At 44.8% G+C, this 288,358-nt stretch overlaps 1 protein-coding gene and 2 pseudogenes across 1 annotated transcript; all 3 read left to right on the forward strand.

The window, feature by feature from the left end:
* Nucleotides 1-610: 610 nt before the first annotated feature.
* On the forward strand, nt 611-729 carry LOC136655032 (5S ribosomal RNA; annotated as a pseudogene).
* Nucleotides 730-19,939: 19,210 nt separating this feature from the next.
* On the forward strand, nt 19,940-231,703 carry NXPH1 (neurexophilin 1). The gene is made up of 2 exons (XM_066629112.1): nt 19,940-19,993; nt 230,942-231,703. The coding sequence occupies exons 1-2, from the start codon at nt 19,940-19,942 to the stop codon at nt 231,701-231,703; spliced, it is 816 nt and encodes a 271-aa protein (XP_066485209.1).
* LOC136655121 (5S ribosomal RNA) lies at nt 79,209-79,321 on the forward strand (annotated as a pseudogene).
* Nucleotides 231,704-288,358: the final 56,655 nt, after the last annotated feature.

Below are 288,358 nucleotides of genomic sequence, written 5' to 3' on the forward strand. Positions count from 1 at the left end.
TTGGTAAATGGGAGACAGCCATTCAGCCCTGCTGCTGTACAAGCTGGGTTCATATGGAGATAGCCTGGGTGGGGCTCCTATCACAAACTCCATAGGTGATGTATCAGCAATAGATTGCTGGTGGATTGCTCCCAAAGTAGAGTCTTCACTAAGTGCTTCTAGGGCTTCTGCTAGGGCAAAGCAGCTGATGATCAGCAAAAGGCTTGGTTCATTGCCTCTATAAATGCATGCAACTGGCATTTATATTAAAGTATCCAGGAAAATGATATTTTTAATGTGCAGCACTCAACCGTGAAAAGGGACACCATACAATATAAAAATTAAAAATGTAATTTGAAAGTCTGCATAGAAGAGTACGATGCTCACTCTGAGCAGAGATTTCCCCCCCCTAATTAAAATAGTTTTCAATTAAGAACAAGTAGTGAGCACAAACATGCTGCTGTAATCTCCCCCACCAAAAAAAACCAAACAAACAAACCTGGAACTGCTCTCATTTAACATGCTCTGTTGCTGTCAAAAGTTCCAAGCAGGTCAGTGGACCTGTATGAACTGCATTCATTGACCCAAATAGGGAATTGAAGTGGGGCGGGCAGTCGGTCACCTGCTGAATTACAACAGCCATAAAACCCTGCACATGTCTGATCTCGTCTGATCTTGGAAGCTAAGCAGGGTCAGCCCTGGTTAGTACTTGGATGGGAGACCGCCTGGGAATACTGGGTGCTGTAGGCTTCTACCGTAGTCTTTCGAGACTGAAGGTTGCCAACCACCTCTTTCTTTCTAAGAGGAAGAGGGCATATTTCTGGCAAAAAGCGATTGCGCACATTTGGCGCGGTGGTTACAGTTTAGCGCAATCCATGAAATCAACCCCATTAATAACATCAGTGGAAACAGAACTGAATGACACCCACCATTCTTCCTGATCCAGTCTTGTTACACTGAAGGACTGGGACTGAAGACAGCACTAGTGATTTTCACAAGTCATGCTTAAAAGTGCTCTTTGGGCTTGGGTCCAGATGGCAGCTCTGTGACTTACTAAAGAAATGGGAGGGAAAGGACCTCAAGAGATGAGATTGCAATGAAAAGAGTGGGGCTGGACCTGGCCAACAGAGTGATCCTGTTAGTTCCTCTGCTGTCATTTCAGACGAACAGCATAAGAATTGCCATCCCTGATGGTAGCCCAAGAAAAAGTGGGTGGGGACAGAAGAGGCCAAGCACATTTCAAGGTGAGGGGCCTTTGTCCCCATATTAGTTTCTTAAATAACAAGAATAGTGTATTTCATGTTAATGCTGCCATCCTAAATGCAAATGGGAATGAGCTCATGGGAAGTACTATATATCTCTGTATACATCCTGGTGGCTTGTATTATGTAGATTGAAGATACCAAAGAAAGCCATTTGGAGAATGTGAAAAGTGCCTTTCTTTCAAATTATCACAGGGATAGGAGGAGGGCAGGGGGCACAGGTAACATATCTGGGGAGAGTTAGTATCTTATATCTGGTCCTGCCCCCATGTGACAGGAGTCAGTGGTATCACTAGGTCTGGTGTCACCCAGTGTGCCAATGGTGTAACCCCATGGTCCTGTCCCTTCTGGTCTTGCCCTGTCCTCTTGTGGGAATGGGGCTGGTGTTATAGTCCAGCTGTTCACCACAGCACTCCTTGGCCAGCCACCTCTGGACTGGCCAGCTCATTTATGAACCAGCTACCTGCTGGGTGCCTCCAGACTGGCCAGCTTCCCATGCAAGTCATTTTGGTGTCACCCCATGATGGTGTCACCCAGTGCAGTCCACACCTCCTAGGTATGCCACTGGCTGGAGTCAGATATGCTGAATTTGCACCTGAACAACTGATAGAATTCCTGGTCTCTAACAGGCTACTACAGTACGGGCCACAACTCTATTAAGTAGCTGATATTCAAGAGTTAACCTTGGCAAAGCATAGTGACCAACTGACCTTTAAAACCCAAAGTTACACCCCAATTTCCCTAAATCAGTGATTTTTGCCCTCCTGGTACATAAAAGTGGATAACCCTAACACTTTGCAAAAAATGCTGAAAAATACTTTCATCTCTACACAGAAAAAAATTGTGAAGACTCGGTGGGGGTCAGTTTTTTTAACTCCCACCTTTTACAGAAGTTGCACAACGCAGCTAGGTACAAAATGGTACAAAAATAAATGGTACAAAATGGTACAAAATGGTACAAAAATGGTACAAAAATCTATGGTAAGGCCACACCTGGAGTATTGTGTCCAGTTCTGGTCGCCGCATCTCAAAAAAGACATAGTGGAAATGGAAAAGGTGCAAAAGAGAGCGACTAAGATGATTACGGGGCTGGGGCACCTTCCTTATGAGGAAAGGCTGCGGCGTTTGGGCCTCTTCAGCCTAGAAAAGAGACGCTTGAGGGGGGACATGATTGAGACATACAAAATTATGCAGGGGATGGACAGAGTGGATAGGGAGATGCTCTTTACACTCTCACATAATACCAGAACCAGGGGACATCCACTAAAATTGAGTGTTGGGCGGGTTAGGACAGACAAAAGAAAATATTTCTTTACTCAGCGCGTGGTCGGTCTGTGGAACTCCTTGCCACAGGATGTGGTGCTGGCGTCTAGCCTAGACGCCTTTAAAAGGGGATTGGACGAGTTTCTGGAGGAAAAATCCATTATGGGGTACAAGCCATGATGTGTATGCGCAACCTCCTGATTTTAGGAATGGGTTAAGTCAGAATGCCAGATGTAGGGGAGAGCACCAGGATGAGGTCTCTTGTTATCTGGTGTGCTCCCTGGGGCATTTGGTGGGCCGCTGTGAGATACAGGAAGCTGGACTAGATGGGCCTATGGCCTGATCCAGTGGGGCTGTTCTTATGTTCTTATGTTCTTATGTAATAGTACAAAGACAACACCAGCACAAAACTCTTGTGTTGAAAAGAGTGGAAAGGAAATGTAGAAAGAAAACCAAGCTGCAATGCCAATGGACTTCCTAATCACCCCCCACATATTCTTCAGGATTTAAGATGAAGACATTTCAGCCTAGGCTTCCTTATTCATTTATAGAAGGTTCTGCCACAGGATGGTGTGATGGCAGCTTGTGAAGGTGACTTTAAAAGAGGATCAGACAAATCCTTGGAAGAGAGGGCTGCATAAGAACATAAGAACAGCCCTGCTGGATCAGGCCATAGGCCCATCTAGTCCAGCTTCCTGTATCTCACAGTGGCCCACCAATGGACCAGTGGCTACAATGGACTCTGGTTCAGAGGCAATATGCTTCTAAATGCCAGTTGCTGTGAACCTTCTTTGTGGGCTTCCAAGAGGCACCTTCTTGGCCTCTGTAGGGAGCAGGATGTTAGCTAGAATAGATGGACTTTTGGTCTGACCCCACAGAGCTTCTAAACCTAAGAAAAGCCCTGCTGAATCAGGCCCAATGCCCTGCTGAATCAGTTTCCCACGACGACCATACCAGCTGTCTCTGGGAAACCCACAAACAGGAGAGAATGCATACTTGTCTCCCACCATTGGTCCCCTGCAGCTGGTATTCTAAAGCATACTGCTACTGAAACTGAAGGTAGAGCATAGTCATTATGACTAGTAGCCACTGATAGACCAGTTCTTCCAATGTTCCTAGGCCCTGGTTAGTAAGGACGGTTCCAGAATGAAGCAGGGCCTTCTTTGTTATTGTCCCATTCAGGGCCATAGCAAACTGCCCAAGTCAGTAACATCACAATGTCGCTGCCCCACACCTGGGGCAGTAATGCTGTGATGTCACGTGACATTGTGAGTCACATGATGTCGCTTCTGGGTTCTCCCCAGAGGAGGGGGTAGTTGTTGTGACTGCTTTGCATACTCTGTTTCTTCTCTGGAGGGTGGGAGCCTCCAGAGGAGATGGAGCAGGGCACGCAAAGCTGCTAGTAGCTCCTCCTCTAAGGAGATCCCAGAGATGACTGCCTTGCACCCAAGGCAGTAACTTCCAGGTTCTCCCCAGAGGGCATGGCACTGCTGGCTTCATGTGCTCCATTCTGTATTCTCTGCAGGATGGGAGCCTCCACGGAAGATAGAATGCAGTGTGTGAAGCCAGCTGCAACCCGCCCTCCAGGTCAACCTGGGTTGGAGGTGACTGGGAGGACCCTGGTGGGCAGTCATGCATCCCCTGGTTTTGAAGAGACTTTCTTTGATATGCAGAAGCTCCCCACCTTTTCCTATGAAGGAGAAGGATCTGTGGGTGCACAAGAGTTCCATGTTGTGGGGGTCTTTTAATTGCACTCTTTCACTTCCTGGTAGAATATGGATTTAAGGCAAGGAATCTGCACAGGGAGGAGTTTTGCCACCATCTCTTCCTTGTAACGCAAGTTCCTCCTACGCTCAATTTGCCTCATTGTCCCTTAACCTTAGTCCATCTCTTCTGTACTGTTTCTCTTAGTTCATATTCATCATCAGGATGCTGAAGTCATTTTGGTGCCTGGGGCAAAAAACCCATATGATGCCTTTCTTCCCCATGAGTGAACAACAAATATAACCATGTGCAGATTAATGGACGATGTGCTGTTTTCACATGTCCGTCCAGCAGTGCTGGCCCCTGATAATTCCCTGCCCGCTGCAGAGTACCAAGCGTTGCCTCCTACCCTTTTTATCCAGCAGTTCCCAAACTTACTGTGCTCGTGGATGCCTTCTTTTACAATGCCCTGTCACAGTGGGGCTGCACCATAGGAGGGTGAGATGGCCGCCAGCACTCTTGTTGTGAGAGTTCATAAAATTTCATGAGACTTGCACGTTACTGTGTGAGAATTGCATGAGATCTCGCACGAATTGTATGTGATCTCACATGATCTTGGCCCAGCCAAGATGGCATCGCCTGGGAGAGCCGGAAAGAAGAGGCCACCAGGAACATTCTGTGGCAGCCTTGTGAGTTCACTGTGGTGCCCTGGGGTGCTGCAGCACACAGTTTGGGAACCACTGCTTTTTATCTATACAAATTACAGAGACGTCCCAGTTTCCAGCGGTTCTTTCTTGGTATCAGCAAAATCTCTGTAAAAGGCAAAAAAGAGGGATGTTGATTCCGGAGAATCAGGTACTAAAAACTAGAGTAGGAAAATGAGAAGAGGCTTGAACTGGATCTGTTTATTTATGCAGGCCGTTCACACACATATGCAAAGAACAAAATCCGTACTCTGAAGCTACTTTGAAAAATAATACTCGACTTCAGGAGATCTAGACGCTGCCGAGGTCATGGAGGTAAAGAAAATCAGCTCAGAGCAGTGGCATAGCTATGGGGGGGCTCTCAGTAAATACTGAGATGTATATGCAGCCCCTCCTACACACCATTGGAGCCATTTCAGGTGACAGTGGCAACACGCAGGAGGTGCCGTTTGGTTCGGTGAGTGCCTGCATGTTGCCAACCCCACCCAGAATGGCTCCAATGGCAAGTGGGAGGGTCTACTTACACGGTGCATTGTAGTACTTATTCTGCCATCCCTTATAGGTACACCATTGGCTCAGAGCCATTTCACCTTCCTTCCTCTTCGGGCCATCCATGGAGTGGTGTTGGGGGGGGGGGCTCCACTGCCCTTCCTGATAACTGGTCCGCTATTGGCCACATGAAGTAGCCCACCTCACCCTGCACAAGGGAGAAGGCTTTTTCAGTGATAGCCCCCTCATTGGGGAAGTTCCACCCCAGGTAGATCCAGCAGGCACCAACACTCTTATTGTTTCAATGTCACTTTAGAACCTTCTTTATTCTTCAAAGCTTTTGATGGGAAATTGATAGCTGATGAATTTATTGATCTTTTTTCTCTGATGGGCCTGTCCTGACACTGTTGAAAACACTGTGTTTTACAAAATCTTTTTTTTAAAGAATTATAAACTGGTTTGGAAATTTTAATAGAAAAAATGGTATATAAATAACCTAGCTCAGTGCTTCTCAAACTGTGGATCAGGATCCACTAGGTGGGTCGCTAGCCAATTCAGGTAGGGAGTGTAGCACCTAGCTCAGCCGCCATTGAAAATACAGAGCTGCCAGGTAGGGCAGGGCAGGACAGGGCAGGCTTCCAGTGGGAGAGAGGCAGGTGAAGGGGAACAAGAAAGTTTCACCTGCTGAATTTCGGCCTATTATCCAGTAGAGCTATTAAAGACAAAGGAGTCCTGCCAGGGGGAGGGAAACAAACAAAAACTTGGCAGGCCTATTGATTTGCGACTCCAACTGGCTTCCATCCAAATACTTGGGGTCAACTTGGCAGTGGATCAGGCTGATGGAGCTCTGTCTATAACTTTGGTTATCAACTTTTCTGTCTTCAGCAATTTTGCCTCGGGGAACCTGTCAATTAATAATCCCGAGGGTGACCAACTTAAAGAATCCCACTAATTGGATTTTAATGACAAACTTCGCTTTAGTCACACAGCAATTTTTGAAATCTAATTATCTCTTTAGGAGGGACCACCCAATTCATTGCTTCTCGGCAAAGTACTATTTGCTTGTTCGCGGCAGGCCTCCCCTCGTAACTTTGCTGTAAAGTATTTTCTTGCACGGGGATGTACGAGTAATTACCGCCACCGCATCCCCCAGCGTATTGCTACAGAAGACCTTGCATATCTGATAAATTAAAGATGTGAGATGCAAAGGCAAAGATTTATTGTACCTTTTGCATTTGTTTTTTGCCAGAGGTTGCGCACAAGCTGAAAGGGACTGCACAGAGCTGGAGCTTGGGGTTTTTTCTTAAACATGACCTCAAAATCTGCTGGATCTCTTGAATTTAGGTCTGGTGTTTTTTTCCCCCCAAAAGGAACTTCTGAACCAGATTTTGTTCCCCTTGTATGTGTGAATAGCATAAATAAACAGATCCAGTTGAACCTCATCTCTTCATCCAACTGTTTACCCCAGTTTTTAGTTCCTGACACTGGGAAATCAATGTCCCTATTTCTGCCTTTCAGAGAGACTGTGCTGATAGCCCCCCGCCCCCAAAGTGGAGCTGCCAGCACATGTGTGCTCTTTAATTTGGCTTATTTACAGATGTGATCACTGCCCAATCTCTAACAAACAGCTATTTCATTTGTAAAGGAGCAAAAACTTCCCTTCAAAATTTGTTAACATCAGACGCATCATGAACCTCAGTTAAAGAGAGCGATGAGCCCCTTGCAGTTCTCTTTTTACCTGCTGTGTTCTGGGTTGCAGCCAGGGGTGTCATTGAAAGGAACTAGAGCTCTGAGACTTATCCTACAATGGGAGCAGCGACATCATCAGGAGGTCTGTTCAGGCAGGGGCATAACAAGGGCAGAGCCTGAGAGGCACCTGCCCCAAGTGCTCCACCAAGGGGGGGTGAACTGTCTTGAACGGCTTATAGTTCTCCTGGAGGAGGGGGTACTCGCTGTGGCAGTTTTGCAACTCCATTCCTTCTCCTGTGAAGGCTTCTCCTTGAAGGGTGCCCCTTCAAAGGGGAGGCTCCACAGGAGAAGGAATTGGGGGGGGGCACAAAACCATCAGAGCCTCTTCCTTCCTTCCACCCAGAAGTGACATGAGAATGTCACTTGACTTTGCGATGTCATTGCCCCGGGTGCTGGGGCTTCTAGATATGCTTCTGCTTTCCGTTGTTGCCTTTGAAACATTTCCCACAGGGCCTTAGCCAGGAAGGAGCATCAGGTGGGAAGCAAATTTGCCAAGGTGCATTAGCACCAGTCTGTTCTGCACCCAGATGGGAGGGAGGGAAAAGGGCAGGTGGATGGGAGACTGTGCAACTAGATCATGTCCTCCAGAAATGGGGGTGGGGCTTGTTTACTTCATTTTATTGGATGAGGAGATCCAGGAGACACAGACATGCAGCTTGCTTCCTATAAAGTACTAAGTAAATGGAACCTCTGAATAAGCATGTTTAGGATTGCACGTGATGTAACTTTTTATTTATTTGGGATTTTTTTAAAAGCTCACCTTTCAGTTCAATACATATTGCAACCTTTATGCTATTGCAGTGTTTCTCAAACTGTGGGTCGGGACCCACTAGGTGGGTCGCGAGCCAATTTCAGGTGGGTCCCTATTCATTTCAATATTTTATTTTTAATATACTAGACTTGATGCTATCATGGTACGTGACTGCATTTGGGGAAATGTTACAGCTCTGTTAACAGGCTACTATGGATATGCGTTTAACAATGACAGCCAATGGGACTGACTCCTGGGTAAGTGTGGATAGGATTGCAGCCTAGGTTTGTTAAAAATGTTCCTGCTTGATGATGTCACTTCCAGGCATGACATCACTTCTGGTGGGTCCCGAGAGATTTTTATTCTAAAAAGTGGGTCCCGATGCTAAATGTGTGAAGACCACTGTGCTATTGCAATTCACATCAAGAGTTTGGGATGAAACTACATGCTTGGGACCAAAATCCAATGCATACTTTCCTGGGAGTAAGTTCCACTGAACACAATGCAACTAACTTCTGAGTAGACATGCAGGGGATTGTGCTGTAAATGTAGTATGAGTTCCAAAGCAGAAACAAGTGTCAGGTTCAACAAGTGTCAACCAAGTTTGAGTTCCAAAGCAGAAACAAGACCCAAATGAAGAAATTTAAAGTTGATTTTTCATTTATAGTCCTAATGGCATCTGGGGTCAAGGCTCTAGGGCAGTGGTTCCCAAACTTTTTAGCAGCCGAACCCACTTTTTAGGTACGACAACCTGTTGGGAACTCCCCCAAGACTGGAAGTGATGTCATTAAACAGGAAGTGACATCATTGTGCTGGCAAGGGTGGAAATGCTGTCATTAACCAGGAAGTGATGCCATTGTTTTAATAAATCACACTTTTAAAATATATCACGTTGTACTTATGAATGATTCAGTATGTGGAAACACCTTGAAATTTTTTTAATAGCTAAGATCAGTAGAAGCATTTTTTTTTTTTTAAAAATAGATATTCTGGGGTAAGCAGTTTTTCTTTCATGATTTCCAAAGGAATTAATACTTGGCACCCAGGACAATTCCTGTAAAAAACATCTATGGAGACTACCATAGATTTCCTAATGCAACTATTGTTTTCAGGCATGTGGAGGCAGCTTGAAATATGTTTCAAAAACATATTTCTCTGTTTGGAGGTTCCCCAAAAATGTTGCAAAAATGCAACTTTTTAAATGTTGCGCAAGCACATCTATGGTAGTAAATGGAGTCTCTGCGACCCCCTGAAAAGCAGCTTGTGACCACCCCCCCCATGGTTACCACCCCCAGGTTGGGAACTGCTGCTCTAGCGGAATTGTGTCAGATCCTGAACATCAAGATTTAGCACATCACCACTGGCTGCAGTTGTCTTGATCCACCTCTCTTTGTGCTCATGCCTTTGCAAAATGTTTCTTTGTATGCACATTAGTTTCATTCGTTTGTCCTCCCCATAACTGTTCATCTAGCTTTTAAATGGTTTTTCATGAGTTTGAGTTTCAAAAGTTCTGTAACGAGTACTAACTATTGCAAAGTGAAGCAGTGAACCAGATTAAAAGGCAGCTGTTATGGTCTGTTTATAATTTTCTGTGACTGCAATCCTATACGCTCTTTCCACTAAACTCAGTGGGACTTACTTTTGAGTAGAGAACGCACAGGATTGTGCTGTAACATATCTTGTTTGGAAGCCCAGGGCAAGGCGGGCTATTGCATAGCAGACACTCAGGAGATGGAGAAGTTTTCAACATCATGAAATGAGAAGTGTGTTGGCTGTGATCGTTTCTTAGGTTGTTGGCATCCTTCAGTCTCAGAAGACTATGGTATCGCGCTCTGAATGGTGGTTCTGGAACAGAGTGTCCCCTCCAGTGTGCAAAGCCTGGGTAAAGTAGATATGGAGGATAGACTGTTTCCCATGCAGCAGATCCCCCGTCTCCATGTCACTGAAATGGTCCAATGGAAAGGCAGAGGCCAATATGGTTGGTTCCAGCGGCATCGCAGGAGTTGCCAGAACGTGACTGTGTTCAGCCCTGAACTGCCTCAGGAACTCCGGCTCTGGATTTTGCCTTGAGACTGACTCCTGAAGCATTTTCCATAACTGAATGTAGCCACAAGGCAGTGGAGGTTTGGGATCAGAGTTTTCCTTCTCTCAGATGAACTGCCTTCCCAGGCTATCGAGTCCGGGTGGTCGTTCCTTAGATGCTACAAGAATGCCAGTGTGTTCCTATTTTCAGCTGTGAACTGCCAGCACAGGTTAGTGGTAAGACCGAATCAGGGAGAGTGAAGTTCAAACCCCATTTTAGTCATGAAGCTCTACTGGGTATTACTGGTTACAGCATTTGCCTGTTTCTACTGTGTTCATTCATTCAGGTACTTGTACAACCTGCTTGTACTTTTTCTTCTTCTTCTACTCCTTCCACTCTTTTTTCCCATTGGTTTAATTCCTTTCTGGATTATTAATAAACTAGTTATCTTTGACTCTTTCCGGCCTAGTCCCTGTTCACAGGTAATTGTCACATCTGATTGCTCTCAGTTGCTACATTGGTTTTAATTTTGAATAAGAACCTCTGGGTTCATTGCTCTCTTGAGAGGGTTTTTTTCCCCCCAGACAGATGCCCTCTTCCTGGTCTCTTTAGCCTGGGATGGTGACAGTGGATAGAAACCACCACTTTCCTATGCCATGTAGCTGCTGACCCATTAAAAAAGAACAGTGGAGAGCAGGAAAGGTGCCTATGTGCTAACCATTAGGCCCTACTCCCTTCAGTCAGCCTGCCTTCTCCCAGTTCTTTCTCTGACACATTTGATTCAATGAAGTGAACAATTCCAAACACACTTAGGATGCAATCCTAACCCAGCACTGACATAAGGGCAATGCAGCTCTGAGGTAAGGGAACAAACATTCCCTTACTTTGAGGAGGCCTCCATGAGTGACACCGAACTGCAGGATGCAGCACATGTCCCATTGGCACTGCTATGCCAGTGCTGGAAAGTACTGACATAAGGGGTTAGGATTGCGCCCTTAGCAGGAAAGGTTACAATTGCAAACATACTTGGTAGGAAGTATTGGACATGGATGAGTTCACTTCTGAATCAACATGTTTGAGATTGAGTTGCCAGTCATATAACATCACTTAACTAGGTTGTGGGTCAAACCACCTGTGATTCCAAAATAACATGGCAGTGTCTTGGTCTTCTTTGATGGTATATGTAGATTGTACAGAATTTTTAAAAAGGCAAGAGGGCACAGTTTACATCACATGCTCACTAAGACCCCCAACAACTCTGATTTTAGGTAAGGAGATTCTCTCACTGAATATCCACACGTTCTAGTTTAAATTTCTTGTTCATCAGGCATACACCTGGAAATCTCTTTGATCCCAGACACTGAGAGCTCAGTCATTTAGTGTGACCACCATGAAATATACATAAGGGGTATTTATTGGGTAGGACATCCTGTGTCAAAATTAACCTATATGTACAGATCTTCCTCGACTTCTCACCTTGCCTGTTCCATGCTAGGATAGCTTGGCATGTGGACACGAGTGTCTTTTCAGTAGGGTTGTGCAACTGCATGCATTTCAAACAAAAAGGGAATGGGTTCAAAATTCAGCTCAGTTGTTCTTGAAATGAATGCACCTTAAAATAAATGAGACATGAATGTGCCTTCTTTTTGAAACTGTGTTCATTCTTGAAGAAGGCTTACTTTTCCTGGTGGCCAGGAAGCATCTCTGCACAGCTCTTGACTGACAGTTGCCATTTTGGTTTTCCCACAATGCCTTGCCTCATTCCAGGGCATTTGGGGGGGGGGAAGCCCACAGGTGGGAACAAACACAATAACTTTTGCCTGACTTTTCTTTGTTCAGAAATACCTTCTATGAAAACAAATGTTACTTCTGAAATGCAGGCAGCTTGGAGATACTTTTCTCGCTTTCCAGTTGTGTTCTTCAAACTCTCGATTTTCACACAATTTCTTCCCAGCTGCTTCATTGCCATAGTCCCCCCTTGAAGTCAATGAAGCTAAACTGATTTAAATCTGGTCTGCAGTTCTGCATTACACAGCTTCACATCTTTCCCTTTTTCTGAGCTCACTTTGGAGACTAATTTAAGTCAGAGTGTCTGGAATGAAGATGATATGGGTACACTTTTGCAAGACGTTCTACTGAAATGAGGTTTACTTTCAAGTCAGTACCCAAGATTTTCAGTCCCAAAGGCACTCTGAGGTAAACACAGAGGTCCCACACAAGAAGTCACTTAGTTTCCAATGGATGGGAATGGTAGTGTCACTCATTGCCTTCTAAAGGTAAAGCATTCATACTTCCAATATCTAGCCTAGCCTACATGCACACTGTATGCTATGGAGAAGTGACCAGATGGCACAGGAGAGGTAAGTAAAACTTTTTGTTACTTCCCCATAGGCTGCCTGACCTCCAGTGGGTCTTCTCAGCTTTTTTGCTGGTGTAAAGCTTTTTTGCTGGTGTAAGTCCAAGAAGATTCAGGAGGAATTCTAGGTGGAGAAAGGGGATAGGATCGTGGTGTGTGCTGCCACTAATATCCTCCCTCTCCCACCCCCTAACAACCCCTTGACTGGCCCATTCCTCACCCTGAACTGCCCATGATCCTCCCCCAAACCACCCCCACCCTCACCAACCTGCTTGGACAGGGTGTATGGAAGCAGCTGTCACATATGTGGGGCCTCTCATCATTTGCACTGGTGGCCACACCACAGTGGTGTCCCTTTTGCTCTGCTGCTCCACGGCTTATGGTGGCAAGTCATGAGATCCACCACTGCAAGTCCTGACAGGATTGTGCTGCCAATCACAGTGTCTCATCCACAAATGCTGGAAGCCAGAGAAAGGAGCAAGGGGAATGAAAAGTAGATGTCTCCTTGTTTTCCATCTGCCTCATTTCGGGTTCATACTCTTTATACCCTGTTTTTCTATGATGACACCAATAACAAGAAGATCAACAACCTTCCAAAGCTATTTTCTCTCATTAATTCAAAAGTAATATTTACCTCCTTTCTACAAAACTCCTTGAGCAAATTTGTGTTTAACTCTTTTTACCTATACTCATTCCAGTTCTTAGCTACAAGCAAAACTTATTTTTCTTGGAATTAGCTAACCAGGCGTCCTTCCTGCTTAGTCCCCTCTAAGATACTGAGAATGGTCTGTTTTTCTATGATGACACCAATAACAAGAAGATCAACAACCTTCCAAAGTTATTTTCTCTCATTAATTCAAAAGTAATAGTTACCTCCTTTCCTTTGATCTACAAAACTCCTTGAGCAAATTTGTGTTTAACTCTTTTTACCTATACTCATTCCAGTTCTTAGCTGCAAGCAAAACTTATTTTTCCTGGAATTAGCTAACCAGGCGTCCTTCCTGCTTAGTCCCCTCTAAGATACTGAGAATGGTTCCCCCCCCTCTCATCAGAAATGTACTCTGAGCCTGTTTTTCCTAGCAGGGACAAAAACAGTTCTGTTCAGGAGAAAGGAAAGACTTAAAGTAAAATATGAACAGGACAGCATTGAATCAAAGCCCAAAGGGCAAGAAGTGAATAAAATTCATTTCTAATTTGATTGTCTGTAACTGTACTGATGATGGTGAGTACGGAGTCCCAGTGGGTCAGTTCAACACACCCTCTAGATATTCATGGACTACGGAATAAGAGCCCAATCCTATGCATGTCTACTCAGAAGTAAGTCCTAGTGGAGTCAATAAGACTTACTCCCAAGAAAGTGTGAATAGGATTGGGCTGTAAGTTGTCCAGACTTTCTTGGTACTGGAGCAGGTCACACATACAGTGCGTTTCAATAGCTCTATTCCAGGGCTTTAATTATGTGGCATAGAAGAAAGATTTTCTATGGTCCCCTTTTAAGACCTCCAAATGATATAAAGTAAACCAGCCTTATTATACAGCTGGAGGGTTGAAACATCAAGACCACTACAGTAAGTTCACAGGTGAGCTCATAACCCTGTCGAGACTTGGTGCCAGCTTTATGGGGGGGGGGGGAATCCTCAGTATGGGGGAGGGGATGAAGACCATATGCTTCAGTTAGTGCTGCAGATGGAACACAGTAATTGCCAGGCTTTATATTTGTTAAAAATGGGTGGACAACTATTATTGTTCCTCTTTCATCCAGGAAACGCTACATGAAAATTGAGATCCTGGTTATCACCCAGTAACTCTGATCACCATGATTCTGCTTACCTCTGTATTGGAATCGCGGAAGATCTGGCGAGGAAGTAGATGTGGTGTCAGCAGTGGCCCCTTTAAGGGTAAGGCCTGGGCATCCAGCAGAGTGTGCTGCACAGCTGCAGCCACCTGAAGGCAATAGGACCCTCAGGGATATAAGGAACACCTGAGGGAGGAAGGGTTGGTGGGTTGTAGAAGGAGTGCAGGTTGGAGGGAGGAGATGAGACTGAGTTTATTGACTTTGGAATTTGACCTCAGACTGTGACTTGGCATATTGACTTTGGATTTTGACTTGGATACCCTGACTGATTTGACTGACTTACCTGGAACCTGACCTCAGACTGTAACTTGGCTTATTGGCTTGGGACTCTGATTTGGCAACTCTCATTGATTGGCCTTGTTTACTTGGAATCTGTGGACTGGAACTGGACTCTGACTTTTGCTTGCTGCACTGGTGAGTTTCACAAGGGAAACTAATCAGCCTTAAGCAGGCATGAGGACCTGTGGCAAGACAACCTCCTCCTGATTCCCATCTCAAGGCTGTTAAAACACTGCAGACTTGGAGAGTTATTAAATGATGCCCAGCCAATACCACCCCCTTTTCCCTCCTTGCTTAATATCCATCTGATGAAGAGTTCTGGAGAACCTGAATGCTCTCTTAAGATTTTGTGCCTTTTTGGTTGGTCCTCATAAAGGTATTCCAATAACAGGGGTTCTAGGTGCTATTGTTTTCATTTCTCAGTGAGTGCTATCCTGTCCATGGAGAAGAAGCTTGACTCACACTTATGGATGACAGATACAGCTTAGCCATTCACCCATAGGCCAGGGTACTTAGTGCATGAAAGAACCAGACTGGGCTTGGATTCTGACACGTCTCTGGCTGTATTAGAACCTTTGATGGTGGGCCAAGGGCACTAGAATGGGGGCTGCAGAACAGACACTCAGCCTGTCAGAATTGTTCATCCCGCCCTCCATCATGGTCACATCCAGACTCCAGTGCAGTTTATCTAGAGGCGTTTAATCACCAATCAGCTTTTTATTACAATGTTCTATAGCAAGGCCTCCACATTGAAACAATATTTTAGAGATTAGTATCAAAATGTCAGGCGGCAGTATTAATCACCCAGACGTGTTCCAAGGGAGCAGGTACTTGGCAGGACAAATGAAGTCCTTTTCTTTTCCACTAGAGCATTCACGGGATGATTGTCTCTTGGTTCCCCCCCCCCTTTGGAAGATGATAAATCACAGCCTTCATCAACAAGTAATGAGAGGAGGCTGAGCTCTGCTTATTAGACTTTGCCCAAGAAATGCCAAGCCCTTGCAGTTCTAGAGGCTGGGACACAGGCTTTGTTTTTTGTTTTTTTTTAAGAAAAAGGTCATGCTCCTCCCTTCCCCAATCCCATTCACTCTTGCTCTGAAATGTTATTGTTTTATGGTACAATCCAGTACATGCATACTCAGAGGTAAGTCCCATTATAGTCAATGGGGCTTACTCCCTGGAGATCATGGATAGGCATTTATAAAGCACAGCACAAGCCATCAGAAATCTTGAAAAGAGAACAGATGCTTATCCAAGATGAGTATAACACAGCAGATTCCTAAGGCCCCATATATTCCACTTCTGTTAGTTACATTGTACTGGGAATATGAGAGATGTGATGAGCAGGTACTTTTAAATTTAAATTACTGGCTCATCACTGGCTATTCTGACTGGCAAAAGTTGTGCAGATCATTCCAAACCTTTCTTTACTTCCTTTCCCCAGAAATGCCCAGGACTCAACCTAGGCTCTTATCCATGTTAAGTGCATATGGGGCCACTTTTATCCTGGGAGCAAACTCCAAGCTGAGCACAGGAACCACACAATACAGACTGCACAAGCCACAAGCTGTTGGGTCTCATTAGCCATGTGCCAACTTGTGTGCATGAAACACAGACAGAGCCTTCTCTGTCCTCCTCCCTTGCCACTATCTGGTTTGTGATTTTTTTAAAAAAATGCTGAAGGGGACTCAGTCTGCTCTCCAAATTGACCTTAGAATTGTGACATCTGAGGATTCTGTTTTGAGAATAGTTCTATAGTTTGTTTTGAGAATAGATGGGCCCTGGGCCTGATCCAGCAAGGCTCTTCTTATGTTCTGACGTTGAGGGGACTTTGTATGCCCCACAATGTCAAGAACATAATGCAATGCAAGTGGAACCTGCATAAAAAACATTGACACTCTTGGGACTCACTATTATCATCCTAGAAACAGGCTCATGCTGGCCAAACCTTATGTCCCAATTTTTTTTTTCTTTTGGGGGTGGAATTTCCCACAACTGACACCTTCAACACTACATGGCTCCTGGTCTCAGCTGAACATGATCAGCCCTCCACTGGCTGATTTATGAAAGTCTTTTTCCCTGAAAAAACAAAACATGGTAATATGCTTTAATGTTTCTAGGGAGTCTCCTGATGGAAACTCACTCCTCTACTTTGGGGGGAGACCCTGTTTTGCTTACAGTCTGATAGGCATTTCACTTCAGTAATTGAGTTCTCCAATCCTATATATGAGAACTGCTCGCTATATCAATCAATGTTCAAAATTCAGCCCCCCCCCAGCACACTTAGGTTGTAGTCCTATACACACTTACCTAGCAGTAAGTCCCACTGAACTCACTGGGGCTTACTCCTGAGTAGACATGCCAACAAGTGCAGTGTTTAAGGTCCTATTTCTCCTAACCTGGAAGAGCAAAAAGAGAAATCATCTGGCTATATGGAATTCACACGGTGTGGGGGGGGGAAAGGTTATTTAACATGGACTCATGACACCTTATGATTTTTCCCCCTTCCTTTGCAGCAACAAGCACCGGACAGACCCACTCAATTGCTAATGCATGTCTACTCAGGAGTAAGTCCCATTAGCGTCAGTGGGGCTTACTCCCAAGAAAGCATGGATAGAATTTTGAGACTTCCTGTTGGATTCCTCTAAGTAACCACTAAAAGTGTGTGTGTGTGTGTGTGTGTGTGTGTGTGTGTGTTCTGTAACAACTAATCTGTGCATATAATCTTTCCATGACCTCTTTAAGCAACTCCTTTTCATTGACAAGGAGTGGGCGTGTAAGCATAGTGGGGGGGCACCTTCCTTCTCCTTGAGTTCTTATAGCTGAAGTAGTGAGGAGGTCATCTTCAAGCATGGGGGGGGGGAGGTTTGAACCCGAATTAACTAATGCGGATAAGGTTGCAATCCTATCCGCACTTATCTGGGAGTCAGTGCCACTGAACTCAATGGGACTTACTTCTGAGTAGACCAAGGCATAGGATTGGGCTGTAAAAAGGTTGCTGCTCTGGGTACACACGGACACGGGGGAGGGGCTGAGTGGGGAGAACCCACCGTGACAACAGCAGCGGTGATGGTGCTTTCGGGACTGAGAGCCCAATCCTCTGCATGTCTACTCAGAAGTAAGTCACATCAGAGTCAATGGGGCTTACTCTCAGGAAAGTGTGGCTAGGATTGCAGCCTTGAGAGCCCAATCCCACGCGTGTCTGCTCAGAAGTAAGAGTCAATGGGGCTTACTCCCAGGATAAATGTGGCTAGGACTGGGCTGCGAAGTTCCCCATGCTGCCCCCCTCCCCCTGGCTGGGGAAGAAAAAGGCCCTCCTCCATCTGCGCCCCCCCTCCTCCCGTGCCAACCCAACCCGGCTTATCTCGGGTGCCAGACTTCACGCCCCATTTCTCCAGCCACCTCCTCGCAGCCCCTGCAGCCATCTCCGGGAGCAGAGCGTCGCCAGCGAGGAGGAGGAGGAGGCGGCGGCAGCATCATCATCACCACCACCATCATTCAGGCGCCCCTTTCCTTGCGTGCGTGCTTGCAGGAGCCCAGGGCGACATCATTATTCATATTCATGGGCTATTAATTGCTGCTGGAGAAGAGGAGGGTGGTGGTGCAAAGGGAAGCTGCTCCCTCCTTCCCTCTCTCTTGGATCGTGCGAACGCGTCCCCTTTCCCCTCCCCTTCCGGGCCAGGCGAGGGGGCCCCCTGGTGGCGGGGCAGGGCGCTGCAGCGCGCCTAGGGAGGGCTCTGATTCGCCACCCGGCGGGGCCAGCGAGAGGCTGGGACGCGTCTCCAAGCCTGCCTGCCGCTTCGTCGCGCGCTGGGATGACTCGGGGACTGCTCTCTCCGGCGCCTGCCTTCCCCCGTCTCTCCCTCCGGCGGCGGGCCGCCTCTCTCCTCCTCCCCGCGCCCCTTCGCAGGAGCTGATCGGCCAGGGGCTGGCCGGGGAGACCCGCATCGCAAGTTCAGGAGCAGCCACCAAGTCAGTCCTCGGAGAGCGCGGGGAACGCTCCTGCTCCGCTCTGCCCTCGCCTCTCTCGCGGCGGCTGCAGCCTCTCCGCCTCTTGCAACTAGTTTCCTCCCGGCGCCTCCCTCCGCATGCTGGCTTCGCGGAGGCGCCTCTTTCTGCGGGACGCCCCTGGCCAGACCATGGAGCAGCCGCGCCGCCCAGGGGCTCCTCCTCGCTTCGCCCCCGGAGCTCCCGAGCCCCTGTAGCTCGCTTCCTATGGACTATCGCCGGAGACCCTCGTCTGCTAGCGGAGGAGCGCCGAGGCAGTAGGTACTGGTAGTAGCCGCCCGCGATCCCTCTTCCTTCCTTTCTCGGGTACCCGCGGGCTGTTTGGGGTACCCGCGGGAGAGGGGGGGGGATCGGATCGGAATTGGGGGATGAGGGGGAGGAAGGAAGGAGAGGGTGGCTCGGAGAGGACAGACAGTCCAAGCCCAGGCATGTCTACTCAGAAGTCCCATGATAATCAGTGGGGCTTGCTCCCAGGAAAGTGGCTAGGATTGCAGCCTGAGAGCCCGATCCTCTGCATGTCTGCTCAGAAGAAAGTCCCATGATAATCAGTGGGGTTTACTCCCAGGAAAGTATAGATAGGATTGCAGCCTGAGGGTCCAATCCTAGGCATGTCTACTCAGAAGTAAGCCCCAGGATAGTCTTTGGGGCTTACTTCTCGGAAAGTGTGCATAGGCTTGCAGCCTGAGAGCTCAGTCCTATGCGTGTTTACTTAGAAGTAAGTCCCATGATAGTCAATGAGGCTTACTCCCAGGTAAGCGTGCATAGAATTGCAGTCTGAGTGCGCCGCACGAGTGAGGCTGAGGATGGAGCCGGGTGCCCGAGTTCAGCGTGGCAGGGTGGCCCATGGATCGGTGTGGGAGAGATTTGTGTGAGCGTGTGGACACGCGAGTCCCTCCTGGCGCCTCGGCCGTGCAAACAGGTGCTTGCCACCCTGCGCCTAGACCTTGATCGTTGATCTTAGGCTGGATCCGGGATCCCAGCCTAATCTCCTCCCCCCCCCACACACACTCCCTTCCGCGCCACTGTCTGTGTGCGTGTCAATCTCTCCTGCGCGCAGTCCTGGGGTGGCGGCAGATAGCCTCTTCCCCTGTCCGCCTCCCCTCCCCACATCCCCTTGACACCAAACATAGCCCTCGCTGGGCACCAAGAGATCCAGCTTTACCAAGACACTTCCCTTGCTCCGGAGTTACTCCGCAGCGTAGCAGCTTGGCCCAAGCAATCCCTTCTCTCCCCCCCCTCGCCCGATGCTCACTAGATGGATTAACTCCCTTGGAGGCTTTGATTCGTCCCCCTCTACTCTCGCTGTCCTCTCTCTCTCTCTCTCTCGGCGCCCCCCCCTCTCCCACTCGCCTCGAAGTCTAACCTTGCCTGGTGGTCATGGAGTCTATAATGTCATTTTTGCCTAGGCTGCTGGCACGAGCTCTCCTGGTGGTATAAAGTCGATGCCAGGTGGATCTATGTTCCTGGAGGAACAGAGCGCAGGCGAAGGCACCGCGGTGGAAGTTTGAGCCGGGAGGATGCAGCCCGTGTATTGGTACGCCGTGCTCCTGCTCCAACCTGCTCTCTACCTGGTAAGTTTCAAGTGCTTCTCTCTCTCTTTCTCTCTCTCTTCCCCCCCACTCTTTTCTCCACCTTGAGTTGGGGGGGGCAGGAGAACGCCAAGCGAACGCCAATCCTCCAGCCACTTACTCGCGAGTAGCTCCCTTGGCCCTTGTGGCACCCTGAAACTGCCTAGACCAACTTCCAGAGGCTTCACTACAGCTGGCGGGTCTCTTTCTCTCTCCTCCTCCCCCCCCCCCGCGGTCTTCTTTCATCTTCTTTGGGTCTGCCCGCTGGACTTGGCTGTGTGCTGGAGATGGGGCTTCTTTGCTAACCTTACTGGTGGTCCCTGGGACTCAGTCTGTTGTGAGATTCAAGGATGGAGAAGGCATATGGAGAGGATTGCTTGGAAAACTTGGAACTGGGAGGGGGGCATTGCGTGTGTTAGGAAAGGGAGGTATGACAAACTTTTCTTCCACACCCTACTAGCGGAGCGTCTCGAGTTCCAGGTGTTCACACTTGAGAGAAAGGACCCCCCCCCCCACACACACACTGAAAAAAACTTGGATCATGTAAAAGGCATAGAATGGTGAATGGCAGGATGGTGACCTCCCCATTCATATGGCCCTAGAGATTTATTACAGGCAGTTATCACTGATCTCCCCCAGCTTCCAGCGAAAGACCATGAGCTCACCAGATTGTCACTTGGGGATATGTCTCGCCTGTCCCCTTCTCCTTCCTTGTGGCCTTTGGGTGTCAACTGGTCTGTCCCTTTGGGTGCTTTTACTGCTGATGGGGACTGGTTGGAGGGGAATTCTTGACTGTTCCAGGATGGGTGGCTGATCTTTCTGGTAGGGGGGCAGTAGTATATCTTGACTGTGGATGCCACCATACAAACCTCTGGGGGGTCTTTACTGTCCTAGAAGAAGGTGCACTTGTGTAAACAGTCAACACACGAGCTAAGATTCCACCTCTGGCTACAAAGTGCCATTGAAGGTGTGTTTCCCCCCCCCCCCGTGAAAATCCTTTTTTAATCACTGGAGGTGTGGTTAGGGGGAGAGGGTCGCGAGTCAACCCAATCTGATCTCTTTGGCCTGGGATCCGGTTTCCCTGCACAGTGAGAAAGGACATCAGCAAAGAAACTGACCTCTGCTTTCTAAGGAAGGAAATTAAAAGCGATCAACTTCCAGGTTGGGAAAAAGTAATCTAGTTCTCAGGCTGGAGAGGGAAACCAAGGAAGATAAATGTCTAATTGTGGCTGAAAAGAATGACAATCAAACCTAGGCAAGGCTTGCAGCGATCTCCATGCTTTTCAAAAACACACCGTCTTTCTTTGACCTGTAATACGGCCTGCAGTTATACGGTTTGGCCGCTTGAGGGCGCTGCGCGTCAGTCTCAGCCCCACTCGGGACACCTTGGGGCCAAGCAGGTGAACGCAGGGGCAACCCTACAGATGGGAGCAGCGCTCTTGCATGCCATCACCTGCTCCTGCGGTCCTCCCCCTGCGAATGGGCGGCAGGTGAGAAGTGTCAGGATCTGGGAGAATTAATTGGAAGAGGAAGAAGAAGACCAGAGCAAAGCCAACCTGAATCAGGGTAGCTCTTTCCACTCACACCGGGAGTGTGAGGTGCGGACACAGATTAAAGGAGGGGGTAAGGACTGAGGTCCTCCTAGCACCCCCATACCAATTGCAATCCAGTTGTTGGGGGGGGGCAGAGCCCTTGGAAGGCTGGTCTAGACTACGGATCCTCGGGTCAATTTCCCCTTTTGGGTTGTTTTTTTTTTGGTGGGGTGCTTTGTTTAAAGGTTCCATCACTCCCCTTTGATGTGGGTGCTTTTTTGGCAGGAGGTGGCCAGAACTCCAGAACACAATATCCCCCCATGCAGGCTAATACCCCCCCCCCCATGCAGGCTCTAGATCAAGAAACTGCGTGCATTTCTCTTTCTCTCTCTCCCCCCTTCCCACACACTGTGTTTGTTGGCACTTCAACTCTTTCCCACTCATGGCCAAGCCCAGCGCCCGATTGATTCTCTTGCGCGGCAGGCTGGAAACAAGCGCATTAATTCTCCTTTAATTGTAAACGGGGAGCATTTGAGAAGCATTCAGTGTGCAAATTATGCTGATTCAATTACCGTTTACTTACAGACTTCATTACCTGAATGCCTTTCTCTCTCCCTCTCTCTCTCCCTTCCTCCCCACATTTGGCATGTGGGGAAAGAAGGGTGGTGGTGGGGGGGGAATGAGATTTCTGAAAACAATGGGAAATAATATGGGAAAGAAACAGCAGCTTGGGGGGCTGCTGTCTACCTGAATGGATAAGGTCCCCCGATTTTCGCAGGCTCACCGCACAAATCAGCCCCACTGCTAGTCAATGTTCACCCCGGTTCCTTGTCTATTTCCTTGGCTGGTACAGTCCTCACTGAGCCTGATGCACCAGCCCTGAGACCACGACGCCTTGGTTAGGTTAAAAGCCTTGGTGCGAAGGGCTTCTACTCGCGAGGAGGGCGCCACACCTTGCAGTCTGGTGTCTTGAGTGGCAGAAGATCAACCTCTTTGGAAGGCGTCGGATCCCCACCCAAGAGAGGGGGGAAACCAAATCCGCTTGGACTTTACGAAGTCCAGGTCCAGGATGGACCGTGTAAACGCAAACCTCGGTGGCTGCGGATTTCAAGTCGGACGCTGGGGAAAAGAAGGGCTCTCTTTGGGCTTCCGCTTCAAACTGCACCAGTGGGATCTTCTCGCCTTGCCCACCTCTGGCTGGACCCACCAAAGTCACCCGGCTCTGCAGCCATTTCTGGGGAAGACCTGGGTGAGGGGCAAAGCTGCTGGAGAGGAAGAAATCGGTGTCACCCTCTTCGTCTCCTTGCGAGAAACTGCCGGAGGTCACTGCTGCCGACTGGCAGACCAGACTCAGACGGCCAGGCAGGTCGGATGGACGCCTCTCCTGGTTAGCCATGTAGGTGAAGCGCAACGAGGTGCTTTGAGAGGATCTCCAGGGATCTGCGAGGTTTTCAGGGGAATCTCTGGAGTGTTTGACCAAAATACAGGATTTGGACCCCCCCCCCCTTTGGCCTACTCAGAACGGCTTCTCTCTCTCTGGCTCTCTTGAGAAAGGGCTCCTTGGAGATAGATTTGGGGAAAGAGATGTAAAGATTTTTGGTGGCTACACGCAGAAGGGTCAAGTAGGAATATCTCAAGTGTGTACAGAATGTGGGGCACGTAGAATGGGGCCTTGATTTCACCCTTTGCATTCCTGTGGATTTAGTGGTGTTTTACCCCCCTCTCCCTGTGGTTAAAACATGACCCGGGAATAATGCGGACAAGTTGCAGGTGCTCCTAACGCTGGGCTAGGACTGGATTCCACGCCCTCCTCTCGGGTGGACTGTGGAATGCCGAAGGGACGATCAGAGCCACACAGCGGGGCTGAACGGGAAAACCGGAGTCTCTGGACCTTTTCCAGTCGGTTCCCAGTAGGGAGCCTGCCTTGGGCTGTGATCTTTCGCAGTAGTCAGAGCTGAGGATGTGTTTTGTGTTGAAACACACACCAGGTGTTGGCTCAGTGCTGCAGGTAAACGAGTTAATGTACAAAAACACAGAGATTCAATATATAGATACGGTAATGTGCGTGAATTTTATATGTATGTATGTATGTATGTATGTATGTATGTATGTATGTATGTATGTATGTACACACATACGTGTGTATGTATATATATATACATATAACACACACATATGTGTATATATATATGTGTGTGTGTGTGTATGTTATATGTATATATAGACATAAAATACATATATAGAGTGTATATAATATATATACATATGAAATGTACACACATATACACACATGTGTACACACATATACATATATACACATACGTGTGTATATATACATATGAAATGCATATTTGTGTGTGTTTTATATGTATATATAGACATATAAAATACATACATATATATGTGTGTATATATACACATATAAAATGCACACATGTATTTTATATGTATATACACACACATATGTGTATACACACACATTATATATATATTCCACAATATAATATATAATAATAATCTCGTAATTGTGTTTTATAAAATACATACAGGCTTTTCTGTCCTGTGCGCTTTGGAAGAATAGTGGAAAACGTATTCGAAATCAAGTCATGTGCGATGTTGAAGGATGGAGCTGAGAGGCCTCCCTCTACCACCCAGTCAGCGGTCCCGATCCTGGGCGCATTTACTCGGAAGTAAGCCCCAGGGTTTCCCCTGGGATTTTACTCCCAGGATTTTACTCCAGAACGCAAGCTAGGGCACAGGATTGGTGGCAAACCGGTGGCCAGATTCCTGCGATGCCCAAGGCAGAAGAGGATCCCTTCGAGAGGGATCGGGCTCTCGCTGGTGGAAGGAGCGGGTTTAGCGTTGAGGATCGTGGCGATCGCCTGGTAGATTTCAGTGGGGGGGGAGGGGTGGCGGCGCTGGTTTGGCCTTTGGAGGTCGGGCTGTTTGCGGTGTTCGGGGATTTTTCCCCAGGAGGGAGAGGGAGAAGGAGAAGGTGAAGGCAAGCGGGACTGGTAGCTGACCGCACTTCTCTCCAGGTCAGGGCCGGAGATTGGCCAGATGGATCTGGGGCGCCGTCCTTTTGTGGGCTCCCCTCCCTTGCACCGGAGATGTCGGTTCTTTTAGGAACACATCCAAGCAGCGTCCGCTCCCACCACCTGTCAGCCCTCTGCGGGAAGGGCTCGCGATCGGTGGGAGCAGCGCCACAGGGACGGACCCCCGAACTGGCCATCGGCGCACATCAGGCCAAGGCGCAGTATTCCAGAGGGTGTCCGTAAAAGCAGGTACTTGAAGCACGCGGGCGCGCTAGGCAGGCAGGCTGAACGCTTTGGAACGAGAAGCCAGCCCCTTTCTGGATTCAGTAGCTCAGGCTGCAATCCTATACACACTTACTTGGGAGTAAGTCCCCTTGAACTCAATGACTCTTACTTCTGAGTATATATACATAGGATTGGGCTGTGAGTTGGTCCATTTGGGGCAAATGGGGCAGCAAAAGGCATTTTCTCCTCTACTTAGTGTGTGTGTGTGTGTGTGTGGTGAGTGTGGGGCAACTAACGCTGGATACTGGACTAGATCCTGCACTGACTCACAGCTGGATTCCCAACCTCATGAAGCTGAAATGACTCACCTTGTAACTGGGTGGTTCCGTAAGTTCTCACCTCCTTCATTCCCCCCCCCCCAAATTGACATCAAGGGGCAGCTTCCCTCCCTACACACACAGAGGTCCTTGCCAGGGCCGTTGCTCGAGTGGGGGGGCCAGGGGGGGCATTGCCCACGCTGAGTGGCAGTCTGCCCACTTTCGCATGTTGCACCCCAACATAATTGCCCACCCTGCAAAAATAGTCGCCCACCCACCTCTAGAATCCTGACCACAGGTGTGTCTTCTTGGAAGTCCTGCCTTCCAGGGTTTTTCCGTGGAATTTCCTTCTGTGGCTCCTCAAATGCGTTGAGGATCGCAAAGTTACTCGCTAACGAAAATAACCATCCGTTGAGCCCTGAGGAACTGGTCTCAGCGAGTTCAACGCAACGCCAGTGACCTCCATCCCTGAAACTTGGACGGCTGGTGGGGTGGGAGGCCTGCCTGGTCTCTGAGCCGGTGTCGGAACAGAACTGCAAGAGAGATGCGTTTTCCACAGCGGTGTTACGGTGAATCGGAGGGGGGGGGGCACGGCTGTGTATCTCTTGAGTAAGATCTGGGCAAGAAGTGGAAGGATCTCTTGATTTGTGAGAAGAATCTGTGGGTGTGTGTAAGACCAGGCAGGATCTTTCAGGGTTGCCAGCCTTGGTGGCTGACCAGTACACATGTGAACTCCTCCCCTTTCTTGCTTCCTTTCTGAACCCCTCGTTGGTTGTGCCTTCAAGACGTAGCGAAGATGGATGGGGCTGAGGTTGTCTCCTGGGGGGAGGGATGAGATGTCTAGTCTCTTAGCACCCATCACCTCCAGAGTTGGTGTCACTCTGGTCAAGTGGGGTCCTTTCTACTTGCACATAAGGGCGAAATTGGGGGGGGGGATTGTGATGGTGGTTTCCTTTTCTTCCAAGCCCGTTAGTATTCTCAGGGATCCCCTCCCCAGTCGAGCAGAGTCCCCGAACCACTCTGTACACGATCGCCCTGATCAAAAGCCTTAAAAACCAGCAAAGGCACGCCAACGTCTTAGAACAGGGCGTGTGAGGAACAGTTTGTGGCTGTCACCGGCTGTTACTCTTCCCCCCCCTCCCAAGAGCTTTGCTTGGACTTGCGGGTGGGGGGAGGCCAGAGTAAAAAAACCACCACTGGTCGAGGAGGGTTGTGAGTCAGGCAATTCAGACAAGCCACAATCCTTTATTTTCAGTATGATCTGAAGGAAGTAAAAAAAAAAAAAAATTACCTGTGAAGTATCCGTATCTCAAAATTCTCGGAGTATAGAAAACATACCGTTTCACCTCGTAGTAGAATTGCTATTCAGTCTGGGCACAAAGGATACAGTTATCGTATCTGGGGCCGACGCCTACACCGTAATCCTATACACACTTTCCTGGGAGTAAGTGCCATTTCATTTACTTTCCTGGGAGTTAGTCCCATTCAACCTATTTTCCTGGGAGTAAGTGCCATTCCATTTACTTTCCTGGGTGTAAGACCCATTCCATTTATTTTCTGGGGAGCAGGGTCCTTTCCATGTACTTTTCTAGGAGGAAGTCTCATTTACTTTCTTGGGAGTAAGACCCATTCCATTTACTTTCTTGGGAGCAAGTCCCATTCCATTTACTTTCCTGGGTGTAAGACCCATTCCATTTATTTTCTGGGGAGCAGGGTCCTTTCCACGTACTTTTCTAGGAGCAAGTCTCATTTACTTTCTCGGGAGTAAGACCCATTTCATTTCCTTTCCTGGGAGTAAGTGCCCTTCAATTGGAACTTACGTCTTGTACAGACGCCCGCAGGTGTGCTGTCAGCTGTGTACTGGATTTTCATTTTGTACACGTATGTATGTGAACACTCCCGTATAAGCACACACTTTCCAAATGCACATATTTAGGATGTATGTGCGTACATGCAACCGTGGGCGTGTTCGCACGCTGTCTGGGATCCCTGAACAAAATCTGTGTATGGTCTGAACAAATAATCTGCACTGTACATACACTGAACAAAATGACAACCGCCCTCATCTCCCCGCAGTGCCCGTACCCCAAATAACACCACTGGGTTAATACGGAAGTTATAGAGGAGCAGGAATGCCATCTCTGGGCCCCCACCGCTCTCTCGCTGTCTGTGCTACTGTGAGCAGCTAATACAGGTCTGCAGCGGGGGAGTTTTTCCTCTCCGCGTCTCTACTTAGTCTGTCCTGCGCAAAAAGGGGATCGGGGTTCGCAGTGGGATTATCTACAACGGGTCGTCCGCTTTCCTCTCGCTTCTGATCCGCAAGTTTTGGCTGAGGAAGGACCCCCCTGATGAAGCCCTACGGATGTCAGCGTGCCTAGGATCGCACAGAGGCTAGGCCTTGGGTGGATCCAACTGGCCCTCCTCCGTCTCTTTCCTGGGAAACAAATGGCTGTGTTCAGTAGGGCTTCCTCCCAGATCAGCGTGCAGGCTCTTTGGAGGACAAGGGCACGTAGGTTGACTCGGAAGTCAGGCCCACACTGACTTCAGTGAGACCGTCAGGCAAATTAGCCTGCCAATTTCAGGCGTATCTCTGGCCATCCAGGTACAGTTGTGGTCAAAACGAAGAAGCAAATGGTCCCTTCGCAGCTGTCTCTGTCCTGGCCTCCCTCCCTCCCCCCTCAGCACACATTCAGGTACATGGGGGGGGGAGTTTCACATGAGCAGATCCGCTTTTCCTTGCAGTTCCCGGCTGCTTGCTTGGTGGAGTGAATCCCTCCTCCATTCCATGGGGGGAGCCGGCCTGGAATTTGGAAAGACTCCCTTGGTGGGCAACTTCTCCACAGCTGGTTTAGCTTAGAAGCCAAAACCTTCCAAGCCAGGAGTCATAAGAGGTTCCCACTGAAGCCCATTGACAGTCAGCTAAGTTTCAATTAATTTCAATTAATATAGTATTTTTTTTAACCGACCCCCCCCCCCTTTTTGACACAGATAGCAGGCTGCAATCCTAAACACACTTAGGCTGCAATCCTAGCCACACTTACCTGGAAGTAAGCCCCACTGAGTATAAAGGGACTTAATTCTGAGTAGGCATGCATAGGATTGGGTTCTCACTTGGGAGATAAGAGTAAGATCGATTGAATTCAGTGAGACTTACTTCTGAGTAGACACGCCTAGGATGGTGCTGTAAACGGGTTAGCCAAAAAAAAAAAAAAAATGGCTGGAAAGAGCCTATTTCTCCGGCCAATCTAGCCCTATCCACCCATTCCTTCTTCTGGATGGCTTGTCTGCCCTTCACGCCTCTTTACGTTGGGGGTGTGTGTGTGGGGGGGGGCGGGGAGCCCAACTTGGTAACAGTGGCATAGCTAGAGGGGGTGCAAAGCACTAAGTTTTGCAGGGAGCCTCAACTCAGCGTGCAAGCGGCTCCTCCCCGTCCCCTTCGGAGCCATTGGAGGGGGGGGGGGAAAGCAAAACGGAGGGGGGGGCGGCTTGCAGGCTGAGGTGAGGCTCCCTGCAAGACTTAGAGCCCAAAAACTATGCATGTCTGCTCAGTAGTAAGCCCCATTATAGTCAATGGGGCTTACTCCCAGGAAAGCGTGGATAGGATTGAGGCCATAGTGCTTTGCTCCCCCTCTAGCTACGCCGCTAGTACTTAGATTTGAGCCCAGATTGGCGTGTCTCTTCCTCCCCCACTTGCTCGCTCCCCCCCCCCGCCCGCACTTTTTTTTCCCCGGGAGCTTGGCAAGCACTTCATCAAGGAGAAAAAAAGGCTCCGCCGAAAGGATGTCGCTCCATTGATGGGGAAAGTCGAAGGAATCGCGCTGAGTGGAAGTGCTCCCCCGATGAACATTAACAGCCCTCTTCTCTGTCAGGGTGATCGGAAGATATGCCACCCCCCGCCCCAGATCTCTGCCCTGCCCACTTGTTGCACGTTCTGCGGGACTCTTTGGCTGCTCCTGGAGAAGAGGGATCTGCTGGTGGGGGCACACCAGTTTTTATTTTTTTGGGAGGAGTTTCATGGAAATCATTCCACAGAAGTGCCTACCCGTCCCTGGTAGAGCTCCATCCGTTTGCAGTGTAGGACTGGAAGCCTTCAGCTGATAAGGCACGAGTGGGATCGGGCTTCCTTCGACCCACTGAATAGCCCCCCCCCGCCAGTCCCCACACCTCAAGGATGAAGGGGGAAGGGCTTGCACGGCAGAGAGGGTGCCTTCCACGCAGGCTTGAACTCTGGCATCGCTGGAAGGGATGATAATAATAATAATAATAATAATAATAATAATAATAAGGCAGAGGAATGTGAATATATTTTAGGCGATGCGCTCCCTAACTTGGTAGAGATCTCCATTGAATGCAATGGGACATGGTAAGATAACGCCAGAAGACTGATAAATGCAAAGCAGCGCACGAACTGAGCAGCCTATTGCACTCAATGGGACTAATAGCGCCCCCAAGCGGCGCTGAGGTCCTACAGGTCAAATGTGGGCAGGAACACGTCCAGCTTATACATGTTTATTCAGAAAAGTTCCACTCTTTCTTTCTTTCTTTCTTTCTTTCTTTCTTTCTTTCTTTCTTTCTTTCTTTCTTTCTTTCTTTCTTTCTTTCTTTCCTCCCTCCCTCCCTCCCTCCCTCCCACGATGGGGCGTCCTTGTGCATAGGCTGAAAGTGGCAAGCCTATCAGCGCTTACTCGAGGGGAAATCTCCTGAAAATCAGTTGGATTTGCTTTCGTGTAAATACGGGATAGGCTGGGCTCGATCTCACTCAATAATTTCAGAATGGGCCAGAGTCACGCCTTATTTTTTAGCTCAGTGTAAAAGTATGTAGGATCGAGATGACCCTTCGAAGGGGCCTGGCTTTTGTGTTAACCCCTTTTCTAAAATGGGTTAATTTGTATTAAACACCAACTCCAGTTTGGCCGGTTTCTGGATTTTGTAAATGATGGCTTTTTGTAAACAAGGCAAAATCCGGAGCTGGAGTCCCTGAGGCAGTTCATGGCTGAACACAGTCACGTTCTGGCAACTCCTGCGACGTCGCTGGAACCCACCGTATTGGCCTCTGCCTTTCCATTGGACCATTTCAGCAACGTGGAGAGGGGGGATTTGCTGCATGGGAAACAGTCTATCTTCCATATCTACTTTATCCAGGCTTCGCTCTGGAGAGGACATTCTGTTCCAGAACCACCATTCAGAGCGGGATACCATAGTCTTCCGAGACTGAAGGATGCCATTGCAAACGATGGCTTCCCAGATCTGAGTTTATGTGGGTCCAACGAAGTTTCTAAACTTTTTTCTTCTCGAGTTTCTTGAGCTTGGAGAGATGTAGTAGTGCCTGATTTTGATATGAGATGATCAGTTCTGTGATTCTAAAGGCAGCAAAGTTACTCTCTCGAACCACTTCATTTGGGAAATGCTATTCACCCTTACTTGGGTGTAAGTTCCATTTATGCCTGTGGGCAGTGGCGTCACTAGGACTGTGCATCACTCCATGTAGTGGGCGGGGCAATGCCCCAGGTGGGCGTGGTGATGTACCATCGCCCTTCCCCCATCGGTTTTTTGGCTGTACCTTTTGTTATAACACAGATATTTCAGTGTGGTTTGTTTCATTGCATTCTGCATGAAATTACACATTGATTGATATATAACATGATGGTATTATTCCTCCAAATTCTGATTTTAGTGATTTTGAAAACTTGTACAGTCACACATACACACCCCTGTGTTAACTTACTAACAACTTATTGCAGCAGTTCTCAAACTTTTAGCACTGGAACCCACTTTTTAGAATGGCAATCTGTCCAGGACCCATTGGAAGTGATGTCATGACCAGAAGTAACATTATCAAGCAAATTAAAATAAATAATTATAAATAATTAAATTAAATTAAAATAATTAAATAAGGGGGAACCAGTCCTGTTCCAGCAAGTGAATCTACTCTGAAGTAAGTCCTATTGTGGTCAATGGGGCTTACTCTCAGGAAAATGTGGGTAGGATTGCAGCCTGTGAGCCCAATCCTATGCATGTCTACTCAGAAGTAAGTCCCATAGTGGTCTGCCTGCAATAACAACCCCCCAAAAAGAATCAGTGAGCTCTTAAGCCCTCCCAGTGCCCAGCTTAAAGTTCTTCTATTTCAGGCACATCAGAATAAAGACCCATCTGGCTTCACAAGTGCAAAATAGAAAACTTTCCCCTTATCATTCAAGCCTCTTTTTTGTTCTTTTTAGGCGGGGGGGGGGGGAGGCTGCCTTCTGGAGCAGCTCCATTGGATCAGGACCCTTCTGGTGTCCTCACATTCCCTTTGCCTGGCCTGACCACCAGCCAAGACACGTCTGCTTTCCATAGGGCTCCATAGACTGAGAGGGAGGCATCTGGGAGAGAGGAACCTCCTTCTCCAGTGTTTTTTGGGGCTGCACTCATTGGATGAGGACCATTCCAACATCCTTGGAGCCTCTCAGCCTGCCTGGACTAAGGCAAGTCCACCTACTTGCGAGTAAACTTGGCCACATGGCTTCGTTTCGGGCTCAGACTAGCAACTGGGAGGAGGGAGATTCTCGGGTGTTTTTTTTGGGCTGCATTCATTGGATGGGGACCATTCTGATGTCGTTGGATTCCTCTCAGCCTGCCCTTTCTGAAGGACTAAGGCAAGTCTGCCTACTCACAAGTAAACATGCAATATGGCTCACTCTCACTTTCCATAGGGCTCCATGCATTTTTTCTTCTGGTTTTTCGGCCATAGCTTTTGAACGAAAAGCACAATTTCAATCTGTTTTTTGCACTGCACTCTGCTGGCCAAAGATGTATGGCATGATGCAGTAGCTACTAACCCCGCGATATTAGCACATCCTCCCCCAGGGCCGTCACCCCCCAGTGCGTCACCTGGTGCGGCCTGCACCCCCCGCACCCTCCTAGCGATGCCAGTGCCTGTGGGACTACTTACTTCTGAGTAAACATACTGAGACTGCACCTCTCTTAAAGCCTGGCAGCTACATACTGAGCATGTTTCCTCAGAAGTAAGTCCTAAAGGCGTAAATGTAACTTAAACCCAAGTAGTTTGATTGGAAATTAGTTCCACTTTGTCCAATGAAGCTTTCTTCTTCCATTATTATTATTATTATTATTATTATTATTATTATTAGTGGTAGTAGTAGTAGTAGTAGTAGTAGTAGTAGTAGTAGTAGTAGTCGTCGTCGTCATCGTCGTCTTCATCGTCGTAGTAGTAGTAGCACTTTCCAACAAAAAAAGTAGGATGCAAAGTGGTGTACAGAGTTAATAAATAAATGGTTTAGGATGGTAGCCTTCCTAAACATTCGAAGTCTCCCATTGTATTAGGACTTTTAAAGTGAGTGGCTTTTAGAGTGGGTGACTGCTTCACTGGGAAGTAAATTCTACTGAAATCTATAGGACTTGCTTCCAAGTACACATGATCAGTAATATGCTTGGGCTAGAATCCTGTAACCCCACCTGGGAATAAATTCAATTATATTCAGTGGGCTTTGCTTCGAGTAGAAATGATGGGAGTGCCCTGTTAATGAATTTGAAATTAGTGCTTTTAAACAGTTTGAAGGTCTGGTTGGGTTGAAAGAAAGAAAGAAAGAAAGAAGCCAGCCCACCCACCCGCCCACCCACCCTTGGTAATATTGAGATTTTGTTTCCCATCAGGACACTTCTAGTGATGTGATCCAATGCAACAACAGTAATCCAGACTCTAGAGTCATATTTTGAGTCATATTCTGCTTACTGTATACCAAGGTGGCCAACCTTTCAATTTTAGGGCTCCTACTCCTTTAACAATTGAGTAAAAGAGGGAATTTTAGCAGGTGCAGCTTGTCATCTCATAGATTGCTGTCATCTCATAGATGCTGAAATTCCCACCTCTGCACAATTGTTCAAAGTCCAGGAGCCCTAAAGCTGAAAGGTTGGCCACCCTTCTATATTCTTTGCTTGGATAAAGGATATAGTGGCTAAAGTGGCTAAAGTTCCATATAGGTTTGCTTCCAATCACATAACTGTGCACAAACAGGCTTATGTGAAAGCGAATCCTACTGAACCCAAGGGGACTTGCTTCTACTTAAATGGCTTTAGGATTGGGATCTGTTTGCAAATGAAACCAAGTCTCACTGAAACTTTTTAACATCTTTTAACTATTTAACCTTGTGCAGGTGCTTAGAATGCTACCACCATGCACATTCTCATTGGATCACATTGTCAGAAAATTCCTAATGTGAAGATATTTTAATGTCACAGTAAGGGCAGTCGTATTGAGGATATCAGTGTCCTCACTTGACAGAACTGCTGAGAGACCATTTGGGTATGCACCCGTCACTCATGTCTGCAGGTCCTGAACACCTTAAATGAGACAGAAAGCGCTGTCCATCTTTCTACATTTCATCAGGTTAGACTTTTGGACTTCTCATATTAAAAGTGCTTTCACTTTTTAGGCCTGCCTTCAGTTACCTTTCCCAAAGAGGCTAACTCAGTCTGCAACTCACTGAACAGTGTGGTAGAAGAGCTTCAAGCCAAATGCCAAGTAGGCTGTTCTTAACCAGCTGGTGGAGTGCTGATCTAGAGGTTGAGCGAGGATGCTGTGTAAATTGCAGGTTGCTGTTATGGATACTTGATGACAGAACCCAAGAGCCAATGAAAGCTGCTTGAACAGAATATAATATTCTTCACTTGTTAAAAAGATTGGCTAAGGAATCACTATTTCCCATTTCAGTTTTTTCCCCCTCTCTTTTTGCTTCTCAGCAAAAGGAATAGGGATTGTTAGGGACCCAATTCCTTTATTCAGACCATCCTTTATTCCTTTATTCAAGTATCCATCAAGATGACTAAAATGCATGATTTTCTCAGGTTTACCATTGTGCCTACCAGCAGTAATGACCTGTGAAAGGTTTCCGGAACTTAAATAATCTGAATTTAGCTGACAGTGGAGAGTGAAATGTATCTGTCTGTGTGTTCCCTTTGAATTCTCATCTGTACAGAGCAAACATTTTATTCCCAAAGAAACATCTGCTTTTTGACGCTCTTGGTTTCCAAACAAAGGCATTTTCCTCCACAGTTCACTTTGTTCAGCATCACTTCCAAGATCAACAAAACAAGGATCTCATTTGCCAGCAGATTTTGGAGTTACACAGAACTCAGAACGTCTTAGGGACAGGCAGTGAAGAGTAATCTGAACATTTAGAAAACTTGGTTCTAAAACAATGTGGTTTGTTTTTTTTAAGTATCACCCCATCCAAGTTTTAATCATTCCCTGACAACTGTCTTGAAGGTAGATTCTTTCTTATACATCACATAATCAGTTGGTTCCAGGCAATTATTTTTTGTTGGTGGGATAAGCTTGCAAGTAGGGATGGAGATGGAGATTCATGTTAGCAACTGGGAGGGAAGCGAAGGATTTACACACCACCTATGAGGCTTGAGCAGTTGTCCTTAATGTCCCTCTATATATCCCTTTCTTACTGTTCTTGAGCTATGATCCAAAGCTGTTGAGATGATCCTTACAAAAAGAAATTTTAAAAAATCAGCTTACAGTCCCTAGGACAGAGTAGCAAGGTGGTGTAGCCGGCCAGAGCTTCACATAGTCCGCTTTCCTGCCCTGTGAATGTAGCTGGTCCAATAAGAGATAGATCTCCGCTTCCTCCCGCTTTTCTTAGGGACCTCAGCAGAAGCGCTCTTAAACTTGCCATTTGCAGCACCTTGGATAGCTCCGAGCACCGGCTTTCCTTGTGTGGGGTTTCTCAGGTCCCTCTTCAGCACCTTGGACAACATCTTCACGTTCCACACCCGGCCAGGATAGTCCTGCACTGTACTGTATTCATTCCTGGAGCGACCTTTTCCAGAGCTTCCGAGTTGGTGGCGCTTTTTTCCTAGCCCATCGTGTAGTAACTCACTCTGGTGAGTTAACAAAGCAGCGCTCCAGCGCTGGCTCGCCCGCTCCGGAAACAAAGAAAGCGAATAACTGAGATTGATGTGTCATTAACGATCGATGCTATTCGATGTGAAGCCACTTGAATAAAGCATTTATCTTTAAGGCAGCCTACCTCAACAGGAACTACTGGATTTATTTATTTATTTATTTATTTATTTATTTATTTATTTATTTATTTAAGGCTTTGGGTCAGGACTTTTTCTCCGAATAGCAGGGTGACCAGACACAGTGGAGGACAAAGTGCCTATACCTTTAAATTAGAGGAGGGAATGGTTTAGAAGAGGTGCAGCTCAAACACGGAAGGGTCTATAAAGCTGCACCTGCCCAAATCCCCTCTTGTGTACACTGGTTCAACGTATAGGCACTCCGTCTTCCATTGTTTCTGGTCATCCTGGAGCAAGGGAACCAGGCAGGGTGGCAAGGGGGAAAAAAAACAACTTCCAGATTCCTAATTCATCATGATCCTTTCTGGTTTGTGTTTGGCGTTTGAGGACCTCAAAGGGAAGCTGTCATTCACACGTATTAGAGGAAACCCGTTTAAGCTGAGCACATTTATCAGTTTCTTGCTTCTCCTATGGATTGACTGGCTCGCCCTTAAAGGCAGATGGGTGGGAAGCAGCGCTTATTATTCGCTATGGAGAGAAAGTGTCTGTTGAAAAGAATGGACGCGGGCGGGAGACTGGAGGGGCTTTCTCTATATTTATCATCATCAGGGAGACAGCGGAAAACCGTCCTAACACCTCCTCCGAGGAAGCAGTCTCCTCGCAGCTTCCATTGACTGGATTTTTCTTTTTCTTTTTCTTTTTAAACTGTAACAGATTGGAACAAATAACTTGGAAGGTTATTGACAATGCAATAGCCGCCGAAGGCTAAGGGCAGAGGCTATTTGATGACCTATACACACACTCAAGTTAATGCGTGACCCATCGAGTGACCCCTTAGTAAATCAACCCTTCGCTCTACCCAGTAAATAACAGCGCCAATTAATCAATTAATCAATTACTCAATCAATCAATCCCTCCACCCGTCTTGGCCTGTTTCTATGCACAAGGACGAGTGCCACAAATAATCCAATTTGATTCCCAGCCAAGCCCTAGGCATGGTGCCATAAGGAAGCCATTGTAATCGGCCAGCCATAGTGATCGCTGTCAAAAAACATTAAGCGCTCGCCCCAATTAACTTAAACAGAAGCGAGAGTCGTGGCTTTCCTCCCAGCTTGCCCCCCCCCCGTTTAAGTAAGATATAATAATTGACTGGGCCCCCTCGATCGCATCAATCCCCACTTAATATTGACAGAGCTGTGGTCCCCCGGGGGTTTGGCTGGCAGAGACGCGCTTGTCAATAGAACACCAAGAAGGGTGTAGACTGGATGAGCGATGGGATGGGAACCGTGCGGGCGATGCTTGAAATCGGGCTTCTGCAAGCATCCGCAGAGAGGATCGGTGTGGGGACAGTGACAGCGCGGTTAGGGGGCAGTCGACCCCTTCCTCCGTGTGAGTTGGAGGCAGCGGTGGAGCTAGGGCTGGGCTCAAGGCCTGTCTTGGTCATCCACTCCTCGCGGGGCCTTGAGATGGTTCCTGTCCTTCAGCTGCAGTTTGCCCCCCTTGAAACGGGGTGGGGGGAAACAGTGACACCTGCTCTCGGGGCCAACACAGCGAAGGTCGTCGAACGTTTTGCGGATTACAAGTCTCTTCTACCGTCACAGCGTGCCCTGCAAACGTCTAAGAGCACAAGTCTCGGCTTGTCTACTCAGAAGTAAGTCCCATGGTTTTCAGTGGGGCTTGCTCCCAGGAAAGCGTGCATAGGATTGCAGCCTGACAGCCCAAGCCTATGCATGTCTACTCAGACGTAAATCCCATTAGAATCAACGGGGCTTACTCCCAGGTAAGAGTGCATCAGATTGCAGCCTGAGGCGGCACTCCTACTGACTTACCTGGGAGTAAGCCTCTTGGACTATTGTGGGGCTTACTTCTGAGTAGACTTGCGGAGGCTTGGTTTGGAAGATGCCAAAGGAATTTGCAAGCTCTGCCACGTCGTTTTTTTTTTTCCGCAACGCTTGGACGAGGCAGGTGACAGATTGAACCCATTTTACAGATGAGGAACGTTGGGGCAGGCGACGCGTTGGGGCTGGCAAGGCGTTGCAGCTGCGTCTTGACACCGTCCGACCTTCGTAGGTACCGAGCCAAGCTGACTTTCCTGGGGGGGGGGGGGCTGCCGCGTGTGCGGTTCTGTTTGAAAGTGCACCGCCTCCCCGTTACTACTTGGCTACTATAGGTCGAGAGCCTGATGTCTCCCGTGAGTGTCTCTTCCTCTCTTTGGTCCTTACTGGAGGGCTGTTCGCTTTCATTGGCTTAATACAATAGGGCTGGTTCTTTCTCCACTTGTAGAGTGCCTTTCACGTTGTCACTGAAGGGAGGTGGGGGCTCCTCTGCGAGCTGGCTTCTCTCTTTATTAGCAGCTACATCCCTTCGCTGGATGGTTGTCTGGCTGGCCCTCCACGCTCACGGGCTCCCTGGTTTGCATAGATCTGGAAAGGGCAAGGAAAGAATGAGGCAGCCCTCCTTGCTCCCCTCTGAATTCTCTTGTATCCAATGGCAAAACACCCGCTTGGCTTTCCTCTTTCCAGGCTCACTGAATGCAGTGAAGATGATTGGAGAACAAAAGCTGGGGGTGACTCCTCTCTCCCCTTCTTTGCTTGTTGAACTTTAAAAAGTCTTTTTCATGCAAATCTCCCAGCATTCTTTCCATTGCCTCGTTCCTAAAAAAGCCTGCTGGGATGGGGGGGGGGGGAAATCATAGTGGGCTTTTTTCTATATTCATCTGAGCAGCTCAAGCCAAGCTGAACAGAATACCCAGACCTCAGCAGGCTGGCACCAGAACAAAGGTTCTTGAGGATCATGAGTTACTTAAAGGCAGTAGAATTCAGATGTAAAATAAAAATTTCTTATAGGCCATTTCATAGAAATAAAAGTTTCTTATTTCCAACTGGAAGGCTTGAAGAGAAAAATCTGTATTTTACTTAATTCTTTTTCAGCAGGAAAGTGGAAAGGGTGATCTATCTATCTATCTATCTATCTATCTATCTATCTATCTATCTATCTATCTATCTATCTATCTATCTATCTATCTATCTATCTATCTATCTATCTATCTATCTATCAATCTAATCTAATCTAATCTAATCTAATCTAATCTAATCTAATCTAATCTAATCTAATCTAATCTAATCTAATCTAATCATCTTTTCAGCCATTTTCAACCACTGTACACTGGTGTACTGTTAAAGGACTGCAGGTGTACTGTAGGAGTTTGGGGGAGGGCCATTTATTAGTAGGGCCAATGGGGGATGTGAGCGCCCCCCCCACCAAAACCATGGTGTGCCTTGTCAATTGTCAAAAAACTGATGGTGTGTCTTGACAATTTTAGTACCTTATCAGTGTGCCATGAGATGAGAAAGGTTGAAAATCACTGATCTAATCTGTTACCGCAATGTGGTGTAGGGGGTAAATTTTGGTGGTGGTGCGGTGGGGGGGGGGGGGGAAACTCGGGATCAAAATTTCCATTTAGCCATGAAAATCACTTGGTGACTCTAAACTCCTTACTCTCTCTCAGGCTACCTCACAGGATTGTTTGAAGATAAAGTTGGGAGGGAAGAGGACTCACCCTCCATTCATATATCTCACCTTGTGATAATTGGGGACAAGATGGAGTATGGTCAAAAATATGCAAACAATTGCTTTTTTGTTTCTTTATTCTGCTTTGATGGGTTTTAGTTTGCCTTTTTGTGTGAGTGAGTGCTAACATTTATGTAAATGGAAAGTCAGGTGTACAACCATGGTGGTGTGGTGTGGGGGGAGATGCACTGGGGTGATTAGAGGCCCTTCCCCTGAATTTTCAGCCATCATTTTGTTTTTAAAAAGACTAAAGAAAATTACTTATGGAGTTTAAGATAGAATGTGCAGGTAGGTTGTCTTTTATCCAAATGTTCAGCAAAAGTAAATATTCTAGTGTTCTGGCTAATGGCTACTGGGATAATTTACAAGCAGTAAGCATGTATTTTAAGCTGTATTTAACATTTCATGCAATTAGACTCCCTGTATTTTGGTTACTGCAGATCTGCTAATCCCTTTTATTTCCCCCTTTCATTCCCCCCACCACAATGTTTCTGGCATGGATGTGGGCAAGGTATATATTTTGAAGGGTGCCATTTTAAACACACTTGCATTGGAGTAAGCCCTTGGCAGAGTGCTAGTGCTAGTAGTGCTAGTATAGCAGAACTAAGGCAACCAATGAATTAAAGTTTTTGAAATGTTTGATCCACTGTCTTGTAGGTGACTTTGGGCCCAATCCTATCCAACTTTCCTCCACTGGTGCAGCTGCAATGCAGACAGGAGGTAAGGGAACAGATGCTCCACTATGTGGAGGCCTCTGTGACTGCCTCCCCACCAAAGGTTGCAATTCATGCCCCATTGCCACCACTGCACTGGCCCTGGGAAATTGGATAAGATTGGGCTCTTAGGGCCCAGTCCTATCTAATGTTTCAGCTCTGATGCAGCTTTGCCAACATGACACGCTTTGTCCTGTGTTATGGTGGCAATCACAGAGGCTTCCTCAAGGTAAGGGAATATTTGTTCACTTACCAGAGGGCTACATTGTGACTGCACTGGCACAGGAAAGTTGGATAGATTGATCCAATCCTTATCCAATGCCATTTCCATCAATGCCTGCTCAGTGGAGCCTATATGGAAGTATGTTGGGACACATAATGCTGCCCAGACTGTACAGTAAAAGACTAATGGCCCAATTCTATCCCTCACCAGTTTATAGTATGCAGCGAGTGCCACTTCTGGTCAGTTACCTGGCTGTTCTGAGGGCCCTTTCTTTTAAGGGAAGGAGAGGAGGGTGGCTTTCAGATGAGATCAGGAATTATGCCACAGTGGCTGCAGGAGCACAGCCACTATTGGTGCAGTTTCCTGCTGATCTGAGGGCCTTTAAAGTAAGGGGAGGAGAAGAGGGCATCCCTCAGATTGGTGCAGAACTGCATCAATAGTGGCTGTGCTTCTGCAGCCACTGTCAGTGTGGTTCCCAACTGCCCCCCCCCACACAAACAGTGGTGAGGGGGAGCAGGTCTTAGCACCACCTCCTTCCCAGCCTGGCGCCTGGGGTGTTTGCCCCTGTTACTCCCCTGGGTACACCACTGCGTCTTACAAAATCAATTCCCAACACGTATTTTTTCAATGTTTGACGTATTTTCACTTTGTGCACTGTATTGCCTTTGTGCACTGCCATGTGTGGTGTGCATGTCTGTGCTTATTATTGCCATGTGTACACATGGTAGAATCCTGGATTAGTGGTATATCTTTGCAACCTATATCTCTAACATGTGACAATGTCTGCATAGGACATATGCACTTCCTGTGCATACAGTGATACTCTTTTGGGAGATTTGTCATGTATCCTGAGATATGCAGACTTATGGAAAGTCTGTATGCTTAGAAAAGTAAAACAAAATAGATTTATGGATAGTTTTATTCAGGAAATGGTAACTTTGCCATGGGCAAAATAGAGCCAACTATAGTGATATCCTGTTTAAATGTGTAGTTGTATAATTACAAAGTTACACACAGCATAATTTGCTTTAGTGTGTGTGTGTGTGTGTGTGTGTGTGTGGCTTTTACTACATAGGAAGTCATCTCCCCTTTCCAATGTGTTTATCATCATCTGCAGTTGTTAAAGCCACTCTTGACTGAACTTTTCACAAAACAACTCTTCTGTTAAGTTATCTTGCCAAGAAATGCTGTCATAGGCCTCCAAGTAAAGAAAACAGCTTTCGTAAAAGTTAATGGGCTGCTTTATATATTTACAATCCCATCCCGAGTGGCAGAAGACTTTTCGGAACAATGTATGTGCTTACGTATAGAGGTGCACTATAAAACTTGCATATTCAGGTTTGTCGCACACAATCCAAAAGATGCTGTAAAGCGTTGGAAATTGGACTGGGTATAATTTAACAACCATTTTTTAGACTGTAATCTGCAGTGTCATGAGCAGCTATTCTGGAACTTGGTAAAAATGATCTTCCAAATACATTTATGTGGTGAATCCTGACTTATTAGATCTGTTTTGTACCTTATCAGGCTAGCTCTCAAAAACCTACTGCAGATTTTTTTTTTTTGAGACACACACAACTGTTTTGACTTAATGGCTCTTATAAGAGCATTGGGAATAGAATGATCAAAACAGAGAGCTGTATTTGGAATGTAGCAGAATATACAGAGCTAGAATGGGGGAAAAAATGTCCTATCAAGACTCCTTTATGAGTGCAATTCTGCAATACAAGCCTCATGATGAGCATTCCATGAATATCCAACTAGCTCACAGAACAGGGATCAAACTCATGCACCAGCTTTGCATGTGGAAAGCTTCAGTGTCCATCTTTTGCATCTCCAGGTAGAGCTGGGAAAGGCCACCTCTGCCTGAAATTCTGGAGAGCTGCTTTCAGTTATCGTAGACAATACCGAACTAGTTTGGCCAATGGTCTGGTGATATGGCAATGCCATACATTACACCTCTGAAATGTATGGGTATCTCCATGGGATTATTTCTCCAGGTATTTTTATTGGAACCTACTTAAGGTCATAAAGTTCGACCTTGTGTGCTGGTGCATAGGCTAGGAGTGCCAGTGTTCCTAGCTATAGAAATAGCTGTGCATGGTTTTTGCAGTGCAGAGCCAGGGAGTAGGAAAGGCTGCGTTTGGAGGAGGAGGTCAAAGGGGGTTTACATGACATGCATGCCATATCATGGCACACCTTTATTGGATGTTTCATGCTGGTACAAAGAGTGGTGGCATGGAAAAACACTGCTATTGTATTGCAACATGCCTGTGGGACAGTTCATTGAGCTGGCTTTACAGGAATGTGGGAATTTGTTGCTTATGTGGGATAACCCATGAGCTCATGTCATGTCATGACTGGGATCCTGTAGAAACACCAGTTGTATGAGTTCACGTCTTCGTGTGATCCTTGTTGGGTTGCAAGACGAAGGCAGTTAGTCTCACATTCTACTCCACAGTGGTCAGTGACTGTATGGGCCAGTCCTATGTTGTCACTCCCTCCCATCATGCTTTGTGCCAGCATTTAGTTTTGTTGGAAGCTTGGGATCCCAGATGTGGCTTCCCTTGTGCCATATCTGAAATTTTGTATTATTATAGGTGATATCCACTGAACAAGCACCATTAATTGAGCAGGGTTTGACTGAGAGCATTTATTGGTGGAGCATGAGCAGAAGAGATTTACCTAAGGCTGCCATTCTATACACATACCTCAGAGCAAGTCACCTTGAACTCAATGGAACTTACTTCTGAGTAGATATGCCTAGGATTGCTCTGTAAGTCTGCATTTTGAAACCTTTGCTCACAGTCACAAACATAGTTCTAGGGACATCAGTGATGCCTGGGAAAGTGGGGAGTTGTTCACCAGTATATATAAAGAATTTGCAGCTTCCTGAGTTAATTTACTGCTTCCCTCTGGTTTGATCCTAGTCTGCATCAGTGATGTCTAAAAAGAGTACCTCCCCCCCACCATGCCAGCATTTCCAGGGTGACTTTGGAATGGAAATGTAATATATCTTAGTTGCATGTTTTCTCATAACAGACACTATGGGTCCACATCACAATGCGAAGTGACTGCCACACTGCAATAACAACAAAATTGGGAAGTCTAGCACTCATTAGCAAGAGTGCACATCTAATGTGTGTGTGAGAATTATTTATAGATGCTGGAAAAGTTTGGCTCTTGTTTTCTATGCTGAATTTAAGAGGGGAATCTGTGTGGTTAATTCACTGGCATAAGATGTTAGCACTCAGTCCAAGTATGTGCACTGCATAACCTCACATTTCAGAGTGAATTGGGTAACTTTGTTTCAAGATCAGTAAACTGGAATAGCATTTACACTGGCCTGTATGGTGAAGTTTATCTAAGAGATTTACAGTGTATTTATGTCATTAGGTTTGGATAATTTACAACCCAGTCCTCAACTATGCTGACACAGCAGGGCCACGTGGCCTCCACTGCATCCAATAAAGCTTAGGAGCAGGCTGGAGGTCTCTTTGTGGTAAGGGGATATTCTCTCCCTTACCCTGAGTAATGCCCTAGCCTGCCCTATGGGGCTACATAGATCTCCACCAGTTAAATAGCTGGTGGAATTCCAAGTAGTCTGGTGTAATGCTGGCTGGCCCAGGAGGGGGGTTAGGATACAGCAGAGGCCTGGTCTGCTGATCCTTCCCCCTACTGGGCCTGATCTACCCCATTCCACCTCCCTGCCCCAAAACGCCCCCTCCCCACCTCCAAACCATTCTCCCGCAGCTCACCACAAGCTTACCTGCATAATCTGGCAGAATGTCTGAAAGCAGCATTGGCGGGATGGCGCAGACCTTCCCACTGGTGCTGCTTACTCTCTGGGTGTCACAATGTGCCTTACAGCATGTTTGCAACACCCTCCACCAGGTGTAGGGACCACTATGCCTGCAGATATTCAGTTTAGGATTGGGCTCTAAGTTTTGGATTTAAAATTCCTACAGATCATGTGGCTACTTCGTCTCAAGTGTGGTGTGTGTTCTCTGAAGGAGGCATAAATTCTTCTCAAGCCCTTTCCAGCCCAGTGTTCACATTCCTCAATGTTAGGAAACAAAACTAAGTGTTCTCTTTCTACCTGATCTTCTAAGGAAGCCAAACTAAGAAGCTTATATGTCTTATGGGTCATACAGACAGATATGTGTCTGTATGATAACGCCGAAAGACCTTGCCACTACTAGATGATGTGTGAGTGAACAGGTCTGACACTTTAACAGGGGTGTCACACATGTATGTATATCATTTTGATTACTCAGAACTTGAGTCACAGTTGAAACCATGAATGGTCTCTACTAGAGACCATAGCAATTGATAAAGTGTGAAACCCCTGAATGTGGTGTTTGACCTGTGATGATTCGCTTATCCATGCAAGTCTCTACTTGATACTACAGACACAACAAAATGTCACAATGCACATCAACCTTGTACACAAGGTTGCTTTCAACCACTCCTGATATTTAACTGAAGGATTTCAAAAATCAAACAATATTGGTGCCTTGTCCTAGCACTTCAATATAGCTCTGTTAATAATGAGAACAGCCCAACTCACAGTGTGAACTAATTAATGTTGATACATCACAGCAAAATAGTCTTTAGGATTATATATATGGCCAGTAACTGTTACCCTGCACATGCCCAATCTCAGAAGCTATTTACATTTAAGCACCCACAAGGGTGTAAATAAGAATATACATTTAAAAAATCCACCTTAACAATAATGTTCATAAAAATGTTTTAAATCTTATCTCCTCTCTGCTTTCAGTGCTGAAATAGAAAGGTTTTACAACCTTTCTGGAAAAAAAAAAGATCAGGCTTGGGCCTTTGTGAGTTTTTTAGGGGTTTATGTATGATAATTGCAGTGCAACGAATCAGAACTACTCTCTGTGCAGCTTTGCAGTGTTCAGGTGCTACATGGATGGCATGATAAACAAGTGGGTGCTTGTGTGGGTGATTTTAAAGATCCTGATGGGATATCAAAACGCAGACAGATATTCTTGAAAATATACTGATGACAGGAGAAAATTAAACAGATTTTTTAAAAAACACCTGATAAAAAAAATAGGAACAAAATACTGATTGGTAGATTATCACTGCAGCTGTCATTGCAGAGGTGAGTTTTATATAGCAGCTTTAAGTTGAGAAAATATAAATTGCTTTTCAGGCATTACTTTTAGAACAGACCCCCATACAATTTGGAACTTAACAAGTTCATCATACCCATCATAAGATGGCCGCAAGCTTGACAATGCCTCTGTTTTTGCAGGCTCAGTCAGCCAGGGAACTCAGTCCAGCTTATGTGACAGTTAATAATAATAATAAAACTTTATTTATATCCCGCCCTTCTCCCTAAAGGGACCCAGGGCGGCACAGTTTTCTCATTTTATCTTTATAACAACCCTGCAGAGTAGGTAAGGCTGGGTAGGTAAGGCTGAGAATTGATGATTAAACTAAGGGTCACATCACACATAAATGCAGAGGAGTTCAACTCAGGCTTCTGTAATTCATGTCCAGTGGGCTAACCACTATAACTACATAGCTTTAGGTGTTGTATGGAGGTTGCATTGTGTAGCATAAGGAGATTGAGAGATCAGATTAGGGAAATCAATACAGTTCCAAACTGGACAAGGGCCAAATTAGGTGTGAAAGGGCAGCCACATTTGTTTATTCATGTGTGTTGCCCCTTCTCCTATTATGCAGAAGTGGGTGGGGATCTACTGTTTACAATTGAAGATGAATGTAGTGAGGTCCTGCATGAATGAACTGAAGGTGAGGTGAATGAACTGAATCCTGCCCTTTTCTCATCATAGGTCTGTAGGTGACATAAGGGTAAAAGGAGAAACTCACCCCATTTGCCCCTCTCATCCATGACTTGCTTTATTTAATGCTTACTCTGCCATGTTACAGGTGTGGTGTCAGGGGTTGCCCAGGTCAGGCACTGGCTGAGGAGTGAGAACCCACACCCATCAGAGCACCATGGAAATCCCAGTGCAGAGCTTTGCACTCAGGCCCCCCCCCCCCTTGAGGTCTGAACCCAGGAAATCACTCAGGTCCTGTGCACAGGAGGGAATGTAACAAACGCTGTGGTGAACAGTCAGTTTGTAGCAAGTAACAGGGAGCAGCTGTTCCTGATTGCTGACTCTGTGCAGCTGATTGTGGGTGTGCCTTGTGCATATACCAAGGCCGAAGACAAACACTCCTCGGTGAGTGAGGGTGAGCGTGGTGAGTGTTAAGGAATAGGAATCAGGATGCCGTATATGTGTGTTGCTGTATGACTGACCAGTGTTGCTGTAAATATCCTTGTATATAATATATCTTGGAGATGGAACCTAACTCTTGTGTCAAGTGCCTCTTTGCCTTGGACATTAGCCTCGAGTTTCTGTTGTGCTGCCGTTTGATTTTGCTCTGCTGGAGACTCCTACACTCCACCCCTAAACCTCCCAGCAACACCCCCCCCAGCACTTTAGGGCCATCACTGCCAGTCTGTCACTTTAGGCAACTTTCTCCCCATCTTAGTTCACCTCCAGTCCTGCAGCCAGACTGAGAGAAAAGGACCTTTAGTGATGCCTTGTGGGAAGGTAAGGTGGGATGGGGAAGAGTCAACTCTTCTCACTTACATGCCCTTTTTTAAAAATCAAAATTGGGATCCATCCAATGAGCTCTGAAAATACTGCACCATCACTCCTTTAATTCCTGGGAAAATCCAGAGCGTCTGGTGCAATTAAGAACATAAGAAGAGCCCCGGTGGATCAGGCCAAAGGCCCACATAGTCCAGCTTCCTGTATCTCACAGTGGTCCACTAAATGCTTTAGAGAGCACACAAGACAACAAGACACAACCTGTGCCCTGGTGTCCTCTCCCACATCTGGCATTCTGAGGTAGCCTAGTTCTAAAATCAGAAGCTTGCACACATCATGACCTGTAACCCGTGATGAACTTTTTCTCCAGAAATTTGTCCATCCCTTCTTAAAAATACCTAGACGAGATGGCATCATCACTTCCTGTGGCAAGGGGTTCCACAGACTAATTACGTGTTAGGTAAAGAAATATTTTCTTTCTTCTTTCTTACCAATATTCTGTTCCCTTGTCTTTTTAAAGTTGTCAGTGTAGTAAATGGGTCCCATAACTGCTTCAGGGATGATTTTTGGTGGGAAAATGACAGGCAGATAAAGGGTTTAACAACCCCTTTTTCCATGCTGTGGTCCTGATCTTCCCCCTTTCAGAGTGTTTTGTTCAAGGTTACCCAGCTGACTGAAGATTTAAACCCAGATCTTCTGACTCCAGGTGTTCTGTCTGCTCCACTGATTGGTTGTGCTAGATAGCTGCAAACATAATTATGAGTCCATTTCTTGAAAAAGACTTAAAGAGGATTTTAAAAAGTCTAACATTAGACTTTATGCTGTCAGGTGACAGTAGGCCCCCTTCACAGACACTCTTAAGCCCAAATCCTAACCAACTTTCCAGCACTGATATAGCTGTGCCAATGGGGCATGTGCTGCATCCTGCAGTTGGGTGGCAGTCCTGGAGGCCTCCTCAAGGTAAGGGAATGTTTATTACCACAGAGCTTCATTGCTCTTTCCTCAGAGCTTCATAGCTCTTACCTTGCTGTTGGTAAGTTGGCTAGGACTGAACCCTTAGTGGGAGTAGCTTTCCCATGGTGTAGTCTCATATTGCTGGGAATCTTTTGTGTGTGTGTGTGTGTGTGTGTGTGTGTGAGAGAGAGAGAGAGAGAGAGAGAGATGAAGCCACAATGTGGGTGGGTTCAACCATGTGTGATCTGAGATGTACTCATTCAAAAGTCCCATTCCAGGCAGATAGGTCTAGCATCAGACTGTCAGTTTTATTTAGACTTTCCTCCGGCAGGAGAAGAAAAATAGTTCCTTCCTGGATAAGAAGGCACTAGATAAGTTCATAGCATCTGAAGAAAGGGATGGAGATGGCTTTGCTTCATTTCAAACTTGTTCCACATATGACCTTGGAAAAGCTTATCTGTGCCTTAGGATAAGAAAAAAAAGAGTAAGTGTTCTTTTTCTGTAGCAGTGTTATCTTTCACCTTTATGTGGATTTAAGCATGTAAATAAAATTGCTGGAGGTAAATGCTATACATGAAGGTCATGCTCATACCTACCATTAAAGATCCTTTCAAACCTGCCATTTGATTCATCAGTGGTTCGGCTGACAATAAGGTATTCTATTAGTTTCTAGTAATCTATTTTAAAGCGCTTTATGGGCCAGTATTTATGTGCCTAGTCCCCAGTTTGGGAAATAAGGAATCCAAAATAAACCTCTAAAAACTTCATTGTGGTTATATTTATAGCTTGACTTGCCAGCACTGAACTTTTTAAAATGCCAGGTCTTCCTGGATTACATTTTCTTAGCTGCAGAAATGGCAGGACAGAATATTTGCAGAGATAGAAGGGGCTGCTTTTGAAAGATTTGGAGCTCTCAACTAGATTTTGTTAAAAAAAGGAAAGCTTCAATGCATTTATCATTTTTCATTCTTTCTTACACCACCTTTCTAGCTGGTTGTGGCTGTACCCTTCTCTTTTTCCTGTCAAATAAAAGGAAATATAATTTCACAAGCTACATTGTATCTCTCTTAACTGAATCATGCAGTAGTGGGATGAGTAAATGAGGGTTGCTGTTGAAATAAATCTTTGTTGATTAATCACATTCATTTTTGTGATGTCTCTCAAAAGCATTGAAGAAAGAACATATTTCTTTGTTTTTTAGATGGTGCAGGTTTTTGTCACTACAGGAGCCACAGGAGAAGAGGCATTCCCTCTGGAGTGATAGTGAAAGGGGAATGCCTCTTCTAAGATTTTGTGGACCATCTGCAATTCTTATAAAATATTTATAGGAAAAATGATTAATATTTTTTTAAAAGCCTGGTTAACCTGGGATGCCTTTTCAGTCAATTGAAAAATATTTTAAAATTGAAATGGTCTAAAATCATTAATCTATAACAGTAACAGCCCAATCATATGCATTCCCCCCCCCCCCCGGTCAATGCAATGGTGCCAAAATGGTGACTGCTGCATTCTATGGTGGGGGGAGGCAATCCAGGAGGTCTCTTCTTACCTCCTTGTCTTTTCATTTGTTCTCTTACCCCAGGGGTAAGCCACTGGAGGGGTGTGAATGAGTCTACTTGACCTGCACTAGCTAAATAGACCTGGATTGGGTCCTGGAAGGGGGATATGATATCAGGTCCAGCAAGCCATCTATTAAACAAATAGCTCTCCCCTGCCACCACCCATTCCTGGACCCCTGTAATTACAGGAAGGAAAGGCCCTTTTCACATATTCAAAGTGCCTCTCTCTCTCTCTCTCTCTCTCTGGAACAGTTTTGCATGGGCTACTTCTAAGTTAAAATTAAGATCTCTAACAAGTGAGACAACACTTGCCCCTTCCCAGTCATTCCCCCCCCCCCCATATAAATTTATTTATTTTCTAGTGCCACTATTGCAGATTGGAAGCTTAGAGGAGTTAATTAGAGGAGTTAATGAAAATACAACACACGTCAGAGAGAAGATCTTTTGATCTAGCCTTTTTCCTCCTGAAATATTACATTTGACATAGGGTACATGTTCATGTGGGGGCACCTGTCAGACAAATGTCTCCCCTCCCTTATAAAACTTGATGTGTTGCAATCCCTTGCATGAGGACTGCTTCTCCCACATAAGGACAATCAGCCTTTGTTTTAGGCTCCAGGCAGTGCATCTGGTAAATGAAGAGACTATATATCAAAGTGACGATGGGTCAATATGAAACAACTGCTGTAATGGCAGGTGGAAGGAGGTATTCATACACAAATAGGAACATTCCACCCACTGAGGACAATTAACAGTCCGCAGGACCAAAAATGGAATTCTTAACTGGAACTAAAAGAGCCCACTGGAGACCGAAACAGCATGGGGCAGAAATATCATGAAAAAGGGCATTGATTCTCTGCTAATGATTTTTTAAAAATATGGATTTTACTCTTCCCCCTTTTATTTCATTCCACATTGATGTTTTTACTTACTGCTTATGTGATGTTGCCACTCATTCTGCTGGCATCAGCCATCACACTGCAAATTGTGCTTTCATTCAGGGGAGGCAGCTAGGATGAAATGACTTTGGTTCGTTCAGCCATAGGAAAATGTGATTCTGTTAGTAATATTGATAGTAACTTACAGTGGACTACCTTCTTCTACTCAGGAATAATCAGGCAAGAGCGCAGGCAGTCCCTAGACTCTGCTTTATCTCACATCTCACTAGTAGGGCCAGCCTGGACTTACATTTAGAAATCTTTAAGCTTTACTCAACCCTTTTAACTCTCCTTAACCTGCCAGGCAGCCCAGTGCGCTGATTGCCTTATGGTACTAATAAAGTGCAGTCGGGCAGCATGTGGCGGTGCATACTACCAGAGCACCAGTGGGAAGACCAGAGCCTTCCCACACATGCCAGCAGATCCCCCTGGAGGTGGGACAGGGTGGGGAAAGGGCAGAATGGTAGCAGGGGTGCTGTGAAGGTGGTACAGGGAGGTGAGAGGGGTTGGGGATACATGGATTGGGTCTGGGAAGGGGTGGGTTTGGTGGGTGCTGAATCCTAACCCCTTTCCCAGATCCAATCCCGTGGAGTGGACTTGTGCCAGCGAATTTGCTAGCGCAGGTCCGAATTGCAGCTCCACAATTCCCCCCCCCCCAAAGGATGCAACAATTGCCATTCTGACACTGCTGCATTCACCAGGAGGGGGGGGGGAAGAATAGGATTGGGATCTTAACCACGGAAGTCCTTTGTGTTGATGCCAAGAGTAAATCCAAGGCTTGGATTTACTCTTATTAGCAGTCCAGTTCTGATCCCCACCATGGTATAGTATGCAGCCACGCCAATTGAGAATTCACAGCATGCTTTGGGAGTGTGAGCAGAAGGCAAACTAGAGGTAAACTTTATTACTTAGCTCTGCATAGCCTTCTGGCTGCATAGCCTTCTGGCTCCATAGCCCTTGGACCCAGGTCAGCTATGGAGCTGGCATATGTCCAAGAAAGCTGTGGGTGTTCAGTTGCAGGGTTGCAGGGATAGGATCTGCTGTGCATGATTGCCATCAAATCCGCACCCTGACATCCCTTATTTCTCCTCCAAAATGCCCCGACTCTCCTCTTCCTTCTTTCCGCTTACTGTCCATTCTCACCATCAACTTACTGGCACTGGTGGAGTATCCAGCTAAGTCTGGCATGCATGAAGAGCTGCTTGCAATTTCCACCAACGGTTCCACCATACAATGGCCACAGGGATTTTTTTTGGGAGGGGGCCAGTTCACACATATCACTAAACCACCCTGCTGCAATCTCACCAAGAAGCAAATGCTTCCATGCTTTGCAAAATCATCATGGAGCTGTTCCATGTTTGTCAGAAGCTTAACTCAACTCTGATCTTGTGAGGTCTGAATATGATCCAACCTACAAGATAGGGGAGAGGGGTTGGACTGGAAGAAGCTGATGAATGATGGCTGATTCTTAGGACCCATTAGCCATGTGGCCAACCACTTATTTTCCATCCAAGTGGGAGAGTCAAGGGCCATCAGAGCACTCCATCAGAAACACCAACACTGGAAGCCCCTAAAATGTCTGCTTGCTGAATGTCAGTCTGTGCTATGACAGGGCATTCAGACTGCCTCTTTGCCAAAAGTGGCCCTGAATCTCAGCTGATAGAAGGCACCAATGCAGATGGAAAATAAGCACCATGTCGTGCTTCTAGAGGGTTGTGTATATCATCTGTCCAGGCTGTATTGTGGATTCTTAGGGTTATGAGTTTTGAAACAAAAACAGGCATATTGGAAGAAATGGGGCACAGTCATTGTGGGGGGACATCTGTGTTGCCAAAGTGGGGGGGGGGGTCATATGTGAAGTTTGAGAACAGGCCAGTTGTAACCGTCTGTGAAAAGGATATGTTGATTGGCATGTGATAACATGCTATTGTTAGATTTGCTTCTCTATCACACATCATGCATTGTTGGCACATGTCCTTGCTTTCTCTTGGCCTCAGTAGGTAAGCTAGGGCCAGGAGAGTACATTGCCCCCATTGTGGAGTGGTGGTTTCCTGTTTTTTCCACTGAAGGTAGAGGTGACAGTGCTCACCCTTGGTGCACAACAAACACCGTGAAATCGGCCCGCTTGCCTTTGGCTTGGTCCAGCTCCAAATGGAGACATTTCCAGGACCAGGGCCATCTATACACAAAGGAAGAGGTGGCAGCACAGGCATGGAGTGTGTGTGTGATGTGATGACACGGGGCCATCATCACATCACCAGGCCCAGGGTACCAACCCCGTCAGCTACAATACTGCTTGGCCTCCCTTTTCATGTATTCTTCCCCTTACTTAGGGCCCAATCCAATCCAATTTCCCAGCACTGGTGCAATGCTGCCCCAAGGAAAGAGAACACATGTTCCCATATCTTAAGGAGGCCTCTGTGATTGCTGCCCCACCACAAGATGCAGTGCATGCCCCATTGGCACAGCTGCACTGGCACTGGAGAATTGGATAGGATTGGACCCTTTATCTTGGCTTTTTAAAATTTGGCCTCTTGCCTCTGTTGATTCCATGTTCTGATTATTTTCTATGGGATTTTTTTTTTTTTGGCTTCTCTCTGTTCCAAATCTTTCCTTACTTACTCTGCCACTACTCTTTTTCTTTGTAGAAGGCGAGCATCTCCAAACATGCTAATAACATGCTAATAACCTCCTTCAGGCTGGTGTTGATGCAAACCCCAAAAAAGAAATGGCAGATCATGAATGAACAAAGTGTAGTTTGTTCAGTCTTTTTAGACTGTGAGCCCTTTTGGGACAGGGAGCCATTTAGTTATTGATTTTTCTCTGTAAACCGCTTTGTGAACTTTTCGTTGAAAAGCGGTATATAAATATTGTTAATAATAATGTTAATAATAGTTTGGCAATGTGGAGAAGGTTTTCTCTGTGATTCCTGATCAGTGAATTTTGCTGCAGTTATCTGCATGCTGGCTTTCCTTGCATGTAATAAATGGAGTTATACATTTGGGCAGAAGCCTCTGGGGGGGGGGGTGTCTGATAAATTGTGCCAAGGGATACATTTACCAGCACTTTTTAAATGCAAATGTGTGTGTGTGTGTGTGTGTGTGTGTGTGTGTGTGTGTGAGAGAGAGAGAGAGAGAGAGAGAGAGAGAGAGAGAGAGAGAGAGAGAGAGAGAGATTTTTTGCCTTTTTCCTTGCAAATTCCCATATTCCACTCCCCAGATAGAGCTCCCAGGAACATGTCAAATGGGAAAAGTGACTATGTACATGTGTGCATGTAAACCTGCAGAAGGGAAGATTAAGCAGCCTACTTCTCCCCTGCAACTCTTTTCTCCTAGCTGCTTTGCAGTAGAGAAGTGGCAACTGGATTACCTAATCTGCACAGGGCACCTAGGGTGCTGAAGGTGTGGCTTGCCTTTTAGGAAGCTTTTAAAGTATGTAAGGTGCCTTCTGGTCAGTCCTCATTTCAGAGGTTATTGGCCAGCTCCTTTGGCTGGTGACTCACGGAAAAGTTTGCATTCCCGCCCCCTTGGTTTTTGAAAGTGGACGTGGCTGGCAACCCTACACAAAGAGTTACAAAACACAGAGGCTCAAGGGACTGCTTTATCTGACTACCAAGCTGCCTGTTCGCAGTAGAGAGAGAAGCTTTTCTTCTTATGCAAACAGTTTGAACAATTCTGTAAGCCTTTGTAAGCCTCCCTGTGCAGAAAGAATGGGATCACCCTTGCAGGAGCCTCGATTTCAGTGGCTCGCAAAACTTACATATTGTTAACATTCATAATGCCCGTGAATAGGAAAGCAGGAGGAAATTACCAATGTCTTATCAACATTTGCCATTGGCTTCTGGCTGCCAGCTGGATTGGGGAGAAATCTGTAGCATTGGATTCTTATGGCAAACTGAAGATTTTGGAAGTGATTGATGCTATACCTTTATTATGCTCAGCACAGTGTTTGCACATGTATCTCTACCAAGAAAAGCCAAACTCTATGATACATGAATTTATGCAAACTCAAGAGAATTTACATACATTTGCATAATTTATACAGCTTCTGCTGGCTGGGGTGGAGGACCCTGGAACAGTGCAGAGTATTGACATTCTACTCCTTTGCCACTGGAAGTCTAGCTCAGGGTCTTTCTGGTTTCTGAGATTTCAGTGGGCATTGCATAAGGGCGAGACTTTTTTGTTGCTTAAAAAAAAATTGATGATTGGATGTTGAATTCTGTTTCTGATACTTATTTCTGCACTAGGGGAATATGTTTGTAGAAACCACTGGACTAAGTATATTTGTTTTGCATTATGACCTCTTTTTGCTACATCCAGGTCCTTGCAAGCCCCAGGACATACTGATTCATTGTAAGAAAGAACACTGAATAGGAGTAAAAAGAAACTAGAAACAGGGCTGGCCTATCAATGAAGCTGTCACACGCAGATTTCAAGCAGGGGAGTGGGGGTGGTCTGCTGGCAGTCTGCCAGGACAGAACTGTGTGCCACTGCTGGGAATGGGTTGCTTCCCGAGTTAGAACAGCAGCTGGAGTGCATGCACACTCACAGCAACCACTGTGCCTATATTATATTATATTATATTATATTTAAGCACTGCCCCCAAATCACTGCAGCCTGTACACCCCTTCAACATGCTCCTGCTGTCAACATGCTCCTGGTGTGGCCCCAGAATGTTGGAGGGGAAAGAGGAGGGCACAGCAGCAGGTAGTGGGGCAACCTGGAAATTTGATGGTGACGCGATGATTGCCATCACGTCACTGCCCTGGGTGACTTGAGGCCTAGCCACACTACTGGTGGGGGCTGCTGACGTGGACTTCCCCGTGAGTCTCAATTTCCATATGCTTCTAGAGTAATGTGATTCTAGTTTTGAAAGTGACACTATGTATTTTTCTGATTTAAGGGATTTTCATGGGTAAATGTGAGGATATGGTGATTTTTCACCTTACATACTGACTTGGGAGCCTGACTGCCCTTCGTAAAATGCGATGTCACGGCAGTTGACCAGATGAATCAATGGCCTTTCTTGGTAGAAAGCTCTTGAAAGCAGCAATTTATCAGAGATTTTACATCCATTCAGTGGTGTAGCTACTGTCGCTACTGTCGCTACTGTAGGGGGTGCAAAACAGTAAGTTTTGCAGGGAACCTCACTGCAGTGTGCAAGTGGCCCCTCCCCTCTCCCTCTCCTCTTCAGAGCTATTCCGGGTGGGAGCAGCAAAACAGAGGCATTCCGTTCCCCCTGCCCAGAATGGCTCCGAGGGGGGGAGGTACCGCATGCTCACCACTGTGAGACCCTCTGCAATACTTAGAGCTTTGCATCCCCTCTAGCTAGGCCACTAACTCCATTTAGTGCATTTCTTGACTTTTCTGTTCCTTTCTAAACTTTACAAAATCTGTCAAGGAAATGTAATGCATCTGTTAGAAATAGAGTGCAGAACCTGTGTTTATTCACTGACTCACAGGTTAAAAGCTATGTGGCAAAATTACCAGTCTCCAACAGTATCTATGCCTCAACTTAGTATTTATATTCACAACAGTTTTTTGAAAAGAGCTATGGAATTCTGGAAACCACGCAATGCCACTAAAATCTCTCTCTCTCTCTCTGTCCAAGGCTTTAGTTAGTTCAATGCCATGGCCTATAGTAAGTAGAATTTAAGGAGATGCCATTTTTCTCTAATGATTTTTTCATTACTTAGTTTACAGCTTTTTCCTTTTCTGTCTAAAGTGGGATGAAACTAAGGGCACAATCCTGACCAACTTTTCAGCGTAGCTTGGCTACGCCTGTAGGGCATAGCTATGCCTGTAGGGCAAGTGCCGCATCCTGCAGTTGGGGGGCAGTCACGGAGGCCCCCTCAAGCTAAGGCAATGTTTGTTCCCTTACCTCAGAGTTGCATTGCCCTTACTTTGGTGCTGGAAAGTTGGTTAGGATTGTGCCCTAAGTCATTAGCCAGAAGAGCTTTACTGGGTCAAACAAAGATCCATGTAGAATAACAGAATGTTGGAAGGAACCACGGAGGTCATCTAATCCAGCCCCCTGCTCAGTGCAGGCAACTGCTACAGCAGCTGTGACACATGGCCGTCCAACCTCTGCTGGGAAATCTTCAAAGGAGAGTCTGCAATGACATGAGACAGACTATTCCAGTGCCAAACAGGTTTTATCATTAGGATTTTCTTCCACCTGTGCAGCCTGTTTAGTCTTGGATTCTGTTTCCAACAGAAACCAGCTGGATCGGTGAAGCTTGAAAGCAGGGCATGAAGGCGGCTGTTTTCCCTTCTTGTTTGTCTTCAGCAACTATATTCAGAGCAATCGTGTTTCTGATTACAGAGGTTCTATTTAGCTGTCATGGCTAAGAACTATTGATAAGCATATCTCTGAATTTGTCTAATATCCTTTTAAAAACCACTCTAAGCTAGCGATGGTGAAGCGAGCGAGGCTAGTGAATGAAGTTAGTGGAAAGAAGTGAAGCTAGCTCCCAAAGCTGGTGATCTAAGCTTATGATAGTATATTCCCCCAGTTAACTATTAATTGCATAAAAAGTGCTTCCTATCAAACATAATGAAATATAAATACGGATCCATCTGATCCCCTGATTTTCTTGGAAGTTTAAACACTTTAAACTTCAATAAAGGAGTTCAATAAAGGGCAGGAGGTCTGGTCTAGAGGGTTGAGCCTCCATTTGCCTGAAGATAACATCTGAAGGTCGCCAGTTCGAGGCCACCGGCACCGTGCGACCTTGAAGCAGCTGACAAGCTGAGCCAAGCTATTCCATCTGATCTGAGCGTGGGAGGATGGAGGCCAGAATGTGCGGCCAGATCAAGAAAGAAACACCTGAATGTTGTGGTTTCTTGAAAGATAGAAACCTTCTTTCAAATTGTAAAAATCCCTATGGGGATTTAAAAATTGCCTGCCTATGTAAACCGCCTTGAATAAAGTCTAAGGAGAAATCTGAGGACCAAGAAAGGTGGTATAGAAATACCTGTATTATTGTTATTATTATAATATGTTGGCTCAGTACTTGGTACTTCACATTATGTTGGATGGTACAAGTGCAGGTGGGACCTTGGTATCCATGGGGTTTCTGTTCCTGGACCCCCCCATGGATACCAAACTTGTGTATAAGGAGTTCTGTGAGGAGCCTCACAGAGGACCTCCAGACATTTATTCAGTGGTGTTCTGAGGCATTGGGAAGCCATGTGCAGCCTCTGTGCACCTCAGAACACATCTCAGAAGCTTCTGAGATGCACTTCTGTGTTTTTTTTTTGTAAAACCGGAAGTGCATCTCACAAGCCTCTGGGAGGTATTCTGAGGCATGTGTTCTAAGATGCCAAGAGATTAGGAAGGCAGCTGCTGATTCAGAACCTATGGTAAGTTAAACCTGTGGGTTCCAAACCCACGGATAAGGAGGACCCACTGTGTTATTGTCTGAAAAGCAGTGGTTTGGATGGATCTAATAGCTCTATTGTAATGCACTCATGCTACTGATGCAGTGGTCTGCCTCACTGAGACATTCTAAGCTAATGCTCTCCTCTCCACCACCCATTTCCTCTTCCACTCCTGATTTTTGTCCACCTCCTTTTATAATCTGGGAGCAAGCAGGAAGAGATAGAGGTGGCAGTGAAGGAGACAGTTGTGGAAGGTGTGTGTGGGTCCATGTGCGCACAAATAAAAGTCAGGTGATAGTCAGGTGATGTATTTTCTCAGGCATGGTGGGGGTTTGAGCCAACTACAGCTCCCTGACAAATACATGTATTTATTTTCCTCAGTTCTGTACTGCCTGTCTTCCAAGGAACTCAGGGCAGTGTGCATAGCTCGCAACAACCTGGTGAGGTAGGTTCGGCTGTGAGAAAGTGACTGACTCAAGGTCACCCAGTAAGCCTCACAGCTGAACAGAGATTTGAACCCAAGTCTCCCTGCTCCATGTCCCAATGCTTTAATCACTAAACTGCACTGGCTGTCACCTGTCCTGGTCAGTATTTTAGCATTCGCAAAGTAGATGTGTAATGTGCCTATGGTGTACGTATTTTGATATTTGCACAAAAACAATATAATTTATAAGGTCGCCCCAAAACAATGAATTTCGAGAGACAAAGAATAACTAAATGAATGGAGAATTTCTATTCAGAGCATATTTTCAGGCTGGCAAATATTGTGTAGCAATTCTTCTTTAGCATAAACATCATAGTAGTGGGGTATCATGGTAATATGTTGCCTTTCTTCCTTGGGCCAAACATTTGCTAACCACTGGCAGCTTTAGTAAAGACTCATCCATTACTCTACGGTCAGGTCCCATGGCACTATGCCACTGCATACCAGTTGCAAGGGGGCAATGGTGAGAGAGAAGCATGCATATCTTTCCTGCTTATGCATTTCCCAGAGGTAGCCTGTGTGGCAGTGTTGGAAACAGGATGCTGGACTTGATGAGCCTTTGGCCGAATCCAGCAGGGCTTTTCTTGTGCTCTAATGGGAGATTGGGTCCAAAATACTTCTTCCCACTGTTGTGGTCATGATTGGAAGTTTCAATCTATGTTGCTGCTGGGCCCAGTTCCATGGGTCCTTCTCACTTGATTGTCATTCTTTTGGTGGCAATTGAATGACCCATGAGATGGCCTTACTCATGTGCTTTTGAGCTTCCAAATGGGGTTGGCATGGGAGAAAACCATATGGAGCCAGCTTCCATACTATTGTTATAGTAACGTATGAAAGGTCTCTTGGTTTTAGTGTGGTGGATAGCATTTTGAGCTTGAGCATGGGAAACCCAGGTAAGAACTGTTTGACAATGGAACCAGTGACCTATGGGGGACTGTCTGGGTTCTCCCTTACAAGAGGTCTTCAAGCAAAGACTGGACCACCATGTGCCGTGGATGCTCTAACCCTGAATTTCCTGCATCAGGCAGGTAGTTAGCCTAGAGAGCCTACAAAGTCCACTCCTGTGTTTGTGTGGATCGTCCTCTCAGCTATGAAGCACACTGAACAAAGCACTATCTCCTAGCCTAAGGCTTCAATCCTATCTACACTTACCTGGAAGTAAGCCCCGCTGATTACCATATAATGGAACTTATGGGTTATGCTGTTACCTACTTCAGAAAGTTGCTATGAGGTGAATCCATTGCTCTTAGCTTCTTGAGGGAAGGGTAGAATAAGAATATAGCAAAATGCCCACTGATTAATAAAGTCCTCCAAAAAAGTTAATGCTAAACTCAATAACTAAAGCCAGTGGACTACATTATCAGCAGCTGACAGTAAATCAAATCAGTGGAATAAAACAATTTTAAAAAAAAGATAATACATGCAATTATCGCATCTTTCAGGATCATCATCTTAGTATTTATATGGGGATTTTGATTGCTGAAGCTAGGGTTAGTGCAGTAAAATTGCCTTTACTAAATTTGTTTGCTTAATGAAAAGCGGGGAAAAGAGCATCAGAAATATTTATCTTGTGTACAATTTCCATGCTTTCAGAATGAAAGCAAAATACCGTTTGTGAAAACTTGTTGAAGTTGTGGCAAGACTGTTTAGATTCTATTAATTTCACATTACTAGGCTGTATCATAGATCTTCAGCAATAAAAGGCAACATATAATTAGACCGTTCAATAATTCAATTGCCGTTTTATCGTGAGTGACAACGAATTGTGGTTCTGGAGTTATAGGTGGTTTGGAAATGCATTTTAATCTTAGTATCTATGCTAGTCTCATGTTTCTGTGGTGAGCTTCATAGAGGGATAATAAACTCAAATGTTGAAATGCAGTTTCAGCTGTAGACATTCAGCGTGGACAGGGAGGAAATATTGTCGGTATGCATTAAGCCTGCATAACTTATAACACACCAACACACATTTAATTCAGACTGGTGGATTACAAGTTGTGCAGGCCTGGTCTACAAGTTAGGCAGGGACGGCTCAGCCATGAGGCTAGTTGAACCCCTTGCATCAGGTGGTGGGGCACGGGAAGGTGGCAAGCTGGTGCTAAATGCCTAAGGTGAGTGGCAGAATTTTGGTATGGTTTTGGATGGCGGATTGCCTTAGAGCAGCCATTTTCAACCACTGTGCCATGGCACATTGGTGTGCTGTGAATGGTTCGCAGGTGTGCCACAGGAATTTGGGGAGGGTCATTTATTAGTAGGGCCAAAGGGGGATGTGAGTCCCTCGCTGGCAGCATGGTGTGCCTTGTCAATTGTCAAAAACCTGATAGAGCAACTTGACAGTTTTAGTGCCTGAGGGCCCAATCCTATTCAGTGTGCCCTGGCTCACCACCAGTACACACTGTCGCAAATATGCCATAAGGCATGCTTGCAGGCCCTAGTGCTGGTGGAGCACTGGACCTCTGCCACTTGGTTGTTGCGCGGACTGCTGGGCAGCGGAGAGGAAGGTGGGGGTGTGTGGGGAGGCAGGGAAGCGGCGTTCTGGGGCAGGGGAGGCGAAGAGAGGGCAGGGAGGAGGAGTGCCAGGGGAGGGAGTGGGGCAGAAGGGAGGCGGGACCAGTGGAGCTTTGCTCCACCAGATCCTGAGCCTTCGTGTCAGGCCATCCATCTGACACAGAGGCTCTAAATTCTATGCTGACCCTTGGGTCATTGTAGAATTGAGTAGCCCCATTGTGGGGCTACTCGCTTCACCTGGGGGAGGGGGATGAAAGTCCCCTTTCCCCCGAGGAGGTGGCAACGGCTGCTTGGGGCACGCTGGTTACAGCGGCAACCATTTTCAGCACCGCTGCAGCCCTGCGCCAGGCAGCTCAGGATTGGGCTGCTTGTATACTGTGAGATGATAGAGGTTGAAAATCGCTGCCTTAGACTGCCCCTGTGCTTAGAGATGTTGCTAATCCACATTACACTGGGTAGGCTATGGGGAAAAGTCTCCTAGGTTATTATACAGCATTTCTGAAACTGACAAATCAAACTATAGAACTGCTATATTTGCAAGATGGACATGAATATACCAAAGTATAGAGCTGCACGTTAAGAGTTTCCAAACTTCCAGAATTGGCCTGGAGTCTCAGGACTCTGAAACAATCTCCAGGTGACCACTGAAAGCAGCATTACATCATGTTGGAAGAAAACCAGCATTACATCATGTTGGAAGAAAACCAGCATTACATCATGCTGAGAAAAAAAAAAAATCTCCAAGAACAGCTTTAGCCAGAGTTGGCAGCACTAATGCACATAGAAATCCTGTAATAGTGGCATGCTCTGTCCCCTGAAATTGGTAGTGTAGCCTCCACTACTGCGTGCCACATGGATACTCACTGCACTACTGATCTGCCCCCGCACAATTCTTATTCTCCCTTCATTCCCCAGTTCTCCTGAGCTTTTTTGCTAGCTTCGAATGATGAACTTCTGTTTCTGATACTTTCATAATTTCTCAGCCTTTGGAAATATTTCTTCAGGATTAATTTACATAATTAGTTGCGTCAGAACTGCAATCCAGAGAAATACTATAGGCAGTACAGTACTGTAGGCTCGAGGGGTGTGGGCCACACTGGGTGACACACACGAGGGGAGGGTGACACCACTGCAGGCCAAAATTTTTAAAATCTTGGCACTTTTGAATAATACCATCATGTTATATCTCATCTGATGCGTCATTTCATGCTGAATAAAATGAAACAACCCACGTTGAAATACCTCTATTCTAGCAAAGGTTATAGCCCAAAACACAAGGGGGCAATGGTGCATCACCATGCCCACTTTATGGGAGGAGGTCCATTATGGGGGCGATGCACTGGCCTCCTGCACCTGGTGACTCAAACCCTAGGGCCGCCACTGACTGTAGGACTTACTCATGCCCAGTGAAATTTTTTGATTCTTTTGAACAACAGATTCTTTCCCATTGCCTTATGTTATTAGAAACTCAAAGCCCTCTTCATTTCAAAAGACGTATGCATGTAAAACTGCAATCCTATATTCCAGGGGTGGCCAAACCGCAGCTACCAAGCCACATGCAGCTCTTTGACATATAATGCGCGGCTCTCAGAAATATGTTGCCTGAACTCCTTTTTGCGTCACAGTTAATATAAATGGTAAACAAAAATTTTCAAGCTTTATCATTATTTACCTGATATAAACTGAGAGTCCATTGGATTAAAACATAAATGAATGTTCATGGTAAGGATATATGTTTAAGAATTTGAATGCTTCTTAAATCTTGTGGCTCTCAAATATCTGAAGTTTATTGTATGTGGCGCTTATGTTAAGCAAGTTTAGCCGCACCTGCTAGATATGCTTACCTGGGAGTAAGTCCAATTGAAGTTAATGGAGCTTACTTTTGAGTAGGCACGCATAGGCTCATGCTCTATGCCAGTTGTATGTGGAAATGGAAAAGGTGCAAAAGACAGCGACTAAGATGATTATGGGGCTGGGGCACCTTCCTTATGAGGAAAGGCTACGGCATTTGGGCCTCTTCAGCCTAGAAAAGAGACGCCTGAGGGGGGACATGATTGAGACATACAAAATTATGCAGGGGATGGACAGAGTGGATAGGGAGATGCTCTTTACACTCTCACATAATACCAGAACCAGGGGACATCCACTAAAATTGAGTGTTGGGCGGGTTAGGACAGACAAAAGAAAATATTTCTTTACTCAGCGTGTGGTCGGTCTGTGGAACTCCTTGCCACAGGATGTGCCACAGGCCTAGACGCCTTTAAAAGGGGATTGGACAAGTTTCTGGAGGAAAAATCCATTATGGGGTACAAGCCATGATGTGCATGCGCAACCTCCTGATTTTAGAAATGGGTTATGTCAGAATGTCAGATGCAAGGGAGGGCACCAGGATGAGGTCTCTTGTTATCTGGTGTGCTCCCTGGGGCATTTGGTGGGCCGCTGTGAGATACAGGAAGCTGGACTAGATGGGCCTATGGCCTGATCCAGTGGGGCTGTTCTTATGTTCTTATGTTGTTAGGCTTGGTTATAATTGTTGCACTTTTCTTTGCATCCTGGCCAAGAAGCAGTAAAGTTCTGCTATTGCGTTGAATTGGATCTTATACTCAGTGGTTTCTGTGTGGCCCAGAATGTCTTGGATTCTGCATCGTGACATACACACACACTGCTCTGGGCCTTGTACTAAACTCTCACAAAACCACTGTCTCTCCGAGCAACAAGCCAAACGAGGAAGTTGACTTTGATCTCAACATTCCGGGAAGAGTGAGATGTTCTCTCCGGTCATATTAATGTCATGCTGATTTTCATTTATTTTTAAAGCCATGTGGCTCCCCTACCATGTCGAATGCCCTAATAAATAAATAATGAAGCATTAAATGGCTCAGTGTGTGCCGGCAACGGGAATCGGCGCTGTTTTAATTTCAGAATGTTTTCAACCTGCCATAGGTGATTCTGCCCTGAGATGATAGCAGGCAGAGGTTGCCCCTTGACTGCAGCTTTCCACATGTATTTTGCTCTGTCTGGGACCCAGCTCTCCTGGAGAATTAATTACCATAAAGAAGGTCTCTTACCCCTGAAGGCCTCTGCTTGGGTCACGGTTCAGCTCTTCAGCAAGGCAGGGTGGAAATGCCTGCACTTGGAGAGCCTGCAGATCTCTTGACATATAGATAGATGGGGTCTAATTTCCAGTCTCATGCTACAATATCCCTAAGCTTCAGAATTTTCCACTTTGGCAGAGGGCATAGGTAGCATTTGCTACAACAAGGTGCACAGCGTGATTTCTGCTGTGACAGCCTTTGTTTGCTTCTCAGTGCACCAGTGACAGATTTCACTATAAGAATCCGTTGCCGTATTTTTTTCAGGATCAAAATGGGTGCTTTGTCAATAATGTTCAGGCACGATATTGGGTCATCAACTGGGTCTGGACATCCATAAGGCTAATTGGGGTGGTCACTCCAGGCAGCAGAATGGTGAGGGTTGCCCACTTCTGTCTCCCCCTTGTCTCCTATTCCTTCTTCTCTTGGCATCAGCATTGGAAAAGGAAGGGGGGAATGTCCACCACTCTCTTCACTGCCTTTTCTACTCTATCCCCCTCTTTCAGTTCAGGGAATGAGGAGATCTGTGGTTGGCACATCATTAGGTAATGGGTGGCAGCATTTGGCATGCTACTTCAGGAGGTCTTGGCCCAACCCTAGCCATCCAATAAACTTTCTCTAGGTTTTCATTTAAGCCATATCTGCCCAATGTTGCATATACGCAACAGGGATCAAATGTGTACGCCTGCGGGCTGGGCAGAAATGGGTTATTGCTCTCAGTGTAGGGTATCAAATTCAGGTTCATTAAATGAAATTGATTGGCAGCCCATTCAGGACACAGAAAAGAAAATACCTCTATACACAATGCACAGTTAATACTGTATATGCAATTTGCTGCCATAGGATGTGATGAGGGTCACTAGCTTAGATGACTTCAAAAGGGAATTGTAGATGGGCCCCTGTATCTATGGGGGTTTGGTTCCAGTCTCCCAAGGACAAGGAAACAGCAGATATGGGGGAATGCTGTATAAATAATGGCCCCCCGCGCTCCCTGCATGCCATTACAGGTACCTTTGTTTTACTGTAGTAGTGTTTGCCGCGCAGGTGCTTCTTGCTTAACATTCTTGGTAGACTGAAGAACTGAACATGCAGGCAACCAGTCTGCACACTACAGAGAGAAGTGTGCAGCATGCAGACTGGTTGCTTGCACGTTCGGTTCTTTAGTTCAGCAAGAATGTTAAGCAAGAAGCACCTGCTCTGCAAGCTCTACTAGAGTAAAACAAAAATATTTGTAATGGGTACAGGGGGGGGAGGGTCCCCCGGATCTATGGATAAGTGAAACTGTGGATACAGGATCTGTGGATATGGGGACCCACCTGTAGATACATTCAGGAAGGACAACTCTATCTGTGGCTATTAGTCATGAGGACCATATGGAGCCTACATATTCAAAGGCAGGATGTAATGTTTATTAGTTACTGGGGGCAGCAACAGGGAAGGCGTTTGCTTGTGGCCTTCCCAGGAGCATCTGTGTGGCCACCGTGAGAAGCAGAATTGCTGTATTTGATGGTCCTTGATCTGATCCCACAGGGATTCTCTTATGTTTTCACGTGCATGCACTTCCTAGAGGGTGGGAAGTGTACCCATACTGGAAGCAAAGTCTGACCAGTGAACAGGTTCAAGGAACAGTCTGTTCTATATGGGATGTTTCCAGTACAGCACAATCCTGTGCAACTCTACTCAGAAGTAACTCCTGTTGAATTCAATGGGGCTTACTCTTAGGTAAGTGTGCATCAGATCTAGCCTTAGTAAGCGGAGAATGAGGGACTTTTACGCCTTTTTGCAAAATCTTATGCAGGTGGCTGGAGGGAGACAGTTCAATAGAGCAGCATCTCTGAAGAAGGATAGTTTTGTGGTTGTTGAAATTTTTTTTTTTGTTAGGTGGACATTAAGCACTCTGTGCAAAGAACTAACTCGAAGAGTGGATTTGCAGGGAATGTCAGGCAAATTTATGAGCATGAAAATCTAGAATGAAAGCAATATTCTTGAACTGCATTCACTTGTGCCTTATCTACTGACTGCATAATTCCAGAGAGAATTACTGAGGCAGTGGAGCTTTTTAGGATGGATTTTGATGGATTAAAAATAACAACATGTATATACCGCTTTTCAGTCAAAGGTAGTTCACAAACCTGAATGAATGAATGGACAAATGGTTCCCTGTACCCAAAGGGCTTACAATTTTTAAAGATGCAAAAGAGATACCAGTGGCAGCCACTGGAAAAGATGCCATGCTTGGGTGAAGAGGCACAATTGTTCCCTCTGCTAAAGCTTTCTGACTTTGCTAGGTGCAAGGGAGGACACCAGGATGCAGGTCTTTTGTTGTCAAAATAGGATTGGGCTGTTTGTTGGGCTGTTTGTTGAGGCTCCGTGAGCCTTAGGTGAGTGGAGGAGGGGCGATTTAACACGGGGGTGGTGACTGCCCATGGGGGGTCGCCATCACGAATCTTTATCCCAGGTTTGGGGCTGGGGAGTTCTGCTGCCGCCCAGGCCCTCTACTGCCACTGCCCCCTGGAGCCCTTCTGAAGGCTGAGGAGGGGGGCATTTGTCCCCGTATGCCATATAATGCTCTAACCTGCTTAGATCGATCACAGGATCTGGCAGTAGTTAGTGCTTCTGCTCCTGAGCTGGATAGAATTAGGCTGTAACCGATGCAAGTCTGTATTATAAATAAGCCTAAAGATCGAATACAAAAAAAAGTATGAGACGAAACAGTTGCTCTGAAAAGTGAGATTCAAAGATTATAAGAGGGCTATGAGTAATATCCATATCTTCTGATTTCCAAAGTATGCTGCAAATATAAAACCCTGAAACTGTCAAATTGCCAGTTTGTAAAATGTGTTCCTGAGAGTATTCTGAGCTTAAACATTTGTGTATAGAATTGACTAATCACAGGATATTTTGTGGAAGACATGAATTACAGCCTGTCATTCCTGGTAATCAGGATTTATTACCGAATCACACAGCAAATTTGGTGACACATTGGAAGATTTTTTTTTGTGCACTCTGTCAAAACGGATGCTGTTCACTCTACTCGAGTTAAATATCTATAATTTCTGATAATTTTGAAAAACCTTGCTGTACTTTTTAGAGTATTCCTGTGTAATTCAGATTATTGGAAAGTTAAAAAAATACCTCACAGGAAACAATCTTAGTGTGAAATCTATACTGAACTCAAAGCACTTCCAGACAATCTGTTCTTCCAGAGAAAGAAATACATAGTTGCACATTTGATGTGTGGGATCCTGACTCTTTATTCAGTTTTGTTTTGAGGATATATCACTTTCCAAGCATTCAGATTCCAATATATTGTTGCTGGGGGGAAAATGTGATTCTTTCACATGCCATTGTGATCAGGTTTGAGGCTGCATGGATAGACACCTTTTGGACAGCTCCCATGTCATTAAAGATCACGAATAATACAGGCCCCATATTGTGTTGGTGCTTCTAACCCAAGCTGACTTGTACTCTGTCAGCACAGCTGCATAGTGTAAAAGGGTGGGGGATAGGATTGGGCTGTAAATTGGTATAATTCTAGATATGCCTGATTAAATACATTCATGATCAGGCCGTTAGTCTTAAACACGTGTATCATTAGAACAAAGGAAAGGAAAGTGGTGATCTAAAAGATGAGCCAGAAGTGATTTTCTTTAAATGAAGCAGACCAATATTTGTTGATCTGGGCAACAAATGGTTGCTGGTCAGGGCAAGGAAAGAACAGCTAAGAGCAGAGATAGTGCTGGGAGACACAACCGTGAATTGCTGTAATCCAGGGTTGAGAGATGAGAATTCAGGTCACAGGGGAGAAGCAGGAGATCTATGGGACCTGCTGCATCCTGATCCTGCCTAGTTATAAAAGGAAGGAGCCCAGACTCGCAGGGAGTGCCTGACTCTGAAGCAGTCCCTGCCCAAGTAAGGATATTGATGTGGAAACTACCCAGGAAAGGCTCCCTGGAGATTTCTCACAGGAAAGTGAAGCTGCAGAATGAATATTTCAGCAGCTCTGTCTGTTGTCTGCAGTCATTGGGGAAAACCTCACTGGACCTGACAACACCTTTTCAGAGCGACCTGCAAATGTTTCCAAGGTTTTCCTTGCATTATTAGACTAAGTATTTTCTATATGAATTTAAAAGGAGGGTTTTGCAGATTCAAAATAGCCCCTCTGTGCTCACCTTTTCCACCTTCTCTTTATCACCTGTTGGCAGCTCTGGTGGTTGTGGCAACCACTTTCCCTGCTTCTACTGGATTCCATTTCCCCCCCTTTTTTCACCCACATGGTGCTATTGCCCTCACTCTGATTTGACTTTGGATGTAATCCCATAGGCTATATTGCATTACTGTGGAGCCATATAAGACAAAGGACAATACTTCCTGCCTTTGATTTAGTGCAGTGGTTCCCAAACGTTTTAGAAGCCAGCAGAATATGGCACCTTGTAAGTGTTTGTGGGGGAGAGGACTGCGCCAGCGCTTCTGCGATCATGCTGGCACCAGGGAAAAAGCGCTCTTTTAAACACTTACTGGGGGCTTGCCCTCTGGAGGGTGCAGGGGGCCTATGGAGCCTGCTGCAGGTCTCCCTATGTCTCCGAAATGCTATAGATAGCTATTTCAACTAGCCAAAAATTGGAAGTGGGTCTAAATGGCTATCTACAGCATTTCTGAGGCACAGGGAGGCCTGCAGAGGGGTCCAAGGGCTCCCTGCACCCTCCAGAAGGCAAGAGTGACCCCTGATAAGTGTTAAACCCTTTTTTTTACCTTGGCACCACTGCAATTGCAGGAGCACTGGCACTGCTGTCAATGTTGCCCCACCTCTTAAGGGGGGCAGCAATTGGTCTTCCCTGACTGGGATGTCGTGACACCCCAGTTTGGGAAGCTCTGCCCTAGAGGCTGCTGCCTGATTTATAAATGCTAAGGGGTATGACTATAATGGTTATTGGGCAGCAGTGCTCCCCCCCAGGTAGCAGCTTGTTTAATCCTTGATGCACATGGCATAATCTGCCGTCTTGACTACCCAAAAAATTGGGTCACGACTTACTGGTAGGTCCGGGACCTACAGTTTGGGAACCACTGCTTTAATGTCATATGGGTAGAGGTGTTTGTTTCTGGTGAGTTAGAGAGGATTATAGCTTAAGTTTTACTGAATACAATAGGTTTACTTTCGAGTAAAATAAATAACACCTCTATGTATGGTTTAAAAAAAAAAGAGAATGAAAATGGAATATAGTAAGAGCCAGGTTCACCACTGGTGGGAAGTGGGACAAACATTTGAGACCTCCTTTGAGAAGTTGCCCTAATAATACAGGATATTGCAACTATTAAGCACCAGAGGTTATTTTTCCTTGACTTTTATTGGGGGGGGGGGGAGGGAGGGAGAATAACACACAATCGCACTCCTGAACCAGACCAAACACGTTCACAGTTGTAAACAATAGATTCCTTCAATCCCCTTTATAGGACAAGCATCACTATCTTGCATTTTATGATCATAAAACAAAACCAAATTTTCATAATTTATATCCCCTTTAGGAGAGGGTCATAATGATGGCGAGTCGAAACCATCTAACAAACAGGATTAACCGGCGCCAATTGTTTAGGTTTATAAAGCACATCAAAGAACAGAAGAGGCAGACATTTTAGTGCTTAAGGAAGAATGATGGTTGAAAGGCATTTAATAAGGAATGAAATATATGTTTTCTGATTTGCAGCTCTCTGGTGTATTTTATGGCAGTCCTGGCTAGGTGCAAACTACATCATTAGTCTTTTTTTCCCTTTAAAAAAAAGCTCAATTACTGCAAATTGCAAATTAGCTTTCTCTGCCAGTGAATTCAGAGAGAAAGCTGCACTCATCCTCAATACATAAAACTGAAGACTGGGCGGGGGGGGGGGGAGAGAGAGAGAGAGCATGTGCCAAAGCAAGCCACAGGACTCTCCCACCCACCTCTAGGACAACAGAGAAATCGGTCTTCAAAGAAGATCAAGCCTGTGGTGCTTGATGCCAATGTAAGGATTTTAAAATGAGGAGAGAAAAGGTGGGATGGCAATTTCAGCAGCAGAAATGTTGGCAACCTTAACCCTGCCCTTCTCTGAGGGGCACCTGCATGACTACTGAGGAGTGTGACTCCATTATCAAATCTTGCCTGTAGTAGCTGGAACATAAGTCAGCCATTCTGATGCGATGAGGCCCGGTGCCCCCTCTCTCATAGAGAGAGGTGGAATATGCTGTGCCCACGACTAGCCTAAGACATCCTGATGCCTGAGTCGGCATGCCAAAAATTCTTCCCTTACCCAGTGATGCCCCAGCCTCTGCTCCTCCCAATATCCAATGTTCTAGCTCAGGGGTGTTCCAAACTTTTTGGAAAGTGGGCCACATCATCTCAGGATGCTGGGCACAGCCTACTGGCATGGCTGCATCAGAGCTGAAAAGTTGGGTAGGATTGGGCCCTGAGTTACAAACAGTTAAAACTGGAACTCAATCCCAACAAGGCAGAGGTAATTTTGGTGGGTGGTTCTTCTGTTTAGGAAGGTGGTGGTTAACCTATTCTGGATGTGGTTCTCCAGACTCCCATAAAGCTATGGGAGGCTGAGTGAGGGGTGTAAACTCTTGCCCTGTGCCATTTTCATGATTGCAATTCCCCTCCACCTCAATTCCACCTGCAGCTGTATTGTGCCTAGTGCCCCCTTGTGTGTGTGTGTGTGTGTGTGTGAGAGAGAGAGAGAGATTTTGATTGGGAAAGAAATGTAGAAGAAGTGGTAAAACCCAATCTTCAGAATTGCTGCTTGAATAAAATCAAATTCTTTCTTTCAGTCATTCTATATTACCCCCCCCCCCCAAAAAAAAAGGTTGAGAGATCCATTCAGTGATTTATCACATTGGTTATTTCTGACCCCACATTATTTTCTATTTACATGTATAGAAGTAACCTTGCAGTTAATATAGGCAGTGCTTTTTTTGTAAAAAAAAAAAAGGTGCAGGAACTCACAACTTGTTAATCTTTTATTTATTTATTTATTTATTTTTAAATTTATTTAAAATAAAATATTATATATATATATATATATATATATATATATATATATATATATATATATATATATATATATATATATAATAGGTATATATAAATATATAAAAATTTTTTTATTTAAAATAAAATAAATCTTTTATTTATTTATTTATTTATTTATTTATTTATTTATCTCATTTCTCTCTCTTTAAATCCCCATTCCCCAACTACTTAAGAACTAGAAAATGAGGGGAGATCTTCAAGAGAGAAGAACAAAAAGAGACGGACCACCTCTGGAGCACACACCAAGGATTATATCACGGCTTGTTGCATGTATTTGCAAATATGTAACAACCAAAAAAATTAATTAAAACTTTAAAAACATTTAATAAATATTGGTTAAAACAATTGATGAAGGCAAAATATAAAAAATGATTACATTACATCACTCTACAGATTTGTTTGAACCCAAATCAATTGGCACACAGGGGAGAGGGGGCACAAAAGATGGGTTAATTAATTGATTAATAAACATGTTATGGATCACAAATCATGTGGTCACATACCCTCTATTGGCTCAAGACGTTGAAACATGATTGGTGCAAAAAAAAAGAGAAATATGTGATCAGATAACAATGAATGCGCAATATAAGCACACAAGGGGGGAGCAGAAGAATAAACACAAAAGATGAATTGTAAAATAGATAAATTATATAATACCGGAATATAATCTATTTTACAACTCATCTTGAACCAATAGAGGGTGTGTGACCACATGATTTTTGATTCATAACTTCATAACTTAATCAATTCATTAACCCATCTTTTGTGGTTCCCCCCTTTCCCCTGTGTACTATGTCCCCATTCCCCATTATAATAATAGTGATTATTAAGTATAGTCTAAAAAAACCAAAAATTAATAGACAACAATGATCTGACCTACTGCACAGAGGAATACATATTTCCTAAGTATTGTTATAATGCAGCAAGGACACTTAAGCTTCCCCATTTATAGTTAAAAACCTAAATCTCCTGTTGATGACATTACAAAGCTACTAAATTATTAGTAATATTTTTTGCTTAATTAATTTAGATCAGCCAAGCCTTATATTAATAACTATAAAAATGAATGAATTACTTGCTTCTGAGTAGACCTGCATAGGCTTGGGCTGCAATCCCATCCACATTTTCCTGGGAGTAAGCCCCACTGAACACAAGGGGACTTACTTCTCAGTAGACATGCCTAGGCTGTCTCAGGTGCAGGGGCTGCACCAGCCAGCTTCCTTCCCCCCCTCCTCTTGCCAAGCCAGTACCTGGGTGCTGCAACCCGTCTCCCTGGCTTGCTGTCCCTCGTCATCGTCATCCTCCTCCTCCTCAGCACATGTCCCCACGCCCTCACCAGCTTGGTAGCTGAGTGTGAGGAAGCAGAGCGCGGGGAGAGGAAAGGCGGGCTGGGCTCAGGCAAGAGCTGAGTGCGGTGAGGCAGGGGCAGTGCTTTTTTTGTAAAAAAAAAATAAAGGTGCAGGAACCCACTTACAAGAACAAGTTTAAGATTAACAAGTGTAATCTTTTATTTATTTACCTCCCCACCTAAAAAAAAAAAATATTCCTTACGGGGATTTGAACCCCCAACCTCTGGCTCCGCAGACCAGCACTTTAGTAACTGAGCCATTGGAAATCTTAGGCTCAAAGCATTTGGAACTAATACTTGAGGCGCTGATGGCCACCAGCTGGGCTCAGGACCTTATATATTAGTTCTGAACACTGTAACTCTAGGCTTTCCTATAGCCCAATGGAGAGAGTGCTGGGCTGTGGAGCACAAGGATGGAGGTTCGAATCCCTCCTTAGCCAGCAGTGCTGGGTGGTGCAGGGAGGGGAAAAAAGGTGGGGGCCAGTGGGGGCCAGGAGGGGGGAAAAAGGTGGGGGCCAAGAGGAGGGTTGGAGGTTTGAATCCCTCCCTAGCCAGCCGTGCTGGGCAGCGCAGGGAGGGGAAAAAAGGTGGGGGCCAGGAGGAGGGGGGAAAAGGTGGGGGCCAGGAGGAGGGGGAAAAAGGTGGGGGCCAGAAGGAGGGGGGAAAAAAGGTGCCGGAACGCTGTTCCGGTGCGTTCCAATACAAAAAAAGCCCTGAATATAGGTATACATTGAGGCGCATCTAGTAACTTCATTATAGCTTTATGGAATGGGTTATATTGGTGGGTTTAGGGAGTGGAAGTACTTCAGTTGGCATTGTTTTCAGTGACTGTGTCAGGCTCACAAAACAGTTTGCTTGCTGTTGAAATGATTGACAGCAAGGTGCCCTGTGAACTATGGATCATGTTTGTGAAGTCCAGAGCATGACTGTGTAACTGTCTTTCGAATCTGGCCCTGAAAGAAGCCTTGGAAAAAAAGTTAACGAAAGAGACAAAACCAATTAATGATGGAGCCATTAGTCATGCCAGAAATAGGACATCTGTGAGAGTCTTCCCTAGATATTTGAGCTCTCAAGGGTAATCAAAATGGGAATGCGACTGCAGAGAAGCATAACTATTTTTTTCATTGACCTAGAACACTATGAATTGAAGGGGGGGACACTTACCTTGGGGTTACCTTTTAAACATACTGCAGTTGAGGTGCCACCGCATTCAGAGTCAGAGCTATTGGGTGACATACTGGAGGATTTCACTGTCAGTAAAGACCTAAGAGACCAAACACACCATGTGATATTTTTGTTTAAAATGTTCCTAAAAACGAGAACCGTCAATCAAAGCATGCCATTTATCGCTCAAAAGTTCTTGCCGTCTCACAGGGCTTGTCACTGGTGAATGAAAAATGTGATTCAATATGATTAGCATAAGAAAACTAGGGAAACAAGGATCTAAACATGCTTAATGAATGCTCCACACCTCCTTGGTTGCACACTGCATGCTCTCCATAGTTTCTATGTTCCTATTGAGCATTTCTGATGTCTCTCCCATCTTATATTGCATCAGTGGCACTGGACTGGGCTCACAGCAGTACAGAACTAAAAATAAAGCATGTTTCATTTTTCCCTGCTGTGCATAAAGGCTGGATAATCATTTGTTCTCTTATTAGAGCTCCTAGAAGAATGTATTCTGGTTTCTTCTCCTTTATACAGTACTGATGTAATATTCCATCAAGCTAGGTGATCATAACTTGTGTTCTTCTCCTACATATGTTTATCAGTTAGGGATGTTCGACTTTTGCTAAAGTAACTTCTGTGCATCTTGATCTTTGAATTCCTCTTCAGCGGTTCCCAAACTTTTTAGCATCGGGATCCAACTAAAAAACAAGCTTTATCAATCACTCAAACCTCTGTAGCTATAAAGGTTATTTGGTCATAGCATTCCTCCCCCCCCAAGTAACAGATTGTTTAACCATGATGCACATAGTCTAATTGTCTTGTCTTGTCATAGTCTAGTCTGTTAGTTTTCTGACCCACCAAAAATTGGGTCATTACCCATTGGTGGGCCACCAACCCACAGTTTGGGAACCACTGTCTTAACTCTTCAGAAGAAAGGCAGTGTGAGCAGACCATAGAGTTGCTACCTTAACTCTCTATAAACATTGCAGGAGATAGAGGGGATACCTGATATAGCCCTACCCATGGTAGTAAGGGAGTTGGAAATGTAAATGTAGTCTTGTCTTCCCAGAGAAGTGTTCCTTCTTTCCCACCTACACTTTTTCACCTAAACTTTGTTTACCAGGTGCTGATACTGTTTTTCAACCAATATTCCTTAACCACACTTGTTTGGGTGTGTTGGAATTGGTCCATCAAACCCCCAAACATTTGGTGGCATCCAAGTATTTCTATTGCGTGTGTGTCTTTGGAATCTGGACAACAGCAAGCCATTATTATTGGAATGCCATCACCAGTAGTTCCTGCCTTTTCAATAGCTATTTTTGCTTCTCATTTCAAGTGCTTTTATCTTGATCATAAGAACATGTGGATATATGAAGAGTTCTGCTGGATCTGGCCAAGGCCAAGGCCCATCTAGAAAAGCATCCTGTTTCCATAGGTGGTTAGCCAGATGCCTCTGTGAGGCCCACAAACAGGAGATGAAGACATACCCTTCTCCTGCTGTTGCTCCCTTGCAACAAACAAAGCTCAGGGGCTGGCATGAGGATGTGGCTCTCCCCATGTCCATATGCACAATGTCACTTTTTAATTATTGCTTCACATTCATATAAGGTTGCCAAACCTCCAGGAGTCCCTAGGAATCGGCATCAATCTCCAGGAAATTACCGAAAGCAATCCTGGAGATTTCAATAGGACCTCCAGAATCTTCAACATTACATCATGTCGTGGGGGGATGACCAGGAATAGTTTCAGTCAGAGTTGGCAGCTGTATACTGGCATTTGTTGATTCCGGACTAGATTTAACCCTACTAAGAGAAAATGAAATAAAGATTTTCTCTTGTTATTCCTTCTCGTATTAATACTTTAAAACCTCAGCCATAAAATAGATTCTGGAATAGGATAGAACAAGGGAACATGCTGTTTATTTCACAGAATTTCTCAGCAGCAGATTTTCATTGGAGTTTGGGCTCATGAAGGCTCAGACTTACTAGACGAACATTGGACTCGCCTAACTTGAGGTCTAATAGCAGTAGTTCAAACACGGCCGGCCTTTGGAACTGTGGGTCCCAATTGGAAACATTTTTTGTTGGGCCCCAGGTTCACTGCCAAGGTCTGCAGAATCTTAGAGATATAAATAAAATTTATTATAGACTTTACCTCTCTGGTAGAATGGTAGAATCAGTCACAATTCAGAAGAAAATTAAAATCATTGCTGTTCTCTATAAAAACCTGCAATGTGGCATTAGGTGTCCATTTCTATGTGGTGTTGTTGTGTGTATTTGACAAGACTAGAGTAGATGACCCTAGTGTGTGTGGGGGGGGTGGCCCTTAGGCATGGGGTCCAATTGGGAGCAATTGATCCAATAAGCCAGTGTTATTCAAACTGTGAGGCGGGGCTCTTTAGGGCGGCGCCAGGAATTCAAAGGGGAGGTGCAGGATGTCCTCTCGCAGCGATACAGTCACACCCCTGGGCAGAATACGAGCCCATCTTCTGTGCTTTTTTTTTAAAGCAGAAGAAACGGGAGTTGCTCAGCTGTGAGAGTGACTGCTGCCACCCCGCCCCCTTCCGAGCATGTTTGGCTTGTAGTCCTTAACCCTTGCTGATCCTTGTCTGGTTGGTTCCTAGTTCCCAGCCTGGAATCGCTTCTCATCAAAGTGAAATCTCTCTTTTCAGCCCCTCCCTCTTCTACTCCCCCCTTTAGATCTCCAAACCTTATAAGAACATAAGAACAGCCCCACTGGATCAGGCCATAGGCCCATCTAGTCCAGCTTCCTGTATCTCACAGCGGCCCACCAAATGCCCCAGGGAGCACACCAGATAACAAGAGACCTCATCCTGGTGCCCTCCCTTGCATCTGGCATTCTGACATAACCCATTTCTAAAATCAGGAGGTTGCACATACACATCATAGCTTGTACCCCGTAATGGATTTTTCCTCCAGAAACTTGTCCAATCCCCTTTTAAAGGTGTTTAGGCTAGACGCCAGCACCACATCCTGTGGCAAGGAGTTCCACAGACCAACCACATGCTGAGTAAAGAAATATTTTCTTTTGTCTGTCCTAACCCGCCCAACACTCAATTTTAGTGGATGTCCCCTGGTTCTGGTATTATGTGAGAGTGTAAAGAGCATCTCCCTATCCACTCTGTCCACCCCCTGCATAATTTTGTATGTCTCAATCATGTCCCCCCTCAGGCGTCTCTTTTCTAGGCTGAAGAGGCCCAAACGCCATAGCCTTTCCTCATAAGGAAAGTGCCCCAGCCCCGTAATCATCTTAGTCGCTCTCTTTTGCACCTTTTCCATTTCCACTATGTCTTTTTTGAGATGCGGCGACCAGAACTGGACACAATACTCCAGGTGTGGCCTTACCATAGATTTGTACAACGGCATTATAATATTAGCCGTTTTGTTCTCAATACCCTTCCTAATGATCCCAAGCATAGAATTGGCCTTCTTCACTGCCGCCGCACATTGGGTCGACACTTTCATCGACCTGTCCACCACCACCCCAAGATCTCTCTCCTGATCTGTCATAGACAGCTCAGAACCCATCAGCCTATATCTAAAGTTTTGATTTTTTGCCCCAATGTGCATGACTTTACACTTACTGACATTGAAGCGCATCTGCCATTTTGCTGCCCATTCTGCCAGTCTGGAGAGATCCTTCTGGAGCTCCTCACAATCACTTCTGGTCTTCACCACTCGGAAAAGTTTGGTGTTGTCTGCAAACTTTGCCACCTCACTGCTCATCCCTGTCTCCAGGTCATTTATGAAGAGGTTGAAAAGCACCGGTCCCAGGACAGATCCTTGGGGCACAACGCTTTTCACCTCTCTCCATTGGGAAAATTGCCCATTGACACCCACTCTCTGCTTCCTAGCCTCCAATCAGTTTTCCTTCCCGCTTTCCTCCCCTCCCCTTAAAGTTGTTTCCATGCAGTTGGCAAAGGGGGGGGGGAGAGAGAGAGAAGCACACACTTTTCTTGGCCAGGAGCAGAAAAAAAGGGCACTGTTTTTAAAGTGATTAATTAATCTTGTTGTTTGACTGAAGAGGAGAGGCTGTATTTTTAAAGTGATGAATCTTGCTGTTTGAAGGGAGTACTTATCAGCCATTGATGAAGTGATTGCCATCCCAATCCTATCCACACTTTCCTGGGAGTAAGTCCCATTGACTCTAATGGGACTTAATTCTGAGTAGACATGCATAGGCTTGAGCTGTGCATCTCCTAGTATAGGAGACAAATCAGCTTCCTAACCAAACCCTTATCAGGTCTGATATATTTTCATGGTCTATTTTTGTTTTCCCCCACAGCTGCTGGAAAAATTTAATTTCATTAAATTAATAAAGGGTTCAATCCTATCCAAGGAGAATGGGAGAAATGACTAGTTGGATTGGGGTCCACATGGGTGTGTGTATGTATAATGTTGGTCAGACTGGTTGTTCTCAAAGTTCATTTGATAAAACAATTCTATTGGTATGCTTACAAAGTTTGTAAGTATGCTTACAAAATGAGTCCTCTTGGACCAGACAAAATCTACCTACTCCAGCATCCTGTCTCCAACAGTATTCAGCAGCTGATCATTTATAAAGCATGTATATTGCTGTGTATTAATATTTTTAAGATCTGCATTTAATTAATGATATGATTAATATAATTAATAGTAATATAGTTAATATATATTTAATATTATATTATAATAAATAAATTGTAATAAATAAATTATATAATATAATAAATATATTATTATAAATAAACTTAATATATTTAATAGAGTTACTATTTCTGGCCACTTCCTGTTTAATGATGTCACTTCCAACCTTCAGGAACATGATGGGGAGTCATGGCCAACAGCCACTGGGGTCAAGGGAGCCACTGACCTGGAAAGTTTGAGTACCACTGCGTTAGGCTTAAAGCTGGACTTGAGTTCAAAGGTTTTCTGGGTATGGGGTAAACAGGACACATTCACCTAGTTACAAGAAAAGAAGATGCCAGTTAAATTCTGCATAGTGGTGAGGAGTCAACTGATAAGGCATGCTGTATTATTTAAAAAGAAAAATGCAAACAATTTCTTTAGATTATAACTCAGTGTAGAGAGTCAGACTGGCAGGCTGTCCTTACTGAAACCCCCAGGAAGAGCCTCCAGTTGGCTAGCACTCCTTGTTGTAGTGAGATTAGCGTGACAGTTAATCCAAGTCCTGGTTTCAATGGCAGCTGTCCCACTGACTCTAATGGGGAAAGAGCTTGAGGTTGTTTTTTTCGGTAGTATTAGCAGAGCGCATCCAGACTTCCAGAAAGAGGGGCATTGCTCATGTCAACCTTTCCTTAAGATGGTATATAATGAGCAACAACAGCCTCTCCTGGGACATCCCTCTCTTGAGCATCTTCCAAACTGTGATTGTCCTCATCACAACTAATCCTTGCTTGTCTACTGATGAGCAAAAAAAAAAAAAAAAAGAGAGAGAGAGACAATAAAGGCAGGATTCTGGGAGAACAAGGGTCATTAGTCACAACAGAATCTCATTCATCTAAGGAAGGCCTGGAATTAAATGGAGATGCTGAATGAATTGGGCAACTGTCTGGAGCAGAATCTTGGCAACCTGACTGAGAAAAGCAGAGAGTGCCTATAAAACAAGCTGCAGATATCGCTGCCCTGAGGCAACCCGACTCTTTTCTTCAGTTCATATATTTCCTCTATAGTTCCAAGGGTGTTTAGAATGAGGAGGGGGGTGGGTTATGATTATTTACTTGTACTGTAGAATCGTTGGGGAGGAGGGTCACAGTGAAGAAGCAGCAGCTTATGACATCAAGCACTATACACATAAGTGGTGATTGATTCCCAAGAGATGACCATTTCTGTACTATGTATGGTGAGAGATAACATGTACCATAATCATGGGGCTTCTGAAAGGTGTTTGAAACAGCTGTCACAGGGCATACTAGGTGTGAGGGGCTGAAAAGTTGTTCAGACAAAATAGAGCAAAATAGTGTTAAAATGGAAATGCAAAGGCAGGTCAATTATTTTACACAACAGATGAGATGTACTTTGAGAAATGAGCAGCTCATTTAAATCAACGTAATTGACTTTCATGGCTAGCCATTTGAGATGCTATCAGTCAGTGGTTACTTTCCAAACAGCAAGCTAATGGGGAGTCACACCCCCATAGTTTGCAGGACCTGAGTAAGTGGGGTGTAGTGATTGGAATGTCAGCCTAGGACCAGAGAGATCTGAGTTTGTATTGATCTCCGGTTCTTAAGCTCACGTGATGATTTTCGGCCTGTCACTATTTCTTCCAGCCTAACCTATCTTACAGGGTTATGGTGAGGAAGAATGCAGTGAGGAAAAATGCAGTGAAAACCTGGTTCCTGCTTCTTGGTTGTTGTATCTAGTATCAAGGGACTGAGGAGATTTTGGAGAGATTCTTTGGTACAGAAGTATTAGGATATCATAGGATTGTCAGGTTCATGCACAGCACTTTACTCAATGATTTGTGTTACCCTGCTCATGCCTGATCTCATCTGATCTCAGAAACTAAGCAGGGTCAGGCCTGGTTAGTACTTAGATGGGAGACCGCCTGGGAATACTGGGTGCTGTAAGCTTATACCATAGTCTTTCGAGACTGAAGGTTGCCAACCATTTGTGTATAGCACTTTGATTTTTTTTGGGTTGCAGTTTTGATTATTAGTTTGAACAATACAATACACTATTTGTGAGCTGATTTGAATGCCCCATATTGGAGCAGAAAGGTGAAATGACATTTTTTAAAATAAATAAACAATTGAAATGTCCTGGTCCAACAAGCAGGGCTGGCTCAAGATCTCTGGGTGCCTGAGGTGGGATCAGAAGTGCCCCAAAAGCGCATCACATCCAGTGCGGCGCTTAGCTTGTGGAGCCTGGTGTTCCGGACATTCGGGGGTGATATAATCACAACATTCCCGAGCTTCTGCCCTATCGTATTGCTTTTAATATGATAGGTCCACTTCTGGACTGCCTCTGTTTGGCTGTCTTTGTCTTTCTTTGGGCTCAGTTGGCCTCATAGATGAACCAGTATTGGCAGCTGGAATGTGTTACAGATTTATCAAAAGAATAACAGGTGTTGGTGTGACCACTACAAATCTAGAAAGGAATCTCACTGGAATCACAATTGACCTGAATTCTGTTTTGTGATGAGTTTTTGCTACACATGTATTATTGATAGGATTACTGTTAGAGTTTATTGTCTGCTGGTTCACAGTATTGATGCATGTGCCATTGGTAAGCATGACTGATGTCCTTTTTGTCCTCTGTACATAGTAAATATGTCCATTAAAATATAAACAAAGGACTGCCTTTAGATTTTGAGAGAGACTATTTTTAGGGCTCCCTTCCTTGTCATAAAGACAAGTCCTCTTTTCCCCCCTCTTTATATTATTTTTTTTCTGTACTGTTTCAGATTTGTACAATTGAATTGGGGTACTTGCAGTCCAATCTGCTTAGACCATTGATTTTAGTTACTTCAATAGGGCTAAGCCACGTTTAATTGCAAATTTGTCAGCTCGAATGGCTTGCCTGATTCATGTCTTTGTCGAAAGCTTAAGAATCTTGAAAGTCAAGCTTTTGACCTTCCACTTAGGACTAAAAGTAACTGTTTATTCTGCAAAGATGAAGGGGAAAATTCCGTTAATGGCGGCATAACATGCAATTCTGCACTGTGTTCGCAGCTTCATATGAACATATGGCAAAAATCTTTGTAAATATCTCCATCCGGTTTCCATGATGGATTTGATGTAAACCCCGCCTCCCCAAATTAACATGTTTATAAAGTGAAATGCGTATCACAAAGAAGACCACTTGATCACAGATGTCCACTGGCATACCTGGGGGGTGGTCAGGGGCATTTGCCCTGGGTTGTCATCTGGCAGGCGGGAGGTTGCAACCCCCTGCCTTTTTTTAGCTTTAAGGCCCCTTTACAGCGCTCAGTCTTCTCAGCCCCCAGAAGGCCTTCTGAGGCCTTCAGAAGGTCTAAAAAGATCACTTCTGGTTTTTGGTGAAAACTGGAAGTGACCTTTTAAGGCCTTCTGGAGGCCTCAGAAGACCTACTGGAAGCTGGGGAGGTTTTGCGCAGTCTCTCTGGCCATCAGCATGCCAATTTGTAAGCATGTATAAATATAGAGAGATGAAGTTTGACGGTCTTTTTCTGGTTATTATTACGTAAATATAAATAAATAAAATATTTCTTTCTAGAACTCTTTTAAAAAAAAAAAAGTCTGGTAAGCCTAGGTGGGTCCCGACAGTGTGTCATTTTAAAAAGTGGGTCCTGGTGCTCAAAAAGTTTGGGCACCACTGCTCTAGCCATCCATTTAAATGGTCATTCTGCATCTGCTTGCTAACTGCAGTTTCACAGCAGGTTTGCAGCATGGATTGAGGCCCAAATCCTATCCTTTCCCTTCCCCACCAATGCAACTGTGCTGCTGGACTACGTGCTGCATTCTGTGTGTGTGGAGGGGGCAGTCCTGGAGGTCTTCTCCAGGTTGGGAAACATCCATTCCCTTCCCTAAGGGTAAGACTCCAGTGCTGGAATGGTCTGCTTGAACCTGCACCAGTGATTTGGCTGGTACAAGTTCAAGTGGGTGCAGGAATGTGGATCGTGGTCCAGAAGGTTTATAGGATATTGGGGTGCCAGAGCTGCTGATACCGTCCCCTTCTAGCCCTTGTTCGGCACCCTGTTCCTCCCCCTCCTTGCTCCATTCTGCCTCCCTTCCTGCCTTTCTCTCGCCCCTTGCACTGACTTACCCGCTCTGTGGGATGCAAAGGAAGTACTGGCAGGCTGTTGCTTCTAGTTGCTTGGTTGTTCTGAACAGTGTGTCACATTTTGCGACAGCCATAAAGGACCTTATGTAAGACCCACATAGGTTTGGACTGTCAGTTAATGTATACACTGCTTTGAGGCAGTAGCAGTTGCTGCTTCATCTCCTCAAGCACTTAGGAGAGAGCTCAGCGGAAAGGAAAGCGGAGTGGTTATTATTTTAGATTGTACCCTGTAATGTTTTGCCTTGGATTTTCAAGATAGATGTTTTATAACAAGCAAATAGTTCTTGGTTAAGTGCTGGAGTGTCTTGGATTGTTTCTGCTGTTCCCCAAACACAGTGTGTTTGTTTTGTGTGTGTGTACCCTCTGTTTCACCGATGAAAATAGGGACGTGCTTGTAGCACTCCTGTTGTCATAACAAGGATAACTTCATGAGCTCCACTATCACGCATCATTAAAGGCTCTTCACCATCCCTGTATATTTTGTGTTTGTTTATGTGGCTGTATAGCCTATCTTGTGATGATTTAAAAGCCAAAGAAGTATTAAAGTTAAGATCCACTAGGAAAAACATAATTGTCCTATAGTTTATTCTCAGAAGTTATCACAAATTCATATCTCAGCAGCTGCAATGTGTGATGACAGAGCTGGCGTAAGAGCTCTTCTTGCCTGAAGTGGTGCGCCAGTCATTCACCCAGTAACTGCCTTTCCTGCTCCTTCTTGTGATCCCTAGACTTGAAAAGGAAGAGGGGTGGAGCAGAAGGGGAAGTGTGGGGGAGAAGAAAGTTGTGGGCAAGAGCAGTGCTTTCTAAACTGTGTGCTGTGGCACCCAGAGGCACCACAGCAAACTCACAGGGGCACCACAGGATGCCCCCAGTGGCCTTTCTTCCTTGCTTTCCTGGGTGCTGCCATCTTGAATTGTGTGATTCAATATGGTGGCACCTGAGAAAGTCAGACAATGCACCACTGCGAAAGGGCTCAGTGATTGCACTGGCATACCTAGAGGGGGGCAAAAGGGGCAAAAGTCTTGGGCGCCGACCCTCCAGGGGCACCTCCCTGAGGCTCACCCCCCTGCTGGAGGAGGAGCACCTGGGAGTGCTGTGGAGAGGCAGCAAGAAGCTGAGATGTGAGCAAGAGGGAGATGTGGAGGGGGTGGCCAAGTCTGGCGCTGAGGCGCTGCCTCAGAGGCAGCTTCTCGCTGCCTCCCAGGAGTGCTCCTGGGTGCCCCTCCTCTGCCTCTTAGGGTGTCCCTCAGAGGCGGAGGGGAAACGATGCGCGCCCCCTCCGATTTCGGAGGAGACACGTGCTGCTTCCTAGGCCCCCACGGAACCTTCCACGCTGCTTGTAAGTGGCGCGGAGGTCTCCATTGCAGCGGTCTAGGGCTGCTTCCAGCTGCCCCAAATTGCTCCAGTGAAGACCTCTGTGCCGCTTAGAAGCGACGCGGAAGGCTCTGTCGGGGCCTCAGCTGCCTCCTCCGTTCCCCTTTATTTTCGAAGGGGGAACGGAGGAGGTAGCTGCGTGGAAGTAATTGCAGTGACTATGACGTCACTGCAGTTACTTCTGGGTCAGGTGTGCAGGGGCAGAGAAGAAGGTGAGGGGGAGAAAATGAGGTGTGGGGGTGGAACACGGAGGGTTGCCCCACTTGCAGGGACCCCCAGGAATGCCACTGAGCGGTTGCAGGATGTCATGTCCGCATTAAGTTTGAGAACCGTTGGGCTAGAACAGTAGTTCTCAACGTTTGTTCTCAGCCTTACCACTTCACACAGTCCACCTATTTGAAGTACCACCGGAAGTAATTGGCAATGACATCATTGCCAGTACTACTAGATTGGGAGGCCAGATGCAATGTGACAAACACCAGAACGAGGCTCAGGGTGAACAGGAGGACTTTTTTGAGTGCAGAAAAGCATGCTTTGGAACCTCCTACTGCTGTTTGTTGTGTCATGTTCCTGGTCTCACTGCTGGGCAGGGATCCAGGGGTCCCACGAGTACCACCAGGCACCACCTCAAGTACCACTGGTGGTACTTGTACCTGTGGTTGAGAAACACTGGGTTAGAGCATTGATGCTCTCCTCCACACTTCTTCTGCTCCATTCCCCTCTTTCACTCCATTATCCTCCACACTACCTTTATGCACATACCATTCTTCCTGTTCAAATTCAAAGTACAGGAGTAAGAAAAGCAGCAGAGGGGATGGAAAGGGCTAAGTGGTGAGTGCCCCCTGCAATCTACCACCTCAGTCAACCTCACAGACAGGGTAGCCATAGTATGTGAAATGATGGGCTTGTATAGTAGGATGTCTTCGTCTGAATGCATGTGCACTGCATGGGCACTAGAGACTGAAGAAAGGTGCATTTATCTACCTGTTCAGATACTGAACTTCTGGAGTCCCTGGGAAGGAAGTGAACTCCTGAAGGAATGACAGAGCTAATGACGCATATTTACAAAACAAGACATCCACAAATGCAAAAAACAGGATGACAGTATGAAACGTGATTGTTCAGGGACAGGTGCAAAAAATAGGGACTGTTCCTTGCACAGAGGGAAGGTTGGAGGGCGTGGTGTATGGTGGCTGTTTTTAACCTCATGGCAAACTGCTGGAGGAATGGCGATGGGGATTGTGGCCACCAGGAATGGATGCAGAGGCTGTGGACAGGTAGACATTGGCAACACCCTGGCATCTAGAGCGCTAGCAGGCTGCAGTCCTATGCATACTTGCCTGAGAGTAAGCCCCTTTGGAGACAAGCACAGTAGTAGGCAAGCACAGGCTTGTGCTCAAGATCACATCAGTTTTGATTTTGAATCCTGTTTCTGTATGCATTTACAGTGCAATCCTATGCATGTTTGCTTAATAAGATCCACTGTGACCAATGGGGTTTACTCCAAGACCATAGTAAATGTGTTTAGGGTTTCAGCCTTAATCTCTCATTTAATGGATTACTTCAGAGCTGTAATAGCATGATTTAAAAAAACAAATGAGTTATTGCCCAGTCCTATCCACACTTACCTGGGAGTAAGCCCTATTGACTCTAATGTGACTTACTTCTGAGTAGACATGCATAGGATTGGGCTGCCAGTTAGCTTCTGAACACAAAACCTGCTCTTTGAGTTTGAAGGTTGTACTCACATGGTTTCTGATTTTAGTCTGCGGTGGAAATGCCTGCTTAATCCAGATTTTTACACTGTAGCAGACTCAAGCCTTCATCATAGCACGGGAGGAGTCAACACTTAGTGGACATCTCATTAAGCATTTCACACAGGCATGCTGTGACGATTGCGGATCAGCTCGCCACAGTTCCAAATGACAGTCGTGATCCAATTAAAAAGTAAATGTATTCTCATAAATTGTTGCTACATGGTTTGGCTTTTCGTTCTCTTCTGTTCATTTATTCCCCCCCTCCTTATTTTAATTAAGTACTTATGAATATGAAAAACGGGCACTTCTTTCCAAATCATTTATTTGGGCATAAGTCCTATAAGTACTGGAAGTAAGTGAAACCTTCTTGTAAGTAAATGATGCAGGATTAGTGGCTAAAACCACTTTAGGGAACTAATTGGTTAGATCAGGGTTCTCCAGACTCTGTCCCATGGGCCGGATCCTGCCTTTTCCCTCCCCCACACGAACAGTGCTTACTGTTCCATGGGGCAGCCGTCCTTTCCCACCGCCAATCTCCCCCAAATTGAATTCTGGCCTGCCACTTCTGGGTTCCATTGCCCCAAAAGCCACTGTGCCTGGATTTTTGGGCAGGCACGGTGGGCTGGAGCTCAGTTCAGGGGAGATTGGCTGTGGGGAAGGACGGCAGAACAGTAAGTTACGGTTGCACCAGGGACTCCTTTCCTGTTGTGCAGTGGTCTCCAGTTTGGGTTAGATTTTAGCTCTAGGTGAAGCAGTCTGATCTCTCAGCAGGTTTATTACATCACACTGGGCCCAAGCTAAGTGTTGTGTTTGTATTTTTGGAAAATGTTGTATATTTTCTTATGGAAAGTACACTGGGATCTTTTAATTTAGAGGTTGTATTCTGGATTATATATTTACTTACAGATGTGCTAATTCTCTGACCACAGCTGTCAATTAAATCAGTTCCAAAACCTTGACTTACATATTATTAAAACAAATTGGCTTGAATCCAAAGGACAGTGAGTGGAGAGAGAAAATGACTTTGTGCTCTTCCATGGACTCTGGCTCAACAGAGTTCTGTCTCCTTTACAGCTGTGCCTCAACAAGGCCATAGAATAAGAACCTACGTACCACATTGATATTTCTCTGAAATTCCACTAGTTGGGTTGAAAGTCTGTTCCTTCCAGGCTCCTCTTCCCCACAGTGGCTCTGAGAAACCCACAGACAAGGCATGAAGGCAATACACTTTTTTCACCATTGCTCTACTGAAACTGGTATTTAGGGGCATATAGCGAACTGTTTGCACGTTTCCACACATGTCACCCTCCCATATTGATATGTGGTGTTGTTCACATTAACAGTGCCTGTTAGAGGTGGAAAAAGCAGCGCACTCCAGAAACAGGTGCTCACAAAGCACCTCCAGATACTCTATGTGGAGATCTAATAAGAGCAATCATGGACTCATTTCATACCCCGTGGTGTCCTTTGGTGCACATGGAGCATAATAGAGAAGAGGACAGAAGCCTACTTATCACATTTTGTGGATTAGGATGACAGGGTGGATGCATATTTCGAACTGAAAGCTGAATGCCAAAAACAGTGAGATAGGCCAGCTCTTGGTACTTTGGGATCTTTGTGATACTTGATCTCAAGGAGCCAGGCAAGGAATCCTAGTAGACGAAATTGTAGGCCACGGTGGCTTATGTGGGCTGCTGAAAGATGAAGCTAACGATTGCTGCAGACCACAGCTTCTCAACCACTATTGTCGGATCTTTTATTTAATCTACCATACTGGCCTGTTGTGTGAGCTGGCTTGCCTGCATACTGTAACGAGAAAAAACGTTTCACCCGGTTGTGTATACTTTAGAGAACAAGCGTTTTTCAATCAGTCCTGGGAAATTAAGGCTGTATTTTTCTGACAATTCACTGGGATTTTTTTTTTCCTCCCTGCTAAGGGCTTCATATTATGATGCTGCCGCATGGTTGTCGCTTCACTATTTTTTTTTTTTTATGCTCCATGGTCAGCTTCTTTTATCTGCTATGCCCTTCAATTACTGACAGAAACAGCCCATGAGTGCTCTTTGGAGAAATGCTCCATTTGTAAATCACCATACAATGATGGAGTGAACACGACGACTGTGACCAAAGCTTAATGAGATATGGTAGGGTGGTCCATTGACATTGATGGAGATTTCTGAACTTTTTGCTTTGAAGTTGCTTTGCAGTGTCAAAAAAAAAAAAGACTGTACTGTTATTATGAGCAAAAAATATGGAGAGGGATTTAGACCAAAAAGGTTATTTTATGTTTGCTGGACACAGCTTGTGGGGGTTTCCAACAAGTTAGCTACCCAAATACAAAATGTACAAATATCCAGCTTGTGTGAGCTGAAGTTTCACCTATAATAAACCAGTTCTTAGGTAGGACAAAGGAAAAACAACAACAAATATGAAAAGACTGATCTTCCACCTGACACCATTTCTTGCTTTAAAGTGGGAAGGAAAGAAGAAGAAGATATAAAACAGGTCACCAGCAAATTAAGCACATAAAGATCAGAGGTGAGCTAATGAGCTCATTTACATGAGATGCAGGATTTGTTTTGAACTTTCCAACGTTAACTAGGAGCACAGTCACCATTTAAACACCCCAATCTGAATTAATGACTTTTAAATCAAAAGGAACCCTGTTTTCATCAACTGACAATTAATCTCCAGATAGTTCTAGTAGGTTATTGTGGTTGTGGTCAGCTTTTTTTTTTTTTTTTGCCTTGTGCCTGCTAGAAGGGAAGTTCAGGGGTGTACCACTCATCTAACCGCATGTTTTTATTGTGAGCAGCTTGAATGACATGGAGAGCAGTCAGTCTTTTCAGAGAGGCTACTGAAACTGGGAAGAGGTTTTAGACCTCAAGCAGAACTGCCGATGGTCGGCTTGTCAACTAGTTGAGTCGACTCAAAAAGCTATTCCGCTTTCCATGGGCACGGCGCAAATCACAGTGCAGTATAAGCAAGGCTTGCTTCCTGCAACAGAGGAACAAAGTGACTGAGTCTGATGAAAAGACTTTTTCTCTGGCTGTGCTGCCCATGGTTAACTATCCTGTAGCCCTTCGATGTCCTACTAATGTCATTGGTAAGTTCTCATTAAGGACGTGTTTCTGCACTTTTGTACACAATGAATAAATACTGCCTGCATTCTGCTAGCAAAAGTACGTTCCTGGATGCCATGAAAATCAGACCCCCCAATCTGAAGATAATTTTTATGCATTTGGGTGGAAGAATGTGCCCTAGGCCTGCTAGGCCCCTCTAATTTTAATACTCATTTCTGGCTGCCCATGCCATTTGTTCCTGGCTGTCAGTCTGGGTAGGATCAACATACCATTCACTGTAGCACTGGTGGAAGGTTCTTTGAGTCCTTTCTCCCAGAGTACAGTGGAACTGCCTTATCCGTGGGTCTGGCATCTGAAGATTTCGCTATCTGTGGGTACTATGAATGTGGGAGTCCCCTTTGAAAAATGTTTTTTAAAAGTAACAATGAGAAAGAAAACAGACTTCCCTACCATTGTGCCACAAAATTGCAGTTTGCAGGGCTTCGGAGCAATCTTCTGAGCTCATGTAAACCACTTCCAAGTCATGCATTCCGAGCAAGCCAGGACCCAGAAGTGGCTTAGAGGAGCTCCGAAGACTGCTCTGCAGCCCTGAAAATGGTGCAATTTTGTGGCGCAAAGGTAGGGATGGCTATTTTCTTACTCATTTTTACTTTTAAAAACAGTTTTCAAAGCAACTCCAGCATCCACAGATATTGGTATCCAATGGGGGGAGGCATGGAACCGAATCCTTGCAGATATTGAGGGACTACTGTCGTTTTCTCAATGAAATTTGCATCCTCTTCCATTCATAGAATCATATAGTGCATGGCCTTTCCCAGTTTGAAGAGACAGTAGGCCAACAGACTGAGGCAAAGAGGCAAAGAAGGAAGGCCCATAGCCAGGGAGACAGACCAGGGACAGACTGCACTTGCTCCCAATGTGGGATTGTCACTCCCGAATTGGCCTTTTCAGTCACACTAGACACTGTTCCAGAACCACCATTCAGAGCGCGATACCATAGCCTTTCGAGACTGAAGGTTGCCAACAGTCATAGTTGGAGGGGACCTAATAGGTCATCTAGTCCAACCGCCAAGTGCCCTTTGTTCTGCTAAGGGGAAGGGACACTTCCACAAGTGTTGTATTGCTGCATGACCCACTTCTCTGCATTGTGAGAAGCTTCAGAAGCTGCAACAAAACCCAGATTTGGGTTTCCTTTGGAGGAGAAATCACTGGAGGCTTCTGGTAGCTCTGCAATCTGGGCTTTATTTACAAATATGTAGGCTTGAGCATTGCAACATGAAGTGAAGTAACATGTGGTCCTACAAGCTCTAAGCACACCAGCTGCCAGCTCTTCCTCTTGGCTTCCAGACCCCACCACATCAAATCTTAGCTCTCTCTCTCTCTCTCTCTCTCTCTCTCTCTCTCTCTCTGTATGTCTCTTCCAGAACATGCCAGCCCTTTTTGCTGTCTTTTTCTTCACTCACTCCCAAGAAGTAGCGGGAGGGAGGACTCACTTAGTGTGTTCTCTTCTCTGGTAGAGGTACTAGAAGAGTCTTGATAGTGGCTACATTCAAGGAGTTTCTTACAGTGCAGTAGTACGCACATCTATTCAGAAGTCCTATTATGTTTAAGGGGGCTTATTCCAAGGAAAGTGTGTATAGGACTGCAACTCTGGACCATTAAAATTTATTAAACTTCTATTTTTGGTCAATTTCAGGCAATGGTGTATGCCTTGTCTCCAGGCCTGGCTCTAGTGCCAAGTTCATTCACAACGTTAAATCCCAATCTTGTCACACTATGTAACAGGATAAATGGGGCAGGTCTCCCTGGGGTTGCTATTTGTTCTACTATAAGAGAAGACAGATACAATGATGGACCTTCATCACTCATCCATAAATTCTTCCAGGTTGATGGAAGTGTTTGTGTTCTCTTTGCAGGTTCTCTATGAACTCCTATGGACTCTTTAGGGTTCATGGCTTCTATTTTCTCTTTGCCAGTTCTGTGACACCCACCAAATCCTTTGTCACCATCAGTGGCAGACCTCCCCAGACCCGCACTCCAGGGCAAAGATGGCACCCCCCTCAGTGGGATGCCACCCCTCCCTCTGCACAAATCCACCCCACACTTACCTGGAGGAGATGGTCCCTCACGTGACTCAGGATGCATCAGGGAAGCACAGTTTCTGACCCTGTCAGGAGCCTCGGAGAGGCTTCCATGGGGTCCTAAAGCTCCGCAAGGCTCTGCACCTGGGGCATTTGCCCCATCAAGTCAGTGGGAGGTCTGCCACTGTTCACCATAAGTTATTTTTCATACCTAACTGTCCAAATCCTTATGAATTTAACAGAGCACAGTCTAATGGAAATAGTGGTTGTAGAATATGTGGTTGCAGTAAAGTCTTCAAATTTAATGTGCCACAAGGAAAGACAGTGACATTATGACACCTGCATTTTCCAGCTATGAACAGAAGGGACAAATGTGTGATCCAATTCAGATGAGAAACAACAGCAGCAAGCAGCAGCAATGAGAGAGAGAGAGAGAGAGAGAGAGAGAGAGAGAGAGAGAGAGAGAGAGAGACGGTTTCGGTTCTGCAGCTAATCCAATGGGATCTGAAAAAAGCTCCCCTGAGTCCTTCTTTTATTCCTGTGCGCCTTCCATTTCACATTGAATTTAACCAGCCAAATAAACAAAGCATAATCTCGCTTGGTGCATACCTCCGTGTTGGCACTTGAACAGCACCTAATGTGCCAGCTGCCTCTTTGTTTGTCGCTTCTTGCCGTATTAATGGATTACACATCACTCTCATTACTTAGTGAAAGGACAAAAAAAGAACACTTGGGATGTGCGGATGGGGAAATGGTGTGGCATGGTAGGGAGAGGAGAAGATAAGGGGGTCGGAGGATGCCTGTGTTTGGGAGGCACATTTATTTATTTTATTAAGAAGGAATCCATACCCTTGGCTGCATCTAAGTGCTGGAGGATAGCAGCGCATAGATGTGCACAGGCTCTGTCTAAATGTTGCCTTCATTCTGCACAAAATACCTTCTGCACAAAGAATGCAGCCCAGGGATTTTTCATGTCTTGGGAAGAATCCATCTTCCCTCTGTTTCAATCAATCATTCTAATTCTTTCAGCAACGTTAAAGAGGGCTGGGGAGGGGAAGGAAGGAATTGGGGACAGGAGGTCACGGCAATCCCTACTTTTTGACAGCGAAAATATGTCAGAAAGGTAGTGTTACCCTTTTGTGGCCTCACAACCAGCTCTTGCAGTAAACAGATTAATAAGCCTTTATCTATAGATTTCATTGATTTACAAAGTTCAGTTTTTAAACCAACATGTCTCAAGTATGCACTCAAAGGAAATGGAAAAAAAAACTGCATTCTGTCACTGACGCTGTCACCTCCCCCACCTGATCAGCTCCTTCATCAATCTCTCACAGACAACTTTCCATTTATGCAGCTGCTCTATCCAAGGTATGTCAAAAATCCACACACTAATCCTTAATTTGCAATGCTCCTGGATCCTGATTCACTCATGAGCAAGAGCCGCATGGGTGCCACCACACCCACTATAATTGCTCCCATGCCATTTAAGGTGGTATTGACTTCTTCTGCCCAAGTGATTAGAGCAGGTCAGGTGCCAGTAATGCCTGCCCCACTAGGGATCTGTTGTCAGACTGGTTCAGAACCACACAGTCTACCCCAACCAAGTATGTGAAAGCTGTAGTCAGTGACATCGCTTGGGGGAATGCAGGCCATGCATGGGAGCGGGGGTGACACCACTGCTGGCCAAAATGGTTAAGAATGCAGTTTCATGTTAAAATCATCATCATAATAATAACTCAGTATTTATATACCACCTTTCTGGTCATTGGATTACTCCTCTGACTTTATTCAAGGCGGTTTACATAGGCAGGTGTTTCTAAATCCCTCAAGGGGATTTTTACAATCATGAAGGTTCTCTCTTTCAAGAAACAACAACATTTCAGAATGGATCTTCCTGGTTTGGTCTCACTTCTGGCTTCCAGTTCTCCCACACGGGCTGACAAGCAGCTCCATCTCTCACATGGAGGGCAGCCAAGACGCTTCTTGCTCACACCAAGAGCAGGTGGAATCACTCAGCTGGGCTTGTCAGCTGCTTCAAGGTCTCGCCATTCTCAGCCGTTCAGGGAGCTGCCGGTGTCCTTGAACTGGCGACCTTCTGATGTTTATCTTTGGGCTAAAGGAAGCTTTACCTTCTAGACCAGACCTCCTGCCCTCCAAATTATGTTATATATAATTTGATGTGTAATTTCATGCAAAATGCAATGAAACAAACTGCGCTGAAATATTTCTATTCTATCAAAAGTTAGCCAAAAAACCGGTTTGGGGGGGCAGGGCATTGCCATGCCCAGTGCATGGGAAGAGGTTCATCAGGGGGGTGTCGTGCTGGCCTCCCACACTGGGTGATGGAGACCCTAGTGATATCACTGGCTGTAGTGTAGACATTGCCCACAGAGCCATGGTATGGAGCAATCATGACGGAGGCAGCAATCACACTGCTCCATGTCCATGTTGGCATCCTTCAGTCTCGGAAGACTATGGTATCGCGCTCTGAATGGTGGTTCTCTCCAGTGCGCGAAGTGTCCTCTCCAGTGCGCGAAGCCTGGGTAAAGTAGATATGAAGGATAGACTGTTTCCCATGCAGCAAATCCCCCCCTCCACGTCGCTGAAATGGTCCAATGGAAAGGCAGAGGCCAATACGGTTGGTTCCAGCGGCGTCGCAGGAGTTGCCGGCTCCATGTAATGAACCAATATATTCTTCCTCGTTTCTCCTCACCCTAACTTCCTGCTCTCTGTGCTTAAGTAGTTCTGCCAGCGTACCCTTTGCCATCTTACTTTCCTTTCACTAAAGGCCCCATCTTAAACCAGTTACTGTCAACAGAACAAGCACACACTCTGTTGCAAATGTGCCATAAGGCATGTTGCAAAACTGTGGAGGCTCGTGGCACTGGTAGACAGGCCTGCCGGCACCACTTGAAGGCCTGTGCCTGCCAGAGCATGTTCATGGGCCAGAAGATGGGCAGAGGAGGGATGGAACTGAGATGGGGAGGGGTGTAAAAGGTCAGGGGAGGGCAGGAAGGGTTGGATCAGGCCTAGATGGGGATGAGAACAGCAGCAGTGGCTACCAACATATCCTATCCCCTTTCCTGGACCTGATTTTCCAACATGGGGCTGCTTGGACTTGCACCAGACATTTGCTGGCATGAGCCTGAGTAGCCCCATAGAGGCTGCTGGAGCTTACTCAGGGGCAAGAGTACAAAGTTCCTTTTCCTTGGAGACTTGCAGCAGCCTCTCTTTCCATGCTGGATGCAGCAGAGGCCGTTTTGGTACTGATGATGCTTCCATTTCCTCCTAAAGTTTTTCATTTGCTTTTCTAGATGTGTATGTTGGTATTATTTGAAAATACCAAGATTTAAATTTTTTTGGCCAGTAGTAGTGTCACCCCTCCCCGTGCGTGTCACCTGGTGAGGTTCGCACCCCCTGCACCCCCTAGCAACTCCACTGACTGGAAAGTACATTCCCTCTCCCTGCAGCAAAATGGCTACCTTTCATTAGATGGGGATTAGTAATCATGACTCTGGCACAATTTCAGTCCTAGTGCTTTTAAAGTGCTAAGAATGAAAGTATGTTTTGGCCATCTGGAAAATTCCACTGACTATAGGCTCTTATTCATTTCCTGGTTATAATGTTTCTATCCCTGCTTTTAAACAATCAACTTCAGTCCATCAACTTGCATCTGTTTTGAAGACAAATAGAGGAAAATGAGATACAAAAATGAACATTTTGTACATTTTGTACATTTCCCAGTACCTGTTTGATGGCTCTTTATTCCTGGCCAATGCCTTATCATTCTCTCTGCTTGGACGTTCTAACATAATCTTCCTGATCAGTTAGCTCCCGAAACTCTTTACGTCAATCCTGTTCCTTGTTCTTCTTTACCATGTATTCCTCAAATAAATACAGCTGACAACAGGTATGGAATTAAAATGGGCCACTTTATTGAATACAAAACATTGCAACAGGGCAACAAAGGGGTAAACAAAACCCATCCCAAGTGCGGGGTTCTACGTGGGGGAAATGGTCCTAGCCGTCTTCATCCCCCAATCTCATAGGGCGTTCACCCGACTCTAGGCGTAACTCAATTGTTATTAAGCCCGCCTCTCAATGTCACCCAAAGAGGGTAAGTCAGCCGAACTGCCATGCCTTCAGGTCACCCCTGCAAGGCCCCCAAGTTCGAACAAGGGGCTAGCCAGCCTGCCTCCTCGAGCCGGTCAGGCATCATGGGAGCGGTTCTGGTTCACCCCCTGTCCTTGCTGACTTAGATTGGACACCGAGAAGGTCTTCTGCCTACCCACCCCGCACTTCTACCGCCACAAGGGAAGGTCAGCCTAGCGCTTGGCCTTCCCTGCACCCAAAAAGGTTCTCAAGCCCTGTTGCTAAGTCTGTTAAAAAGAGGCCATAACCCATAGGGGAAAGATGCACTCCATCGCCACGGTAAAGAGCAGGCTGCCCAAAACAGATTCCAAGATGATGGATAGCCGCTCCCCGAGCTCTGTGATGACCCTGCCCAGGTAAGCATTAACTCTTTTGCGGGCAACGTCTACTCTTCTAATGCTGCAAGCCCACCTCCAAACCCTCCTAGGCAGCATATCAGACCACAGGATAGTAATCCCAGGGAACTGACTAATGAGTGTTGTAAAATCGCTGCAGGCCTGGAGCCTCAAGGACATAGATATCCTCTGGCCCAAGTCATTCTCACCCAAGTGGACAACGATTACCTGGGGCAGGGGGTTGAGTGTGATAAAATCCAGAAAGGCTGGGAATAACTGACTCCAACACATACCCCTCTTGGCCAGTCAATCAATGTGCGCAACATCATCCAGCTCCGGCTGAGAGCCGAAACTGATTGACATGGCATGCTTCTGGGCCCAAAAAACTATGGAATGTCCGCAGATCAGGATCCTGGCTGGGCACCACCCTCATGGACCTGTTGAAAGAAAAGCACATCGTGAGGCGAACTCACTTAACACCCACTTAGAATAGCTCATGGTTAAAAAGGTATAACCAATTCTCTCAACCTTGTGAGAAATACACATCGCCCCACCCAAATGGGTCTGGGCAAGCACTTGTGTGGCCAGTAACCTGGTCATCACAAACACATCACCCCCATCCAAAACAGGACTGGGGGCAAACACGATCCAGGCCAGGGCCTGATCAACAGGAGTCCTTTTAGACCAAAGACGGCACCTACACATCGCGCCCATGTGGCGCAGCACCTTGGGATAAATGCAACTGCAGAATAACCGCCCCCTAGGCTTACCCAGGGAGTCATGGCCTATACTAACAGGCCTAGTGTTAACGAATGTAGCATTTAAATGCACCAGAGCGCCATCTGCCGATGCGCTTGATGTCCTGTGGCAAAAAACCAATGCAAGCCACTGCTGATGCTGCCCCAATTCTAAACAAATGATGTCCATATAGTTCTGGCCTCAAACCCAAGTGAGCCAATGCCCTTTTAAAAATGGCCCGAAACTGATAAATCGTGAGGGGGGAATGATCCAAATGTCAAAATAGCGGGCCTGCTCCTGAAGGAACCAACAAGGAATACTGTTCCATGGCAGATACAGGGCAAATGTACCACACAGGAGCCAGTTTAAGCTGAATTCACTGCCCACGCCCCATCTGGTCAGCCTTGGACACCCTCAAATGAAGTGACAAAATCCCCCCCCACTCTCAAGGAATAGAGGCAGGGCACCCATTAGGTGGGTTAATACAGTGGTGCCTCGCAAGACGAAATTAATTGGTTCCACAAGTCGTTTCGTATTGCGAAAATTTCCTCTTGCGAAGCGCGGTTTCCCATAGGAATGCATTGAAATTTAATTAATGCGTTCCTATGGGCAAAAAAAGTCAGAACAAAGTCAAATTTGGTTTACAAAGTGTTTATTAAGTGCTCTTTAAAGGCATACATACTGTACAGAGGATTTCAAAAATTTCAAGCACAAAACTTCAACTTTTTAATTTTAAAAATTCGTCTTGCGAAGCACGGCATAGAAAAATTCGTCTTGCGAGTCACCAGAAAAAATTGCAAAAACGCTTTCGTCTTGTGAGTTCTTTTGAGTGCGAGGCATTCGTCTTGCGAGGCACCACTGTAATTGCAAAGACACAAGGCCTTGGCAAAGGCCAACACATCTGTGCCTATCTGCACAGGGCTACTACACCTGGTAAATGTACCATGGCAGCACTGCCATGCCTGTTAAGCAGGTTACTAAAGGCAGCACCCCACTTATGAGGAGTAGGGACAGCACACCCGTAAGGCGGGGTTGGTAACAGAACATAGCTCCACACTCTCAAGGAATAGAGGCAGGGCACCCATTAGGTGGGTTAATAAGCAAAGACACTAGCTTTGGCACAGGCCATTACATCTGTGCCTATCTGCACAGGGCTACTGTACCTGATAAATGCGTGGCTGCACCGCCATGCCTGTTAAGCAGGTTACTAAAGGCATCACCCCACTTCCGAGGAGTAGGGACAACACACCCGTTAGGCGGGATTGGTAACCGAACACCCCCCACTTTCAAGGAGTAGAGGCAGCACACCCACATTAGGTGGTTAATAATTGCCTTAATAATAACCCTTAACCAAGGCCCTTTCATCCGTGCCTATCTGCATAGGGCTACTACACCTGGTATTAAACATGTAGCAACCCCACTGGGGGAGATGCCCCCCCACTAAAAGGGGCTAAAACTTCATGGTAATCCCTGTACATGATATTGGGCAATAAGCCTGTGGCAATCAGCCACCACAGGGGCAGCTTTAATAAATTCCCCTTGCCACATTAATTTGAAAACCCCTGGTGAAGTCCTGCCATCCTGATGCTCCCTACTGGCAGGAACTGATGGCCTGTGTCAGAGACCAGTGACAGTGGGTAGAAGTCAAAGTGCCAATGTGCAGCTATTTGACAAAAGCTGACCTGGCATGGACTAGGCAACTATACTGATAGGGGATACCTTGCCCTCAAGTGCCACCTGTGCACGCTTTACAGCGTGGTGGCACCCCAACTTTGGGATCCGGACCCAATTAAAGTTAAGGCTATACCAACCCCTCAAGCCTCCGTGGTTATAACAGTTATTTGCTCTTCCCCAAATAGTGGTTTATTTCAATTTTTGATGCATTTAGCCTAGCCACTTGACAGTTTTATGACCAATAAAAAATTGGGTTGGGACCTATTGTGGGTCATGAAGTCATAGTTTGTGGACCATAGTTAAAGAGCATTAATGCCCAACCTGCAACCATTGTTGTAGCACAAGGCAGGTAGGAGCTAGTCCACTGGAGCATCATTCCTCTAACCTGCAAACATCTTTCAAATCCCAACACCCTTGGTGTAACTTCTCCACCCTAAGGTTACAAGCAGAAAGGATGTGGAAGCCAGGTGGGCGCTATTTGACTGAGCTGCCAGTCCCCTTTCCCTTCACTCAAGTAGGGATGACAATGGTTTGAGGAGTTAAAGCTCCATTTTCCAGGAGGGAAGCAGACTATCAAAAATGTGCTGAAGTCAGCAATTTACTCAGTTAGCTGACTCAGGTGAATGAAACTTGAAATGGCCAGGTAGCAACTGGACCCTGTTCTGGCCAGGCTCAGAGAGCTGTAAAGGCATGCACTCAAGACCTTTTGTGGGCTTCTGGAGCTAAACGCTCCTCCTAAAAGTGAGTGTTGGTATTGCTATTATGAATTTCCAGAACAAGCCGGGTTGAAACCTTTAAGACTATAGCCTGGTACAAGGAGTAACAAGGCTTGGACCAGATTCCTAACTGGGGAACACCTTGTCCTCAACTGCCACCTGTGCCCCCTTTGGTCAGACTGACCCTAGCGGTGTCAGTGTGGAATATTAGTGCCCACAAGGAATCGATATAGCACAGTGGTGAGCAAAGTCTAGCATCGGGACCCACTAAATTAAGGCTATAGTGACCACTCACACCGCAGTGTCTATAACGGTTATATACTCTTCCCCAAATAGTGGGCTGTTTCAATGTTAATGCATATAGCTTAGCCACTTGTCAGTTTCATGACCCATCAGAATTGGGTTAGGCCATATTGTGGGTCATAAAGTCAGTTTGTGGGCCATAAAGAGTATTAGTGACTAACTTGAAATCCTTATAGAATATAATGTTCCACTTGCAACGCAAGTCAGGCAGAAGCTAGGCCACGGGAACATCACTCCTAAATCCTTCAAGCATCTTCCAAATCCAAACATCCTTGGTGCATCCTTGGTGCAACCTTCCTCCTAAGGTTGCTAGCAAAAAGGATGAGGCAGCCAGGTAGGCACCATTTAACTTCGCTGCCAATCCCTTTTCCCATCACTCAGGTAGGAATGACAATGGTTTGAGGGGTTAAAGCCCCCATTGTCAGGGAAGGGAGCGGACAATCAAAATGTGCTGAAGCCACAGATTTACTCAGGTACCTGACTCCAGTGAATGAAACCGGCTGGCCAGGTATGGAGCAACAAAAGCTCTGACCACATTCTTAACCCTGGGCGACCTAGAAGTCAGGTGATTAATAATATGCACCATTGCCATAGTTGTTGCACTAGCAGTGGGCTGTCAAATTGGGCAAGTTCATCAGTGCTAAGGCACTCACCATAGGAAAAAATTCCCAGGTCACGTTTGTGATATAGCTGGGTCAGGTGCTCTCCCAAAACGTTATGCCATTGAGATTTGAGCAAGTCAAAACACCTGTGCCTATTCTCCCACTTAACAACCTGTCACTTACTCCATGGGAGGGGCACTGCAGGAGCACGGTCAACTTGCAGATGGGGAAAATTATGGGAAACAAAGTTCCCGGTAATTCCTGGAGGGAAGAACTTACTCTTGTGTGCTCACTGACCCTTTGGATCCAAATCTGTGTGGGGAGAGGGGGATACAGGCGATGCTTGGACACCTGCTCCCTTCAACCTGACCTGCTCCCAGTGATTTCTCCTGCTGTTAGGCTTCAAAAACAGTAAGAAATGCTCTCAAAGCCCTGAGGCTGCAAATATCTCCACCCGTTACTGGTAGCAAGCCTCATCAACTAAAACTAAGCTGAGTAAGCTACTTCTGAGCCTCACCAACCCAAAAATGGAGCTTACTTCTGAGTATACCTGCATGGGACTGGGCTCTAAGCTCATTTTTCTTGTCCGCTGAAGAAATGGGGGATGAAGGGGCTGGTAAAAGGGGGGGGGCGGTGGCCACACCATTTCTACCTGCCCTTCTTCCATTGTTTTACAGTCCCTTGAAAAGATGTGCTACTGCAGAGCCTGCCTCCCCCATACCAGTGTTCGTTTTGAGGAGTAGGATACAGAGCCCTGAGGGGCAGCCTGGCCAGATGCCAGGGCTGTGCTTAGGTCATGAATGTTTCTGCCAGACTGCAGGTGATGTCAATGTGAGCAGCAGGTTATCTGCTGGTCGGAGGCAGGAGCTTGCACCCAGGCTCCAGCACAAATGCTAGGTGGGCTGGATCCTGCAAACCTGTGACTGACAAACCGCCACAGGCTGGGCGTTGCTCAATGAGCAACATCCAGGTCTCCTTACCCATGGCTTAACCTGGGAATGAAAACGTGTAATGAGGGCCCACCACCCCCGTGCTATTGCTTTAACTGGTAGGATACACCTGCCCCTTAAGGTGCAGGATGGCCTCTGGCAGCTTGGATCTCTTCTCAGCAGGCTGCTCCTTGCTTCCTTGTCTTGTGCCAGCTCCAGCACCTCCTCACGAGCAGGGCAGCCGGCGTCTCTGGAGGGATGGAGGGCAGCGGCAGAGGAGTCACCCCCTAAGCCCCCCACTGGTGCCCTCACCTGGCTGGCCCCCAAAGGAGAAACAGGGGGTGGTGGTTTCCCTACGCACCCGCACCCCAGCCTGGTGCTGTGCCTGGAGAACAGAAGGGGGTGGCTGTCCAATCCTGCCCCCCTCCAAGGCACCACCCCCTTGAGCCTCAGAGGGGGGAAAATGGCACTGGGCGCTAACGGCGCCATGAGGCCAAAATGGCCGCGTGCTAATGCACGCTCTCCCCGCTCAGCCACCCACCATGGCGACAGGACGTTGAGGGGAAGGGCCCGCTCTGCAAGCAGCCGCTCCACCCCTCACAGACGGGGCTCGACTGAGTGCCCTGCGCTCGCTTGAGCTCCATTGCGCAGCCGCCTCCTGGTCCCTGCTCCCGGTGAAGCATCTGCCTAGTCACACACCAGGAACGGACCGAGCTCCTCCAGTGCGTGCACACTTGAGGAGCTCTCCTGTCCCACCCCGCTTTTGGCTAACTAGCCAATCAGCTGGCAGCAACTCCCTGCTGCCGGCTAAGGGGGCGCGCTAGCAGCCTTTCTCTGATTGCATTTTATTTGTTTACTATTTTCTCCCAACCAGTTTGAATGACGACCCCATGCTGGTGGCTCCAGCAGAACAGTAGCACTTTATATTCTGTCGTCAAGCAGAAACAGAATCCATCATGTTCTACCAACTCTTGATGTTGAGTTGGAAAATAGGGAAAATGGCAACTTTGTGATGGAAAGAAGTGAATTTATTTTATTTTTTTTAAATTTAAAATCTATTTTTTCCTTTGTTGATCAACCTGGCAATCAGAGTTCTCTGGTGCTTGGATCTTAACAAATGCTTTTCAGAGCATAGTTCTTTTTCATTAGAAGTGCTGAGTTGTGCATGTGATGAAATCAAAAAGGACATGGCTAGCTTTCCATAGTGTTCACTGCATACTTGAGAAATTCCTGGATTGAGAAATGTGTGAGTGTGTGGCTAGGTGGGTGGGTGAAATACAATTCCTAGAGGAAAAAAGTGCAATAGATTTACAATGGTAGTAAAGGGTTACATGTCTAAGGAGTGGGAAAATTTAGCTCATTTCTGTGCTTGACAACCAGAGCGATGTAATTTCATCATATGTTCTCCACCTTCTAGCTCTTTAATGTTTAAATGAATAGATTTCATGAATAAATATCAGTCAGCTCGTGATTAAACATTTATGTGCTCATTATTTGCAAAATGCCCAAGAATTATCCACTATAGTTTGCTTATCGGTTACACAGGCACCCGGAAGAAATGCATGAACACATGTACATCTATGTGCACTCTGCACCATGCCACAAAATGCTTTAACAGTACAGGCCTCTCTCCTCCCTACAAACGCACGATTACCATTGTTGTTCTCTTGCTTTCCTTCCAGTCTGCACACTTTACTGCGTATTATAATATGAAAAGATGATCTTACTAGGGTAATGGACAATAAGAAAATTGTAATTCATCCTAATAAGCATGAATGGTAACCCACATGCCTTGGACATTTCCAGCCAGGCATAATTTATCCCTATCTTTGGCCGTGAAACAGTGTGGATCTTCAACTGAGTCCCTGACAGATGGTTTAAGCTTTTTTTTTTTTTTTTTCTCCAGGACTCCATTTCCAATCATTTTGCCCATATTGCAAAATTGGCCTTGAAAAAGGGTAAAGAGTTGTTATGCTGCATTAACATCCCTCCTGAATTGCTGGCTGTGAAGGGCAAGAGAAAAACCAAGGAAATCAAAAGAAGAATGATTTTTAAAGTGTGCCTTTGAATGTTACAAATGTTCGACCCATTTGACGGGGAGATGATATCAAAAATCTCCATTTGCATTTGAATGGGGGCACATTAAGGATAATAATGAAAACACAAACATCCTCTGTACCTTAGTTCATAAGCCATTTTGGATGGCATATATAATACAAAAAAGAAAAAGTGTAAAAAGTGCTATAATTTGGGAAGGCTTCCTGTAGTCTTTAAGATCCTGCTGTCAGCTCCACCGCTGGCTCTCAGATGAACAGAGATGTTCATGGCGGCTTTCAAGGTTTCCCCCCCCCCTTCTTCCCCCTGCTAGCTTGTAATGAAAGCACTCCGATATCTGCATTCATTTTCGGTGGAACATGAATTGATCACATTCACGACACCAAAATTTTTCATTTTCTTTTGCAGCTTCAGCTGACTGACTTCTTCATATAAAAGTGCTGTTCTTTTCTTCTTGTCGCCTTTTAGTTTATGATCAAAATCAATGAGGACTGAAGCTTTCAACAGCCATCTATAAAATGCAATTACTGTATACAACACACCGTAAAACTCCTGTGGTGTATATGTTGGGACATAATTTATGCCACTTACCTCCAGAGTGGTATTGATCTCCCCGGCTGAATGTCTTGCAAAAGGGCCCTTGAGTGTAAGCTCAAGGAAATATGTGGTTATTGGGATTGATCTATAATTTGATTAATAATAAGCTATCGCCTGAACTTTGCTCTCCTCTGCATTGTTTTCTGTGACCCAATCTCATAAGCTTTGATTGTGTTTTGCTCCATGGATGTCATATAGTGGGATGTTGGTTTTTACTGCTTTTTCATCTCTGTCATTGTTGTACTCTTACTGGTGGGAGTCAATGGTGGTTCATGGGGAAAAGAGGCAGGAACATGGAAAGACTCCTTTTCTTACTGTAGCTGGATGCTACACGCCTCGGTAGCACAAATGCTAGAACCTTTCATTTGCTCCTAGTTTCATAAAGCCGTTGTGTGGTATTACTATCTGGGATAGAATACTACCAAGCAAAAAGAAGAGTCAGACAGTCCAGTCTTATCATCAGGGCCCTTCCAGCAGATAATGCATTCCGGCAGTGGAAGAGCCAGGTGGACATGTCTGGATCCTGGTGCCTGCCGCAAAATGTCGGACTCACTGACACCACTGGTGAATGGATAATAAATGACAAGATGGCTCCTTGTCCCAGAAGACTTTCAAAATTAAAAAAAATAAACACGTAGAAGAGACACCAGCAAACAGCCACTGGAAAAGATGTGATGCCGGCATGAATTTGGCGCAGTTCCTCTCTTCCTGGTGAATACAGAGGCCTACAGAATTGAGGGTCAGAAAAGTTTTTCCCAAACTTTATGGTGGTTTGATTTGAATTTGGGGTGCCGATTGAAAAATGGTATCCGTTTTGCCCTATCACGCCTAGTATTGGAGATATAGTATAACCTCTTTAGTGAATGGTTCAAGCAGCTTCCTCATGAGGAAGCTGCTTCCTCATGAGGAAGCTGCTTGAACCATTCACTAAAGAGGTTATACTATATCTCCAAAACTAGACGTGATAGGGCAAAACGGATGCCATTTTTCAATCGGCACCCCAAATATACCCAGGAATTGGTGTAACGTTAAAGGAAGTAAAATGTGTGTTGGCCTGTGATATCAGAGGGCTACCACTAAAAGGGTGCTCCTTAGCCCTGTTAGCAAGATTTTCACTGGGCGGTTGGCAAATGGGAGGTTGAGAGAACTTTGCAGGGTTGGGAAGAATTTGGAGGAAAGCACATAATGAATTGCAGACATTTTAGAAGGTATATTCACATAGAAAGGATAGCAAACAGGCGGTATTGTTCTCATTTTCAGTATTTCCTTCATCATTAGGTAATTGGCTGTCATGGCAAGAGAGAGTGTTCCGTGATTAATTAGTCCATAATAGCAGATTCACACCTTCAGGACTTCAGGAGCTACCTGCAGTCATCCTAAGTAGATTCACCTGTCGCCTCCTTTGCATACGTGACTGCAATGTTGAGGCAGCATTGTATCAAACTCATCTAGAAAAGATGCTTTACAAGATACTTCTTGAAATTCCAGCGGTGGAGGAATTACCAAGCAGTGAAACACTTTATTTGCAACAAGCAAACCTCTATTACTTGATCTCTCAGTACCTAGTCTTAGGTAAATTCTTCCAATAAAAGACTGCGGGGCAAAGTCGGTAAACTGACAGTTTCCATTTCCAAGTCCATGTTCCTGGGAATTTTGGACAACAGATGGTAATTTGTTGTATTGTGTGGGAAAACATAGTGCATGAGAGAGAGTGAGGGTCGAGGGGAGACTAATTCACTTTGGTCATGGTCTTACGGAGTTGGCGAAGCCTCACCTTCCTGCGATTCGGCCGTACGCTTTCAGCCTTGTTTTGAATGCAATGCTCCTTTTGGGATTAGAAATTAATTGCCTATTGTGAGCACATTACAGCTGACAAATGTTACCGGCCGGTCAAAAGAGCAATACAATAACATGGAATGGGAAATGAGAAGGTTAGTTTGCTGTAGAAACATTTGCTTGAGGATAGCAGCCCCTGCCATTGTAATGTAGGCTGCATCCTAATAGCAAGAGGAAGCTTTTTCTAAATTTGCAGTTTTTAAGTAGACATTTGAAGTATTTATTTGAAGGGTTTTTCCATAGAACAGTTCTAATTTGAGGGGGAAAAAATGAACTGTACTGGTAGGGAAGAGATGGAAAGAGGTTTCACGGTTTCATTGTAGTCGTCTTATGTCCAACCAGGGCCAGTCTAGCGATGAGGCTGACAGAAGCGACCATTTTGAGTGGCAAGTTTGGAGAAGTGGCAAGCTGTAGAGGGGTACCCTTCACCCTGAGCCTGCCCACCACCTACCAAGCTGCTTCAGTTAACTCTTCAATCCTTCTTCACTGAGAGTGAGTGGGAAGAGGATTAGGGCCACAGTAGCTCAACTCTAGCATTTGGCACACCTCCTCAGGCACCAGGAGGCCTTGGGCTGGTCCTGTGGTGGCTGCTTATATTTACACAAGCACAACACCACTCACACCCAGTCATGAACATGGGGCTGCCGCCCACAGAAATAGGTTGCAAATAGAGGAGTTGCGGTGTAAGGGTGAAATGAGATACCCTACTGCTTAGGACTGATATCTAGCAGTGTGTCCAGGATTTCACAAAACTCTCCATGCACAAACAGTTGAATGATGTCACACATGCTTTGGTGACTCCCTGATTAGGGAGGTCTCTGTGGGGCTGCCCTGGAAGAGTGTTTGGAAAGTTCAGCTGGTGTCAATGGCTGATTCCAAGCTGCTGATGGGGGCCTACTCTTTGGAAGACTCTGCAGTTATTAGATCTTCAGTAGGCCCTGATCTGTTTCTGAGTTCAAACCAAGGCATGGGTCATTACCTGTAAAGCCCTAAATAGTTTGGGTCTGGGATGTTTGAAGGACTTCGAAGGAGTTCCCAAAGGAGGGGCTGTAACTACGTGAAAGAGCACTTGCTTTGTATGGAAAAGGCCCCAGGTTCAATCCCTAGTATCTCTGGGTAGGGCTGGGAACTAACTGTGCCTGCAATCCTGGAGAGCCACACTTGCCAATCTGTGGCTTGATACCAACCTAGATGAACCAATATTCTGACCTGGTTATGGGTCTCTTCCTATGTTCATGGTCCTGATTGACCAGGGTGGCTCTTCTCTGTGTCGTAAGGCCTTTTTAGGTGTATTACCAGGCTCTAAAATTCCTTTTCTCAGAAGGCATGTTTTCCGGTTCTCCTGTTATGTTCTGAAGTTTCATGAAGACCATGCCGTTTAGACTGGCATTCAGCACTGGGATAAAATGTTTGTATCTCTGAATGAGGGATTTGATTATGCTACCGTGAATGGTGTTTCTGTGAAAGTTTTATTAGATTGCCATTTGAATGCTGCATTTTAAAATTCTATGCTACAATGAGAGACCCTGGTCAAAAAGTAGAGAGTACATGCTAAAATAATACATGGCAATAGCATTCCCGGGGTGGGGGCACAGCGCTAAGTTTTGGAAGTGCCTTAATGTACCATGTAAGTTGCCCCTCCCCTTTGAAGCCATTCTGGGCAGCAAGAGCAACATGGAGGTATCTCCTCCATGTTGCTGTCACTGCCTGGAATGGCTCCAAAAGCTAGGGAAAGGGGCCGTTTCCATTGTGTGTTGAGGACACCTGCAAATCTAGTTCTGTGCTCCCCCTCTGGAAATGCTACTGAAACATGGTCAACATTCTGGTGATCAAATTTTTGTCACATGATCTTTCTTGGAGACACATGATGGGGTAAAGTAGTGTTTCTCAAACAGTGAATCAGGACCCACCAGGTGGCTCATAAGCCATTTTCAGGTGGGTCCCCATTCATTTCAATATTTCATTTTTAATATATTAGACTTGATGCTACCAAGATATGTGACTGCATTTGGGGAAATGTTATACATATGTACTTTTTAACAGGCTCTTATGTATAATGCTTTTAACAATGATAGTTACTGGGACCTAAGTAACTGTGGGTAGGATTTCAGCCTAGGATTCTTAAAAATTTTCCTGCTTGATGATGTCACTTCTGGCCATGACATCACTTTCAGTGGATCCTGACAGATTCTCCTTCTGAAAAGTGGGTCCCGGTGCTAAAAGTTTGAGAACCACTGGGGTAAAGTATCGTGTGAACTGGTGCTCCACATTTTTTGATGGTGGGAGAACTTCTTGGAGATGCTATTACTGTGCAAATCACTGCGAAGTAATCCATCCGTGTACCATCTGTTCACACATAACATATTTCTGTGCAGTACTGGTTTAAGGATAATTTACATGAAGAAATATATATAGCACACAACCGGACAAATGGTCCTTAAGCAACCTGCTAGTATATTCCTTCATTATAAAACATGAAGTGAAGAAAATTCTGCCAAAACCATTCATCTGCCACTGCAGGATACCTCTCTGTGGTATACTTTTAAGTTTTCCATTTTGTAAAGCACCAAAAAAGTGACATAATAAAACTACAAACAGAGCTGAGTATTATAACTCTGTGCCCCTCCGAAATAGCACTTTTGTGAGGGTCAGATGCAAATTTGCTAGAATGTATAAATTAAGGGTAGATTTGCATAGGCAATGAAGCTGTCTCTGATACCTATATTTATTGTCTTAAGTAATGTGGAAATTGGTCTAAAATTACTGCACGAAAAAAAGAAAAGACAGCAGACAGCCTTTGAAGAGGAAAATATGCTAAAGGCAAAAATAATTAGAAATGTCCCAGAAGCCCCAAACAGTCTCAAGGAGGACTTCTTCTGGTGACTCTGAGGGCAGCTCATGACATTTGTGCTTTCTTTGTACAAGCACCTGTCAGCTCATGTGCATTTTTACATTCTGTCAGGCTTGTACGTTTGCTGCCCTCAAATCACAAAATTCATGGCCTTTGCAGTTGTCTACTGCTCTGTTGCGGTTGTATGACAAGATTTGCCAATCCGCCTGGCCTTTGTCTTCTGAATACTTGTTCCAAATGAACCTGGCTTCACTCACTTTGGTCTCCTGTTTTAAAGTACGTAGGTAGGACAAGAGAGCACAAAGGGACACTTACAGGCTGTTGTGTGTGTGTGTGTCTTGCCTCTGAATATGGCTTTCTGACACTGTGCAGGCCTTAGACCTGCTCAGTCTTTAAACCCTTATTCGGGAAAAGAAGGAAAATGTTATAATTTCCTTGCATTTAATGCTTCCTCCTTCACACTGGGTGAGGGGCTGTTGCTGAATTGAATCATAATATCTCCCTTCTTCCCTTCCTTTCAAGATTTTTTTTTTAAATTTTAGTTTTATCACATCCTTTCCCCAAGAAGCTCATACACTGTCCCCCTCCTGTTGTTCCTGCCTCATGACAATCCTATTGCAGGATGTTGAATGAGCCTTTAGGTGGACTGAAATGGAATAGTCTGGTGCCTCTCTGATATTGGTATGGGGTTAACTCAGTCCTATTTGTGTGGATCTGTTGTTTTATTCTAGTTCTGGTAGTGCAGTAAGCCTAAGTAAGACTTGCTGCTAGTTAATGTTGCTCCTGTGAACTGTTCCCAGTAAGATGTTCACAAGCCTGTCTGTCTCTGCTGAGTGCTTGCCTAAGGGCTCATCCTAACAGGAGCCTGAGTGCAACCACAGACAAAGAGAAAACGTGATTCCTAATCCATTAGATTGGTTGAGAGTTAGAGACTGCCCCAAAGTCATCCTTAGGACCTTGCTGAAGAGGTATGTGAGACCAAGTTTGGAGCCCAAGAATGGTCTCAAAGTGTCTCTGAAAAGACACTCTTTTCCCTCTCACGTAACACCAGAACCAGGGGACATCCACAAAAGTTGAGTGTTGGGAGAGTTAGGACAGAAGAAAATATTTCTTTACCCAGTGTGTAATTATTTTGTGGAACTCTTTACCACAGGAAGTAATGATGGCATCTTGCCTGGATGCCTTTAAGAGGGGATTGGACAAATTTCTGGAGGAAATGTTCATTACGGGTTACAAGTCATAGTAGGTATGTGCAGGCTCTTGGTTTTAGAGGCAGGCTGCCTCTGATTGCCAGATGCAGGGGAGGGCACCAGGACGCAGGTTATGTCTGTTGTCTTGTGTGCTCCCTCAAGCATTTGGTGGTCCACTGTGAGATACAGGAAGCTGGAGTAGGTGGGCCTTTGGCCTGATCCAGCAGCATTCTTCTTCTGTTCTTATGTCCTAAGATTAACCTTTGCTGCTTGTCCACTGCAAAAACAAACAAACAACAAAAAACCCCTCCACACACAAAAGCAGAGTCATTTCGGGCAAACTGGCAAGGCTTACAGAACACTTAGATTTTTGGTCCACAAAGGGCACAATCCTAACCCCTTATGTCAGTGCTTTCCAGCACTGGCATAGTGGTGCCAATGGGACATGTACTGCATTACAGAGGCCTCCTCAAAGTAAGGGAATGTTTGTTCCCTTACCTCAGAGCTGCATTGCCCTTACATCAGTGCTGGAAATCAACCATGTTGCAAATGAACCTTTCAGTGGCATAGCTAAGGAGAGGGCAGGGGGTTATATTACCCTGGATACCACACCTTAAGGGGGTGTCTCTGAAAGGCACTTCTGGTTTTGCTGAAAATCAGAAATGCCTTTTGGAGGCCTCCAAGATGTTGTAGGGGGATTTGTTTTTTGGGGGGTGGGTGGTGTTATGGGGAAATTGGGTATGGGGTAGTGTTAAAAATGTTTGTGCCCCCGGATGCCAGGTGCCTTAACTAAGTCACTGGGGCTTTTCTGCTTCTTAGGCTCACATAAACTTGGAAACACATTCTTCGACTTAAAGGGGTTAAGAGTTACCAGGGTGTCCAACAGTCCATGCGGTGTGTGACCTCTGCACAGATTGGAGATTGTTTTAGAGTCCTGGAGCTAGGCCAGGGCAGAAGCTATATGAGAGGTCAAGCACTAATGCCACAGAAGTAAAGTCCTGTGTGATTGGCCTGTCATATCCATGGCTTGACAGCTGCCAAACTAGATCCCTTAGTGACCAGGCTAGTTGACTTCTTTTGACTTCTTTTGAAGGAGATGACACAGACATGGCCTTAGGGAGAACAATGTGGCAGCCTTCCAATTATAGAAGCATTGAGAAAACCAAATGGATGCTGAAGCCGAATTTCAGAAACAGAGGCCGCGCCAGCAGAATCTTAATCCTCACATTGATAGGAGCTCTATCTGTGTATCTCACATGGCTTGGACTTGAATGAAAGAATCATGAGAGGCACTGTCAATTTCTGTCTCAATGAGGTCCTGCAGAACCAAGGCTAGATTGCAAAACGTTAGCCTTCATTTAAACAATTTGGAAATCTCAGTGTAGTCATGAAAGGATAATAGGGTTAGCATTAAGTAAGCCTTCCTAGGGAGAGTGTTCCAAAGGTGGGACTCAACAACAGAAAGGACCCTATTCCAGGTCATCAGCTGGTGTAGTGGTTGGGGAGTTGGACTTAGACCTGGAACATCCAAGTTCAAATACCTATTGAGTCATTTCCAATGATTCTTCATCCTGTGGAATGTGGCAATGGAGAGCATATGTAGCCAAAAAAGTACGTTTAGGTTCTCAGGTGGCTTCCCAATGTGTGTATAGCTAATGCACGCATGTTCAGTAAAACAGATACATAGGTGCTAATCACATATGGGAAGTTGTCCTCACTAAGCAAATTCTGTGAAAACTGAAGATTCCCCCCCCCCCCGAAACAGATAACTCCTTTTTCTCTTCTTTCCTTTTCAATGCAAGGATGTATCTAGGTCATGTTAGCATTCTTTTCCCTGACTGTTAGATGAATACTGGAAAATCTCAGGGTGTTTTGCCTTCTTTGCTGATGACTATTTTTACCTGCAAAAGATCAAGGAGGCTACACTGGAAATGCCTGTAGATCAAGAGACAACAGGCAAAGGCAGCTTTATTCCATTTTCAGAAAAATCTAGTTCCCGTTACCAAGTCTACCCAACATGACTGAGAGTGCAGTCCTGGGACAGGCAGGTTGGTGGTTCTGCGCAGTATCCAGCAGTAGTTTGGGACTGATAGCAGGCTGGCCCTGGGCAAAGGGAAAAAAATTCCCCTTACCCCGGGTAACACTGCAGCAGCCGCAATGGGGCTACTTTGATCTGTGCCACCTATAGAGGTGGCATAAATCCAAGCAGCCTAGAGCTGTCCTGGGCTGTCCGGGAATGAGGCTAGGATCCAGCATAAGTGCTGGATCCTGGCCTGGCCTCCTGCTCCCCTCTCGCCTGCCCACAGGTTCACCCGCCCCGCAGGGGATTTTTGGTTGCTGGAGATTTCCTTGGGATAAGGAGGTATTTGTCCCCAGCGGCCACATCAGGTCAACCTGCTGGCACAGGTCTGAGTGTGTATGCAGATCAGGCCCGAGCCGGAGGTTTGGATTTGGCATGTGCCTTCACCACCAAACCCGCCCCCCTTCCTAGGCCCAGTCTGCCCACCCTCACCCCATCTCCTTCCTGTTTCACTCTCCCCCTGCCCCATTCAACCCCTCCCTGCTCTGCTCCCACTTACTCCAGCAGGCCTCTGTTGCTCCACTGCAGCACACGGGAAGGCCGCAGCCTCCCTGCAGGCGTGCTGGCTTTCTGTGCTGCCGCAAAGCGCTTTACGGTGCCTTTGCGGCAACCAGTGCCAGCGGAGCACACATTGGGCTGCAAAGATGATACACTGATATTAAAAGTTAGCAAAATCCAGCAGGCAGGCAGCACCATATGTTTTGCTTGAGAGCTCCTTTCTGTGGATCGTCTAGAAGCAGCATTGTCAGGAAGCAGCTGGTGTGCTTTCTCCATAAAAAGAAATCTGGGGGTGGTTCCCTCCTGGCTGTATCAATCTCCAACTTGTAATAAAACCCCAGGCAAATGGAAAATCTATTTGCACTTTCAAGCTCAGCACCAGTCTGATCCGCTGGAACCCTGATCACGGAGGATGTGTTTGTTGGTTCTCTTTAATAGCCGCTTTGTTAATGCAGTGCTTTGTTCAAAGGTATTACATAAGGAATGGAGGAGAAAAATAAACCACATGTGAAGTGCTTCTCACCCAGCTAACTTTCTTCCAGACTAGACTAATGTCCAGTCTAATGTGCATCTTAACAATCTGGCCTTTAAAGACATCTTGCAAGAGCCAAAATGAACTTCCAGAATTTTTCAAGTTTGATGTCACTGCCAACATTTTCACGTTTTGCTTTTGGAATTCCGCACTGAAGGATGCTTTTAAGCAGTTTAAATCTGAACTTTCATGCATGTTCAGAATTCAGTTCTAAGGCGATAGCATTAATGTTAAATATTTATCAAATTCATTACTACTTTTACTCTTTTTAACAATTGAAGTCCAGCAGTATCCATGAGTAGAAACCCTGAAAATAATTAAGAAGATATGAATCAGAAATTCAAACTCATTTGAATTAAGAGTATTTGCTTGGCAATTTCCCCCCTCCAATCCATTCATCGTATATCTTTACAGAATGATACAGATCTTTGCAGAATGATACCATTCCTTATGTTGGGTGTCATGAGCTGACTACATGTAGTGGCCATGTAGTGACAGAGTTGCAATGCAGGACTTCTCTGGTTTGAATATCATCTCTGTTATGAACTGATTCGGATCACAATATCATTGTGGAGGGTGTGTAGGTGTCCTCTGGGTAAGTCTCCAAGGTCTGGACAGGTCTACTTGGATCTGAACCAGTGAAACTGGGGGACACGACAAATCATGTTGGGGGGGGGCTTGAATTTACTACAGTTACTGAACCCGCTTCCTTCCTGGACCTGATCTGCCCCCCTCACCACCGCTATTGCCTCCCCATTCGGCCTACACCTGCCTCCATGACCATTTTCAGCTGAATGTGTGGAGGATGGGAGCAGAACCTACCTCAGCAACCCAGTCCCTGACCTCAACATCTGAAGAGATTTCAAGAATGTCAGGTACCTTAGGGTTGTAACAATGCTATCACTCAGGATATTGGGGGCCTTGGGGCAAAGCTCTGCACTGCCCCCCATGACGCCCCCTGCCCTTACCATGTTGGTGTATTGAGCACTACCACTCTCACAGGTTCGCTCTAGCCAACCTCTCTGATGTCACCCCTGTGCTGCTGTAACCAGGAGCTTTGTTGATAAAACAATGGCTCCCTTCCCCCTGCATCACCAGAATTCGTGGCTGAATCAAAGAATATGGAAGAGCAGGTGCTTTAACTGGGGTATTCACCCAATATCCCATAATCCCCCAGGCCCATTGAGTCAAGTGACACCAGAGAACCTATCTGGTGCTGCTTACTCATGTAAAGCTCAGGGATCTGTTGCTTTCCCTCTGTCCAGAAAACTTGTCCTTGAGAGATACCACCAGATTTTCCTTCTGCCTTATTGGTACACCTGCTGAATGTATTTGTCCCCTTCGTTGAGCCTGGGTGCCTGACAGAGATCCAGCAATCTGGAAGAGCTCAATATGCAGGTACATGAGGAACGTTTCAAAATGACAAAACACTGAAAAAAAAATTGGATGGTGGGAACTGTCTGTAGACAAGATTAAGCTCTTGCGACTTCAACTTCTGGCTTGGAACACTGTCAGTGCTCTGGAGGATTTTATAATCCAGGACCTTAGAACTTGATGGTATTACTGGGGATACACTGACAGGTGGTGAAGAGTACTCAAGCCAAACAGAGACATCTGCTGTTGATGCCAATAGTCAGTCTGTAACCAATAAAGGACAAGGCAGCAGTTGGTGTTAGACTAGAAAAGGCAGAGTGTCAGGGATCCATTGTAAAGTACAATGAAGAGTTCCCAGAAAATGATTTAAGTTAGAAGCCAAAAGCAGTCTTTATACTATGTTATTCTATAATAAGCTGAAAAGCATATAAAGGCGGTTTAGAAGTGTGATGTATTTTTCGGGCATAGTGAATTATACTACTACAAATTATGCACTTTAACTTTCAGTGCAACCTAGCTTCCCAGTTCTCCCCTCCCTATCTTCTCCAGGACTAGGTAAAGCCTTGCTGAGGACCATGTTAGGGGCTGGAATGTGCTGGAGGCACCTCCCCCAGACTCCAAACCAGAGTCTCCACCCCCTTGACTCGACTTGTACATGAGTCATAATGGGCAGCCATCAGGACTGATCCTGAGCCCTTTCCTGACTCATAGTGACTCAAGTCGCAAGTCTTTTTGATACATGTGTCACACAGTAGGAGAGAGAGTGTGGGAATGCAAGAGAAATGAGCCAGGTGTCCCATTTTCAATCACTCTAAGAACTGCCTCCCATCCATTCCTGCCACCTCTTTCTCCCCTTTCCTGGGCTTCGGAAAGCCACTTTTTCCTATGGCCAACCAACCTCCCCTCCCTTGTCCAGAGGAAAAAAATCAGGTAGCTTGAATGACTTCGGAGGAATGTGTCTGGTGTCAGTGGAATGCATAGTCTGGGAAAAAAACTATGAACCTGCTTCTGGAAAACTGTTGGCATATTTAAAACCATCTAAGGGCGTAATCCTAACCAACTTTCCAGCGCTGTCACAGCTGTGCCAGTGAGGCATGTGCTGCATCCTGCAGTTGGGGGGCAGTCGTGGAGACCTCCTCAAGGTAAGGCAATGTTTGTTCCCTTATCTCGGAGTTGCATTGCCTTTATGTCAGTGCTGGAAGGTTGGTTAGAACTGTGGCCTAATTCAATTCTCTAAGTAGTTCCTCACAGTGTAGCTCAGCTATTCAATTACCTTGAGGCAGGGGTGGAATTCTAACTTATGAAGGCAGGTTCTTGTGAACCACTGTAGCCTGTGGGAGGGAGTAACTTGTGCATGGGCATAGCATGTGCAGAACCCTCCAAATACATGTGTACAAAGGCAAAACTGCTCAATATTACATGTAGTAGTGATAATATACTGTATATTATGCTTGTGGGACCATGTGCAGTGTTAAGCACGCAGGTCAAAGGGCAAATGAAACAAACGTATGGCAAAACTGATGTTTTCTGGAGCCCGCTGTAGTATGTCTAATGGCAAATATTTACACATTTAGGCCCATGCACATGCACACAAATATTTGATTAAAATAAAATTAAACTGTTAAACTGAAATCTAGTTGTCAAAATATTTATTTTTATTTTTTTCTCTTAAACTAATGTAGACAAAAGGTTAAATACTGAGACCCCTAAGGTAAGTGTAATTAAGTAGGCTGGGTCTACCCTGAATTCCATCCCTGCCTTGAAGCTGGTTATGCATTTGAGGGTGAATTCTTTCTTATGGGGCAGTAATGGCAATCCCTTCCAAATCTTATGGATCAATAGTACCAAAGGGAGATGTCATTCCTGCCAGCTCTATAGATTTATGACCAGCCTGCTTCCTTGTTAGTTGAGGAAGGATGTACTTTAACTAGTTGACACCTAAATTACCGGGCATTTGAGAACATCTTGTGGAGATGAATGGATGCAGCATCCAAGAGTCCTCTGTGTATCAATCATGCTCAGTTCACATTTTTTGAGTTCCCTCGGCAGCCCTGACGGCTACAGATTTGCTTTTAAAAAAAAGATAAACAAAAGTGGAGCCTCTGGAGAGCATAATAGCTGCTTTAGAGAAGTGCCAACATGCTGTACCCTATGCAAATGCCTAACTTGAAAGGAGAAGGAATTTTGTGACTGCAGAGTGAGGACTGAGATCAAGAGGATAGAAAATGGTGACTTTGTATCTGGGCTAGGCTATCCTTTCAGTGGGGCGCAAAAGGACATTCACTTTCTGATATCCTGTGGAAATGCTGCCATCTGCCAGTTTTCTTAAAACAACAACAGCAACAATAGTGAAAGGGACTGAGACAATTCTCAAGGCATTTCAGATATGAGGACAATAACTGAGTAATGAGAATTCTAGTGGCCTTTTGGTCTAACACCCTCCCTATTAATATGGCCTATGTGAAAATGCCCATTTATACTACCCCAATGTGCTTGCTGAGGCTAATTTAGACATTTTGTTTTTAACCAGTGGGAAAATATCTTGCATTAAGGTCAGCAACAGTTTTGTTTCCTGTCTTACGATAACAAAATTCCTTAAGGATTGTTCAGACACCAAGGGATTGTGGATTCAGCCAGCTTGTTCTACTGAAATAGCAAATCCAAGGTAGATTTGGTAGCAATCCAAAGGTCTTGGTAGCAAATCCAAGGTCTTTTCCTCAGCTCCTGAGAGTAGCATCCCCAAGATGTGAGCACACTGTTATGGGGTGTGGGTCTACCATTACAGTAGGAATGGGAAGTCCACTGGGAAGACCTGTTCACAGTGCCCATCAGCTCTTTAGCCCCACTCACCGGGGACGATGTGGTCTGCAGAGACAAATGTTGTACTTAGGGGCGAATTCTTCATGTTCTTCAACATGCTTCATCAGGGACAGGCCTACAGAATGTGTTGGCAAAAGAGCAGGGCTTTCCAGAGCACTCCTGTTCCCTTGTATTTGTGGATGCTGCCCACAGTTCTGTATAGGACCTTCTGCATAGAACTTGGGATGTGGGAGACAGAAGTCACATATTTTATCTGCTACAACCAAAACAAAGTGCTTCATCTCTACCCCCCCCCTTCTAAAGTAAAACACCCCCCTGGATCTTAGAGCAGCGTTTCTTAATGTTTATCCCCCGCAGTACCACTTTGCATGGTCCACTTATTGGAAGTACCACCAGAAGTAGCTGGTGGTAACATCATTGCCAGTTACTTCTGAATTGGAAGGCCTGATGCAACATGACAAACACTGGTAAGAGGCTCAGGGTGGATGGGAGGGCTTTTTCAGGTGTGTGAGAAGTCCACACTGGAGCTCTGCCCACCAAGCCAAGCCTCCTACTGCTACTTGTTGAGTTGCTTTCCTGGTCTTGCTGCCAGGTGGCAGGGATCTGGGGGTTCCATGTGTAGTACCAGCCACCACCTCAAGTACTACTTGTTGGATGAGTACTACTGGTTGGGAAACACTGCCTTAGAGCACGGATAGTGAGTGAATAATTGGAGGTGGATTGGGTTCGTTAGACATCTGAGAAAGTGGCTCTCTTCCTCAGTGCAAAAGATGTTCCTGCAAGAGACACATTCAATTTGATTAGAGGGAGAACTGTGGCTCATGCATGCAGAAAGTTCCATGTTCAGTCTCAGCAACTCCAGGCAGGGCAGAGAAAGTTTCTGCCTGAAACCCCAAAGAGCTATTTCCAGTCTGTGTTGGCAATCGAGACCTAGGTGGACTAATGATCTGATTCCGTATAAGGCTGTTCCCTATGATCAAATTGGGAAGCAGGGAAAGCACCAAATCCCATGCACCCCAACATGGAACACGGATGCTGCGCTGATGTCTCTGGAGTGTTATAGCTGGAAGAGACTTTGCAGGTCATCTCGTCCAACGCAACTGCTGCGGCGTTCCTGACAGGTGGTGATCCAGACACTGTTTGAAAACCTCCAGTGAGAGAAGCGCTCCCTGTTTATTTATTCATTCACATTTTTATAATACCCTTCCTCCAAGGAGCTCAGGGGAATGGACAGAGTTCCTTCTCTCCTTTTTGTCCTCACAACAACCCTGTGAAGTAGGTGATGCTGAGAGGCAGTGGCTAGCCCAAGGTCATCCAGGAAACTTCATGGCTGAGTGGGGATTTGAACCTGGATCTTCTGGGTCTCAAGTCCAGCTTCCAAACCACTACACCAGTGGTACTCAAACTCCCTTGACCCCCGTGGCTGTTGGCCATCTCTCCATCATGTTCCTGAGGGCTGGAAGTGACATCATTAAATAGGAAGTGGCCAGAAATATTAACTATATTAATATTAATTATATTAATCATATCATGCAGATCTTAAAAATATATTATTAATACACAGCAATATACATGCTTTATAAATGATCAGCTGCTGATCACTGTTGGAGACAGGATGCTGGAGTAGATAGATTTTGTCTGGTCCAGAAGGACTCATTTTTTAAACTTTGTAAGCATACCGATAGAACTGTTTTATCAAATGAACTTTGTGAACAACCAGTCTGACCAACATTACACACACACACAGCTGTGGAACCCAATCCAACTAGTCATTTCTCCCATTCTCCTTGGATAGGATTGAACCCTTTATTAATGTAATGAAATTAAATTTTTCCAGCAGCTGGTGGGAAAAACAAAAATAGAACATGAAAATATATCAGAGCTGATAAGGGTTTGGTTAGGAAGCTGATTTGTCTCCTATACTAGGAGATGCACAGCTCAAGCCTATGCATGTCTACTCAGAAGTAAGTCCCATTAGAGTCAGTGGGGTTTACTCCCAGGAAAGTGTGGATAGGATTGGTCTGGCAATCACTTCATCAATGACTGATAAGTATTCCCTTCAAACAGCAAGATTCATCACTTTAAAAATACAGCCTCTCCTCTTCAGTCAAACAACAAGATTAATAAATCACTTTAAAAACAGTGCCCTTTTTCTTCTCCTGGTCAAGTAAAGTGTGTGCTTCTCTCTCTCTCTCTCTCTCTCCCCCCCCCCTTTGCCAACTGCATGGAAACAACTTTAAGACCCCTGGTGACTGGTAAAATAGGAAGCGTTTTATTTGGGGAGGGGGAGGAAAGTGGGAAGGTTTGGAGATCAAAAGGGGGGAGTGGAAGAGTGAGGGGGTTGAGTGGAAGAGAGATTTCACTTTGATGAGAAGCGATCCCAGGCTGGGAACTAGGAACCAACCAGACAAGGATCAGCGAGGGTTAAGGACTGCAAGCCGAGCATGCTCAGAAGAGGGCGGGGTGGCAGCAGCCACTCTCGCAGCTGAGCAACTCCTGTTTCTTCTGTTTTTAAAAAAAGTGCAGAAGATGGGCTCGTATTCTGCCCAGGGGTGTGACTGTATCGTAGCGAGAGGACATCCCGCACCTCCCCTTTGAGTTCCTGGTGCCTCCCTAAAGAGCCGCGCCACACAGTTTGAATAACACTGCACTACACCTTCCCAGCTCTCATCCTGTCCCTGATGGTCATTATCAGTGACAACCTCCCCCTTCTCAAAGGAAGAGTGTAGGTGGGTTTACTTGGGAAGAGTGTAGAGACAGGCATTGGAGAAAGGGATATTCACTTTACGTACTGGAGTTTTAGGAAGGGAAATCTTGAAAAAAAACAAGAGTTTTAAAAATAATTTTCCAGCACAGTTTAAAAAACTCCAAACCTAAACAGCAATCCCCCCAACCACAATATATATACTTTTAGGGTGAACTAAAGGGAGTTTACTCATCACTAGAATTAAACAACTGAGGCTGACTTTTTTGTAACCTCCAAGTGTTTAATGTAACATGAAGTTCTCTTCTGAATGATTCCTTGAAGGCCGGGCAAAGAAGAAATTTAAAGTGGTACTCTTCTATTTAGCAGACGGAGAACATCTTCTTCACCCCAGTGTAGTGTCTTTTCTAGTGGTTGTTTGCTGGTGCATCTTTTTTAGACTGTGAGCCCTTTTGTTTATCTTGCTTTGGGCTCAATCCAATCCCATGCTGGAGCAGCGCTGTATCCAATGCGAGTTTGTGGGCAGCAGTGGCTCAGCCAGAGGCAAGGGGAAACTCTTCCCCTTACCCCTGGGTAAGGGCTGCTGGCCCCAATGGGTCTCCTCGGACCTGAGCCACCTCTGGAGGTGGCGCAAGTTCGAGGAGAATGGAGCTCCTATTCTATGGCCTATTCCTATTCATGGCCAATTCTATGCTTGGGATCATTAGGAAGGGTATTGAGAACAAAATGGCTAATATTATAATGCCGTTGTACAAATCTATGGTAAGGTCACACCTGGAGTATTGTGTCCAGTTCTGGTCGCCACATCTCAAAAAAGACATAGTGGAAATGGAAAAGGTGCAAAAGAGAGTGACTAAGATGATTACGGGGCTGGGGCACTTTCCTTATGAGGAAAGGCTACGGCGTTTGGGCCTCTTCAGCCTAGAAAAGAGACGCCTGAGGGGGGACATTTTTGAGACATACAAAATTATGCAGGGGATGGACAGAGTGGATAGAGAGATGCTCTTTACACTCTCACATAATACCAGAACCAGGGGACATCCACTAAAATTGAGTGTTGGGCGGGTTAGGACAGACAAAAGAAAATATTTCTTTACTCAGCGTGTGGTCGGTCTGTGGAACTCCTTGCCACAGGATGTGGTGCTGGCGTCTAGCCTAGATGCCTTTAAAAGGGGATTGGACAAGTTTCTGGAGGAAAAATCCATTATGGGGTACAAGCCATGATGTGTATGTGCAACTTCCTGATTTTAGAAATGGGCTATGTATCAGAATGCCAGATGCAAGGGAGGGTGCCAGGATGAGGTCTCTTGTTGTCTGGTGTGCTCCCTGGGGCATTTGGTGGGCTGCTGTGAGATACAGGAAGCTGGACTAGATGGGCCTATGGCCTGATCCAGTGGGGCTGTTCTTATGTTCTTATGTTCTTATGAGCTGCTCCGTTCTCTGCGGGGAAGGGGGTTGGGATCCAGCATAACTGCCAGGTCCCAGCCCCGCCTCTGGCTCCCCGTGAGCCCGCCCCAGGGCCTCCCATTGCCCGCCCTTCCCCCGCCCAGTAACACCTCCTTCCCTCCTCCTCCCTGCCCCTCCCATGCCTACCTTTGCTGCTTGTGCCGGCGTGAGTGCGCCAACACAAGTGGCTGTGGGGAAGTCGCAGTGGAGACTTATGCCAGCCTCCATAGGCCAGTGCTTCTCAGAGCGCTGGTCTGGCTTCCCCACAAGGAGGCGCAAACATGCTTTACGGTACGTTTGTGACCCTCTTATGCTGGCCCAAGGGACTTGGGCCAGCATAAGGCGCCCTTTGGATTGCACCCTAAGTAATATAACTTTGTGAACGTCTGTTGGAAAGTTGTATATTTTATCATCAAATCCCAGAATTTGTGCCTATGCTTTCCAACTAGTTAAAAACCAGAAACTCCCAAAAGGCTCAGGAGAGTCATGTGTTTGGACTACTTCTAACACATTTCACGTTTTTCCTGTACCATATATAAATATGTACAGTACAGTTTGGCTGTACTTGTCATAAGAGGCGACTAAACAGCCACTGGGTAGATGGGACTCGTCAACCTGGGAAGGCAGCTCATCTGAGAGAAGGAAAACTCTGATCCCAAAACTCCACTGCCTTGTGGCTACATCCAGTTATGGAAAAGGCTTCAGGAGTCAACCACTAGGCAAAATCCGGAGCCGGAGTCCCTGAGGCAGTTCATGGCTGAACACAGTCACGTTCTGGCAACTCCTGCGACGCCGCTGGAACCAACTGTATTGGCCTCTGCCTTTCCATTGGACCATTCCAGCGGCGTGGAGAGGGGGGATTTGCTGCACGGGTAACAGCCTATCCTCCATACCTACTTTACTCAGGCTTCGCGCACTGGAGAGGACACTCTGTTCCAGAACCACCATTCAGAGCGTGACACCACAGTCTTCCAAGACTGAAGGATGCCATCAAGATATAAATATACCTTATGCTATAATTGTAAAATTTTTAATAAACTTATTTTCATGGAATGGTTTCCTGAGGTGACGGAGGTGACAATATTAAATATTTTGGGCATCTGCTCCTTGCTTTAAACATACCTGATCCTTGAATTTGTTACTTAAAAAGAAGGAAGAAAGGGGAGAAAGAGAGACCCAGCTTTTCTTTGAAAAGGTCAACAGGCATGTGGATGCGGGAGAACCCGTGGACATTATATATCTGGACTTTCAGAAGGCATTTGACACGGTCCCTCACCAAAGGCTACTGAAAAAACTCCACAGTCAGGGAATTAGAGGACAGGTCCTCTCGTGGATTGAGAACTGGTTGGAGGCCAGGAAGCAGAGAGTGGGTGTCAATGGGCAATTTTCACAATGGAGAGAGGTGAAAAGCGGTGTGCCCCAAGGATCTGTCCTGGGACCGGTGCTTTTCAACCTCTTCATAAATGACCTGGAGACAGGGATGAGCAGTGAGGTGGCAAAGTTTGCAGACAACACCAAACTTTTCCGAGTGGTGAAGACCAGAAGTGATTGTGAGGAGCTCCAGAAGGATCTCTCCAGACTGGCAGAATGGGCAGCAAAATGGCAGATGCGCTTCAATGTCAGTAAGTGTAAAGTCATGCACATTGGGGCAAAAAATCAAAACTTTAGATATAGGCTGATGGGTTCTGAGCTGTCTGTGACAGATCAGGAGAGAGATCTTGGGGTGGTGGTGGACAGGTCGATGAAAGTGTCGACCCAATGTGCGGCGGCAGTGAAGAAGGCCAATTCTATGCTTGGGATCATTAGGAAGGGTATTGAGAACAAAACGGCTAATATTATAATGCCGTTGTACAAATCTATGGTAAGGCCACACCTGGAGTATTGTGTCCAGTTCTGGTCGCCGCATCTCAAAAAAGACATAGTGGAAATGGAAAAGGTGCAAAAGAGAGCGACTAAGCTGATTACGGGGCTGGGGCACCTTCCTTATGAGGAAAGGCTACGGCGTTTGGGCCTCTTCAGCCTAGAAAAGAGACGCTTGAGGGGGGACATGATTGAGACATACAAAATTATGCAGGGGATGGACAGAGTGGATAGGGAGATGCTCTTTACACTCTCACATAATACCAGAACCAGGGGACATCCACTAAAATTGAGTGTTGGGCGGGTTAGGACAGACAAAAGAAAATATTTCTTTACTCAGCGCGTGGTCAGTCTGTGGAACTCCTTGCCACAGGATGTGGTGCTGGCGTCTAGCCTAGACGCCTTTAAAAGGGGATTGGACGAGTTTCTGGAGGAAAAATCCATTATGGGGTACAAGCCATGATGTGTATGCGCAACCTCCTGATTTTAGGAATGGGTTAAGTCAGAATGCCAGATGTAGGGGAGAGCACCAGGACGAGGTCTCTTGTTATCTGGTGTGCTCCCTGGGGCATTTGGTGGGCCGCTGTGAGATACAGGAAGCTGGACTAGATGGGCCTATGGCCTGATCCAGTGGGGCTGTTCTTATGTTCTTATGTTCTTATGTTTCATTCAGGGATATATAAGCCATTAAAATGCTTGAGTGCTTAAAATGTTCCTTAAACTCGATCTTGCATTTCTTACCTCCAGTTCAGAAACTAGGACATGCATTCAATTCTAACTTGAGTCTAGATGAATAGCTGCTGCCTTCGGTTACGCGGAGCCAGTGAAATCTTTTACATTTCTATCCAATGCCCATAACCAGATTGAGATTGTTTAGCGAATAAAAATCTATTTGCCCGAGTCGTTCCTTGTAGATATTGTGACAGCAGATAAATGGGCTGAATGATGTGTAGATGGTGACCCGGAGAACTAGTTCAGAGAGGGCATTTCGTATTGCCAAAGGGAATTTGCTCTGATGGCATTTTATTACCAAGCTGTAGAGTTCCAAACAGAAAGGTAGTTTCTTCTCCCTTTTCTCCTCCCGTTAGCTGATGGGGAAAATCCATGTAAAATCATTAAAATTAACACCTCAGGCGCCGACTGCTGACAACGTTGTTTGGAACCCGGTGATGGGAGCTTGCTATATTTGGACCGGAGACATATTTCCTCGGCATATGTTGACATTTTCTAAGCATGGTTATTACATTTCCAAAGTGTCATGTTTTCCAACACAGGACATCTGTGCCGAGAGACAATGTTTGTGAAGTGTAAACATAAATTTAATTGAATGCACAGTAAATATACTCATGCAGCCATGCATTTTCACATTAAGAATGAGTCATAGCCACGCTACCCCCCCATGACTCAATTAGCTCCTACTTCCATCAAATTTTCAGCTCTACAGGTGGCTAGAGAGGAATTTTCTCTCCCTGTTTCATAAAACTAGAGTCTGGGGGGGTGTCCAATGAAAATTGATTAGGAGGAGATTCAGGACCTACAAAACATAGGAAGATGCCTTAGGGCCCAATCCTATCCAACTTTCCAGCACTGATGCAGCTGCAATGCAGTCCCAAGGGAACAAAAGTTGCCTTATCTTGAAAAGGCCTCCATGAGTGCTGCCCCACCACAGGATGTAGTGCATGACCCATTGGCACAGCTGCATCAGCACTGGAAAGTTGGATAGGATTGAGCTGTAATTCTCTGGAAGACCATTGGTCAGTACTGTCAAAACCAACTGGGAGTCGCTCTCCAGAGGTACAAACAGGGGACTTTTCCAGCCCTACATGCAGGTGGGGATTGAATCCTGGATCCTGGAATCCTGGATTGAAGGCCTTCTTCATGCAAAGAATGTGCTGTACAATTGACCTGCAATTGTTTCCTTCCAAAAGTGTACTTCACAGAAGGTGTCATTGATTTATGGGCCAGTCCTATTAGCCCAGTCCTATTCAAACCCCCCCCCCCCCACTGGTGCCAGTGAGAGCCATGCTGCATCCTATTGGGGGAAGTTGGAAGGCTGGTAGGCTCCTCAAGGTAAGAGGACATTTGTTCCCTTGCCTCAGGGTAAGCCCAGGCAGCTGCAATGGATCTACTTGGACCTGCATGAACTAAATAGCTGGTGCAAGTCTAAGTGGATATGTGCTGGTAGATCAGGACTGGGAAGGGGGATAGGATATGGTGGAGTAGGAAACAGGGTGGGGAGGCTGCGGGAGAGGGTGGATCCAGGGACAATGGCGCACACCAGATCCTACCCCCCTTTCCAACAGCCTTTTCAATTCCTTTCTTTTCCTCGGACTTGTGTCAGCGATTTTGCTTGCGCAGGTCCAAGGTGATCCATTGCAGGTCAGGAGGCTTACAGAGATGCAAGGAGATTTAAATCCACTTTCACCTTTGAAGCTTCCAAATTTGCCCCCCCCCCCAAGCTGGATACAGCATGTCTGCACCAGCGGGGAGGGGACGGGTTGGGCTCTTAGGAATGCTTGCATTTGTAGCCTGTTATGAGACGTAGTTGGCATTGGAAGATAAAAGAGCCAGCCTAAAGAGTACTTCCAATCTTATTTATTATTCTTTCCCTGTTCATTGGAGAGGTTAAAAAAGTTTAATATTGATTGGCATTAGAACTTGGAGCAAAATGCTTTGTACCAAGTGAGGTGTAGAGATTTTATATAATAAATTAACTCCGTAAATTTATTCTTGGCCTCATTCCAGCTGATACTTTCTCATTCAGAGGATGCTCTTTATTTAAGATATACTGGTGAAGCCATTGCTTTTACTGAATTAGGACAAGCATGTTTTATGGCTGGTATTAAATAATCTTAAAGAGATATCCCTTTATGAAATCTTAGAAAATGACATTCTCTTAAGATTATACAATGAAGAGTACAGATCAAGTGTAGTTTATGACAAAGACTTACTTTCGTACTAAGATGTTATGGGAAATATGTTGTATTTATGAATATTTTTTGGAGGACGTGTAAACAGATATAAAGAGAAGAAGTACTCTATCGTGCACTGGTGTAGTTTGATGTAAAACAAATAGACAATATTGTAAATCTTATTCTGGATTGTACCATTTTAGGGAAGCATATGGAGAGATTGGGGAGTATGCCAAAATAGACCAAATAATGAGTACAGTACTTCTGATGTCTTAGCAGCTGAAGCATAGCATTTTCTTTGATGTTGCATTGAATCTGAAAGACAGTGCAGACAGCACACAAGGAAGTAGCATTCCCACAGGAAGAAAAGGGGTGCTGGTATATTCATGGCTACACTGTGTGTGGAGCTGATCGGGGGATTACCCATTGGTTTTGCACATGACATGGATGATGTATGGCAAAATTACAAAGACTTATGCGGAGAAATGGCTGTCAACAATGCAATTCCAGGAAAAGTACTTTCTATTCTGAGGTCCAGAACAAACGAGGAACAGAAGCCAGCTATGCCCAGCCCCCTGTTGAATAAACTCCAATTTATCCAGTCGATCAAAAGGAAGAAATACAGGATGGACCTTGTTGCTCGCAGGTGGTCTGTTCCCTGACCCCCTTTGGATATAGAACCCGCAGATACTAAGATTCACTAGGAGGTCCACAGAGGACCTCCGGATACGTCTGGAAGTGTTTTCTGGTCATGTCTGGAGGTGTTCTGAGGTGCAGGGAGGCCCTGCATGGCCTCCATGTGCCTCAGAAGGTCTCTGAGAGGTGCTTCTGGTTTGCAGAGAAACCGGAAGTGCTTTTCAGAGGCATTCTGAGGCACAGGGAGGCCATGTGTGATGTCCCTGTACCTTAGAACACCTCTGGATGCAACTGGAGGGCACTTCTGGTCAGGTCTGGAGGTTATCTGTGAGTCCTCCAGCCATGGGTTCAGAACCCATGGTGAGTCAAATCCGTAGGTTCCAAATCCGCAGATATGGAGGACCCACTGTCATGGCAAAAACAATAGCAGCATTATCTCCAGAAGGTATGTCCTCAGTGGAGTCTGATAATGCTGATGAACAACATGCTAGACTCAATGGTACATGCGTGGTAGTCAGTGGTACTTTTATGGTACATGAAAGCTACATGTACTATAAAATAATTCACATTGTCTGTAGAAGCTGGCAGGATCTGTTAGATGTCCTGAATGTACAATGGTTATAGTGTTAACCATGAACATGTTGCTCAGGTTATGCCTGCCAATTTGTATCTTCTGTATGGGGGAACAGTTGCTTTGTATGAACACTGGGAGGAGGATAATGAACTAAAAGATATGCAGCCTTGCTCCAGCCACTCTTTATGCAGCATCCAGTGGCTGAAAATTGATGCCCAAGTACATTTGCCTTGGACTTTACACCAGATGACACCCAGCGCATAATTAAACTGTGGAACTCCTTGCCACAGGATTTTGGGATGGCAAATAGATTACATCACGTATTGGTGTGTTGAGTCCTTCTGGGGCAGAGTATCTGCAATAAGAATTCTAAGAAAACAAGGGGTAATAAAGTATCTTTGTTTATCTTTGAGGGACAGTAGACTGTGCAAAGTGCTCTCTTGATAGGCAAAATCTTGTTTCTCCACACTTCCCATCATTGCAGGTCCCCTGTGTGAGCTCCAAATGTGCATGCCATAAGGCTAGAGAGGCATAGCCCCTTGCAGTATGCCCTTTCATCTGAGTCCTGTTGTCCCTGGAAGGGGCTTTAGTATTGCTGTGATTGGCTGCGAAGTGTAGTCTGTATCCTACACCCTGCCATTGGAAATTGGGTGGGGCAGAAGAAGTGGCAAGAGGTGAGATTTTCTGATGTTTCTCCCTTTCCCATTGTTTCATGTGGGTTTCTTATATCCTATACCAGCTCTGACATTGGCATAGCATTTTGCCAACATTTGGGGCATGTCCATCATTTGGAGCAAATTTAGGATATGGCATATGTTGCCTCCTCCTATGTCTCTCCCATGCCCATACCCTGTTTGGGCATTTTTGCAGGTGGTAGTTGCACAAGTTTTGTTGGTACTTTGATGCAGTGTTTGAGGTGCCATTTGACAGCACATCCATTGGAAGAACTGAAGCTACAATGGTGAGACTGTTGTGCCAGTGTCCAAGGGCATACACCTTATCCTAGGCTGCTCAGAAGCCTGTCTGTGTTTCAGAAGAATAAGCTTGTACTGTTAGTGAATGCATGGCAGAGGTAAGACTCAACCTAGGAAAGCCCTGATCGATAGCTTCATGCTTAGTCATAACCCTTGCCTGCTTTTTGGCACAATCTTGACCAGGTATACTCAGTCCTATTTTGTTCAATGGGGCTTACTCTCAGGAAAGTGTGGTTAGGATTGCAGCCTTTGTTTTTGTTGTTAAGCTGCCTTGGGAATCCTGGACCAAAAAAAAAGCATGATCAGAATGTTTTTGATGGTTAAATCGTGGAGAAGGGCTACATACAGTCACGGCAGTATCACAACATCTGTTGCAATAACATTGATTTCAGTGTGGCGCTGCCTACATATGTACTAGCTCTGTTTATTATGCCTGGTTCTTTGCATTACAACGCTCAGCTGTAGAATAGTTTATGTGCTTGCAAACAGTAATGCGCTGAGAATTTATGAACGAGCCATTGTGCGACTGAATGGCTGTTCAAGTGGAATATATTTCTCTTGCTCTCCATCCTAATCAATAGGTTAATTAATGGTCTTTTTGGTTTTTTTTTAAAAAAAGAAGAAGAAAAAAGCAACAAAAAGACCCTTTGCTGTTCTATATTATTGATTATTTTCATGATTACAATGCAACCAGTTGTAAATATCAACCATTTCGGATCAAATGACTTTATTAACACGCAGCCAAGAACACACACCTACATTTTAGAGACCATTTTTCTTGTTTAATCTAAGGTTGCAAAGCAAACTGGCAGCACTTAACTCGATTATGTCAACCTCTCACACAAGTGAGCTCCTAGCCAAGGGAGCTGTTGTGAAGAGTCAATATGCCGGGGCTAATTATGTTGATGGAGAACAAGTTACCTTTCCTTGCGCATGATAAATGCTTCCCATGGATACCAGCTTGTGGTGTACACTCTGATTTTTGCCCCAAAAGATTGCACAGAAAGGTCAGAAATCTTTGATGCAATTTAATTACAGCAATGTTGACTATTCATGCCGCATTATTGGATATCTCATTAGCTGATACTTTGATCAAGAGTTTAGCTTGGGTATGTCTATATCTCTCGGTATAATTTAATCACAAACATGTGCTTGCGAAACCTGTGTTTATAATGATGTTTTTGCCCTGCCTATTTGGGACCTGATTCAAAAGTTACTATCCTGCTGCGGTTGCCACTTTTGTGTGGCTCCGGTCATGTGCTAAACAGATCATGTTTCTGATGGGAATGATGGTGTTCAGGCCACAAATGCATTTTTGTTCTTTGAAGAGGAGGGGCAGGGGTGCTGAAACATTTGTGATGCAAATGTTTGTAGAGATAGAAATACACCCATGAATTATTCTGGCTACCAAAGAGACGTGTTGCTGAAATAGGAAACAATCAGTCACACCACTGTGTGAACCTCCTCTGGGTGCTACCACCTGCAAAAGTGGGTGCAGCTGGAGACAGGGCCTTATTGGGTGGCACCCTGCTGTGGAATGCTCTCCCAAGACATGCTCAGCTACTGCGGACTCTGTTGTATCTTCAAATACCAGGTGAAGACGTTTTGGATCTCCTGGGTCTTTAGGGGCTAGTTTTAACTCTGTGCAGAATGTGACTCAGCAATATGAAAGTGGCAGTCATGCTTGAAGCACAAGTCACATGTATCCCTCATCCCATGAATATCAGGGCCAGCCCGTCCATGAGGCCAGTTTCAGGAAGCAGTCATGTCAGGTAGCAGATTGGCAGGGATGTGCTGCAACCACAGCGCTGAGACTTGAGATGAGTTCCGAGTCTCCTTCACCTTTGACTCCAAGTCGCCCACGAGTCATAATGGCAACGGTTGCAGTTCATCCAGAGTCATTTTGACTCTAGTTCAAGTCTTTTTGAAAAGTGAGTCAAGCCCTGGAAGTGAAAAAGTCAGGCAAGCACACATACAAAACGGAGTTGCAAGCACACACAAAAGCGAGTCTTGACTCGAGTCTATTCATTTTCCATGTAAAACCCAGAGTCCTGAGTCAGATAGTATTGAAAGCTATTAAAGGGACAATAATGCAGGGATGTGCCAGAGCCACTCCCTGACGACTCGAGTCCCGAATCTCCACCTCCCCACAACTCGGCTCATCCCTGCCAAAATAACACTATGAGAAAATGAGGAAGGTGGTGTGTCAGTATCTTTAAGAGGCAAGCCTAGAGAGCCACAGGAATGACTTGCTAAAAACAATTTTAGATTTGCAATAGGAAACCTATGTGAGTGGTTGAGTACATATGATATTTTCATGAGCTTTGGGCCAAGATGGACTAGAAGCTAGAGGTAGCCTGTTTTCCCACTCAGTCTGAAGTTGTATTCACTGGGATACACCAGTGAGTTGTAAGCAAGAAAATTGAGCTATTATAAGATACCTAAGTTGTGCTGCTTGTCTTACATATTCAGTTGGAACACCATTCTCCATAAGATTCTGCTTATCTTGTGACAGCTGATAGGAAGATTCTGTTGCAGGTTCTGACTCTGTCAGAAATTCGGTTGGTGATATCTTGACACAGGATCTTTTCTGTTCTGTCCACAGGACCTGGCCTTTGGAATTCCTTGCCACTGGAGATTAGATCTGGTTCTTCTCTGCTGGTGTATTTTTTTGGGGGGGGGCAGGGGGGAAAGTGGATAAGAGTGTTTTATATGACCTATCCTTTTATTGAGTTGTTTGCTGTTTACTGATCAGGTTCTGTTTGTGCTGTGCATTTGTTGGATCGTAGGTTGATTTGCTATTGTTTATTATTGATTGTGATTTTGTTATATTAGATTTAACTTGTTGCTGTATTTTATGGAATGTCCTTAAATTTGTGAGCTGCCTTGAGCTTCCCCCAGAAGATAGGAAAGAGATAGAAATAGTAGGACACAGATATATTTTTTTAATAGGAATAGGAATGGTAGAATATAAAGAGACCTGAGGAGAGGGGGCTGGGGGGGCAAAATCCCTGGGCCTCAGACTTCCAGGTGGGCCCTGTGACAAAACAAACTATATAGTACAAAACAAATTTATTACAAATAAATAAATTCAATTCAATCTCAGCCTATCCTGGGCTGAGTGGCAGGAGGGTGGGCCAGAGGGAGGATCAGGCCCGGGAAGGGGGGCAGAGATGATTGCAGAGGATGCTGCTGAATCCTATGCCTCCTTCCGAGCCATAGAGCCCTACACAGGCCTCCTCAGTTCTGTGCCAACAAAATAGCTGACCCAGCTCCTAGGAGACCCATTAGGGCTGTCTGGGCTGGAACATTGTTCCCTTACCCTGAGGAGACTCCAGTGGCTGCCCCAACCCCACTGGATACAGTGGCAGCCATTTTGGTGCTGCTGTTCCTCGCAGTGGCCCTAGGGCTTATGATGGGGGTACATAAGAACATAAGAACAGCCCCACTGGATCAGGCTATAGGCCCATCTAGTCCAGCTTCCTGTATCTCACAGCGGCCCACCAAATGCCCCAGGGAGCACACCAGTTAACAAAGAGACCTGCATCCTGGTGCCCTCCCTTGCATCTGACATAGCCCATTTTGAAATCAGGAGGCTGCACGTACACACCATGGCTTGTAACTTGTAATGGATTTTTCCTCCAGAAACTTGTCCAATCGCCTTTTAAAGACATCTAGGCCAGATGCTGTCACCGCATCCTGCGGCAAGGAGTTCCACAGACCAACCACACGCTGAGTAAAGAAATATTTTCTTTTGTCTGTCCTAACCCTCCCAACACTCAATTTTAGTGGATGTCCCCTGGTTTTGGTGTTATGTGAGAGGGTAAAGAGCATCTCTCTATCCACTCTATCCTTCCCATGCATAATTTGGTATGTCTCAATCATGTCCCCCCTCAGGCGCTTCTTTACTAGGCTGAAGAGGCCCAAACACTGGAGGCTTTCCTCATAAGGAAGGTACCCCAGCCCAGTAATCATTTTAGTTGCTCTCTTTTGCACCTTTTCCATTTCCACTATGTCCTTTTTGAGAAGTGGTGACTAGAACTGGACACAATACTCCAGGTGCGGCCTTACCATAGATTTGTACAACGGCATTATAATATTAGCCGTTTTGTTCTTAATACCTTTTCTAATGATCCCAAGCATAGAATTGGTGTTACAGTGCAATCCTGTTACAGTGTTCTGTATACACTGTACGGTACAGGGTGTTACAGTGCAATCCTGTGTATCCTTACTCAGAAGTAAGCCCCATTGAGGTTGATGGGACTTACTCCCAAGTACGTCTGTATAGGGTTGCAGCCTTAGGAATTCTAACTTTCTTAGGCTACAAGTCATAATTTCAAGAAAGAGAGAAATCAAATTGTGGCTTGCCTATTTTGGGGTTAAAAATGTGAAAGACATTTCGAAATGGAATGATGTGATTATAGTACCTAACTTCCATTTCCTGTCTGGGGAACTGAAGTTTTCTGCAGCAGAGATTAAGCAGAAACGGCAAAGGTTTCTCTCCAAGTCTGCAACAAGCTCCTGTTCTCAGATTTGTGGTATTTGTCTAGTATCAGAATGTGCCCATCTTGAAATATGAGATTGGAAAATGTCAGCAGCTAGGGTATATATATATATTTCCCCCTCATGATTAGAAAACTTCTCACTTATAAAACTGCCTTCATAAAAAAAGGAGAACATACTAAATTTCACCAGATGGTACATCCCCTCTCCCTCTGCATTGTTAAAAATATGAGCATAAATGGAAGTAAAGACCTGCAGGATTCACCTCCCCAATGTTTGTGCTTTATAACTTACAAACAGTGGTTCCCAAACTGTGAGCCATGACTCCCTGGGAAGCCACAGAAACCAGCCAGGAAGCCGCAGAAACCTCACAAAAAATAGCTGTCTTATACAATGTGTAGGATTGTAGCCCTAATGGTGAGTTGTGATCAGTAGCCCAGTAGGTCAAGGGGGCTGCTTGTCAAAAAAGTTTGGGAACCACTGACTTACTCTGCAAACTTGGGGGGGGGGCTGAGCAAAGAAGTAACCCAATGATGACTGGATCAAAAGATCTGTCCCAAAAGGGTTTGATGGAATATGACCTGGTGTTTAGAATAGGTAACAATTGAAGGGATTGTTTTATTTTTGTTTTACGGGGTAATGAATCAAGTGTAGATGAAAAATGAAGCACATGTATTTAATAAAGGACTGTGGCCACAGCTTATGGGTTTGTGTCAGCCTACTGACTGCCAACAAGGGTGTTGATTTGGGTGCAGTAGGCTGTAGGGTCTCTAGAGAGTAGATGGAGCAGGGAGAAGTATCTGGCAGCAGTAGGTGGGGGACCTGATAGTTGTTCTACCACTTCGGAGACAGATTTCTTGAGCCGCGACAGTTCACAGATAAAACTCTCCAGGGGAACATAAAAGTCTTGGCATCTGTACTCTGTTTGGGGAACAAGCCTTCTGAAGAGCTATCCATGTTGCTTAATGAACCAAGAATCAAAACCTTGGATTGCATTACTGTTTTGATTCCTTATCCCACTAGAGTCTCTTATCAAAATGTGGTCTCATTAAGTTCAAGTAGCACTCTTCAACACACCATTTAGAGTGTATTGAGCGAACTTGGAGGAAGGAAAATATAATTATTTGAGATTCCATTTCTACCCAACTAAAACTGCTGTTGAGAGAAATTGACGTAAGAACACAAGAGAAGCCCTGCTGGATCCGACCACATTTGAGTCCAACATCCTGTTACCCACAGTGATCCAGCAGCTGCCTCTTGAAAGTACACAAATAAGAGAAAAAGCCATCTTTCTGCTAGTGATTGTCTTGCTAAGTGGGCAGCGACACACTTTTTCAAGTGCTCCTCTCATGTTTAGCAAGGGGAGAGTAACTGTCCTTCTTCACCCCAGCACAGTATCTTTTCTAGTGGCCGTTGCCACTTCTGCATCTTTTTAGATTGTGAGCCTTTTTGGGACAGGGAATCATTCACAGTCCAATCCTGAGCTGCCTGGCGTTTGGGGTGCTGCGGCAGCAAAAATGTCTGCTGTGGTATCCAGCATGCCCCAGGCAGCTGCTGCCACCTCCTTGGAATATTTGTCCCCTTCCCCCAAGTAGCCTGCAATAGGGATACTCAATTCTATGGCAGCTCTGGAGATGTTGCAGAATCGGAGAGCTCAAGTGTTGGGCCGAGAGTCCCAACACAGAGCTCAAGATTCGGTGGAGCTGAGCTCCACAGGTCCCACTCTCCTTCCGCCCTGCTTCCTCCCCACAGCATACCTCCTCTCCACCCTATCCCCATCATCCTCATCTCCCCCCACCTCAGCTCGCCTCCTCCCCTTTATCCCCCAAGCCCTCACCTACCTCTACGTCATCCGGCAGTTTGGGTGACTGGCTTTCCACCAGCTTTACACGTGCTTTACAGCACGTGCTTTACAGCACATTTGCAAGAGTGCATGCCGGTGGTGAGCTAGCGCGCACTGTTTAGAATTGGGCTCTAAGTTAGTTGATTTTGCATGTAACCTGCTTTGTGAACTTATTTTTGTTGAAAAGTGGTACATAAATATTCTTAATAATAGCAGTAATTTTGTGCCACTAATTCACTGCTACTGAATCCACTAATTCACTAATCCACTAATTCACTGCTACTGAATCCACTAATTCACTAATCCACTAATTCACTGCTACTGAATCTGGAGTTAGCACATAGCCCTTATAACTAGTAGCCACCAATGAATATGTCCATCATGAATCTGTGAATGTTACACCTTTAAGTTTATATACTCTGTTTTACATCCATGAATGCCGGATAGGTATGCCACATATTTTTGGTTTACATATGTATGCCACATATTTATGGTTTACATATTCTGGTTTACATCCATGAATGCCGGATAGGTATGCCACATATTTTTGGTTTACATATGTATGCCACATATTTATGGTTTACATACTCTGGTTTACATCCATGAATGCTGGATATGTATGCCACATAGGCACCATTGGTGGCTAAGTTCAGTGCCTTCAGGTGGCTCAGAACAGGAGTCATGGAAAGTTATGGGTCAGGTTGTATGGGCAGATTGTACTCTGTATCAGAAAATCAGTGGGTAATTCTACAAATGCCATTCTTTGAAGCTATACTGCTTGGGTGAGAAAATTTCTCATGCTAGCAATTGAATTTGCATAGCAGCCAGTTGACATAACATCTGAACAGGCTCTCTCTCTCTCTCTCTCTCTCTCTCTCTCTCTCTCTCTCTCTCTCTCTGGCACTCAGAATGCCTCCTGACAAAGAGGCAGTGGGTGCAGGCAGCCCTCAGGGCAGCCCAATTGGGGGGTGCTGCCCCCCCCAGCCATGCCACCTGGGAGCACTTGCACTTGCTGACCCCCCTAGGTATGCCACTGGTATGTTTTACTGATAGACATTACTTTTTTACATTAAATATTGTTTTATGTGGCTTTAAAACTTGTAGGCAGCTGTGGAAGTCCTTGTGGACAAAATGTTTAAGGTAGAAATTCTCATAACAAAAAAAATTCATAAAAATGTTCCCATTGATGATGTCTCAGCATGATCTTGTTTATTACGCTTGTATTTGGCAGCATCTGTTATATATTTTTCCTTCCGTTTTTATAAGCCACTGCTAAAACAAAGGCCATTCCTTTGAGAAGTCCTCTTGCCATGGTTGTCCAAGGTCTTTTAAAACTGTAGACTAGACTGTGAAATGCACTTCTCCTGGAGCAAGAAAGATAAATGATAAATCGGAACACCTTCACGCAAAACCTTACTAAAAGACGCAACACTATTGTGATGTTATTCCTGGTGGGGGGTTAAGTCACAAAAACAGTTGACTTTCCTATTATACGCAGGAAGATCCGAACACATTATAGAATAATAGGAACAGGAATTGTTCTTGGCTGTGTCAACATATTTATGTTTATCAAATGATACTTTAAATATTGTTCACAACGTGGATGAAGCTGCAAGGTTTATTCTTTTTTGTCTCTTAAAAAAAATTGGAACTACCATTGTCCAAAAATGCTGCAGCTATTTGGCTTAAATCCAATGATTTGCTGAAGGATAAAGCCTCGGCAGGCCAGAGAAGCAATCATGATTCGTAGGACTCTCCAGGAGGTCTTAATCCAAAGTCCAAATGTAACCCCACTCACAATTTCATAAATAGTGGTCTTATGCATTTATCCCAGCAATCACCAATAGCTGGTAACAAATTATAGAGGCCCAACATGGTTCACACATGGAAGCTTCTAAGCAAGACCATTACCCAATGAAAGGAATCAATCGAAACCTTGTGCAGAATATAATTTTCTTCTATCTGGTTTCAAATAGCATTAGCAGAACAATCAGGTACAGAGGTGAAAGATAAACACTCTGGACCCGGGTGTGAAAATGTGTGTAATATCAGAAGGAAGGCAAACATTAGCATCTTGCTGTACAAGCCATTGTCTTTTCAAACAATGTCCCCCTGTAAGATAGGCTGCAATCCTATCCACACTTACAGTCCAATCCTATTCAGTGTTGGAGCAGTGGAGCCACATGGTCCACACCGTATCCACTGCTGAAACTGAGCGGGCTGGAGGTCTCCTTGGGGCCTAGAGCCCCAGCCTGCTCAATGGGGATACTCGGATCTATGCCAGTGAAATTGCTGGCACAAGTCCGACAAGTTCTGTGTAGGGCTTTTAGGCCCTGGATGGGGATTAGGATATAGCAGAACTCTCCTTCGCTGACTCTGCCCCCTCCTGGGCCTGAAATGCAGCTCCCTGCCTTCCCCTACTTTGAAACTCCCTCTTCCAGCCTTTATTCCACCCTCCCCCTGCGCCACTTGGTACTGAACTTACCAGTGCTGGTGGCCATCAATGTTGATTCGGTGTCAGTGGGATGGTTCAGGTCTTCCTGCCGGCACTGCCACTTGCAAGTTGTCGCAAACATGCTTTACGGCACGTTTGTGACGCTAATACTGCAGCACAGTGGTACAAAAGGATTGGGCCATTACTTGGGAGTAAGTACCGCTGAACCCTATTACTTCTGAGTAGACATTAATAGACTCGTGCTGCAAAGCTCTAATGTTTTTTCATGGTCGCACATGAACAAGTCCCCTTGAAATCAGTGGGGCTTGCTTTTGCCTAGCTGTGACGGAAAACGACAGCCTTAACCCATTGCTGAAAAGCCGAAACATCTTTGGAATTTGGAATGTTTTGTAGCTGCAAAGGATATAGAAAGGTATTCATTTTTTCCCCAATGAATATTTAATTATATTATTGCATCGGCTCAGTTCTGTATAATCCTATAATGATATATTAACTGACCTTGCGTGGCTCTGATTTTTTTTTTCTTCAGGATTTGTTTCAAATATCCAACATTTCAGAGAAAAGAAACCAAGCTCTGTTTTAGGAGGAGAGGAAACTGAGGGCGATTAAATGTTGAAACTGCATTTAGAATTAGTGCCGAAGAATCAGGGTCCGGCAATTATAAAGGCAGCAATCACAGTGTGACAAAGACAACCCCATGCAGTCATTTTCAATGCTTAGGAAAGAAAAAGGAACCAAATAAATAAAGGCAAGAATCCAATTCTCAGTGGGGGCAAAGAGCCTGCTTGTGTGTCAAGCAGTCATGGGGAAATGAGGCACTTCCGCAGATGCTTGAGTGGAAGAAAGATGCCTAGCAGAGAAGGAAGCCATGAAGATTCTGAATAAGATGGCTGAGCACATCAAAACAGTGTGCTGCTGTATCCTTTGGGTACAGGGTGGTGTGTTTTCGATGTCATCGGTTTCGTCCTGTGAAAGAGAGAACAGTTTCCTTTTCATTGAAGTTGGGCACAGAAGCTGAAATGAGCTTGTGATTGAGGGTTTTTGTGTCACTTGAAAATGGATCAGGCTAGGAGTGGGGAATCTGTATGGGCTGGAAGCCTCTTGTGAAATTCCTGAGTTGGGCTAGCTTCAGGTTTTGTTAGCAACCTGGGTAAGAGACCTTCAGCATACATACAAAAGAGTTGCCCCTCTGGTGGCATGTACTGCTTATTCACTACTGCGATCTCTAACTAACCCTTCTGTCTTCCTAAGTGACAGATGAGTAGCAGAGAGGGTGGCGTAGTTTTGAACTCATGGCTTATGTCAGCCAGGGCCTCAGCAGGCCTGCTCCTCTGACAGTTGCCCGAGGGTGCCTTATACTGATGTTGAGCCTGAGCATAGCAAGCTCCTGTGCATGTGGGCAGGGGCGGCCCCATTGGATATACCCCATTATGCTACCCCTGACCTGCCAATGCTGCCACCACAACCAGAGGCATAGCACACTGCCTCAGTGCTTGGTTTCTCTCCAGAGGAGGGGCACTTCCTGTAGTGGCTTTGCACCCCCATTCCTTCTCCTGTGGAGGATCCCCTTTGAAGCAGAAGGAATGGGGGGTGTGAAGCCACCAGCACCTCCTCCATAACTAGGGAGGAGCCTGAGGGGCAGTCACGTGTCCCCGCTTGGTGTAGCACCTGGCTCCACCACTTCTGCCACCATGTGCACCACCCCCACAAAAACCCCACAGACAGACAGACAGACAAACAAACAATGTTGGCAACCTTCAGTCTCGGAAGACTATGGTATCGTGCTCTGGATGGTGGTTCTGGCACAGCATCTAGTGTGGCTGAAAAGGCCGATTCGGGAGTGACAATCCCTTCCACACTGGGAACAAGTGCAGTCTGTCCCTGGTCTGTCTCCCTGGCTATGGGCCTTCCTTCTTTGCCTCTTAGCCTCAGACTGTTGGCCAAGTGTCTCTTCAAACTGGGAAAGGCCATGCTGCACAGCCTGCCTCCAAGCGGGCTGCTCAGAGGCCAGGGTTTCCCACCTGTTGAGGTCCACTCCTAAGGCCTTCAGATCCATCTTGCAGATGTCCTTGTATCGCAGCTGTGGTCTACCTGTAGAGCGCTTTCCTTGCACGAGTTCTCCATAGAGGAGATCCTTTGGGATCCGGCCATCATCCATTCTCACAACACACTTACCTTGCTGTGACAAAGCAAGAAATGTGGTTTGTGCTGGGAACTCCCAGGATGCCTCACACTTCTTGTTTCCCTTTAAGTTTAAAGAGGAAGGGGCAAGGTGAGTGACATGGGTCTATGCTGCCTGTTTACCCCCTCTTTTCTAGTATGGGCAGCAGCAATCCACTTTCCTACCCACTCACCATGCTCCTTGCACGGTGCATCCCTTGCATGTGTAGCATATCATTGGTGTGGCAAGCTCCGGTTAGATGTCTGTGAGCTGCTGATTTGGTCTTGTAAAATGGCAGCTAGATGCCATTTAGCAATGGAACTTGGTGGTATTTCTGTCTGATGCTGACTTTGGAATGGACTGAATGCCATTAAACACATAAGAGATGTCACTGATTTCAGCAGAGCCACATTTTATTCCCAATGTTCCCCAGTTGAACTGTGTAAGAACAGAGCGAATCTAAATTGGATTGGGCAGAAAAACTGCCAGATCACAGTAGATTATTGGTCCCAGCAGAACCATATGCTGTGGCTGTTGCTCGTCTCTGAGATGATCTTAAAGCAACTTGGATTCAGGTGGTTCTTCTTAATTATTCCACTGGATCCAGCTTATCCATAGAAAGAGCAGTTACTCTCACCTATGACTGCATGCCTGGTTAAACTGAAAGGGGAAGAAATAGGCAAACATCATGAAAAATACATCTGAACGAATTAAAAAAACCACACACACACACACACACACACACACACACACACACACACACACACACACACACACACCTACCTGGAATCACAAACAAATAGTGGCACTAGCAAGAATGATCAATGGTTAGCAATTTCATTTGTATCGTTTTAAATGAGAATCTGTCAGGATCCGCCAGAAGTGATGTTGTGACTGGAAGTTACATCATCAAGCAGGAAAATTTTTAGCAGTCCTAGGCTGCAATCCTCCCCTCACTTACCCAGGAGTAAACCCCACTGACTATCGCTGTTATATATATTACATATACAGAGTAGCCTGTTAAAAGTTCAGGTGTGTAACATTTCCCCAAATGCAGTCACATACCATCAAGTCTAACATATTAAAAATAAAATGTTGAAATGAATGGGACCAACCTGAAATTGCCTCGTGACCCACAGTTTGAGAAACACTGGACGTCAACAGGATTTCCTTCAGAATCAGTAGGGCTGGATTAAACCAACATATGATGTAAGAGCAACGTGAGGGCCAGGATAGTGTAGTGGTTTGGGAAATGAACTTAGACCTGGAAGAGCCAGGTTCAAATCCTCACTCAGCCATGAGGCCCCAGGTGACCTTGGGTCAGTCACTATCTCTTATCCACCTTATAGGTTTGTTGTGAGGACAAAAGGAGAGGAGGAACCATGGGCACTGCCTGACTACCTTGGAGGAAGGGTGATATAAAAATGTGCAGAACAGATAAGAAATACTTCATACATTGCCTTGTATGAAGATCCACTGCAAACAACGGCATCACATGGCTCCTGGGTCTGAAACCCTGAAAGGTAATGGCAGGAGTCACTCTCTTCCTGTACTTCGCTGAGCAGATGTTATCCGAAACCAGTGGTGTAGCTTGGGCATTTGGCATCTGGGTGTGTGACAGCAGACATCACCCTCTGGAAGTGCCTGAGGATTCTTTTTGCCTCCTGATGTGAAAAAAATAAGTGATACACTTGGAGTTGCAAAAGCCTCCTAGCTTTCATCAGTTAGCCACACACAGCCCAATCCTAACCCGCACTGGAACGGGGAGGTCTGCTGTCCTGCCCTGTATCCAACACGGGATTGAGGCTGCTGGAGGCTCAGCTTGGGGCCAGGGGAAGTCATTCCCCTTACCCTGGATAATGCTGCAGCAGCCCCAATGGGGCTACTTGAATCTGTACCACCTAAAGAGGTGGCGCAGATCTGAGTGGCCCAGAGCTGCTGTGCATTGCCAGGGACTGGTCCCACACCCCACTTGGCTGCAGTCAGCCCGTGGGCCCGCCCGCCCTCCCTCTGCCCCAGAACGCTTTCCCCTCACCCTCCTCCTGGCCTCTGCAGATCCCCATGCCAACCCAACATGGCTGGTGCAGCCTCACCTTTCCTCCAGTGCAATGGCACCAGAGATGGACTCCTGAATTTTTGCAGAAGTGCCTTATGGCACTTTTGTGACACTTCAAGGGCAGTGCAGGGGACATGCACTAGCCTATCTTGGGGCCAGGATTGTGCTCACAGTCTCTGAATCATTTTTTTGGGGCTACTGTCCCCACTGAATCCCATCATTCTTTCTGGTCGTAGCTCTCCCTACTTTTATTGATGCCCCACTTATTTAGAAGCTGTCCTATCAACCAATTATCTTGCTCCTTCTGAACAATGTTCCAGCAATACACGATCCCTGTTCAAGACATCTCAAAAGGAACCCCCCTCTGTTCTTACTCTTGCACTGCCATCACTGTGTCTATACTCACACATGAATTAGACACTCAGTACAAAATTCTGCAAATGGAATTGTTGTTGATCCTCCACTTTTCCTCCTGTGACAGCGTATTGTTGTACTGAAGTTATCTGATTCTGCAGATAAGCGGCATTCTTTGTTCTGTGCTTAAAATTTCCATCGTTCTCTGGTTTAGCCTCTTCCCCTTTATGCTTCCATGCCTTGAAATGTATTTTTTTTTCCAAGTCAGAAGCAGGGGAAAAAAAAAATCAATAAAACATTCACATGCAAACATCTTAAAGTACAAAGAAAGCATCATAAGTAGAGAGGTGAGGATGTTGTCGAAAGCCGTCGTAATACACTTTTCAAAGGTCTGTAGTGTTTTCTGAGAACTGTGGAGATTCATTCACTTGCTTTCTTACCAGCACTGCAGATATGTTGGAGAGCGTATTTGCTTTGTCCACATCGGTGCGCGAACAAAGAAGGAGCATTTTATTCATAGATCTCTTGATGATGGACAAGCTGAACACAGAAATGGAGCTTTTCTGTGGATTCAAGTTACGAAAATGCAGTGTAGGAAACCACTGTCCTGAAGTCATCTGATTCTGTAGGAAAGCAGCAAAGAGTCATACAACCAACTGAGTGGGAAGAGCTAATGCTAGAATGAAAGATAAAGGAGACTTTTGCTTTCACTGTTATTAGGGGAAAACATACTTAGTAGGTGGGAATGGTTTTTGTATTTATTTCCCAACACAAACTCCTAACACATTGCTTTTGCCTGTATTTTGAAGAAGACAGTTGGCCCTTGGTAACCGTGGTAGATTGTTTCCACAACCCCCTGCGGGTACCAAAATCCACAGATAATTAAATCAATGGGCGGGAGGGCGGGGTTGTGACACTCCAGGGGCTCACCAAAGCGGGTGAGTCTGTCGCAAGGGTGGAGGGAGGACGGTGATGGGGGTGGTTGTGGGTACATTGGAAGGGGGCAGGATTGGCTATCCTACCCCCCTTCTCAGGGCTGATCCGCTGGCACAGGAGAATGCAGACCTACAATAGAGCTTTTACTGGTGCAGGTCTGACTTGACCCATTGTGGTTGCTGGGGCTTACTGCAGGTCAAGGGGACAAATGTCCCCTTACCCTGAAGAGACCTCCAGCAGTGAAAATTCCCCCATAGGATACAGCGGAAGCTATGTTGGGGCTGCAGCATCAGCAGGGTTAATTTAGATCAGATTGGGCTGTTGGACTATATGTTATGACAGGATCTTTTTGAGCCTGGTTTGCCCATCTTTCTTCAAATAAGTACCTGGAAAGGTGATGGCGAATGAGAGTGACCCAGTTCAGCCTTTACTGGGCAGCATGGAAGCTACTTCTCCTTAAAGAAATCCCACATTTCACTAGTAACATTATGTGGAAGGGGCAATTCATTTGCATGCTACTCATGTCAATATCAGTAACTGAGCTGGAACAGGTTATTTGCGTGTGACAGGCTCCATGCCACATGTTGCTTGTATCTCCTGGAGCAGTGTGGAATCTTGCCACAAGAATAACCACCCACACAGCAAAGGCAGGGCTTGAACTGGGCTTTAAGGAGAGCACTGACAGAGGGATAGAAATCAGCAGCGATTCCTTTCCAAAATGAGAAGGGCCAGTTCTCAAACTTTCCTGAAAACAGAACCCTTTGGGAATGAAGGTGTATTTTGAGCAGTGTGCCAACACCAGGTTGCTGCGAGCCTATGGGAAAACTGGGCATCCAAGCATCCTACCCATTGGTGTGGAGGAATCTGCAGCAGCTAAATAGCACTGGGGGTTGGCAGAATGGGCTGACATGGCCAGAAGGGTCCTCTTATGGATTTGGAAATTTGGCCAGTGTCTGATCTGGCTGACCTTTGACACAGTCCCAATTTGAACATCTTTCATTATTATTGCAGACATTTTACATAGGTGTTTTTTTTTTTTTTGGTTTGTTTGTTTTAAACCAGCAGCTTTTCATATGTTCTGACATGCCTACAGAACACCCATGCAGCGTGGGTGCATAGCTCTTTTTTCAAATCTCAGACTACATTTATTGACGGGGGGGGGGGGGAAGACATATCTTGACTTTTAAGCAGAGAAGCATTGATAGAGACATCAATGAAAATGAATAAATATTGAACTCCACAAAGTCAGTATGAAAGCATTTCTTTTCCCAATTTCTTATTTGAAACAAGGCTGAAAAAGAGCTTTTATCCATTCTCTTGATATATATTTTTCCTGAAAGTTCTTTCCGCTACAATCAGTATTTGAAAACTGACATTTTTTCCCTTCCCAAGGCTGTATCTAGACAATCAAATTCAGAAATTTTGTATCTTTCTGGGGGGGGGGGAGGGAAACTTCATTTACTATGATTCCCTGTTCACATGCACAGTGCTATCCCTTAAATCATCTTCCATACCAGAGACTGGAAGATAGCCAATGTAACAGTGATATTTAAACAGCAGCACAATGTCTGCTGTCTTTTGAAGCTGTTTTCATTTTTGTATGTAATTGTAAACAAGTGATTTGAAAAGGCTCTACTTCCAACAGTGGTTCTACACCAAACTATGGCTTTCTCTAACCAGAGTTTGGAACTCCAGTCATGGGGTGAGATTCCAAACAACCAAGCAAACCAGGGTTAGGGACTATTTGTCTACTGACATTTTCCATTTGCTCCACACTCCTGTCTCTGAGTGCAGTGGCCTCTAAGGGTGTAGAAATGGTCTTGTCACTTTAGAGATCACCTTAAATCATAGCACAAATCATGGTTAGCACATTGGGTAGCTGGGTGGGTGAGGAACTATCCTCGCAGCACCAAGGTCAGAGGGCATATGGAAAGGCTCTAAGGAGGGGGAAGAGGTGAAGGTGAAAGTCAGACTCCTGAGAAATCATCAGTCATGGATTTCCAGCAACTGATCAGGGGGATGAAGCTACAGGCAGTGGGGCCCAGAACACCCCCTTTGCAGTTTGTTCCCAAGTAGTGACTACAAGCTGCTTGGGAACAAACAAACTACATATGAGGGATGTCCTACTCATAAGTAGTAAAGTGTGTGTGTGTGTGTGTGTGGGGGGAAATAATAGGAAATGGTCATACCTGGAAATGGGAGCAGGAAACAGGCTACCTTTAAGATGTAGATGTGTGTAAGTGCATGTGAACGTGGGATCATAGTGAACTGAAGTTTCCCTCCTCCCCCCTGAATTGCAGCGGTCACAGATACAGAGGCCATAGGCTCTTCCTAGCTGTTCTGAGGCCATGTGAAGTTATAATGTGTGTGCTCACCAACTTCCTTCCCTTCTTCTCTGGTTGGTATGTTGGGGTGGACCAGAAAGGAGCTCTCAGTGTGGTGTGATTTCTGATTTTCATTTGCCACTGATCATACATAAACCATCCGTTGTCCATTTGGGCATCACACCAAGCTTATGTCATTTCTATGTAATGTTGCATATAAGCAACAGGGATCAAATGTGTACACCTGTGGGCTGGGCAGAAATGGGTTAAATATGACTTGGCACAGTATCTGAACTCAGCTAATCTGTTGTAGCTTTAGCGTATTAAATTCTAAACACTTTCTTGCACACGAACAAAAGCACTTGTATAAAGTGAAGGCCTGATAATATGCAGATTTATTTAAACTTAATGTATAGCTTGAAAGAATACTAATGTATTAATGTAATTAATCACTTAAAACTTTTATGCACGTAAATTTAGTAGATGTCCTTAATGTTGTGTGTACCTGCAGCAGGTGTTTGTAGTCGGATCTTTAAAGATAGAAACAATTATATATCACCTAATATTATGCTGCTAGTTCATGATTTTATTGCAAGACCCAGCTTTTGGTTTAATCTTTCATTCATCTCCATGTTGATCATTGTTTGCTGCTGAATGAGGATGAGGTGGGTTATAGTACTCTGAGGAAGATGGGCTGTTCTTACAGCATGTCTAACTTGTGTAGAAAGCAGGAAATTAGATTTTCACTATTACTTTGTAGATGCATAATGTTCCTATCATACTATTCATACAGGCAGGAGGATCCTGGAGGAGTGGATCTGAATGAAATCTCAGGTTCTGCCAACTTGATAAATAACCGCAGGCTAGTGAATGCAGACACCGTTGGCCTGCCTCTTTACTTGTTTGCCTCTTTCTTTGCAAGAAAGGGTAGTTTGTAACAGGGCTGAATTGATTAACTGTAAAGTTTGGGGGATCAAAGATCTAAGTAGTTTGTTTCCTTTATCTGTATCCAGCTTGGAAAATAGATAATTTGTACTTAAACCCATCTGTTCCTCTTTGTGAGTGATGCATGTATGCAACTAGCCATCTTAACAAATCCGAAGAACCCTGGAAGAAACCAGGGTTTGAAACTGGGTCTCTTTGGTCTATAGCAGTGTTTCTCAACATTTGCCTCCTACCAATCCACTTTGCATGGTCCACCTATTGGAAGTACCACTGGAGGTGACTGGCGATGATGTCATCTCCAGTTACTTCCAGATTGGGAGGCCAGATGCAACATGACAAACACAGGTAGGAGGCTCAGGGCAGATGGGAGGGCTTTTTCTGAGTGCGCAATAAATGCACTACCTGCTGAACTGAACCTTCTATTGCTGTTTGTCACATTGCATTACTGGTCTCTCTGCCAGGGCTGGGGGTCTGGGGGTCTGGTGTGTACAACTAGCTATCATCTCAAGTACACCAGTGGTATGAGTACCACTAGTTGAAAAACATGGATCTATAGTTTCCCTTTGATTGGAGGGTTCATGCAGACATGCATATTTTAGAAGCATCAATGGAGGAAATAGAATCCAGCAGTTCAGCTTCTGAGAGCAAATATGAGAGTTTTATACATAAGGGGTGCAGTTGGCTCACAGAAACTAAAATGCTGTCTTCTGTCCCAGTTCTGAGAGTAACATTAGTTAACCACTGAAGTGAGACCAGTTCAAGTGACTTGGATGAGGGATTAGAAGGAATGCTCACCACATCTGCACTGGGTGTGTGTGTGGGTAGCTAATATCCTAGAGGACAGCAAAAGGATCCAGGATTGTCTTAATAGACTGGAAACCTGGGCAGATGCAAACAAAATGCACTTCAGCTGGGATAAATGTAGAGTTTTGCATTGGGTAGGAAAAATCAGAGGCACATAGGTAAGATTGGGATGCTTGCCTGAGCAGTAGTATGTGTGAAAAAGATCTAGACATCTTCGGGCCCAATCCTAAGTAGTGTGCACTGGCTCACTGCTGGTGCACACTGTTGCAAATGTACTGTGGGGGTTAGTGCTGGCCACGCACTGGAGCTGGCCCAGCATGAGCCTGTGCTGGGACAACACCAGTGGGAGGCTGGTGATCCTCCATCAGGCGCTCCTTGCGAAGTGCCTGGCGGCGAAGAGGTAAGATGGGGGGCAGGAGGGAGGCGGGGAGGAGAATTTCCAGGGCAGGCAGAAGGTGGGGGGAAGGCTTAGCAGGGGGAGGGAGTGGGGTGGGAGGGAGGTAGAACCGGCAGAGCTCAACTCTGCTGGATCAGGAACCCCGTGACGAGCTGCGTGGCCTGACCCTGCACTCCTTGATTCTTTGCCAGCTAAAGAGCTGCTGCAGAATTGTGTAGTCCCATTGTGGGCCTACTTCCCTTCCCCCGGGGAGCTGCCAGTGGCTGCCTGGTGTGCACAGGATACCGCGGCAGCTATTTTTGGCGCAATGGCAGCCCCGTGCGCCGGACAGTTCAGGATTGGGCTGTTAGTGGACTATAGACTATATGCATCTGAAAGCTGTCATGTGGACAGTGTTGCAGATCTGTTTTCTGTTGCTCCAAAGGGAAGGACCAGGAGGAATGAGTTTAAACTACAAGAAGGGAGATGTTGCTTAAATGCTGGGATGAACATCCTGATGGTAGAAACTGTTAAGTCAGTGGATCAGTTTGCCTTGGAAAGTGGTAGATTCTCCATCATTGGAGATTTTTAAGCAGAGGTTGGATAACTGCTTAGGGGGGATGTTGTAGCTGTGGTCAGCCTGCATTGTCAGGGAGTTGGACTGAATGATCATGTAGGTTCCTTTCAACTCTGATTCTACCATTCTAAGTGGGTTGACAGCTGGCCCACAGAGTGTTTTCACGGTGGCATTAGGAACACATTTGATCTGAGATATCTGAATATTGTTAATGTGTGAAAGGAAGTGGAAGACAGCCACTGTTAAATTAGATGTGCCATCTCGTGGGTTTAGCCTTTGCATTAGGCTTGCAAAGCTGAAAATGCAGAATCTCATCAGTTGCCATCGCAGTCCATGACTGTTTCTGTGTACTGATCTGTCACCAGGTGTCACTCTTTGCCATTTACGTCTCACTTTAAAAGGCCAGTGCTGTCTGCAGTGCTGGGTCCTGAACCTGAACATAGCAGAGTGAACCTGAACTTGACAGTGTGTCCCCCCCCCCCCAATATCAATGGGGTTCACTCTTGGGTCTGAATGTGTAGGATTGCATCCTTATTTGGACAGGTGTTTTCTTCATATAGGCAGGAGGATCCTGGAGAGGCTATATGTTTTTAATAGTCCTTCCAGTGTAAATGGCTTTCATACCCTCCAAAATGTCTGGATTATAGGATTTCATTAGGGTTTTTCTGCACACCAGGTAGAGATAGTGGGAAGTGTAGAGCTGCCAAAATCCAGGCGAATGAGGCAAAGAAGAAAAGAGACAGTGATTAGAAGGACAGAGATAATAGAATGCCTTAGGCCAGTTGTAACTCACATGGACCTAAGGGGGGGGAAGAGGATGAGTGTCACCAAAGCAGGGGGAGGCAGGAAGTGGAAGCAGAGAGCCAAATGAAACAAGTCTCACTTGAAGTATTTTTGTCATTTGTTTTCTGAAGCAGTGTGACCTTTCCTATGATATCACCAGCCAGCCTGCTGTGGAACCAGCATCCCAGGGTTTGCGTCGTCCAGAAAAGCCATGGATATTTCATGCTGGATCAGGCACTTAATGCATTATCTAATACATAGCATAAGGCACACAAACTGTCACTCCAGCCACTTGCGATTCTTTGCGAAGGTTAATGCCTTGCAAGGGAATGTCATTGTGCTGATGAATCCCTACGAAGCCAAACAATTCCATCGCTCTTTTGTTACGGCGCTACTATTTAATCCACTTCTGAAGTACGGCTCAGTGTGAAGCAGGTTAATATTCTCTTCCTTTTTTTTCAGAGCAGATGATCAAAGATAAATTGAGAAAACAATGAAGCCATGCACCCACCGTTCATTGTTGACAAAAGCATCTACCTCAAGTGTAGTCACAAGAAAGACATGCTCTGAAAAGAGAATATTTGATGCCGTCTACTGCATTGTTTAATAAGAATCTGGGGCACAGACAAGATTCATTTCATGGTCTTTTTTTTTACATCACTTTCTATTCCCCCCCATACCCATGTCAGCCTGCCAGCTGAGGGTAATGCTTCATGCACCTGGTGATGTGGATGGTAGTTCACAAACGTTTGTATGACAAGACATTTGTAAGTCTTTAAGGGCGCAATCCTAACCCCTTATGTCAGTGCTTTACAGCACTGGCATAGCAGTGCCAATGGGACATGTGCTGCATTCTGCAGTTGGGTGTCATTCACGGAGGCCTCCTCAAAGTAAGGGAATGTTTGTTCCCTTACCTCAGTGCTGGAAAGCACTGACATAAGGGGTTAGGATTGCACCCTAAGATGCTATATGCAGCCTTCCCTGTAAACTGTGTGGCTGCATGGCCACACTGCTGGAATTCAAGTCCCGTTCAGGTTCCTGCTTGGTGATGAGGTCATCGCTGTGTGCCCCAGAGCGACCCCTGCACGGTCACTGTACAGTTCCATGTTCTCCCCTCAAAATTTAGAGGGAATGTTGGCTATAAGGCTCTTTGTGGCTTTTGTAACACTCATTACTCCATTACTTATTTTTTAGACTTATTGATTCTGTAACAGTGATAACAATCATGTTTATTTAGAAGCATCCATGCTGCAAATTAGTGAAATTTGTTAATTTTCATTGAATCAATTTCTCTGCTCCTAGGTGCATGGAATCATGTCTGCTTGCTCTGCTAGAATATTGCTTAGAGCTGATTCGTATGTTACAAAACAGCAGCAATGTGTGTGAACAACTGTTTGTATGACTGATCTCACATCAGCAGTGTGATGCTAGTGAAAGATACAGAGGTTGCGGCAGCAGCTTCAGTAAGCAAGGATTTCCTAATCTTCACGGAGGCTGCTGCTGTGTCATTTATAGACATGCTTTTCCATTGTGAGATGGCACAAGGATGTCAGGAACAGCTGGGACTCAAGTCAGAATGTATGGGTGTGTGTGTGGGGTGCTTGTGTGGTGAACCACCAGGACTGCAGGTCTGAGTGCTCCCTTTGCAGCAAAGGGATCCTGGGCCCTGGAGTGACTCCATCCAGCCAGGCTGGCCATAGCTGGGCTGGCTGGCACCCAGGGCAGGGGTGACATGGTGATGCCATCGCATCATCCTCCACGTCATTGAGCCATCCCTCTTGTGTCAGCATATCACCACCACTACCTGATTTTGAGCCAAACAAACACAAGTGGCAGGAGGGTCATCTGTGCTCCACTCACTGGTCTGAGCACTCAGATGGCATGCTCTGTAGAGAGCGTGGCAAACCCATGGAACACTATGGAGCTATGCAGCCTGCCCCCTGCACTGGGCTTGCTACACTACTGACCATTGGCTACTTTTGACCAGGAAGGACTATAAATGCTTCCCGTTAAGGTTGGGACTTGGCCTGAGCAACAGCAGGCTTCACTAGCTTTGATTGTGATCAGGGGCTGGGCAGGTTTGGCACAGACTATGGACTCCTATCAGAGGGCTTACTGGGCAGTGCTGACCCCTGGACCTGCAGCTTCAGTGGCAGCAGCAGTGCCCAATGTGCCATCTGGAGGTTGGGGCATGATAGGGTGTCTGGCTTTCTGACAGTAGTACTGATAGCCTTATGAGGAAAGGCTACAGTGTTTGGGCCTCTTCAGCCTAGAAAAGAGGCGCCTGGGGGGACGACATGATTGAGACATACAGAATTATGCATGGGAAGGATAAAGTGGATAGAGAGATGCTCTTTACACTCTCACATAACACCAGAACCAGGGGACATCCACTAAAATTGAGTGTTGGGAGAGTTAGGACAGACAAGAGAAAATATTTCTTTACTCAGCGTGTGGTTGGTCTGTGGAACTCCTTGCCACAGGATGTGGTGATGGCATCTGGCCTGGATGCCTTTAAAAGGGGATTGGACAAGTTTCTGGAGGAAAAATCCATTACGGGTTACAAACCATGTTGTGTACGTGCAACCTCCTGATTTTAGAAATGGGCTATGTCAGATGTAAGGGAGGGCACCAGGATGAGGTCTCTTGTTATCTGCTGTGCTCCCTGGGGCATTTGGTGGGACGCTGTGAGATACAGGAAGCTGCACTAGATGGGCCTATGGCCTGATCCAGTGGGGCTGTTCTTATGATACTAGTTTATGATTCTGGTTGTTGATGGTTGCCTACAGCCCAGCAACAGATGGAAGGAAAGCATTTGAGAGAACATTTGTAAAAAGTAGTATGGTCAGGGTAGTACCATAAGGCATAAGGTATGCCATAAGGCATTCCATGCTGCCCAGTGCTACCCAGGATCTGCCGCTGCCAACTCTGCACAAAAAATGCCCCTTACTGTGCCTTGGCACAGTTTCTTCAAACATGGAAGTGCAAGACTTATGGTTTGATTTCAGGGGCAGAGCAAATGAGGGTGTTCCTTCAAGCATGCATCTTCTGTAAATCAAACTGGAGAACCTGCATGTCCACATCTGGCAAAACTATGCCAGAAGCAAGGTGTTCTGCCAAATATCTCAACTCCCTTCTAATGCCCGCTTTTTGGCTAATTAACACCCCCCCTTTTCCAAGAAGCACAGCTGTGGTGTGCAAAGGAATAAACACATATATGCCTAATAAAGGTTTGTTGTATGTTGTATGGAATAAACACAGAACTTCTTATCTATAGCAATTAACAAGAATTTATTGCTACAAACACATACACTCCCTGCAAGTTCTCTTGTCCAGAGGCTTTCCCTCCCCAAAACTCCACTTAACTTAGTGGGTGGAGGTCTGAAGCCTCCAGTCCAAGTCCAATCCAGTCTCCAAAGCACAGTCCAGTCTTCCCAGTCCAGTCTTCCCAGTCCAATCTTCTGCAGTAGAGTTCCTCCTCTCCAGCAGTGTTCTCTCCAGCAGAGTGTCTCCTCCAGCAGGGTCCTGGCAGTCCTCTCTTCTGTGACCCCCAGCAGAGTTCTGGCAGTCCCCTTCTCCCAGTGTGGGTCCGTCCGGGTTTCCCTCTGGGTCAGCGTCCCACTTCTGGCTCTGGGTCAGGGTCCTCCCTCTGGTCAGCGTCCTGCTCCTCGCTCTGGGTCAGCGTCCCGCTCTTGGTCCTGGGTCAGGGTAGCCCTGTCTCCTTCCAAAGCTGCCTTTTATCCTTGGATGTCTCATGATCCAAATGTAGCTCAGCTGTGAGCTACCTCATTAGCTCCAAATTAGGCTCAGGTGAGCCATCCCTTCAATCCATGTCCATTCAAAGTCCCATCAAGGCCAAATGAAGCTCAGGTGTCCATCCAGGTCTCCACTGGCCTTGATTGATTACAGCTGTGGAGCCAGCCCTGCCCTTCCCAGAGCTGTCAAATAGCTGTCAAAACAGGGAATCGCTGTCAACACCACATCATCCACCTGATGATCTTTTGATCTTCCATTACACAAGGTAAGGAGATGGATGATGCACTTCCTGTTCATTTTTAGACAGTGGAAAGTGAGTCAATGCAGTTCATATCTGCAGTGGGCTGGAGGGCGATAGCGGTTACAGACTCGGGGTAAAAGGGCCCCTGAACCTGCCACCCTCCCATGTTCCTTACAATATGCCTTTAATGCTCCCCACCTCACTTCTTGGATGGGCTGCCCCTACCGTCAGGTTTCATGTGGGAACACATTTGTTGGAAAAGGAGATCGCTTGTGGTAATTGCACCTTCACACTTTTTTTTTAAACTTCAGAGACAAGATGTATAACTTAGGTCTGATGGAGGACTGTGCTTTTTAAACAACCAATTCCCCTCATGAAAACTGGGCTGGCTTGGTCTCATATGAGGCCTATCTCACCGCCGAAACTGAAAACTGACCTTTCGCTTATCCTCCTAGCCATTCAGTTGAAAAATAGTTGTAATTTGCAGCCCACAGATTCCTGAGTGGAGGAACTGTGTAATGTTTTTCACAACCTTTCTTCCAGTTCTCCCCCTCCCACATCCGTTTCACAAAATCTAAGCTTCTGGAAATCGGACTGTGATGATCACACACCCCGCTGATCCCAGGAGAAATAGAATCCAATAATGGCTTCACACGATTACAACTGCCAGGAATGAAAGACGGAGTTGAGCGAGCAGTTGGCAAACTCCAACGTAACAAGGAGCACCGGCTTCCTGGTCATATTACAAAGCTGCCCTTGAGAAAAAGGAGTGAGAAGTGCTGCTAATGGGATGAAAAGTGCAAGAAAGATATCCTGTCTTCAGGTGTATGGAGTAGCATAATGCAAAGGACTGTTATGGATGCTTTGGGTGATGGGCACTACTGATGCGCAATGGGCAGCACAATCCTAACCAGCCTAGCAACAGTGAAACAAGCACATATGCAGTCACAAGCATGTCATAAAGTGTGTTGCGGTGTGCGGAGGCTCGTGGCACTGGTGGAAAGGCCTGTGCCAGCCTGCTTGTGCCAGTCAAGGACCAACTTTGCATAGGCTTTCCGATGGGGGCGGGCAGAATGGAGGTGGGGAGGTGGTGTAAAAGGGTGGAGAAGGGTGGGAAGGGGGCAGATCAGGCCCAGGAGAGGGGTGGGGATGGCAGCAGTGGATACCACCGTATCCTATCCCCTTCCCAGGTCTGATTTACCGACATGGGGCTGCTTGGACTTGCAGCAGTGATTTTTCCATAACAGCTGCTGGAGCTTATGCTGGGGAAGGAATCCTCCAGAAGACTCTGTTCTTGTGCTGGATACAGAAGAGTCAGTTTGACAAAAGCAGCTTTTGAAGCAGATTACGGGATTCAGAGAGACTTAGGAAATGTGCACAAAGTTTTTCTCCCCATGAAAGATGTGCGAGAGGGAAGGCTTTGGCAGATCTTTTTCTTCTGCCTGAAGTTCTGCAGTCCTCATGAAATATTGCTCTAGAGCAATGGTCTCAAGCCAAATGGCCCCCCCAGAGGACCACACCATACGTATAGAGGGCCACATGGAAAAAATATGGAACATGAGGAACCCACAGTAAGATTCTGAGGGGGCCACCCATACCCTTACACCCATACAGTAAGATTCTGAGGCACATGAAGCTCACAATGGGGAAAAAATTTGAGAAAACTTGTTCTAGAGCAGTTCTCAGATATTTCCTCCCTGTGACACACCTTCAGTGGGGAGCTTGGCAACATGGAAATTTTGGTGGTGCCATCATGTCACCACAAAATTACCAGGCTGCTGCTGTTACTTTTTTTTAATGCGAAAAGCATGACACCAGTATCTCTGCATAGCAGTCTTCAGTCCATTCTGTGCCTTGTCTCGTTGTGAGGTTCGGAGCAGGCTGAAGTCTGTTGTGCAACCCACCAAAAATTGGGTCACGACCCACAGTTTGAGAAATGCCGCTCTGGAGGAACCTCCAGTTTTGAGAGGCAGTGTTCTCAGGAACAAAGGCAGCTTAAAGGCCTCCATGAGCTTGTTGGAGATTGTGCTTGCCTCCTTTTGGTATAAATGAGTGGTCGCTTCAGTCACAAGGGTGCAGATGAACATTGCAAGCTGTTTCCAGAAGGGGTCTTTCCCAGCCTCTGGAGGTGCCAGGGATTGCATTAGGTGAGAGAGCTGAGATTCAGAAAGAAAAGAGATCAAAGTTCCACAGCAGTTGTGCCTTCTGGCCAAGTTTCACCTTCAATGGCCGGATCCCAAAGGATCTCCTCTATGGAGAACTCGTGCAAGGAAAGCGCCCTACAGGTAGACCACAGCTGCGATACAAGGACATCTGCAAGAGGGATCTGAAGGCCTTAGGAGTGGACCTCAACAAGTGGGAAACCCTGGCCTCTGAGCGGCCCGCTTGGAGGCAGGCTGTGCAGCATGGCCTTTCCCAGTTTGAAGAGACACTCGGCCAACAGTCTGAGGCAAAGAAGCAAAGAAGGAAGGCCCATAGCCAGGGAGACAGACCAGGGACAGACTGCACTTGCTCCCAGTGTGGAAGGGATTGTCACTCCCGAATTGGCCTTTTCAGCCACACTAGACGATGTTCCAAAACCACCTTTCAGAGCGCGATACCATAGTCCCTCGAGATGGAAGGTTGCCAACATATCATTGTTCGTGGGGAGAAAGTTCCCCATAGGAACTAAGCACTGAACAAGTAATAATGGAAACTGCTTCAGTTAGGGAGACATTTTGATTCAGCAGAAAGGACAGCTTGAATGTGGTCCCTTGAAAGTGAAAGCTGTTTGAGATGTGCCAAAGAAGGAACTTTATTTTGAAGGGAAAGACTGGGGGGGGGAAGATGCCAGTGACAGCTGATTAGACAGCAACTAGATTAACTTGTAAGGGCAGATAAGCAACTTTTCAAAGAAATCTGGTTTTCTCTGAGCCGCAAGGGATAAACCATGTTCGTTGTGGTCGATTAGTGGTAAGGAGAGACAAGTGAGCTGGTGCAGGTTTGCCTTGAACTGATTGGTAAGTTATTCCCAGTGCAAGCCTATCAAAGGGTTCCATTGGTGTAGTGGCTAGTGCGCTAGTCTAGGGTGTTGCAAATGTGCCATAAAGCACGTTTGCAACTTGAGAGCCAGTAGTGCTGGCGGAAAGACCTGTTTCCAGAACCTCAGCCTCTGGTGGAGGTGAGTGCTCTATCAAGTGGAGAGGTGGCAGGAGGGTGGAAGGGGGTGAAGGAACTTTAAAAAACACAACCAACACAATTTTGAACTGCACTTCAAACATGCCATGCTGCATCCTGAGTGATCAGTGATAGAAGCCCCTCACTGCTTTTGGATTAAGTAAAGAGTGCATTTGTGGGTACACAGGGTTGGAGAGGCAGGACAGAGACTCTTTAAGCTCATGTTCAGAAGCTGATATTTGGGAGTTCATCTCTCCTTGGGAAGAAAGAACCTGGCTTCTGAATGCAAATCTAGAGACTGTCAGTAGCACCTCTGGAGCCCAATCCTATGCTTGTCTGCTCAGAAGTATGTCCCATTATAGTCAATGGAGTTTACTCCCAGAAAAGCGTGGCTAGGATTGCAGCCCTAGTGTCAAGATCAGGTTGGGGCTGTGAACAACTGAGCCTGGATCCAGACCTAACTAAAGCTTCTGAAGTGGCTTCTGCAGTTCAGAATTTACCACTGTACCCTCGGCTTTAAGTTCATTAGTCCCCAATGTGTACATAGATGGGACCTAGATGACTTTTTGCTTTTCTCAGAGAAAAATGTAGATTGGTATTTCACCATATCCTAATGCTATCTTTTACAGTAGATGTTTTGCATGTGACAATATTAAGTGTTAGGTATTTATCCCAAAGCTGTTTAGGCCCTTTCAACTCCCAATTAATTACAATACAGACTTTGCACCTTTCCAGAAATTAACATCATCTTGTAGGACTAAGACTTTGACAGGCAAGTTGTATTTTTAGGGCAGCACTAAGTGCTTTAAGCAGACACACACTTGCACATACACATTTGTTTACTTTTAACATTTGCAACTATTTGTAGTGTATATCACTCCTCAAGAGCCTTGGGTAATGCAGGCAAAATGCCAGACTTGGCAATCTTTTGAGATTCTCTAATAAGCCAGGTTTTGTCAGTTTCGTGTTTTTATCAGACTTGTTTTCGCAGTCTCAGTAAATTGCTCCAAATTTGAGCGTGACCATGACATCTAAAGCGACCCACAATACTAGCTTCAAAAAGTTGCAATGAAAACAGAAAGGTGTAAGTATTATTTCTTTTTCCTTCCTGTTCTCTTTATCATGAGAATGGACGGATACCAGTTTCGCTTCTGCTGCTCTTGTGATTGTCACTTTCCATAAGAATATGGTATTAGATTCCTAGTGCTTAGTCTGTCTGCTGAAATTACATTGCCATGATACAGCCATAATGAAAGCACACTCCTAAATGCAGAATGGCTTTCGACAGAATGTCAGGACTGAGGTTTTACATGCAAAGTCACTTTCTCTTTTCATAGGTGCAGAATTTCCAATGCCTTCGGTGATTACTTTCAAGTCTATATACAGGGAGCGCATTTAGAGTACAATGGAGGCGATAACTTTTAATGTCCTGGCTTTGGGGCATCTAAATTCTCAAGCATAGTGCTGTGTTAACGTTTTGAAGGTATAATGCCCTTGCTTTAAAAACATAAATAAAAATATAAAGGGAAACCTTGGAATAGCCAAAGACATACAGCTGTAGAAAACCCGATTATTTATAATGCAACTTTTCCGGAGTTTTTAAGCTCTCAGCAAAATCCTAAACAGAGCTGCACCAACAACTGCAGATAGCTTTGTTGGTCCAATAGGAAAAATATTTTTTCAAAAGTACTGGTAGCATAATGCCTTTATTGGCCCCACTAAAATGTCCCAAAGTGGGAATCAAGCTGAAGAGTTCTCCAGAATACTTGTTCAGGCTGTATACTGAACAAAAACAATGAAATGACAGGAGGAAAACTAGCCCCAAAGCCTGCAGTTTATAACAGCTAGGATGGCATGGAGGAGACAGAAAGCTGCATGACCCTATGCATGCTTGCTCAGAAGTAAGTGGAATTTACTCCCATGTAAAGTGTGTATAGGATTGTATGTGGCGACATGGGAATAAGCCCCATTCAAGTTATGATGTGTATGTGCAAACTCCTGATTGTAGAAATGGGCTATGTCAGAATGCCAGATGCAAGGGAGGGCACCAGGATGAGGTCTCTTGTTATCTGGTGTGCTCGCTGGGCATTTGGTGGGCTGCTGTGAGATACGGGACTAGATGGGCCCATGGCCTGATCCAGTGGAACTGTTCTTATGTTCTTATGTTAAGTTAATGGGACTTGCGTTTGTTGATGTACTTAGGATTGCGTTGTTAATTAGGTTAAGCAGTCCCGGTACATAAAAAGCTCAGGTTGCACCAAAGACTACTGAGACACTGAAGAAATAGTTGCTGTCCCTTTGCAAATATATCAGCTAGCAATTTGGATCTGTCTGTACCGCGAGCACACAAGGTCCTTGCAAGGCAGAGAGTAGAATCACAGAAAACATGATTGTATATGAGCAAAGCTGGAGATTAATTTTACACGGTGCAATAGGAGGAAAATTGTATAGCATTTGTTGTTTGGAAAGCCTGCTCCCCCATAGGGAAGATAGCTGCAAAAGGTTTGTATATGTATTTATTTTATTGATTATGGTTGGCAACCTTCAGTCTCGAAAGACTATGGTATAAGCCTACAGCACCCAGTATTCCCAGGCGGTCTCCCATCCAAGTACTAACCAGACCTGACCCTGCTTAGCTTCTGAGATCAGATGAGATCAGGCATGTGGAGAGGAAGTATGGAGTTTATTGATTAAAAGGTCAGGAAAACCTACTAACAGGGCTCGGCCTTTCCAAGAGGAGGGGGATTGCCTCCAGGGGCAGTCTGGCAGAATGTGAGAGGCCAATGCTCTCTTGATTGCAGCTTCTGCCCATGTCTGCCATCCTCTACTGCCACCACTGTTGCAACTGCTGCCACCCCTATTTCTCTTTCCTCACTCCCTGGACTTAAAAACGAAGAGAGAAGGGGCTTCTTCTCCTCACCATTCATCTCTTCTCTACACTTCCTTTTCTGGTCCATTCCTATTTCCCTTTTAAAATCTAGGGAACATGGAAGGAGGAGGAAGAGGATGACAGCAGAAGTGGAGGAACATAAGAACATAAGAACAGCCCCACTGGATCAGGCCATAGGCCATAGATCCAGGAAGGTTCTTGCACCTCAGTCCACCCTTCAATAAGGTAGGGTGTGGCATTTGGTATGGCAAGACTTTGTGCACCATTGGGTAAGGAAGAATAAATGGCATTTGGTGCCCTGAATCAAATGCAGACAGATCCTGGACTGTCCCTGCCCATCGTGGTGGCATGCAACCATTTTGTTTAGGGTAGGGCATGCTGATTTCTGAGCTATGAAAACAGAGAGGCAAAAATGTCCACAGCAGGAAAAAAAAATCAGTTAATTGGGAAGAAAAAAAAAATGTTTGCAATGATCAGTGCATATTCTCTTAAGATGCACCCAATTGGAGGCCATGTGTTACATTTATTGTTAAACAGCACCCCCAAAACAATGTTAGCTCCAGTCAATTTATTAGTCAGCATGCTTTTTCATGTCGCATATACAAAATTAGTGTCCTATTAACACTTATAGTGAGAAAATCTTATCCTGAAAAACAAATTCTGTGATTGCGTGTGTGTAGGAAATCATGTAACAGCTGAGAAATTTTTCATTTAAAAATGGCCTGTGGAGTCAATTAGAGGCAAACTGAAATGCTTTGGAAATAAAACACACAAACTTAAATATGTATGAGGTTTCAAATCATTAAGGATGGAAATAGCCTGATGATAAATACTGAACACACAGGGACACATGGAAGTCTCGCTCCTTCTGGTTTGAAAGATGGGAAGAACTGTTAGCAAGGATTAAAGGCAACTTCATTCATTGCAGTTTTCACAGGTATCTATTTAAGATTTAGGACCCCAACCCAAGCCATGGAGAAAGCAGGTTTGTAAGACTGTACACATATACACTGTAATCCAAAAGGCTGTAATCCTATTAACATTCATTGGACTAAGCCATATTGAACACAATGGGACTCATTTCTGAGTAGACCCACCTAGGATTCAGGGATGGGATCTCGAGTCAGGTGACTCGTACACTCGAGCCATCTGTGTCGATGACTTGGGCAGTGACTTTAGTTTGAGGCCACTGACTCGGCGCTGAGACCCCACGCAAGCAGACTCAAATCTGTCTGTGTCTAGCTGTGCTTGCTTACTTTTTTGGTAGTGTGATCTTGGGGAGACATCATTCAGACTGGGAGAGAAGTAGGGAAGTTCCAGCCAGGAGACAGGGAAGGGTTAAGGTTCTGCTTTTGCAGTGAGCAGGAGCGGGGAAAGCGGGAGCGGGCCTTGAAGGAACCAATCATTGAAGGAACTAATGATCACTGGATGAAGGATGGGTGCTCTGTTTTTTTTTGTTGGATGAGGTATGGCAGAAGAAGGAGCCCAGAGGGTTTCTTGCCTTAGGATTGACTGAGGAGGAAAAAGGAGGTGAGGAAGCTGGGGGGGGAGGGGAGGCGCTTTCCAACCTTGTGGCTGTTACTTGGGAGGAGGAAGCCTCGTTGAATGACCACAGGGCAGATCCAAGGGGGGCATGCGTGCATGGCTCACCCCAAACTGTCTGTCAGCAGTGAAGGGCACCCACTGGGCTGGAGAGCAAAATTGGCCATTAGGAGAGAACACCCATTGGATGGGGCATCAGTGAGATTGACTGGAATGGGAGTCCAGGTCTACCCAGCCAGTAGGAGCCCAGATCTCCTGTCTGGATTTGGAGCCCAGATCTACCGGCTGGGTAGACCTGGGCTCCCATTCCAGCCAATGGCTTGAAGTTCAGGCAGGAGCCCAGGTCTACTCAGTTGGTATATCTGGGCTTCAAGTCCATGTGGAACCCAGGTCTACCCACCCAGTGGACCTTGTCCATGGAGGCCATAAGTTAAAGCGGGAGCCCAGGTCTACCCACCTGGTTGACCGGCCACAAGTGACCGGCCACAGTGGGACTACTTCTGAGTAGAGCTGCAAAGGATTGGGTCACAGTGGTAAACCTCCCAGCTGCTGCATGTGACCCTCCTCCCTCTTGCTGCTTCCTCTCCTCTCTCATGCAGTCCATCCCACCCTCTCTTGCCTTGCTTACAGATGGGATGAGGACATCAGGAGTGTGTTTAAAGAGAACTCTCTCTCTCACACACATACACCCTGGCAGCAGCTCCATTTTGTTTCATGGAGCTGCGACTAGCTTTTTAAAGGAAAGACTAGTGACTGTGAAAATACTCTGGGCGACTTGGAAAGTGTGCCCATTAGGACTCATTTTCGAGTCAAGGGGGGTAGAGACTTGTGACTTGACTTGCACTGGACTCGCCCATCCCTGCTAGGATTGTGCTACAAGATCTTCAGGGCATTTTGAGGATTATGGCTGCTGCAAAACCCATTTTTTTGAGGAACTAATAGACCTTGACTAGGCTTTTTTTTCTTTCTACAGTAGTTTATGGAAATTTGAAAAGTTTCATTGAGGCTGCAATCCTAACCACACTTTCCTGGGAGTAAGTCCCATTGAACACAATAGGACTTACTTCTGAGTAGACCTGCCTAGGATTGTGCCCTCTGTTTTTCAGTCATTTCAGTTGTGAATTGTCACCATGTTTATCCTGTATACTTCAGCTGGCCACTTTCATTTCCTGTCATCTGTCACTCCTGGTTTCAGTGGTCGTCTGTCACCACTTCCATTTTTTGTCATCTGTCACTCCTGCACACACACACACACACACAGACATATCTCCGCCAATGGCACCTGAAGATCTGCTGAAGTGGATTGTAGTTATCCACATGCTACAAGACTTCTGGTTTTGCTGCTGATTAGAACCTGAGGGGCTGATAGAATGCAGTCAGATGTTTGGATTGATGAAAGATGAATGGACCAGCTGGGAGAAACCAGAGGGCAGAAACACTGGAAAAGGTGGGCTGTACTAGCCATACAAGATCCTTGAGGCCACAACAGAAATTTGCGCAGAATCTTTTGCTCATGAGAAAAGTTTGTGTCACCACTACTCAGGAGATATGTGAGTGCATCTCTTTGCATTGAATGGATTTTATTTGTGCTAAAATTCCCTGCAGGCTCCCTGATTTGGACTGGGATACTGATGCTGGGGAGAGGTGGGGTGTAACCTAGGCCTCTGGCACCATAAAACCAAACCAAATTGTGACTCTGAAGTTCTTGTTAGTCACATATTGGACATATACAAGCATCCAGGGGGTGATTTTGGAGGGTCTGGAACTGGGTGGATGGAACAAGTTGCATCCCTTGAATAAACATCCTGCCCAAGAGGGGCCCCATCTGGGGTGGTGGTCTTAAGGGGAGTTGTCAGTGTCCTCTGAATTCTGCTTCTCACCATAAGCATGATGGTCATTGATGGGGTCTTCTCCTGATAAGGTTTCATTCATTTACAGTCTGGACTTGGCAAAACAGTGGTGAGTCATGTCACTTTTCTTCCTTCTCTGTTGGTCTTTGAAACAGCACCTTCTGAAAGCAAGCCAGTGAGGGATGCTCAGCGTATCTAGTTGTTTAGTGTTCTTTCCAGGGTTAGTAACAGGGACAATTGCCCAGATGTCTTGACTCTGGAAACAACACATTGCCTTTATAATTTATTTGTATCCTCAAGAGTAGAAATGAGTCAAAACTTTTAGTGCTGTATCCTGATCAAAATAGCACCTCAGATACTCGCCTATAAGTTGACCTAACAGATAAGTCGAGGGCACGTTTTAAGCCAACAATCATGGAATTTTCTTTGACCCTTGGATAAGTTGGGGGTTAAACTTAGGGGTGGTGTCTGACTATAGTTTTGTCTGATTTTACCTGAGGCCAGATCCTGAAAAATAATCTACCACTAATTGTTACCTAAGAACTGTAGTCTCTTATTTATTAAAAACATAGTAAAAGATCATAAGATACATTTTTATTCTTTTTTAAATTCTGTTCTTCACCACCTTTTTGTAAACACTATCAGAGTAAGTGCACTGTAAACTACGTACCAGTAAAACAGTGATTCCCAACCTGGTATTCACATACTCCCAGGGACACTCAACGGGATCTTTAGGGGTAATTGAAAAAGAATGAAATAATGGCAGAATGCTCATGAATGCTCCAGAATGCCTTGCAAGGCAGGAAGGGAGGTAGCTAGTTGGCTGTGAAAGCCCCACCAATAGCTAGTTTTTGGTCATCAATTCATCTATGAACGAATGATTGAAAACCATCACAGTAAAAAAGCTGAAACTTAATATGAAAAGTGATCAATCACCCAGAATTTCTCAGCACACTTCTGGTGCAAAGCAGTGCAAAGGCAGAGTCTTCTGTTCTTCAAACAGATGAAAAGAGAAAATATGTGATGAATACATGAAGTCTGGGCTTTCATATGGAGGAGACGAGGGCTTGTCTTACGAATTACAAACATTTTGCTAATATGAAGGGTACAATTTATGGAAATGGGCTGACAAGGGATATGCAAGTGAAAAAGGTTGGCAGCCACTGCAGGAGATCCATGAATCAAAACCACCTTTAAGGTGGACATGAGGAGAACCATGAATCAAAGACACCTTTAAGGTGTCTGGTGTGTTAAGCCAGAAGCTCTACATACAACATACAGCCCATAACACATAACTGAGAGTGTGCAATTCAATTCACAGCAGAGAGATGAGATATTTGCAACCCTTTTTACTCAGAAGTAGACCCACCGCTTTCTGTGGGTGTTCTGGAAAGTAATGGTGCACATGCCTGATCTTGTCTGATCTTAGAAGCTAAGCAGGGTCAGGCCTGGTTAGTACTTGAATGGGAGACCACCTGGGAATACCGGGTGCTGTAGGCTTATACCATAGTCTTTCGAGACTGAAGGTTGCCAACCACCACTGGTGCACTGAATTGTAGCCTGGGAAGGAGGGTCCCATCCTGATGTTTCAAAAAAGAGACCTGCTTTGCCAAGCAGAACCAGGCTGCAGCAGAAGGAAGGAGAATAAAAGGTTAACTTTGGCTGGAATTTCCCTGGAAAGTAACTGTAGCAACTAAGGAGGTGCCTGCCTGAGCTGAGCAACAGCTCAGAGTTGAAAGGCTCTGCCCACTGATTGATCCGGAGATCAGGCTAGTGAGAATTAGAGCTTGATTACTTGGCAAAAATTTCACGTAGTATACCTGAGTCTCTACGGTTTAGTAGAGAGTATAGTTGAAGAATCACATGAATTTTTGGCAAATAATCATTTGACTCTCTTGCAGTAAAACAATAAGTCTGAACCCAAAAGCACTCTTAGATAGTGGACATGCGGGAATGCCTCACTGAAGATTGCAATTTTCATTGGCACTGTACTGCATAAGTACTTGTATTGTGAGGTCATACTGACAAGGGATAGGAGGTAAAATCAGATTATTTTTCCATGGCTTGGTGTCCTTTTCTAGACCATGCCACTAGATATCTGACCTTTCTGGGAGGCCATTCTGCATCAAGGACTGAGAACCCAATCCTGAGCTGCCAGGCCAATGGAGCTGCCATGTTGCTTTGCAGCCACTGCCAGTTCCTCTTCAGCTCCTCATCTCTGGCTCCATTTGTCCCCTTCCCCAAGGTAAGAAAAGTAGCCGTACAATGGGGCTACTTGACTCTGCGCCAGCTCTTTAGCCTGCGCAGAGGAAAGACACCTTGGGTTGGGCTCTGGATCCAGCTGAGCAGAGCTCAGCTTTCCTCCATTAGCCTGTTTGTTGCAGATTACGCAAGCCATTACTGCTACCTATTGCTAGGAAAGCAATGAATGCACATCTAGGATTCCTTTTATGAGTTTGACATGAAAAGCTGAGAAAAAAATTAATGCATGGCAGTCTGCCCAGCCATTGCCATTAATTTTCTGACCCACAGATAATTCCTTACTATTTACAGTGAACCCAATTAATGCATTTCTCCCTGCCTAGGTTGGGGAACACCTTACAGCAGCGATTTTCAGTGTTTTTCTTCTCATGGTGCACTGACCTCTATAGTTTTTCACCTCTTGTGATATCACTTCTGGCTTCCTGGAGACTCTGTTGGATTCTGCAGTTCGGTTTCTAGGGCTGTTGTCTGTCCCTCTTCCTTTGTTGGTTGCTTAGAGCCAGTGGAGGAAGAGGGACAGACAATTTGTTACCAAAGACAGCTGCCCTAAAAATAGTGCCACAAAACCCAGAAGACTTTTCAGTGCTTTTCAACTGCTGTGCTCCAAACTCCCATGGCATACCAGCAGACCTTTCACAGCACACCAATGTGCCATGGCACACTGCTTGAAACTTGCTGATGTACAGAGTCTAAACTCCTGGACCTTTACAAATGGCAGCATCCTTGATAACCAGGAATGTGTTGGAATCACTGGGCTGAGTCATGAGTCGAGTCACAAATCTCTGCCCCCTTGACTCAACTCACTCATAAGTCATAATGGGCGGCCATCGCAACTCATCCTAAGCTTTTTTTAGAGACATTTTGACTTGAGTCCGAGTCTTTACAAGAAGCAAGTCAAGGCAGAAGCCGGGTATGGCTCCGCAGGAAAAAATGGAGATGGTGGTGGTGGTGGTGGGGGGGTGTGCATAGCAGTTTTCATTTAACTGAAGCTCCCATCCCACTTGTAGTCAAGGTGTTGAAGTTCTTCACTTCAACTACCATTTTCATTTCATTATGTAAACAAAAGCTGTTCCGTTATTTGAGTGAGTGTAGCAGTGGAGAAAAATGATTGGTTCAATGCAAACTAAGCCATGAAATCTGAAGATGTTCCACTTCTATTGCAAAACAAAACACCTCCCCCCGCTTTGCTCGCCTCCTTTGTCCCCCTCTCTTGGCTATTCAGGCATTTGTTCCTATCACAAGAACCCCCTCCCCCATCCATTGGGCTCCTCCTTCTTCTGTCCCTTATCCAGAGAAAAAAAAAATCAGGTCAGACATTCGGCCAATCAATTGTTCCTTATGAGATGGACAAGAGAGACCTCTCCCCCATGCTGCCCTGCCGTCTTCTGGTCCCATCCCCGTCTCATGCAGTCTTCCTCCCTCCTCTCCTCCCTTGCCTGTGGCGCTGTAGGGTCCCTCCTTCCAGTCCTCAAAGCAGCCGTTCTTATAGGTACAGCAGCATCCCTTCAGCTCTCTACCACTCAGCAGCCTCCGTTCAGCTAGTTTGCTGGACAGTTAGTCCGTTAGCCAGTTTGTTAGTCAGTTAGCTAGTCCGTGTGTCAGTCCACCAGTTAGTTGTCTGTCCACCAGTCAGTCAGTCTACCAGTTAGTTAGTCTGTCCGCCAGTCTGTTGGTTCATCAGCCTGTCAATCTGTTAGTTTAGTTCTCTCTCCTTCCTTCCTCCAAGCTTTCCTCCTTCTACTACCCATAAACTCCCCCTTCTCCTGGTGCTGCTTATATCCTGTAATGACCTAGCTGCCTCTAGTGGCTGTAGCTGTGCAGCACACCCACTGCTCAAAGCCTAGGTTTTAACCCCATGCTTCCTGGGCCTGTCTGAACAAGGGGCCACTGTTGATACCACACCCTGCCTCCTTGAGGGATCTTGCGTGTTTCCACTACACACCAATAGTGTTTTGACAATTGACAAGGCACACTACACTGCTGAGGAGTGACTTACATCACCCAATGGCCCTCTAAATAAATAACTCTCCCCCAAACTCTTACAGCACATCTGTGGAACATTTGTAGCACAGCAAAGTGGCACACTGTTTGGAAATCTGTGCTGTAGACGTTGAAGGGCAAATTTGACAGGCCCTGTGAGCACCTTTGCCTTCAGCCAGGTACTACATTTAAGGGAAATGCATATCTGTTTTTTACATCTGCCATCAACTACTCAGGACCTCTAGACCTCACCTTCTGTCTTAGCCTAGCTGCAGGTGCTAATTCCAGCTTTCTGTAAAATCAGAAAGCAACCTTTGCTCTTCTTATTGCCATCACTGGATCTTCAAAAGTGTTAACTTTTGAAGAATGTGCTATTTTCTCAGTCTTTTTTTAAAATATGTATAAAAAGTTCACGTTCCAATTGAGATGCCTGTATGTGGAGTTGGGGGCCTAAAATAAATGTAGGCTTCATCTTCTATAGAGCAATAATTGCAGGTGCCTTGAGAAGCATTTTGCCTGATTGCAGCTTTAATCTCTTCCACATGCAGCTGTGGTGAAGCGCATGCCGTTTGCGCATGTTTTTGCCTGAATTCCAGGGAAGCTGTTTCTAAGTTTATCACTGTTGAGAGAGATCATCAGGCAGCACAAAGCATGTTGGTAAAGTTAAGGGGGGTTCTTAGAGCCCAATCCTATCCTCCACCCCTTCCCCCCACTGGTGCAGCTGTACTAAAAACAGGCACACTGTATCTGGGGATAAGGGGAGAAGATCCAGGCTTTGGAGGGGAACGATAATTTCAATCCCCTTACCCCCTCTATGCCTCCTGTCCACAATGGAGCTCCTCCGACCTGCACCAGCTGTTTCGCTGGTGCAAGTCCAAGGACTCAAAGGGGGCAGGGAGGTTGTGAAAAAGCAGGCTAGGATCTGGTAGATCCACCCAGCCAGATCCACCCCCTCCAGCAGCCTCCCCACTCCCATTCCTCCCTCTCCCCACCCCATTTCACACCTCCCTGCCCCTGCCACTGTTTTACTTGCTCTAGCTGGTCCAACCAGGTTTAGCAACAAACTTGGTACATTGCTGCCTGTTGCAGCAGCTCTTTCAAAATCACCACTGACCGTTCTGTCAGCAGCCATTTTATGACAGCAGAAGTCTCTTGCACTCTCATGGATGGCTACGCATGACAGCCCAATCTGGAACAGATTTGGGCTGTTAAATACTTGTGATGGACGTTCACTCCAACACATTCTTGGGCTGTAAGTGTTAAGCTGCCTCCCCCCACCCCCCATTTCCTACCTTTCAAGGCAGGGTGAGAACAGGTTTCAGGGCGAAGGAGCTTGAGTACCCAGGTAGCATGGCACCTATCCTAAGAACTCCTGACACCTGAGGTACATCAAATGCCACCCCCTTACTTGGTGGTACACACTGCCCCGGTTCCTAGGACAGTTATGTCACGACATCACATGATATTGTGTCTTATGATGTCACTTTTGGGTTCTCCCAAAGCTGTAGCAGCTTCAAATTCCCCTTTCCTTCTCCTGTGGAAACTCCCCTTGAAGGGGTGTGTGTGAGGCTGCCAGCTTTTCTCCTCTGGGGAAAACCCAAAGTGACTGCCTTGAGGTGCGTTCTCTCTCTCCTGTTCCTTCTGCAGCAGCACAATCACAGCCCTCACTGCTGCTGGGGATCTGCCGCAGCTCTAGGGAGGCCACACATGCAGCTGCAGTCTAACCTGTACACATAATGTAAAACGCTACTTTCCACCGAGCCAGGCTGTCTAGAACTCTTTCTAATTCTCCTGTCTGACAGCAGCTCTTTCTCAGCTCTTTGGAGATCCTCTAAGTGGACATGTTGGGGATTTAACCTCTAATCATTATACCAGGAAAGAATGTATTTAGTGCTTAATGTATAACTTAAGAGCACCTACAGCTCAAGACTTCCGAGGAGTCATAAACTTTGATGTAGACAGAGGCCTTGATAAAATCTCCTACAAAGCTTTATAACTTCAGATGAATGGGTTGGCCAAGATTACTCGGTGCTTGGGGTGAGGAACACACAGCTAAAGGCTCAAAGGTTCTTCTGGATGTGCTCATTTTCATGTGCAGGGTTTGAAGTGTTCATCTCCCCCCAGGTGTCTTCAAACATTGAATCCCTCACATGAAACCTTGATAGGGTGCCCTGGCTCCATACATATTTTGGTGGTTAGTATGGGTTCTGAGTTCAAAGTAATGTATTACTTTATCTGAGTACTCACAATAAATTTCTCTGTAGCCTTCATTGGCTGGGAGGTCACCAATTTCATTGTGATTTTAAAAGATTTGTTGTTTACAATGGGCTTTTGATTTTAGTTTGTCTGCTTTATGGAAATTGCAGGATAGCCACCTTGAATGTTCTGGTAAGAGAGGGCATGGTAACATTTATTTAATGCTAATGGTTATTGCATGTGTTCCTAACACTGAAGATAGATCTGGGAGCTAAGAGTGGGCAGTACACTATTTCGACATGTATGCTGTGAACTGGGCTACTTGTATGTTGCGCCCATTGTGTGAAGGATAGCAAGTATGTGCAGCTTCAAAATCAGCCATGTGATGAGGCACATTTGAACATGGAGGAAAGGTCTATCACACGTTCCAAGCCATGATGTGATGGCCATGATGACTATATGTAACCTTCAGCTTGTCGGCAGCAGCAAAGGATGGTGGAGGTTCAACAGGCCATTGTTGCCTGAGCACGGCCTTTGGCTTGTCCAGTGGCCGTGGCTCCCTGAATGGCATAGTGTTTGCTGCATCACCAGCCTGGAACTTACAGTGGAAGATTGTGAGCTCTACCACTGTAAACCCCATATAGGGCTGGGTCATTAATTGTTCGTTTTATAGTAGTTTTGAACCACCTTGGTGGCCCCTGTAAAGTAGAAGCATGAGACACACATTTCTTAAGATAAATAAAATACAGAAAGAAAAGGTAAAATCATAGCTTGAGATGCATCCAAGACAGCATACAGACATAACAACAAAAAATGTTAAAGGCTTTTCTATGGACAATGTGCAATAAAATAGTATCCCAACTATTTTGATTATCTCTGTTTGACTATATGCAGAGATATGATTAGTTGTATTTGTTGTGTAGCAATAAATTTTGCTCTTGAGGTAATATAGAATAAGGATGGACCTTTGTCTTGCCATCCATGAAATAACAGGTATATTTGGAAGTGAAACAGAACATCTCTAAATGATTATGAGCATTGGGAAGTTCTGGGACCATCTGCGTGTAAAGCAACCATTTGAGTTATGACTGACCGCTATAGTTTATTTGTCCTTAGGATGACCTCATTGTAGGTACAAAATGGGTGATAAGTAGAGCCTTGCACACTGACTGCAACCAAATCATCAACACTGAAATTCCAAAGATTGCCACCTCATCATTGGCATCTTAGTGATTTCTGGTGGGCCACATAGCATTGTTTTGTTTTAACATGGTTTATTTGTATTGATATAGACATTATGCCTCAACAGTGAAATCCAATAGCGAGAAATTATGCATAAACCCAATACATGCCTCAGTAAATAAAACAAGATTAATTTAATAGTGTCGTCAAGTAATCTCCAATAGAATAGGTATTTGTTTTAATCTAGTTTAAATAAGCCATGTCTCTTTCACACTACTGATAGAATTATGAATTCTGGGCTATCAATTTTTCCTTCTAAATCAATGTTAACAGCCCTGATTAATGCATTTTAAGTGCTCAAGCTGTTGAGTGCATGAAGTGTGGTCTTCTATCCTCTTGGTGCTTTTAGTATTGCATTTATCTTCTCTTTTATTCCTTTTGTCTGTCTGGTGCGTTGGCTGCTTGTACGCTGCTTATATTTATAATTCACCAAATTTTTCAGGAGTATATTGGGATACTATTGCTTGGGGTTATAAATATTTTAAGAGCCTCCTTCACACCTGGCTGTGTTCACTCTTCAATCAAATTCAGTGCTGTGACTCCTTCGCTTAAGATAGCTTCCTTGGACGAGGACAGTGTATTGAATTATTGTCCCCTTTCCAAATTGCCTTTGCAGAGATGGGAGCAAAACTGCATTGTTGCAACATTTTACTGATTATAACCTCCAAAAGTAAACATAACCTGGGTGATACATTTCAGGCAGAAATCTGGCATAGGTGAAGCTCTGACATGGCCCTTGAAGTAATCTCCAAGTAACTTTTGTTACCAATGATTTTTGAAATGTTTGGCCCAAACCTGTGGGCCACTTAGGCAGTGGATCTAGTGATCTGGTGCCATAAGTCAATTTGCAACATTGCAGACATCATACTATGATGGTGCAGTATGCAGCTGCTGGTAGAAATGGCCAGAGGCTCTGTGCATACGCCAGAACCACACAGATGCTCTGTGAAGGCCGGAGATGCCCTAGAAGGGGTGGATTGTGGGAGGATTGGGACCTGTGGGATGAACCAGGGGAGTGGTTTGGGGGCAGGAGTGGGTGGGTCTTAGTGGTAGCTGTGCATGCTGGGTCCTATCCCCATTTCTTGGCCCGGACCCCCTCTCTTCCTCTCCTCAGACCAATGCCAGCAAAATAACACATGCCTGATCTTGTCTGATCTTGGAAGCTAAGCAGGATCAGGCCTGGTTAGTACTTGGATGGGAGACTGCTTGGGAATACCTGGTGCTGTAGGCTTATACCATAGTCTTTCGAGACTGAAGGTTGCCAACCATATCCAGAAAACCAATCGATGATTAGGTGACCTACTGGGAGGTAAGAAAAAGTATGTTTACTTAACCTCTTGCTGGCTGTCTGTTCACCCCCCCCCTCCCATCGCTGGTGCTGCATGCTCTGGAGGGATAGGATTCGGCTGCCCATCACAGTATTCAATTCATCGTAGCAAACAGCCCTCCTTCCTGATTTGAGTACCTCTTCATTTCTCCAGCTTTCAGCTCTCTTTGCATACTACTTCCTAAATGGGGTTGGCAAGGTTTTAGAGCTACCTTGCAAAACCCTGCAATTTAGGTATTGCAGGTTGTAAGAATAAAGTGTAAGAGTGAGAGTGAAATGCACAGAGAACAAAGCAGGGAAGACAAGTTCATCCAAGAGGCTGATCGAGTTGGTTGCCTCTGGTAGCGGATTGTTGGGGGAGACAACTGTCCCTGTCCATCTGCCCACCTCTGACACTTCTCCTCCTGTGACTCTCTAGCCCGCCACTCTCCTTTCCTTCACACTTTCTCTTCCTCTCTGTTTCTCTCTTCATTTTTGCATCCAGGGAGTAGAGAAGGAAGAGGAGTGGTGGAAGTTGCTAAGGGGTAAAGGGGTGGCATTTTCTGTGCTGTTTCAGACTCCAGGATGCCTTGGGTCCACTGTGGACCCATGGATAGTCTCTTTGTGGTGGAGAAGTCATGCATGCCACTCTCATGTAAAATAACATGTGACACAAACACCTCACATGCAAATCTGTTCATGCATCAGGCTGGTTTGCACAGCCTTCCCCCTAATTACATCCTGCAGTTACTGCCAGCAGAACAGTAAAAATACCAGCTGCCACACATGCCAGAGGCTTGGCGTATGCACTGTGGCTTCCTACAGCAGCCCAAGGGTATCCCTGGCATACACGAACACTGCTGGTTGCATCCTTCAAGCCAGCATGTATAGAGAGGCTAGACTTCTTTTCACTTGACCAGACTGGGCTGCAGAATCCGTTCCTGCTTTAGAATTCTGATTTACCAGCAGTTTCTCCACTCTCTGACAAAACGCTGATGAACTACTTGGAATGATCCACTGCCCCTTTGTACAATTGGCGTTGCCATGTCTCCTCTTTGCAAGTGGATTCAAGACAATGCTCAGCCACTCAGTAGGTGCTTACAACTTATTATGACTCTAACCATGTGGAAAGGTTCATCATAGGTCCACTGTGGCCATGTGGTGACCCTTTGTAGCATAACTGTGGGGAGCACAGCAATATGTTTTGCAGGGGACCTCATCGTGCCCTGTAAGCTGGCCCTCCCCCTTGCCATCGGAGCCATTCCTAGTGGTGAAAGCAAAGTGGAGGAGAGGCCTCTACCTTGCTTTCCCCACCCAGAAAGGTTCAGATGGCAAGGGGGAGGCTCAGCTTACAGGGCGCATTGAAGCACTCTGCAAAACATAGCACTGTACCTCCTGGTAGCTATGCTACTGGTGAGACTAACATTGTATTACCCTTTGATTCACTAAACAGTTGTATGAACATGGTGTACTGGGCATATTGTATGGCAAGAATTAAAAAAAGCTGTCTTTTCTGGCAGGTAGAGCTGGGGTAGCAATGCCGATAAATTCAAATGTCGTCACTGCTATGAACTGACTAGCTAGCCTTAGGCAAGCCACTCCCTCTCAGCCTCAGTCACCTATGCCAAGGAAATAATACTTTTCTTTCTGGGTTGTTGTATGGATTATAGTAAGAGACTATACGTAATGCTTTGAACACTTGAGTCGTACAAATGCAAATGATTATTAAGACCACAATGGTTACGTGTTTAAGTAGCTACTGTATGGTTAGCAGTCATCTAAGGGTACAGACCTAACGAGCTTTCCAGCACTGGCATAGCTGTGCCAGTAGGGCATGTGCTGCATCACATTTTGCGTCACATTTCCAAGTGGTGAAGACCAGAAGTGATTGTGAGGAGCTCCAGAAGGATCTCTCCAAACTGGCAGAATGGGCAGCAAAATGGCAGATGCGCTTCAATGTCAGTAAGTGTAAAGTCATGCACATTGGGGCAAAAAATCAAAACTTCACATATAGGCTGATGGGTTCTGAGCTGTCTGTGACAGATCAGGAGAGAGATCTTGGGGTGGTGGTGGACAAGTCGATGAAAGTGTCGACCCAATGCGCGGCGGCAGTGAAGAAGGCCAATTCTATGCTTGGGATCATTAGAAAAGGTATTGAGAACAAAATGGCTAATATTATAATGCCGTTGTACAAATCGATGGTAAGGCCACACCTGGAGTATTGTGTCCAGTTCTGGTCACCACATCTCAAAAAGGATATAGTGGAAATGGAAAAGGTGCAAAAGAGAGCAACTAAGATGATTGCTGGGCTGGGGCACCTTCCTTATGAGGAAAGGCTACGGCGTTTGGGCCTCTTCAGCCTAGAAAAGAGGCGCCTGAGGGGGGACATGATTGAGACATACAAAATTATGCATGGGAAGAATAAAGTGGATAGAGAGATGCTCTTTACACTCTCACATAACACCAGAACCAGGGGACATCCACTAAAATTGAGTGTTGGGAGAGGTAGAACAGACAAAAGAAAATATTTCTTTACTCAGCATGTGGTCGGTCTGTGGAACTCCTTGCCACAGGATGTGGTGACGGCATCTGGACTGGATGCCTTTAAAAGGGGATTGGACAAGTTTCTGGAGGAAAAATCCATTATGGGTTACAAACCATGGTGTGTACGTGCAACCTCCTGATTTTAGCAATGGGCTATGTCCTGTTGCTGTTTGCTGTTTGGTTTGCCGTTTTCCAACCATTTGCTGTTTTTATGATATGTGTTAATATGTTTTTGTTTGTTTTAAATTATGTTTTTAATCTGTTTTAACCTGTTGTAAGCTGCTTTGAGTCCCTTCGGGGAGAAAGGCGTGGTAAAAATAAAGTAGTAGTAGTAGTAGTAGTAGTAGTAGTAGTAGTAGTAGTTGTTGTTATTATGTCACATGCAAGGGAGGGCACCAGGATGCAGGTCTCTTGTTATCAGGTGTGCTCCCTGGGGCATTTGGTGGGCTACTGTGAGATACAGGAAGCTGGACTAGATGGGCCTATGGCCTGATCCAGTGGGGTTGTTCTTATAATAATAATAATAATAATAATAATAATAATAATAATAATAATAATAATAATAATAATAATAATAATAAAACTTTATTTCTATCCCGCCCTTCTCCCCAAAGGGACCAGGGCGGCTAACAACATATAAAACAGATTAAAACATAATTTCACAAACAGATAAAAACACATTAAAAAACACATTAGCAGAACCCCTAAAAACAGTAGTCAGATAAAAGTCAGAATAAAAGAGCATAAAACAGCAGTACTTAGAGGAATCAAGCCTGTAGAAAGCAACTAAAAGATGTATAAAAGATGTTAAAAAGGCCATGAAGTCAGAAGGCTTGATTAAACAACAAGGTCTTCAGGCCTCGCCGAAAAGTCTCCAGAGAGGGAGCCATTCTCAAGTCAAGGAGAAGGGAGTTCCACAACGGTGGTGCCACTACTGAGAAGGCCTTATTTCTTGCCGCTGCCCCACGTACCTCCTTAGGCGGCGGCACTTGTTCTTATGTTCTTATGCAGTTGGGGGGCGGTCATGGAGGCCCCCTCAAGGTAAGGCACTGCTTGTTCCCTTACCTCAGAGTTACATTGCTCTTATGTCAGTGCTGGTAAGTGGGTTAGGATTGTGGCCTAAATCTACTTCTAAATCTAGCAAAAAAAATTATGGCATCTGTTGTAATGGGGAAAAAAGTTTTTAGGCTTCCATGTGATTTTCTATGGATTAATTTCTTTGCAGATGTCATCAGGAATTAAAATGTTTTTTTGTTTGGGAAAAAAAAAACAACAGAAAAGGAATCCTGATGTAAACCAACAATAAATGCTTTTAAAGACTAGACTATAGGCTTTTTTAAATAGCCATAAGAAAATAAAAGTCAGTTTATATTTTTAAAAATTGGTAATTTATAGAAAATGAAATGCAGTTTATTGTATAGTTGAAGACTGACCTGTTTAATACTGTTGTTATTTAGCCTTTGTTTCTGAACTCAGTAGATTCCTTTCTGTTTTTTGAAGGATAAATTTGTGATAATCCTTGTGCTGGCAGAAGATGTTAGCTTTTCCGAAAATTAATTAGATCATATTTGAATATTCATATTGCTCTCTACATCAAATGGATAAAAATAGTTCCTGTTGATTGCCCAGGGAGTTTGGGATGACCTAACACAGCTCAATTTAAAAGAAAAATACACACAACAAAACAATCCCTTTACCCTTTCACATATTCATTATGTAATCTACCATTATTAAATACTTATAAGTTTTTAATTCAGCATGTGGTAGAAGGGTAGTATGATGAGCCTTTCTTAGATATTTATATCTATCTATCCACCTATGCATATATACCAACAAAACAAAACACAGGTAGGCTGCAATCCTGTAATACTTTCCTCGGAGTAGACCTCATTGAACTTACTTCTAAATAGATATGCATTGGATTGTGCAGTTCATCTCGTTGCACTACAACCGTTGTATACTAGCTTCACTGGCTGCACGAAAAAGCTGGACTATTTCATATATGCTATTTCATATATTTCATATATGCTTTCTAAAATGTATCACTCAATACTAAGATCTCTCAGTGCAACATGTTTTAAACCAAGGGTGTCAAACATAGGACCCGGGGGCCAGATGTGGCCTGGAGAAGCTTTTTATCTGGCCCTCGGGCTCTCAGCTGCTGAGCAATGCTGAGGTCTCACTGCTGAAAGGGTGGCCTGCATGATAATTGGACTCCCCCATATCTTGAAATATGATCAAGATTTGTGTATCTTCTCTTCTGTCATTTGCAGCGAATGAGTTCCTACACAAGAACAGTGTGCTTCTTTCTGGTTTTGACCTGTTGAATGACATCACTTCCTGCCAAATGACAGCATCACTTCCGGCTCTCAGCAGGCATCATGAATGATGTTTGGCCTGCTGCATAAAATGAGTTTGACATCCCTGTTTTAAACTGTCTCTTCTTTCATTTGGGCTAACAACACAATAGAAAGGATAAAAACTGTAGTGGTAAAAGTCCCTGCAAGATATGCCAAGTTAAACCAATTTTCTGACCCTGTATTTTGTAACTGGTCCAGTGGCATTTCCAGAAAGGGTGGGCACAGTGTTAGGTTTTGCAGGGAACTTCAACATGCTATGTAAACTGCCACGCCCTCTTGTCTTTATAACCATTCTGGTGGATGAGAGCAATGCAGAGGAGATGCCTCTGCATTGTTCTCACTGCCCGGAATGGCTCAGGAGGGAGGGGTAGCTTACATAGCAAGTTGAGGTGCCTTGAAAAACTTAGTGCTGTAGCTAATGCCACTGAACTGGTACAAACAGATAGGAGTAAAAGGCTTGTCAAATCTATCCCTTTGGTCAACTGATGTACATTTATGAGAGTCTGCAGTCAGAGGAGGGGAAATGGCAATTTTTTGCAGGAGACGGCCGTGGCAGGCACGTCTTGCTTGGGAGGCAACTGGGGGAGCAATGGGGCAAGAAGGAGGGGGGCTGGAGTGAGGCAGCAGAGTGAGGGAGCAGTGAGTAGCTGAGGGGAGGAGGCAGATTTTTTGCACATTTTCATTTTTTTTTAAGTCCAGGGTGTCCATTTTTAAAGTCCTGGACTTAAAAAAAAAAATCATACCTGGAAATGATCTCATGTCCTGTTATGACATCACTTCCTGGGCATCAGCCCCAGACTCCCAGAACTTTAGCTATACCACCGGATGATTTGTGAAGGTCTGATCCCAGATTTCAATCGTGCCTCTGATAATTTTGCTGAGATGCTACTGTATTAACATAGGAAGGATCATTACAGCAAGATGCATGGTCAGAGGGCAAACTTGAGAAACATTTTCTTATCTTCCTGAGCAGTAACACTCCGCATTTTTCCAAGATATGTCACAGAGAGAAACTAATTGTTGCAAGCTTATTGATCTGTATGATGGTAGGGCACTTGGGGTAAGGCAGTTGTGGGGAATGGTGCACTGAAACAAACATAATTATGAAAACAGATATTGAACTTATTTGAACTTAAAGGTCCTGATTAGCATTCTGGACAAAGGTGAGCATCACTGCCACAGTCTTGCCCATCCTTAATTAATACCTTTGTACATTACAGATGAGAAAACATGATTTCTATGCAAATGAAATAAAGGAATATTTAATTAATGTTGAGGCTGGAAAAGCCGACCATGTTTGGTTTAATGCTTTACAAATACAATATAGCTCAACAAATACTCACAGCGTACTGGACTAGTGCCAAGAGAAAACCAACCACTAAGGCCTATTTCTCACAAACCACGGATGTGTGGTAAAGCTGTATCTGGGCACTACCACTTTAGATTGCAGGTGAGGACTCATCTGGGTGAAGCGGAACCTTCATACAAAAAGGTATTTCAGAATGCAGAAAACTAGCAACCCAATCCTAACTAAGGCTTGAGCCAGTGGAACGTATTCCACAGCTGCATGCTGTCACAAATTTGCTATAAAGCGCTTTGCAATAGTGAAAGTCCCAGGTGTGCCAGCGGCAAGGCCACAGCCTTCCCACTGGGGTTGGTGGAGTGGCCTGCTGGAGCAGGTAAGTCCAGTACAGGGGGCAGGGAAGGGTGGGGAGGCGGTTGTACAGAGTGGGAGAGGGTGGAGTGGTGCAGCGACAGGGGCAGGTTGGGCCTGGAACGGAGTGGGATTGATTGTGCCGTGCGCACTGTATCCAAACTCTTTCCTGGGCCTGATCCTCCTGCACAGATCAATGTGGATGTGCACCAGTGATATCATTTCTTTGTGCTCCCGTCCCTCACTGTTATCTGTAGCAGTTCTTTTGCCCATTTTGTGTGGCCAAGAGCAAGCCCGCTCTGGAAGCACACGCCCTTCAGACCAAATTTGGAAATAGGGGAATAGCAAATTTGGGAATAGCAGATAACCGTATGCGGATCGGGAGAACAGGGCTTCTTCTGCCACATGACTGTTCCCCAAAGACAGCTGTATTCTTTGTGGAGGTTGTACAAAAATACACCTTGAGCCTTGGGATAGGGCAGGATATAAATACAGGCATCCCCCAATTATTCAGCAAAGTGGTTCTCACACATTTAGCACTGGGACCCACTTTTTAGAATGAGAATCTGTCAGAACCCACTGGAAGTGATGTCATGACTGGAAGTGACATCATCAAGCAGGAACATTTTTCACAATCCTAGGCTAAAATCCTACCCACACTTACCCAGGAGTAAGTCCCATTTACTATTATTGTTAAAAAAAATATACATAGTAGCTTGTTAAAAGTACAAGTCTGTCACATTTCCCCAAATGCAGTCACACACCATGGTAGCATCAAGTCTAATATATTAAAAATAAAATACTGAAATGAATGAGGACCCACCTGAAATTGGCTCACGACCCACCTCATGGGTCCCAACCCCACAATCTGAGAAACACTGATTCAGTGGGTTAGGAACCGGAGCACTGTCGAGAATCAGAAATCATCAAACAGTAGATCCCAGTCTATTTTACCTTACAAATGTAAAATGACTGCTGAAAAAAAGGAAATAAGTGAGAATGTGTGTGAAAGTGTGTGAAAACACACTATATATACCAAAGTAATAATATAATATAATAATAATATACAGTATTTATATACCTCCTTTCTTGGTCTTTATTCAAGACTTTATTCAAGGCGGTTTACACAGGCAGGCTTATTAAATCCACGCAGGGATTTTTACAAATTGAAAGAAGGTTCTTTCTTTCAAGAACCACCACATTCAAGGTGTTACACTCTAATCTGGTTTAACATTCTGGCCTCCATCCTCCCACGCTCCGAGCAGATGGAACAGCTCAGCTGCAGCTTGCCAGCTGCTTCAAGGTCGCACGGTGCCGGTGGCCTCGAACTGGCGACCTTGTGGATGTTAATCTTCAGGCAAATGGAGGCTCTACCCTCTAGACCAGACCTCCTGAAAGTACAGTTCAATTAACAGAAGCTAACCTTTAAATGTGTTTATTTTTGCAAATGTGGATGATGAATATATATTTGAATGATGGTGATTGATTTTACAAACATGATGAAATAGGTAGAAAGCATGGAGCTTGTGTGGAATGTATGACTTCTGGTTATAACTGAAATGCAGTAGTGTAGCTGGAGGGGTGGTACCTGACACTCCTCCACATCACTGTGTCACCCCCTGCAACTGTACAGTCACCCCAGTGCCCTGAGCCATGGCCCTGGAAACGGAGTTGTATGAGTGCCAGGGTTGGCAGGAGGTATGATTCTGCGGCCCTTACCGTACGCAACGGGTGGGCGCTATCACACCTCCAGTGGAGACAGTGGAAATCATCACTCACCTGCAGAGGGGGGCAATTGACCCCCCCAACACTGGCTTAGCTATGCCACTGTTGAAACACACCCAAAGAGCAGACCATCAAGAAGCAGGGGATACTTGTATAATCAGTAGGCCAGTAAAATATTTGCCACAATTCATTCCTTTAAGCAGAATTGCCAACAGATATGGTTACAGCTGAGTGCAGCTTCCCTCTCCCCTCTCTTTTTCCTTAAGTAGTTTTCTTTGCTTCAAGTTAGTATTTGGCCAACAACCCTGGAAGCAATTTTTAATTATGAAAGTCAATTAATGTTTTCACTTCAGCTACAGCAGGTGTACAAACAGCTTAATGTCAAAATTCTCATCAACTCCACGTTGCTGCATACGGAGGGAGCAGAAACTCAAAACTCCTTGAAACAAATTGGCACTGGAGCTGTTTATTTAGAACCATTTCTTTGGTGTCAGAATGAATGATGGTTTTTTTGTTTTTGTTTTTGTGTTAAGCTCTTTATCTTAATTTCAATTGCCATTGTACTGATTTTTCAACCTTACTGGCACTTAATGCATTCTACATAGGCTAGTGCTCTTTAAATGTAAAAATTTTCTTCCTAGTAGCCTGCTTTGTCCTATTGAGTGTAAAATGGAGACTTCAGTTCTCCAATCAGTCTGGACTTGGTCCCAAAGATCAGTGGGAGTCTTCTCAGAGCTGTAAATGGGCAGTGGGTCAGGTTCTTTCTGAACACCTGGGACAGGACAATATGGTTAGTGTATACCGCACATTCCAGTAATGGCAAATGTATTCAGTGCATTTAAAAAAGCAACAACACCAAGAGTGCGGGCTTTCTATGATTCATTCCAGCAACCAGCATAAGTTCTATGCACAGAGAGGAAGAAGAGAGCTATGCAACATCAGCAAAAGCAATGGCGAATTCTACTTGGCATCCTTTGTTTCTGCTGCTCCAGAACTGGATGCTATAAAAGAGGGAGGCAGTAGCATCACTATGAGGTGTGAGGGGTGCAGACTGCTCAGGGTGACACCTTCAGGGGAAGTGACCCCAATACTGGTCAAAATTGCAAACATCTTGGCATTTTCAAATAATACCATCACGTTATACATCAGTGGATGCATAATTTAATACAGAATGCAATGAAACAAATGGTGTTGAATTATTTGTATTTTATCAAATGTTATGGCCAAATAACCAGAAAAGGAAAACACAACTGCCTTATGTAACAACAAGTGGATTTTCCTAACTCAAAACTGACTAATGAGACTGATTATTCTGACAGCCAATGAAGTGTTGTTTTGACCCAGCAGGGAACCAATAAGGTGTTAGTATGAGTCAGCTCTCATTTCCATGAATCAGAGCTAATACTAGAATGCTTGTTCAGTTGTGTGAACATCATCAAATTGGCCACTGGTTTTTTGTTTGTTACTGATTTGTTGATTTGTTGGGTGAGCTGTACTGTTATATAAATAAATAAAAAAATAAAGTTGTTGGGGTTATACCCATCATTAGTTATACCACTGTATTTAGGCTGTGATAAATGATATTGTAATTTATTTGTATGGTCTGGTACAGGTATATCATGGAAGTGACTCAATGATCTCTCACACCAGGTGACATAAATCCTAGTGATGCCTCTGGAGGGAGGGAGACTCTAATCTGACAGGGAGAGCTGGAACAGCCAGGTGACAGGACAGAGCTGTTACACTGAATGAGGTGTTAACCAGAAGTGGGTAGAATTCTGGACTGTGCCCAAAAGTGGCACAACTGGATCTGCTACTGGATGCCATACCAAGCTTCTGCTGCTGCACATTCATATTCCCCAAAGCTGGGGCAGAAGAATCCAACCCCTTACCTTGTTCTTTCCTGTGTGATCCTTGTCAATAAAACAAGAAATATGGGATATGCTGGGAGCTCCCAGCATGCCCTGCATGTTCAGTTTTAATTAAAGGGGCCACAAGGAAGGAGCAAGGTGAGTGAATTGGGAAGTGGATCACTGCTACCTGCACCCAAAAAAAGCCCACAGTCAGTGGCAATCTACTTTCCTACCCAATCACTTCGCTCCTTCCTCGCATGATCCCTTTAAACAAATTGGGAATGAACGGGAGGGAAGCAGATGATATACTTACCGCTAGCTTTTAGCGATGTGGCACAGAGGACTGGAGGGAGGTGATGGCAGACTCGGAGACCCTGAATCAGCTGGTCCGCCACCACTCCGGGTGAATCACATTGTCTGCTTCATGGATGGGCTGACTCTTCAGACTGTAAGAGGGCAGGATTATATAACTTAATGCTTCTCCATGTAAAAGAACTCAGAGCTTGAAGAGAGAAAGGTTTAGGATTGTCTTCCTTATGTGTCAGAGTACACTACATGCAGGAAGCTGTTCTCTTTCCTTTTGAGAAAGCAGTCAAAAATATTATCCTTTATAATATTACGTTATGGAATATTTAAGAACATAAGAACATAAGAACAGCCCCACTGGATCAGGCCATAGGCCCATCTAGTCCAGCTTCCTGTATCTCACAGTGGCCCACCAAATGCCCCAGGGAGCACACCAGACAACAAGAGACCTCATTCTGGTCTGAATTGAAAACCTCATTGAAACCTTTTCTGAAACCATAGAAAGAATACTGAGCTGGGGAGCCCAAATATCTGACTTGGTATAGAGTCACTTCATGTATTCATATATAGCCAGCCAACAAGATGGTACAATCCAGAATTCAGCCAGTTTGGTCTACTGTCTCAAGTTATGCCCCTGCTTCTCACTACTCAGGAGTGTGAGTATGGGAAAATGGAAATATACATCCCTATATTTGAGCATGCTCTCTTAACATCAGCTCCGTTTCTGTAAAACAATAACAGTGACAAACTTCCTAAGGCTGTTATAAGGTCAAGCATGAACATAACAATTAAAATGCTGTAAAAATTATTGCCATTAGTAGCCCATAAGCACCTTTCTAGCCACACATTCAGACTCATTAAAGAGTAGTAAACAGATTTGCCCCATGTTTTTTCAGTGCATGTTTATACGTATGTTGCACAGTGATTTTAATCAACCTTAACTATTGTGAGACTAGAACTACTGGGTGGAAACCATCTGGATTAATGAGACCTTTGAGGCACCCTAACATTTACAATGCTGGTCTGGTTGCAAGTCACCACTGTTTTCTAAATGTCTTCTCCATCATTGCTTTGGGATTTTGCATAGTACGACAGCATGATGCACAATGTGGCAGTCCCCTTGCTAGGAAAAGATCACAGTGATTTTAGGAGTGAAGTTGGGCCTGACCATGTGTCAATTGGACAACAGTGTTGCAATAATTGGATACTATCCAGCAGACCAGAAAGGACAGTGTTGTCAGGGCTGGACAATTCTTGAGGCCAACCAAGGTGTCTTCCTGGCAGATTGTTTACCTGCTCTGCTCCCCAAATTGGAGCAGGAAAGGGGGAACTGAATAAAAGTTGAAGTCATAAACAGGACCTTTTCTGCAATAGCCCCAAAGCTCTGGGACAAATTTGCAGAGGAGGTGTGACAGCTTACCTCCTCTTGGAGGTTCTGAAAGCCCTGTAAAGCCTATTTATTTATTTATTTAGAATGTATACCACGTTTCAACAAGAGTAGTTCACAAAGTGGTTTACATAGTAAAATAAATCAGTAAATAACCTATCCCTAAAGGGCTCACAATCTTAAAAGAAAAAAAGAAAATACAGAAGAGACAACAGCTACAGCCACTAGAAAAGATGCCATGCTGGAGTGAAGAGAGACTGTTGCTCTCAGCCTGCTAAATATAAGAGTACACCACTTTGAAAGGTGCCTCTTTGCCCATTTAGCAGGGGTTAAATTTATGTGATCATTTGGTGACTTAAAATGGTACAGATGACTGCTGCTTACTACTATGAAGAATAGCATACATTTAAAACAGATTTTACTGCTGTTGGCTGATCAATATGATTTGAAATTGGTTTTAGCAGGATTATTTGTTAGATGTTAAATAAGGAGGCAGCCTGGAATTATTGATTGTGTCTTTCCCCCCACCTAGAATGGTCTCCATCAGTAGGCATTCCACCTAGCTGTTTCAGAGGGAATGGTGAGCTAGCAAAGTCACACCATAAGCTCACCTGGGGCTAGAAGACATTTGATGTCTCCTACCCCAGTGATATCTGTGACCCAGTCTAAATGTTATGTTTCCCTCATGGTTATGTGGTTATTCACATGATATTTCCAACCATTTACCTGTGCTATCAGGTATTCACCTCAGGATTCCACCTCCATTCATCTACGATTAAAGTGCATGATTTTTAAATAGCATGGCCATTGTATCATTTAGACTGGGTCTACACCAGGGACCATTCCACCGGATTGAGCGGAAGGTGAGATAGGGATGGGTCCTGACTGGATCTGTCTGGCATTTTGTTCCTTAGCTTTCAGAACTGACTTTTGCAGCAGCCATTGAGAAACTATTGAGAAACCACTTGGTCATTGAGAAACCAGTCTATAATATGATCTCAGGGTTAGTCTTTGCCAGCCATTATTGTCTCTCCATGTTTGAATCCACCCACCCTCTCAATTTGTCACCTGAGACCCAGCTTATGTTCTTTTGGAATTGCAATTGACAAGGTCACAGGCAGGGCAGCTTTAAGCCAATTGGACCAGTTGCTTCCAACTGGGTCCTGCAACTAAGGAGCCCCTGCAGGAGTGTAAAAATTAAAAAAAAATTAACATTTTTGCTAAATCATTTCACAGTCACTAAAACAAACAGACTTGTAAGTATTTACTTTACAGAGCTAATCTACTTGTTTACTTGTAGGCTGACATGTATGCAATTTTATATTAAATAATTATGTTAAATAATATAAATTATATTAATTATTTATATTATATTAAAATGTGCTGAGATCCATTTGGTCCATTAACTCACATGCACTTTTTAAGCGCACAATTTTGGTGGCTTTCCATTCTACCCAAGAGATATAAAGTCTATAATAAACGTTATAGGCTGCAATCCTATACACACTTTGCGGGAGTAAGTCCCATTGGATTCAGTGAGACTTACTTCTGAGGAGACATGCATAGGATTGCGCTGTGAGATTCTACAGACCTTGGCTGTGAACCTGGGGTCCTAAGAAAAATGTTTCTAATTTTGTGAGCATTGGGCCCTGCAGCTCTTGTGTCCTGGTCAGAGGACAGGTCCTTTTCCTGTGCAGTTCCCAAGTTGTAGAACTCCCTGACTCCTGGAGGCCCATTTAGCAAATGGTGTACCTTGGGGGCCGGGGGGGAGGTAAATGCCCCAGGACACCACCCAGGGGATGCCACCGCAAACCCCTCCCGCACCACCCATATTTTTACAGACCTTTCCAAGGTCTTTTGTGGGCTCGGAGACCACCCACCCATGGACTCCCCAGCCTCTGGAAAGCCTTATGAGGCTTCCAGAAGGTCTTCTGGGGGCTGGGGAAATCGGGGAGGCTGCGGGCGACCTCTCTGACCCTCAGAAAGCCTCCGGATGCACCCGGTGGGGTGATATGGGGCATTTTTAGTCCTGGCCCCTGATGGCTCAGGGGCCAGGATTGCAATTACATTTAACCCCCACTCTGTAGTATTTTTGGTGCCCACACCAACTTGTTTGCTTGCTTGCATGCATTCCAAATGAGTTTATTTGACCTCTTGCTGAGTTTGTCGTACTCTGCTGCTCTTTATACTTTGTACCATTGTACCACTCATCTTCGTACTTTGTACCATTTTTTTGATGAGTAGCTAGACAAGTAAATGAATCTACACTGTAAACTGCCTCTAGTATATTTTGGCAGTGAGGTGGTATGCAAAGGGAATTAATGATAAACCAATGTCTAAGTTATTCGGTAGACTTACAGCTTAGCATTGTGAGCTATCACAGTAGGCCTACTGAAGCCTTTGTCATGGCTCTGAAGTCAGTGGCTTGCCACCTGAAGCCTGGGCTTCCTCTAAATCTGGATCAGAGACCATCTGGATGCTGCTCCATGATCTATAGAAGGAGGAAAAGCTACCAATGTAAGAAAATCATCCTGAGAGGTGAAATACCTATTCTCTGTTATGCCCTAAGGAACCTGAGCATTATCAGTTAATGCATTCTGCTATAAAGCCTTTAAAGGAGAACCCCAAAGGTAATAAAATATCTGCATAAAACTCAGAACAATAGGTGAATGTTGCAGACAGAGAATTAAGAACAATGCTTGAAAACACCTACTGTTGTCAGCAGTTTGGTGGGCAGGCTTTATATTGTGAAATAAAAGTACTCCATTACTCATATATCTTAGGTATTTTAACTCTCTGGGATAGGATGATGATGTTGATGATCTGTTGCACACAGCTGCCATTAAACTTGAACCGAGGGCTCCAAATGCATCAGGTGCATCATGCCTATAATGTAAGAATCTGATGCCTTTGTTTTTTTCTTCATGATTATCCATGGTTTAATCTTTAGTTCAGCCATTTTCAGTGTGCCTGTACCATGGCACACTGGTGTGCCGTGAATGGTCTGCGGATGTGCAGGAATTTGGGAGAGGATCATTTATTAGTAGGGCCACTGGGGGATGTGAGCCCCCCACCAGCAGCATGGTGTGCCTTATCCTTTGTCAAAAAAACGGATGAGGTGCCTTGGCAATTTTAGTATCTTGCCAGTGTGCCAGGAGATGAAAAAGGTTGAAAATCACTGTTTTAGTTACTCTAAATAATGAGTGAAAAGAAGATGCACAGAAAGGAAGTGTGTGGTCAGAGGCTTTATAAGGCCTTTGGAGGGCCTGGGAAGACTTCCCCACTTCTGGTTTTTTCATGAGGCCTCCACAGGCCTCAGAAGAAGCTGTGAAGGAAACCTGTACCACACACACACACACACACACACACACACACACACACACACAGAAGTTGTATAATGCTGGTTGACTAGTCTGCCTCAGTTCTGCAGGGAGGGCAGAGAGACTGGTGACTTAGGTGAAGACACACCATCATGCCACTTGTAATGTTGTCTTGACCATGGGATTAAGCTGCTGAATCCTGTACATCTCTGTGATGATGCATTGCTCACAGGATCTGGCCATTGATCTTACTGAACTCAAAGAGACTACGCTTGGTTAAATGACTGGGGAATTGTGCTGTGAAAGGCTTAATCCAGAGATATGCTGAGATATCTGTACATAAAGTGCTGGTTTTTCTTGTCACTCTGAAAATACAATCCATAGAGCCTGTGTCATTTCAGAAGTGGCTGCTGAGGCCTTTCTCTCAGCACTAAGAAGGCATTTGCAGATGTATTCAGTGTGCGTGTGCATCTGTTGAGGACATGATTGGAATGTGACAATGACACTCAGAATGCAATCCTAATGCTCTGTTAGACTGGTGTCGGCCCCCTTCACTGGTTTATGCTTGTTGTGAATGTGCCGTAAAGCATGTTTGCAACTACTCATGCACCAGCCTGTCATCATCAGATCCACTGCTGGAGAGGGTAATTTTGTGCAGGCCAAGGCAGGCTGGCATAGGGGTGGGAGAGGGTGACAGGAGATCAAAATGAAAGTGGGGAGGGGGCATTTTTGGATGGAGAAGCGTTCTGGGGAGTGAATTGGGCCCAGGAGGGCGGTGGGAGTGGTCGCGGCAGGACAGGCCATATCTGTCATGAATATGTACAGTTTAGGCCTAGTAGCATGTAGAGCCTGAACCAAACTAAACCAGTAACAGAGGAGTGGCTTGCAGTTCCTAGCTGCAAGGATATGAGTAACAACAGCCAACGAAATTTACAACTCCATGGAAGGTGATAATGTAGCACCTAGGCAGATGGAAAGGCTCCCATCAAGGATAGAATGCAGCTGTGGACCTCCAGTGGGGAGGGGAGAGCTGAGAGGGCTAGCATCCAGCCCCACTTCGGGAAGATTCTGTCCCCAAGAGCTTCTGATTGGACAGTTTAAATAAATACAGAGTCACCTCCATCCTGTTAGCATGAGAAGGATAAGAACAAAGCCCAAAAGGGGGTGTCAGGTTGTCTTTTTGGTGGAAAAGGTTGTGGGTGCAACATCCTGCAGGTTGCGAGCCTGGTTCACCAGGGCTGTGTGGCCTCATAGGTAACCTGGAGCTGAAAGATTTACAAAGAAAGCTGACCCAGGTGAGAGTTAGGGAATAATAATAGCCAGTTAGTTTTGTTATTTTTATACTGAGTGTATGACAATATCCTAACCCCTGTCTGGAGCCAGAGCAGCCTTACAAGAGCTGCTTGGATTTGTGACAACAATTTTGCTGGCACAGATCAGAGAAGCTCTATAGGAGTGGCTGGGGCTTTGCTTGGGGTAAGAAGTAAAATATCTCCTTATTCCAAGTTGCCCTCCAGCCATCTCCTACCTGCGCTAAATACAGTGTAAGCCCCTTGGCTTGCCTGTTCCAGGGCAGGTTAGGACTGGGCTGTTAGTAGTTTATTTCTTTAGAGTCTGACATTATGATTCTGTGACACAAACCTAGGCATATTGGGGGTATGGCAATTGAAGTTTTGTAAAGAAAAATGAAGTTATGAGAACTTGCTTGGGCATACTTCCCTCCCCTGAATCTGTGATTCAGATCTAAGTATACAGAACTGGTAATGTTTGGGTATGAGAGCAATTGAGGATACCATTCTAAGCACTTTAAACTGGGATACTAAAATCCAAAGGTACCATTCTGCTAATGGGAAGCCTCTTCTACTTGTGGAAGGATTTTTCCAACAAAGAGGAGAATTTTTCATGAAATGGGACCCCAAATCCTGGGTGCTAGGATCGGGCCCTTTAAGTGACCCAGTATCTCTCAACCCACCTCACACCATTGTGAGACCAAATCGCAGTTTGGAGGAGGGGTGGGATAAGTGTAAAAAATAAATTGTAAAGAAAGACAGCAAGTGGCAGAGACCCACACATTAAATGTATGGCATTTTCAACCTCATATTTTTCATGTTATCTTAAAAGGCAAGAAAAACAACTGACATGGGAAGGAAATTAAATCAAGGGCCTGGCAGTGTCAAACATGTCACTTAGAGAAGCATTAAGTCTATGGCAAAAATGAGAATTGCTAATTTTTTCTGTTTTTTTTTCCCCCCAGTGCGAGACAATTCTGTGCTACATGAGCTTTCTGGTCTGTCTTTTTGAAAGCCTTTTGCATATATTCTCTGGCTTTTCATTTCATCTCTGGTTCACCTTTAACCACTGCTTGCGCTGGGCTCCAGTTTGATCCTAATTCAGCTGAAGAGCAAGTTTATTGAGCACTCGATTGAGATGTTTTTGCAAGATGCCTGCCTGGCTATTTCTTTGAGTAAACAGCGTGTGACTCCTCAGAATTAAGAGAGTGACCCTGTGTTTACTGCATGGGCTACACACAGTATATGAGGCTGTCCTCTACCCAAAAAAGTGACAAGGAGCCTATTTACAATTGATTTACAGTAGTGCGGCATCTGTGAATTGAGACCATGAATCTTGCCAGGAAAAATAAATTCAGAAGCCGGCAAAGAATGAATATCCAAGGCAATTTTCTTATCTTCAGAGACTGGGGGAAGAAAATGGTCAGTACAAGGGTGTCCTAAAATCATGGAAACGAGAAAAAAAATCCAGTTTTTAAATTGGATTTAATTTTTTTTTGTACTAATTTAATTGGTTGCTGGGTACCTTGGGCACTGAACTGGCCAGTCTAGTACCAGCCCATGCATTGTGGGGCTACTTTTCTTACCCGGGGAAGGGAATGAAAGTCCCCTTTCCGTGATGCCGGCAGCTGCCCAGCACACTCAGAATCCCATGGTAGCCATTTTGGTGCCACGGGAGCATCGCACGCTGGGCAGCTCAGGAATGGGCCCATCCCTTTGGCAGAAAATGCAACCTGAAATTTGGGGCACATAACTTCTGCTCACTCCAGACTAAAGACTCCTAACAACCTCTCGGTGGTTATTTTGGGAGTTTGGGTGGATTTTTAAAATTCAAGTTCCAGTACTGCTGTTGATTAAGTTTTCTTATTGCTTATTATTATTTGGATTTTATTGGTTTAATTATTTTAATGCCTTCTTTTGGTTATAAGATACTTTTGGCTTTCCCATGTGACTTGGAAAGGCAGGCGATCTAAAGAGAGAGAGATAGGCAGGAGATACCATACTGTACTGTATACTATACTGTAGACAGTCATGCCTTTGCTTCCTTCAGCGGGGTCCATTCCTGGAACCCCCATGGATGCAGAAACCCATGGATAATGAAGTCTGCAGGTCAGGCACCTTGTAATCCTTTGGACGTGACCAGAGCACAGCTGTGGTTGCGTTCGGAGGACCAGGTGCAACTGAACCCCTGGGTTTGGAACTCGCGGTTAGATAAAACCACAGGTTCTGAATCCATGGATAATCAGCCTGGACCCTTATAAGGCATTAAAAACATCACTTCTGGTTCTACAGAAAAACCGGAAGTGACTTTTTTTTTTGCCTCTAAGACTCGATCTGAGCCTGACAGATGCTGTGGATGGACCTCAGAGGACTATCTGGAGGCAAGGGGAATGGAGTGGAGCTCCCCTTGCCTCCCGAGGATGGGGTTAGGTGTCCCCTCATATCCACGGATACAGGGGCATGCCTATAGTTATGTCTGATGATTGTTATAGTGATTTGCATATGTGCTTGTCACACAGCAGTTCCAACATACTATACCTTTCTCTTCTTCTTAGCATAAATAAGAAGCAGCTGTGCTCTCAGATACCATTGTGTGGTCACTGTTGGTAGATACTGAACTTTCTAAATGGTGGCTACTGTTGAGACTGAGAGCTTCTTTCATTCCTTTTATCAACTGAAGGCTTTACCAGCCCTCATTTACCAAATAAAAGCTGGTTCTTTCATCTTGCAGCATTCATTAAAAAAAAAAAAATCATTTTCTTAAGAAGCATTCATAATTGTGTTTGGTTGCATTTTGACAATTCTACTAGAAATATTTTCATTTTGTAATGGGTTTTATATCTCTGTGTCTGTATTTTCTTTTTTTGTATTTGCAATCTCAGTAAGAATAAAAATAATAGCCCCCCCCTTCCTTTTCGTCCAAGTGAAGTTGGTAAGTTTCAGTTCTTTCACTTTCAGAATGTTGGAACACAATGGGACTTGTAGTCAGTTCTCATTGTCTGCTAAGGTTAGATTCCTGGAAAACCTAGTGGATACTGAATTAGCAGATGCTAAATCATTGAGCCTATGGGAAAACTGAGGTTAGGTTCCAGGGGACCCTCTTCACCACACGCTCTATGAACTTTATGAATCTGAATCTTACCATGAAGTCTGTGGGGCTTGGTGACAGCAAGGGCTCATCAACATCTCCAACATCTAATGCTTCCTCCTCTGTGTTGGCTCTCTCTCTCTACTCCTTGAAGGTGGCTGGCCCAATAATGAGGCCTTCGGGTTCAGCTGTGGGAAAGTGATTCCTTCACCCATCCTCCACCTGTGTCTTGGCTCTTGCTTTGGGCTTGCCTCAGCCCCAGAACAGCCCTTGGGTACCCTTCCAGCGGTTTCTCAACCTCTGATCTGGTGGCAATTCTGCCCCTCATAGACAAGCTAATTTGCAGGCAGATAATTCCTATATAAAGAGAACTGACTGTACTTCTGAGTAGATATGCCTAGTATTGGGTTGTTGGAATTTAACCTAATTCAATATATTTAACATTTCTGGAAAAAACCATGTGCCTGTAATTTGAAACGATCACCTTATGTTGGATGAGCAGTGTCTTCCTGCTGATCCATTGAAAAGGAAGGATTGACGGTCGTACAGAAGGGGAGTCCCTGGTTATGTGATTTGGAAGCGTGTGACTAACCCTGGCTGTGACATTGTCAGGTTTGGAGACAAAAGGAGGGTAGCTGGAGCTCAATAAAGCCAGAAGCACCACTGTGGAGTGGAAGACTACATGAGGACTGAAGAGCCAGGGCACTTCCACCTCACAAAAACTGGCTGGAAGTTGAATTCAGCTTCCTCTTTCGCCATTATATTGTTCTTTCCTTAGAGCCCCAAGGTTTATATGTATGTCTGCAAAGTATTCATTGCAGGTGTGTTACTGAAAACTAGCTTAAGTCAAGGGGCTCCTGCAGCCTGCCTGTTGAACTACCAAAAATTTCCCCTTAGTGCTTTGCTCTCTAGATTAAGTGGCTCTTTCTGTTTATTGTCTTTCTGTTCATTGTCTTTTTATTCTGCCATGGTGGGCAATATGTTTACTGGGATCTGTTCCTTTTGGTGATGGAAGGTGAGAGTGTGCTTTTCTCCCTGCCCATCTCACTCACCTATTGAATTTATTTACACCACTAGACATTCACACAGGTGTGTAATAGTCTAACAGGGCTTACCCATGTGCTCAGTCACCGGTGCATGTAGGCAGAGTGTGCAGCCACCATTCCAGATAAAATCCAGCAGTTGACTACACAATCTTGGATTTTTGGACAGTGGATAGATGCATGTATACCTTTAAAAATGCTATGGTCATGTGGGACATCCTTAAAGGTGTAAGAGAGTGGTGTTGAAGGCAGGGTAGGTGCAACAGGTGGGCAGGATGGGAAGGTGTGCTGTCATTCCCCATCATTATGGGCTGAATTCAGGTAAAAGTATATCTCAATCTTGCTACAGTTATCTAGTTTATTTTATGTACCCCGCCACAGAACCCACTACCCATTTTGTTCATTTGTTTTGGACTGAGGACTATAATATTTTTTACTTACCCGCAGTAGGCTACCTAATCACCAGTGGGTCTCCTCATACCCACACCAGCCATTTTGGAGGTGTCTGTCCAAGGAGAGAAAAGGGGTGGTGAGGTTTCAAAAAGAGGGGATAGGAGTCTGGCATAAGTCACTGCAATTGGGATCTACCCCCTCCCTCCCCATCCCTGCCCCCAAATGCCCCCCTGCCCTCCCCCTTACTGCCCACAACATATCTCCATCTCCAACTTCCTGGCACCGGTGGAAGCCTCTGGTGTCACTGTTGCATGTGCCCCACCACTGCCCATTTGTGGCAGTGGCCCGGCTGCGCTCAACACCAGCTTTCACACCACTGGGAAATACCCTGTGTTGTTGGACCATGAGTTCTGGCAGCGCAGGGCAACCATAGTTTTGGGCCTGTAACAAAATGCCCACATTTCTACTGCTAGTGCCTCATCTCCTGATTCTGAAATAATGATATGATTCAGCAAACTGAAGCTGGAAGTAACAAAGGGGCTCAGTCTAATTTGATCTAACAACTGCCTTGGGCTACAACTGTTAGATAAAGAGGAGGGACGTGAAATAGCCATTGAAAGCAAAAAAAGAAGATGCTGATCTTATCCAAATAGGTAACGTTAATTAAATCAGAATTGCATCCAGACAAATGACAATTAACACTACCCACATGAATATTCAGCTCTCTTCTTAGCTATTATAATAAAGTACAATAGGAATTCAGGCTGACAATAACTTGGAGAAATACTTCAAATAAGGTACAACCTGGGGAGGTGACATAAACAACCATCACAAAGGAAGCAGTGCAATGAAAAATAAATATTAGGAAGTCTAATTTATTGCTGCATGGCATTATCTCTCTACAGCACCATGGATGGTTTTAATAACGGTTTATCATTTCTATAGTATTTGGTATTTGAAATGCTTTATTATTATAAATTAATTGCTTCAACCACACTGTTAGGTCTCTGTTAGGTCCCTCATTCATATCCCCCATTTAGGATAGTAAAGAACAACTTACCTATTGGTGCAATCCTATATATTTTTACTTGAAATTAGCAGCCCAATTCTATCCAGGCTGCCCTTGTTGCAGTACAGCGGTGACAAAAACAGCCACACCTATATCCCATGGGGTGAAGGAGGCAGCAAGAAGTCTCCTCAAGTTAAGGGAATATTATTATTAGACTATAGGTCTACTTAGATCTGGATGAGCTCAACTGTTGGCATAGATCTGAGTAGATTCATGTAAGGCTTTCAAGCCCAGGATGTGGGATACAGTCAGGCAGAGGCCTCCTTCGCTGCCCCTGCCCCATCCTTGGCCTGAACTGCCCTCCTCCCTGCCCTCCCCCCACCCAGTTTCACTTTTCCCCCGCCTTCCCCCCACCCTCTCCCTGCCCTGGAATGCCTTCCCACTGCTTGGCAGGAAACTTAACACTGTCCATGCCTGCTGCCTCTCTGACCGGTGCAGAGAACCAGTGCCTACCCACGCTGGCCTCCCTGTTGGCACTGCCATTTTTCTGGCTGATACAAAGTGCGTTACAGTCATCACAGGAGATTGGTGCTGGCCCGGGTTTGATCATGCTCTAAGTCTCGGTGTGTTCAGTGTGGCTAACTCTCAGTAAATGTGTACCGTATTTTTCGCTCCATAAGATGCACTTTTTCCCCCCCAAAAAAGTGGGGGGAAAAGTGTGTGCGTCTTATGGAGCGAATACTGCAAAAAAGTGTGCACGTTGGGGACCTTAATGAAGGGGGGATCTTCATGCCAGTTTATGATCCCATTCACCCTAATAAAGGGAGGGATCTTCATGCCAGTTTATGATCCCATTCACCCTAATAAAGGGAGGGATCTTCATGCCAGTTTATGATCCCATTCACCCTAAGAAGGGGGGGATCTTCATGCCAGTGTATGCTCACATTCAAAAAATGTCATTCAAAAAATGTGGCATTAGCAATGCCTTAGATGGAAGTGAAGACGGTATCTTATATGAAGACAGTGAAGAAAGTGATGTCAGTGATTGTGAGCAAATGAGCTTCATAAATTCTGACTCTAGCAATGATGAGTTCTTGGGGTTTCCAGAAAACTAGAGTACTCAAACCTTTAAGTCTCTCCATTTGTTAATGACAGTGATAATGGTTCTTAATGCCACTGTTGACTGCTGTTCACTTTACATGGTTCAAATGTTATTCTGTTACAGTTTATTAAATATTTTATTACACTATTTGGTTCAGAATATTTTTTTTCCTGTTTTCCTCCTCTAAAAACTAGGTGCGTCTTATGGTCAGGTGCATCTTATGGAGCAAGAAATACGGTATATAGGATTGCAGTGTATTTATCACTGAGCAGGGATTCAATTATAAGCACCAAAGCCTCCCTCTCCTCCCTCTTTCTCCTTGGACTACAAGCCAGTCTTTTGAATAGACATTTGTAGAATCATAGAGAGGATGGCGGGATCAAAGGCTACCTAGTCCCATTAATTTGTGTAAGCAGAACAATCCATCTATCCTGATCCTTATCTTTAAAGTTGTTCATGGCCTTACCCCTCCTTACATCTCTGCTTTCATATCCCATGACTTTCCAGCCCATGACTTTCCGTCCTCTGACTCCATCAAAGTCAGCCTTTCTAAAGTCTTCAGTTCCAACAAGCCACTTCACCCCTACTCCCTGTCCCTTATATTAGACCTCCCTCCCAGATCACCAGTGAGATGCTCTCTTATGTCCTTCAAATCTCCCCTCAAATCCCGTATTTTCCATGAAGCCTTAGGTACTAACCCCACCAATCCTTTTCCCCTACTGCAACAGGCAGTCCAGTCCCATGCTGCTCATCCGCCCACCCACCCACGCCACAATGGCCACCACTGTTTTCTTTGGGGGGGGGGAAGCACCCAGAGCTTTCCCTGGGGTAAGGGAACATCAGTTCCCTTACTCCATGTCAGGCCCAGGCAACTCCTATAGGGTTACTTGGATCTGCACTAGCTCAATAGCTGGCATAGATTCAAGTAGGCTGTGTTAAACTTTCAGGTGTGGGATGGGGGATAGGATTCGGCAGCCACCTTCCCCCTGCCCAGGAACACCCCCTTCCCACATCTAGAAATGCCTCCCCACCATCCAACGGGGAGTATAATATTAGTAGACCCTGCTGGTCAACCCACCAGCACAGAGGCCCAGTGCCAAGTGGCACTTGCCTCTCCACTGGCATCATTCGTCTTCCGGTTGCCATGAAGTGCCTTACAGTATTTCACAACTGCTGTTGCCTGGGCAGTATGCGGAGGAGCAGCACTGCCCAGGCATAAGGTTGGGCCATAAGCCATGAAATGATGAGCTATTCCTCATTTATGTTGACACCACTCCCTTCCCTTTCCTCTGTTGTCTCTCTGAGATCTATTCTTAGATTGTGAGCCTCTTGGAGCAGGGACCTGCCTTCTCTTCTATTGCATACTAATGGCAGTATAATATAATGCCAATCATAGTGGCATAGTTCTCTCTTCCAAGGTTTGGGATCCAGTAGGAGGTTCTCTCCTAGAAGCCAGCTGCAGAGGGCCTCTGTGCTGGTGGGATGACCAGAAAGTCCACTAATGGTATCCTCCCCGCTGGATGGTGGGGAGGCATTTCTAGTTGTGGGAAGAGGGTGTTTCTGGGTAGGGGGAAGGTGGCTGCCAAATCCTATCCCCCATCCCACACCTGAAAGCTTAACTTTCCCCCATTGTGAAATGGGATTGTATAGGGGGAATGTATAGGGGTGTATAGGGGGAATGACAAATAAAGTTCTTCCATGCTATGGTCCTGATCTGGACTGTCCCCTGTAGTTCTCACTTACAGTGCAATCCTGTACTTAGCGCCAGCGCTGGGCTCTACCACCGGCGCTGGGTACTGTAAAAATGCCACAAAGCACATTTATGGCACCTGGAGAGTAGGGAGCCCTGGTGCTAGGCTGGCACTACTTAGGTGCCGAGCTCAGCACTGGCAGGGGGAGGATGTGCCACTGGCAAGGTAAGTGAGACCACTGGGTGGCAGTGCAGCTTCTGGGGAGAGGGGGGAGTGTGGAACAAGGAAGGGGTGGAGGGAGGAACTAGAGTGGGGGTGGGTGGGACCAGCAGAGCCCTGCACTGCCAGATCCTAAACTCTGTGTTGGGCCAGAAGACCCAACAGAGGTTCTCGCATTTGCTCCGGCAAAGTAGTCGACATAGATGCGAAGAGACTCATTGCCAGGGCCGGTGCTTTCCTCAGGGATAGGGGACAAAATTCCTCTGGTGGCTTCCTGGTGTGCGCTGGATACAGCAGTAGCTGCAGGAAGCATAGGGATTGGGCTGCCCCACAACAAAAGATAAGCACACCAGATCCAAGCATGTGCTTAATGTAATATGCCATTTGAACCTAAGACACAGAAGTAATTTAATGCAAAGTTTAGGAGTCAAATAAAATTCAGATAAGTAGGGGGGAGTGAGACTGCTATCTCTACTAAGATGCACTCTTTTTCATTATTTATCAAGCATTTAAGCTAGCACTGATATCGTGCCTTACGGCCATTAGTATACTTGGCTGCTTTTCTTCTTGCTTACATTTTAAAAGTCATGATAAAATTTGGAATGAAACTCATATGGCGAATGTGCTTTGCTTTTATTGGAAGTTAAAACTATAGGTGAGTGGCTTGACATTTTACAGCTTCTTCTTTACGGCTCCCTCTCCTAAGGCCGTTGATGCATGCATTTCATGCACTGGAACAGGTCATGTCCTTTTCTGTCACAGTCCACCTTGTTTTGTGACTTTATGCCCTTGAATGTATGAGAGAGTTATGGCCACTTGTGCATAGGGAAACTTAATGGAAATGACCCATGAAACGTAACACTTTGTAGGACAGCACATCCTGAACTATTTTGCAGCCACCATGAGCAAATCATTCGAAATCCACGTGCAAATGGAGCATAACTTGAAATATCTTCAGAACATGGAGCAGCAATTTAACTTCATGTATTCACCTGTTCTACCCTTCATCATCATCATCATCATCATCATCATCATCATTATTATTATTATTATTATTATTATTATTATTATTATTATTATTATTATATTTTCGCAAAGTCATGTTTTTGACTGGATTTTGTTTGTATCCACCAATCAAGTCCTTCCCAAGGACCTAGGGTAGGGAGCTATTTTTTGTCTTCATGCTGTTGCATTACAAATATCGCCAAAGTATATGCGCTGTTCCTATTAAGGGAGCCTTTTGTAATTGGCTGATGGTACTTGTGCTCATCCCGATAGTGTTCAACTGCTTTTCCAGCTGTTTCGGGATAGCACCCAAGGCACCTATCACTATTATTTTATTTATTTATTTATTAGATTTGTATTCCACCTTTCTCCCAAGGTGTGATTGGGATTACTCTTGCCTTCTTGTGCCACGGTCTTTCAGTTTCTATTTGTAGGCCTTTATACTTGGTGATTTTCTCCAGTTCTTTATTTTCTACTCTAGTGTCACCAGGTACTGCAATTTCTACCATCCAGACTTTCTTATCCTTCTTATCAATGATGGTTATGTCTGGTGTGTTGTGTGGCAGATGTTTGTCGGTTTGTATTCTAAAATCCCAGAGCACTTTGACTTCCTCATTCTCTACTACTTTTTCAATTTTGTGGCTCCACTAGCAATTTTGTTGCTGTTATTATTATTATTCCAAACTACATGAAACATAGTTGTCAACTGGTGTTGAGCAATTGATAAAAATCTCAGCCGGAGACCTAAGTATCAATTAGATATCGGCGCAGTACGTACAATGGTCCTAAAAGCACAGTTTGTTGCAGATCTGATGGTGTTATTTCAGTAAGCTGCAGTTGTTTAAACTTTTCAAGATTGTTCCAAGTGCCCTGATGACAATTGGGACCACTTTGGTATATTTTGTCCATAGTCTTGTGATTTCAATGTCCAGGCCTCGGTATTTTGTCATTTTTTCTAGTTCTTTTTCATTGACTTCGGCATCTCCAGGAATGGCAATATCAACTAACCAGACGTTCAGTTTTTTTATTATTGTTCTATCAGGTATATTATGTTCGAGGTTTTGGTCCGTTTGAATTTTAAAGTTCCGCAGGATCTTGACTACAGTTATGGCTGGTGTATTGTGCAATAGATGTCTGTCTGTAGTCAGAAATCCCATAATATTTTGGCATCATCATCATCATTATTATCATCATCATTATTATTTGTATGCTTAAAGCAAATAACTACATATTAGAAAGCAACCTCTTAATATCTTAATATCAGCTGTTGTTGCTTCAGTTTTCTGTGCTGGTTAAAATTATCCTTCATGCTTATTCGAAAGGACATTTCTTGCTAAGTCAGAAGACTGCTGCAGGTGAAACGTTCAGGGTGTCCCAGAACATAACTGAAAACTGCTGGTCTAGAAGAAAAGTTTCAAATGACCCACTGCTAATATCTTTAGTAAGACTCTGTACTAGTTGAGCAGGACCTCCGTTGGTTTTCAAGTAACTGGGCTGAGGCTGTCATCCATGCCTGAATAATTAGGTCCCTAGTTGCTTGCCACATGGGAGTCTATGTGCTTCAATGATGTCAAAGCTATCTCGCGTAGAACAGATGGTGCATGATCAGTGAAACCACCTAAGCATCTTTATAGCACTAACCTGTGCAGAGAGTCTGCCTGCTATGTGTGAATGGTGGATTTTGAGTGATACACAGCTCTTTAAACCATCAGTTGCAAAGAAACGGGTAATAGAAATAAAATTTAGACAAAGATTCCCTAGGATGTATATGTGGATGTCTTCAGGAATGACAGAAAAAAGTTGTGGAAGCTGCAAAAGCTGTAGCATTGATCAGAAAGAGGCCACATAGGGTCTGTTGGGAAAGAAGGGGGTGGTAGTTGTAAGGTTGCTGGGAAGGGAAGGTTGTTGTGGACAGAGAAGGTGGAAATGGGGAGGGTGGAGGCTGGCTGCTGAGACTAAGGTAAAGCAGTGGTGACTGACAGGGCCAGACTTAGGAGCTGCACAGCCCAATGCAAAACATTTCTTCAGGGACTCCCACAGCCCCCACCCCCCGCCCTCACCTGGCAGCTGCCTCACCACCACTTCTGGGGAGGGGGTGATTTCAAGCAAATCAGACCCAAAGGTGGGCGAGAGGGAGGGACATCCAGCAGCAATGATCTGCTTGCCACACTCATGACACCTTGCCATGAAATATTCCATGCCGGAGCGTTGACTACAGAGTGAAGTGCCAGCTGTGGCTGTGGGCCCTCCACTCAACACAGCTGTGTCCACTCTGCAGCTGTGTCCACTCTCTCCTTGCCGCCTCCAGGCATGGGGCCCAATTTGGCCAAACTGGTCAAATTGCCCTAAGGCCAGCCTTAGGTGGAGATTACAGTAAATAAGTGGTGGCTGATGAGTAGTGTGTGGCTGTCAGCCTTAAGAGCATATGCCTTACTGTTGGAATTCTACATCACTTAAGAGATAATTGCAGTTTGCAAGTAAGGGCGCACTCCTAACCGGCAGTTATGCCGGTATAGGTGCCCTGGAGGGTCGCAAACGTGCTGTAAAGCATGTTTGTGCCTCCTTAGGTGGGAGCTGCATCGGCGTATTCAGATGTGCCGATGCGCAGACAGAGGCAGAAGCCTCCGCCGTGGCTCCTGTGCCGCCACTTGTGTTGGCATGAGTGTGCTGACATAAGTGGCAAAGGTAGGCGTGGGAGGCGTGGGGAGGGGGCGGGAGGGGGTGTTACTGGGCGGAAGAGGGCGGGGGGAAGGGCAGGCCCAGGGGCGGGTGCGCGGGGAGCTGGAGGCGGGGTTGGGACCTGGGGGTTATGCCGGATCCCAACCCCCGTCCCCGGGGTGAGTGGAGCAGCTTCAAACCGCTCTGCTCTCCTCGGACTTGCACCACCTCCGGAGGTGGCGCAGGTCCAAGGAGATCCATAGGGGCATGCAGCCCTTACCCATGGGTAAGGGGAAGAGCTTTCCCTTGCCCGTGGCTGAGCTGCTGCTTGCTGCAATCCCGCGTTGGATGCAGCACAAGCCTCCTGGCTTGCCTGCTCCAGCACGGGTTAGGATTGCGCCCTTATTCAGCTAGAAAGTCACTATAGTCATTTTCTGGGAGGACAGGTAGTCTGAATCACTGCACCTGTACATCAATGTTATTGGATTTAAATCCACTTAGCTCAACTGGTGTCAAAAGAGCCAAACAGGCACAGGCCCAAGTACATCATCCTTCCTGAGTTTTGGGTCGAACTAACGCAAGGCTGGAAAGAAAACTCTAAGCACCATAGCAACGAGTAGTCCATAAAGGAGTATACTACGGTAATTTATTGACAGGCGTGCTAGACATTAATTTAATTATTTACCTCAATGTTCACAAAAGAAGATGTGGGACAGATGCTGGAAACAGTCAGAAATTTCCCTGGAGAGGGGAAAGAACTACTGAGGGAAATCAGGATCATGCCAGAACAGATGATCAGGATATTAGATTGTCTGAAGATTAACCAAGCTCCAGGGCCAGATGGAATCCATCCCGCAATTCGGAAGTAGGAAGAGAGAGGGAAGATATTTAGAACCATCTAGAAAGAAAGAGGTTGGCGGTAGCTGTGTGAGAAGATAGTTTAAAAATCCATATCTAGTATTTAAGGAAAGGAGAGAAGGTATAGGAGTTAGGTTTGTATGCCTCATTTCTGCAATAAGTCAAGGACAGGAAGTGCTAATCAGGTGCTTTGGAAAAGCCATGATTTAATTAAGGTCAGCCTGGATTCATGAAGGGAGATTCCTTTAATATTATAATTGGTTGAAGATAGCAAATTAAAAGCTGATTATGTGGAAGACAGACATAATTAACATAGACTGGAAATACAGTCTATATAAAAGGATAAACCTTTTGGCGTTAAAAAAAATATGGTTGCCTTTTCAAAAATGGAGACCTGATTTCAAGAGGTACCACCCTGTTTAAGTTCATTCAGGAACTCACACAAGTTAAACCATCATGTACCAGTGAGAGTAATACTGTGATGAACTGACAGATAATTCCTGGCAAGGTTTGTGGCAGCATCAGTAACAACAGGTTCCTAGGGGTAACAGAAATACAAAGGGACAGGCAAAGCCTCAAACTGGTGCTTGAAAGAGAGAGTTTATTATGTCAAAAGGATTTCCCAATGTGTTCTGAACATGGTTTGGAACTCTTCAGATATTCCTGAATGGGCATCTTCAGGCAATGCTTCATCTGCCAGCCCCCTTGGTGCCATGAGTGCACATCAATGCATGTGCTTGCTCCTCTCACTTCCTGGCATGCTGGCATGTGTAAACTGCACCATCTGAATCACCGCCCTACGTGTGCTGCTAAATACTACTTAGGTATTTAGGCTGCCATCCTAAACACAGTCACTAAGGAGTAAGCCCCACTGAACACAGTGGGACTTGTTTCTGAGTAAAGATGTATAGGATTGTGTTGTAAAAGTAGTATTAACAGCACATGTAGGGGTTGTTGAAAGGAGCTACCTCCCCATGCAATCAAGGTGAAAAACGCTGTCATGCCTGGAAGTGAAGGAGCTTGGAGCAAGCACATTGTAAATGCACAATGTCTCCGCTGATGTATGGATCACTTGAGTGATCTTGGCTGATCTTGGAAGCTAAGCAGGGTCAGGCCTGGTTAGTACTTGGATGGGAGACTGCCTGGGAATACAGGGTGCTGTAGGCTTATACCATAGTTTTTCGAGACTGAAGGTTGCCAATCATTGTAAATGCACAAAGGGCCACTGGCATATCTGGTGGAGTCAGGGAAGAAACGCCCTGGTGAGCCACCTGGATGGGTACTGCAGTAACCCCTCCTCCCACCGCCCCCCCTTTTTAACAATCCTTTCCAGATGAAAACCAGAAGTTACATTTTTAGGTCTCAGAAGGCCCTCTGGTGTCTGAGGAGGCCACAGGCATCCTCTCCAGAGCTCAGAAGGCTTCCAGACTTGCCTGGTTGTGTGTGTGTGTGTGTGTGTGTGTGTGTGTGTGTGTGTGACAATCCCAGCCCCAGGCAGCACAGCAACCAAGACTGCAGTTGCAAAGGGCCAGTTCATTGAATATTTTCTGGTCTGGCCCTATATGCCACATTAAGAAACGATTTAAGAAATTATTTATTTATTTTTTTAATCTTGAATTTTCGTTGCAATGTTCTATTTGACTCCTTTCATTCTTTTCCCTACTTGTACATTGATTATGGTTAGAGATGCTGGCAAAACTCCTAGTTACCTGATTCAGAGTGAAAACGTTGCCTGTTCGTAATGCTCAGCAGCCATACACGGTGAGCATTTCCCCCCCACAAATGAAATGAAATGAAATGAGTTTGAAATGAAAAATGAGACTCCCCCATGCGTATAGAGCAACTCTTAACATAATCCTATTTTTAGCCCAGGTCCTGGATGACAGTGACTGCTCACACTGGTCCAGGACTTGAATTAAACACTGACATTTTAAACTCAATTTTCAGCACATGTTTACTCAGAAGTGAGTGCCACTGAGGTCAATGAGACTTCCTCCTGAATATGCACATAATAACCCTAATCCCTATGGGAAAGTGAACACAACTGGGCAAAATGGACCTTCTGTGGCATGGAGTTCCACAACTCAGGCACTATCATGGAAAAGGCCCTGTTCAGCATCCATGACCTCCTTATCTCTGAAGGTAGGGGGATGAATACACAAGAACGCCCTCCAGTTGACCTTAAAAAATGGGCAGACCAACATGGCAAGAGAACATCTATGAAGAAAGAGGCTTCCGACGTAACTTTATTTGTAAACAGAACTCATGTAGAATTTTACAAATGGAGCTGGTGGAACCTGAGGAAATGTTCTGCTGACGGGCTGTGCTAAGGGATAGACAAAGTGTAATTAATCTGTGGAACTCCTTGCCTCTGGATGTGGTGATGACATCTGGCCTAGATGCCTTTAAAAGGGGATTGGAAAAATTTCAGTAAAAAAAAATCCATCACAAGTTATAAACCATGAAACGTAGGCTACCTCAGAATGCCAGATGCAAGGGAGTGGCAACAGGATGCAGGTCTCTTGTGTGCTTCTTTAGGGATCTAGTGGGCCACTGTGAGATACAGGAAGCTGGACGAGAAGGGCCTTTAGTTTGATCTAGCAGGACTCTTCTTATGTTCTTATGTTCAGAGTTTTGTCTGTCATAGTAGTGTATACCAGCTACTCAAAGATTACAGAATTGTGGAAGTTTGGGTGGGCTAGATGATCCAGAGGGCATCATAATCTTGAAGTTCTGATTGGACAACAAGTGGCCACTTCTAACTGGTGATTCCAAATTCCTTCCAAAAGTTTATCACTAGGTTTTAACAAAGGTCAGTAGCTTTGAGAGAGTGCATCATTTGACCGCTCACGGAGGCTAAGAAGGACAAAATGAAAGGGGCTGCAGAGCCCATGAGAATTGTTGTTTGAGAGACAGTGTTGCCAGGAAGAAGAGGCAGTTCAGTTGAAGACCAGAAGAGTAATTTGTGGCTGAGAATCAATGAAGAAGTTGGGGAACGAATTTAAGGATGACTGCCCAGGTTGAGCCTCTATTTCCTGTTCAGAACATTTTGTAGTCAGCTGCACCCCTGTCTTGTCTCATGTAAGGGGTCAGTTTATTGGTTCACATCCATTAGGAACCGACATACATGGTAGTTCTATGAGCATGACAAAATACTAACTAGAGTTTATATCATTGGGGCAAATGCAAGAAATTGGGGGTGGGGGGTGGGGAACCTGATTATACCTTTTCTTGAGAAAGCAGGCACAGTTTTGGGCAGAGAATAGAAAAGGTAACCTTGCCACAAAAGAATAATTCTTGCATGAGGATATTCTGTGCTATCCATCCTTTGGTCCTGCACATAGAAAACTGATTATGGGCATTGTGCATGAATCAGCATAATGATTGTCTACATTTGCTCTTGTAACATGTGGAAGAAGGAGCACATGTTCCAAACAATAGACAAATGGTAATAAATCACACAGTGGGGATCTAGAGAGAGAGAGAGAGAGAGAGAGAGAGAGAGAGAGAGAGAGAGAGAGAGCATTCTAGTTTGCAGTTGCTTTGTACAACTTCAGAAACTCAAACCAACAAATTGCTTATTCAGTATCTAAATAAGGTCTCAGAGGCCAACTATCCCGAAACTCTAATTAGGATCTTGAGAAGCTAGAGCTCAGCCTAAGCCTCATCTCTCTTCATACTAACGAAGAGCAATAAAGGAAGCACACAATTTGGGGAAGACATAAACACAAGTATTGAATACCAGTCAGGCAATACCAGGCAACATTATTCAAGTCTGTGTAAAGAGCTAACAGAGCCAACCTGGAAAACTAGACATTGTCTGGGTCAATTCTCAACTCACATTTTATTAAATTTCATTACAGAAAACAGCATCCTTGTAAAATGTATATAGACCAATAATTCCGTAAAGTGAGTATTCTATATGAGAGACATCAAACTGATACCTGGCACTAAGATGATGGTTCTCCCTCCCCACGTCACGCTGGCCTCCCCCCTCCCCAGAACGTCCCTGTCCCCGCCCCGTTTGCCGTTCCACAGCCTGGCGGTGGCAGGCACCACCGAGCTGTGGAACACGGGCGCCCGCTGGGCAGTGGCTCAGTGCTGGCCGGAGCTGAGCCACCTCCGGCGGGAGCCCAGCGGTAAGCCCCGCAAAATTGCCTTATGGCACGTTTGCGACTGTGGTCCGCGCCACGGAGGTGCGGTGCGGACCATAGGATTGGGCCCTCATTCATTAAATGTTGACTGCACATGAGAACAAATTGGTGAAATGGCCCTTAGTTTCTGATGTAGTTGAAGATTATATGCCTGATAAATTCATACCCTGACCCATGTAGTTATGAATCTTGGTGATACCACTCTGCGTAACAGGAATTGAACGCAGAAATTTTTTTTAAAAGGGGTCTTCATTTTTTGCTGTATTACAAGCCTCGCTATCTGGACTGGTTTCTCATTCTATCTGAGTGTTACATCTAGCACAGTGGCTCCCAAACTTTTTAGCACTGGGACCCACTTTTTAAAACAACACTCTATCACAGTGATTTTCAATCTTTATCATCTCACGGTATACTGACAAGGTACTAAAATTGTCAAGGCACACCATCAATTTTTTGACAATTGACAAGGCATACCATACTGTTGGTGAGGGGCTCACATACCCCAATGGTCCTACTAATAAATGACCCTCCCCCAAACTCCTGCGCCACACCTGCAGACCATTCTTGGCACACCAGTGTGCCATGGCACAGTACTTGAAAATGGCTGCTCTGTCGGGACCCAACTAGGTTTACCAGACTTTTTTTAAAAAATGGAGATCTAGAAAGAAATAATATTTCGGGCTCAATCCTAAGCCCTTATGTCAGTGTTTTCCAGCACTGACATAAGGGCAATGCAGCTGTGAGGTAAGGGAACAAACATTCTCTTACTTTGAGGAGGCCTCCGTGAGTGACACCCAACTGCAGGATGCAGCACATGTCCCATTGGCACCGCTATGCCAGTGCTGGAAAGCACTGACATAAGGGGTTAGGATTGCGCCCTTATTTATCTATATATTCATTCTTTCTTTCTTTCATTCATTCATAAATAAATAAATAAATACCAACCAGAAAAGACCCTCAAACTTTACCTCTCTGTATTTACAAAAGCTTGGCAAACTGCAGGAGCTGAGCTAATTGCAGCGTCATTAGCAGCTGCAGTATCTGATTTTTCAATAGCTTCATGGCTTGAAGCAATTAGTTATCTGATCTTTCCATCACCCTTTGGCGACCACCAGGTCCTGACCCACAGTTTGGGAACCACTGATATAGCAAGATGCTACATGCTACATCTAACAAGCTGTATCATTAGGGTTTGTTATATATACTTGTTTATGATATTTATAGCTTGTAGTTAATCCTTTAATGCTGCAATCCTATAGACACTTATCGTAGTCACGTGTCCATTATCTCAAGCATTCCATCACACAATTACCCCCACATTAACACCTGTTATGTAGCAAAATTGACCTTGTCACTTGACTCAGTGATACAAACATTGTACCCTAGAGAGACAGCTTGCCCTAATGTATTTGGCCATCTGTGTTGGGTTCAAAGCAGTTCCAAGTTGAGATTCTGCATTCAGTGTCCATACGTCACCTGACTTGAGTATCTTTAGTTTGCTGACAATTACAAAAAGAGACAGAAATCAGCCCTAGGGAGTTAATAATATGCATAGCATGACAAGATGCATTTTGCTATGTCTATTGTTCCATCATCTGCGTAGCCAGCAAAGACTTCGTTCTGGAAATAGGAGAGAAGTTGGCTGATGTACAAAAAATAAAGAATACCATTTAATTTGCTGATCTCAATTTCCATAGCAAGCAGGTGGGAAGATCTTGTTTTAGTTTTAGTGAACTGACAAAAACTTGACATCAAAGCACTGATGAAAATTATGGAATGCAGGAATTTGTGCCATCAGTTTGCTAACCGCAACATACTTGTATCCTTGTCAACTGTTATGGTACTCCTGTGTTTATTTGGAAGTGGCTTGGTTTCCCTCTATACTCTTCCAAATGCAATTTTTCTCTTAATCTCCTCTTTAAATGTGTTACCCGACTTTCTCTTTACTATGTCCAAGTGAAAAATGACCCTTCTCAGTGATGTGATATTGGCAAAGAAACTCAAGCATTTATCAGCCGATAGCAAGAAGCAGGTTTCAGAGAGATTTCTATTCTATTTCTTAATCTCATATAGATTTTACAGCGCACCCAGCAAGAAAGATCTGGTTTAAGGTCCCAATTCACAGCAATGTTCTTATTAGGTGAGCACTTAATTATCATCTTCACTTTCTTTGTGATACATACATAGTGCCTTAAAAGTGGTGTTTAAAAGATGAATCAAGGAGGTAAAACAGAAAGCAGGCATTGTCAGGATGTAATTCACAGAATTGCACCCCAAATTGCTCATTTATGTGATACAGAGATAACAGCCCTGAATAGTTTTCACGTGCAAGAAGTAAAAGTGAGGTTGATGATGCTGGGGGGGGGGGGCACATCTAGGGCTCCTTATAATCTGCTGCCTGACCCCATGCCTGCAACAACACTTCCTCAACCCATGGCCATGCACCCCCTAAACCTCATTTTAAGGTGCTCCTTTTTCATGTGGCCCCTTCAAACAAATCAGAAAGTGCAGAGCATGCTGGGAGCACTCCCAGTGTCTTCTTCACTTCCTGTTTGGTTTAAAGGGATCATGGAAGGAAGGAGCAATATGAAGTGGTTGGAAGCTGGACCTCCACCATCCTGTCTGCTTCCCCCTTGTTTTTAGTGAGTGGAAAGTGAATTAGAGCAGCTCCATCCATAGTGCAATGACTTGCACCTGGATCTGGGCTCACTGGGCAAGCTGCTCCCTGAAGCAGGGAAGTCCAGCCCCAGACGATGAGAAACATCTCCTAGTAATCTTTCAGCACACAAGAGATAAATATTAGTGGCAAATATTGCATTAACATACTGCTATATCTAATGAATAGTAATATGATGTGTTTATCCATGTTAGAGCATAAATTTGTTGTCTATCATGTTTAAGATAAAGGATTTTTATTTGTTTTTCGTTTGTATTTTTTTGCAAGTTTTGAACTGTGCAAGAGATCAGCTTTTCAACACTCATAAGCATGGGGTGATATGAATCAAATTGCTTAATCGAGCAGGTAGTGATGTTTGATATCCCAGGCCGCCTGGGATTTCAGAGAGAAGATTCTCCATGAATTCATTAACAACAAAACATCAATATCCACAGCAGGCTGGCTGCCAGATGCATAGAGACTAGCATGTTGCACTGAATTTTGTGAAACACAGCATGCAAAAGTTCTCCCACTGATTCTTCAGTAGGCCTGTTCTATCTGTGATTACTTGATTACCCATGTGTCAGACGTTACAGTGTAATGGTTCAGAGACTGAGCTGTGAATCAGGGCCTCCCAGGTTTGACCCTTTTCGTTGCCATGAACTCACTGCGGCTGCAATGTTGTTGTTGTTGTTGGCAACCTTCAGTCTCGGAAGACTATGGTATCGTGCTCTGGATGGTGGTTCTGGCACAGCGTCTAGTGTGGCTGAAAAGGCTGATTCGGGAGTGACAATCCCTTCCACACTGGGAGCAAGTGTAGTGTGTCCCTGGTCTGTCTCCCTGGCTATGGGCCTTCCTTCTTTGCCTCTTTGCCTCAGACTGTTGGCCAAGTGTCTCTTCAAACTGGGAAAGGCTATGCTGCACAGTCTGCCTCCAAGCGCGCCGCTCAGAGGCCAGGGTTTCCCACCTCAGCTATATGTACTTACTTGAGAGTGAGCCTCATCGGATGCAGTGGCACCTACTTCTGAATAAACATGTATAGGAGAGTTTCTCAAACTGTGAATTGGGACCCACTAGGTGGGTTGAAAGCCAATTTCAGGTGGGTCGCCATTCATTTCAATATTTTAATCAATTAGACTTGATGCTCCGATTGTATGTGACTGCATTTCGAGAAATATTACTGATCTATACTTTTACGTGGCTATGTATATGCTTTTAACAATGAAAGTCAATGGGGCTTATTCCTGGATATTCCTGTGGGTAGGATTGTAGCCTAGGATTGTGAAAAATGTTCCTACTTGATGATGTCACTTCCGGTCTTGACATCACTTCAGGTGGGTCCTGACTGATTCTCATTCTAAAAAGTGGGTCCTGCTGCTAAAATTTTGAGAACGATTGATGTATAGGATTGTACTGTAGATGACCTTAGCCAAGCCTCTTAGCCACAGCTGTAATATGGGGGCAGCCAGCAGTATAGCTAGAAGGGGGCAAAACAGTAAATACTGCTGGCGCTGCAATGTGCTGTGTAAGTGGCCCCTCTCACTTCCCAGGAAGAGGGAGAGAGGAAGAGAACATGCAAAGGGGGGGGGAGTACTGAGCTAGAGCATTGGAGAGTAGGAGGAGCAGGGGCCACCGCATCATGGGGTGGCAGCATTTAGCATCCCTAAAGTGACAGAAGGTCTTGGGCCACCCCTGCATGGGTGTAATTATAGTTACTTAATAATAATAATAATAATAATAATAATAATAATAATAATAATAATAATAATAATAATAATAATACAGGTATTTCTATACCGTCTTTCTTGGTCCTCAGATTTCTCCTTAGACTTTATTCAAGGCGGTTTACATAGGCAGGCAATTTAAAACCCCGTTGGGATTTTTATAATTTGAAAGGTTTCTATCTTTCAAGAAACCACAACATTCAGATGTTTCTTTCTTGATCTGGTCGCACATTCTGGCCTCTATCCTCCCACGGTCAGAGCAGATGGAATAGCTTGGCTCAGCTTGTCAGCTGCTTCAAGGTCGCACGGTGCCGGTGGTCTTGAACTGGCAACCTTCAGATGTTATCTTCAGGCAAATGGAGGCTCAACCCTCTAGACCAGACCTCCTGCCCAGGTTTGTTTGTTTGTCCTGCCTACTTGTTTGATAGGACTCTTGTGAGTTAACTCATGTGGAGTGTTTTGAACATTCAAAAGCTCTATACACATGTAAATGCATGATGAATGATGTTGGTGATGGTAGCACATTTTTTTTTATCCTGCAGGTAAAAGCAGGGAAGCATACTCTACTGAGCCAATTAACATCTATAGTAGTTTCCTTCTTCTGAACAATGTGTTGTCAGTGGCTGACCAATCCCTAATAGGAACAATGGTTTCCCCTTCTATGGTAGATTAAAATTAGACCAGATGTTCATCCAATACACATGTGAATCCCTCCCTCTGTATACGCTAAACCAGGTGTGGCCAAACATGTGGCTCTTTGACATGTAATGTGCGATTCATGGAGATATGTTGACTGAGCTCCTTCTTGCATCACAATTAATATAAAAGGGAAATAAAAATTTTTCAAGTGTTATAATTATTTACCATGAATAAACTGAGTGTCCACTGAGTTAAAACGTACATTTAATGTTCATAGTAAGTATAATTAGAATTTAAATGCTTCTTCAGTATTGTAGCTCTCAAACATTGGCTTCTATAAGATTTGAAGACGTTATTTTCTTTTGCTTACAGACGCTTGAATAGCGCGGATTTACAGATCCATACCTGCACGTTTATTTTGTTCTATGGTAGGGATAAATCTTGCAGGCAGATTAGGCCACAAGGTTGTGAAAAGGGCTAAGAAAAAAGGATATTCAAAAATTGAACAGGTAAAGGGTGTGTCAAAGACATCCCTTGCCTGGGTCACCAATTGGTTTGAGCCCGACTTGCCTCAGATCCCAAATCCCTCCATACCTCCTCTGAGCAGTATCCATTCATCCCCCACTTAAGGAGTATGATAACAGCCAGTAGTGGCACCAGGTTCTTGAGGAGAACATAAGAACATAAGAAGAGCCCTGCTGGATCAGGCCATAGGCCCATCTAGTCCAGCTTCCTGTATCTCACAGTGGCCTTGGAACCTCCATGGTGGCCCCACCCTGACCTTGATGGTAGACTAAGTAGTACTACCAGTACAGAGGGTTCAGAGGTCAGCACAGCCAGGTGGGCTCTCTAATGGGCATTGGGCCTTGACCATTGTCTTATCTGACCAATCCTAAAGCCATCCCTGGCTTCAACCCAGATGAAGGCTTGAAGAGTAGCAGCTTGTATTGAAACACGTTGCCCACCCACCAGTCTTCATTTGTTTAAGAGTGCAATCCTAACCCACTTTCCAGCACCGACATAAGGGCAATGCAGCTCCTAGGTAAGGAAATGAACATTCTCTTACGTTTTAGGAGGTCTTCATGAGTGCCCCCCAACTGCAGGATGCAGCACACGTCCTATTGGCACAGCTATGCCAGTGCTGGAAAGTTGGTTAGAATTTGGGCCTGTGACACCTAATAACTTGCTCATCAATCCCAAAGGATTCCCAGAGAAGTTTACCAAAGATATAAGAAGCCATTAAAAAAAAATCAGTAAAACAATAACAAAACATTAAACGGCAGCACTCCAGCATAGAAACAGCATTACAACTATATTAAAAGGCTTCGGCAAATGAAATCTTTACCTGGTGATGAAACAAAATCAAACTTGGAGCCATTCCGAAGGGAGGTGCCACAATGGGAAAAATGCTCTGATTGTAGGGCTACCAACCACCTCAACCTGAAGATGAGGAAATTTGGGCAGGTTTGCATGGACTTTGGGGCTATCTATAGCTGACTGTGGTGAAGGAAGGAAGAGATTTTGCCACATGCTAAGGTCATTGGCTCTGGCCAAGATAAGAGCCACACTTATCACTGGGTCATGGCCCAGTCCTAGACAACTTTCTAGCACCGATGCAGCTGCAGTGCAGTCCTGAGGTAAGGGAATATTTGTTCCCTTACCTTGAGGAGGGCTCCATAACAGCTCCCTCATCACAGGATACAGCGCTTGTCCCATTGGCATGGCTACATCAGTGCTGGAAGGTTGGATAGGATTTGGCCCTGAGTCTTGATGAAAAGAAGTCCTGATTCCAAGTTGACAAAAACTGAAGCAGGCTTCTGTGAGCTATTCTTAAGAGAGGCCTTCAGCGATATAAAGCATCAACCCTGAGAAAAGTCCTATCAAATAAAAAGGTTTTGTTGTATGGATGTGGCAAGTCTGTGTTTCGCCATTGACACGTGTTTTGATATTTCAGCAAATAGCACTGACCTTTCTGTACATTTATTCCCACCAAATGTTGAATTCTGTCAGTGTCAGAAGCCAGTAGTGCATTGTGGCTGGAAGTAAAGAAATGGAAGCGGTTGTGGATTGTGAGGGCATCTGAACTGGAATGCTCCTTTGCCTTCATAATGTGTGTGTGTGTGTGTGTGTGTGTGTGTATATATATATATATATATATATATATATATATATATATATATATATATATATATATATATATATATATCTCCCCCTCCATTTTCGGTTTTACCAAATATTTCAAAAATGTTGGCCCTCAAGCATGGTGGTTGTTTTATTCTGCCTACACAGAAGTGATTCTTCTCAAACAATGCTTAAAAATGGCATTTTCTCTTCCCCTCTTTTGACTACATCTGCAGTTATAAAATTAATCATCCAACTCCACATGGCAAAGAGCTGAGCTGAAGTGAAAATGAGAGTGCGTCTCCTTTCACGTGAAACTTCCTTCCTTTCTTTTTTCTCTCGTTTCTTTCTTTCTTGTCCTTAAAAAAACAAAGCACTTGTCTTCTTTCGAGTTTCTGCCTTATCTGTATCATTTTAGCTCTTTTGTTTTATACTTCACATTTTCTCCATATTCTTTTTTCTTCCCCCCCCCCCCATCCCTTCAAGCTTAGTTTATAGTCTCTGCCGGGATTGTCTCTATGCTATCTGCCAAAACATCTGTTCCTTTGCTGAATAAAAAGCTTCCTTCTCCAGAAGGTGTCATGCAGGTCTACAAAAACTATAAACCTTTCTTTTTCGACATGACTTTGCCAATGTTAGCCTCGTGCTGAGAAGCTTTACAGCCTTTTCTGCCCTGCTTCATTTTTCATTATACCTAATTCTACATACCTAATTTATTGGGGAGAAAAATGACTTTACTGGATTTGAATGTACAGAAAGCTCACTCTATGTTAATGCCTGACTGTTATTCATACTTTCTATTTTAATAACCAGTTCCCTGAATGATTGATCAAGGCAGAATTTTTTACCCTTTTTAAAAATGTCCTTTTTTTTTTGCCATGAACTAGATGAATACAAATTTCCAGATAGCAAGCACCCTGGTGAGTGGAAGCCCTAGATCTAGTCATGCCAAAACTACAAGCCAAACTGCCAGAATGAGGGATACAGCATAGCCGCTGCATTGCTATGTGGCATTTTGGTTAGGGTAGGGCTGAGAGTTACAGTAAATGAGGACAGACCTTGCTCAGTGTGCTCAAACTTTGTTACACAGTTAGTGGATAAATACAAATTTTCAAATGCCAGGTGCCCTTGTGAGTGGGAGCCCTAGACCTAACCATGCCAAAACTGGCAGTGAAGTACTTAACTTCAGATAGCCCACTCCTATTGAATTACTGTGCTCGGTCATGTTGTGAGAATGGATGATGGCCGTATCCCAAAAGATCTCCTCTATGGAGAACTCATGCAAGGAAAGCGCCCTACAGGTAGACCACAGCTGCGATACAAGGACATCTGCAAGAGGGATCTGAAGGCCTTAGGAGTGGACCTCAATAGGTGGGAAACCCTGGCCTCTGAGCGGCCCGCTTGGAGGCAGGGTGTGCAGCATGGCCTTTCCCAGTTTGAAGAGACACTTGGCCAACAGTCTGAGGCTAAGAGGCAAAGAAGGAAGGCCCATAGCCAGGGAGACAGACCAGGGACAGACTGCACTTGCTCCCAGTGTAGAAGAGATTGTCACTCCCGAATCGGCCTTTTCAACCACACTAGACGCTGTTCCAGAACCACCATTCAGAGTGCGATACCATAGTCTTTCGAGACTGAAGGTTGCCAACAGAGACTGTGCCAGCAGAACACATGGTCCACTGGTGCATGCTGTCACACAAACACCATAAAGCGCTTTGCAACATCACCACCTGCTGGTGCACTGGCAGGAAGCACATAACCTTCCTGCATACACTGGCAGAGTGAAGGCCACCCACCGAACCAGATAAGTCTAGAGTAGGGGTGTGCAAGGGTGTGGAGGGTGTGGAACAAGGAGGCGATGGGGTGGGGTGCATGGTCAGGCCTGGAAAAGAACAGGATTGGCAGTGCCAGTGCACACTGTAACCTAATCTCCTTCCTGGACCTGATCCACCAACACAGATCAACTCAGACTTGCACCAGCTATATCGCTGGCTCAGTTCTGAATTGACCCATTGCAGCTGCTGGGACCTGATCCTGTGGGGTTGTTCTTATGTGCCCTAAGGCAACCTCCATCAGCCAAAATTCCCCTGCAAGATGCAACATAGCTTGCATCAGTACTGCTGCATCACCTCATGGGACCTTAGTTAGGATTGGGCTGAGAGTTACATCAAATGAGGACAGACCTAGCCCGGTGAGCTCAAACTTCATTCCACAGTGTTTCCCCCAAGTAAGTTGGAACGAAAAGGACCCTTATTATGTATATGTATATATTCTAAAATTCCACATAATTTGGTATTGGGTTCCATTTTAAGCATCCTAAGAAATGATGCCCTTTGTACATGCCCTGAAGTATCATTTCCAGTTAAGAAGCATCTGGTAAGACCTTATTCTGTCTCTAGCAAGTCTTCTCTACCATCCTTTTCCCCTTCTCAAAGGTAAAGTGTTTTTGCTTGGGAATGGGTTGAATTCCCATGGGCGAGTGTGTGGAATGGGCGAGTGTGTGGTGTGTGCATACTTGTCATACTTTTTTCTTTTTAGCTGTCCTCAAGAATACTTAAAAATCCTCAAGGAACACTTGACAAAAACAAATGGCTTTCTTTGAGGTGAGCTGAGGGAACTTGTTCTCCAATCAAGATTATAAAGTACTATGAACCCTCAATACTGTGAGTTTGGAAAGTCATACCTCGTATGGAAATTAGCATTTCATGTCTCATGCAGGGCTGTTTTCTTGTTTTTTTTATGGTCGGTCTTTGAGTTTCTTATCACAGATTTATGTGTACTTTTGTTTTAATGTTGCGTTTGGATCAGTGTTGACCAGCGGTACTCAAACTGCTGGGTCGCGACCCATCTGCTTGTGTAACACTGCCTCTGGCCCCTTAAAGGGGGGGAAGGAGAGAGGCAGCAACAGGATCCCCAGGAACGTGTCACTAATGGGGGCAAAGGGGGGATGTTTTTATGTACTGAGGACTTCTGCAAGCTGCAGGAGTTGCGAGGAACCTCACACAGCCCTCTGCAGGGCCCCCCAAGTTGGAAAAACGTGATCTGGAAAAACCAAGAAGTGGTTTGCAATCACTTTTTTCCCACATTACAAGTAATAATATTTTTTGTTTAGTTATTTACAAAAAGCCCGATCCATTTCTCAAAATGAAGCAGCCCTAATCAACTTCAATGAATGCTCTCCTTCCTTTCCCACATTTCTCCCCAGAAAAATAATTTTTTTGGGGGGGAGGGATTCTGTATTAGGAGGCATCAACTAAGACACATTTATCTCCCTATATTTATGCAATCTTGCAAACTGCAAGAGCTCAGCTCCTTGCAAACGCAAGGAGCTGAGCTCTTTGCAGGGCAATTAACATACCATCAGTATCTTGACATTACTGCATTGCTGGCAGGGGGCTCACATCCCCAATGGCCCTACTAATAAATAAACCTCCCCCAAACACCCGCAGCACACCTGTGGACCATTCACAGCACACCAGTGTGCCATGGCACAGTGGTTGACAATTGCTGCTCTAGGCCTTTGCTAGTTTATTCTCTCTCTACTTATATTGATTCTCTGTATTTTTCTTTCCTGTGTTTGGTTGTTTCTTGTGGTTTTTTTAAATTAATCAGTGGCGGACTTCCCCAGCCCTGAGCCCGGGGCAAAAGTCAGTGATGCTACCCCCATGACATGCTGCCCCTCCCCCACTCACTGCAGTGATATGAAACCTTGTACAACTCCAGGACCAACCAGGGAAGCGTTCTGTGGCTTCCCCAGGGTCTTAAACTGCACTTTTGGAAAACTGGAAATGTAGTTTCCAATCGCGTCAGGAGTTTCAGAGAGACTTCCTGCACGGTCCTAGAGATGCACAGATCTAGCGCCCAGGGCATTTGCCCCATTCACAAAGCACTAGGACCACTGCGGAAATTTATATCTCACCCTTTTTCAAGGAACTCAGGATAGAATATATATAAATAACTGAGAATTAAGGAGGATAATATCATTCACCGTTCAGTATCAGTTGATACTGACGAGGAGATTCCAAACCCGTTTGTTGAATTTCTGTGTCTCATCTTCATGCTGTATAGCTATGGTTAAAGTAACTCCACTGTAACCAAGTGAACTGTGTTTATAAATCTTTTCTAATGAGGCAATGCTCCGAATAGCAATGCCATCCCTCTGGTGCCCAGTGCTGTGATCTGCGCAGCATTTACACCATATAACTTCTGAGTGTGACATTGTAGAATTGTAATCTCAGTCAGCCAAATGATAGGTAAAAAGAAGAAATTTGTGATGTAGCAGAATGTTTTCTGTTGAACCACAAACGTGCTGAATTTAAAAAAAAAATCCCAGAGATGTGACACAAATAGCGCAATCCTGTCTAGCGCTGGAACAGGCAGGCCAGGAGGCCTGTGCTGTATCCAGTGCAAAATTGGGACCTGAAATGACTCAGCCGGAGGCAAGGGAAAACTCTTCTCCTTACCCCTGGGTAAGCCACCACAGCCCCAATGGATCTCCACAGACTTGTGCACCTCCGGAGGTGGTATAAGTCCGAGGAGAGCAGAGCAGCTTGCAGCCTTGCAGTGTTGCTTAGGGTATGGGGTCGGGATCCAGCATAACAGCCAGGTCCCAGCCCCGCCTCCCATTCATGGCTGCAAAAGCCAAGTGGAGGCGTCTCTTCTGCTTTGCTTTCTCAGCTGCGAATGGCTCTGAAAATGAGGGGGAGAAACTGCTTTACACTGGCATTCAGGCACCTGAAAAACCCAGCATTTTGCCCCCTCCCCAGGAATACTCCCCAGGAATACATACAGCATTTTGCCTGTGTGTGTGTGTGTGTGTGTGCGAGAGAGAGAGAGAGAGAGAGAGAGAGAGAGAGAGAGAGAACTGCTGCACTTGATAGGGCCTTGTTTGGCATACATCCTGCCTAAAGTAATGCCATGCATTTTGCACATTCTACATAAAAACCCATTGATGAACAACTTTAAGAGCCCAAGCCTTTCCATAACTACTCAGAAGTAAATCCCATGGTAATCAATGGAGCTTACTGCTAGGAAAGTTGGAGGGCAGTCTAACGGCCCAATCCTAACCAGTGTGCTGGAACACACTGTCACTGCTGGAACATACTGTCACAGACATAAAGCACATTTGCAGGCCCTAGCGCCAGTGGAGTGTCAGTGCTAGCTCAGGGTTGGCCGGCTCTGGACTAGCGCCAGTGGTGCACTAGAGCTCCGCCACTTGGTGGTCACGTGGACTGCTGGGCAGCAGAGAGGTAGGTGGGGGCATGGGGGGAGGCGTTCCGGGGCAGGGGGAGGCAGAGGGAGGGCGGGAAGAAGGCAGGGAGGAGGCATGCCAGGGGTAGGGAGCAGAGCGGGAGGGAGGCAGGATCGGTGGAGCTTTGCTCCACTGGATCCTGAGCCTCTGTGTTGGGCTGTCTGCCTGACACGGAGGTTCTGAATTCTACGCTGACTCTCGGGTCGTAGAATCAAGTAGCCCCATTGCAGAGCTACTTGCTTTACCCAGGGGAAGGGAATGAAAGTTCCCTTCTCCCAAGAGGTGGCGGCGGCGGCTGCCTGGGGCACGCTGGATGCAGCGGTAGCCATTTTCGGCTGCCCCGTGCGCCGGGCAGCTCAGGATTGGACTGTAAGTTTCTACCTGCCCATTGAGTGGTTTGCCTATACTAGAACAATCTCTGCAAAACCTAAACACTGCTGATAAAATTGGGCTAATATACCACTTGTCCTTTTCTTTAAATTCAGATGGATTGATCATGTTTAAAACACCATAAAACATATCCCCTGCTAACTGAGCAAAGAGGCACTTTTTCAGTGGTGTTTCTCTTATATTTAGCAGGGGGAGAATAACTGTCCTTTTCCACCCCAACACGTTGTCTTTTCTAGTGGCTGTTTGCTGGTGTTTCTTTTGCGTCTTTTCAGATTGCAAGCCCTTTTGGGACAGGGAGCCATTTAATTACTAGATTTTTCCTGTAAACCACTTTGTGAACTTTTTGGTTGAAAAGTAGTATATAAATATTGTTAATAATAAAGCGTAATAATAACAGCAATAATAATAAAGTGTAAGCCTGGTGATGAGTCAGCATTGGGATTTTAATAGATAGTTAAGATTTGGGGGGGCGGGCGGAATGGGACCATGTTTCATCCAACACACGTGCATAAGCTTAAGCCCCATTGATTCGAATCAGCCTTGATGATACATAACTATACACTGAATTCCAGTCATTATGTGTTAAATATTATCCTTTCTACATGAAAGATTAATTAGGTTAGATCGGGTGTAACTGAAGCTCAGAAAGACTGCAAAGGGGATAGTAAAGTTTGATTGTTAGTTGTGTTTTTCATTATTCTTTGCTTGCTTTACAGACAAGATGAAAACCAAGTGGTGCAGTTTAGATAGGCTGATAGATGGATAGATGGACTGATGTACCCTGGTTGATGAGAGGAGAAGCTGACAGGCAGAATGTATCTGCAACAGCTATGAACAAGTGCTTTCCTTTAGCAAACGGTTTAACATTTACATTTTAATGTTGTTAAATGTATCAGCGTATTGGATGTTATTTAGCAAGTACAATACTGTGGAGTGCTATTCTCCATTGCATTACAATGTGGTTTTATTACCTCTGTTCATAGTTATCTTTTGTATCAGTATTTGACTACAACAATAAGTTGGTTGGCTAAGGTTAAATTTTGTGTGTGTGTGTGTGTGTGTGTGTGTATTGTTGTATGACCACAGAGCATAAACTACCTTGTTTGTGGGATACACATATGTCAAAAAAGTAAGTTAGCCACACATCATCAAGGGCCCAATCCTATCCAACTTTCCAGCAGGATGGAATAAACGTTCCCTTGTGGAAGCCTCCATAACTACCCTCCCATCACAGGATGCAGTGCACACCCCATTGGCATGGCTACACCAGGACTGGAAAACTGGATAGGATTTGGCCCGAAGACACCAAACCAGAATCTGACCTGAAACAGGCATATATCCTCAGGGACACCAAAATAAAGTGTGTCAAAATGACATTAGCAAGATGGCTTTGTGTTGAGATGGAGCCATGGACCCCGACCAATTCTGTATGGTTTGACTGAATGCCATCTTTAGGGAAAGGAGGAATTTTGGTCTTTTTCTCCAACCATGTTAGCTGTGTGATCTTAAAAATTTTTCACTATCTGTTGCAGGGAAAAGCATGGTTCATTTCAGGCATGTTGGAATATATTGCTGATATATCAACCTTCACCTTGCTTCTTCTTCCTGCCAGGGCTACAGTTTGGTTGTTGATGGCATTACTTGCAATTAATTTAGGACTGGTCTCTTAAATGTCAACAGTAGGAGTGGATTGTTAAAGCACAAGATTTTTTTTTGTCTGTGTAGCTTCTTAAATCTTCACAGCTCCCATGTAAAAGATAAAACTTTCTTCATATGTTCTTCAGATGTAGGTTTTCACTTGTTTAGATCTTCCTAGTTCTAGTCCAGGTACTACTTGGCCTGAATTTAGTAGCATCCAGTGATATGATTCACTTGGAAGTAAGAAGCTACTGCCCCTGAGTGGCATCCAAGGGAGAAAGCTGATGTCCTTTGTGGGGAATGTCATGAGGCAGCAGACAAAGATGAACTGATAAGACTGCACAGTGTAGACCCATCACTGTAGATTGACTGGTAATGTCAGCATGGGCTCTTGACATCCTGGCCTGCACAGACATTGGCCAACACTCACCATGTGCCATTGAATTGTGCTGAGCTAGCAGAAGGGCTGGCATCAACGATCAGTATTGGTGGGCAGCTGCCAGGGGTGTAGAGACTTCAGAAATGTGTACTGCCTATTCCTGAAACCATGTTGTATATGGACTATGCAGTGGCAGCACAGTGACCCTCTCAGGTCTCAACTGAGGTAGAAAGTAACTTATGGGGGGGGGGACACACAATGGCTCCTGAAACCAGAAGCCAGCCCTACTTTGCAGCACTGGAGTCACCACTACCTCATGATGCTCAGGATATGTTAGGGTGTCCCTCTCTTCCTCAGCTGCCTCTTGGTGATGGCAACCTATCTCATTGTCCTTCCTCTCAACCGCAGCCCCTGGTGAACTTTTCCCTAATCAGTCTGTGAGTCAGATTTTGATCCGCATTTTATGTCTTGAGGTGCTTCTGTTGTAAAATATTATAGTATTAGACATATTTTTCTGTGCTGAATGTCTTTTGGGGAAACTGAAGGAGATGGATTTTTTCACCCCATGCCTTGACATCTGGGACGCTATACTTGGATCAGAATTACAGCTTGGCAATTTTCTCCAGAAACATGACCAGTGGGGAAAGAGTTAAGGGCAAATCTTCGCCTGCAGCTCTTCCACTCAAAAGCTCAGCCTTCCAAGGCTGTTCCCTCACCCCTCCCCTCCCCATAAATTTAAAATTGGGCTTTTTAAATACACTTTCGTATGCAATGTTTAGTCAGGCCAAGGCCAGACTGCTAGTCATATCTGGAAGTCAGATTGGCTAGTGGTCCCCTGCCCTTCTGAGTGACCTCTGTAGGTATTTGCTCTGTGAGCTCTTTATTGCAGTTTTGGCACCCTGTCTTTTGTGGAACCATAGGGAACTGGTAGGAGGATATTCCTGCCTTGTAGTCCTCAGGTGCCAGGTGCAACCAGAGACACCTGCACATCAATGTTTTGCGTCAGTGCTGCCTAATATTTCTACAGGAGGTGGGGATTCCCAGTCATACACTTGCAAGAAGCATCCACGGACTCCTCACAGATCAGACTTGACAACTCTGCATGCTGCCCAAAATGGATCTGAATATTTGAACAGCCTCCCTCAACTCCTGTGTCAATGCCCCAAGGCCCTTCTATTCATCTAGTTTAAATTAATGTTATCACTGATGGCACTCACAACTGAACCACAGCTCTCCTGAGCCAAGCACTTTCCGACTGAATTTGATTAATTCTGATGACTATTAATTCTCACTGTTAATTAGGTAAGGTACTGCTGTAAAAAGAACACAGCATTTGTGAAGAAGCAACTGGCACAGACTGGCCATGTCGCCTTTCAGCAGGACTTTGTGCATGGAATATAATATTTTGATGCAGAATCTGGTATTCCTAAACCCTTAGCCTTCTTTTCGTTTTTTAAAACTGAATGTGTAAACCTCGTGGTTTCAGAGAATGACATAAAAAGTAAGAGCTTATAGTAAGGGGTAGTCCTGGAACGAGCTGGAATCCCTAACATGTATGCACTGCTGAAACAGAGACGCCTGCGTTGGCTCGGTCATGTCGTGAGAATGGATGATGGCCGGATCCCAAAGGATCTCCTCTATGGAGAACTCGTGCAAGGAAAGTGCCCTACAGGCAGACCACAGCTGCGATACAAGGACATCTGCAAGAGGGATCTGAAGGCCTTAGGAGTGGACCTCAACAGGTGGGAAACCCTGGCCTCTGAGTGGCCCACTTGGAGGCAGGCTGTGCAGCATGGCCTCTTCCAGTTTGAAGAGACACTTGGCCAACAGTCTGAGGCAAAGAAGGAAGGCCCATAGCCAGGGAGACAGACCAGGGACAGAATGCACTTGCTCCCAGTGCGGAAGGGATTGTCACTCCCGAATTGGCCTTTTCAGCCACACTAGACGCTGTTCCAGAACCACCATTCATAGCGCGATACCAGAGTCTCTTGAGACTGAAGGATGCCAACATGAATGTATCGTGTATATTACCTCCTTATGTTAGTAAGGAGGCCATTTTCAGGCATTTTAGTCATCACCTTGTAATGAGTAGTCTTCTGGAGTTGGTAGGGCCATCTACCACCTGCTTCTGTTGCTACCTTTCCTCCTTATCCCACTTCCTGCATTTGGAAAGGAAGCAAGGGGTGGAGCAGGAAATGGTGGAGGGAAGGAGAGTGGTTGGCTAGAGCATCTCCTCCACACTTCCCCTTTCTTTTCTAATCCAGGGTGTGAGAGGAAGAGCAATAATGTTGGAGGTTGATGCACCTCTGGGTAACGGGGAGAGCATCTGGCATGCTGCCTCATGCGCTGGGAGATCTTGGGACAGCCCTAGGTCATTAGCAGAAGGGGGGCCTATGTTATAATTACTTGTAGAGTTCCATGTCTCTCTTTTACTGGTAAAGAGCATGATCTATAAAGTGGAAGGCCACAGTTCAATCTCATTTTATTAATATGAGCACACTGGGTTACCTTTGGCAAGCCACTACCTTTCCATCTCAGGTCTCCTATGTAATGTAATATAAACTAATCCTCCTTACAGGGTTATTGTAAGCATTGAGAGAACATTTTGTTGAGCTCTTCCAGTTTCTAGACTGATTTATAGATACAAATGTGTTTATGGTTAATATTTCACTATAACAGAAATCCATTCCATGTTTTCTAGCGATTCTAGTAGATCAGGATCCAGAGCCATTTAAGTCCAGGTTTTATGGCTTGCTCTCTTTCACTTCACGGGTTACACATGGTTGGGTAGCCATGAAAAGTGATGGGTCTCACCAGGGATGTGTTGGAGTCACTGGGCCCAAGTCCCGAGTCAAGTCCTGAGTCAGTGACTCTGCAATTTGACTCACGAGTCATCGCGCATGGCTGTTGTGACTCGACCCACGAGAAATTTAGAGTCTTTCAAATTGAGTTGCGAGTCATTTAGAGAAAAAAGTTGAATCATGAGTCAAGGGCTTCCCTGAGCAAAACTTCATAGCCAAATAAAACCCCTCAAGCCTTCCTGCTCCCCTCAACAACCCCCCTGCTCCCGCCTCCTGGAACCAAACCTTCCACCATATTTCAGGGTCACCAGTAAGGTCTTTGCACGAAGTGGAATCGTTGGGAAAAAAAAGTTTACTGGAACACACACAGACGCACACATGTGATAGGAACTCATGGTAGGACCCAAGTCATTTTGAGTCCAGACTCAGTTTTAGAGTCACTGTCCCCGAGTTGCGAGTCAGTAACTTGAGTCACTTGGGGCCAGTGACCCCAGTCAACATGAGTTGTCCAAAGTTGTCCTTGACACTGAAACAGGTAGGAGCCTCTGCTCATGTAGAGCTCCTTATTGGGAGGGAAGCCTCTACTTGCGCAGTGCTCATTAAAAATATTGAATGGAACAGGCTATGGTGTTTTGTGTCCCAAACCACATCCTTGATGTTGTTCATTTAGGTTTCAATTTGGAGAAATGCTATTTCTTGCCTAAAGGTGCTTTTCTAAACATTTAAGTGTAAAGAAATACAAAAAGGTACAGCGACTCACTCAGACATGCCATGAGATTATATGATGTATTTCAGTGTTTGAAGCCTGATATGCTTCTTCCACTTTTTGCTCTTCCCCCCCCCTCGGTATGTTGGCTATCAAACAGTAAAGAAAAACAGGAAAAAAATAATCATAAAGATTAAAGTTCCTGTGCAAGAACAAAGATACTCTTATCCCTGAAGCGACTGTATCTTTCAGAGTAGTACTTTGACGTTGCACCTATCAGCAGGTTTATCTTGGATTTTGAATGCTGATTTTCACACGGGGTTGTGTACAGGAAATTTGGCTTGGCTCTGGCAGTCTTAGGGTTTTGGTGTTGGCATCTTGGCTGGTGGCTGTCTATCTGCTTCACCTGCTTTTCTTGTGACCTCCAATGCTTCCTGGTACAGTTTCGTAATCTCCAATCTTTTCATTGCCTGATGCTGCTGTTGTTACACCTTGCCATTTCCTGTTAAAATTTTTTTACATGCATGGCAGCAGCGGCATGAATGAATGGAATGGTGGCCTCAGAGGTCAGTCAGGCTGAGCACTGGTCAATACACATGCCCATCTGAGATCCTATCTGGCCAGGCCCATGAACTCCCCCCCCCCCCTGCACTGATGGCAGCAGTGGGACAAGTTGGCTGAGAGACGTCTGCTGCCTCAAGGATTTTTTTTTGTTCTCTGCCTTTTTCAAACTATTGGAGAAGGTGTGGTACTTTCTCTAGGTTGATAACTTTCTCCATGGTGGTATCATGCAGGAGAGGGGTTAAGAATTGACATACTTGTATTGGTATGCATGCTGAGGAAGTGGTTTGGGCAAGCAGGGCCAGCCTTAGGAGCTGTGGGGCCCAAGTCAAAACATTTTTGAGGGGCCCCCTTACTCACCAGGATGAGCAGCAATGGCAAGATAGGCAACAGCAGTGTCACTGCCAACTGCTTCCGGTGGTGGTGGTGGTGGAATTTTAAGCCAATTAAACCCAGCTGTAGGCAGGAGGGAGGGCTATCCAGTGGCAACGCTCTGCCCACCATGCTCTGCTTGTGACACCTTGGCATGGACGATTTCATGCCAGAGCATCAGCTACAGGGCGAAGTGCCAGCTGTAGTTGCAGGCACTCCAGTCGCAGCCCCAATATGGGGCCCCTCCAGGCTCAGGGCCCAGAATGGACACACTGCCCTAAGGCTGGCCCTGTGGGCAAGTGGGACAAGAACCAATCTCTTTGCTTGTCTTAAGGATCCTGGCTGAGAACCCCTTGACCAAGGGCTTAAAGTCAGCCACAAAAGCTACTAAGCATGGGGGGGGCGGGGGTAATCCACAACAACCTTAAGCCTTTCCAGTGGTGGTGGTGGTGGTGGTGGTAGTAGTAGTAGTAGTAGTAGTAGTAGTAGTAGTAGTAGTTGGCAACCTTCAGTCTCGAAAGACTATGGCTCTGAATGGTGGTTCTGGAACAGCGTCTAGTGTGGCTGAAAAGGCCGATTCGGGAGTGACAATCCCTTCCGCACTGGGAGCAAGTGCAGCCTGTCCCTGGTCTGTCTCCCTGGCTATGGGCCTTCCTTCTTTGCCTCTTTGCCTCAGTCTGTTGGGCAAGTGTCTCTTCAAACTGGGAGCAGACAATCTATAGTTCGGGGTCAGGGTGGGAACATTCCATGTGAATTGGCAGGAGATGGCTGTCTCCTCCAAGAAAGGAGCCCACAAAGGGACTTAGAACCCAAGATTATATGTATTAATTTAAATCAATCATGGCCACTTATAGTCCATACCACTTGTCTCCTGCATTATTGGGGATGTGTGGGCAATGCAACCACATAATGCTATCTCATAATCCTATAACTATTTTAAAAAAGACTCTATTGACAAGGGATGGAATAAGCAGAATTAGTCTTTGTGATGGGGCTATATTATTTCATAAGTTGATCCTGAGTGTTTGGCGAGACTCTTCTATTAAAAAAGGGCATCTTTTTAAACAAGTGGCATATGTAAAGTGGAGTACAGCACCGGTTTTGATTAAAATGTTGCTCAGTGGCCTTTCAGGCAAATTTGAAAATTATTTAATATTCTTTTCTGCACATAAGTGGGAAATGGCATAGGAAATATTAATAAAAGAGAGCCTATAGGAGTGTGGAACCAGAGTACTCACTCCTTGACAAAAGTTATTTACCTAGCTAGAGTTTCATTTCCAAGCAAATTGAACTCGGTGACGTCTGTATTATGCAGAGGCCTTAAAACTCTGTTAGACATTTTTAACCCTCTCTAATTTATTCCAGGAAACTTTAATCCCCTACAGAATGGAACTGCTGTGAATTTTTCAAAAGTCATAATGCATCGAACTGAAGGGGGCGGGGGACGGACACAGAACCTGTAATGATGACATTGGCACTGGGTTTGAGAGTTTAGTTTAAATTCATTCTAAACATGTAAAACAGAGAGCAAGAGTTAATAGGATATTTCAGGCGGTTAATGTTTCAGTCCTCCAGATCTTTGTAAATTTACTTGCATCTCTCTCATAATACTTGTTCTGATGGAGCATGTCTCAGAGTCTTCCACTTAAATGTTATGAGGAAGCACTGGCTGTCTTCTAACTTGTTTGACATTTGGATCACGTCTTACGTGGTACCAGTGATGAGTGCCCTTGTTCCCCCCTTATTTTGTCCTATTTTTCCCTACTTTTGGACACTCCCAACGCGCCAGAAGGTATTATTCAAAAATACCATGATTTTGTTAAAAAGAGGTATGTAAATACTGTTAATAATAATAATAATAAATAATTTTTGGCCAGACATGGAGCACTAAAACTTGGAGAATGAGTTGTTTATTTGAGCTCTGTTCCAAGCCAGATCATGTTACACCCCTAATGACATCACTGAGAGTGAAATGGGGTCTTCATCTTCCTCCAACTTGCTTACCTGACTTGCTGATCTTGAGATGATAGCGGAATGGAAGAAGAGGACAAGGACCCCCTCTGGGGCCTAGCACACTGCTATAGCCGCAAGCCAGTCACCAGGTGTCCTGGGAAACCATATTTTCCCAGTGCTACAAATATATATGGGAGGAACACAATGAGCTGTTGAAATTCATATTTCTAAGACAGGAAATACGAAATATGACAGCCTCATTAGCAAATAATTCATTTACTTTTGCAGTCCTTTTCCTATTTTCCTTCTGTACCCCTTAGTTTTGTAATTATTCCGGGCCCAATCCTATCCAATGTTCCAGCACCGGTGCAACTGAAATGCAGCCCCGAGGTAAGGGAACTAATATTCCTGTACCTTGAGGAGGCCTCTGCCTCCCCACCACAGGATGCAGTGCACGCCCCATTGGCGTGACTATACCGGTCCTGGAAAATTGGATAGAATTGGGCCCTCAGTCAGGGAGCTTCTGTTCTAATAAAAGAAAAGGCTGCTGCATATCTTGGCATGATGAATTTTCTCCCCTAGATCAGGGATGTCAAACTTGTTTCATATAGTGGGCTGAATAGCATTCATGGCACCTGCTGAGGGCAGGAAGTGACATCATTAAGCAGGAAGTGACGTCACTAAGCAGATGATGGCCAGAAGTATGCACTTTGTTCTCATATAGAAACTCATTGGCTGCAAGTGACAGAAGAGAAAATGTGCAAATCTATTAATAATTTCAAGATATGAAAGAGCCCAATTATCACGCTGGGAGAGCCCAATTATAATAGGGGCTGGATCTGGCCTGTGGTCCTTATGTTTGACACCCCTGCTCTAGATCATGGACAGATCTCTAAGACCAACAAAGGCCAACAAGGAACTGCAGTCATTCAGTGGTAACGTGGAAAGACTGTAGAGCAGCCATTTTCAACCACTGTGCCATGGCACACTGGTGTGTTGCGAATGGTCCCCAGGTGTGCCTTGGGAATTTGAGAGAGGGTCATTTATCAGTAGGGCCATTGGGAAATGTGAGCCCCCCCATTGACAGCACAGTGTGCCTTGTCAATTGTCAAAAAACCGATGACGTGCCTTGACCATTTTAGTGCTTTGCCAATGTGCCACGAGATGAAAAAGGTTGAAAATCACTGCTATAGAGAATTAAGAGGAATTCTATACCATTTTGGATTTTCCTCAAACCTCTCTGATATTCAGTGTTTGACGTTTCCGTAGGTACCATTTCATATACGTGAAGGATGTCTTTAAATCCCTCACAGGCTTTGAGGTAAATTACTTGCTCTCCCCTCAGGAGTCTCCAGGGAGAGACTAATACTCATGAAAAACACATCTAATGAAGTCAAGTGTCACTGCAAAAATGTCTCTAGCCTTTAAAAGGCTGCAACACAAAGACAGGAGTGTTCTCTTCAAACTGAGGGAAACCAGACAGACAAATCAATTCCTTAATCTTGAAAACATACTCCATCTTCTTAATATGCCCTTGGGCAAATTATGGTCCGTCAAAACACGGCTGAAAATAACCAACTATCGAGCAGTGATTTTTCATTACTGGTGGAAAATGGGTCACTAGGTGAAAGAGTTCCGAGATCACCTTGCTATCAGTAATTATCTCTGGCAACATTTTCAAAAGTGGGATAACCTCTCCCTGCAAGTTGGAAGTGATCCAGCACCTCTGATTCCTCCTCCCAAATAGTTTTCCCAATGCACACCTCAGTTAGATCTGGGAAGGGGTTTCTCGATACCTCACCTGAAGAGGCAAGCCCATGTGGCTCCCTCTCTGACCTAAGGATCATCATCAACTCTCACCTCTCCTTCTCAGTGCTGCCATCTCATTCCATTAACAGTGTGACAAGTCATGTGTGCCAGGGGAAGCCCAGACTTTCACAAGGTTTTATTGCCCTTGTCAAGGTCTTCTGGCATCCCTGCTGCTACGGTAACAGGAACAGCAGCATGCCCAATTAAGTTGCTGTCTTAGCACCTTTCTCCTTTGTGCTTGCCATTGTGCTGTCCACTACCGTTCTGTGACAGGAGAGTGTCTGGGTCAGTGTCTTCCAATCTGCTGGGGGGGGGGGTGGGCATGTGGAATCTGGCCACCCAGCGTCCCCCAACCGTATGCATTTCTATGCCATTAAATATTATATATTACTTTTGCCCAAATCCTAACCAACTTTCCAGCACTGGCATAGCTGTGCCAATGGGATGTGTGCTGCATCCTGCAGTTGGGTGACACTCACAGAGGTCTCCTCAAAGGAAGGGAACATTTGTTCCGTTGCCTCAGAGCTGCATTGCCCTTATGTTGGTGCTGGAAAGTGGGTTAGGATTGTGCCCACAGTGACGGCTCATGTTGCATACCTAGTGATTCCTGGAAGATTCTTGGGAGCCAGGATGATATAGCATTTCTGGAGTTGGACTTAGTCCTGGAAGAGCCAAGTTCAAATCCCCACTCAACCATGAAGTTTCCTGGGTGACCTCTTGCAGCAGAGCTCCCAAAATGCCTGTTGATGAAGCAGTCCATGTGCTGTTTGCAACCATTTTCTGACCTTGTTGTTTTCATGCAGTTGCCCAATCCTGCATACAATTGGGCATAATCCTAGCAGGTCCACTCAAGTAACTCAAGTCCACTCCTATTCAATGGGACTTACTCCCAGGAAACTGTGGTTAGGATTGCAGCCTTAGTGTGTGAAACTGTGAAATCATTTGCCACATTCTCCTGCAAATTGTGCAGCTTCATTTGGGCTGACCACATGATAGCATCAACCTGTCTCTTTTTACAACTTATTTTAAGGCATGCTTTTGGTTATGTTTATCCTGTCTTTGAAGCTCCCTTTGAAAACTTTGCTACCTAATTTTTGAAAATGTTATTAGTATATATAGCCAAAGGGCTATATATTACTAGAGTTGACAAGAAGTACACAATTTTCAGTGTAAACGTTGCACGTAAAAACACATTGCTAATCAAGGGCTATGCACCTTGCTGTTGCATCTGTTATAATAAGTTAAACTGAACGATCCGTTTAACACTTCTTTGTCTCTTGCATGTTTTTCCTTTCAAGCAGCAGGAAAAGAAGCTTTGATTCCACTCATGGTGTGGGTGGAGAGAAGTTTCAATGAATTGCCCCACACCTATTTCCTGCCCCAAATCCCTCCCAAGAGACAGTAATAGCTCTTGTGACACCATCAGTAGCAGCATATGCCCCTATGGCTCATAGAAAACGATTCCTGAACAAGCAGAAGCTTCCAGGTTGAATCCTGGTATATCCAGTTAAGCAAACAGGGTTGCGGGGAATGAGCTAGAATTCTACCTGAGTTCTGGCAAGTCAGAGTGGACAGTCTTGGGTTTGATGGACTAACAGCGATTTCCAGTAATAGAAAGCAGCTTCCTGTTTAGCTCCAAACTAAGGGTTTAACAGTGTGTTGGGGAGGGGCTGGCACAGCCATAGAACAGAAAGTCCCAGGTTCAATCCCCAGCATCTCCATGTAGGACAAAGAAAATTGGCTGTCGGAACCCCTGGAGAGCTGCCTACCAGTATATAATATGGGCTTCGATGAATGGTCCAACTGTGTATAAGGCAGTTTTCTATGTTCTTTCTCCTGTAATCAGCATCTTCGTTTTGCAATGGGAGTTTGACGTCATCAAGCCTAAAAATGTGGTTATTTGAACTTAGCTTACCAATCTTTCATTCTATAGTATCATGTTGTTTGAACATGATGCGCTACAACAGCTGATTTCATTAAAAATCAGATGGAAGGTAATGACAAAACATGGGTTTTGAGGATAGTAGACTGTAATGGTTAGCGGAAATTCCTATCCGACATTGATAGAAGAAGGGCTAGTTAACTGCTAGTTCATGTTCTGCGGGCAGATCCAGGCTAGACTACATGCTTTGCCTTTTAAGCCACTTTCCTGCTCATCATTTGCTCTCGTTCCCAATCTGCTGCTTAAGAATTATATGCGGAGTCTTTCTCCCTCTGCCTGTGACATCTTCATTGCTGCTTCATTAACTAGTGCCCCTTCAGTGCATTTCATTACAGCTTCTCTCCTCACTCACGGTGCAGATCTTAGACGTAGATACAAACCGGCTATCAAATGCTAGGCTGTATTTATCTTCCCTGCAATTCAAAAGAAGGGAAAATTGGCTAAATCATCCCAGGGGCAAACATACCCGTATTTGTCTCTTTCCCTCTCCCTGCTCCCTTGAGCAGCTGGAAAGATATTTCGTTAGGAACATGTTGTTGATCTATTTTAAATCATCCTGAAACAATTCCGGGTTATGAGATGATCCATGTAGCTCCCCTTCGGGAAAGAGGATCTGATCTGAGGCAGTGCTGAACTACGGCAGCCAGCAAATAAAATGAATGATAGCTAGTAAATGAAAAGATCTCCCTGTTTGCTTACAAGTGCCTTGGCATTTCCATAGGGCAGGCATTTCTGAAATGATTTTTTTCTGAAAGTGAATAAGTAGTTTTGTTAGCTAGTCAGGTAATGGGAAAGGATTGCAAGTCAGAACTCCTGTGATGCTGATATTTCTGAGTCTCCAGATGGATAGATCTAGGAGGTTGGTCTGTCCTCCCAATACTTTACTCTAAAACAGGGGTGTCCAAACTTTTTGGCAGGAGGGCCACATCATCTTTCTGACACTGTGTCAGGGGCAAGGAAAAAAAGAATTAATTTACATTTAAATTTTGAATAAATTTACGTACATGAATTTATTAGAGTTGGAACTTATATGAATGAATGAAGGTCTTGCAGTAGCTCAAGGCCTATAAACAGCCTTGCACAAAGCAAGGCCAGCCTTTCCTTTGCTGCCACTGCTGCATCACAGACGTGAAACAGCAAGTAGTGGAGGGAGCCCTTGTCCCACAGCTCAGGTGAGAGGTCAAACAGTCATGCTCACGCTGAGAGCAGTTGCATTGGGCCAGCATGGGCTCCAGCAAGTCTCTGGAGGGCCAGAGGCTCACTGGAGACTGGGGGCTCCCTGAGGGCCTGATTGGGAGCCCCCAAGGGCCGCAAGTGGCCCCCAGGCCTGGGTTTGGGCACCCCTGCTCTAAAAGGAAATTAATCTTATACCAAGAAACATAGGAACTAACAGTTGAGCCTTATTGCCGTGAAGAGCTTTGGTATGAGAACTGCAGTGATCTGCATCTCTTATGACTTCAATAAAAGATTATTTCCCTTAGATGTTTAGATGCCAATTTGCTGCCCATTCAGATATTCACCACTTTGAAGGCTCTGCTTCTTTGGAGGGAAATAATTTAAACCAGCACACATTTAGCACTGGGACCCACTTTTTAGCATGAGAATCTGTCAGGACCCCCTGAAAGTGATGTCATGACTGGAAGTGACATCATCAATCAGGAAAATTTTTAACAATCCAAGGCTGCAATCCTACCCACAGGTACCGAGGAGTAAGTCCCACAGACTATCATTGTTAAAAGAATATACATAGTAGCTTGTTAAAAGTACAGTTCTGTAATATTTCCCCAAATGCAGTCACATACCAGTCTAATATAAAATATTGAAATGAATGGGGACCTACATGAAATTGGCTTGTGACCCACCCAGTGGGTCCCAACCCCCAGTCTGAGAAACACTGATTTAAACTAAGGGCGCAATCCTGAAGCAAGTCCCTGATGCAAGTCCCTTGGGCTGGTCCATCATTGTTGTGAAAGTGCCATAAAGCACTTTCACACTGACTTTCGAGCAAGGAGGCCGGCGCACAAGTGTGCTGGGCAGCCCTAAAGAGGTGGCACAGATCCAAGTAGCCTCATTGGGGCTGCTGCAGCATGACACTGGGTAAGGGAAAACAATTTCCCTTGACTCTGGCTGTGCCACTTTTGGCCCCAACCCTGCTCTGGATGCAGGGCAGGACTGCTGGCCAACCTGCACCAGGGCAGGTTAGGATTGGCCTGTGAATAACTAAATATCAAATCATGGCAGACATGTTTTATTCTGGTCTAAAGTAGAGTGTGCAGAACCCCACCTTAAGACATTTCACTTGCTTTATAGAAATATGTTTGACATTCCTTGAAAAATCTGAGATCCTTTCCCATAGAAGTAACCGTGAAATTCATTTCAAATTGAACTTTTCAAAATCTTGGTGCCACCGTGAGTACTTATAAGAAAGAGGAGAGAAAAAAAAAACCTTTATAAATAACGTAATGATTTTTTTCATTGCACTATGAATTATATGGTAATATTGATTTAGCCAAGAATCCCTAGCATGTATGCCCTGCTGAAACAGAGACGCCTGCGTTGGTTCGGTCATGTCGTGAGAATGGATGATGACCGGATCCCAAAGGATCTCCTCTATGGAGAACTCATGCAGGGAAAGCGCCCTACAGGTAGACCACAGCTGTGATACAAGGACATCTGCAAGAGGGATCTGAAGGCCTTAGGAGTGGACCTCAACAAGTGGGAAACCCTGGCCTCTGAGTGGCCCGCTTGGAGGCAGGCTGTGCAGCATGGCCTTTCCCAGTTTGAAGAGACACTTGGCCAACAGACTGAGGCAAAGAGGCAAAGAAGGAAGGCCCATAGCCAGGAAGACAGACCAGGGACAGACTGCACTTGCTCCCTGTGTGGAAGGGATTGTCACTCCCGAATTGGCCTTTTCAGCCACACTAGACGCTGTTCCAGAACCACGATTCAGAGTGCGATACCATAGTCTTTCGAGACTGAAGGTTGCCAACAACACAACACAATTGATTTAGCTGGACCCAGTTCTGTATGGAACATAACATATTGACATGTTGTGTTTATTTAGCTGGATCAAGTTGTGTATCGATCATAACATGTTGTTGTCTTTTCTTGAAAGACTTGCAGGTTACCTAGACAAGATGGGATCAGCAATATGAGTTGGGGACATAAGGGTGAGGCAAGTCAGGTAACAGTAGAGAAGCCTCATGTAGCTTCAGGTAGGAAGGTTCTGGAAGAAGGACTTGAGAAGACAGAAAGACTTGAGAAGGCACTGAAAGAAAGAGACAAGGTTTGGGCCTGTTGAAGAGAAAGGGCAAAAGTTTTCCAGTTAGGTATTGCCCAGAACATTATTTAGTTTTCTGGGATTTGGAGATGGATGTACCTGTGAAGAGAGACAAATGGATAACACTATTTTAATGAAACACATCTTTCTTTTTCCTATTTACATACCAATTAAATGTAGCACGATGCTGTGAATATTATTGTTGTGTTTTTTTTAAATGCATTTGAGTTACATATAGATCTGGAATCCAACCTTGGTTTTTGAGAAGGATGGAACTGGTGTAACACATGTACATGTATAAACACATCTTTTCCTTCCTTTGTTCTTTCAGGTCACATGTGCAAATTTAACCAGTGGTGGAAAATCAGAACTTCTAAAAACAGGCAGTTCCAAATCCACACTAAAGCACATATGGACAGAAAGCAGCAAAGACTTATCGATCAGCCGGCTGCTATCACAGACTTTCCGTGGCAAAGAGAATGATACGGATGTGAGTCTGCGGTATGATGCCCCGGAAACGTATTCCGAGCAAGATCTCTGGGACTGGCTGAGGAACTCCACAGACCTTCAAGAGCCTCGACCCAGAGCCAAGAGACGGCCGATTGTCAAGACTGGGAAGTTTAAGAAAATGTTTGGCTGGGGCGATTTTCATTCCAACATCAAGACAGTGAAGTTAAACCTCTTGATAACTGGGAAAATAGTGGATCACGGCAATGGGACGTTTAGTGTTTACTTCCGGCATAATTCAACCGGCCAAGGGAATGTATCGGTGAGCTTGGTGCCCCCCACCAAAATCGTGGAGTTTGACTTGGCACAACAAACGGTGATTGATGCCAAAGATTCCAAGTCCTTCAACTGCCGCATTGAATACGAGAAGGTTGACAAGGCCACCAAGAACACGCTCTGCAACTACGACCCTTCAAAAACCTGTTACCAGGAGCAGACCCAAAGCCACGTCTCATGGCTCTGCTCCAAGCCCTTTAAAGTGATCTGTATTTACATTTCCTTTTATAGTACAGATTATAAACTAGTACAGAAGGTGTGTCCTGATTACAACTACCATAGTGACACGCCTTACTTCCCTTCAGGTTGAAGAGGACCATATGTCTGAGACTGGACCCTGAGGAACAAATAAATAATAATAATAATAATAACAATGAAAACAAAAAATAAAAAATAAAAGAGGTCATATGACAGGGCTCTAACTTCCAAGAAGAAGGCCACATCTATTGCCTGGAATGTGTCTACAAATGCTGCTGATGTCAACTGGCTTCAAATAAGTTAGTGGAAAAATCAATCTAATGTCATTTCCACCCAGTCAGCTCCATGTATATCCGTCTGGTTGTAAATCACCATGGATTTTAAATAATGCCGCACACTATTTTTCTCTCCTCCCTTTCCCCCTCTCTCTTTCCTTCCTTCTCCCTCTTTGCAGCCTGTATCTATTGAGATTCCCGTTAAGAGGGCTTTCATTGTCTGATATATAATGTTTCAGGATAACCTATCATCAAGCAAAAAGGATTAACTAGGCAGAGAATGGTTTCTTACACAGGCTGTTATGGAAATCTCCTTTTAAGTCCTGAATACATGATAATCAATAATCCCCACTCATGCATCTATCAGTTGGAGTAGCTGTACTGGTAAATAATACTGTAGAAGTAAATCTTGTTAAACTAGGGGTGGGAGTGGGGAAATGCGTGTTTAGAGTTCAGTATTCTCTTTCTATCAACACAGCAAGCTCTAGTGATCTTTCTCCAGCACACTGTGGGCACATTCTAGGTGGCGTTCAGGTGGTCCTTTTTTTCAGCAGAGGGAGCCTTTCGAACTAATAAAGATGAGCAAACATTTGGAATGTACATGTGAGCAGACCACATGATTTTGTATTCTGATGGCGGCCACTCAAAACAGGTAGAATCATCTGAGACTAGCCGAGATACTCTTCAAAACACCATGTTGGAAGACAAATGTCTGCTAGGCAACATGTAAGTTGTAAGTGGCTGTCTTATCTTTATTACAAGAAAAAAAAAATATTGTAACAAAATTCAATATCCTAGTCTTCATTTGTATGAATGGTTTGTATTGTACATAGTTTAACCAGTGTTATTTGAGCTGCTTATTAATATTAACTTGTAATTGTTTCTCTGCTTGTTATTGGTTAAAAACAAAAACAAGGAAAATGAGGAATCCATTTTATCAATGTAGCTGTAAACTCCATTTAAGAATTCTGTACAAAGCATTTATTCAGCTAAAAAGTATTGTTGAAAGCTATACACTTACAACATTTACAGTCTGTCTGTATTTAGATCTTTTCTTTCCAGGTGAAAAAAGATGGAAATGTACATACAAATAAAATACTGAAATTTGAGTTTCAATTATGCACTCTGTAGATGGTGGTTTCAGAAGATGGATCCTGCCATTGTCTGGTACAAAATCTATGCAGAAGACGGAGGTCTGTCTCCCTGCAAAGTTGTTCAACATAGACCATATTCTCTCTCCTTCTCTATGAGTGTACGGCACTGTGCAGTGCACAAAAAAGTCTGTGGTTCCTATCTCACTGTTTGTCACAACAACCTGGTGAGGAGGCTAGGTAGAAGTCTGAAAACTTACATGTGACTGTAAAAGACTCACAGGTCAGATTAGTTCACAGACCACTGATTTCCTATAAAGGTGTTTGAGGGTGGAAATCAATGTGGAAAGTAGGTGGTTGGCCTCAAATGCAAGAAATCACCCCTGGCTCTCCTGGCTGGGGAAAAGCCATTTCTGGTGGGCAAGTGAATGTGGGATAAGGGTTTGTCCCTCTCCCACCTGCCCTTGCTGTGTTTTATATCATCCTTAGTTTTCCACAAATCGACACAATCCGCATTCTGACACATGGGATGTGCCACCCCAATGCATTGTTTTGTCCCTGATTTATAGGTATCATCAGTGGAAGCCAAGTGAAAAAGCCCGCCCCCCATGGGTTGTATATGGAACTCCTCAGAGTCTGGTGATTGCAGCACGCAGTCCCAAACTGTAAGAAAAGCATGGTTGTGACAGTCCAACACACACACACAATGTTGTTTATCATATTTGTATCTCATGCATCTTCCAAAGAGCTTGTGTTGACATGTATACCCTCACTATTTTATCTTTACATCAGCCCTGAGAGGTAGGCCATGTAAAGAGATGGGAAAATGCCTAAAGTCTCCCAGAGAGCTTCACTGCAGTGTGGTCATTTGAATTCAGATAACCGCAGGCCAAATCCATCACGACAGCCATTACGTCATATTGACCCAACACTTCTTGAGAATCCACAGCCTCCATAAGAATAAATGGAGGATTTTTATTGGTCAGCGCTTGTAGTCCAGTGCTGCTGCTGTCTACTCCAATTGGAAATGGTTTACCAAGATCTCAGACAGACTTTCCCAGTCCTGCTGTAGACATTAACTGTAAATGTCAGATGTTGCAGATCTGCATGGAAATGGACTAGGCTAGATTTAATCATGCATAGAAAGCCTGTGGCTGACTATCATGTATAGCAGTGGTTCTCAAACGTTTAGCACTGGGACCCACTTTTTAAAATGAGAATCTGTCAGGACCCACCAGAAGTGATGTCATGGCTGGAAGTGACATCATCAAGCAGGAACATTTTTAACAATCCTAGGCTTCAATCCTACCCACATTTATCCAGGAGTAAGTTCCATTTACTATCATTGTTAAAAGCATATGCAGAGCAGCCTGTTAAAAGTACAGCCTAAATAGTCACATGCCATGGTAGCATCAAGTCTAATATATTAAAAATAAAATATTAACATGAATGGGGACCCACCTGAAGATGGCTCATGACCCACCTGGTGGATCCTGACCCACAATTTGAGAAACACTGATGAACAACATAGGACATTGATTTATTCATTCTCAAATTCATATCCTTTCTTGCCAGAATTCCACCACCACTACCAAGAAGATTACTGTTTTAAAGGAAAAAGAAATTGAATTAATCTCAAAAACAGTAGCCTTGAGCAGTGTTATTGGGACCTCTTGTCAGGTCAGAAGTATCCCATAACCTGAGATTTGCAAGGCAGAACCTGGTCATATCAGAAGATGGAATCTGGTCAGGGCAGCCCATCCATTAAGAGAGGTGATGTGGGTTGCATCCATGGCAGATTGTGGGGGGGGGGGAGAGGATGGCAGATTTGGGGTGCCTTCATCTCTAGTTTGACATTGCCACCTCCTGCCTCCAGCTTGCTATGGATGAATCCGCAGTGATCAACTTTCTACCTGCTAAAAGTGAACAGAAATAGGATCACCTGCCTCCGTCCCTTGCTCCAGGTATGGTTCTTTCAACACAGCAGTGTGAGACTTCTGGTTTGCTCTACAGGCACTGTGCAAAGAAAGGAGATCCTTCATTTGCTTGGTCCCTTTAAATCAAATCAGAAGTCCTGCTCTTCTACAATTAAAGGAACTACATGATGAACATGGGAACTGCCTATTCCCTTTTTGTAATTATGCAGAAGATGCAAACCCAAGGCATTCCAGGTCATACTGCAGCCGGCTCTGGTAATGCCACAAAATTGGCTATACTTAAGAAGGGGATGGGGAAAGAAGGGAAATCTGGTACCAGATGGAACTCAATGAAAAAAAAAGATGGAGACTACATGTTGCCCCCAAATGTCTGAGATTAACATTTGCCTGAGAAAGAAGAAGAAAAACAGCAGGAAAAAAGGGTTATGTCTGGCAAACCCACAACCCTGACATGGAGCTGCACTTGAGGATGCTCTAATCCAGGGGTGCCCAAACCCCGGCCCGGGGCCACTTGTGCCCTCAGGGACTCCCAATGCAGCCCTTGGGGAGCCCCCAGACTCCAAAGAGACGCTGGCCCTCCAGAGACTTGCTGGTGGAACACATGCTTGCCCAATGTGAGTGCTCTCAGCATGAGGGTAACTGTTCAACCTCTTGCATGAGCTGTGGGGTGAGGGCTCCCTCCACTATTTGCTGTTTCACATTTGTGATGCAGCAGTGGCAGCAAAGGAAATACTGGCCTTGATTTGTGCAAGGCCTTTTATAGGCCTTGAGCTATTGCAAGACCTTCATTCATTCATAGAAGTTCCATTTCTAATATATTAATTTATGTAAATTTATTCAAATTTGAAATTTAAATTAATTCTTTTCCCCCCGGCCCCCGACACAGTGTCAGAGATGATGTGGCCCTCCTGCCAAAAAGTTTGGACACCCCTGCTCTAATCCATGTCTTTGATGTTCAGACTTGGAGTGCATCTTCCTCTGTTGTGTGAGAGGGCTCACATTGACAATTTGTGCTCCTTCAGGCAGTGTACCCAAACCAAGTACTGAACTGAAGTGTACCTTGAAAAAATTAAGCCAAGCTTTGGGTGAATCCCTTTCACAAAATGGTGGCCCTGTACAGTACTGATTCCACCCTCTGTCTGCTTCCCCCCCCCCCACACACAAAAAGGGCAGTGAACTCAAACTAAAGGCGGGGGATGGCTACTCTGGTGAACCCTAATACAATCTTCACTGCTGGGACAGATGCAGGGAAATCTCAGAAAGGTTACCATGATGTTGAAAGCACAGTTCCATTTATGGACCAACTGGGCAGAAGAAAGTGCAGGATGTCAGGAAACAACAGCTTTTGAGACTGTCTTCATGCCTTTATGATTTTCTAGAGAAACTTCTGAGCATACAACGTACATACCATGTACAAAGGTCTGGCTCTTTTGTTTTAACCTGAAAACGAACGTGCTTACGTTAGGGTGGAATGTGTGGGGAGAACTGTGATGTCACATCCACAATGAACAGGCAAAGATTATCTGCAATGGGCTTTTGCGAAGTGTATGTCTGCCCACTGTTCTGGGAGATGTTGCATATATATGCATCTTTTCTGCGTGTAAGAAGCAAGTGTAATTCCAGTTTTAATGGTGTCCCAAGTCCCCAAAGGCTGGAATCATCACCCTACGGTATGCAGGTCCAAAGCCATTTTGACATGCTTGTTTCCAATATTTCTGCTTTCACTTAAAACTCTTTAGTAATGACACTACTGTATACAAATTATATAGTGAGGTCAGTGAAATGATGGTTGTTATGACTGTAATTTCAGCTGTCATGGAGACTGATTTTAGGTTCTCCATTTGAGCTGCATGCTTTGTTCTGAGCCTGGTGGCTTCCACAGCAGGCACTGCAGATGGCACCTACACCCAAGCCATTTCCAGATCTGGTTTTACAGATTAAGGAAACACACACACACACACACACACACACACACACACACACACACACACACACAATTGCCTTGGGGGGGGGGTGATCTCCTAGACCTAGAACTCAGGCATCAAATGTGCTCTCTATCTGTGTATCAAATTTCATTAACCTTCCAAACACAGTTGCATGATCAGGCAAATATCCTTGTGGATGTAGCTCACTGCTTCTTGATGTTCTTTTGTAGCAATTGCCCTGTGTTGTGTTGAAATTCAAATAGCAAAAGTGATGTAATAAGCAGTATATTTCTTGATTTTTTTAAAAAAATACTTATTTGGCTTACCTTTTAGCTCCTTTCGGCATTTAAGAGTCATCTTCATCTGAGTTGTTTTCGCAGAGTGCTAAAGCCAGAGATTCCCTTCCTTGGGATGAAGGAGTCTTTCTCTAGAAGCTCCTTTCACTGGAGGAAGAGAACCTCTGGAGCCAAACTATAGTCATTTGGTCATAAAGCCCTCTAGCCTGCAGTGTCGACCAGACTGATCTGGGTAATCAAAACTGAAACCTGAGGAAAAAAACAAATAACAGAGAATATATGACCTTGTTGGACTGAAGATTCCATCTCAAATGGCTTTCTTGTGTGGTCACTGACTCTAGCTGCTTCTCTGATCAAAATATGTAGAAGTACATGCCCTAAAGACTGTATCATCCTTGGAAACATTTGGTGATAGAGTTGGAAGAGATTCAGTGTTTTGAATAATACATTACCACGTTCTGACCCATCAAGAACTGGTCTTGCAAAATCTTCATGTTGTAAAAATCTCGTATTTCTGATATATTCTATCTTGTGACTTGAGCCTCTTTTCACAACCCAACTGAGTTCAGTCGGATGCCCTTCCTAGAAATACCTAGAAAATGTAGATTGTTACTACAACCTCTTTCAGAATAAACAACGCAGTAGATGACTGACCAACCACAGGAATCTTCACCGTCATTTCCATGTAATTTCTAACACAATCAAGCATGTTTCCTGCATAGTCTAAGACAATGATTTTGTTGTAGTCTGAGAGACTTAATTAGGAATCTATTGATTTTGATAGACATTGCTTGTGAAAGATATTGTGTTTACTAAAAACAAATAGTTAAAAGTGCAAGACTGAAGCAATATATTGTCATCTTCATCTCTGGTGTGTTTTTTTCTTTCCCATGATGTTCTCACAGTCTGTATTATCTATCATGTCCAATCTATTCTGTCCAGTCACATAATTAAATTTCTCCTTGAGGATCATAATATTGCCATGTGTTGTGTGTTAAATATTTCTCTTGGATGTCTGTTGTAAGCCAAATTGATGACATGAGCCTTGGCATTTATTGCACATGTGTAGACTTGCACTGAAATGATCATCAAGGCCCATGTTACCTCTGAAGCGTCATGCTAATGATTGTCAATGAAAAATATGACAAGCTTTTTTCTTGACAGTTTAAATACCAACAGAATGACAGTACTGAAGGCAAGAGTCGGGACTTTGGAGTGTTCAAAGACACAACCAATGTCTGAACAGGCCACAGACATGAATCTCGACTCACACTGTTCACACATTGTATAGTGTGGATCTGTGAAATGAATATTGCTTGTCTTCCCAGGATTAATAAATGTTGACATTTTACAGAAGGCTTGCTACTTCCATTCCTCTTTAGGTGTTCCCAAAATGCCCATATAAAGCCTCTGACTCTGGTGACAAATTTTATCAAAGGACAATTTGAATTTGTTACACTCACACATAACATTTTCATATTCTTTGTGCTGGTGCTTAACCTCATTTACAGCCCAATCCTAATCATAAGTAAGTCCCATTGAGTTCAATGGGATCTACTCCCAGGTAAGTCTGAATAAGATTGCAGCCTTAAGCATTCATCAAATCATTCCTCTCAAGCTGCCTTTTTTAAACAATGTAAGTAAGGTAACTATATGGAAATACCTGCATACCTGTCACAGATTTCCCACTTCTGATGTTTAGTGCATTGTTTAGTGCACTCCATATACGTCAAGCTAAAATGTTGCATCCATTTAACTTCAAAAGCTGCTAGTAATAGACATCAAGTGTTAATGCTGCAAAGCAAATGCTCTTGTAGCGACAAAGTTTCCCCTACTTAAAATATACCTTTTTTCCTATTGAGTGCAGAGTCCATGAAGTGAAAATTACCTCTTCCCTGGTTGATTAACAACATGATCCTATGCATGTCTACTCGGAAGTAAGTCCAATTGGGTTGAATAGCATTTACTCTCAGGTAAGTATGAATAGGATTTCACATTAAGCCTTTCCTGTCCAACTTTGCATATACACAACAGGGACCAAATGTTTACACCTCTGGGCCAGGCAAAAATGGTTAAAAGAATAAAGGCTGCAGACCTGTGCACAGTTACCTGGGAGTAAGGCCCATTTAACTCAATGGGGGCTTACTTCTGAAAAAGCATGCCTAGGATTGTGCTGTAAGAGAGCTGATCTTTTAAAATGCTAAATAGCCACATGGTAAAGAGGCACATGCAAATAAAGAGAGTTGGGTAAGAGAGGATATATCCTACATTCCCTTCCTCAGTGAAATCTGGAATGAGGCACCCATATCTCTGATGGATTTCATAGAGATGGGTGTCCCACCATCAATCTGAGGTAACCTCTTCAGGTGGCTTCATGGCTGGGCTGGTCCTGTAAGGCAGCTTCAAATTGTGCTTCCCTAAACAGCTGTCAGTGTTTGCCTAAAAACAGAATGGGCACTGCTGAAAGCCGGCAGAAAGGAATATGTGAAACTGCCTCCCACTGAGTCAGAACCTTAGGTCATCTAGCTCAGTATGGCTACACTGACTGGCGTTTGCCCTCTAGGGTTTCAGGCAGAGGGTCTTTCCTTGCCCCCCTTGGAGGTTCAATCTGGGGCATTCTGCATGCAAAATATGTGCTCTGCCACTGAACTATGCAGTCCTTTGTGAACTGTTAGGAGTATTTCCTTGTTTACCCCAGTTATTGTCGAGTGCCTTGACACAATCTTTGAAAAAAATCATCAAAGTAGACAGGATGTTCAGCACATCATCATGCAGTTGGGAGGTTTGTAATCTTGAAAAAAGCAGCTGTGTGGGGGCCCACATGTAATTTGGATGCAGCATGAGAGTTTAACCCAGCAATTCCATGCTGCTTCCTGCTGAAAATCAGCCCCGGCTGGTACAAAAGTGCCAATTGCTACAATTGTTTGCTGGGAGTCTTATTTTCCCTCATTATGGACTCACTGAGTAGCTTCCAGTCTCAGTTTCTGTTAACTTCATAACAACATACAGGATATGTATGTTGAAAGAATTTCCTCAAAGAAAGAATTCCTTGTATGCCAAGATGCTTTTGTTGTTTGCTGCCGTTACTTCGTTTTGTAGAATGGGGCTTGGCTCGCTTGTTTGAGTCACCTGGAGCTTCTTGCTTGGAAAGCACGTTGTTCCCTGTATGTGTTCTCTGCTTCTTGCGAATGGCAGTATGGATTGCATAGGTTGATATACGCTGGGCTGGTGGATAGAGACTATTTTGGACAATGGGCTGGATCGAATGAAATGCCAGTCCCTAGTGAGCAAACTGCATAGATTTTTTTTTTTTAATCTACCCAATTTCAAAATCATCCACCAGGTTGTTAGGGTGGAGATGGGCCCAGACAGCATGTACAACTGGAGCTGCTGACAAGCACTGCAATTTTCACTGGGAAGATGAAGACGGATCAAGCTTTATCGGTGATGTGCTTAGCAATGAATACGATCAGCCATGCAGCTGACAATATACATTCATTTCAACAGCATGTCTAGCTGTTTAGTGCCACACAACCGCCAGCGCTGTCTCAAACAGCGCCATCTAGTGACTGTGAATGCATTTTTTCAGTGCCAAGAAGGGATATAGAAGGGCTGCATGCCCTTTTCATCCAAGTATCTGCTATTTTGGCCTCAAGCGATAAAATATGCCTTATTACATGAAATATCTTAGAAATAGTAGTAGTATTAATAGTAGTAGTGTTTTTTTTTAGATAATGTACCTGCTGTCTCTAATTATGATGACTGTCAGAGGAGTTGCCCAAATGGATAAGCAACTCCTGTGTCTATGAACTACTGGACAGCATGGTTCATTGATTGCTGAAGTTACGCTCGGGTAATTTAGCACATATCATGTAGAAAAACACAGCAAACTGCTCACTCATGATTTGGCTGAGATTTTTGCTACAGAACCCCATCAGTTTTATTTTCTGCCATCACTCTGCTGGTATTAAACTCTCTCTCTCTCTCTCTCTCTCTCTCTCTCTCTCTCTCCCTTCCTGTCTCTGCAACTTCTCAAACGCAACATCTCAGACGTGCTCGGGGAATTGCAATAATAATAAAATCTGAAAACTTGCCCATCAACTGTGTTTGTCTAGACAACTGCAAGTGAGTGTTTTAACAAAGAAATGAAACAAATATTCTTTTCCATGGGCCTAATTGAGACAGGAGATTGCCTACCGTGGGGCTGACAACATTCTCTATTCCATTAATATCTGAGCAGACTGTTTGCAAAAGAATATGCTACCAATTGAGGAAAGTGCTGCTAACTTTCCAACAGATTGCTGATGAAGTCAGTCTTTTTTTCTCCCCACCTCCCCCCACCCTTTTTTTTTTGGCTTCCAGGTTTTCTCTTTGCACTGAAAATCATCTTTACAAAACACATTGCAGTTCATTTCACAGTGTGTTAATTGTGTAACACACTGTAACTATTACCTTCTACCAGCCACAATTGCTTGTCTAATGGAAAATGATGAATTTAACAAGGAATTATGAGATCTGTTTGATCCAGGAATGAACATGTGGCTGATGATGCCTGTTGGTTGAAACGCACTTCTCTTACGGGGAGGTTTTGAAAAAAGATAAAGAACCGAACAGTACAAATATAAAACAAATGTGACTAGTAATGGCACATTTCAGCATTGAATAAAACATTTCCAAAGCAGAGGGACTTCAGGCTGATTCACACATTCAAGGGAAAAACACACACGCAGAGGACATTGATCCCTGGAAGGTACCACGTCAGAATGTAGATAGGGGTGTCATGTTTGAAAGCTCCCCACATTGGAAAGTTCCCTATGGGAGGTTTAATGAGACAAACGCAGCTCAGTGATGTGAGGATTCTGATTCTGATAGATTTCTCAAGGACCCCCTTAGCACTTTGACCAAGCACTTGGTCTCTGTTTCCCAAGGGCCCCATTAGCTAACCCATGTTAGATTGTGTGAGCTGGTGTAGTGCAAACTGCTTTTCAAATCAAAATATATAGAAAGACTTAACCTGCAGATTGTATTATCCTTGGTGATCATGTAGTGATAGAGTCAGACAGGGCCTCGGAGAGGGGGATAAAGGGGGTAATTTGAACCTGGGTCCAGGGTCAGAAAGGGGGCCCAGGAGCCAAAGGAGGGGGCCCAGAAAGTTCCTGGGTTCTGACATTTTCGTATCTCACCTGAACTCACTGCCTGCATGTGATGCTCACACACAACCACATGTAGTGTTAACTGCTGCTGCAAGCCATGCACACCAGGCTCAGGACTGTATCCATGACCCTCCTTAAGACAGTGTCAGATCTGTTAGGAAACTGGCCTGCTACAGTAGCTCACTGGCTTGTGGATCCCATAACCATGGAGGAGTGTATAGAAGCTCAGGGACCCAGCTGTGGGCTACAGCTGCTGCAGAAGTTCATTTTGGTCCATTCAAGTGTGAGCCTAAATACGATGATGCTAATTTTCTGCAATGGATTTTCTATATTTCAAAGGTTTTCGAGAGACTTAGGAGTATGTTTGGTTTTCCACATTATTTATCTAGCTGCCAGTGCTGCATAGTCTAGTAGACCTGGGCTTTGCAACAAGAAGACTAGTAGACCTGGGCTTCAAAGACTATTGTGGCTTTCAGCATCCTCCCCCTGCTCTATTTTGCCCCCTGTTCTGCCCGCCCCTATTGCCCCCTCCTCCTTTGGGAAGGGGCCCAGAAGAAACTTTGTACCCCCTGATAAAATACCTCTCATAGGCCCTGGAGTTGGAAGAGATTGAAATAACTGTTTTAATACATTAAAACAAGTTCTGACCCATCAAGAACTGGTCTTGCAAAATCTTCATTCGTTCCTCCTCCTGTGGGGGCTTCCCTTTGAAGGAGCAGGAACAGGGGAGCAAAGCCACCAGTGCCTCCCCTATAACTAAGGCAGAACCTGAGGGGAAGTCATGTGCCCCCCTTGGTAAGGCACCCGCAGCCTCCACACCAGTTATGCCTCTGCCAGAAGGGACTCTTCTATCTCAGGCAGGTGTTACTGCCAAATCTTGAGCTGCCTGGAGAGTGGGGCTGCCACGGCACCAAAATGGCCGCCGTGGCATCCAGAATGCCCCAGGCAGCTGCCGCTACCTCCTCAGGGGAAGGAGACTTTTGTCCCTTTTCCCCAAGTAAGGGAAGTAGCCTGGCAATGGGGCTATTTGATTCTGTGGCAGCTCTGGAGCTGGTGCAGAATCAGAGAGTCCCGTGTTGGGCTGCGCGGCCTGACGTAGGGTTCAGGATCTGGTGGAGTGGTGCTCCGCCAGTCCTACCCCCTCTCTCCCTACTCCCTCGCTCTGCCATGCCTCCTCCCTGCCCTCTGCCTGCCTCCCCCTGCCCTGGAATGCCTCCCCCCACACCCCCACTTACCTCTCTGCTGCCCAGAGGTCTGGGCGACCGCCAGGTGACGAAATGTGGACCCTGCCCTGGAGCTGGCCCAGTGTGGGCTTGCACTGGGTTAGCACCAGCGCTGGGTCTGTGGTAAGGGCGGTGAGCTGGCACGCACTGTTCAGGATCGGGCTCTCAAACTGGTTTCATACAGTGGGCCATATAGCATTAAGGATGCATATTGTGGGTTGGAAGTGATGTCATTAAGCAGGAAGTGATGTCATTAAGCAGTTCATGACCAGAAAAGAGCACTTTTTCACACTCATTAGCACAAGTGGTAGAAGAGAAATTATCGAAATCCTGATAAAATTTTCAAGCTATGGGAGAGCCCTATTATTATGCTGGCTTCCCTTTCAGCACTGACTCCTCAGCACAGTGTCTGAGAGCAGCTAATAGTGGTGCTGGGAGAGCCTGAGGGCCAGATAGCTTCTGTGGGCCACATCTGGCCCTCAGGCCTTATGTTTGACACTCCTGGTCTAAGGGGTTCTTAGGTCACAGGTGCTGGAATGTTCCTCCTTTCCAACAGCATGGTAAACTGCTGGAAAAAGTGCTACAGAGTTGTATGGGCAGGTTCAGGACCAGAGCTCATTCCCAGGTATGATAGCGATTGGGAGGGCACCAGCATGAGGTTATCTGGTGTGCTCCCTGGGGCATTTGGTGGGCCGCTGTGAGATACAGGAAGCTGGACTAGATGGGCCTATGGCCTGATCCAGTGGGACTGTTCTTATGTTCTTATGATGGCGTATTGGAAAGTCTAGGTAAAGACTCACAAAGCAGGGGTCACCTTCAGTTTGGGTTTTAAATGCAATAATATGATAGGTAGTAGTGAGAAGGTTATTGTCATCACCTGACTATAGAAGGCAATGCAAAAGCAGTGCTTAATCCATCAAAGAAAATGTTTTCATTCTATCTGAAACTGGTACGATTGTGGAATTTGAATCTCATTTGATGGCATTGGACTTGGGATTCATTACTTCAGAGAGAATGGTATAAAAATACAATTCTACTGTTTAATAGAAATATTTTTTTTTTGTAGTTTTTTATGCTCCCCCCCATCATGACATTGTTATTTATTTAGCTTATACGATGGAACACTGATAAATTGGACCCTGCTCATATTCTTTATTACCTTGAGTTGAATTACAATGTTTAAACCTCACAGCGAGTGCAAGGAAAACTGAAGAGATTACATCTTTCGATAAGATTAGAAGCCCCTCATGTAAGTTAATATTAAAATTGACTCTGAATATAATCAAGGATTTGTCCAGCTATCTTTAATTGATCTGCTATGGAAGGATAGAGCACATTCCAATGGCAGAGCAGGACATTACAAATCAAAGGAATAATGTAAAATGAAGCAGTAAAACAAAATGATATTTGTGCCTATCTCAGACCTAAATATTCTAAGTTGGCTCACCTGGAGAGAAGAGATTGTCTGGTTTTATTGAATGCCAAGCAGAAGCAGTACATCTCACAATGATCTACCTTAAAAAAAAAAAAAAAAGGAAAAAGATTAACAAGGAGCCCAGTTTTCATGCTCTGATGAAGCAAAGTTAAGGAATGCAGGGCTGGCCCATGTATGAGGCCTACTAAGATGAGGCAGATTAGTGGGAGTGTTCATTGCCCACCTCTGTCCACTTACATAACTTCATACCTTTTCCTGTCTCTGCTGCTTCTCCTTCTCCCATACCTCCTCACTGGGTGGCAACCCACTGCCTCACTTGTTGCCTGACCTGTTTTGGTTCACATGTACAAAGCGCTGGGTGCGTGCCAGGTGAGCATGATCTAGACCAGGGGTGTCCAAAGTTTTTGGCAGGAGGGCCACATCATCTCTCTGACACCGTGTCGGGGGCCGAATTAATTTACATTTCAAATTTGAATAAATTTACATAAATGAATATATTAAAGATGAACTTATATGAATGAATGAAGGTCTTGCAGTAGTTCAAGGCCTATAAAAGGCCTTGCACAAAGCAAGGCTAGCCTTTCCTTTCCTGCTGCTACTGCATCACAGACGTGAAACAACAAGCAATGGAGGGAGCCCTCATCCCACAACTCACTCGAGAGGCCAAACAGTTGCCCTCATGCTGAGAGCAGTTGCATCGGTCCAGTGTGGGCTCCAACAAATCTCTGGAGGGCCAGAGTCTCATTGGAGGCTAGGGGCTCCCTGAGGACCACATAGAGAGGCCTTGAGGGCCGCAAGTGGCCCCCGGGCCAGGGTTTGGGCACCCCTAATCTAGACCAGTTATGTTTTGGTATTCTTGGGTGAATGCCAGGGAAGAATCAGGTCCTGCAGGGACTTAAGGGAAAAGGCTTTGGTTTGTTGGAGCAACTCTTGCACCTCACTGGCTGACTGAGAAGACTTGCCTTGGAAAATTCCATGACCGCTTGCACTTTACTTAGTCAGCAAATTTACCTTGTGGTAAGCAAGGCCACATCCTTCAAAGGGCAGTCTTCACAGGAGAAGGAATGGGGGTGTGAAGTTGCCAGCACTCCCTCATCTGGGAGAACTCAGAAGTGACGTCAAGATGTCTGCACACTCACATGTTTTGTGTTGTGTCATTTTACTTGAGGGGAAGTGAAGCAGCGCTTTAAAATATATTCTGAGATCCTGCCTCTTGTGATTCTGTTTCCCTTTTGTAAGGAATCAATTGAAATCCCCTATTTTTTAAAAAAAAATTATTGAAACTTGCATCCTCCTGCTCTGAACGAAACAGCATTCCTATTCCCCCAAACTTCTACTTATCAAAATATTGTGGATGTCCGGACATCATTTAGATTAATGTGACTCCACTGTAACTTGTCTTTTAGTACTGTCATTATCTCCACATCTATGACATTCATCACTACTTTTTGCCTTTAAATGACACCACTCATCTTCTTCATGTTAATTTAGCGCTTTTCCATTGTTCATTCAAAAGGATTTATGGACTATTTTGAGATCCAACAACGTGGAAATGATCATTTCAAATTGTCGTATCAATACCAGATGTCATTTCATTTTTATTCTATTACTGAGAGGTGGAATGAACTGCTGTTTCAGTCAAAACAAGCCAGAAATTGTTGGTTCACTTGGAAATATCATTCTGAAGTCTCTCTCTATAATAACATAATAACAGGTATTTATATACCGCCTTTCTTGGTCTTTATTCAAGACTTTATTCAAGGCGGTTTACATAGGCAGGCTTTATTTAAATCCCTTATTAAATAGGGATTTTTACAATTTGAAAGAAGGTTCTTTCTTTCAAGAACCACTACATTCAGGTGTTTCATTCCGATCTGGCTTCACATTCTGGCCTCCATCCTCCCACGCTCAGAGCAGATGGAATAGCTCGGCTTCAGCTTGTCAGCTGCTTCAAGGTCGCACGGTGCCGGTGGCCTCGAACTGGCGACCTTGTGGATGTTATCTTCAGGCAGACGGAGGCTCTACCCTCTAGACCAGACCTCCTGCTCTATCTCTCTTCCCCCCTCCCCACATGCTTCAGCACTATTTATGGATCCAATTAATGGGCAGAACTGAAACTTCAGCTGGAGAACTTAAAGAAAGAGAAAGCCACTAAAACCTTCCATTGGAGCAAACAGCAAATAAGGTTGTGATGATTGAGCTCCCTGTACTCTGTGCATTTGCCTTAAGCAGAGTCTTACTGTAAAGTTCAATAGGAAAGAGGTTTCCCTAAGACACCTTAAAATCAGCACCACAAACAGCCCCCTGTAGTTGGCAACCTTCAGTCTCGAAAGACTATGGTATCGCGCTCTGAAAGGTGGTTCTGGAACAGCGTCTAGTGTGGCTGAAAAGGCCGATTCGGGAGTGACAATCCCTTCCACACTGGGAGCAAGTGTGGAAGTGTTTCCCTAAGACACCTTAAAATCAGCACCACAAACAGCACATGACCAAGATTCTGCCTTCTCCATAGCACTGCCAAAACTATACAGTGGGCCATCCTTATTTGCGGGTTCATTATCTGTGGAGGCCACAGAGGGCCTCAGAGGGCTTCCTGGATGTGACTAGAAGCCACAGGTGTGAACTGGAAGTGGCTTCCAGTCATATCTGGGAGACTTCTGAGGAGGCTGGAGGCCACATGCAACCTCTGCAGTGCTGGGTGTGGCCTCCAGGTAGGTTTTGTGGTGCTTTGCTGGCCCTCCCGTGGATTACATTATCCACTGATTTTGGTATCCACCGTGGGTGCTAGAATGGATCCCCAACTGATACTAAAGGCTCACTCTAGTCACTTTTTTGCATGTTAGTTGGCAACCTTCAGTCTCGAAAGACTATGGTATCGTGCTCTGAATAGTGGTTCTGGAACAGTGTCAAGTGTGGCTGAAAAGGCCGATTTGGGAGTGACAATCCCTTCCACACCGGGAGCAAGTGCAGTCTGGTCTGTCTCCCTGGCCTGTCTCCCTGGCTATGGGCCTTCCTTTTTTGCCTCTTTGCCTCAGTCTGTTGACCAAGTGTCTCTTCAAACTGGAAGAGGCCATGCTGCACAGCCTGCCTCCAAGTGGGCCGCTCAGAGGCCAGGGTTTCCCACCTGTTGAGGTCCATTCCTAAGGCCTTCAGATCCCTCTTGCATATGTCCTTGTATCGCAGCTGTGGTCTACCTGTAGGGTGCTTTCCCTGCATGAGTTCTCCATAGAGGAGATCCTTTGGGATCCTGCCATCATCCATTCTCACGATATGACCGAGCCAACGCAGGCATCTGTGTTTCAGCAGTGCATACATGCTAGGGATTCCAGCTCGTTCCAGGACTGTGTTGTTTGGAACTTTGTCCTGCCAGGTGATACCGAGGATGCGTCAGAGGCAGCGCATGTGGAAAGCGTTCAGCTTCTTCTCCTGTTGCAAGCGAAGAGTCCATGACTCACTGCAGTACAGAAGTGTACTCAAGATGCAAGCTCTGTAGACCTGGATCTTGGTATGTTCCATCAGCTTCTTGTTGGACCCGACTCTCTTTGTGAGTCTGGAAAACGTGGTAGCTGCTTTACTGATGCATTTGTTTAGCTCGGTATCAAGAGAAAGAGTGTTGGAGATCGTTGAGCCAAGGTACACAAAGTCATGGACAACCTCCAGTTCATGCGCAGAGGTGAGTTCTGCCTACTTGGATCTCATCATGGAGCCTTTTGGCATAAGAATATCTCCACATAGATTCTGATTCACACTCAAAGCTCTACACATAATGGAGAAGGCATGCAAATTCCTGGCTCAAGCTTGCATCCCATCACACATGCAACCTACCTGTTGGAACGTGGTGTAAACCAGCTCTCTGTGGACTGATCCTAATTCTGTAAACATGTATATTTATGTTGCTACCACAAGAACCGGTGATGGCCATTAGCTTAGGTGGCTTTGAAAGGTGATTAGACAATTCCGTGGGGTGCATGTCTATCAACAGCTGCTGGTCATGTTGGCTATATGCTATTTCCAGACTCAGAGACCACGTGCCCCTGAATATTGGTTGCAGGAGAGTAGTGGTGGAAGGGGGTATGCCTTTTGTCTCTTGCTTGTGTGCTTCTTGGAGGCATCAGCTTGGTTGTAGAGGGAAATAGGATGCTGGAACAGATCATCCTTTGATACAATCCATCGAGTTCCTTCTTATGATCTTATGTTATGTTCTTATCCAGTTGCACTCTCATGTGGTTGCTGTGAGTTATGTTATACCAAAGGACATTCCAGGTAAGAGGAGGATACACCTCTTCTCAGCCTCAGTCCCCCAGCCACAACATGAGGATGATAATACTGGCAGGCCAATCCAATGCAAGGTTGCAAAAAAGCTGGTGTAGGTCCAAAGAGACCCACTGACAGCCAGGTGAGCTATGCAGAAGTAAGTAAACAACATTTTTACTAACTTCTCCCAGGCCATCTTGTCACCCCCCTCCACCACTGAAGGCAGTGTGCAGTCCAGCAGCGTGGTTGCATTGTGGAGGATGATGGAAGATAGGATTAGGGTCTAATTCACCTTACAACATTGTTGAAATACAGTCTCATAACAATGCATAATGCATGCTTTGCGCACTCAGAAAGCACTATATAAATGTTAAGGATTATTTTTATTAGGAACAGTCCTTTGGAAGTAAAGGTATACCCCTGTATCTGCAGGGGTTCCATTCCGGACATCCTGCAGATACAGCAAATCCTCTTCCTGGTCGCGATGCATTCTGGAGCGACATTGGGGGAAGGGAGGAACCTTGGCACAAACAGGATACTGCTGCAGGCAGCTTGGAAGACTGCAGCCTTCAAAATGGAGCAGTTTCACTGTGCAAAGTTAGGCAGAACTATTTCTGGCTTTTTCCTTTACTGTTCCCAAGGGCGACCCCAGTATCCCTGGAACCACAGAAAACTGAAACTGTGGATGTTGAATGCGCGGATACCGGGGAACACCTGTGTAATTCCATTCCACGTGTAAGAATTCAATAAAACTGCATTTTAGATGACAATAATAGCAGATCCAAGTCCCATGATGCCAAACGATGGTGTCCCACCTTCACTTCAAAGACATGTGTGCTACTCACAGGGAGCTCTGTAGTGTCAGCTGTTGACACTGTTGGTTTCACCATCTAATCCAAATTCACCAAACCGCTAGGCAGAGGGAAAGACATTTGCATAAGTGGCACTGAAGATACATTTTCCCCTCTGCTAAGAAAATGGAGGACAGAGCTCGAGAGTGGACTGGAAATACAGTCGGAGTGGAGAATAAAAGAATGATATCATTAGGTCAAGTCCTTCAATCAGCAAGGCTGTTTTTCAGATCTGTGCTAACTCACTGACAAAAGTACATCATTACTCTTCAATCACTCGTCAAGTCTTCAAACCTCTTGATCACTAGAAACGTGGAATCGCTTTGCATAATTTATGCAGCTATACTGTACCAGTCTGACTTACCTGAGATATTACACAGTACTATGTACTAGAAATAAAGACAAATTGGGGATATTTTCTTACTGCCTAGATTTTTTTCCCCTGACAAATTATACACTTTAAACTGTCGGCTCTGTATTAACTGATTACTAGAAGTTTAAAATGCATCACATACCATAATCAACAAGTGTCTGTCTTCTGCCACTGAAAAGCTTGAAAGTGATTTGCACCCAGAAGTTAGTCAAAGATTAGGCAGATGGCAATAAGTATTAAGGATCCGAATTACAGAACTCTGTACCTGTTTGCCTGGTGCCATCATGTGAGGTGAGGTCCATCCTTCCATCTTGTTCTTTTGGATTTTAATGGCATGTAATAACTTCACATCTCAGAGCTTCCCCCCTTCAATTCAATGACATCTTTAAAGCTTTTTACTCCCAGTTCAGGCCACAATCCTATCCACTTTTTCTGGGCGCAAGCCACTTTGAACATAGTGGGACTTACTTCTGAGTAGATATGACTAAGATTGCGGTGTTGGGTTTATTGTTTTTATTTTTTTAATCTGCTGGAGATAACATTTAGATGCCCATGTAATGCTAAGCAAAAGCTGATCATACACTTGGGACTTGTCATCCAAGACTCCCATAGTATGCAACTCCCTCTTCTACAACTCTCAGAGCCTCTGTGACACTGGCATAATTAAATCACTGTTACCCAATGAGCTATGACCTCTTTTCCTACCCAGGTCCATTGCAATAATGAACCCAAACCACATCTTTTCTACATGGAATTCTGTATTTGCTTGTCACAGACCTCATGATTGTTGCTGTTGCAGCCATGTTCCCTTGACAGTGCACCAGAAGATGCGGTAGAACTCTGGTGCATAATGTGTATGCATTTGCTTAGATTTAGTCCTTCAGATCCTATGGATTGGGTCACTTTGCTACCCACTGCATAGTTGCCCTGGGTCGTCAGATTGTACAACCCTGCTTTTGTGCAGACAAATCTTGCGTTCTACTGGCAGTGGAATCCCATCAGATAGTGACAAGACCACAGAGAGCTGGCATGGGCTACATTTGGTTCATAAACTCTAAGAGGACCTCAATAGATTTCTACTGTTTAAGAATTTCAATTTCTAGATGAGGAAAAAAAACAAAAAACCCTTGAAACATGATTTCCGTATCCCCTAAAAGCTTAAAAACAAAAAGAAAGCTAAATTTAATGAGGAAACCATGAATTATTTTTAAAGTCACATCATCTATAAGCCGATCTCATGATTACAGTTGTCTGACTTGATCGTTCTTGAACAATTTAAGGTTGGCAACCCTGCACCAGGGACTATTTTGGTGCTAGATTTTAATTTGAAAGAAATCTGTTTAGCCATTTGTTTTAATTAGAAAACCATTATGGAAAACTAGATAGGAGTTTAAGATGCATTTACTACCAGGCTAGTGATCTGTGAACCAAAAATCCTCTCACCAGCACTGATATGATAAATTGCAATGGCTCCCATAAGGCTATTCAAAAATTAGGTTCTTATTCTGTAGGTTTCAGCCTCTCTTGAAAATAACCTTCAATGGCTCTGAATTGGCTAAAGAAAATACAGAGTCCAATCCTATGCACGTCTACTCTGAAGTAAGTCTCATTATAGTGGGTAGGGCTTACTCCCAGGTACAAGGGGCTAGGATTGCAGCCGGGTGGCCCAATACTGAGCTGCTGGTGTGCGGGGCTGCAGCGGCACCAAAAATGACTGCTGCCGCATCCTATGTACTCCAGGCAGCCGCAGGCAGCTCCTCGGGAAAAGGGGACTTTTGTCCCCTTCCCCCGGGTAAAATGAGTAGCCCCGCAATGGGCCAAATTGATTCTATGGCAACTCAAAGATCTGTGATCAAAGATCTTCCATGTCGGGCGGCCAGCCTGACAGGGAGGCTCTGGATCTGGTGGAGTGAAACGCCACTGGTCACGCCTCCCTCCTGCCCCCTTCCTCCCCCAGCACGCCTTCTCCCCACCTTCTCCCCCACCCTCCCCCTCCCCCTGTCACCTCTCCCTGCCCCAGAACACCACCCCCCACCTCCCCCCATGCCTCTACCTATCTCTCTGCTGCAACCGTCGAGCAGTGGAGCTCCGGTGTTCGCCTGGCACTTGCCCGGCACTTGCCCAGTGCCGACCACTGCTGGGCTAGCACCAGCAATAGGGCCTGCAAATGTGCCTTATGGAACGTTTGTGACAGTGCGTGCCAGCGGTGAGCCGACGTGCAAAGCTTAGTATTGGGCCCATAGTCTATTAAAAAAAAATCTGGTTAGTAGTGTGTCAGTTTTGTTCCCCCCCCCCCCACTTTAATTTAGAAATACTGATGGCCCACTCCAGGCTTCTTCTCCACCACACTGGTGCAGCTGCCCAAAAATTGAGCATTCTGAATCCAGCTGGGGAGGGGGTGAATCAGTTTAGCAGGGAAGGAGCATTTAAATTTCCTTAACCCATAAAAGCCTCCTGACCCTCAATGGGTCTCCTCAAACCTGCACTAGCAATTTTGCTAGAGCAAGGCCAAGGAGAGAAAGAGGTCAGGGTGGCTGCTGCCAGAAGGGGATATAATCCGGTGCTTTCCTTCAGTGCCAGATACATCCCTCCCACAGCCTCCCTGCACCATAACACCCTTCCCCATTTCCACTGCTGCCTTACCTGCTCTGGTGGGTGTAGGCAGCTCCATCAATGGTCCCGGAGAATCTCTGCTCCACAAAGGGCTCCACATGCCAGACCAATCCTCTGTAGAATTAGGCCGTTAGTATGCCACAACGTATTGTGACACCCCACATAGTTGCAGCCCCATAGCCACAGCCCATTAAGACAACAACAACAACAACAACAACAACAACAACAACAAAATCAACTTTACATTTCTTCATTAGTGTTTTCCTCCCCCACCACTTATTTCCACTCTGAAACTCATTATACTTCATTTAAGGATCTAGCTCATTTCATCCTTATTTCTGGCAGTCACTTTCAACAGTACCAAAACAAACGTATAACAAGAAAAACAGGATTTAAAAAAAAATATTCCCAGTAAGTATGACAAGTATATGGCAGCACAATGCTATTTATGTACACTCAGAAGTCGAATTGAGTTCAGTGGGACTTACTGCTGCATTGCTGGAATGTGCATTCTGGTGGTACAGCGCTCTTTACGGCAGAACATAGCACACCATAGGCTGCCACTGCAAACATTGGATGGTGGTGACCAGGAGACAGCAGCCACCCAGGTGTCCTACTGCCAGTAAATTGCTGTGGAGGTGGAAAGAGGTAGGGCCGGAGTGGGTTGTGTTGTGGGCCTGAAGAGGGTGGTTATTGGTGGCAACTAGTTCTACCAATATCCTATTCCTTTTCCCAGTCTTGGTCCACCTACCCAGATCCACACAGACTTGCACCAGCAAAATAACTGGCACAGATTATTTAACTGGCATATAACTGGTTTTGTAACAGCATCATAGATATTGGCTAGATTACTGTACTCAGCCTATAACAACAGCCATGGAAGAAAAGACACTCATCTCCTGGGCTTCCCTCATGGTTTCTTTTTTACATTTGCCTTTTCACAGACAAGGAACAGTTGTACATCATTGAAAGATGCTGCATCTTTCTCCCAAGTCTCTGATGGTAGTTTTGCGTTTTCAAATGAAAGCTACCAATTAACCAATTTCTAGCATGTTAAGAGCATTTATGACCTCCTTGGGCAGATGCTGTCATTCAGTCATCAACCTATTGTTGTTTAGATGCCAGTCATTGGCAATCCATTGTGTTTAAACTGTTGGCCAAAGCAGAGTGCTTGCCTTTAAATTGACAGCTTGACAGCAGGGGGCCATTTCGAAACATTGGTGAGCCTTTTCACTTCTCATAACTACTGCTGTGCTCAACTAAGTGAGTGTAGTAGTTGCACAACACATTGAACGGCTGACAGTGTCTGTGGCACCTCAGCACATTAGTGGTTCTCTCCCATCCTCCCACCCAATCTCCTCAACCTTTGGGTCAGAACTGATTCTGCTATCTGACTAAAAACATATTTTTCTGAATGAAATGCCTTAGCGCAAACACTTATTCGAGAATCTCCCAGTATAATTTGGAGTAGGATAAGCAGCGCATATATGTTTATGCTACTTTCCTAGTATACAGGTGGGGCCTCGGTACCCACGAGGGGTCCATTCTTGGAGCCCCCGTGGATACTGAAAGCTGCGGATACCAAAATCCACAGTTTCTGTGGGAACAACAAGTAGAAAAATGAGCTTTGTTCATTTGCAGTCTTGTTCTGTTTCCTCCTCACTGTATTAACTTGACTTAACTTTATGAGAACATAAGAGCCCTGCTGAATCATAAGTTCATCTAGTCTGGGGTGGGCAAACATTTTGGCAGGAGGGCCACGTCATCTCTCTGACACTGTGTCGGGGGCCGGGGGAAAAAAGAATTAATTTACATTTCAAATTTACATAAATGAATACATTAGAGATGGAATTTATATGAATGAATAAATTTTACTGAGCTTATCTATAATACACAGAGAATTATAATATATGAGAACTATAATACAGGCATGTAGAACCACATGAGAACTATGAACTGTTTGCCACACACACACACCTCTTGCATAGTGAAAACATATAGATCAAGCCAGAAACACATGGAGATCAGAGGTAGTGGAAGGGGTTGGATAAAATAATGCCCAGAGAAAAGCAGAAAACACATGGAGACTATAAAAGGCCTTGCTCTAACTCGGCCCGCAGCTTGTGTCTGGCAGCCATGACAGTCAGTCGTGGGCCAGTGAGGGCTCCAACAGTCTCTGATGGGCCAGAGACTCATTGGAGACTGGGGGCTCCCTGCAGGCCAGATTGGGGGTCTCTGAGGCTGCAAATGGCCCGTGGGCCAGGATTTGCCGATCCCAGATCTAGTCCAACATCCCGCTCCAAATATGGTCCTGTCAGATTCTTTAAAAAAAAAAACTCTCACATGAAGAAGAGCATGAAGGGAACAGCTGTTCCCTGCTGTTCCCTCTGTGGAAGTAAATGGGATTCAATGATAACCTGTCTCTGAATATGGAGGTTCTGTTTAGCTACAATAGCTAATATTTGTTGATAGTTCCACAAATTTGTTAATTCTCTTTGAAAGCCCTATAGGCCATCCTTACTTCTGTGATATTGAATTCCTCCCATTGATTATGCACTGTGGAGTAAATCCCACCTACCTCCATTTAGCCTCTATTTCTAGCTTAACAATAGTTGCCAGGTGCTAGGTGAATGCAGACATTACAACCAAGAAGATCACATTGGTGGAAGAACAAGTTTGGTTTGAGGAAAACAAAATAGACCTATATGTAGACCAATTCCACTGCATACTAAAATACCTTGAAAGACTAGATTATTGTCTCTATTGCTAGGGATGGCCCTAGGACTATTGTGGCGATTAGAGCTCTGCACATGATGGGTCTCTTCACTAGGGCAATGAGCAGATTGTGCACGGTCACATTTGGCACCTGACTTGTCACCTGATGCTCACAAGGCTGGCGCAGTGAGCAGAATACTTCAGCTTGTTGGCCCTCCCGCTCAACTCTGTGTACATTTGGCCCTAAATGCCCTCCCTCCAGAAGCAGTTGGCAGTGACATCAACATGTCAATACCATCTACTTCCAAGTGCTGTGCTTTGCAGTCCTGTGAGTGGCCTACCACTTGTCCTGGTGATTAGGGAGGCCTGCGGGGGTGGCCCCCCCCCACAAAAAATTGTGTCACGTCAGGCCCCACAGCTCCTAAAGCCGCCCTGTCTTTTACTTAAATGAAAAAGATCATTATAACTATAAATTATAAGCTATAAATAGTATGAAGTATGTTGCCTACCATTAGCCATTAGCTAACAAGATTGCTTATCTTCTATTTAGCTAATTAAATGAAGGGTTAGTTACACTAATGAGATGCCATCCTTCCAAAAATATTCCATTGAAGTGTTTTTCCAGCTTTTAATGTCTTGGAATCTTCTTTGGCTAACTCAACCCTGATCTGAGTACACATGGGGCGATGCCCCAGATAAATTGTGGAGCTCTTTTTCACATTGGGATTCACATATGCATGAACAGTCACATCATCAGTCACAAAGTTTACCATTATTACCATTATAAGCATTATAATATAATCATTATTCTTCACTGAAATGAATGGAGCTTAAGTTACGGTGCAATCTTACACTTATCTATTCAAACTTAATGCCCATTACATTAAATAGGATAAATGTACAGTTTTACAGCCCAGTCCAATGGGCATGATACACTGCTAACAGATCTAATAGTCCAATCCTGCAGGGCTCAACTGCTGCTAGAACTAATGTTCCAGTGAATGCTTTACATCCGTTGTAAATGGTGGTCTAGGAACATGCAAAACCACATCCTTCTAAATCACTGGAGAGGCCAAATCACCCCTGCACATGGTGGTGGGGTTGAAGAAGTCCTCTTAACTCAGGTAAGTCAGCAAGGTGGGCATAACCGGATGGAGGGAGTGCATAATGGGGTGTAACAAGGGATGGACTGGGGGCATGATAGAAGTGGGAGGGGATGGAATCTGGTGTGGGTGACTTGGGCCAGATACTTTTTTCTCCAGGAGCAGCCAACATGTCCCTTTTCTCTCCTTGGACTTGTGTCACCTAAAGAGCTGGTGCAGGTCTAAGAAAATCCATTGGCAAGTGGGAGATTTACAGAGGGGTAAGGGAAAATAATTTCCCTCCCCCTCTCAAGCCTCTCACTCTGCCCTTCCCACCAAAGCATGCAGCACAGTCTGTTTTGGCATGGCTGCATGCTATGACAGAGGCAGCCATAGAATTGGACAGTAAATTGCCCTGCTTTGGAAGCTGTTTTCCCTAAAATAATTGCCATTCATTTGTATTGTGTGGTCCTTAGGTTTGGCCCATCACTAATCTGGCAACGTGACTACATAAGGTGGTATGTGAAATGGACCATCTCTCTGAACAACCTTTCACTGACAGTCACATTGACACCAGGATGATGAATATGTCAAGGGCAACAAGTTCATCGACAATGTTTTACTTGGTTTCCATCCACACAACAATAATCCTTGTACAAATTGCATAATCCTCGGTTTAGTGGATATTGGTCCGCCATTGTCATCATAATGTACACGAGAACAAGCGCAGTGCAGGAACTCAAACCGCTCCCCATTGCGTTGAAGACATTCACCCTGACTTTTGCCTTTGAATATTGCTTATTCTGCTCTCTTCAGTTCTAAATTATCATTAATTTGTAGAATTACTATTATTGATTCCAACACATGCGCCTGATTAGTCACTCAAATACCTCCCATCCAAGGATTACATTGTTATTTTTTAATGTCCTGGTTGCACACCACACAAAGAAGTTTAAATTCCCCAAAGACATTGTAATCAAACGTATCCATGCTTTTTATCAACAGGTTATCTGGTTTCCTTTGCTGATGTACATATAGTTGATTAGAGCAGGGGTTCTCAACTGGTGGTATGTGTACCACCAATGGTACAGTGTTGGGTGGTCTGCACAGCACTCACTGCCCGGCAGTGAGATCACAATAGGAGCTTCCAATAGTTGCAGGAGGTTCAGCCTGGAGGGCAGAGCTGGAGTGCGGGGCTTTTGAGCATTCTGAGCCGCTTACAGACCTTGGGAGCTCCCATCACAATCTCTGAACCTGGAAGTAACTGGCAATGACATCATCACCAGTTACTTCCAATGGTACCTCTGAGAGTGCAGCAGCAAGTGGTACGTCAGGGGAGCAGCCCTAAGAAATGCTGTGTTTGAGGGTATACATGATGTACGGGACATTGTGATTTGTTTGTATCAGCTTCTACTCAGACCTAAGCATTGTATTGATATCTTCCTTTTATATTTTAAAAAGGATTTTCAGTAGCCAAGTGAGGGCCCAATCCTATCCACACTTACTTGGGAGTAAGTTCCATTGGCTATAATGGGACTTACTTCTAAGTAGACATGCATAGGATTGGGCTCCGAGTCAATATTCCCAAGCCCCATTCATAATGAATGATGGGGTACCAGACACCTATACCTTCCATTAGTCTTGGCATTCTCAGCTAATCCTTAAAGAGAGTAGGAAATTGCTTAGAAATTAGTGGCCTTAAAAGTGCGCCACCAATTGCATTCTGGATGACATTTTACTGTAGCACTATATTTATACCTCCATCTGAATTTAAGTTTTTTGCTATATAGTATTTTAAGTTTAATCAAAAGTCAACTTAGAAAGGCCATTCTGCCTAAGGGATATTTTTCCATTAAGTATTTTGACATATTGGTGGCCTTGAGGGATTATTGGTTTTTGAAGAAATATTAACAGCTGGAAATTTGCATTTTAATACAGTTCTCCTCAACTACTCAAGCAATTTTATTTTTAAGACCTGTGACAGGCTTCAAAGCCTTAGTTCTAAAGTAATCTCATCAAGTAGTAGCTAACATAATTTTATTACAAATGACTAAGTTTCCTAATGGCATTCCATTTTTAAAGTCCCGTTTGAGGTGCCAGAGAAATCAATACAAAAACTTTGCAACCTGTTTTGAAATGTAAGAATTGCTAATTTGACTGACCCAGGAGAAGAATCTATATAAACAAGACCACAGGAATGGGGTTCTTCAAAAGAGAATAAATGTAAGAAATTAAGAAAAAGCGTCTGCGGGTAATTTTTTTATTCTATCGTCATCTTACTGAAGGGTGAATTCCTCTTAACTTGGTTCAGGACTTGGGCTAAAGAAATAAAGCTATTTTCAAAATAACTCCATAAAGGGATAATAGCTTGGTTCTTTGGAGCTCAGTTCTGAAATGTGAACATTAGTACTTACAATAATGCATTTAGAAGTGTGGTAGGGTCTAAATGCCTTCTCCAACTCAAGTAATTCCCCCATCTCTCCATTTGCAATCTCTTGCTCCTCCATAATATGCCACGAGAGAACATGGAAATTCTAGTTCCCTATGCCTCCTAATTCAACTCCATGAATTGGAAGACAGAGGAAATGACAAGTTCAATGTGCTTTGGCAGGTGATGACACTGATGAGATGGTCAGGAGCATCCCGGCTAGTCTAAGGTGAAGTCTACAAGGCCTCTCCCTTCTCTATAAAGCCCTTGCCACCTCTAAAGTTCCCCTCCCCCTTGCATGGGAAGTTTGCTTGGGTAGGTAGAGGAGAACTGGCTGATGGACAACAGCAACACATTACAAGCAGCTCAAATCCAGCAGATGTGCTGTGCAGATGTGTTCCTAAAGTAGGGTGGAATTCTAAATGGAGGAGTTCATATTCCAACCCCCCCTCAATTTTCTAATTCTTCTGCATCAGTATAGATGCAGGCACTATTAATCTATTATATCTAATAGATTCTATTCTATTAAATAGATTCTATTCTATTAAATCTATTAAATAAAATAATCTATTAAAAATAAAATATTGAAATGAATGGGGACCCACCTTAAATTTGCACGTGACCCATCTAGTGGGTCCTGACCCACAGTTTGAGAAACAGTGGTCTAACAGTTACAAAAGGAAAAACACAAAATGGAAACTCCTGGTGGATTAGAAGAAGGTGAACACACACACACACAGACAAAATCCGATACATTAAGTAGGTGTTAGGAGCTATGGCTTAATTATTCCTGAAGTGGGAAGAGTGATGGGGTTTTGTATGCGGATAACATGATTAAGCCACAGTTTATATTGATTAGATAGATTTATACTAAGAATGAGATTACAGCATCAAATTGTAGGAAGCTTTTGTAATACTGCATTGACTAAAGATTGGTTGGAGATAACAAGTAATGTTTCAAAAGGTAATTGGATCAAATTAATCCCTAGTGCAACTTCAGTATATTTAATAAGAGGATAAGCAGTGCAATAGTTCAGTCAACAACTATCTTTAAAAAAAAAACATACCCAACAATGACTTGCTCCTCAGTCAAAGCCTTTCCACTGTTACTGAAGAATTTTGACTGAAATTACATCTGCATGGTCCTTCACACACATGGAAAGTTCAGACGTCCACATTTGTCTTGAATGGCATCTCACAGCAATGAATTTTGCAAGGCTTCCCACCAGCAAGACAGGCACATAAAGCACATGGTGACTTTGTGGAGGTCAGTGCCATTGGCAGGCTTCTGCCAGCGTGGGAGCAGTGCCTGCTTATCTGGGTAAGGCCAATGCTGGGTGGCAGGGAGGCAGGGAGAGGGGAGAATGAGTGTAGAGGGGGTGTTCTGGGGTGCAGGGAGGGCAAGGAAGCAGGCAGTTCAGGCCCATCAGGGGGTGGGGACAGCAAAGGGCTTGTTTCCCTAACCAGTCATGGTGCACAGGAAAACTGGATGCATTTCAAAATGAGAGGAAGGATCCACTTTAAAACTGGTTAGATGTGATAAATATACATTTCTTGTCACTTGATCAGAATCCTGTGTTGATTCAGACATCACAGGAGAGTAAAGCACAATGCACTGGCATACAAATAAAGCTGGAGAACAGAACTTTATTCATTTTATTAGCATACGGATAAACAAGGATATGCAAAGTAGCTACCTTGCCCAAACCAACACTTGTCATCTAGTGGGAGTCACCTTAGCTATATAAAACAAACTAGGAATTAAGGATGGGATTGATTAAAAAGCTTTCCATGAGCAAAATTAGCATTTAGATACCAAACAACTGAAAACTTCTTGTCCAAAACAACAACAAAAAATGGATTAAAGGTCAGGATGAAAATACAAAATCCTTCCTTCCTTCCCTACCCCCCCGTCCCAAGCAGTGACCAGTCATAAGAAAATGCAGGAGATTCTAAATGTGCCACCATCCATTTCATGTGTTTTCCATTTCAGGGCAAATATCATATTATTGGATAGACATGGACCACTCTTATGATAACCAGAAATTGCTATGTGTCCAGATTAGGACTGGCACGACATTTCAAAAAAGTGAATTTATTTCATGTATCTATTACAGGATTCATAGACTCAAGACAGTTTACATAGGCAGGTTGAACATAAACCCCACTTTTCAATGAGGTTTTTACAAGTATATTTCCATGAGAAATCTCACAGAACCCTCAATTTCACCAGATGTTTCCATTCATAGTGCAGTCATCATCCTGGCTGCTGGCTCTTGAGTTCCCTAAACTCTTGCAGGTAGTTGCAAACCAAGCCTCAGACCAGTTCTCAATGTTATCCATTTTTTGCTGACTCACCTGCAGAGATATGCCAGCGGCTTCTCACAGTCTCTCTGTCTCCCTTCCAAGAGGCCAATCCAGCTTCTCCTAAGGAGAAACATCTGAACATGTTCAAGGGTAGCCAAATGAGCATTTATAAGAAAAGTGACATTTTCCAGAGGATTTCTGCACATTACACACCAGGACAAACAGTCTGCCTCTCTGATCATAGCAGAATAGGATGCTTAGATTTCTAAAAGCTAACAAATCAACATCCTCTAGAGCAGTGCTTCCCGAACTCCTACAAGAGAGTTGAGAGCACTGTAATTTGTTGGTGGGGAGGGGGGGGGAGGGGAAGGCAGCAACGTGTTCCCCAGGATTGTGCTGCTGCCAGAGATGGGGGGACTTGCTTACCTGCAGCCAGTGCTGCAGTCATTGGGGTCCAGGGGGTCTGGGGGGTCCAGGGAGCCCTCCACAGGGTTCCCTATGCCTGCAAATGTGTAAAAAAAAAAAAAAAAGGTACTTTCGGTTTTTTAAAGAAAACAGGAAGTCCTGTTTTTTATTTTATTTGTTATTATGCTTTTGCAGGCATGGGGATCACTGTGGAGGGCTTTCCAGACACTTGAACACCCCCCCCCCCAGACTACAATGCTGGCTATAAGTATAGAAACCCCTCTCCCCCCAGCATCAGTGCGATCCTTCCACCCCGCCCCTTTAAGAGGCATTGTCCAGTGCTTCCTAGGCTGGTGGGTCGTGATCCACCAGTTTGGGAAACACTGCTCTAGAGCAGCAGTTTTCAACCAGTGTGGCACACTGGTGTGCCGTGAATGGTCTGTAGGTGCTGCAGGAATTTGGGAGAAGAGTCACTTATTAGCAGGCCATTGGGGAATGTGAGCCTCCCATTGGCAGTATGGTGTGCCTTGTCAATTGTTAAAAAACTGATGGTATGCCTTGACAATTTTAGTACCTTGTTAGGGTGCCATGAGCTGAAAAAGACTGAAAATTGCTGTTCTTGAGTCTGCGTTTACATGATCTTATCCTTTATTTCAGAGCTAAGGAAACAGCATATGGGATGTTCATTCCACTCTAATGGGTAAGTAGAATCTGCTGTTTGGCTGAATCTCATATCTGAAATAATGTACCTGTTCCATGCTTCTCTCCCTCCTGTCCAGACATAGGGAAATATGAGAGCTGAACCTTTAAAAACCCTGCATATCAGCATTACGTGCTTGTATACAAGCATGTCCTCTGCTTCAGTGATAACAAAACAGTATGGAGTGTCCTCATGCTACTCTAATGGGGAGTTGAAAATTGCAATGTGTCTGGGAAATATCTGCCTCTCTACTCTAAATGTAGGAAAACATGACAGCTGGGTTTATAAAAGGGTTTATACCCTCCATGCTGACATTCCCACCATGCACATCCTCTTGTCTTGGATTTCAGGAGCTAACAAAAAGAAATAAAGCAGACTTTGCTGGTTCTGTCTGTCGACCAAAATTGCTAGCCATCAAGATCTCACATGAAACATTGCCTTTCTAATCCAAGTATAGGATGCCTGGGTTTCTGAAAACAATATGTGCCAGCATCCAACTAGTTCCTGTACATCATCATGTCCTTTAATTTAGGGGTAGCCACATGGTGTATGGTGGTGCTGTGCCACTCTGGGTGTGAGATCTAGAGACACATAGTGATTTCTAGCAACCAATAAGTATCCTTATAACAGCACTAGCACACCATGGCCAATTCTATACAGAATTGCCAGTGTACTGTAGCTTATTGGATCTTGGTCATTTTATTGACAAGCTGAAATTACTAGATAAATAGTGACGACTTGGGACAGTGCAGAAAACACTCAGCTCTCCCTGCCAATGTGAAGAAGGTTGCAATGTTGTTGTTTTTTTACTTTGACTTTGGGTTTTTTGCATACCATGGAGCAACTGCTATAGACAATGCGGTGAAAGAGGTTTGCTGAGAAATGCAGAGTTATAGAGGGTCAAATCAGATATAATGCAGAGATCTGTGGTCAGGTCAGGTTGTCCTGCACCTATCTATCTATCTATCTATCTATCTATCTATCTATCTATCTATCTATCTATCTATCTATCTATCTATCTATCTATCTATCTATCTATCTATCTATCTATCATCATCATCATCATCATCATCATCATATTCATCATATTAGATAAAATTTGGATCCAAATTAAACATTTTAAAAACTGTGCCATTTTCCTGATCTGCATTGCCCCCTTCCCTCAAGCTGCTATTTGCTCTGACCTACTCTTTGCTATGTATGCAACCTGATAGTTCCCCCCCCCCTTTCTGGGCAAAGATCAGGTTAGATCAGGAAAATGCTGTAGGAAAAACATGATTACAAAAGGAAAAAGAAAAAAAGTTAAAAAAATCAAAAACCCTTTTCCAGTATTTCAGCCCTAGTCTGAATCAGCTTCCCCCCACTTCCTCAGTTTTTTTTCTATGATCAAGGACTATCGTGACCATTGATTTCCAGTGGCATAAGGCATCTGGCACCAAGGGGCACAAAAATTTTTAATACCTTCCCCGTGTGCCAGAAACCTTTTAGAAAGTTCCTTTCTAAAGCCTCAAAAGGCCACCTGGAGCCCTTAGAAAAGCATTTCTGGTTTTCACAAAAACCGGAAGTACCTTTCCAAGGCCTCCTGGTATTCTGAGGCCCAGGGAGACTACGTGCAACCTCCCTGAGCCTCAGAAGGTGTCCTAGAGGCTTTAGACCACTTTTTATTTTAACCTCAGGTCCACCTTCAGGGCTACCAGTTGGCACCCCCTCAAGGTGTGGTACCCGGGGAAATGTACCCCCTGACCTCCTTAGCTATGCCACTATTGATGTCACCTGAAAACTCCAACCCTTTTTGGACTAGTCATGCATGGAAGCATTGCACAGCCTCCATATCTTTTGGCTACCTTTTCAATGAATCTCTCTCCTCTACAGTACTGTTGCATTCATTATGGAGGGAGTCCAGATTGTGTTCATCCAGCCACCAGGCAATGATTTGCACTTGGCACTTTTCCAGGTTTTCCAAAGGCATTTAAAATACAGCTTCCTCCTTGAAGTCCAAAATCTCTGTCCTTGGCACTCTCCCTGTCATCAGGAGTGCTAGCTGGCTGTCCTGTTAAGGCCGTTTCTTGGAAATGCTCTGCAAATGGGCAGAAGCAGAAATGAATCTCGCCCTTGCAGAATGCCCTCTGCAGTCAAAGCAGCCATCGTCTCCTGGCCATTACCTTGAGGACAACGTGGGCTGCTGCTGCAATGTGGGGAAAGGTATAATTGTCTGCCAGGGACAAATTTTTTGATCTCCTAAAAGGCACTTTGATGCAGGGAGACTTTATGGCTCTTTTTTACTGGTTCCTTCAGAACTTTCATTTCTTTAGGCAACAGAATTGGTTCATTCTTCAGGAGGATCATCCTCTGGCTTGTTTTGTTTCTCTGTTTCCCCACGAAAACACTGACTTGGCTTTGTCAGGCTTACAGGCACAAATGTTCCCAGTGATTAGGAGGGAGGCATTTGCCATTGTCCAAATGAGCCCTGTTCAAGAATATTGCTGCTATGGAACACTGTGGCTGTACAGTTCTGCTGCAGACCAGACCATTGTGACCATCATGACATGGTCCTCCTATTTGTCAAATGCCATAATAGGGTTGATTAATGTTCCAGTCAAATCCAGTCAAACAGTATGTTATTTTATGCAATTGTTGGTCTTTCCTGAACTTTTGTATTTTGGCAAGAGTCTCCCTGAAATATCAGGCTCAGGAGCTGGGAAGTAAGTAGTCCCAGTGGGAGAACCATTGCATCCTGGACAATTGGGTCCCGGTCAAATGTGTCCCAATACTGGACTTTTGCATCTGTTTTTTTTGTGTCTGGGATCTCTCTCTCTCTCTCTCTCTCTCTCTTTATATATATATATATATATATATATATATATATATATATATATATATATATATATATATATATATATGCAAAGATAGGATTAGGGCTGGGATAAGAGGCTTAGGATATATAACATGGGGTTTGTTGTCCACTTATAGTTTATTGCCCAGTTATAACAGGATGCAAATTACTGGGATGCAATTTTTTTTTTTTAAACCCAGATACAAATGTCCAGAGATACCAATGACTGGAATGCATTTGACCAGGACACAATTACTTAGGATGCACATTCCCTAGTGCTAGGTAGTTGCAAAGCCAAAATTTCTTGATCTGGAGATGTTGGTAGACCTTCCAGATCAGGAAGAGTTAATAGCTAGCTATATGGAGCTGTTGTGTACTGAATCAGACCCAGGGGCAGTGTGATCTGAACCCTGCCCGATGCTGTCTGGGGTCTGGCACCCTGGCGCTACAAAAATGTTCCTGTGCTACAAAAATGTCTTACTATGCTCTTTGCGCTCTGCCGTGAAACCCAGAAGTGTAGGACTTCCAGGTGGTGAGTAGGGGAATGATCTGCTTCTTGCTCGAGTGAAGAGGGCGTTTGGAGGTTGGAAGGTGGCGGCAGCTGGCTCTCCATGCTTGTATTCCTGGGCAATTTAACAGACTGTTATAACTAGAGCTGAATGTGGAGCCTGCCCCAATTTGCTACTTCCTTCTCAGGTGGAGAATTGGGTGGGAATAGTTTGGCAATTAGAGGGGATTTTGAAGGTGGAGTGTTTTTTGCCCCATATTTTTGCCCCGTAATGTTGCAGGCACAGTGTCATATCAGGACATTGTGGGGAAAAAATACAACTACCAGGAGTGTCTGCTGAAAGGGCTTCTGCTGAGGACACTGCCTGCAGCCTCAGCAAAGTAATTTAAACACACACACAGACACAGCTGCCCCCACAACCCCAGAATAAGTCTCCTGCTTCTGAACTGTGTTTTCCAGACACAATTGTCCATTTCCCTTGAAAAGCAGCAACAGTTTCAGCCCCCTCCCCTCCGGTTCACTCATATTTTCCTTGAAATGTTGATTTTGGCCAGGGACTTTTTGACCATTGTTCCAACTATCCTTTATATGCTAGTCTTAATAGCTTGCAGGTTATGTCCCTTTAATAAACTGTGGCCTGGTTAATCCCAGCTGTTAGTGTCTACCTCTGTACTGCCTTCTTTCTGCAAAGATGGTACACTGCAGAAAAGCGCCTGTGGAGAAGATAGCATTGAATTACTCAGATTAAGTGAGACAAGCTATAGGTTACAGAGGAAGTATGTAAAAAGCCCCCCCCCCCACATGTGTGTGAATCACCTATAATTCAACCTGGTTGGAATTTTGCACAAATGCCTTATGGAGCTTCCTTTCAACCTTCCAACGAGCTCCTTCTCAGACTCATATATGGGTCCTTCTCAGACTCATGGGTCCTTCTCAGACTCATATATGGCAGCAGAAGGATTATTGTGGTTTGTCATTCATTCCTTGAGCAAGTAACTATGACTGATTCATAGCACTTTGTGATCTGTGACAGTTTCATTATGAAAAGTGTACTCAATTATCAATCGTGTGCCCTCCTCCATTAAGAAAATCATATTTTGATCTTGACTGTTATTTGTGAATGAAGCTGTCAGTGTGTAAGACAATCACTTGAAATCCAGAATATCTGTTTCATTAAGGTGATGGACTTGGCTATTGACATCTTTAATACAATATACTGTTTCCACTGCCTTTTTGGCAGCTCCCCATCCGTTTAAAAAATACTATTTTGCATTTCCAGATTAGTAAATTCAAATGTATATTTTGGTGCTGTTGTCTATGTGTGTAAACTGCTTTATTTAGCAGTGTTGATTAATCAGAATACAGTAGCCATTGCAAGGACCTGGATTAATTTATCTCAAAGCTATTTCCCATTATAAATGCGTGGCAAAAAGCAACAATGATCACAGCGAGTAAATTGTATCTGGATGTCCCAAGTAATGGTATTTATTATCTTCTGTTAATGTTTGTTGTTTCCAGTTTGGCTAAGCACATTAAAAACATATTAGGATAGCATGCAAACTCCTAACATTAACATATTTTACATCATACTTCAATTTTATTTTATTTTACTTTATAAAAAAATCCATTTGAGATTAAAATCCATTACTGGTGCTGATGTTTTATTATCATTTGTGCTGTAAATTGATTTTTTTGTATTATAAGGTAGAAATGCTCAGATAGGAAAATTAGAAGTTTTTCAAAAATAACAAAAAAACCTTTGGTTTTTCTAGTTACATTCATTGTTATGTTCATCAGTTATTAGCTGCATTGATTATTTCCATATGCAAATATTATGTTTTCTTTCCCTAATACAATCCTGTTGACTGAAAAATACTGCAAAAATCTATTAGTAGGACCCTCCAGAAAAAAACAACAACACACACACATTTTTTGATTATTTTATGCCACAGTGGAGCTTGTGGAAGATCAAGGACCACTGTGCAAGAGGTATTTACAGGCAGTGATGTGCCGGAGCCATTTTCTTGAGTCTAAAATTGAGTCCTGAATCTCCGCCCCTTGACTTGAGTTGCAAGCGAGTTGTAACAGTTGCGTAACAGTGGCTGCTATGACTCACCCAGACCCATTTTTTGAGTCATTTTGACTTAAGTCTGAGTCTTTTTGAGAAATAAGTCCAGTTACGGAAGTGTCAAAGAAAAGCAAGCACACACACACTAAACAGAGTTGCAAGCACACAAAAGCTAGTCTTGACTTGAGTCTATTTGAGTCTTTTCATTTTTAGGGTAAAACTCCCAAATCCTGAGTCAGCCCAAGTTTTTGACATGCATGACTTGAGCTCTTACAAGTCGTGAAAAACACTCGTTTTTGCAACTCGAGTGAGTCATCGGAGTCTCGGCCTATCCTTGTTTACAGGCAAGTTAGTCTAGGTGCCTCAAATAAGTAAATAAAGCTATATTTTGCAAGAAAGCACAAGAAAATGCCTTTTCAAATACATGAGCATTGAGCATGATGGAAAACCTATCAGTTTTTCAAGCTTCTCTTATAGTCTGTCTATTGTTGCTGCAATAAGAATTGGTAGTGACAAAATGAAATCCACTTAGAGTTAAGCTGATGTTTTGCTTGAATACATCTTTATTAAATCCCCCCCTTATTTTGGTGACTCTTTCTTTGATTAATGTTGCCATTTCCACCTGATGTTTTGCCTCGAGTTATAACTATTTTATTCAACATAATGCTGCTTAAGTGTGTTAGATCGATCCACTCCTCCAAATCAAACAGTTATAACATTTTACAAGCAGTGAAACTTTTAGGAAATGCCTTTGAAGCATTGCTTTAGTGGGGTGTACATTTGGAAATAAACTTTTGCATTCACTACTGTATATTGCTTGGTAATTGGGGATTTTGTGTCCTTAAAAACAACGGTTTTTAGAGACCGAAACATAGCCTGGTAGAATATTCAGCGAGGTATGTGAAGCACCTAGTAAGCTGGAATTTAAATGAAGGATTTTTGCTGTTTTCAGAGTGCCAATACAATACAATAACTATTAGGAATTGATAGTTATTTTCCTTTCACTTTTCATTGATTTCTTTATTCAGTGGCATGGGTATGCATGCTTTTCAGTTATGAGATTGCAGGAGTGAATTATGAGATTGCAGGAGTGAACTGAGACATTAAGGAGAATTCGGGAAAATTCTGGACCCACAGTTTCACTAACAGGGGACCCACAAGACTGGTTCTAGTTGGACCTGTGTGAAATATTTTTGTGTCTAAAATAGTGATGTGATAAGTACATAAGAACATAAGAACATAAGAACAGCCCCACTGGATCAGGCCATAGGCCCATCTAGTCCAGCTTCCTGTATCTCACAGCGGCCCACCAAATGCCCCAGGGAGCACACCAGATAACAAGAGACCTCATCCTGGTGCCCTCCCCTACATCTGGCATTCTGACTTAACCCATTCCTAAAATCAGGAGGTTGCACATACTCATCATGGCTTGTACCCCATAATGGATTTTTCCTCCAGAAACTCGTCCAATCCCCTTTTAAAGGCATCTAGGCTAGACGCCAGCACCACATCCTGTGGCAAGGAGTTCCACAGACCGACCACGCGCTGAGTAAAGAAATATTTTCTTTTGTCTGTCCTAACCTGCCCAACACTCAATTTTAGTGGATGTCCCCTGGTTATATATGTGTATATATCTATCCTGAAACACATTCAGATTAACAGACATCTCCCCATATCATCATTTCCAGGGACGGTTGCTTCTTTCTCCCAACTCCATTAGATGTGTGGATGATCTCAGTCAACTGGGAATTGTACTATTCCTCCTGTTCTCCAATGTTCTAGCTCAGCACCCTTCACATTTCATCTTCCTGTCTGTCCTCATCTCCCTTTTCCAATCCAGGGAGTAGAAGGAGAAGGAAGAGCAATGGAGGCCAGAAAGTGGACAGAGAAGGGCAACCTCCCCCCCCCCCCGCACACACATACACCAATCAGCTACCTGATGTGACCACTTCAGTTGGCCTCCTGAATAGGTAGGGCCTGGATCCTCAGATAACAATCCACGAGTCATAGGCTATGACACATGATTTTGTAAACCAATTCAAGAAAAATGTTCAGTAATGGATAGCTCTTTCGATGGGTTAGGCAAGCTCCAGCGTTTGTTGGTGAGGGGGAAGCATCGCTTTCACACAGCAGCCAGCTATCAGTAGGAGCAAATGGCAGTCTCCAATCTAGGCTCTTGTCCTTCTGGACCTATGGGGAACAAACAAGCAGATGGGCAAGGGTATACATCCAAAAAATTAACATACCCTGAACAAGTTTGGGAATAAAACCCTACTGATATTTACAGGCATTTCATATTTACACAGTGCCATTATTTTTATTTATTCATTCATTCATTTCATTCTTACTCTGCTTTACTCTCAGATGGACACCCAAATGGCATTCACTTACACCACTGAAACCAAAGCCTAAATTTTGTGCAAAATCTTTATCTTATGCAGGCCTGCAGATGATGAAACTCCTAATAGAGTTTCATTAATTTATATTCTCTAATACCCTGGAGTGTCCTGCTTTTGAAATCCCATAATCCTGAGAATTTTCATTAATGCAATTGGCATGCCTTCCCTGCATCTCCTTCGGTGAACTTATAAGGTAGTTCAATTTTGCAAATCCCACTTAAACTTTTATAATGGGATCATATTAAAGAATCCAAGGTGTGTCGCACCTATACTTAAAAAAGCAGGTTTAAATGAAACTGCAAAATTAATAATCTTTCAAATATTAGCCAAAACAAATATGGCTTTTGCTGCCATTAAAGGAAAACTTTGGAGCTTTCTCATTGGCAGTAAGATAACATCAGATTAAAAGTTACTGATTCTCTTTAAAAGGCGACCGTGTTTCAGCTCTGAAATCCACAAGATATCTGTGCCAGCTTTCCTGAGAATAAATATGAAAGCCATCAGATTTAACTGATACCTATGTCTAGACCCTAATTCTATACCCATATGATAATTAATATTTATTTTGATTCATTTATGGCCCAATCTTATGGGCACACTGTATCGATGGAATTTGTATTCTGGTGGTTCAGTGTGCTTCACGGATGTCACAAATGATGGCATGTCATTTTGCGCAGTTTTCTCACAAGCCCCAGCTCAGGTAATTCAATGCAGGGATCAGATGGGAGACAGGGAAAAACATGGTGGAGACCTGGGTGGGGAAGAGGGTGGATTGAGGCCGGGAAGAAGGTGGTATTGGCAAAAACTATGCACGGGAAGGATAGAGTGGATAGAGAGATGCTCTGTACAATCTCACATAACACCAGAACCAGGGGACATCCACTCAAATTGAGTGTTGGGAAAGTTAGGACAGACAAAAGAAAATATTTCTTTATTCAGTGTGTGGTTGGTCTGTGGAACTCCTTGACACAGGATGTGGTGATGGCATCTGGCCTAGATGCCTTTAATAGGGAATTGGACACATTTCTGGAGGAAAAATCCATTACGGGGTACAAGCCATGATGTGTATGCGCAACCTCCTGATTTTAGAAATGGGCTATGTCAGAATGCCAGATGCAAGGGAGGGCACCAGGATGCAGGTTCCTTCTTATCTGGTGTGCTCCCGGGGGCATTTGGTGGGCCACTGTGAGATACAGGAAGCTGGACTAGAAGCTGGACTATGGCCTGATCCAGTGGGGCTGTTCTTACATTCTTATGTTCTTATGACAGTGCCGCTGCCAATAACCTAGTCCCCTTCCTGGCCTCAGTCTGCCGTCCCAGGTCCACTCAGTTTTTTGTCAGCTAAATTTCTGGTGCAAGTCTGAGTAGACCCTTTCTTGGCCAAGGGAGCGAATGTTCTCTTACACAGTGGAGACCTCCAGGACTGCCCCCCACAGGATTCAGAGCATGCTCTGTTGGTGCGGCTGCATTGGCACAGGGTTAATTGATGAGGCTCTTTGGCTGCTGTCCAATGTACACTTACCTGCAGGTAAGTTCCATTAAACTCAGTTGGACTGTGTAGACATGCATAGGCTTGCACTGTCATTACACTAAGGTAGAGTCAATGTTTCTACCCAATATGTTCAAAAGCAGCTAACCACCTTTCCCTCAGTACCATATGGGCTTTCTAGTGCCTGGATATTTTACTCCAGAGTGCACTATAGTGGCTACATAACATGTGAATGCTTACATTTAAAGCTGCTGCTTAACTTCTATGTGTGGGAATCGACAGGTACATTCTTATTTCATGAGCGAGCACTGGATTTATGTGGAATATCTATCTTCTTATTAGGATCCATTGTGTTGCTTGTCAATGGCTGGTAGCCATGAAGATCCTGAACTGAGGCCTTATCAGCTGATGATGTCATCAACCAGCAGCAAGGTATGCTACAGGAGACAGTTTTCCAGTCCTTTGTACTTGGTGATGGGTTGACTTAGGGCCCAATCCCAATCGATGTGTGCCAGCCCACTGCTAGCGCACTCTGTTGAATATCTGCCGCAAGGCACGTCTGCGGCAGTCTCCACTGGTCTGGTGCTAGAGCAGGCTCAGTGTGAGCCCACACTGAGCCAGTGCTGGGCAGAATATGGTGGAACTCTGCCCAGAGCTCTGGGCGAGCACCAGGAGGTGGAGAAATAAGTCTGGACGGGGGGGGGGGAGGTGCTCTGGGGCAGGGGGAGGGTGGGCAGAAGCCGTGACGGGTTGAAATCAGGGCGGGAGGGGGCAGAGATGACAGTAGGCCCTGCCACCATGTCTTGACCCCCTCGCAGCCCAGGAGTCCCAACTCGGGTCTCCTCGAATCTGCACCTGCTCAGTTGCAGTTGCAGATCCAAGGAGACCTATTGGGGTTGCCTGTCGTTTACACGGGGTAAAGGAGTGTAAGCACCCATACTCTGAGTAGCTCTGGCAGTGCTTCCCAGCCCCTTGGGAAGCACTGGGAAGCACTTGGGAAGCACTGGGAAGCTCAGGACTGGGCTGTTAGTTTGTTGAATGGCACTATATAAATATTAATTATGAGTGTTGGGGTACAGCCATGCTGCAGCAGTACAACCACCTCTTAAGCCTGGTGAGTTGATGACACACCATTGGCGACATCATCAGTTTCTTCCAATGAATGGTACTAGAGGACTCTGCAGAGGCATACTAGTGCTGTACAAATATCTCAGCTTCCGCGTTTGTGGACTACAGTCCACTTCATCAGGCACATTATTCAGATGCAATCAAATCAGATTGTTAATGTTTTATATATGTGGCTGTGCGCCATTGTGATGTGATGTGTTTCAACTCTTTCCTAACCTCTCTAACTTGGAACGGAAACTGATACTCGATCTCAGAGGAAGGAAAATAGAATATATTGGTATTTCTGGTTTGATAGACTGGTAACACTAATGCCTTCGCATTAGGTGGAGAACAGGAATGTTAGATGAGCCACTTCGCTGCTATGAACTGGATTTATCTAAATTAATGGGGAAAAATGAATCTTTGAAAATGATTAAGATGGGGTAGAGTCTGGTATTGGACTTAATGATGTAGCGCTTGAAGGCAATTTGGGAGGTTATTAGAAAATTGTAACCACTTTACTTCAACCCACACATTTCTAAACTGGATATATCTCTTTAAAAACGGAACGGATTGGGGAAAATCATTCCTCCTGTTAGTAAGACATTAGATGCCTAGCATGCAGACACACTGGGCAGCCAAACAGGAGGTAGGAAAGGGCTCCTGACCAGCAGGGGTTTTTAGAAGTATGCAGGAAAATCTTGCATTTCGGAAAAGGGGCTTGCCTCATTTCCAACCCGACTATCTGATTCTGGCTTGAGGTGTGATAGGTGCACACTACAGGGTGCTTTCCGCAGCAGGAGAGAACATCACAAGAGTGCTTGTCCTGATGAAGGGCAGTAGAGGGGGTTATTGGTTGATCACAGGTCAGTGAACATAGCTTTCTAAAACAAAAAAAATACTGACAGATCCCCATATCCATGGATCCAGTATCCACAGATTCAATTATCCGTGGATCCATGGATCTGGGGCACCAAGCATGACCTCCCCCCCCCCCCCCGTGCACCCATTAACATAGTATGGAACCTTACTGGTGTGTAAATAATCTTCCTTATACAGGAAGATCATATAAGCATCACTATAAGCTGCTGGCAGGCTGAATGCTTGAAAAAAAGGCTAGATCGACACCAACAGGAAGCAGGAAGTTAACTGTTGATCTAGTTTTTTTTTCAAGCATTCAGGCTGCTCTAATCCAGGAAATGGAAGGAGGAAGATGCGGAGAAGCAGTGGAGGTGAGTGGGTAGATGGAAATGTTGCCCCCCTGACAATCTGTTGCCTGAGGCAAGTGTCTCCAGTTGGCCTCATGGATGGGCCAGCCCTGCCTATGGTTATCTCTCTGTCCACAAGTGTGGTAGTCACACCTAAAAGCATTTTCCTCCTGCTGAAAAAACCAGGACTGCTCTTCAGAGATGTGGTACTTCAGACTTTTTAATGGAACAAGTACTCGATACATCCAGTTGTGCTCAGATGTAGGTGGGAAGCAAGGCTTGTACCTGATCAAACAACATTGCCCTCATTTCCAATTAAACATTGCTATACTAGAGTCTAAGTTTGTCTTTTGGGTTGCATAGGTAAATAGGAAGACTTCCAAACAGCATAGCTTGGGATGCATCATTCTTGTTGTGGAGGAACATGCTTTATTAGCATAGTTAGAAAGCCCAGCCCTGAAATAGTAAGCTAAAGGCAGTTCCTTAAAAAATAACAATAAACTGGATGAGGCTGTTTGGTGATGTCGTTCTAAGCAAGCTAAATGAGGTCTTGGCAAAACAACATTTCCACCATTAGACAGACAAAAGAATGCTGTTGTAATTAGGTACAGAACAATGAAAGTGTAACCATCTTTAATATTTGCAGTATACAAGCAAGCCTTTTCAGCCTTCATTAAACCGAGCTCCACTGGAACACGTGAAGAATAGGATTAATATAGCTACGAGCACCGCCAGGTCAGCTGGCAATAGATCAATCCAAAACGTGGAGCATATTAAAAGGATTATAGATTAGCAATTAGATGGCTTTTTCATGAGCAAGGAATAGTTCCTGAAGCCTTGCCAAAGGTTAACGGAGAGAGGATGTCGATTTTTCCAGTTTATAATCCAGCAGGAGTCTTAAGGTGAGGCCAGTTATGGGACTTGCAGTATCTGGTGATGTGAATAAAACAGGGCCCTTCATGTCTATGGCAACGTTTCAGAGGGCTGCTGCACTCGCAGTCGGTGAAGGTCACATGTCTTGGGCAGAGAATATTAAAACAAAGTATCTTTCCAGTGAAGCATGGCACCTGTGGCACGGCTCTTTTCCTCCGAGCTCTTTAAGCCCAACATTGCATCTATGCAACAGGGACCAAATATATTTAGCTGCTGGCCGGGCAAAAATGGGTTAAAGGCCGGTAGGCTATGTGGATTAGGATCATTATTCAGAAGAGGGGAGTTTTAAGACTAGTAACCTGGGATGATGTAGTAGTTTGGGTTTTAGATCTTTAAGATCCAGGTTCAAATCCCTGCTCTAACCATGAAGCTTCCTGGGTGACCTTGGGCCAGTCATTCTCTCTCAGCCTCACCTACCTCATAGAATTTTTGAGCTGAAAAGTAGGGAAGGAACTATTTGCACCACCCTGAGGTCCTTGGAGGAAGGGTGATAGAAAAATGTGAAAAATAAATAAAAATACAATAATAAATAAAAATAATCACCTCCCAAAATGTGGAGCATAATGAACTATTTCATCACTTAAATGTATAAAGGATTGGTTTCTGATCAGGAAAGGAAAATAGGGATCAACACATGGGGTTCCAGTTTCCATTAAAAAGACAAAATGGAAGAAAAATAATTAGGCGTGAAAGCATCATTTTCCCATGATGAACCAGTTAAAATACAGTGATGAAATGGTTGTGTTGCATTTGTTGTGGGTGTGTGAAAATTCAGAAGTGATATGTGTGCAGTGGCAGAGATTTTTATGAAAGAGAAGGCATTTCAAATCTGAATTTTTAAGAAATGCTCTTGACCAGTGGTTCTCAAACTTTTTGCCCCAGGACCCACTTTTTAGAACGAGAATCTGTTGGGATCCACTGGAAGTGATGTCATGACTGGAAGGGACATAATCAAGCAGGAAAATTTTTAACAATCTTAGGCTGCAATCCTATGCACACTTACCCAGGAGGAAGTCCCATTTACTAGCATTGTTAAAAGCATATATATAGTAGCCTATGAAAATTACAGAGCTGTCAAATTTCCCCAAATGCAGTCACATACCATGGTAGCATCAAGTCTAATCTATTAAAAATAAAATATTGAAATGAATGGGAACCCACGTGAAATGGGCTCGCAACCCACCTAGTGGGTCCCAACCCACAGTTTGAGAAACACTGCACTTGACTATCAGAATTACAAAAGCTTTGTGAAAGGATGTTTACGATATTGAAAGTCTTGCTTTGCCTTGCCTTGCTTTGCCTTGCCTTTCTTAGCCTTCTGGCACTCACCAGCTCATCTTCTGAAAACCTTTTACTACTCTCAACAGCCACTGCTGGGAATTTTTCACATGACCCATATTAATTGTGGAATGTACGGCCACGAGATGCTGTGATGGCTACTGGGCTAGATGGTTTTAGGGAATGAGACCAATTCATGGACAATCAGTCTTGATGGCTCAATGGACATCCAGATTCAGAGGCTTCATGCCTTTGATTATCAGCTACTGGAGAAGGCTATGGCCTTCATGCTTTGCTTGTGGACTTCTTGGAGGCAGGACTAGATGCACCACTGGCCTGCTTCCACAGTGTTCTTCTTATCTACACCTCTAATCCACACATCTACACCTCTGAGCTGATCCATATCTGGTCCACACATGCACTTCCTGTCATTGCATCATCTCCATACTTCCTTTTCTGAATTGGAGCAATAGGGTTGAAACTCAATGGCAAATAACAGGTAGTTAGCATAATGGGAATCAAGTATCTTGCATCCCACTATGACCAAACAAGACATAATCTATATCAGGAGTGGCCAAACCATGGCTCGCAAGCGACTCTCTAAAGTGCAGCTCAGGGAAACACATTGGCTGAACTCCCTTTTTTGCATCACAGTTAATGTAAAAGGTAAATAAGAAATTTTCAAGCTCTGCAATTATATATCAGGTATAAATTGAATGTCCACTGGATTAAAACATAAGATTAATGTTCATGGTGGGTAAATATATTTAAGACTTTAAATCAGTGGTTCTCAAACATTTTAGAGGCCCCAGAGGCTGCCACCTGATTTATAGGGGTGTGGCTATAATGGTGATTGGGCAGTAGTGCTTCTCCCCCCTACATAGCAGCTTGTTTAACCCTTGATGAACATAGCTTAATCTGCCCTGTCAGTTTTGCAACCCATCAAAAATTGGGTCATTACCACCGCTAGGTCCCAGACTCACAGTTTGGGAACTGCTGCTTTAAATACTTCTTAATGTTGCAGCTCTCAAACATTTCTGTTGCAGTTCTCAAACATCTGAAATTTATCATACGTGGCTCTTACATTAAGCAAGTTTGGCCACGCCCCCGCCTATATAGTTCTACCTTCCATAATGCTGCCTCTGTTAGTGCTGATTCATTACAGTGTTCTTTGTCCTGTATGTGTAAGTGTGTCAGAGTTCTCTTTAACCACTCCCTGATGTTGTCACCCCATTTGTAACAAGACGAGAGGTGGTGGGACAGACTGTGTGGGAGTAGGGACAGAAGCGGCAAGAGGGAAGAGAATCACATGCAGCAGCTGGGAGGCTTACCAGTATGGCCCAATCCTTTGCCAATCTACTCAGAAGTAGTCCCATTTGCGCTAGTCGTTTAACGCATTTTTAACCTGAGTGCCAAGTCAGTGACCTCAGACTCGAGTCAGAGTCATTGACGCAGGTGACTCGAGTCTGTGCAAGAAAAACACGCATTTTTGCGACTCAGACTTGAGTCAGTCACCTGACTCAAGTTCCCATCCCTATGGGAGTAGTGCACTCCGGGCCAATCAGTTTGCATTTCCCGCTTATTAGAGTGACGATGTCTCCAATAGTGCTGTTTCATACACCACTCGACTTCCAGAGAGTGTCTTGCCCACACTATTCAAGGTATTGCTGTACACTATACATCTAGAAAGAAGTGCGATCCATAGCTGAAAAATGTCAACTCAAACCCCTCAGTTCGTCAGGTGGAATCTCAATGTGGCAACAGAGACTTCTATGAGACAACCTATCCACCATGTTTTGCTTGACTAGTCAGTTGTCTAGATTTATACATAGAGGAGAAAGCAACACAAATATGATTTATCTTTCTCTCTTGAAAGTGAGGAAGGTATCATTAGTTATAATATTAGTAATTTTTCTGGCTCATTCTTTCCGTAATTATACTTATAACGCTTAAGTAACAGTAAAAGCTTCACTTGGGGGGGAGTCCTAGATTTTTCTATCTGCTTGTTATCTCGATAATTATCGGTTTGACTATAGTACGAATACAGAGGAAACTCTCAAAAGTAGAAAATTTTTTTGTGTGCATTTTTTTTTTGGTAGAGCCAGATTGTGACAGCTGCTTTGATTTGACTGACAGGGACTGAAGTGTTTTTGATGCAATATGACAGCCACCGCCATGGCATTCATTAAATCATTTGTTAGAAAATGTCATGCGTTACATTTCAAATAGAATCATTCACTTACGTGTACAAGAGAACTCTCGAATATTAGCTTCATTTTTGTCTTCCTTAGGCTAGCAATTGACTTTGCCAGCTAAACACACTTCCACGGCACTGATTTCCTTGACTGTCCAATCAAGTCCATTTCAGCTATCAATCACACTGTTTTGCAGCTGCCACTTGGGGCCTTTTCAGATGATGAAAAAACCCACAGATTCCTTTTTTTCCTTTAGTGCAAAACTTGTGCTAACCCCATTCATTGCCAGTAAAATGATATCCCATTCCAGCCTAATAGATCTGGGAGCTGACAAGCCAGTCCAGAAATTTATTGGACTGTGTGGTGAACTAATAGGCTTGCAAACCTCCCCGTAATCATGGACATAATATGTAGTGCACGCTTCTCATGGAGATCTCAATTTGCGTGGAGTTTCCCCCTCAAAAATGGGGGCGGGAGAGTTCACAAATCAGGCTTATTTATGTATGCTCTTCTTCTACACAATGAAGAGTAGGGTGGGATAAGTCAGTGTTTGACACTGGGTCCCTCTTTGTCATCTAAATGAATGACTGTTGAGAGCATGGGTGGCATCAAGGGTTAGCCATGTTGGACAATGGCTGAGGACCCAAGCCCATCCGAGGGTTAACTTGGCCAAGATGACCTTTGGAAACTCAATATTGGTGGTCACTACTACTAGTGACCAATATGTCAACAGAAGGTGAGCAGTGGGTGGCGATCGGGGACACACTGAAGCAGGTGAGTTGGCAGGGGAAGTGGGATGGGATGGGGAAGGGCAGAACAGGAGTGAGAGGTGGTGCTGGGTTGGGAGGTGGTACAGCGAGGTTGGATTGAAGAAGGGGGTGAATCTGGCAGCAGTGGTAGGCACCGAATTCTAGCCCCCTTCCCAGATCCAATCCCATGGTGCAGGTCCACGTGCACCTGCATCAGTGAATTTGCTAGTGCAGGTCTGAGTAGATGCCTCTACACTGGGTAAGGGAATGACCGGTAGCATTGTAGGTTGCAATCTTATGTACACTTATGGAACCGGCTCCTCTGAATTCAACAGGAGTGGGAAGAATAAGCCATAATGGTGGTGGTGGGGGGCACTCACTGGAAATACCCTATCTCTCCAGTCACCACCTTCCTAATCTCAGCCTAAAGATCTTCAGCAAAGAACCCCAAGAGTGGGAAGGTATGGGTAGTGAAAAAAACCTAGGAGTGATTTTTGACAACGGTTCTACGTTTCCTTAACAACTAAGAAAGATTCTCACAACTGTACTTCTTGGAGGATCTGTGAAACGTCCCCACCACCTATGCTACTGCTTCACTCTGACTTTCTCTGCAGTAGTAACCACCTGTGTCCTGTTCTGTTGAGATTTGCTGGCGTTATCCACAATAATCATTCTTTATTCACCCCATCCAGTAATTGCCTTTCTCCCTGCCTTCTGGTTTATTGACACTGCTCAGGACTCACAAAATGTGAACTATTTATTGTCTATTGACTGGCCTGTGTACAGTGCTATAGATATTTTAACTGCCTCACTGAGTATTGTGTTGTAGCCACTTTAACCGTTCCTTCCCACATTGATTGCCTGAGATTCACAAGAGCACTGGCTGCCGGCGTTGTTTATCTCCTTCTCCAATATGGCCAATTTGGTAGTAGGAGGACCAGATGATTTGTCTATGATTGTCAAGGCCTGAATTTGGCGGCTTTCTTTCCTTTTGTTCCAAAAAGCATAATTTGAAGAGTGAGATGTCTTGGAGTTCAAGGGACTTCCTGCACATGCCCGATCTTGTCTGATCTCAGAAGCTAAGCAGGGTGAGGCCTGGTTAGTACTTGGATGGGAGACCGCCTGGGAATACTGGGTGCTGTAGGCTTATACCATAGTCTTTCGAGACTGAAGGTTGCCAACCATAGAGGTCCATTCACTCATCTGGATTCATTTATATCACTCTTCCACTTCCACAAATTAAGCTTTGTGATGCTATTATCAAAGAAGCATGGAAGGTGCTTACCAGCTAAGCATTTGTTATATATGCAACACTGTAGTCTGAAAATGGAGTTTGTTCTGAAGATTGCATTTGCAGAAAATCCCAATTCCTAACCTGAACATTCTGGCAAACGAAACTCACTGTTGGTGAATTGGCGCATGTTCATTCAAAACCAGGAGCTTTTCCATGGTTGTCTTTTGGACATCAAGGTGCCATGGGGATACCGTCGTGTTGTATGAGTTCGCTGTCTTGTCAGAAAAATCCACACACTGCTTGTTCTTTATTTGGACAGCAGGCTAAGTCCAAACCTCTGTTCCCAAGTTTACCCCCCCCCCCCGGTAACTCTTGAAAGGAGGGCAGATATATACGTGGAGTCCCACTCTTTGCCTTAGAATTCCCTATCCGAAATAGAGTGTTATCTCCCTGGACTCCCAGGAATTTTCAACCAGTAGGCCACAGTACATTAAAGTACCCCAAATGGTCCACAGGTGTGTTACAGGAGTTTGGGAAGGGTCATTTATTAGTAAGGCCATTGGGGGATGTGAGCCCCCCACCGGCAGTGGCATGTGCCTTGTCAACTGTGAAAAAGGTGATGATGTGCCTTGACAATTTTAGCACTTTCTCAGTTTGCATGAGATGAAAAGGTTGAAAATTTCTGCCTTAGAAAGTATCCCTGCTCCTTTGGCCAGTATGCTCCCTCAACCTGGATGGCCCACATTCTCTCCATCTTGACCAGTTGGGCCCCAGTCTCTCCTCTTTAGCACTCGTCCATCACTACTTGATTCTTTTAGCCTGTCACTGTCTCATCCTTCCTTGAACCTGTGTTTCTTTGGTTAGGTACAGTTAACCACACAGGACCCAATCCTATCCTCCACCAGCCCACAACATACCAGCACCACAGACTGCATACTATGGGGAAGGGGCAGCCCCAGTAAAAAAAAATTACTTACCTCTCTGTAGGCAGATGATCTGCGGCCAACCGCTGGCAACAGATGCCACGTTGTCACGAGTGGCCCACAGAATGGCGGCAAGGCTAGAGTGACAATGTATCATACTCATAGGACTGGGCTGTAAGGAAAATAATTGTAGGTCATACTGATACGTATAGAGTAGTGCTCCCTAAACCGACCTGGGGCATGCCGGGATTAGCAATCCAAGTGCAGCAATTTCGTAGGAGAAGCAGCTTCCCAGTGTGAGTTTCGACAAAGGTTGATACAAAGACAGGAGGCTGTGGGGCAGAATGATAAAACTTTGCCACCTCTGCACCACGCCTGAGCTGATTTTCTGGTGCACTGGATCTGGCCCACGAGCTGGCATTTGGAGGCCCCGGTATAGAGGTTGGTAGGATAAAATTGATCTGGGAGAAAATTTATACACATGGCGCTCTTTTTCAGTATGTTTGTTCCTGGTTTTTTGTATTTGTTTAGGTGGAATTGCATACTGATCTACATTGTAGATATTTTAAAATTTCATAATTATCAACAATTTTTTTTTTTGTTTGTCCAGGCAACATAATCAGCCCTGTGCTAGGGAATTTATTGGTGATTGATCTGTGGACTTACAATTCTTACAAGTCTTGACCGAGATGTTTTTTTTTAGTCCAGACAGAATTTCAGAACTGTTCCACCCCCCCCCCCCAATACCTATTTTTAATGTGAATTTCAGTTAAAGAAGCACAGGTTTGTTTTTTCGTCTCCCTTAAACTATCCGCTTTAGTTTAAATCTTTCGTTTCTAAAGACTGATTAAGGAGAAAGATTGACAAATTGAACTTCAGGTTTACTCTTTCACCAGTTTGATACCTGGACAAGGTAATGAGATATACTCATTGTTAGTCTGAGAGAGGTTTCTTTGAAATGAGAGTAGCCAGACATACTTATCCCTTTAACACATGCCGTGACTGATAAAAATTCTAGCCACTCACCCTAACTCTTGATTCTTGTATATTTGTTAAAATAGGTAAGGTCCAACCATGTCTTTTGCTCCTGTGATTAACAATTGCTTGCGATAGGATAGACATTTTAAGCAGTAGATTCTAAACATTGCAATTACACAGAAGACCGCATTTTCACCTGTTATCCTCTCTCCTTCAGTGACATAGCTAAGGTGGGGCCAGGTGGTACATGACTCCCCCCCCCCCACAGCAAAGTGGTGGTTTTCTACCATCTTTGCTGAGGAAGGGTGACAACTAAGGGTGAAACTAAGGGGGACCTTAGTCTTGTGGCAAACACTACAAAATGGACATTTTCACCCGCCCTAGGCTCTGTACAAATAGAGCCATTTGGAGAGGCAAATGGAGAGGCAAGGGCCACATATGCGCTGGGATTAGGGTGACAGTGCAGGCGTATGGGGTGCATGCTATCCATTACATCACCCAGCCCTGGGTGCCACCTATGTTTGTGTGTGGGGTGGTGGTGGCTTTAACTCCCTTTCTAAACATCTGAGATTTGCAGATTATGTATTTCAAACTGTAGCTATGTTAACCCTGTAGCATGGCTGTTTAACAGTGTGGTCAAATTTGACATGTTATTTTCAAAATGCACCGTTGGGAGTATCATAAAGGAAAAAAAGCCCTGACTTAATCACCGCGTGGTTTGTTAATGGGTAGAAGAACAACCTGTTTCAAGGTCCGATAGCAAGAGCATGGTGTTAATTGCTGTCTCTTGGGCACTTAAGAGGTTTTGGAGCAGTCTAGGGGCAGTCTAGGCAGCCAGAGTAGATCCTTCAGACTACACTTGACCTCTTCTTGCCTGCAAGGACACCTCCAACGTGTCAAGTGGCAGGCAATATTGTTGTCGGTGCCCGGCAGCGATCCCCATACAAAAGGTGAGCGCAGGCTGGCCAGAGATCCAGGCTGAGAATGCTGCACCCACCTTTCATCTACTTCTGGTATGGATCTGGAACCCACCAGAAAGCAGAAGATTCAGGATCTGCTCCAGAAATGCTTCTGCCCCAACGAGGGCATGGTTTGGATCCAGATATCTGCTGGTACTCCCTCGTAACCCTCAGCCTTGTCAAAAAAAAAACACAAACACCTTATAATCCATTAAGGGCCCAATCCTATCCAACTTTCCAGCACCGGTGCAGCTGCAATGCAGCCTCGAGGTAAGGGGACAAATGTCCCCAGACCTTGAGGAGGCCTCTGTGATTGCCTCCCCACCACAGGAAGCAGTGCATACCCCCTTGGCACAGCAGCACCGGCACTAGAAAATTGGATAGGATTGGGCTCTAAGGCCACAATCCTATACACACTGTCCTGGAGGGAAGCCCCATTGAACACAATGGGACTTCTGAATAGATATGCATAGGATTGTACTGTAAGTTAATCCACCAAGCTCCAAGCCCCCCACAACCATGTTTATGAAGGTTATATTTTTGCTTCCTGCAAAAACAGATAAATATCACATGTTTGCTGCAGAAACTGTGTGAGCCCAAGGAAAGTAAAGTGCACTTATAGCCGAGGCCCATAAATAGCTGTTGTTCTGTATTGTCCTTTTCAGTGCTCTGATTTTTTTTTTAAAGCAAGTCAATGTGTCTTTATTTCTATTCTTCTCAGTATAACGGCTGCTTGCTCATTGCTGAATTCCATTGATTTCCCTTTTTCCAGCTGCTGCTTTTAGAGCGTATCTTGACAAAACCAAAACAACAAATGAGCGACAGACATCGTGGGGGCCAAAAAAAAAAAAAAAAAAAAGGAGGAAAAAAATCACCAGATGCTCTTATGTAGATAGGCCGTGTGTTTTCACACATCTACCTATTTCGTATTCCTGATTTACTAGCAGTTGGCTCAGCATTTTATGCCTCTAGGAAAGTGTACTTCTTTTTTTGTCTTCCCCAAAGTAATACAGGGCCCAGGGCCATTTCAATTTGTAAGCATGAGCATAATCTAATGAAATGGTAGGAGTTTTAGGGAGTATTTCTCCATCAGAAGCATAGCTTAGAAAGGAGATTTCTCTCCTAATCTTTCTCAAACTAACCTGCAGGAAGGGCCATATAAATATATGAAGAGCCCTGCTGGATCAGGACAAAGGCCAGTAATGGGTCGGGAGGAGAGGAAGGAGGGCAAATACCTTGAGCACTGCTTTCATGCAGTACTCCAGACACTTCTGAGGCTTCTGACGTGATCTTAATGAGTATTTTCAGTTTCCCAGAAGTACTGTTTAAGACCGAGGAGAAGCCTCTTAGTGCAGTCAGGCCTGGCGAGGCTCTGTGTGCTGGGTAAGTATGGGAGGGCGGAATTGTGGAACCTTTTCCCCAGGGTATGGCGACGGGCAGGTCTGTTGCTGCCAAATGCCCATCGAGTCCAGAACCCTGTTTCCAAGCAGTTGCCTCAGGCCAAGGGGCTGCCTCTGGGAATCCTGCAAGGAGAAGATTAAGAGCTCAATCATCCTTTTCATACCCCAGTGGGGCAGCCCTGCCAAAAAGGAGTGTGCTGTACTGCACATCAGGAGGATTCAGAGGAGAAAGGGGAATTTTTTCCCCTTACCTCTCCATAAGCCTCCCACTCTGCAATGGGTCTCCTTAGATTTGTGGCAAGCGCAAGCCCAAGGAGTGGTGGGGAGGCTCCAAAAAGAGGGGATAGAATCTGCATCCCATCACCACTGGATCCATACCCCTGCAGGTCACTGCCCCCATTCTTCCCCCTCCCTGCCCAGTTTTGCTCCTTCCCACCCACTTCCTTCCACCACCACTGCCTTTCTTTCTCCAGTGCATGCAGTGACATCTGGTGACCAGTAGAGTAACTGGGGAGGGGGAATGGTAAGTACTGCAGGTGCCACAATGTGCTGTGTAAGTGGCCCCTCCCACTTGCCATCAGAGCCATTCCGGGCACACAAAAGCTCGCCAAACCAAATAGTGTCTTCTACATGTTGCTGTTACTGCCCGGCATGGCTCTGATGGCTCTGGTGGGAGGGGCCTCTTACACGGCATGTTGGGGCATCTGCAGTACTTACCATTTCCCCTCTCTAGCTATGCTACTGCTGGTGACATCTGGGAAGAGCTGCTTCCTCTTCCTCTTGCAGCAGCATTTCTAAAATGGCTGGCTGCTCTGTTGGTAAACATTTTATGACAGGGGAAGGTTCCACGTGGATTTATACACATGTCTTTTAGACCTGACTCTCTTGTGCCCATATATGCAATTTCAACGGGCCATGGCAATTTACCTGCAAATAAGTCCCATTTATTTTAGTGGAATGTACCGCCAAGTAAATGTACGGTCTTTATATATGCCAATGCAGATAACCTCAACTCTGTGCTTTTTTGTGTAGGAATTGAATCTTGATTCTCATTTCATTCCTTTTTCAAAGAAGATTTAATCTCCAAGATGCTGATAAGGATATTAGACCCTTGCTGTGTTGCCTCTTTGTGCTTGAGTCCTGATAGGACGTCATGATGGGCTTGGTCTTCCATGCCTTTGGGGCTTATCATTAGGAGCCAAGACAGCTCTCTCTGTCAGAGTGAGACTTTGCAAAACACAGGAGGAAAAAGATGGTGGAGAAGACCTGCAGCACTAGCCATGCAGATGGGAATGATGTGACGTTGATGGTACAATTCTCAAAGACCTGTGTGTCAAAAGCTGAGCCTTCCTTGCTAGGTGTTTTACATGGTTGCAGGAAATAACAGTGCAAAGGGGCTCTTTATTTTGTCTTTTCATACAAGGCTTTTTTTGTTCTGGGGAGGGGGAGAGTGCAGTTATTAAACGCAGCATGGAGACAATCTGAAACAGGATCTTCATCAATCAGATTAACTACTTTCCAAGATGAAAGTAGATGAGGCACAGTGTGAGCCCAAGAAGATATTTATCAAAAGCCATATTAATAACTACTTTTAGCTTTCCCCTGACAGTTTCATCTGAGCTTCCATGTTTAACATTTGAGCTTCATATGTTTTTGTCAGGATGAGGTTGCTAAGAGCATCAATTAATTAATTCCTCTGAAGTGTAGTTTGGGAAGGTAATAAAGTAACATTCCCTTAGGCCAGCGCCATTAATGGTAAGCAACGTTCTGGCAGTACACCATTTGTTTCTTCGGAACAAAATTCAAAGTGTCCAATCATTTCTGCCTTTCAAATGCAGAGGACAGTCTGCGTGATATTACCAACAAGGCTAATGGGAAACACATAGGAAAACTCAGGAATACAACAAACCGGCAATTCGAGTTTGCACATTTGTTATGTTAGAAGCAAGACAAAAAAATAATATTTTAGGCAAGGTTAAAAAAACAACAACTCTATGAGCATATAAAACAGGCAGAAAGCTACCCCAGTGTTCCAGATAATTAAATCACAAGTAGAATAAAAGTATTCATGGTTTTATTTCCAAAATATAACTCCTAACTCCAGAGGAAAATTAATGATCATCTCCTTCAAATACCCTCCAAGAAGGACCTATTGTTCAAGTATTTATCTTCGCTGGAGCCTAGTGTGTGTGTGTGCTTCCTAAGCAGGCAACTTTGATAGGGTCCTTTAAATCACCCGATTCTTTTGGACATTTGATTTTGGGCTCACACCTCTCAAAGTCTAAATCTGTGTCCATGTTGTGAGAGGTGGTAACAGGAAAAGTAAGGTATAGCTAGGATTGGGTGAAATATGGCATGGTTTTCGTACCATGGGGACCACTACGGCAGCCATGAAGGCCATCCTGGATTGCCCCGAAGAGACCTGGCAAAAGGGGCTCTGGTGAAGTTGCAACTGGCCCAGCAAACCAGCAATGGATATGTATTGCTACAGATACTTGTACAATGAGATTCAGATGATCTGATAAGTAAGAAATGCCTACAGCAACGTTAAAAGACCAAGCAATAGAGCAATGAAGTATAAAAAAGGAGCTTTATATATTGCAACAACATCAAATAACATTGAAAGAGGCTGCTAGAAGTGCAAGAACCAGAACTTTGTATCTCCCTTGACACCCAAAGTGGTGGTAGAAGAAGAAGAAGAAGACTAAGACAATGAAGACGATCACTCCCATCACTGGATTGGGACTTTCTGCACAGCACCAAAGAGATGACTGTCAGAAATTTGGTCAGTTTTGACAGTGCTAAGAATCTGGGCTGGTTGTCTTCTGAAGCACAGAATCTGTGCCACTGTGAGTCAACAGTACTGACAGGGCAACAAAGGCTAAACGTAAGACATGGATACTCTCTCTCCTTAGCCTTCTTCCATGCCTCCCATCATAAAGGCCACCAATCTGAAATCAACTGTTGAGCAACATAGATTCACTGTGCTTCATTTGATCAAATACAAAGAGATCAGTAGATAATAAATACAATTTCAGAAGACTTCCTCCTCCCAAAGGCAACTGTCCCCCTCAAACAACTGCTGAAAAGTATACCTTTGACTAATGTTGTCATTGTTGGTGTCACCTAGTGTGGAGCTTGGCAAGCTGGATATTTGGCGGTGATGTTTGGTGACATCATCATATCACCACCAAACTTCTGAGTTGCCAAGCTTTCTACCACCGGAGCCTCTGCTACCTCTATATATACTGTATACACAATATTGCTATCTCTGTATACACATAAGGCCCATGTGCAACCAGGCTTCTCCAGCTGCAGAGAACACTGCACCCTCTTGCGCCATGTGCCAGGGATCCTCCACCAGGTATGTGTGGCTAGGATTGCAGCCTTAGGTTCCAAGGTTACTAGTAGGGTTGCCAATTCTGACTGAAGCCATTCCTGCAGAC

The sequence above is a fragment of the Tiliqua scincoides genome, chromosome 5 (assembly GCF_035046505.1).
Source record: "Tiliqua scincoides isolate rTilSci1 chromosome 5, rTilSci1.hap2, whole genome shotgun sequence".
NCBI classification, from domain to species: domain Eukaryota; kingdom Metazoa; phylum Chordata; class Lepidosauria; order Squamata; family Scincidae; genus Tiliqua; species Tiliqua scincoides.

What these genes read in the sequence shown, in the direction of transcription:
- NXPH1 (XM_066629112.1), top strand. Translation starts at nt 19,940, where the DNA reads ATGCAGCCCGTGTATTGGTACGCCGTGCTCCTGCTCCAACCTGCTCTC. An exon ending in TCCAACCTGCTCTCTACCTG is followed by an intron (nt 19,994 to 230,941) that starts GTAAGTTTCAAG and finishes TTGTTCTTTCAG; the next exon opens with GTCACATGTGCAAATTTAAC.